At 37.3% G+C, this 237,235-nt stretch overlaps 8 protein-coding genes across 8 annotated transcripts; 4 read left to right on the top strand and 4 right to left on the bottom strand.

The window, feature by feature from the left end:
• Positions 1 to 32,345: 32,345 nt before the first annotated feature.
• LOC310891532 (adhesion G-protein coupled receptor V1-like) lies at positions 32,346 to 50,750 on the bottom strand. Its single transcript, XM_083853801.1, has 9 exons — positions 49,628 to 50,750; positions 46,388 to 46,572; positions 43,474 to 43,623; positions 42,283 to 42,378; positions 41,042 to 41,146; positions 39,514 to 39,627; positions 36,060 to 36,625; positions 34,584 to 34,854; positions 32,346 to 33,785 (listed from the first exon to the last, which is right to left on the bottom strand). Exons 2-9 carry the CDS (start codon positions 46,568 to 46,570, stop codon positions 33,405 to 33,407), a joined length of 1,866 nt encoding a protein of 621 aa, XP_083709927.1. The 5' UTR covers positions 46,571 to 46,572; positions 49,628 to 50,750; the 3' UTR covers positions 32,346 to 33,404.
• A 6-nt stretch (positions 50,751 to 50,756) lies between these two features.
• Positions 50,757 to 58,494, top strand: LOC310891533 (uncharacterized protein). Its single transcript, XM_083853802.1, has 9 exons — positions 50,757 to 50,945; positions 51,419 to 51,481; positions 51,682 to 51,826; positions 55,558 to 55,632; positions 55,939 to 56,004; positions 56,442 to 56,513; positions 56,813 to 56,884; positions 57,244 to 57,345; positions 58,320 to 58,494. Exons 2-9 carry the CDS (start codon positions 51,458 to 51,460, stop codon positions 58,484 to 58,486), a joined length of 723 nt encoding a protein of 240 aa, XP_083709928.1. The 5' UTR covers positions 50,757 to 50,945; positions 51,419 to 51,457; the 3' UTR covers positions 58,487 to 58,494.
• Positions 58,495 to 58,879: 385 nt separating this feature from the next.
• LOC310891530 (adhesion G-protein coupled receptor V1-like) lies at positions 58,880 to 133,233 on the bottom strand (the record flags this gene model as incomplete). The annotated part of the gene is made up of 49 exons (XM_083853799.1): positions 58,880 to 59,113; positions 59,322 to 59,444; positions 60,073 to 60,325; positions 60,812 to 60,919; positions 62,166 to 62,309; positions 62,395 to 62,561; positions 63,420 to 63,544; positions 64,386 to 64,561; positions 66,148 to 66,410; positions 66,897 to 67,038; positions 67,543 to 67,681; positions 68,171 to 68,249; positions 70,264 to 70,357; positions 70,921 to 71,084; positions 72,643 to 72,822; positions 73,816 to 73,915; positions 74,174 to 74,304; positions 78,542 to 78,751; positions 80,177 to 80,991; positions 81,847 to 82,028; positions 82,223 to 82,467; positions 83,666 to 83,881; positions 84,859 to 85,074; positions 86,021 to 86,630; positions 89,018 to 89,157; positions 90,481 to 90,561; positions 92,178 to 92,307; positions 92,961 to 93,163; positions 93,784 to 93,964; positions 96,942 to 97,118; positions 98,951 to 99,324; positions 100,679 to 101,422; positions 102,646 to 102,863; positions 104,960 to 105,086; positions 107,573 to 107,839; positions 108,231 to 108,354; positions 108,992 to 109,155; positions 109,770 to 109,950; positions 111,800 to 111,985; positions 112,074 to 112,200; positions 113,950 to 113,982; positions 121,211 to 121,434; positions 121,915 to 122,091; positions 125,194 to 125,523; positions 126,322 to 126,592; positions 127,798 to 128,363; positions 131,253 to 131,366; positions 132,781 to 132,885; positions 133,228 to 133,233. 49 exons carry the CDS (start codon positions 133,231 to 133,233, stop codon positions 58,887 to 58,889), a joined length of 10,359 nt encoding a protein of 3,452 aa, XP_083709925.1. The 3' UTR covers positions 58,880 to 58,886.
• Positions 133,234 to 135,226: 1,993 nt separating this feature from the next.
• On the bottom strand, positions 135,227 to 154,119 carry LOC310891528 (adhesion G-protein coupled receptor V1-like). Its single transcript, XM_083853797.1, has 15 exons — positions 153,279 to 154,119; positions 151,644 to 151,853; positions 147,276 to 147,406; positions 146,918 to 147,017; positions 145,745 to 145,924; positions 144,022 to 144,185; positions 143,365 to 143,458; positions 141,272 to 141,350; positions 140,644 to 140,782; positions 139,998 to 140,139; positions 139,249 to 139,511; positions 137,487 to 137,662; positions 136,521 to 136,645; positions 135,486 to 135,652; positions 135,227 to 135,400 (listed from the first exon to the last, which is right to left on the bottom strand). Exons 1-15 carry the CDS (start codon positions 154,102 to 154,104, stop codon positions 135,242 to 135,244), a joined length of 2,955 nt encoding a protein of 984 aa, XP_083709923.1. The 5' UTR covers positions 154,105 to 154,119; the 3' UTR covers positions 135,227 to 135,241.
• A 295-nt stretch (positions 154,120 to 154,414) lies between these two features.
• Positions 154,415 to 166,918, bottom strand: LOC310891526 (adhesion G-protein coupled receptor V1-like). Its single transcript, XM_083853795.1, has 7 exons — positions 166,776 to 166,918; positions 165,953 to 166,155; positions 165,170 to 165,299; positions 163,471 to 163,551; positions 156,656 to 156,829; positions 155,213 to 155,457; positions 154,415 to 155,018 (listed from the first exon to the last, which is right to left on the bottom strand). The coding sequence occupies exons 2-7, from the start codon at positions 166,106 to 166,108 to the stop codon at positions 154,827 to 154,829; spliced, it is 978 nt and encodes a 325-aa protein (XP_083709921.1). The 5' UTR covers positions 166,109 to 166,155; positions 166,776 to 166,918; the 3' UTR covers positions 154,415 to 154,826.
• A 9,878-nt stretch (positions 166,919 to 176,796) lies between these two features.
• Positions 176,797 to 187,919, top strand: LOC310891527 (adhesion G-protein coupled receptor V1-like; the record flags this gene model as incomplete). The annotated part of the gene is made up of 6 exons (XM_083853796.1): positions 176,797 to 176,802; positions 177,145 to 177,249; positions 178,664 to 178,777; positions 181,666 to 182,231; positions 183,437 to 183,707; positions 184,506 to 187,919. The coding sequence occupies 6 exons, from the start codon at positions 176,797 to 176,799 to the stop codon at positions 184,884 to 184,886; spliced, it is 1,443 nt and encodes a 480-aa protein (XP_083709922.1). The 3' UTR covers positions 184,887 to 187,919.
• Positions 187,920 to 195,903: 7,984 nt separating this feature from the next.
• On the top strand, positions 195,904 to 206,630 carry LOC310891529 (adhesion G-protein coupled receptor V1-like). The gene is made up of 8 exons (XM_083853798.1): positions 195,904 to 196,082; positions 197,833 to 197,959; positions 198,048 to 198,233; positions 200,083 to 200,263; positions 200,878 to 201,041; positions 201,679 to 201,802; positions 202,193 to 202,459; positions 204,947 to 206,630. The coding sequence occupies exons 3-8, from the start codon at positions 198,216 to 198,218 to the stop codon at positions 205,075 to 205,077; spliced, it is 885 nt and encodes a 294-aa protein (XP_083709924.1). The 5' UTR covers positions 195,904 to 196,082; positions 197,833 to 197,959; positions 198,048 to 198,215; the 3' UTR covers positions 205,078 to 206,630.
• Positions 206,631 to 220,865: 14,235 nt separating this feature from the next.
• LOC310891531 (adhesion G-protein coupled receptor V1-like) lies at positions 220,866 to 225,563 on the top strand. Its single transcript, XM_083853800.1, has 2 exons — positions 220,866 to 221,016; positions 223,404 to 225,563. The coding sequence occupies exons 1-2, from the start codon at positions 221,008 to 221,010 to the stop codon at positions 224,058 to 224,060; spliced, it is 666 nt and encodes a 221-aa protein (XP_083709926.1). The 5' UTR covers positions 220,866 to 221,007; the 3' UTR covers positions 224,061 to 225,563.
• The last annotated feature ends 11,672 nt before the right edge of the window (positions 225,564 to 237,235 follow it).

Below are 237,235 nucleotides of genomic sequence, written 5' to 3' on the forward strand. Positions count from 1 at the left end.
AAAAAAAAACCAAAACAAACAAACAAAAACACAACACTTTGACTGTTTAGCCTTAAATATTTTATAAATATTCCATATTTTTGAAATGCAACATATTGCTAATATATTTTTGCATTATTTTAGTTCTCATTACCAACCATGAAGTTATACAAAGTGAAAAGCAGCAATTGCCTTTAGATGACCTAACAGATGGCAGTGATACACTTTCCCTAATACATGGTAATAATATACTTGCTATGGGATCTGGTTGTTTCCACCAAGGATTAAGAAAAGAACTGAGGAACAGTTCTTCCCTACGAAAAAAGACAGCTGTATGGGGGTGGGGATGTAGAGGTGCTTTTTGTTTGTTTTCAGAAATAACATAGAAAATAATGCCAAGAAAGACAAGATTTTTATGAACGAGTAGAGGTCATGAAAATACAACTAAGGGACTGATATATGTGCCTTACCTCCTCCCTCTGGGTTCAACAGCTCCACTTTAAACGTTTTTTCTAATTCAGGAATAGTATTATCAGTGATGTTAACAGTAATGTACTTGTATCTTTCTCCTGGCTGAAATTCCAGTGTACCCACAACAGCCTGCAATATAAGAGCTCTTCATATTTTTGTTCAAGTCTAATGTTTTCATCCATGTAAAAAAAAGAAACAGAACCTTCATTTTGTCTTTTTCAAAACATCTACTTTTCCTCACTTAAGCTTTAAAAAAAAATCTGAAAAATCTGTTTTACAAAAGAAAAAAAAAAAGAAGAAGACATCTAAGTTGACATACTGGTGAGCATCTGCATTCATGTACATTTTTCTTATTTTTCTGCACAAATGATCAGTTGGACAAGCAAGTGCAGATACACGCAGGTTATTTTGCTAGGCATATACAAATCCCAGTATGTACAAGCATAATGTTAACCTGTACATGCACTTGAATAATATGGTCTGTAACAACAGCAAAACTCACAAATTGCTACACTGGAAACTCTGTTAAGAAAAAAAAAAAAAGTTCAAAACCAGAGGCTTTTCCTAGACAATGCAACTTACTGCAGAGAAAAGAATGGAGAAGTCACATGATGTATATTTTTAAGTGAATATTACATATCCATTTGCCACATCACCTTGTAAAGTAGTCTTTCTGTGAAAGAATCATAGCTGGGCTAGAGCAGTCAAACTGAAAGCTATCTCCACGATAAATAACTCTAATTAATTCCAAAACAATTATACCACCTTGGCAGTTGCCATACCTGATAATCTTTGGGACTGAAAGCTGTGACTGGCACTGTTCTGTATTCCACCAGAACTGTTCCAAGAAGGCCTTGTGCACGAACTACCAGTAATCTGACGTGTCCAGCTTCTTCTTTAATAGTAATATGGGGCACAGAAGAGGCTGGAAGAATCATTTTATCACCTGGCTGAGGAGGTGGCCCCACAGAGAACTGGAGCAGACCTGGAAGACAAGAATTACTACTTACATGGCTTTTCATAACAAATTTTAAAGATGATAAACAATTTAAATAAAGTGATTGATAACATATCTTGTGATGGTTCTGAAATTAAAAACCACATATACCAGTATACCCTTAAGCCTCAATCACACTATTTCCAGAGATGTGCTGTGTGCCTTACCCTCTCTCACTGATATTCTTGTCAGTCTTGATAAAAGGCACAGCACAATAATAAAACCTTCTCTTCCCAAAAGAGCCTCACAGGCCACGGTTTTGCGTATTTACTGGTACAAGACATATGGAGAAATGACTCTCATTGTCAGGAATTCTCATTTGATGAAAAACCTGGACAGGATCAACTACATGCAGAGCCTTTATTTGCCCTCACAAGAGAATCATTGCTTGTTTGGTCAGGGAAGATTTGAGGCCTTTTTGTAAAATTATAAAAGAAAACTAATTCAGTATTCATTCATGTATATAAACAATGAATTAATTCAAGTTAGATAAAGTGGAATATATGAGATTGCTTCCTCAACTATTACAACCAAGCAAAGTTTTCATCTGACTGGAAAGAACTACACAATAATCTGAAACAAAGCTGTATAATTCCCATCATTGTTACCGTATGGGTGGTCACTGGCTTTGATGCTGATATCAGTAGTTTCCTTTTCTGGATCTATACTTGCTCCACTGGTAGGAGTTGAACCTAGTTTCCCATCTCCAGACACTGCAGAGACTAATGTCACACGGAAATATTCATTTAACTCCGGAATGTCATCATCAATAACATGCAAATTTAACACCTAGAGAAGGACCAAATCATGGAGAAATCAAACCATGCAACATTCTTTGATTAGTCAGTCAGCTGTATCTGCTGTATAGTTCTGAAAGCAAAGGACACTATTTTTGCTCTCCACATAAATTCAACTAATTTCTAAGATAACATTTTATGTCTAGAATATGCTTTCCAAAAACAATGCTTCCAAGCTACTGGAAATGGAAGGCATATTTTCTGAATTGTTTCAAACTACATAAATAAGTGATAATAAATACTTGTTTGGTTGGTTTTGTATATCTTCACAAAAGCAGAGTTTAATTTCCATGTACTGAACATGAAATATCTGATAAATTTTAAAATCTTTTTGAAATTATGCTTATGAAGAGACATTACAGTGATTAATCCAATTTAGAGAGCAAATAAATTGAGCTTATTATACCACCTGACACTTTGACCTGCAGATCATACGATTTACTAACATAACCTTGCTCTAAACACGCTAACACATTCACTTCAGAAAATTCCATCTTTCTTTATGTTTCGATATGGTCGGACAAACATATAGAAAACATTTAAGTAGCTGATCATATTTAGAGGCATGGTAATGAGTAGATTACAAATGTCAGTTGAAAGTCCCTTAGGATATCCCACCTGAAGAGCAGCTTGCTACCAGCCCGTTTCTTAGAGCCATGCACATTAGCTCCTCTGTATGTATGCAGTAAATTGGACCAGTAAGCTGTGTAGCAAGAGCCTACATCAGCCATTTTCTGCCACTAGATAGAGTAATGTGGGCCTCGTCTATGTTGCCATGCTAGAAAAGCTTTGGAAATTTCTGCTATATATGATTGTATGAAATGCAGTAATATCATTTCACAGAGAAATAAAGCTGAATGAACAAACTATTATAACATGAATGAACTATTTTCAGATACCACACGCTTTTGCCAGTCATCACATTATCCAGATTCACAGTTCTAGTGAAGTCACTGGGATCCCTGCAAATGACTTCAGCGAATTTGAGTCCACATTGACTTCTGCAGCCTGATATAAGTGAAACTGAGGATGGTATTTTCTACTCACAATTCATCCTTATTATACAAACAATAATAGAAAGTGTATGTTGTTTCTACAGTACTGTGGTCCCGCACCACTTCTTCAAATAAATTTAACAATTCTGTGCTGTACATCAGGATTGAATTCATTGAAACAGATTATTTTTATTTCTATTTCTAGCACACGCTGTTTATTACCACAGAATTTTAATCATAGGACAGCCCACGTTGGATGGGACATCAAAAGATGAAGTTCAATGTTTCATGGAAAAAAAAAAAATAGATGAAATAATCCAGCACCATGTTCAACTGCATCTTAAGCACCCCTGGTGATGGGAATTCTACCATAGAACCATACATTGGTTTGGGCTGGAAGGGACCTTAAAGCCCACCCAGCGCCACCCCCTGCCATGGGCAGGGACACCTCCCCCCAGCCCAGGCTGCCCTCAGCCCCATCCAGCCTGGCCTTGGGCTCTGCCAGGGATGGGGCAGCCGCAGCTCCTCTGGGCAGCCTGGGCCTGGGCCTCACCGCCCTCTGAGGGAAGAATTTCCTCCTTCGCCCCCTCCCTCGCCCTGCTGCCCACGCTGCTGTTGGTGCAGCCCAGGGTACGGGTGGCTTTCTGGGCTGCAAGCACACATTGCCGGCTCATGTCGAGCTTCTCATCAACCACCACGCCCAGGTCCTTCCCCCCCCAAGGGGTGCTCTCAGTGCTTTCTCTGCCCAGCCTGTGTTTGTGCTTGGGATTGCCCTGGCCCAGATGCTGAGGTCGGGACAACCCGACCCTGTCCCTAAGGAAGTCGTTCCAGTAGTTGTAAAAAATTTCAAGACAAAACCTCTCCCACTCTATCTTTGTACTCTTTGCCCTCTGTCTTCTCCTGTGGTTTCTTGAGAAGAGAGAGCCTCTGTCAACTCTGGAGCTGCCCTTTAGGTACTGTAATAATGGGATCAAAGTCCCCTTCTAAAGGGTGAAAAGATCTAACCCCTTGAGTCTTTCCTTAGAGGACAGGTTCTCCAGCTCTTTGATCATCTTTCTGGCCCTCTTTTGGACCTCCAGTCTGCCCACATAATTTTTTAATTGTGGGCCTCTGTAGCTTTGAATTCCTACTCTTCAGTGTATCCTGGTATCCTGGTATTTCTTTTTTCTTTTTCTTTTTTTTTTAAACTAATTCAGATAAGGAATTTCGTAAGACTTTTAGAAAGCTTTCTCAGAAGCAGCTAAAGCTTCCCTTATGTATCATTTCTCTTTCTCTCCCCCAACTCAGAGATGCAATTCTGATTACCAATTTCAGGTGTCTCTAAGGCCAGAATATTGAATAATTTCCTTATGTTCCAGTTGCTCGCACACTTTATGCAGAGGAATAGATTAAAGCAGACAGTAATCATTTCAGGGAGACTCAAAAACAGCTATTGTTACAAGAACACCTTTAATCTCCTGTTTCTGATTTTGAATTTAAAAGGAGACAGAACCTGGATAGCCTTGAGTGCAAGAACAGCAATGAATCTTACTATTGCCTATTTAATTGTTGTGGACATAAATTTGAGTTACAACACTCAGATCAAACCTGATCATTTTCCAATTTCGAAAGTACATGGACTATCTACACTTTTTAAAGTATATGTACACATACACATAAATACAGTTAATATTTTTTATGTATATGTACATATATCTAATATGTACATGCACACATGGTGACTTTTGAACTGACATATACACAGAGCTACAAATAACACTTTCTTGTTGTCAGGGATGGAAAAAAAGAAAGAAAGAAAATATATATATAACAAAAAAATAACAACATAAAATAACAAAATAAAAAATAATAAGAAGAAAAGCCATGTGAAGTAAACACTCTCTAGTATGCAAACCAGCCAAGCACCCTCAGAAGGTATTTTCCAGGAGGTTTGTAAAGGACAGGATGAATTGTTAATAGGAAGGTAGGGTTTACCTCTGATCTCTGCCAAGGAACGAATGTGATAGTGCCACTGCTATTAGAAAAATCGGTAACAGAGTAATTAATGCCAGTGGAATCAACCTGTGAGATAATGTACTTTATATACACATAGTCTAGGGCTCCCCTTGTACGCTCCACAACACAGGATATAGTGGAACCTTCATCAGCAGTCTGGAAGAAAGCGAAAATTTGGAACGTTTATTACTGTCAAAGTAAATCAAGGCAATTTCATTAAATAACACGAAAATATTTAATGCCAGACAAATGTTCAAGTAAAAAATTGCTGTCATGTTACTTTCAGCTCTTTTGGAGTGTTAGGAAGCTGAAACTGACCTTGATGCCAATCAGAACAATCCTAGTGGAATCTGCAAAAGTCTGATGCCTCCCTGAGGACTATTAAGGTAACAAATAACAATACACTGCAGTTCGTCCTGGACACAACCCCTTTCCTAAAACTATGCGTCAGAGACAGAATCAATATGCTTGAAATGTACCTGTCGAAAGCAAATGAAACTATTGCTTTATAATAACGTCAATATTGTAATTTTCCTTAGCAATAATTTAAAGAAAGATTTGGATCAGCACTTTCTCTAACCAGACACACTATGGATAGAAATAAACTATACCATCATCATTCAGAAAAACAGATTTTTCTCTTCTACTGTCCTCCTTACAATTCTGTATCTTCACAGATAACATGACTTCTGCAGCGACAACTTCACGTCTCTGGAATGAAGCTTTAATTGGTACTGACCTTCTATTTTAGAAAATAACGTTCATAAAATTAACATAGAAAATAATTTTATCTGAAAGTTATTGGAAAGGTTAAAGCTATCTTATGCATTAGATAAATTTCAGGGCTGCTTTGTAAGAAAGCATAGATACTGTGTGTGACTTCAGCTGCCTAGTAGACAGATATGCACAGTTAAACTACTGGTAAAAAAATGCTGTGTTCCTGCATCACCACTAAGAGCTCTAATACTTCCCTGGTGAAATGGACATATGATAGGTGCAAAACAATTACCGTGCCATATAATTATTTTTTTTCTTCATGGTTGGCTGATGATCTGTGGCATCACAGCGTATCAGAGGTACTTGAACCTGAAGGAATCTATTATCATAGCATATGGTAGGCACACAATAAGCAAACTGAACCAAACTGAAAACTAGTATCACTCAGGCAAGACAGTTATTTTAAAAACATCATAAGCACTTTGATTAAAAAAGAATGTAATTAAAGCTCATAAGAGTTCCCAAATGAAAACTATATTAAATTTTTTTTTCCACAAAATAATCCAATACCAGTAGAGATAGCTATCATGTTATTCCCCCTTATAATTGATTAAAGAAGTAAAGAATGATTTATGTTTATTTCAAGCCTCCTCAAAAAGTAGCAAGTTTACACTCTGCATATAGAATGGATACCACTGAAAAAAGATTTCATCTGTTAAAACTAAAACAACAAAAAAAACCACTACTAAATCAACCAACTGACATCAAACATATGCAAATTATAACTTAGTTTATGACAGCAAATGAAGGTGGAAAAATCCATAACACTTTGTCATTGCATGATCTCTAGTAAAATTATCTCAAACACATCATGTGACACAGAAAACTAAAATAAAAATCTTTGCAATAATCCATTCTCAAAAAAAAACCAGAGAATTAAATCTTACATTTTAACTGGTAACTCAAATGTAACAGAAGTGAAGGTAAAATATTTTTCTAGAAAAAAAAAATTAAGCCTTAGTCTTCAGTTTATATAGTAAACTAAATTTTCTTAACCATTTTTTTCTTTAGTTTTTTAAAATTATATAGTAAATCCCAGTGGAACTGAGGTTGTATTAACAGAACATATGCATCTCCAAATCCTAGGAAAACTTTGCTTAACCACAAAAGCAAACACTGCAAAATCTAGGGTTTGTTCAGGTCACTTGGTCCTGCCATTTAGCTTTCTGTGCCTGAAATATCACCTACAATTTCCATTATGACCACCTTACCTCAGGGATACATGCTCCAGTGAAGCCAAATAAACCATTAGCATTATCACTTTTCTGTATTCTTAATCTTGCTGTGGTGTTTTCTTGTGAAATTCGAGCTCCACCACGCACAGAAATGAGCTTTAGTATGAATAATTCTTCTCCTTCTTCCTCTTTGTCATCCTTTGCAGACACGATGAATGATTTATTGGTCTCTCCTTGCCAATACTCCAAATACCCAGAGACAGGGTGGACATCACTTTTTGCAGGAGTTGCATGAAGTTCATAGATCTCTGCTCGTGTCAACTTACGCTCATAAAGCCTTACATCCTGCATTAACCCTGTGTACCTACTGCTGCCGTTGATTCCTGCTCCAATTCTTACTATTCCTGGACCTGAGAAGGAAATTATAATTTTTTCTCATGTTATTGTATTTGTATGAAACAGTCAGCAACTGACTACCTGTTTTTCTTAAAAACCAATGGTAAACTGTTCATTGTCCCTGGATGAGGAATCATATTGATCTTGAGATCCAAAATCAGGAGGTTCCTTGAGCCTCATCTCAATGTTACAGGTAAGTCCTCACAGGCCAAACAATTCCATCCTATGCTGTCCAAGTTTTTCATCCTATTAGTTCTAGCAGCACATTATCATCATCCCTCATTTTTATAAGTCTTAGAGACTTGAGGCTCCCTCTTTCCTCCACAGATTTTCAGAGCAGAACTGCAACCCCTTTTAGCCCTTGTTTTGCTGAACAAATCCTACTTTGTTTCCCTCTGCTAGGGCAGCTGATCCATTCTGATGATACTCATGATTACTGCATTAACCCTTCTGGACATCCATTTCATCCACCACACTGTAATTCCATGCAAATTCCAAACTCTTTTTACAACAGCATTTATATTTCTCTGTCTCCAAACTATAGGATCACAGCTGCCTCATATTCATTCCTACTCTATCCTATTCTGTGCCATGCTATGCTCTTGTGCTAAAACACACACATCAGCTGTTTTCAGTTGCCTTTCAGAAAACGAAAGAAAACAAACAAACAAAAAAAGCTGTGCTCTTCAGTGTATTGTCATACATATGACACTGAGTGGCAGTTGTAGAGATGAGCAACCACAGGAACTGATAAAAGTCCCAGGGCACAAAGTGGAGGATGCTGAGAAAAACTGGGCTGCTATGCACACCACTGTGTATTACCCAACATTCAACGGAGAGAGATGACATACTTGCCTTACTATTGCATTATCCCCAGACACACGCCATCCCCACTAATAAAGAAAATTTACAGCACAGACATATCCTTCTAGCAATAAAAGCATCATTGCATTTCACATATATTTGTTCTAGAAACCGAGGGAGGGAAAAAAAAAAAACCTCTCAGCCTCTCAGCTTAGCTACAGTACTGCAAGTGTGATGGAAATTACTAATTGCAGAAGTACTATTCTTTTTACAAATGGAAAATTTGATTTCTTAAACTTCAACCTGGAATTTTAAAAGCAGAAATAAAATAGTACACCATACAATTAATAGTCCTCTACTCTCACTCAACATCGCAGCAGTTTGAATTTTTTAGAACATTCACACAATTTCCATAGGCTTTCTGAAAATCCTCAAAGAATTCTTATCCATTCCTTTCAATTAACTTAACAGATATAATCATTTCAGTGTATTTCTTCCACCTTTGAAGTGGCTAGACTATGCATTTCAGAGCTTTATATATGGAGAAAAATAGCAAAGGCTCACCATCAAGAATTGCTTCTCCTTTTAGACTCTTCATTCCTCCCAGAACTAGAATTCCATCAACGTAAAATTCAATTATACTTTCATCCAGAGTAATCAGAACGTGAAGCCAAGTATTCTCATCCAGGTATTTCATGACTGATGTTTTAGCCATGTATGTCATATTGGACCCTAATGCTGTATAATGAAGCACTACAGAAACATGAGAATCATTTGTCTGAATTTTCACACCATAATATAAAGTCCCATTATCGTTATCCTTTTCAACTATATAGCCATCTGTACTGACATTAGGAATTAACCAAGCTGAAAATGTAAAATTGGTTACTGCATTATTTCCATTGTTATGGGTATTCAGGACCGATAATGCCAAATGCATCCTCTTTTCCACTGAAATACAGAGCGTCTGTTCCACTGTGATGGCGCCTCATGTGGGGCTGTGATTGTACTGAGCTTGGGAATGATCCAAGCAACAAGAAATCTACCATTGATGGCAGTCCAGCTTGGAAGGTACTAGACAGTATTTCCCAACCTAGTCGGACAACACCAAAGGTGCCTTGCTGTCTCCAGATGGTGAAGTCCGTAATATAGGAAAGGTCATCTTCAGAAAGAGTATCTTCCACTATCTCTCTGTCCTGGCTCTCTGGATCTATAACAAACACTCCAAAAGGGTCATCATTGAAAGGGATCATGACAGTTACAGTAGGACTGGTTTCAGATAACTGACCACCAGGACCAGGAGACCCACCTGCGTAATAGAAGTTAGAGTAAAAGTTAATGATTAAACAACACACTCAGAAAAAAGTTTCAAAGTACTTTTTTTTTTTTTTAATAAAACAAGTTTCTAAAAAAACCTCAAACCCTCCTTTAAGATCCTCTGGACTTATAGCAAATGATCTAACTTGAAAATTACATAGGTTAATTGTATTATTCTTAAAACACTGTGCTGATGTAATTTCAGTAGAAAACAAACCCACATGCTATTTTTCAGCTGTAAAACACACAGATGTCTTTCAGGTGAAACATGACAAGGTCCATCTTTTCTTAATTAGCCAATAAGGTAGGTTACCTTTGATTCGTTTGATAAGCATGGGGGCCAAATTCAATTCTTGTATTGCTCAAAGACTTACAGGAATAGAGAATGGCAAAATCTTGCCTGTTGCCTCTGATACAGAAGTACATACACCTTGCAGAAACAGTAACCAGTTGTGTGTTAAAACTGCTGCCCAGTCCTGGTGTTAGTCATCTATCTTTGCACAGTAAGAATTCATGATATGAAGATCATGTTGTGAATGGAGAATCTCCGTGTTCAAAGTGTACAGTGATCTACCTGTTATAAGCAGGAAATCTTTTGTACATCCGTATGGACTTCACTTACAGGAAAGGCCAACACACATTTTCACTTGTATCAGAGCACAGAAGACCATGAATAGTACTAAAGTGGAATTAATCCAGATTAGGAAATGTGTCCAGTAGCAATTTAAAGTTGTAATTTAAGTCATGTGAAGTGGTAACTACAAGTATTTTACCTCCTCTAGGGAAACAAACAAACAAAAAAGCAACCTCTATTATGGTAGACACACATAACCTTTAATACCTTTGTTATTTCTTTGTTAGTATCTTTGTTTTATATTTTGTGCATGGAGATCTATGTATCTGAAATTCAGAACTCTTGGTTTTTGAAATGAAACTTCTGAACTTTAAGAAGTTTAATTTCAAAAACCAAGAGGCATCCCTTTTAAAGTTCAGATCACCAAAATGTGTTTAACAGTAATTCGGGAACTGAGTAACTCTCTATATATGGAAATCAAGATTAAATGAAAAATAAGACCTAAAACCTTACCAGAAAAGCATAGGATATCAAGACATGATTCAAAGCAATGCTCTTTCTAGTGTTGGTTTCTTTTTGATTGATTAAACATAACTCTTTTCTACCAGATATGAAGGAAATGGTGATATGGAAGACAATACCTGAAGCATTCACCAACTTTAGAATGTAAAATTCATTGAATTCAGGAATTCTATCTGAAATGGCACGTAGTGTTATTGACTTCGACCTTTCACCATCCATGAAGCACACAGTCCCATAAGTTTCATAGAATTCTTTTCCTGGCTTCAGTGCAGAGTTATTATCAAACAACTGCCAGGTCAAAGAAACATTGCCGAAGTGTCCTCTGTGTCTCAAAATCCTGTTCAGTGATACAGAAAGAATGAGAGTCCTGGCAGGCATGCATCAGCGTTGAGTAGAAAAGGAAAATGTGGAGACTCCTTTTACTGTAATCTTCCTTACAGTAAGAAGTAATATACTATGTAATATAAAGTAAAATGCTAATATACTACAACTGTTCCATGAAGCCTTCCTTTTAAAGGCAACCACTTTTGCAGTACAATTCTACTCCCGGAATACGTACTTTAGAAAACAGAAGTAGCATACGCAGGTCCATGCAGAATACTACTGTGAAGCTACACATCACTGTGTCTTGTAATTCCAATTTATAATAATAAATATGAATGCATAATAGTTCAGAAAGTTAACATTAAAAATTAATATACTTGGACACTCTTAGACAGGAAAGAGAATCATCTACATTTAACCACAAACGTTTCTCCTTTCAGTCATCAAGTCTACTTAAACTTTTTCTTACACTTGTATTAAATTAGAATTACATTCTACGGCTTTCAGAAATCTACTGTTATTTGTGATTAAGAACGTAGTAAATGAAAAGATTTTTTTTTTTTTGGTAACTATCTGCTAACACAATTACACTAATTTCAAAAAGGCACTACAAATAAAAAGTGACCCATACAGTGCCTTTATTAAGAGTGCGCTTACATACAGGAAGTTTGCTTCTGTCGGTTTGCACGGTGACATAAAATGCCTTATAAATAGATTATATCAGGTTGAAGAATTAGTTCAGCTAAACTAGTCCAGCCACAGCAACACATTTATGTTGTTTCTGCTTCCAAAGGTTTTTCTTCTGTGGCGTTAACCAGGGTGCTCTATCCCAGCTGTGTAGCGCTGCTGCACTAACTCCAATTACCTCATTAAAACCTCTGTGTTTTCGGTGGTTTGGTTACATGCTACTTTGACCACTTTTTTATATGCTACACAACTGTCAAAGTAGTGACAGTATGGAAGAGACAGATCCCTAGTAAATATATTTTATCAATGATGACTGAGCAGGTTCCTCAGATGTTGGAGATCTTGGTATCCTATAATTCCATAAAGCACCTGTATATAAGCATGTTTACATCAAAACAATATTCTTAACACCACCAAATCCACAAAAATTATCCTGCAGATTAGACTATAAAGGACAAAAAAACAACAAAGCCCAAAACAGTGAACAGCACAACAACAAACACACAATGAACTTAATATCCTCTTTTCTTGAGACTATTCATATTTCAGATGTATTGGCACAAGCATAAAGAACCAATTCACAGCCATAAGCATCTGCTTCAAGGCTTTAAAACAAACAGACAAAAAAAAAAGGATGATTTTTTAAATGCAAGAAGAACCTCTTCCCTAACTATTTGCACTATCGCATTTATTGTGACCTAACTTCTCTTTACAGCCTGTCTCAAGATTTCTTAACGAAAAATCATTTTTTCATCCAATTAAAACCCCATAGTAAATTTATGAAATGAATGTAACAAGGCGAGATGCCAAGTGCATTCAATTTTTAACCCTGCTAATTCTTCAATATATCATGGTGGCACAAAGGAAAATACTTTCAAAGGTCAGACTAATGAAGAGTGTCACATCCGGACTTTAAGTATAGATTTCAATCTGTAATTAACAGATAAAAGAAAAAAAAATACAAAAACAGAAAGAAAGAATACAGTAGTTTGCAGTTGAAAATTTCAAAGATGGGTACAAAAAGCCACCTAGTGCCACACAGTTTTATTTAGCTATTTGTTGAGTGGTTTTTTTTCTTTTTCTGTCAGCCTAGGTTATATTGTGCTCAATCATTCAGATTTTTCTGTATCTACAGGTTCCTGAGATTATAACAGAACATCAATGCTGAAGTCTTATTTAGTTACATTTCAACATAAGCTTCTGTGCACTTTTTAATATTTACTGTGTACTCCATAGTATTACAGGTGATGTCTTCAACACATTACAAATCATTTAATCCAAAATTTTGTAAAACTGTTTTTCTATAGTGCACTTCTATCAATGCACACTTGTGCATTTGATTTAATCAAAGTGCTATTTATAAAGTACCACATACACCAGTTCCAAAAGAGTGCAAAGATATTCTTTAAACGTTACTTACCAAAAAATGTTACTTTTGCCTTCTTCAACTGGCTTCTCTAAAGGTTCCAAAGAGAAAATTCCATTAGGATCATCATTTGCTTCAATAATAACTGTTGCCATTCCAGCCTTAAAGATAACTGTATCTCCTAAAAAAGAGGACAATTATTATTATTAAAATTGGAATCAGAAATGTAGGTAACTCTAAATCCAATTATGTTTTCTACTCACTACAATTGCTTTTATACAAAGAAAAGGACAATTATAAAAGTCAGTGAAAAACAGAATTTGAGGTATTCAGCAGCAGGCAAATCAGAGTAAAAGTATTTAAGTAGTGTACCATCCAGAGAGCAAGACGTAAGATTTTCAGGAAAAATGACATGAACTGAGAAGATGTGATTCTTACTACACAGTATCCTTGCATGTAGTTGTTATGTGAGGTAACATTTTCTGTTTGATCATCTGGACAAGTCAAAAGAATAAGATATTCAGAGGTACAGAATAAAAGAGTAAGGTATTCAGAGAGCCCCGACCTTCTTTAGACCTAGAAGAAAAGTATTGCATTTAAACTAAATACAAGCTATGAGCAATGTCTAAGAGTTTATTCACTCCCATATCAAAGAATATCTAAAAGGAAGAAACATAAGATTCTTATTATGTAGATGGGAAGCTAGCAGGATTTCAGTGTGCATATTAGTACAGGTAAATATTAAGGGATGTTAATTCTAACTCCATTGCATTGTCCATAGATGAACATAATGTGTCCACACCCACCCCATTTTTTGTCTTCTTTGAAAGTGTCCGACTAAATTTTGTTCCACGTTAAACAATGTGCTTATTCCTCTAACTTCATATACCTCTATTTGTATTTTCTCTCAGGAACAACAGTCCCCAAAAAAATTTCAGAACAGTCAAGGCCACTGTATGTAACCAATCATAGAAAGAAAACCAACTTTTGCTTTCAGGAATATGTATAGAAATATTCTTTATTCTTAGTGATTCTAGAATGGCTGTAAAACTATATGATGCTCATTTTAGAGGAAAAAGGAGGCTATGGATACCCATTCCCCATGTGCTAGGAGAAAAGCCATGATATGTTCCCAATGGGGTAGTATTGGGAGCTACCAGTAGATCCTGAAGAAAGTTATTAAAGTAGAAAGAGACAACAAAAGAGAAAACTTATGAAGGAAGAAGAATGGTTTTGTCTAATCCTTTCCCTAGTCTGATATTTTATAAGAGACCTGGGTACTACAGTGAATACCAGCCGACCTTGGGAAATAGCTTAGCTGCCTTATACTCAAATTACTGCTTTCCCTGTCAACCTCTGGCTGCCTGCTACCAATGTTCAGGGAAGGATTCAACTCAAGATCAATGCTGCCTTGTGAGAAACTCACAGGCCAGCCGCAGGGTGTCCACTGTAGCATGACCTCAATCACTTCAGTCTTATCGACTGCTAAAGACTAAGACCATCAGAGACTGTAATGAGAACTAAGATGCTTAGCGTGCTTACAGATGAAGAAATCTAATTTTAGGTTTCCTAATCTTGAATTGAATACCTGGTAGGTATTTTACTTTGAGAACGTGTCACACAATCTGAAGGTATAGTCTGATGGTTAATTGCCATCATCTTTCTTTGCTTTATTAAATTACAGCCCCTCAGGTTTCAATGGCTGATTCAATACAGCTTTGCTTTGCATTGCAAAGATTTGCAGCAGATTCAGAGCCTGTTATTACCTCTCAACTAGAGAACAGTAAAAAATGAAGGGCAGTAAATTAAAATTTGATAACACAATTGCAAATGACTCTCCCACAACACCATGAGTTTTGTTGGAGCTAGGTGTGGGGAGGGTCTTTATTAAATACTTAGGGCTCTGGAAAAATTATGAATTTCTTATACTTCACTTTTATTTTCTCATGTATATTACATAACAGTGATAATTTATTCTAAAAGATATGTATTTCAAAAACGTGAGGAATGGGCTGAATAATTTTGGTCATTCCTTTTTAAGTGTAAACTTTGAAAAATAAATAAATAAACAAAAATACGTTATTTCTAAGGTAATAAATCCTTTCTTTAGAGGTGGTCCCCTGGGTAAATTGTGACATATATTTTTCTGCAAATTAAGCCTTTTAAAACTATAGTCTCAGAGTGAAAAAAATGTATGCATACTTTTCGCTACTAATAAAATAGAGCAATTACATACCCTTCCTCCAAAATATGGCAGTTCTGTTTGTTTTTACAAAAATCATGTAGTTTTGTAATACACTCTGGAGCATGAAAAAAATAACTAAAAGAATACCTCTTTTCCTAAGACTGTTGGGTACTAAATTTTGTTTTTTTTTTTTTTGCTTTGTGTTTTTGTATTGAAGTCCATCTAATTTGGAGCATTTATATTTGAAAAGGGACTTTCACTCCAGTTGTTTTTGCAGGCAAAGTATCAACTCTATCATTTGATTTTTGTTTCCAATAAAATAATTAAGGATGAAAATTCAAACACAGTATGCATTTATTGTATAAAAATCTTGAAGCAAACATTATTCGTATAATTCTTGGCATTTAAATATTGCTTTATGATAAGACCAAGATACTAAGAAATTGCCAGCAAAAAAAAAAAAAAAAAAAAAGGAAGACTTACCTGTAGAATTGAAAAGGATAATATAAAATGTTTCATCAGTTTCAGGGGTATCATCATCGTTGATATACACAGATAAATTCTGCTCCCTTTCTCCAACATCAAACAAAATGACACTGTTCTTTCCACTGGGAACAAAGTCTCCCTCTTCAGCTGTTGCATCTCCATTAACAGTAATATACTGGACAACAACAGCGACATCAGCAGATCCATTCCTTAGGACTGTAAAGTTTGCAACACTTCCTTCTTGAACACTCACTGTCACAGGTTCTGAAAATACAAAAGCAACAAATCTGTCTGAGTTCAAGCCTGAGTTGCTTGCATTTGCTCTGTTTTCTTAATTCTCTCTAGTAGGATCTTCCTCTTCAATGAAACAATAAGATGTATGTGATAAAGGTAGGAAATAATTCAGGTACGAGAGAATATTTTGTACCTTGCCTCCTAACTGATCTCAACATCAACAAAGAGAAAAATGACACACACAAAAAAATGGGAAGGTTCTGAAGGAAACAAATATAAACTAAATACAAAAAAAAAAAAAAGTTTGGGGAGCTTTTCCACTTGCTCTTTTGGGATTACGATTTCGCAATGATCTGGTTTGTGAAAAAAATCCGTTTTAGGTAGTGTATGTATTCCACATTTATAAACAATAATATCTAACCTGCAAAATAAATGGGATCATCATTCTTTGTTATTTGTAAAATTGCAGTGGTTACATTGCCCAGCCTGGCTCCACCGGTAGCATTGAATAAACTGATGGTGAATACTTCCTCCTCTTCAGGCACCTGAAAGTATTAAGACATTAATTTCTAGCATACAAAACACTGAAGAATTTAAAATGAAAAGTTAGGGGGATTAATAAGCCAGAGATTTCTGAGTGTTGTTTTTATTTGTCAGTCCTTATGTGTCTCAAGAGGGATGATAATTCATACAGTTATACAGAAATTATCATCCATCTACAGTTTTTGTAAGTAAGTCCCTTCCTCTTTATCTTGCACAGATGACCCAAAAGTTACCTTCCAGTTTTATGTTTCTGATACATGTAGTTTTTTTTACAGCTTTATTTATTTATCATTAGGTGTAATCTTTCTTATATTACTTCAAATTTATCAGCATATAGGATTAGGATTGAAATTAGGATTCCAGTTATCAAGATACGAGTTTCAGTCAAACTTTCCTATAACTTTACCACAGTACAATTACTCTCAGCTTCTACCTTTTTTGTTTAGAGGTATGCACAGCTTCTGAAATTTCTCTATGATTTGCAGACATTATCTCAGTTCTACCCAAGTATTTTGATATTTCCTACAAGTTATTAGGCTCTTGAGAAACACACATTCCTTTTTTCTCCTTATACTCTAATGTTTTAGTACTTACTCTTTGTCCCATATTCTCACCCCAAAACACTGTAAAAGTGTTTACCTCATCTGGCAGTGAGTAAATGGTGATATTTTTTGAAAACTCCAGATTATCAAATAAAATAGTCCCTTGCTCTGGATAGACGTCATTGGTACATGCTGGATCAACAACCCAAGACACACTAACATTTCCATAGTTTCCTTGATTTCTTACAACTCTGTAAACAGCTAAAAAACATAAACAGAGTCAGTGTGCATATTCAGAGCAACAGAAATCAAAAAGGAACATCTGAAACATCTGAAACTGAGAAAAAGGAAATACAATAATAACCAATTTCACTTCTTATGAAACCAGTAACATGTTGGAGTGCTACAGAAAAGGACACACAAAGACAGATTACTAAAGCAGTGCAAACTGCTTTAATTTCACATGTTAATTCTTGCCTGTAAAAGTAATTGATAACTGAATAGATCAATTAAAATCACCCATAGGAAGATTTAACTCTATGTTTCTCTTATATAACACCCCATTCTTCATTCTCCACAAACAGAGCTACTACCTCCACGTTGCACTTTGCACATACATCAGTACTCCATCCCTCCTGTCTGGAAAATTCTCTAGCAATCCTTTTTACTCAGTTAATCCCTCTGTTTTTCCACACCCATACTTCTCCACTTCACTCTCCGCTGCTCATCTTGCTTGGCATTGTACCAATCTGTAAAGTCCTGAGTGGAGATTTTAGTAAGAAGTCTCCTAGACTTCTGTTATCCTAGAACAGGGAAAATAAGACTTGCAGAAGCAGACAGCAGATAAAGAAGTAACTCTAATAAAAAGGAATTACCGGTATGGATGACTTCTCCTTTGCTTTCACTTATTGTTACTGTTAGTTCGTAAGGTAGAAACTGAATGATACCATGCGGATCATCATTCTTCAAAATGGTTATATTGACCATTGTGGCATTCCCCAACTTGCCTGGCATTTCACTGTAGCCACTAAGTACCACAGAATATAGCTCATCCAGCTAGAAGAGGGAAACTCAGTCAGAACAAAAATACATATTCAACATCCACATCAAAAACAAAATGGTCTATAGTCCACAGTCCCCCATCAGGCAGAAAGGGATACAAACTTAAAATGAAATCACACACATTCTACATGCAATAAACGTTTGTATAATGCTATCAAATAAAGGAAATTGTTAGAACTTTCTATCTCTAAAAGCATCAGTTTCTCCAAAAGTCTATTATTATTATAAGCAAGGACTTATTTTGTGTACTTAATTTAGAATCGCATAATTTCACAAGTAATGTTTGTAACACACTCTGAAATGTAAATTTTCTTTCCTCCAAGACTTCTTAAGATTCCTGGCTTTGTAACAGGTAAAGCAAAGATTTTTAAACCATGGACAGCATGCTAATTTAGAAAGAATTGATCAACTGGCTTTATTAATCTAATGGGACATGGTACTTTCAAAAAAGTATCAGAGAACATTAGAAAAAAATATTGCATTTATCTATCTAGAAAACAGCATTACTCTACACTGGGGAGAACTCAGTGAAACTGGCTGGTGGTTAGCAGTAAAGAAACACACATGAACTGGTTCTTCACATACAATTCAATTAAACAATGGTGTTCAGTACTACAGAATGTCATGGATGCTAAAACCTTACCTGCGTTCAAAGCGTAACTGCTTCAATTAACAGAAAGAAAATCTGAAGGCACCCAAAGATACCATCCATTACTCCAGACATCCTTGGACTGCCCACCATTGGAGGCTGGGATGGCATTCTGGAGGAAAGTGATTATATATGTCCTGCTCATGTATGTGGCTTTTGGCCACTCTTGGAGATAGAAGAGTATAAAAGGACCTCCTTATTTTTTAGTCCTGACACTACAATTCGTATGTTTTTGCCTGAGCATTTCAGCAGGATGACTTACCTAGTCTAATAATACTGCTGTAAGCAGGGAAATACTTTTATCTCAGCCTGCTGATGAACTAGTAAAAACTGGGAATGGAACTATTAAATAACCCGCTGTTTTAGTGCCTAAGTTTTACTAGATTAACTTATGTTCCTGGCTTCTGTAGTGGAGTTCAGACTTCTTATGTCTCCTTTCTTTGGAGTATGTAGGGAAAAGAAACCTGAATTTCTACAGCAGCCTATGCAATTGAAGTTGGAGTTGCTGTGATCCCCTGATTTCCTCATCATATGGTCCTCCATCCCTCCTTCAATCCATGACTGATGACCACCTGGCCCTACAAAAAGATTATTAACCTTCCTAAAACCTTTATGTTTTGTAAAGCTGGCTTTCTGACATCTTACTCCTAGATCAGCTCATTAGCAGGATCAGACAAACACAACTAACTGCTTATGCAAAATACAGCATAGGAATGTGCATGTAAAGGCAGCAAAAAATGCTGAATCACAGCAGCTAAAATTTATGTTAACATAAATGTGGTAAAATCAAACCCTTGCAAACTTCCTGATGGAATCCAGGATGGCTGATGCACAGGAAAGGGAACAAGCTACAGAAAAGCAGAAAGCAAAGAGAAAAGCAACAGACACATGCCTCAAATTGTGCAGATTTCTGGGATTACAAAACAATAGAGATATCAGAGAAATGAATATTCAGGCAAGACTGACAAGACCTGATTTGTATTGATATAAAGTGCTTTCATATGGTGCTTGACTATCTTATAGGCCTTTCAGTCACTCCTCCTCTATCTATTTCTCACACTTAAGAAAAAGAAAGCCTTCAAATGTTACAGAAAAATTGCTGGTATTTACAGGTGAAACCATCTATATTTTAGTAAGTGACAAACAAATATGTATGTGAATGCAATTTAAAGAGAGAAAAATATTAATTCTTACCTCTGGAATCCCATCCATCCTTGTCAGTAGAGTAATTATGATCTCTCTTTCACCAGGCTTAAACTCCAGAATTCCTGTGCTTCCATAAAACTCATTATTATCTCTTGGTTCTACAGTGTAGCGCAGAAACTGTCTGATGAGGCTTCCTCTAGTGCGAACAATCTGCAGCTCAACAGACTCCCCTTCCTGCAAAAAAATAAAATTAATCTTTTTCTAGCACTCTGTTAGAACTAAGTCGTCTGTAATGTTTAAGTGACGTTACTCAGATAGCTACCTTGATGCTGTAGGGACCTCTGGAAGAGGAAGAAAATTCGAACACTCCTCCAGGATCATCGTTTTCCAAAATTGTAATTTCACAAGTAGTAAACCCGTATTTCAGTATCTGATTTTCCACACTGACCCTGAGAAAGGAAGGTAAGAGGTTTTTTTCAAGTTGCAACTCTGTTTAGCAAATCCATACAGAGGAGATCAGGATATTGACAAATTTTATGAATAAATTATGAAAGCCAACAGTTACCTACAAGGATTAAAACAAGTTAAGAATGATACAACATCAGAATGTTTTATCCATTCGTAAAAAATGAATAAATAAATAAATAAAATAAATAATTGCCTCTGAAGTAACTTTTTGTTTGTTTGTTTCTGATTAGCTTTTTATAGCTAGTAACTCTGTTGTTTGTTTGTCTGTTTTTGATAACACATGCACACAACACACAGGAAAAGAAACAGAATAGTGCCAGGAAAAAAAAAAAAAAAAAGTTAGTTAAATTCAGAACTACTTTGTACTTGGATCAAGGTATAAAGGAAATTCCAAAATCACCTATGCTGAGATTACACTGAAAAGCATAAATTTCCATTATTGCTTTGTTTGTCAAAGTTTACTACTGACATAAAGAGGCAGAAATTTGACCCTCGATACCATGGATTTCATCCTCAGCTCTGTGTTAGCCTGCCTTCTGTAGATGTGGAGACTACCTGTAGGATCCCTGTCTGACTCTACAAAATGTTGGACCTGCTCTCAGTAGCTCAGACTCATTCCCCTTTCTCATTACTCCTTTAAAGCACATGCTGAATGGTGCAAGAATGAAGTACGTTGACCAAATACGCATACTTCAGATTCCTCTCAGTAAAGGATTTCTCTCTCTGGGCTTCTCCTACACCATCTTGATCGTACTCTGTGACAGGAATGGGCAGTATCTGATAACAGTAATGAACCTTGCATATTACTTGCTTGCCTTTCCTCAGAAGCAGTAATTTTCATCATTTTAAATTTCTTATATTAAAAATTCCAGAGAAGCACTATTGCAGGATGCATCAAGAATACACCTTCAGATTGATGGTCTGCATATGATTTATTACATGTAGTTTTAGGTACTTAGATTCCTTTGCATCTTTCACGTTTCCTGTCAGTATTGTATTTTTCAATGAAATCGTGGTCCTGCATACTGTACATATTTTTGTGCTTTCACTGTGCTACAACCTAGACTTTATCAAACACTATTTCATGAAGAAATGTGATCTATTATATCCAGTTTTTGAAATCAGGCCCAGAACTGTGTCCAGAAGCACGTTTTAAGTAACTGGAACCTACACACACAAAAACAACTTAGCATTGTTGTAGCACAGTCTACAGGACAGGGTACAGGATGCAAAATAGGTAATACCTATTTAATAGAGTAACGTGCTCATGTTTGTTACATGTTTAAAAAAAAAAAAAAGTCGGTAGAAAAAATAACCTGTGTTATATAAATTATATGCATGTTAGTCTAAATCAAGATAACTTTCCTTGTCTTTGACTAGAGAAAATTACTCTGTAACTCTAATCAGTTCAGCCATTTAGTTGGGGCAAACTGTATTTGTAGCAGTTTAAAACAATTAATTCATTATTCCATGAAACACTCAAATATCAAACACTGAGCCATGCATTCATAACTTTCATCATTCACAGATCCTACATAAAGAAATGCCTTCAAGCAAGAACCCCATGCCATCAAACGAAACACCAAAGGGGAAGCATGCGTTGTCTGAAGAGATGCAGAGACGTGATTCTTGGGGGGGAAAGAAATGATAAAGACAGTTTCTGTCCAAACCAACCACTTCTGAAACAAAGCATTGATTCACTGAGGACAGAAAACAGTTCACCGCACTTACCCAAAGAACACGACAAACCTTTCTGTCTCTACCCTGTCAACACAGAGGAAAAAAAAAAAAAAAAAAGAGGATGTAGAAAGTAATGAAAGTGCCACTTACTAAAATTTCAATACTACCCATCTTATAAAAGAACAAAAAACTAACAAAAGGGACAAAAAAAAAAAAAAGAAAAAGAAAAAAAAGAAGGCTTTCTTTTTACTTTCCAAAAGTTTATAATGTTCTTTTTATGGGAACCCTGCTTGCTTGGCATTTTCCTGTTGACAAAGGCCAGCAAGTGGGCAGTTCCCACTTAGGAGGAGTGACCCCATGACCAATTCAGCATGTCAAGAGCCACTCAAGGTGTTCCCTACCAAGCCCTCCTCAAAGAGCTTGATTACTGACTGCGTGATCACAACTGCAGCAGCCATCCACGATTATAACCCTTTATTAGGGAAATACATCTACGTGCCTCTGTGATATGGTGTTTCATCAGTCTGACAAAGTAATGATAAAAACAGATAAGCACAGAAAGAGTACTGATGGGTACACAAGGAAAAGTAATTAGGCACAAAATCACAGCAAACCTCATTTACAACAATTTTTTAGTTAATCAGATTACCAAAGTAGTATATATACATGTATAACATAAATACAAATATAAGAAAGAGAAGCAGAAGGAGAAAAAGGGGAAAAAGAGGGGACAAGGAAATAAAGGGACAAAAAAAAGAAAAGAAAAAGGGGAAAGGAAAAGGTATTTGCTAATCAAAAGGTTAAAAAATTAAATCAAGTTTCAACCAAGCATTTATAACAAAACTGCCACATGAAGTCAGTCAAAAGGGCAGCATTATTCTGCAATAGTAATCATGTATTTTGGCTTTCTTAATCAAAAATACATTAAATACAAAAACTGTATCGTCTATCAAAGCACCAAAAACAGATTAAAACAGTGTTTGTAAGGTGATAATTGGGCTCCACTAATCTCAAAAATAATTTAAATTTGGAATTCAATACAGACAAGAGTTCACTCTAAATTCTGAGAAGTAAATACATTCACAGACGTTCTTTCGAATAGGAAGTCTGAATTAATTGAAATTTGTTATTGATATTCACTGAAGCTAGGTATATATTGAGACATTCTCCCTTCCCTCAGAAACATGCAAAAGCATTCAAAAAACAGCAAAATATTAACACAATGAAAAGATCAAGGAGAAGATTCCAGAGTTGGTAATGCTAAAATTTAATTATATCGCTAAGCTGTTAGTAAAATAATTTACAACAGAAAATAAAAATGAATCACTATATCAAGTGAGCTTTTGATATGTATTAAACCTAGACAGCTTTCAGGTCAGGAAGCAACCAGTAAAATTCAGTCCATCAACTGGTAAAAAAGAACATTGTTCAGGTGGTTTCTCCATACAAACCCCATCTTGAACACCTGGATCCTTTTATTTATTTACTTATTTGTTTGTTTGTTTGTTTATTTATTTATTATCTGGTCATTTTTTTTCTCTGGCTGATATCATGAGTGGTCAGACCGCTATCACTGCCCTGGCACAGTAATGTTAGTTACTTCTCCAAAAAGTCATAAAACATCCTATGCAGAAACTTAATAGAAGCAGCTAGGTTTAGGTTTCCAGCTCCAAGATGCTGTTAAGCAAACAATGAATGAACGAAGCTGTGGCTGCCCCATCCCTGGAGGTATTCAAGACCAGGTTGGATGAGGCTGTGGCCAACCTGATCTAGTAGGTGCCATCCCTGCCCATGGCAGAGGGGTTGGAAGTGGATGATCTTTAAGGTCCCTTCCAACCTGAGCCATTCTGTGATTCGAAGAATGGTGCACTCAGTAGTATTCTTTATATCTATACTCTAAGGCATATACATGTAACTTTTCATAACATAGAATGCATATCCCTAACAAGAAATTTTTAAAAAATAGTATTGAAAAAAAAAAGAAGAATTAAGAGAACAAAGATAAATTAGGAAAGTACATTTTAAATTTAAATCCAAAATGTTTGTTGTAAAGTATTCTCACAGGTTTACTTTTTTCTAGGAATAATAAAAAAAAAAAAATCCCAATTCTATTGTTTTGAACAATTACATTGTAATGCAATTATCATACTCACATCCTGCAAACTTTTATCCTTTTAATCCAAATGCTTGCTTTTCGGTTCAGTGTACTCTTCATGTGCTAAACCTAAGTCCATACAGGGCTAAACCAGGCAAGGTGAAGCGTTCAGCAAATAGCTGCATAATACTTCCAGCAGCCAGCTCAGATCGACCCGGAGGAGCTACGGGGCTGGACACAGGGTCCGTGCCACCAGAGAGCTGCCAGGACACCAGCCCCATCCCCTGCCACGTGCACTTCCAACCTCGAAGAACAGAGGGGCGTTCATATACCACCCTTACACCACGGAGGAGATGCTCCCAGACTGCCTGACACTACACGGGTCCAGTTCAGTCCCGTTTCACTCCTCGTGGTATGTGAAACCAGCTCTTTAGGTGTTCCTCTGACAGCAGTATGGAAACAGGACAAAGAGGGCTATTCAGAAGCAGCAATAAAAGTTAAAACAGCTGCTTTGACATGGTGGCTTAACCGTGGCCAGCAGCTCCTCCAGCTAGTGAAAAGAACTCTTGACCAGGAATAAGGTGATACCAATCACTGGGAAAGCCACTTCCCTGTTTTTATCCTCAGCTTATTTTTTCCTGTAAAATGGCTATGTATGGACATGAAGTTTCATATCGTCACAGACAGTAAACCCTGGCAATGCTTATGATGCTGCCAAAAGAAATACAACCTCAAAGTGTGTAAAGCATTTCTTATACAACAAGACTAATGTGAAATGACTGATCATTAGGGAAATTCTTTCAGTAAAAAAAATCATAATTATTATGTAGCAAGAACTACAGATGAATTAGGACAACTGACAGGAGCTTCAAAATGTTTCTTACACTTTTTTAAACATGCAGTACAAGAAAATAGGAGAAATTAGAGTTTTGACTAAGTTTAAGGTACCATGAGAATTTCAATGTTAAGAACTAACTAGAACCACAAAATAATTAAATAAATAAATGAAAAATAGCTTTGAAGTTAATAACTTTTGACAAAATCTGGAATTTCTGCAGAACCTGAGTGTTCTGAAAGACACATGAGAAACTTAATTTCCACTGTGAATCTACACGGCTGTCATTATTAAACCACACTTCTCTAAAAGACTTTCTTTTCTATCAGGGTATCTCAAAAAGGGGGAAGTGAAATTGCTTGTGGAACATTACTCAATTTGCTTGCATTCAGTGTTCACCCCCTCTTCAATTTTTTCAGGATTATCTACTGATTTAATTAGAGGCAGGCTCTAGCTCTAAAGAACTGCATTAAAGTAGGATTTGCCACATTAGACTTTCCATAGTGCCTCTCATCAGAGGAAACACCTTCTCTCCAGGTTTAATCCATCATTTATTTGATTTTTGAGGCTATTTTAATTTTTCTGAGTCATAGCAGGAGAGATATGTTGTTATTTTGAGAAGTAATGAAAACAAGCAGTAGGTGTCCAGCGCACTCATTTCAACATTCTACTATTTTCAAATGACTTTTTCCCCGTTAAAACGCAGTCTGATCAAACCCTTGAGGCATCCCTGGAGGTTTTCAAGGCCAGGTTGGACTAGGCTGTGGGCCGACCTGATCTAATGGGTGGCATCCCTGCCCATGGCACTGGGGTTGGAAACTGATGATCTTTAAGGTCCCTTCCAACCCAAGCTATTCTGTGATTCTATGAAAATTTACATAAGTAAGATAGATATGGTTTTGAAACAGACACTAACCAAAGGGAATTACCAAGTAAGGAGAAAATCCTAGCTCCATTAAGCAGTATGGCAGTGAGTAACCCACAACACATAAACCCTTAAGCCCTGTCCATCAACACTACACAGTGATTTAAATGGCCCTCCTATGCTTTTCTAACTTTTTGACATGTAGCAACCTCTAAAACCCAAAAATGTTTAAAAACTGCCAGATATTTCACAGTGAAATAGTCAAGTCTGTATTTTACATTTGTAATTTTCAAAAAATTACTTCATAACTCATAGGTCTAATCATTTTCCACATAAACTGATGACAGAATGTCAGCCTATGGAAATCTGTATCCCATCACAGAAATCACTAGAACAATAAAAATCTTCAAATAACGTTGCTTCAGTTTATTATATATAGTAAATGAGATTTATGTCGTAACATATGCATATGGATCTGTTCTGGCATCCTAACTTCCATGAGTTAAGACTCAAAAAATGCTGGAGCATAAGGACTGCCTAAACAGTTGTCTGTTTGTTGATTATCACTTCCACAAAATAAAAGTGATTTATCCCCAGATCCCAAAGTCTCCAAGTTCTCAGTCTCACCACCACTCACTCATGAGCACAAACACAGGCCACGTCCCCAGCCCACATACCCTGCAGGTTCTGGCCCTCTGGTTGTGCCAGGTGCCAAACTGATAGCTGTCTGCACCTTAACTGGGGGGCTGATAACTGCCAGTGAGAGATTACGTTGTGTAGAAGGAAAAAACAGCAATCAGATTTAAAAAAAACTGATTTCTGTTTGTGCTTACCAGGTAAAATGAACAGCCCTAGTATGCATATATGCTCTCACAAAGCACACACACAATTTCCATGGCCTGTTCCACCTACATTCATCAAGAAGACCAAGGTCTTTCCTTTCTCACATAGATTTCACTACAGACATCTGGTTTTATTTATGCTTGGTCTCAATTCAGGCCTATTCAGATAGGGCAGGCATTCAACCTGAATCTGCTCCTAAAAAAAGAAAATATAAAGAAGCTTCAGCAGATACAAGACTCTCTTGCTCCTTCATTACTCATCATTACTCATCTGTGTTCTTTGGAATCATATTTTTCATGTTATACATTTTCCTCCAGTTTGTGGACAAAATTCAGAGCTAGTTTTAATATCTGTGGTCTAAGTATAGAGAGCATAAAGCAAGAAAGGATAACATTGTTTTTAATGGCTTGGAAAAAATATAGTTATGGATGCACTTAAAGCTTATTTAAAATTGAACTGCCTTGACAATACCACTAAGCCGTAAATAATACATCCTTGTTAGAACTAATTATTTTGATTATTTTACCCGTGCTATTAATAATTGCAATACATTGAATGCTTATGAACATATGTCTATGTCTGTAGTTTCATTAAAGTTCTTACATGCTTTCTTTTCTCGCTGACTTATGCTACAATTTACGGAACAGTACAAGCACATCTACAGCACAGTGCGTCTTTGTTTTCATGCTCATTCACTACTGCTGTGAGGTGCTGGCTGCCAGCCTCGGAAACTGAAATCTTCTATTTGTCCACAAAATACCAACCAGGCTGAAAGCAATAGCACGGGCGTACACGTAACCCTGCCAGTATCCTTCAACCCTAATTTGAAGAGTCATGTCTAGTACTGAAAGGATGATCTCTGCAGTCATTTCATTCTTGGCTTCTGCTAATTAGTTGAAGTGAGGGATGCTACCAAGGTCTAGAGAAAAGTTCAGATTCTATCTCCTCCTTGCTTACTTCTTTTTCCAGGACAGACCACCTGTTCCTCGGTTCACTCTCTGACCCTGCCAAGTGTGGGAAAGCTGCTTACTGTTGGCACACTTTTCACCATCCACTTCATGATCAACAGAGCCTACGGCTTGCACCATACACAGCAAAAGCAGAACACTGGTTGTATTTGTTCAGCTGCCAGTTCAATCCCTGTTGCAGCCACCATTTTCAAGGTATAGCCTACAGTTGTAACTCAGGATAAATGGCAGAAAACTGTACTTTCACACACGTGAATCAAAAAAGTTACCCTTTCATGCTGCTTACTTCTATCTACTTACTTGTTTACCTCAATACCACTCTGCATTCTTGGCCACCTTACACTCAAAACTTGAACCATCATTTCTAATCCTAGTTTCCCCCTTTGTGCCAGAGACTCTAAAAAAATTCCTTGAGACAAACCAGTTTCTCCCACAGAAAGAAAGCGGAGAACTGCTTGCAATAGTCTCTGTTTTTATTCTGAAAAGGATTGCCTTTTTAATGTAATGAGTAGCCAAGGTAGAATAAAATAACTAGTTCTGAACTACATGCATTAACCAGCCACCTTTTAATCAAGCAAGCCAATCCCGCAAAGGAATAACATCTTCCCTGTGTGCCATAAAGATGTTCGAAAACCATGTTTTCTGAAATGGGATCTTCTAGTGATCAACAACAGCGTGAGGAGCTTCTTGCCTATTGTTTGCTAATGTGGAATCACTGTGGATATCTGTTGTGGATATCTAAGAGCTAGCCTACGCTTCCTGTACAGAATAAAAATACTTCTTCTGCATAAGGTAAGGACTATGTAAGTAGTAGATGTTCAGTGTGGAAGCTGGTGCTGGCAGACCACTGTAGTATGTTTTCAGTAAAAGTGGAAAATGTACCTTAGACAAATAGGAGGTAATACAAGAGCACGTGTGGTGGTATTTCTGTATTTACTTATGTAACTGAGCTGTGGGAAGCAGGACAGACGATATAGCCAAGACACTCTTGTTAGTAACTCAAAGAGGGAAAAGACTCCTGATTATAAACTAATTTAAGTTTTCTGAACAGTGTTCACATGCAGATAATAGTATCACCTGAGGGCCCTTACAGCCTGTTATCCTAAAATCCTCCACTAGATGAGAAGGGAGACCAGAACACTGTGCTTCAGAAACCCCACTGCATTCTCATTAGCAGAAGACTGCAATAATAGTCACACTGGGATATTCTGGGGGCTATGAGCTGACAGAAGTATCTAATTATCAAGGAATATTGAACATGCAGATCAAACAAATAAACTGCAAGTCTAATTCTACAGTGACACCCAAGTTATAAATGTTTTTTCTGACAGAAAAAGTTCTGCATTGCTTTTTAGTTCTCACTTTAGTTTTTCCCATTATCTTACTAAATATTATTTTTCCGAAAAAAAAAAAGTGTTAAAACCAAGAGCTATAAAAAAGATCAAAACTGAAAGAACTTTCTAAATAGCATACAGAATTTTCATGAAAATATAAACAGTTAAGTCATTAGATAATAAATGCAAAATGGTTTCTTACATTGATCTCCAGTCAAAGAACCCATACACAGTCTGAAACAAGGGCCCACTATTTCTTCAGACACATATCAACACAATGCAAGCAATACCATGTAATTAACACTGTGCTAATCTGTTATGCATAAATCGAGTACTGCAGCTGATACATATGAATAGAGAATAGGGTACAATACCTGTCCAAAGTTAATAACACAGTTTCGTTCATTTCAGGTACATCATCAGCTTTAATGGTGATGTTAATTGTGGTATCACTTTGTCCAGATAAGAAAACCACGGAGCCGTTAAAAGGACTTATATCATCCTGTGTTACCGCCTTTTGATTGGGACCAGAGGGTTTCAAACTCCAGAACACAGTTGCTCGACCATCAGTCCCATCTCGATGCAATGCAATGGAAACCTGTGAAACACATTAATTTGTTGTGACTTGCAAAAGTAGATGCAAAACCGATTACTCCCTTGCAAATTACTATTTGAATAAATAATAATAAAAACAAAAGTTTGGCCAGTTCTAATTTGAGAATGGGAAATGATCTATCTTATTCAGGATTTGTCTCAGTCCTACTTTACATGACTATGCTCGCAATTGGTGAGAGAGACTAACTGCAGTATCTTTTGCTCTGTGTGAGCATCAAGGGCTAACTGGTTTTAGATACTTACACAGAAAGCAAAGACCAATCTCAGTTCTCTGGAAATCAGTAACAGATTATTTCAGAGCATTATTTTTTTTTTTAAAGAAGAGAATATTTAGGATAAGACAGAACTTACAGGAAGGCTTTTCCTCACATTAATTGTCAAATGCTACACTGAATACAGCAAACTCCACCTTCTCCAAATAAGTTTTCCATAGCAAAAGACAATATAAAAAGGCTTACTTACCAGCGTAGCAGGGGAATCTTCTGGTTCAGAAAGAATAATCGGTAGATTGCTAATAAAGCCTATTTCTCCATTTGCAATATCTGGAGTAATCCTCAAAGAAATATTTCGAATTTCGCCTAATCTAGGACTCACAGATGGGACTAGAGGAATTCTATTCACCAGTTCAACTCCTTCCAGCTGTAGGAAAAAGTAAAAGAAAAGTGAGAAATAAGAAGCCTCAGCACCAAGTCAGAACAGTTCTGACATTTCAGAGTAATTTTCATATAAAGGAAGTATACATCTCCAGAGCAAATTCTTCCTACTGATAGCACTGCTGTTATAAAAATTTGTAAGTAGACATGTCAAAGAAATTAAGTGGATATTGTTGAGCTGTCAGCAGAATGGTACACCTCCCAGACAAATCATGTTAGTGTATGTAATTAAACACAGATCAAGCCAGAGAGAGAGACTCTGTTCCAGATCAGCTGATACATTACTAGAGCTATTAACAACAGTCATTGATGAGCAGCATAGGCAATTGTCTAACATCATTTTTTGTGTCTTGCATTGATAAAAATCTAGGGAAATCACTGAAGTCATAATAATTTACAGCCCTTGATCAAACAGCCAAATAATAATCCACTTTTCTTTCCTCTCCACAAAATTTTAAGGAATTCTCTATCTAAGAACTACCAGAGCCACATTAAGAATTTAAATTCAGTACAGTATTTCAAAACTGTATTTTACTTGTCACTGCATTTCTGATAGATTATAGATACTAAGAGGAAATAGATTTTTTTTCATCCTTTTCTTTAAAAGGGAAGCATCACTCGCTAAGCCCAGCACCAGTAGTGACACACCAAGGAAAGCAGAACTTGCCTGTTTAATTATTTCCTTTAAATATTATTTATTCCATGTGATTCTGTCTACATGCATCATTACAATAAATGTTTCCATAACAGATTTGCATATATTTCTGTGAACATTTCACTGGGGCATAAACTCCCACTGACATTTTTTCTTGGAGTTATCAGGTGTTATCATAGAGTAAAGCTTTATTTTTTGGGGATAAAATAGTGGCCTTTCTTAAATTCATATAGTAATCATGGTTCACCATTTCAAAAGATGATTTTTAAAGTCTTACAGTTCTTGAAACCAAACTCTATAAATATGTGGGCTGTATCATATTTTGTTCCACAACTGCTTGAGTAACACCCAGAAATATGCATGAACATTTATCTGATGATAGATGGAAATGTTTTACAAATACTGTATTTAGTAACTGATTCTCAACCATTCCAACTTGTTATCAAAAGTCTGAAGAACAGATGATGGCACTGTTTGTTTCTCCTCTTTTCTGAGCTTTCTCCTAGCATAGGCCCCGATTCTGCAATTAACAGGATGAAAGTGCACCACTGTGCGGTTATTAGCTCAGTAAACTTTCTGAAATACTACACAGCCAAAACAATTTGCTCTATTTAAAGTGTATGCTGTATTTGGATCCTGTATGGTACCTTTGGAATAAAGTAATAATCAATAAAGAACAGAGATTTTACTCTTTCTGCAATGTTTCCTTTAGTACCTTTTAAAGGAAACCAGTACAAAGAGAAAAAAATATATAGTTATTTGAACAATAACAATTAGTTTATGAGCTTAATTTTCAGAGTTAATCTTCCTAGCTATACCAAAAACCGCATCTCTGATTACAGCACGTTATTTAATTGAAGGTGTCACTAAGGAATATATCTCACATTAACATTATCTCCTGTACCTTTATTCATCCTACAGTTTCATTTGCTTCTCTGCTGATTCCTGAGTCAATTCTTTATTTTGCCTAAGTACAACTCATTCTAAACATGTTCACTGAGATTATCATTTATTCACGATGCAGAAGGATTGTCACAGTGATAAATAGTGGTGTTTTCCTTCTCTATGAGTTTCTAAATTAATTATTTGAGCTGGAAAGCTCCTCTGATTTAATTTCTTCAAACAAAGATTTTATTTATAGTTCATGGAGAAAGTACAGAAAAAAAAAAAACAGATTGGAATCTACAGTTTGAAAATCCAGGCAAAGTGCTTGGAATGACTGAACATTCTGAAATATTTATCAGATGTGTGTCTTGACTACAGTCAAAGGACAAAAAAAAAAACCATTGAATACATGGAATTAGACATTTAAGAATTTTGTGGATCTCTCAAACCTCTTGCAATCATAAAACATACTAACGTGTTCTAGTATTTCAGAAGGCAATTCCTAATCTAACTGTGAATGCCATAAATAAATAAATAAATAAAATTGCATATTAGATAAACAATATAATTCTGGCAAAACTTTTTGTTCTCATTATTCCTCCTGTAAGAGAATGTAGGGAGAAGGATGTGGAGGGAGGAAATCTTTCAAAGGTCTTAGAAGTGATTACAACGTCTTTGGTAGACTATAAGGAAAATATAAAACCTGGCAAATTTGAAATTCATGGATATAACATCAACACCTTCAACGATGATAAAAGTTATCTTTTACAAATTGAGATAGAAAAAAAAAAGGAAAGAAAAAAGTGAAGAAAACTATACAGGGAAAAAAAAAAGTAAGTTCTCCTAACAAATTTATATATAAATGCAATATAATATACATATAATATATAATGTATATTTGACCCTTTTTAATTTAGAATAGTTCAGCTGGAAGAGCAAAGATCACAGTATCACAGAATTGTAGGGGTTGGAAGGGACCTGGTCAGGCTGGAGAGTTGGGCAGGAAGAAACCAGATGAGGTTTAACAAGAGCAAGTGTAGAGTCCTGCATTTGGGAAGGAACAACCGCAAGTATCAGTACAGGCTGGGGGATGACCTGCTGGAGAAGGACCTGTATCAAGCCCAAGATACATTTACTTGCATGTCATTTCTGAAATTTTTCCTGCTTCAGTAATTTAATTTTAAGAACCTTATTTTTTTCACGTTCCAAGTCAGAGGCCAAGCAGAAACATGCTTCAAGGGGCAAGCAACAGACAACGCTGATCTCATTTTGATAAATTCCATGATTAGTACCTGAATCCTCTTTAGTTTTAAAATTTGTTTAATTACTAATGATTAGGGATAGAAAACTTTATAGCATAGTTATGAAAGATGTCTTTTTAAATAAGAAAATCTTTGCTTCAGAGCTAAGCACTTTTTTTTTTTTTACAGGAATGGTCATTTAAATTACAGTCAAGGGGAAGGATCAATTATTGAATCATATTCCTCATATTAAATAAGCTAAAAAACAAAAACAAAAAAAAAACAGCTGAGATACCTGTATGAGGAAATGAGCACCATTTTGAAGAAATGCATCTTTTCTTATTGGTATACTCAAAGTATGATGTGTTTTTCCTTCTGGAAACAGGAGGATGCTGTTTCTAGACATATTTAGAATGCCATCTTTTGCTCTCTCAGGATCCAGAGCTCCAGCTGGAATATACAGTGCAGTATAAACTAACTGCACATTTCCAACTGTTCCTTTCTCCCTTACAAAACTCAAGGATAAAAAGCGTCCTGTTGGATTACTTTCAATCTTCTGATTCTCCAAAGGATAAAACTTTATTACGCCATAAACATCATCGCTGTCCTGAATGTAAAACAAAAGCTGCAAAACAGAAAACAGCATCACTTACTCAATGCTACAATTAATATACACCACAGTTTTCACGTTTTCATGAAAGTATGTCCTGACTGTCATCATACATTTTTATCGTTAGTGAATTGGCACTCAAGAAAGAAATCAGATTGACAGCCCCAAAGTGTTGCTTGTGCACAAGCAGCACACCACTGATAGCAGCAACTTTCCTGCTATGCCTCATCTATGTCAGAATGAGCTTTGAATAACTGATTTTTGGTTCAGCAGCCAAAGTGAATAATTTGAATATATTTCAGACTGTGAAAAAATCATTTAATTCACCAAATTCATTCCAATCATATGTTCAAAAAGCAAAGTAGGGACCTGAGTCACAGAATTGTCAGTAATGCTAATTACCCCTTATTTAAAAGTTCAGAGGTTAGTCTTAATCACTAAGCCATCCTCTTGAAGCTGTTACTCTGTGTAAAACATTCCAGTACCTACAGCAAATAAGCAAGTGAAAATAAATGCTCAACCTTCTCTTAGCAAGCAACCAATCAAGATAGCAGTTATGCAATGATATTTATGATGGGAATATTCTAAGCTAAATGCTACTGCATTAAATAGGTCTGGCCTTATAAAATATGTTAAGCCAAAGACTTTGGATGTGGCTCTTTATACTGAGAATACATCAGCTTGCTTCACTTAAACTCAAGCACAACTACTTCAATTTAGCCAATCCACCAAAACTGGTGGATCCTAATCCTAATCCTACTCCCTAATTATTATCTATCACCTCCTCAAAACAAGTTCTGAAATCAAACTTACCTCAGATGGTTCGCTGACTTCTGCGCCTCCCTGTATTGTATGAGCTAAGAGCTTCAGAAGATAGGGCTCTGCTTCTTCTGGTATGTTATCATCAATAATGGTCAGTGAAAGTGTGACCAGCATCTGTCCTTGATCAAAATGTATCTCCCCGGTCTCTGGAACAAGGTCTGCAGTCACAGGTGACAGATCACTGCTATTTCGAGTTATGACCCAGGTCACAGAAACATTTCCATGTGTTCCACCATTTCTTACGATCGTGATCCCTTCAAACCTGTGGTTTTGAATGAAAATAAAAATCTGTAACATGCAATTATAATTAATATCGGTTTACTTAGCTATCTGTTCCCTGGAAGATTTATACTGACTTCAGTGGAATCGATATTAACTGCTGCTACTGACATTTGAGTCAGGACTTAAAATTTGTGAAATCATACCACAGAAGTAGACTTTTCTCAGGTTGCTTATTCATGAGATAATATACATAAAGACATGAGTAATATATCTAAAGACATTAGTTAAAATTTATTTTGTTTACAGTAAGAAAGATACTGAGAAGAGGAAAGTTGGCATGTTTATATTTTTTCTCAGGAAAGATGTTAAATTTCAGAAAACTTTTTCTCAACTAAATTTCTACACTGTTTTATGGACTATATCAAAATACAATTGTCAGGCATGAGTGTTTAAATAATGATTTTATTTAAAATAAAGTGACTCAACTATTTGCCTATGCACTGAAATATAATTTATCAATATTTGTGATTATGGAAATGTCACGTTTCCTGTATCTGTGTATAAGAAAGAAAAAAAAAAAAAGTGAATATTGAAGTGCTGGGCTCTACATACTAGAAATTGTTCATAAAATCATAGGTTGATACATTACCTCTTTCTCTGGGGATGAACCACCATCACTAGCTAGCAGTGGACATTTTTACTAAAACTGGCAATATTGTATAGATATTAGTTCTGCTTGTAAAGATTTGTGTGGAGATTTGTTTTTAATTTATCTGTAAAATTACATGTATTTAACTTTTTTGGAAGTCTATGGGTATTCAGTACTTCACAGAAGACACTCACCACCATTTTTTAACCAGAGACTGACTTTAAATACAGTATAGACAAAGATTTACTGGGAAAGGAAGCCTGAAATATATTTTCCACTTGTATGAATGGGTGTGTGGCCGCATCACAACTTCACTGATCCATCTTTTAGATTAAGGGTTTTTCAGTATTTTGATAATGTCATTAAATATTTACAGTTCTCATATATAGTTCATAAATATTAAAATACTTCTGCATAATTAGACATTTTCTCCCTTGAAAATTCTATATCGTTTATAATAATTACACAGTAGGTGATTTCTATATTAATTTTTCACTACTGATTTTATAATTACTGTCAGTGAAATCCTAAGGATGCTTTACAGTGCCAAACAAATCCCTTAACATGACGAGATACTGTTTGAAGATCTGTAGTACCTTGAAATTTGGTCTTCATCAATGATAACAGTTTGAGTAAACAGGATACTGTTGATTGAAAGCACTCCATAGGGTTTATCATTTGGTTGGATGGTGACGTGAACAACAGATGGATTAACCAAAACAGCATCTCCCTGTAACGTGTCCTTAAGGAGCATAATTTGGAAGGTCTCAGCAATTTCTGGTATGGCATCATCAAGGATCTTGAATTTCATATATACTTCATGAACTAGAGGTGTGAAGACAATAGTTGTATTTGGCTGAAGATCTAGGAAGTCTAAATTGAGCTGCGCGTGTGCTGTTGAATTCCCAGTTATGATGGTGTAACTGACGGAGACTTCACATTCATCAGGTCCAATTAATTTTCCACTGTCATCCTTACCACGAATCACTTGAATTGTGAGCATTTCGACTTCCTCAGGCACCATGTAAGTGCTCTGAGCAAATCGCACAGGGCTGTCATTTTTCTTAATATTAATCTGAACAGAATTCCTTGTGGTGTTGATTTCAGCCCCTCCCTCCACACTCCTGAGATGAACAACAAACAATTCATCATTTTCAGGTATCTGGAAAAATAATAGTAGCAACAGGGTGTAAGTCCCATTTCAAATACATGCAGAACACTTACTTAGAAATATGTTATGTATATTTAGCAATAAAGGGAAATAATATAAACATTACAACCCTTTTCACATTAAAATAAACAGGCAAAAAGAAACTCGCTTGCAACTTTGAAAATCCCTTCTCAAAATTGAATGTTTCCATTTTCTAAGACATACTTCTATGCTATGGAAATATGAAAAAGTGGGAAAAGACAAAAAAAAAAAAAGGGCAAACAAAAACTAGGCAAGAATCAGATGAAGCTCTATCTTTCCAACTAGAGAGTGTGAGGAGATCCAAACTCAACTTGTGGAAGTTGCTCTGCTTGGACACAAGTGTTCCTGACAGTTATTTAGTCTGACATCTTTATTTGCTGATGTTAACACCATTTTACATCTATGCATGCCTGAAAGAACAGAGGAACAACATATGAACACAACCTACCTTGGCCCTTTTGTTCCTATTCAACGGGAAAAAGAACAGTTCCTACTTTCAGACAGACTCACATTCCCAGCACAGCTTCAGTCACAGCTCTGAGAATGTGCTTGCTGATGCTTATCTATTAATTAGACTTTGGCATTTCTACATGTGGTTTGTTTAGAACTGCACTTTAGTTTTAGCTCTTTAGTCTCTAATAACTGATGCAGCAGACAAAAAAGAAGGGTTTATAAGCCTTGAATTGCAGAATTTAATATTTTTTACTTTATATTATTACATTTTATTCCCCAGTCTTGATAGGCTAAGTCTGTTTAACTGGAAAATATCATTATTTTATTAATACAGAGAGATTAGAAGGAAATATTTAAATATTACATAAGATCCTCACATCTCATTCTTGTTGTGGACTCTCAGAAAAAACAGTATTATTTGCTTCTGAGATAAATTCCACAACAAAATTGCTTATGTGTTACTAATGGCATTGCTTTGTTATAGGGCTGATGAATCCTTTCCATGTAGTTCTGTTTACTGAGCAAAAAAAGTTCAGAATTCCTTGTGGTCCAATATTTCTTCTCTTTTTACACATTTGTTAATTGGCCACCCTTAGATCCTGTTTCAGGGCACAAAGGGTATGCACGCCGCTGTCTTTGTAGCTGAGGCCAATTTTGTCCCTTGTTTGACTTGTGGCACTTAAACTTGCATAATATTATTGACTGATGCAGGTTGTTTGTTTTTTTTTCCAGCGTGAGATTTGCAAGCTCTCTGTCACCTCTCTCCTACACTACTATTTCCTATTTTATCTTATTAAAATTGATGTTAACTTACGCTTGTTTTAGTTCACTAGTTCATATACTGTCTTGCAGTACAAAAATACGCATTTGACAGTCAGAACGTACATGCCATTTTAGTTGCAGATAAAATCTTAGTATCCTACATAAATAAGGCATTGTGGAGCTTTCAATTACATCATGATTGACCAATAAATACATGAGTCAAACTTCGAATATAATAGTATAAATGATTTCCAGTGCTGCCTTGCCTCTTTAATTTTCTCTTAAAGTTGCAATTATACTTAAAAAGGAAACCTGCACAGGAAAAGTACTATAAATGCAGAGCTGTGGAAATCAGAACTGCAGTCCCCTACCTTCTGTAAGGCTGCACAATTCAGAAAAATACTTGTTTCATTGGTTTCCCTAACTCAGATCCTAAAAGCTCAAATTAAGTTCTGACAGTAGTGTTACTGGATTCTTGTGAACTCTATCATCATCATCATCAATAAAGGTTTTTGTGCAAAATTCATCTTTCACATACACTTGTGAAAGACTTTCAAAGAGTGGAAAGACGTTGACTAGACACACCAAATACAGATCAAACTTTTAGAAACAGAAGTTTGAGAGCATTTCTCAGAATAAAAATAAATAAAATCACATCCTCCCAAGAGAAAAGACCCTAATAATTTATTTCTGTGTGTAAGTCACTGAAATATTACATTGAATTGGAAAGAGATGTTTCTACACTTCAGCACCCCAGGTTGGCACAGCCTCTTAACACTAGAGTATCAGTAGAAATGTGGAAGGACATTTTTTATAACTAAGAGTAAAAAGGAAACAAGCTGCTTTACAGTTCTGTGCTCACTTCTGAGACACACACCTTTCACCATTATTGTTTTCTTATGAATTTCTTACTAAGTTGTTTTGTATCATATATACTTATTTTGATGTCTCAGTTTTCCCTCTTAAGCTTATTATAAAGGAAAAGAAAAACACAAAAGAAAAGTGCAGGTAAGAAAAAAGGAAAATCACAAGTTGCAAATTAGAAGAATGTTTTGTTTACTCTGAGATAAAAAGAAAGCCTCACAACCTATGAGTTATGTTGTGTTTTTTTTTTGTTTTGGTTTGGTTTTTTTGTGTGTGTGTTGTTTTTTTTTTTCAATTGGCCAATCTGAAAACAGAAAAATGTTAATTATCACCTAGTATTCATGCTTTCCACAAGACTGCATGTTTGTTTCAGGAATCTCATCTATTTTTAGGATTTTTTCAAATATGTTTCTACCCTGAAACATATTTGAAAAAAAAAAACCACAAACAAACAACGACAAAAAATATTTTTGAATCTGCCTTTTCCCTGTGAATCTTCAATGTGTAATATTCTTTCTTTAGTGACAAAGATAACATGTCTGCTCAGCCAGGATATGCACATAAACTAAAACTATTCACTGATGAGAATTAAAGAGGGAGCTTGGAAAGAGTAAAAATAATAGACCAGAGAGCCAAAATTTAACATCACTTCATCAAATAGAACTGCTTTTAACCTTATTTAAGCCAAGCCTTTTTGTAACTTATTACTCTAAGTCTTTCCAGAACTTCAGTTAACCTTCTACGTATCAAAGCCTAAGATGAAGTCAGCTTGTTCCTACCTGATCATCAAGCACTGTTAAATTATAAATCAGCTTTGATCTCCCAGGTGTGAATGTAATATTTCCCTTAGCTGGACTTAGGTCTTCTTCAGCTGGGTTTGGACCATCTTTTATCTGCAAAGAATTGATTTGTCTGATGAGAAGTCTATAAAGCAGGAATACAAATCCAGTGCAAGTACAATAACCAATATGCAGTGTGACTTGCATAACAAATGACTATCTGTTCAGCCATCTCCAACTTACAACTTACATGAACATTCAGTTGTGAAAATCTGCTCTTTTCTGGCAGACAGTGTAAGTCAGAACAACCACTCTGAAGAAATCCCGTATTTCCAGAATAAGAGGAAGAAAACTACTTCCATATAGGCCTATGGGGACTCTTTAGTATATTCTGATGCATAACTGACTCTTTCATATTACAGAAAGGATATTCATGCAAATTCAGTTTGAATCAATAGTATTTCATAATAAATTCCAAGACAAAGTAATAGTACTTACTGGTTTTGTGTCCCTTCTATCTTAACTTGTGATATTAAAGATACTAAATTTAACAGTCAAACTCAAAATACTACAAAGCCTCTTAAAGGTCATATGGGATTTTTTGGTTTTAGAACATTTTGTAAATTATTTTTCAACATACATATATAATGATGTGAGACAGACCTAAGTAATTGTCCAGAGAGTAAGATTTACTGTACCTTAAAACAAACATATTTGCAAAAAATTGCACAGAGAATCATATTCAGTACTTTAACTATTCATGCTATATTTAGTATTAATAAAATCCAGTGCAAAGCTTTTCTGGTTTTGACAGGTCTAGACTAAAGCTTTGAGGTCTAGATTAAAGCCTTACCCTATAGGACCAGGCAACTAGTACAGAAATATCTATATGAAAGATTTTATATATAATTTTAAAGTAAATAATAGAGTCTGAGCTAGATAAGAAAAAGAAAGCAATGAAGTCAGTAATTGTATCACATTCAAATCACATATGTAAATAACAGGATAAGTATTCAACATGATTAATTATTTCAAAAGCTTCATTTGCAGGGGATTCAAGATAGAGATCAAGATACAGATGATTATAGATACAGAAATTCACCAAATCCTGAGCACTCACAGTTCAAAGTTGGGATAATCATTAAAGACTCACTTGAATATTTGTATGTAAAATAAATATTTTTTAAAAAAATTAAAAAAACTTAGATAAGACACTTCTTACATACTTAATATGCATTATTTTCCAGTAATACATACTGATGTTGCCTCACGTACCTTTCTAAATGACAGAATATACTCGGTTTTCTCTAGTACCTCTTAACGTTAAACAGTCAATTAAACAGTCAGATAATTACAGTATTTTCTATATGACGGTTAATATGAATCCCTTTTATGAAACAGATCTACCTAATGTAGATGTAGGTATTTTGTCCTTCTTCCCCTTTTGCAAACACTTCAATAAATTATGATTACAGCCTCTCAGTTTAATCCAACAGACTACTGTATGAAGTCTTTTGGATAAACTCACCTCAAAAGTTATGACGACCGTCCCATAGGTTCCCCTCTCTCTAATTAGAGTGAGCGGCACAAATTCATTTCTGCCCCTGGGCTCATTCACTGTGATTAAGGCAGACTAATGAGGAAGAAAAGGAACAGACAATCAGACACAGATCAAATATCACAGCAGAATGAAGAAACTGTTACCATAGAAATATCAAACTCCCACAGACAAGTTAATCCAATCCGCAAACCAGTCCACTGATGGCATACATTTCCTAGCAACCAATTAGTTCAGCTAATGAAAACCTTAAAAGATTTCAGATAAAAATGTATCACGTAATGCAATTTGTGTGTTTTTGTTGTTGTTGTTGTTTGTTTGTTTCTGTAAATGAACATAGTCAACATACACAAAGCACTGACATATCATCACTGGTATTTTTAGGAGCTCCTACACCCATTAAAAATAGGTTTTCACCATCATGAAGTCGTTTATTAGATAGCTAGCTATAAATGTACTCAGGACAATCATTTAGGTCACTGGTCACTTTTTTAGGCTATTGTAGGTAACAGATTTTGAAGATATCCACAAATCCCAGAAGCAGCTTGGCTTAGTACTGTGGCTCTAACATTTTCTTATGTTCTTATGTTTTTTCAGAAAAGTCCTATACAAAATTATATTGTCAGAATGCTGTCAATAAGGCATAGCTACTCGTTCTACTAATACAACCTCTGTATTATTGCAAATATCATCTGCTGGAGTAACAACAGCATCTTATCCCAGAGGGTGTTATAAAATGCATATATTATGACAATGTTCCCTCAGCTTGTCAGTCAAGTATAATAAGGCTCACTACTGATGGTAAAATGTATATATTCTCAAGATTTTCAAATCACATTTTTACCTTTAACTTTCCTAGGGTATTATTCCTCAGTTTCTTCCCTACTATATTTAGATCTTGACTTATAGATGAGGGACAGTGATACTGAACAACTTTAAGTAAGTTTTATCTTTAAGATGAGCAACATTGATATCCATCCAAGTGCGAGGCTCTCAGGCTATTTCTCAATACCTAAAAGCATACAGTAGTATTAAAGCTGTATATATGCATGAATTACATACATATGTATGAATTACCTCTAGAGACAGTTTAAAAGATGTAACTCAGAATCAGTTTTCGAGGGATTCAGTTGAATAACTAACCAGCATCTTTGAAAATTTCACCTTTATGCTTTATAAAATTTTCATATATACCATATAAAAAGCCATACCATGTTAAAAGAAATTATTCCAAAGGCATTGTCATTTGATAAGACTGTTACAGTGACAGACTTGGGTGAGCCAAGCTTTATCTTTGCAGACGGTTTCTAAAATTAACAAAAAATAAGATATTAAATATGGTAAATATAGGCAAAAATAAAAGCATCTTGATTTTACTGTTTTAAATATTATTCTCTGAAAATTGTACATCTTTTTATTAAATATTACAGTAAAAATTATTTAAAGCAACAGAATGCACCAAAATAATTCTTCCTCATTTAGGAAGTATATTCTATATGGTCAACAGCAAAGTGAATGAAACAAACCTTTCGAATGATTACTTACAGTTTGGCAATCTACTAGGAATAGGGAACTAGGTTTGAAGCATGTAGGTCTGCCAAGAACTCAAAAATTATTCTTTTTTTTCCTAACACTTGTATAAAACTGAAACTTTGAAGCTATTATGTGAAGTGAGTTATCAACTAAAGGAAACTTATTATTTACAGTGTTGTAAAAATGAGCTACTACATTTACATGTCAAAAGAAGAAGGAAAAATATAGACTTCTACATTCACTGCCAACATTTCCCAAAATGTATTAAAAGCATAAAATTTTTCTTTACAGAACTGATTTCAAGCTTAGTCATGAACTGCTACCTTAAAAAAAAAAAAAAGAAAGAAAAAAAAAAAAAAGGAATGCAGGCTCCTCATAGAATGACTCACGTGAGATAGAACCATATGCACAGATTTATCAATATGTTTTTTAAAAATGTTTGGTTGTTCAAAGGGAAGTCTTGTTTACCCTCTGCAGGACTGGAAATCATCCTGCTTTTTTTGCTACTTCCACCCTTTCTTGTAGGTGCAGTGTGTAGGAAAACAGGAAAGGCTGACCCTTCACAGTCTAATTCCTTGGCACTCCAGCACAACACCTTCAAATACCAACAACTGAATGCAGCGTTTGCTGAAGTTTCAGACTATGTCTATACTGCACAGCAATGTCACATAGACACCCACAGGAACAACAAAACTTTCTTAAAAGGAGCAATAAGAACCATCCTGGCTAGTCTCCAAATTTTAGTTCTTACCTATTAAGACTCAGACCCACAAGCATGACTGCACAGAGTTCTACAGAATACCATTCATTTCTGTCAGATTACATAGCATTTTCTGGGCAAACGGATAAATTGAAAAACTTAGACTTACTGGTAATGTCAAGTAAAATGTGAATGTCTCATCAGCCTCCGGAAGATCGTCATCACAGACAGATATATACACTGTTCGGTTTGTTTCTGTATCAGGTATAAATGCAGCTGCATATGTGTCAAAAAAGTCTCCTGTATCTTCTCCATAAAGCTACAATAAATACACAAGTGAATGACATTTTCTTCTTCCCCTACAATCTTCTTTAATATTATTCTGGACTAATTATATGGATTTCATGCACTTTTCTATGCACATGATTCCTCCCACTGTTTACCCTGCCGTTATACAATTTATTTCTAGACAGAAAGTACAAATAATAGCCCCTTGTATCCATGCTAAGTAACCAGAAATAACAACACTTTATTCAGAACCACTTATGATGTCCTTCCTTAAAACTGGTTGTCTTTTGCTTAATGTACCATAGGACCAGTTTTTAATTAAAAGATTGTTCTGAGCACAGAGCTGCACACCATGTATTAACTCACCTGAATTAAACTTACGTTAAGATGCAACTGTCTTCTGCTTTCCTCTCTCACTCTAGGAACTAGAAGGAGCTTAGGAGTTTAACCTAAATTAATGTTTAGATTGCCAAAGCTGGGCAAGCTGAATTTTAAAATGTAAAGCTCTGCTTTCACATCATTCAACAAAAGAAAATTGCACCAAATCAAATATTAAGTAAGGTGCTTATAGGACAGAGTACAGAGCCAGTGGTGTCAAGATTGGCAAAATCTGTAGGCTAATTTTACAGTTTGAAGCTGAGACTAAATGGCATAGTCCTCTTCATCTTACCTGTTTTTGCAAGATTTTCTTGACTGTGACCTGATGAACTCTCAAATTCTCCAATGCATTCAGTAAGTCATTTCAAAAACATCCCCATGGCTGCTACACCTTAAACTACCACCCTTATAGGCACTGATAGTTTGAACAGACCACTGTGAAAAAAGCTATTCTTTTTTTGAGAATAATGAAATTAGAATTTCAGTGAAGAGAAAACAAATTATAGTCGATATTTTTGTGTCTGTAACCTCTCACTGGACATTTTGGTAACTGTATTTTTAAAGTATCTGAGCCAACACTAGACCTACCAAAAGACTTTTATGAAAATGGATTTTTACTTTTATTTTTCTAAAAGAGATCAGGTCTAATACAGAAACTAAGTTACTCTGTTTGTTATGGCAACATATAACACTACTTTCAAACTAAAATCACATTTTCTCAAGGTTTCCTCCTTAGACATTAATAAACTCTGAAATCCCTACAGATCAATTTCTATTCATTGTGATTTTTAAGGTATGTATTTTTCATATTCAGATACAGGAGAATAAACTGTATCACAGTGTAGATACACAGTTTATTTTGCCTACCCACTGAAAAGAATCATAAGCAGCACATCTCTGCTACACTGCTGTGTTGTCCTTACTCACACCCAATAGCATCTTACTCCATGCACATATAGTTTAACACACTCTAAAGGGTTTAATCATTTAAATGGAGTACAATTGAAATCATGGTTATTAACAGCTAAAAGATAAAATCAATGATGTAAAAATAGTAACTCTGACTTCTCAAAGAACTGACTCAAAAACTGGAGTAGCTATTAAAATCGTAAAATCATGGAATAACAGAATAGTTTGGGTTGGAAGGGACCTTAAAACCAACTCCCCTGCCATGGGCAGGGACCCGTCCCAGCAGCCCAGGCTGCCCCCAGCCCCATCCAGCCTGGCCTTGGGCACTGCCAGGGATGGGGCAGCCGCAGCTCCTCTGGGCAGCCTGGGCCTGGGCCTCACCGCCCTCTGAGGGAAGGATTTCCTCCTAACATTTAACCTAAACCTGCCCTCTTTCAGTTTAAAGCCATTCCCCCTCGTCCTGTCCCTACACGCCCTGACACAGAGTCCCTCGCCAGCTTTCCTGCAGCCCCCTTTAGGCACTGGCAGGCCGCTGTGAGGTCTCCCCGGGGCCTTCTCTCCAGGCTGAACAACCCCAACTGCCTCAGCCTGGCTCCATGGGAGGAGGTCCTAAACTGCAGGTTCTAGAGTAATCTTGAAAAGGAGAAGTCATTACGTAGATGCATTTTCATTATGAATGCACAGCTAGCATTGATATCAAACTTTTTCCTGAGCAGCTTGAGCTGGCTCCTTCAGGAAATGTTTAAACCGTTTTCTTGACACCACTGACACTGACAAAAGGAATTTGCTCAGTTACAGAAAATGGGTTTGGCTTATCCAAACCGTAGAATCACGGAATATCCTGAGTTGGAAGGGGGCCACGAGGATCACCAAGTCCAACTCCTGGCTTCACATAGGACCACCCAAAAACTACACCATGTGTCTGAGAGCATTGTCTACACACGTTGAACTTCATCAGGCTCAGTGCCGTGACCACGTCCCTGGGGAGCCTGTCCCAGTGCCCGACCACCTCTGGGTGCAGAACCTTTCCCTAACACCCAGCCTGACCCTCCCCTGTCCCAGCCCCATGCCGTTCCCTCGGGTCCTGTCGCTGTCCCCAGAGAGCAGAGCTCAGCGCCTGCCCCTCCGCTCCCCTCGTGAGGGAGCTGCAGGCCGCCATGAGGCCTGCCCTCGGCCTGCTCTGCTCTGGGCTCAACAAAACCAGGGACCTCAGCCGCTCCTCGTACGTCTTGCCCTCGAGACCCTTCACCATCTTTGTTGCCCTCCTTTGAATGCTCTCTAATAGTTCATGTCCTTTGTATTTTGTATCACCCAAAACTGTACACAGTGCTCATGGTGAGGCTGCACCAGTGCAGCGCAGAGCGGGACAATTCCTTCCCTCAAATTGAAGCACTGTCCCAGTGAAGTACCACATTCCTTTTTGTTGTCTTGGTACAAGCATAAGCAACATTCAAAGCTTCAAAAATACATTAATATTCAGTGACGATACAACTGGCATGGTTTCTTACCGACACAATCGCTGTGACGTTAGCAGGCTTCCCTGTTCTCTCGATTACAAGGCGTATAACGGTTGTACTTGTTTCATTAACTACAAATTCTGTTTGTCCACTGAATTTCACTTCTGTTTCTCCAGATGTGAAATGAATGAGTAGCAATAAAAGCAAATAAACTAATAAAGAATCAGAGGGCATCCCTATAGAGGAAAAAAAAAAAAAAAAAGGAATAATTAAAAATAAATTGTGTATCTAAAACATGTAAAACAACCTCTGTTGGCCTTTCCAATGCAGTCAACCTTTCGGGAAGTGTTTCTGCAAATCCTTCAGGTACTGTGATTTTCTTGTAAACTTCAGAAATGAGACAAAAACAAGCACAGGTCTCAGCCATAATCAAGTTAGATAGCATAATTATCTTCTGGATTCAATTCTGTTTTCGTAATTTTCATCTAATGATATTCCAAAAAACATACATCAATGTTTTCCAAATGGAGGAATAAGTAGCTTTTAAGGCAAAAAAATATTTAAAAAAAAACACAACTGTTTTCATATCTAACCAACAAAAAATAGCTTGAGGGTTGACAGTCCAATACTTCTTTTATTTCCACTTTTTTTTTTTTTTTTTAAATCTGGTGATTCTCTTTAGAAATATAAATGAACTGGCATGAAAGGTGAAGACCTGGATGTTTGTGGTCATCTCATAGACCATTTTTGACATTTTATGGACCATGAAATGTTCTTAAATATTTACATATTTACATGAGATTCTTTTGACTGCTTCTCTTATCTCCTGATTCTTTCACATTCTCCTGTCATACAGAATCACTGTGGCACATTTTAATGTGATCGTAACCTTTGCACAGACAGATATTTATTTTTATTTGTTTATGCACAATGTCTGGTTTTCTTTTCTCTTAAGATAAGACAACTTACACTAAGGTGGTTTATCTTTCTTACATCATAGATCAATTACATGATGTAATACACATTTTTAAGTTCCAGTGAGGTCATCAGGTATTGATACTCTTAAATATGCATTTTTAAGAGGCTTTGGCACAACAAACTGCAAACAGATGCTATGTTATGCAGAAGCTCATATTGTGTACAGTGGGGATCAGAACTAAGCACTTGGATGTGGAATGGAGCAAATTTCTGCCATGAGATTCTGAGCAATTAATGAACAAACCAAGAGAACATAAAGACCAGAAAGTATTGTGGCATGGATCTTTAATGGAACCAGTTCTTTCAGCAAGTTTCTTTTAACTTGCAGTCACAATTTTATAATTTTAATTTTAAATCTCTGTACAAACAATACAAATAATATTTGTGTAATTACATTTAAATAAATTGTCACTTTGCATAAAATTATGCTTCCAAGTACTGTGTTTTTCAGGTTAATCTGTCAATGTCAATTGGATGGATTGTACAGAACATACTGCATATCAATTATATTTAAGCTAAGCTGTGTTAGCAAGAACTCATCCTCATTACTTGTAACAGTTAATGAAAGTGCAGTCAGAAATGGTCAGAAGATTTTGTAAATTTATGAAAATTTCTGAAAATTACTGAAACATATTTTTTAAAGTGTATGTCAAATTTGTAATCAGAAAACACTTCAGATCCAGTATGGATTTTAAGTCTTATATGTATGCACTCAGATAACATTTATCTTCTACTGAACAGAGAACAAACTAGTCATCAGACAACTAAAATTATCAAAGCTTCAGAAAGAATTCAGGACTTTCTTTCTTCTTACAATAAATTCTGTCTGGATAAGGGTTAATTCTACACTGTGGGGATTAGAAATAAAACTGCTTTCAGACAATTAAAGAACAGACACGACATAAGTTGCAAATACAGACAAGAACACTAACAGTGTCTCTCAGAATTATGAGATTGGTGGGATGACAATATCAGCTGACTTTAATTACTTGCAATGAAACATTCACCTAGCTCCACTGAACATCACTGAGGGAATAGGTTAGCAATGAAACTCAGTGCAAAAAATCAGGGCCAACCATTACCTCGATGAAAAATTTTACAACGTACTTAAAAAGTGTTTCATTATTTCCATCAAGAAAGTCACACAGTAAAATAATTTTACTGCAGAACTTCACACTGCTACAAACTGAACTTTTATTACTGTGAACACGGTCATTCAAGATCTCTATGTTTTTTTATTAATAAGTAAATGCATAACAGACTTTCAGGAACAAAGTTTTTCCTACACGGTGATCTCTGTGGTGATGTTAGTGCAAAAAATGATTACCATAAGAAGCAAAGATGAAAAATACATTGCAATAAAAATCAGGACTTAAAATCCTCCGCATCTCAAAAGCTGACTCTATTAATCTGCAAGATATTTTTATTTTTTTTATTTTTTTTTTATGTGGAACTGCTCAGAAAAATACAAGCCTTCAAGCCTGAAAGTGAACAGTTGCATAACCTTTGTAAACTCCTAGACAATTACACTGTCTGCAAATGCAGGCATCATCCATACTAAACTGAGGAATTTGTTGACCTTTTAGCTTCAGCTGTTACCTTGTCATAGACTTCGCAAATATCTTCCCACGGTACATGCTTCTAGTAAGTAATACTGAAAACATGATCCTTCAGGGCAAGATTACAAAGTTTAGGATTACTTGAATTCTATTACTTCTACTAGAGAGCATTCTAAAACTATAGGATTACTCCTGTGGAACACGAGAGGTTTCACAATCATACCATCAATTATTTAGCTGGTGTGTATTCTTCCTTGTTACATTATTTGTACTAAGATTTACCTTGCACAGCCTGCCAAAAGTAGTTTTTACTCTACTGACATAAACTCAGCTTTGAAAATCATTATTACTTTTTTAAAAATGATGTAATATAGTAAATACAACATCAGAAAAGATTTAGAGAATGCAGAACAAATTTATTCAAATAACCAAAAAGATATTATAGGTCACAGTATTTTATTTTATTAAATACCAACTCAATTTGTGTACTAAATTCCTGGTTTTGCTACACAAATTTGTATTGGAACATAATTTGTTCCGTATGAATTGCAAAGCATAGAGTTCAGCAGAAGCCTTTGTAAAATCATGGATTAAAAAATAACTCTTCCCCACCTTCCTCACCCCAGTATATTGCTGATAATTTTGATTTTTTTCAAATGAAGCTGAAACTGTAGTTCTTGTTCACTGCTAAGTTTTGGTAAACCATGCATTTGGAGGTAAACCATGCATACTCAGATCGCTTCAGGGTAGGTACCTGACAGCTTTGGCCAGTTTTTGAGGGAGGTAGCTGCCTGGGTACCTTCACTTCCCTTCGCTGATCTTGTTTTGCAAAACTTCTGGGCTAGCTCCAAATACAGAACTGCTTGTCACTACCAGCTGAACACCCCTCCACGTTAAGACCCTCCCAATTTTGGCCCTACTTTGGAGGTAGCTGCATGCCTGCTAGCTACCATTGCCTCCTCCAGGGAAGCTTCTGCAAATGTTTGGCATTCTGCCTGAGAAACATTTAGCTCTGGGTATCAGCTGCAAAGCCCTTCAGGGTACGGACACCACAAGTTTGGACAAGTTTAGAGGGAAGTGTATGCCTGGTAGCTACCCTTGCCTTCGCACCTCGGCATGCTTCTAGAAAAAAAGATTTGCCTTCCTCCAAGAGAGATTTTTTTCTTTGTGGATACTAAACTCGGATCCCTCTAGGAAGCGTAACAGAGAATTTTGGCTAATTTGGAGGTTGCTACATGCGCGGTAGCTACCTTTGCCTCCACCACATTGTACTCATGAAAAATTCTGTGTTACACGCGGAAGTTCTGGAAAGACCATACCCAGATGGGGTATCTACCTGAAGTCTGGCCAAATTGGGAAGGACGTGCATGCCCAGTAGCTACCCATTCCTCCTCCCAGGCATACTTGGTGAAATTTTTGGGCCTCTTCCAGAGAGAGAGGGGCTTGTGGATTCGGTCCGCAGACCCCTTCAGGTTACGTACCCGAGAACATTGGCCAAAGCTGTCAGGTACCTACCCTGAAGCGATCTGAGGAGAGGATCCCAAACTAAATCTGTATGTGGAGGTAGCCACAAAGCTCTGGCCAACAAGATCCGCCAGCTGTGTGGCATCCAGGGCAGCATTCGTAGCACAGACGGTTTGTATGTGGTCTTGGACACTGGCTACATGTGTCTTTATGGTGTCTGGGAGACCACCTGCCTGCGACCATAGAGACGCGGTCCTCCCGGCCTGCTAGAGCGGCCCCCCGCGGTCCGCCAGAATCCCAGCGTCCCTTGCGCGCTCCCGCCCGGCCTCAGCGGCTTCCGGCGGCGGCAGAGCAGGGGCGGCGGGAGCAGCGAGGCGGCGGTAGCCGCGGCGTAGCGCGGGCAGGGCCAGAAGGTGCAGACGGTGATGGTGCAGCCCATCGTAGCCTTCCTGCGGCCGGGGGGCGACGGGGGAGCGGGTGGGGGGCGGCCCGGGCCTCAGGGGTCTCGGCCCGGGCCTTGAGGCCTTGTTCCGGGCCTGGAGCTCTTGTCCCCGTGCTGAGCCCTTCACGCAGCGCCGCAGAACCTCATCTTCTGCTACCTGCAGAGCGTGAGTAGCGCAGGGAGAGGACGGGGAGGGGATGGGGATGGGGATTTGGGGGAGGGGTGGGGGGAGCGGGGAGGGTCCGGGGATCCCCCTCGCTGAGTTTTCGGCTCTCACCGGTTGCTCGGGGCAGGTTTGTGGGGAATGGAGAGCTGTGCGGCGTGCTGGTGGGTACAAGGAGCTGCTGCGCAGCGCGGCGTTGCCCCCTCGTGTTAACGGGAGTGGGATCGTGCAGCCGGGCGTGCAGGAGTGTTCCCTTGTGACTGGAAACGTGTTCTTCAGCAAACGTGTAGTATTCACCCGGTCCTATAACACTCTAAAATGTCAGACTGTTAATTGAAAGTGCCCCTGAGAGTTGCTCCTTGGAGTGTTTGGGAGCTCTAGCGGCTATGGTTAGCGGGTATTTCTGAACACATGAGAGAGAACAGAACTACTCGCGGTGTTTGTGTGCCTATTTACTCTCCTCCTTCATTCTGCAGAGGTCGAGGATCCAGGTGTGGCTTTCCGAGCAAGTGAACATGTGGATAGAAGGCTGCATCATCGTGAGTATCAGCACGACCCCGCGTTACGTCGTTAGTTTGTTTTCCCTCATTCACAATCCTATTTTTTCTTGTCAAGAGAAGCTAGCACAAGGGAAAAAAAAAATCGCTAACAATTAGTCTTCATTGTCCAGCCTGGGTCAGCAAAGCTGACGATGGTTTGTGTTGTTGCTGAACTAATTGCCACTGTTGCTGATTTCTAGGGCTTTGACGAGTACATGAATTTGGTGCTGGACGACGCAGAGGAGATTCACTCCAAGACAAAATCAAGGAAACAGCTGGGTGTGTCGTGTGTCTGTGCAACCCGAGCGACGCGCGGTCTGAAACCTGCCTGGGTGAGCCTTCTAGGTAGCAGCACTGAGAGGTACCAACCGTGATGGGCAAAACCCTGCTCAACCACAGGAAATACTTTCTGAAAACGCGAGATTATTCTCAGGTTCTGGGCTCTCTCTAATCCCCTCTTTCCCTTCTCTGTGCTGCAGGCCGGCTCATGTTAAAAGGGGACAACATCACTCTTCTACAGAGCGTTTCTAACTAGAATTTGCCATCCTTAGAACAAAGGTGGCTGCCGTGCTGCGGAGTGACTGAGTGCCAGGGGAACGCGGCCCGCTGGTAGATAGGAAGTTATTTGTAACTGGGGTTGCATGCTGAGGTCAAAAGTCCTTCCTTTGTGGACTTCCTTTTCTTTTTGCTGTGGATCTGATAAGTTTCGCTAACGGTATGTGCTTTCTCGAACATTACATCTGCATTATGCGGCCAGGGTGGACTCGTTCAGGGCACGGAAGCCCCACACGGTCCTTGAGCTAGCAGGGTGCTAAGGAGGGTGTTGGAGATTTTGCATACAATTGCAGCCCTTTGTTGCTGCAGTGACAGGTTCCTCAGATTCTTTCTAAACGGGGTTTAACTTGTTGAGAATCTTTTTGGGAGTGTTTATTGTGGATCAATCAGTAAAAGTATCTTAGTGGGCCCGTGAGGGATTTGGGGCTGTGGTGCAGTAACCCAGCGTTTACAAGTGTTACTGCTACGCATGCCTGTCCAATAACGTCTCCAGATCAGAGAGTGAGAGCGGGCAACTGGTTTGGATTAAATCTGTCACTTCTTGCTGCTTTGGACAGAGCCTGTAGATTAAACCCTTGTGCTGTTCAATAAGCTGGGGTATCAGATGTGTCGGTTGGGTTTTTATCACTTGATTTATTTTTTTTATCCGTCTGGAGATCTGTCTGTTCTATTTAAGTTTCCCCAAGAGAGCTGAGTTGCTTGGTGCATCGACCAAAGATCAGTTCCCTGGCTGACTTGGGACAACCAGTCCCCTCGTTTTTCTGAGCACAAAAAAAAAAAAAAATTGACTGTAACTGTAACTCAGAAACTAAGATTACCTGAATGGAGAGAAATGAATTTTGATGCACAGGCTGTGCTAGAAATCTGTTAATCAACATTCAGTTTTTCAAAACTTCAATTTGTGTATCACCATCATGAAAATTAGTAAATTCAAGGTGGGAGATCCTTTCCTGAAAGGGAAGGACAGAAATACGAGTCTTGCTGTGGGGCCTACCCAGCGCAGTTCTGCCATTCCGAGAAGTAATACGTCAGGAGTGTCACAGCAGACGTTCCCAGGAAGAAACCTTTGAGGGGCAGCATGACACACTTTATTGGCTAAAGCAGCTTCAGCTGTACAGCCTGCTGCCGGGATGGGGAATTCTAAGTTGTGTTCAAGTTGCTGAGTTCCTTTCAGCATGTAGTAAAGATGTAACGTGCCGATGTGGTTTGGGAACAGGAGGCATTACGTGTCACCAGCAGTGGGCACACAGGGAACAAAATAGTATCTTACGAGGTCCTCCACATCCGCCTTTCATTTTGTCCTTGGTTTGCCAGCTGGAGCTTTCAGGAGGCGAGGAAGGAGGCTGTCCCAGTGAGTAGTTCAGGTGTTGCAGGGTATTTGTGATGCAGTGCTTGTAAAATTTACCTGCCCGCATCTCCTGTTACAGGCAGCCCCCCCCGGGCCCTGTGAGACGGGGAGCTGCTGCCCGGGCTTAGGCCCAAGGTGCCCTGTCAGGCCCAGGGCCGCCCTTGCCCTTGCCCTCGCCCTGCCCTTCCCTCCCGCTCCTCAGCCCTTCCTCAGGCCTTTTGGGCCGTCCGTCCCACCGCCCTGCCCCGTCCCTGCCGTCTCCCGAGGGAAGCAAAGAGTCCCTGGGCGGCCTTCAGGGAGGAGGTTCTGCTGAGGAAATTAAAGCTTCCCCCTTAACGGGCGCCTTGCGAGTTATTGAGTTCCAACCTTCTGCCTTCCTTTCGTAGCAGTGCCTCTGAGGGGTGTGCTGTAAGGTAGCCGTCATCTGGCGCGCTGCTCCTCCGTTTCCCAAAGGAGCTGCCCTCAGGATCTGACTAACTCTGGATGCACCCGGTTGTCACCTTAATTTCTCCGTTAGTTTGCTGGAAACAACCTGCTTGGGTGACCGTTGTGTTTGTTTCTTAAACCTTGGATCGAGGAGGTCTCTGTTTCCTTATGCTGATGTTCACGAGGAAAGTGCAGAAGGGATGCTTACTGTTGCCCGGGTCGGTACTGTTGCCAGGATGGGAATGTTTAGCCTACCGGCCCTCTGGTGCTGTTAGGCTGCACTCGGAGTGTGAGCTCTGGGCCTTATTTGGAAAAGACTGCGTTATTTGAGTGTACAAACCCGAGATATTCTGTGGATAGGTGATTCTCGAACCACGTCAGAACCACTGCTGGAGTCGGACGCGCGTTTGACTGATCAGGCGGAGCAGGTGAACTGAATTTGTTGCTGGATGACGAGGTGTTCTGGGGGAAGAGCTAGTCTAAGGAAAACTTCCTCTTACTGCCCCTTCCCATCTCAAATGGCCACTGCCTGGGGAAATTGCTTCTTTATGAGATTAACTACAACGTTACAGTGAGGATGAGGAATCATCATTACTCCCATAGTTATTTGCTGCCAGGCCGCAGCGTTGATTTCAGAGATGTTTTTTTTAAAAAAAAAAAGGAAAAAAGAAAGGAAGTATGTATTCTTTTACATACTCTCTTTTTCCCGAGAGTAAATGTTGTAGCTTCAGCAGTACCCTTCCTCTGGAAACGATTCCCAGTGCCTGCTCAGACACTGGGGAGGAAAATGACCGAGAGAGCAATGGAGGAGAGCCACCCGATATAAAGAAAGGAAAAAAGGGGTTATGGATGAAGGGAAAGCCACTACATAAAAAATTGGTGCTATCTAAAAATTGGTTAAGGGTTTGGGACCTGCAGGTGCTGCCTACACGTGCGTGTGTTGCAGTCGTGCCTGTTGCCACTGCGCAAAATGGAGAGAGCTTCTTTGTCGAATGCAGCATGAAAGCATGCGCCATTGCCTGGAAGAAAAGCACGGCCTTCCCTCGTGTGGGACTTCTTCCCTATTGATCTGTGGTTTACCTGAAGGTTTACCATAACCTGCATCATATGTTTCAAAACAAAAACAAAACCCAACACCAACATTAAAGGGTGGCAAGGCAGATGCTCATCTGGGGACTGCTGGGACTGACAGGCATTGCTCCGCACCGGTCCTGACAGCAGCACCAGCTGCAGCGGCGGTGGTGGAAGCATGGTGCGAGTGTGGGGAGCCACGGCCCCTGCCTGCGTCCTCTTCCTCCTCCTGGTGGCCCTGTGTGCCCGGGGTGCCCAGGCTGCGCCATGGCGACCACCGGGAGCAGGTGGGTGGGCAGGGCCGGGGCCAACAGCAAACCCTGGGCGGCATGGTGCTGCGCGTATGGATGGAGGGGACGGGGACGGGATGGCAGCAGGGCCGGGCGGGCACCGCGGGCAGGGGGCAGGCAGGAGGCAGAAGCCCCGCAGGGTGGCACGGTGGGGCCGTGGCTGCTGCGGGGTTGTTTCCTGCCGGGGGGGCCGGGAGCGGCGCTGGGGCCGAGAAGCCCGGGTCTGAGCCCCTGTGGGGCTGAGGCCGCTGGCCCCTCTTGGGAAATTTCCACCTGCATCTTTGTCCCGTGACATTGCCTCAGCCCCCTCAGTCACTGCAGGGTGCTGGGGAAGAGGGAGAGCACAGCATGCCATGGCAACGTCTCTCATCTCTGCTTGATTTTAGATGATGACGATGTTGGCTCTCGATATCCAGCTTCTCAGCTGGATCATGGTTTGGAGCCTCAGGAGGATCCCCGAGGTACGTTGCGAGTGTGCTTCCTTGAAGGAAGATGGCTAATGGGCTGTAATAGTTTATTCAGGGTCTTCCAAGTGCGTTTGTGCCTTGAGGGGGCTTGCACAAATGAGCCCTGAATATTTCTTCACTTGGAGAGATGCCACCCCTGCCCCTCTCCACAGAGAGGGAAGAACCCAGGCTTTTCTTCCTGTTTGGGCCATGTCATTACCTGAGCCCCAGCCAGTGCCTCCCGGTCACTGAGGAAGAGGCAGGCCCCAAGAGGCAATGGAAGCTCCCCTTACCTGTGTCTGATCCCACTTGTGCCCACAGGCAGTACTGGTCAAGTGCCTCCATGGAATCCTGCTCCTGAGCCTGCCAGTATGGGTCCCACAGGTGGTAAGTTGTCCGTGTTCATTTCCTTGCTGTTTGTTAAGGGTTTGTTGAGCTAGCTCAGCAAGGGTTCAGCTGCTCACTGGCCAGGGGGCTTCTCCATGACAAACATGGATGATCATTTTTCCCGGGGTCTGCACGCTCCCCCTGCAGTGGGGTCTTCCTTTGTGTCCAGCAGAGATCTTCCCGTAAGAAACACCTGAGGGGCCACATCTTTGGCGGCGTGGTCCCTGCGGGGTGTTGCGCACAGCCTGGAGAGAGGATTTGGGAAGAGGCCAAGAGGGAGCCTCCAGCTCAGCAGGCCCCTTTGCGGCTTTGGAAATCCTGGCTCGTGTCTGGGTCCCACATCCTTGCCTGAGCCCCCTCCAGTCGCTGCAGGTCACTAAGGAAGAGGTAGATCACACCATGCACGGGGAATGTTTCTCTTCTGTGCTTGATTGCAGCAGTTCTCGTAGGCTCTGGCTACTCGACACCTCAGCCTGATGTGGACCACGAGCCTCAGGTTAATCTGCCAGGTAAGTCAGCGGAAGGCAGGAGCATCTAGGTGCTGCAGAGCCAGCAGGCACCTTGCGCTTGAGTTGAGACCTGGGGTGGGCACGGGGAGGGCCCTTCTCCGGGCAGCTCCACGCACGCTTAGTTTGTACCAGCACGGTGCCACTGCAGGCACCCAGCAACTGTTTGCAAGATGCTCTGGAGTGGCAGGGAGAGACGAGTGCCGTGGAGCAGTCCCCTCTTTGAACCGCATTCTCTGTCACTCTGGTCAGAAGGAGTATGTTGGCGTAGTTCACAGGAGGGACTCCACTTGTGTTTACAGATGGGACCGAAGGCGAAGGTGATCCAGGCTCCCAGATGGGTTCCAGGACTGAAGCTCTGGGAGATGGCCTGGGTAAGTTGTGGCTTTTGACTTCCTTTGAGAGCTGCCAGCTCAAAGCCCAAACGTCAGCCAGGCATCTCTGCAGGTGGGAGGGTATAGACCGGCACGTGTGTGTGCCCTGTCAAGGCACGAGCCCTGGTATGCTCTCCTACTGAGCTATTGATGTAGATGGCGCTGGGACAGAAACTTCTCACGGGGCTTTGGTTGCAGAAGTGTCCCCAGGGAGGGCTTTGCCAGACCCTCGGCTGCTTCCTGCGCTGGAGCCCAGCTGGTATCCCAGGGGTGGGTAGTCATTTCACTGACTTCACAAACGAAGCCCTGGTCCTCCAAATTGCACTGGTGCCAAAGTTAACTTCCTACTTTCTGTTCAGGTCCTCTAACAGCGAAGGACAATGCTGAAATAAGAAAATCTTCCCCAACATCCCCTGACATCATAGAGGATATCATAAAGGAGTTAGAGGAGGCAGCACCTGGTGGGTATATTTCACTCTGTCCGCCATAAGACTTGGGAAGCTGAGGTTCTAAATCCATGTGTGGACACACCGTAACCTGCACAGCAGGAAGGGATGGATCAGAGCGGAGACACTCAATTTCACACCTGGCAGGCACTGGTGAGCCTCAGAGAAGGCCGAGAGCCTCTGCTGCCGCTTGTGGGTCACGCCGTGTCCCAGGGGCAGCTGCTAGCCCAGCACTACCATAAGTGGTCCGAGCTGTTCCGTGCAAACATTGGTATCCAGCCAGCAGCAAAGGGCTTCTGCTGAACTTGTGTTCAGCTCCCGCACAGCGCTGCTTGCAGCTGGGCGAGTTCAAGGCAGGAGGCACAGCCCAAGGAGTCCTTGCTGTCTCATTTGCCGGGAGACACATGTCACTGCAGGGGAAAAGCACCCTTGGCGCTTACCTCAGTTTCAGCTGATTTAGCTGTCCAATTCTAGTTGGGTTTCAAATGACTTGGCTGTGCTTCTCCTCTTGTTTGGGGACTGTGGGCTCTTCCCTGATGCCCACGACTGTGCCCACAACATGGTTCAAGAGCTTGCGGCTCAGCCTGATGTGTGTGACTCTTGCCCTTCCCATGGGATGGAGTCAGCATGATGGGATGGACATGCTTCTCAGAAGGGCTGTTCCTGCCTCTGAACTGGATGCAGCTTTTTTCTGTCCTCTTTGAAGGCACGAATTGAGCAACATCTTGCAGTGTGCCAAAAATGCACTATGTGCGATGTGAACAAGAAGATCTCCTGCAATCTCCTGGTCTCGCAGCAGGCCAGATTTTGCTGTCTGTGCTGGTAGACTGCCAGGAGTCGAACACTTAGATTTTTCTTTGTGAATGACATGTTGTGTCCTGGTTCCAGTTAGGACAGAGTTAAGTAGCTCATAGTAGCTGGTAGGGTGCTATGTTTTGGATTAGGATGAGAAGAGCGCTGATAACATGCTGGTGTTTTAATTGTTGCAGAGCAGTGTTTACACCAGGCTAAGGACTTTTCGGCTTCTCGCTCTGTCCTGCCAGCGAGCAGGCTGGGGGTGCAGCAGGAGCTGGGAGGGGACAGACCCAGGACAGCTGACCCAAACTGGCCAAAGGGGTATTCCATACCATCTGACGTCATGCTAAACAATATATAGGGGTGGCTGGCCGGGGTGGGGGGCCGGCTGTTTGGGGATAGGCTGGGCATCGGTCAGCGGGTGGTGAGCAATTGCATTGTGCATCACTTGTTTCGTACACATTATTATTATTAATACTATTATCAGTATTATTATTGTTATTTTTTTCCTGTCTTAATAAACTGTCTCTATCTCAACTCACAGGCTTCACTTTCCCGTTTCTCTCCCCCATCCCACGGAGGGAGGGGGGAGGGTGAGCGAACGGCTGTGTGGTGTTTAGCTGCCGGCTGGGTTAAACCACAACAAGCACTAATGAAATAGGCCACCATACAACGAAACATAACAGTCTCCGCTATCACAAATGAGTATCACAGAAAAAGAAACGCAAGGTGTCTCAGACAAGTTATATAAACAAAAAAGCCTACCTAGGTATAAAATCTGACTGGTTGGAAATAGTGGTCAGTTCATAGATCTGTGAGCTGGAGTTAACGGACAAAGCAATCAAGCTCTTGCTGATGTTCAGAGACCTTGCAGTAACTGAAGTGATATGATCTGCATATGGGGCTTCCAGCATTATAGAGAATTGGTTCGCTTCAGAGTTCCAAGCATACAGTGTTGTTATATCCTTACCAGCTAGGAGGACATGGACTACATGGAGCAAAGAGGAAGAGAATATTTTTTTAGTCATATATTTAAAAGTTACTGTCTTAATGCCAGAAGTGCACTTTGCAGAACACTGATTACACTGACTTTTAAGGTCTGATAAATACATATGAAAAAATAAAGACATGCATTTCTGAAATTCCAGCATTATATACTAGGATTTGAAAAAAAAAAAATCTCATTTAAGTCTTACCTAAACCTGAAGGAGGCATGAAGACATGGATATTTCTTACATCATGGACTGGAAGAGATTGGAAGTGTCTAAAAGTAGACTGCCCTGTCTCCCAGACAAAAATTTCAGAAGAATTTCCAGAGTCTACCAAGGAACAAAATGACAAAACTCACATTATTTTGCTGCCTTTTAGTTAAATCACACACTGGTGGCCATTCAAAAGCCAGAGTCTGGCAGCTTTAATTATGAAGTGACACTGATTGTATTATTTTCCTTATTATTTGGTGCATAACTTCGATGCAAGAACATTAAGACTGACATTAGACAACATCTAATTGCAAAGAAACCTGTGGACTGCAACAAAAACTTTTTAGTAGCCATAGAGACAAAATGACATATAAAATGTCAACCTTGTAATAAAATACACGTATACTTTGCTGACTAGTGATCTGTGTGTGGCACAAAGCTCAGAAAAGCTTAGAAAGAGTGTGATAAGCAGGTAGATTAAATAGAGTTATTATTTCCCATTGTTACTGGGAAAGCATTTCATTTGTTTTGTAAGTATTTGAGAACAAGCACAAGGCTTTTATTTTCTGAGAGAAAAAGTAGAGATTACTTTCATAAAATACTTACTAGGGTTAAATGCTTATTGAGTACTGTCACCCCCGCAGTGATTCCAATAGCTTTCTAAACTCCTTTACCACAAAGGCCTTTGCTATCAAACAAGCCATTGTATACTCAGCAAACTCATTCTTTGTTTTCTGCTAAATACCTTTTGCAATAATTACAAAGACATCAGATCCAGAAATCCAGGACTCCATATGTTTTATTTCCTTTGCTGGTACTTGATGAAGCTTCCTAAACTCGTTGTTCAACCACTGATACAAGAGAATGTTTTGGCTGGTATTTGACAAAGAAACTAACAGGTACGTAAAGCCTCCTCTAGGAAACAGGGCTATGTCCACAACTCCATAAAGTGGAAGCTGATGATGCAGAACAAATATGTCTTTATTCCACTGGAAAACCTGTGGAAATACAAAAATCTTTTCTTTATATATTCATAATTAGCACCGAGAGAACTAAAACTAAATGACATGCCAAAAAAAATGGGAAGATTTATGGTGAACTGAATTCCTATATTCTTAGGTGGACTGTACTTTAAAGTAGAAGCCCACTGGTAAGTAATTGGTAATTAACCCTACTGCAAGAAGCTGTGCCTGCTCTTCAGAGGAACAGGTTTATATTCAGAAGCTACTTCTTTGTTTACATGCTACATTTCAAAACTGAAATAACAGTAGCAATAAAAACAAACCAGATGTAAATTATACACTCAGGTAGAGAGTATTTATACATCCAAACAAGTCTGGAATTTTAACTGTTATAAATTTCCAATAGAAACAAAAATAATATGTCAGAAATACATGCTTATAGATTTACTTCCTTTCATTATCCTTTCAGAAATAAGCAAACTACCCACATTAAAGCCAGAGAAGACTGAAGAATATTCAAACCTGGATGGAACTGGAACTGTTTGTGTGACTCACAATAATCAAATAGTCTTCTTCCTCCACTGCAAAATGTTTCACACGTCTGGTATCCAGAACAGAAAGAGTCTGTATCTGCAAGGGAAATATGAGGGTGACTATGTTTATCTACATATGTATATAAACAAATACATTTTATATTACATTGTATATAGTGAGAAAAAGTACGCATAGAATGTTAAGAATTCCAAAATTATGTATAAAACTATACATGAAATAGCTTTTAAAACTTTATATTTTATATATATATATATATATATATATAAGCAACTAATTTACAGAATTAACATAACTTATCATACATTTTCCAGAAAATGTTCTATGACTTGATTGCTTGAGAATTTCTTCCCCCACTTCCAAGCAGAGCTACAGGCTGGGAGATGAGTGGTTGGAAAGCTGCCTGGCCGAGAGGGACCTGGGAGTATTGGTTGATAGTCGGCTGAATATGAGCCAGCAGTGTGCCCAGGTGGCCAAGAAGGCCAACAGCATCCTGGCCTGTATAAGAAGCAGCGTGGCCAGCAGGGCTAGGGAAGTGATTGTGCCCCTGTACTCGGCTCTGGTGAGGCCACACCTCGAGTACTGTGTTCAGCTTTGGGCCCCTTGCTACAGGAAGGACATGGACGTGCTCGAGCGAGTCCAGAGAAAGGCAACGAAGCTGGTGAGGGGTCTGGAGAACAAGTCTTATGAGGAGCGGCTGAGGGAGCTGGGGTTGTTCAGCCTGGAGAAGAGGAGGCTCAGGGGCGACCTTATCGCACTCTACAGGTACCTTAAAGGAGGCTGTAGAGAGGTGGGGGTTGGTCTGTTCTCCCACGTGCCTGGTGACAGGACAAGGGGGAATGGGCTAAAGTTGCGCCAGGGGAGGTTTAGGTTGGATGTTAGGAAAAACTTCTTTACCGAAAGGGTTGTTAGGCATTGGAATGGGCTGCCCAGGGAAGTGGTTGAGTCACCATCCCTGGAGGTCTTTAAGAGACGTTTAGATGTTCAGCTTAGTGATATGGTTTAGTGAAGGACTTGTTAATGTTAGGTCAGAGGTTGGACTAGGTGATTTTGGAGGTCTCTTCCTACCTAGACAATTCTGTGATTCTGTGATTCCCAGGTAATCCTCCCTGCACCCTCAAATGTAAATATATAAAAAATACAAACAATGTAAACAACTAACTATGACAAACTTACATCACTGAAGTTATGTAGTATTTTAGGACACAAAACTAACTCTTGTCACACAGAGTGCTTTTTTCTAAAACATGGCCAGACTGGAGGACCTCCCTTGGTCCTTGCCAACCCATACTATTTTAAGATTTTAAAATTAAAATCGATTTACCCACAACAATCTGTGTCCAGCCATGAATGCATACACACTGTTGTTAGAAGCTCCCTGTGTGGCTCCTCCATGAGTAACCACAAGGTAGGAAGAGGCTCCAATTTGGAAAGACACACAACTTGTAGGATTCCACATACTGAAATTCTGCAAGAAGAATAAAAAAAAAGTAAGATTGTGACTTAAATTCCTTATTAACTAGCATGTCTGGTGTTCAAAAACAAACATTTACCTCAACAGGAACAAATACTCCTTTCCACTGGTAGACAGTAGAAAACAAAGCTGGAGGCATACGCAACAGAACACCGTACAGGATTTCTCTTGAGGTAAAGAAACACCAACCAGATGCTGATTCTTCCACAAAACTTTGCAAGACAGATAGGACACTGATACCACCCCCTGCAATATAGTAAAAAATAAAATAAAATAAAATAAAATAAAATAAAATAAAATAAAATAAAATAAAAACACTATTTACTATTATATTACTCTTGAGATCTTTTCTAACCCCATTCCCATTATTTACCTCCCAAAGCCAGACCTAGTATGAGAAATGATGAAGTTGTGTCTTAGTATTTGTTATAAGTGTATATAAATACATAGAAATGTTACAATGCTAAGGATATAATGAGAGTTAAGCAGTAAATGTATTTTTCATTCATTACAACTGCACATGGAAGACATATAGGCAATTTGAGTCTGACTCATAATAATTGATCTTGGAATTTAGCTAACAAGAGAATTAGCTAGATAGCAAGTAGTAAAGAAAAAAAAAAAAAAAGACAAATTACAAAATGTTCATGTTTTGTTCCCCATTTACAACATGTTCATGTTTTTATTCCAAGACGGTCCCTAAGCACCGTCTTGTCAGAACTAAACTCCAGGAGCTAGACTCTTGCATGTCACATGTCATTTATACTGTGTTAGAAAGATCCTGAGTTACAAGTAGTACGGAACAAATTTTATTACACACACACAAATAAATAAATAAATAAATGGCTAGTGACAATAATGTTCATATTAGCAGCAAAGACAGAAATAGAGATTACTGAAACTGGCAGAAGTGGCTGATGACAAGGTGATTCTTAAGCAGCTAAAGTATTTTATCTACTAAATCTTACATAGGAAAATATTAACTGAATTGTGTCTGAATACTTGAATTTACATTCCCAAGCTACATCTCCTGTATGCTTGGCTACTCTCTTACTATCTCCACTTCTACAAAAGCAGTGGACATTCTCTGTAAAGTGAACGTACTGATGCCAAATGCAGTATCTGATGATGTCTCCCACTCAACGCTCACAGAAACGTTAAGCCCATTACTCCGTGAAACTTTCAAATAAGCTGTAGTGTTGGCTTCTTCAATTATGATGAAATTTGTCCTAAATGTGAGAATCATAAAAATAAGGAAAAAATTATTTTATAGTATATTCATTGCTGTAATAAAAATAAGATTTTTACTGTACAATTCCAGATGCAGAATATACAACAGAAATAAAAAGAAAATATTAATAACAGGTTTCAGTATCTGATGGACTGGTAGCTACATTAATTAGGGTTTCCCAATGATCCTTACTACAATCATGCAAAATCATAGGCAATTCAACAAAATCTTTAAACAGACTGAAATTTAAGTATATTAAATTCACGTAATAAATGTTTAGATAATATTATTATTAAATATTAATATAAATTATTAACTCTAAATATCAATGTATTAATAAAATAGCATACATACATTTTTTATTTAAATAGTAAATTTATTTAATCTGTATGGTTTCAGCTGAATGGTTTTTAAAAATGGCAGTCCATATGTGTCACTTGCTTCTGAAAAACAGCCTTCAGTGAAAGTATATTTTTTACAGGTTTAAAAATGAAAGTAAATTATAAAACGTATGACTTCCTGGACACTGATATGAGGTTTGGAACTTTTAACATGGAATACTATCAGTGGAATATGTAGGCACTAGTGAAGTATTAGTTTATAAAGAAAAATAATAATAAATAAATTGAAATTTTGGATTATGAATAGTCCTTTTTATGCATTTTTCTACTCTTTTGTTTAGCAGTAATAGTATTTCACAATACCTTTCAAAGTTACAGATTTACAAATTGGGTTGCTGAATTTCTTTAATGCGATCCATCAAAAACAAAATTGTAGAGAAATATTATCTCTTTGGAGTATGAGCAACTATCTCCTTTTTACTGATCAGTGTAAAGTACCTATTTCCAACTGTATAGATGCTGAAAAGCCCTAGTGGAGCCTGGTTTTGTAATATTGTAATCATAGTTTCCACTCTCGTGCCTAGTCTGGCTCCTCCAGTTGGATTGAACAGGGTGACAATGAAGTGCTCATCCATTTCTGGTTCTTCATCTAGTACCGCAGAAATATGCAGCGTCTGATAACAAAACAAGCATACAATGTTATTGAGACATGATAACAGATGATGACACAGCTCTATCAGAATGTGCTACCTTTTTTTTAAATTTATTTCACTATAAGGCTTTGGATAGCATAGCAGGAGAAGAGCAGCTCATGAAGCTGGAGAGGACAGAATTGAGGCAAGCTCAGACTGAGTTCAGACTGAGGTTCTAAAGCCATCCATCTAGTGGCCTCCATTGGTGCAACACTAAGATGAGCATATTCACTTTTCGTTGTTGTTGTTCTCTTTTCTTTCTTTTCTCATCCTATGATCCTCTGAAGTTTTTGATCCTAATTTCATACTTTTGTTCTCTATTTATTCCATACATTTTTGGGTAGTTTATACTCACAACACAGCTATAAGTGTAATCAGTTAAGTTGGTTTTAATTTATTTTAGTTGGCAGCTAAGCTATCTTCAGGGAAACAGGGTAATCTCACTACTGGTGCTGTCAAGAAAGAAAAGGAAAAGGAAAAAAAAAAGCAAGAATAGTGAGAGATTTGAAATACTCTTTCCTCTCGATGCTTCTTTCCCTCTCCTACACCACTGTGGATGAAGATCAGGTCTTCTAAAGGCAATCTCAAACTAGCAAAGAGCAATCTAGAGAAAGCTAAGTGCTTCACTTTCATTTGGGGCTCACTGTCATCCTTCACACTACTCAAACAAGCAAAAAATTTCATAGGTACGCATAGCCTTGCTGTACAAAATAAAAAGTTAGTGATGATGCATTTGGAAATAATACAAAATTTACAATGTTTTATATTTCTGTTCATTTCCACAATAAACCATATTTACCAACTATATTAAGAAGGCTCCAACTTCTTATAGATCTGCTGCATTGTGATTCCAAATGCATCTAAAGGCCAGAAATTGAAAACCAGTGTTTCCAAGAAAAGTTTGTCTCAGTTTCTATCCTATTGCCTGTAATATGCTAACACTAGCTTCACCAGCTTTACTGGCAAAAATAAATAAATCGAATTGTGATTAAACCTTACAAGAGTCAGGATTCACAAACTTAAGCTAGTTCATTTTGTAGCTGACATTCTTGTGAGGACAGTATAGAGGCAGTGAGCTTAATACTTAAGTTATTTTCCAATCCTAAGACAGACAACTGTTCTACTTTTTGTATTTGTTGCAGCACATTCTGTTTAGTTCAGACTAACTAAAATGTTAAATCACAGAATGGGATTTTTACTTTGATCTTAACTATTAGGCTTGCAAATTATCACTTTAATTTAAAGTAAGTTTGCATTTCAGCTATAGATTGACTACATAAAAAGAACTGTTCCAAAGCACACATGAACGTTATCTATAGTGTACTGTTTTCAATTTACCTCAACCCTTACAAACTAAGAAACACCTAAAGATGAGCCCATTTAATTTTCACACACTTCCACATCAGATAATAACAGGAAATCAGTCACAGCTCATGACTCAATTCACTTTATGAATGAAAGAAGTAGAAAAAATAAACAGAAGATAAAGCACAGACATTTCTGAAATCTTTCCAATATTTCCAAAAAAAAAGCTTCCTAGACTTCTCTGGTAATAACTAGCATATTACCTTGAACCTGACTCCCTCTTCGAGCACAATATATCCTTGAGAAGGGGTCAAATCCATTGTTGCCTCTGAAGAATTAATCTCACTTACAAGATACTGAACAGTCACAGTGCCAAATATTCCCTGAGGTGGTTCTCTGATAATATTCAATACTGCAACACTTTCCATCAAATGGATAGATGTTTGCTCTCTCAGAAAGAAGTGATTGCTGTTATTGAATGACAAAACTCCATGGCCATCATCATTGGCAAGTATAGTAATTGTAGCTTTTGAAAAAGAAATAATGAAAATATTCTTTGGTTAACATAGTAAAATATAAATATACATATATAGTAACATAATACATAACATAAACACAAATACATTCTTCCTTTAGTGTGTATATAATGCTTATGTGTCCATGACATTACCTGAAGAGAATGGGAAGGCATTTCACTTTAACTAGGAAGATCTCTAGACAGGAAGAATATAGTCTCTCCTAGAAAAGGATTATGAACTCTCTAAAAAGACCTCAGTTCAGTGAGGTAGTACACATTGAAAAACTCATCTTCGTGCTTTCTGATTCATTGCTTTACATATAAACTTTTTAATTGCACAGATTTCACAGGGATGTTTCAGAACCTTCCAAAGGAGTATAAAGATTCACCATAGCAGGACAATGGTGCTTTCTGAAATATGATTATTCAGAAAAGTGGAATTAAAATGTGTGCCACAGAATTCTAAAGAAATGGAACATTAAAACTAAGTTTTACCTGTTGTGTTCTCCCCTAATTCCAGCCCCAGAGATGGATTTGTTAAAATTAACTGGAACTTCTCATCACCTTCAGGAATCTCATCATCAAAAATCATGACATCAACAGATTTATGCCTTTCTCCATCAGCAAAAAAAAGAGTCTAGCGTTGAAACACATAAAGCACCGAATACTTACATCAGTTAATATCACACAGAAATTTTTGACTACGGTAAACAGAATTCTGTGAAATAGGAAGGAAGGGAAAGCATAGGAAGAGCCATATTCTCTGTTCCTTATAAACTGATTGAATCAGAAATATAAAGGTTCAGCACATTACAGAATGAGGACAAGAAAGAATAATTTATTTTGAAAGTCCTGTTGCAAAAATAGTCTATGAAAAAGTTTGTATGTCTAATCAAAATTAAATTTGAAATCGATGTTTGAAAGTTTACATTTTGCTTTATATTAAAAAATATATTTTTAAAAAAGAAATAAATAGTAAGAATAAGAATATTTTTATTTCATTCTATTTAGATTACCAAAGCAACTGAAACAAGCTGAAACATCTAGCATCACTACTGATCATTCTGCAGAATAATCAAGAAGATATTCTTTTACGGAAGCTGAAAGAATAAAAAGTACTAGATTTAGAGTTGCTTCTTACCCTTGAGGTTACATTAAAATCCAAACCCAGCTGGGCCTCCAAATTTTGGGCATAAAAAAATACAGACACATTGCCATATGATCCTCTGTTTCGGTAAGCCATTACTGTCAGATTCCCATGAGATTCACTAACTTCAAAACTAAAATAAAAAGAATAATTCTCAATGTTCACTGATTATGTTCTTTTGAAAAAGATAGTACATTTTTATTACATTTTCACTCTGAATTATTCCCTACATTATAGTTCTCTAACGCATCCTTTTTACCTTTTTTCTCTTATCTAAATTGAATTAAGTAACATGAGGTTTTTGTTTTGTTTTGTTTTGTTTTTTGCTTACATGAATGGTGAGGCTGGAAGAGTTGATGCAGGCTGGGGAGGTTAGGCAAATTGGTGATATAAAAGGACAACAGTGAAAGTAGTAATAAGTAAAAGAATTCTGATTAGATGAATAGTGAATTTTTGTTTTCAGTGTGGGAATCCCACTTTCTAGTTCAGCTGAATTGAATGATTACTTTACCATCTCAAAGACATGGCCCTATTTTTAACAGGAGTTTTACTTTTAGAAAGAAAATGGGCAACACCAATCACTAATTGGCACAGTAAGTTCTTCAAGGAAGATGAGACTTACTTGGTACCTTCCCATTCAATTACTCCTCTTACACCATCATTAGCATCGATAACAATTTGAGAAGCTAAACCTTCCACATCTAAAAGGCAAAACAGAAAGACAAAAATTAAAGAACAATAAAATCAATTTTCTTGATTTTCAAGAATCACAGAAGCATTTATTCAATCGGTACTAATATTACAGTGTCTTTACAAAAAATGTGTAGGAGAAAATGGGAGTGGGCAAGATAACTGGAAAGAGTCCTTACTACTAGAAGTGCAATAATGCGTCTTGAATTAGCACTGTAATATTTAATAATGCATAAAAAAAAAAAAGACTAAGGAAAATGTAGAAAGTTAAACAGCACATAAAACATTAGAAAATAATAAAGTCTAGATTTGCGATGGAATCTTAATTTGTCTTCACTATAAGTGTTTATTACAATGACATTCAATATTTTGCATTTGCCATTCTGAGTATGAGAAAGACAATGAGGAAGAATAATAAATGATTCAGCATTTCATCTTCTATTTGTGCTTCAGTGCCTCATCATACATTCTAATGGCACACCTCAGATTTCACTACAAATACACAACTATTAATTTATTTGTGGGGTGTTCACATACTGTAATATTCTACTGCTCCATAAAGACATACAGGTATTTACAATTAGCCTGAAATCGTAATTGAATACACTGCAGTGTGAAAAACACCAAATAATAGGTTAATGTCAGAAAAGTCTACTAACTTCAGAGACCAGAACTTTACAGTCAAAACTTAATACTTCTCAGAAAATAGGTTGTTGTTTTTCAGACAACCGCACCACACAACTACCTTAACTTACTTGTTTACTTTTTATAAACTTCAACTTACTTTCTAAAACCAAATTGACTTCACCGAGTCTGCCATAAGTATATTATGTTTAGATCCATATACATTTTTCCATCAATTCAGATAAAACTGAACAAAAGTAGAAGATTATTGCCATGAATCTAAGCCTGTCACTATGAGGTAGAGATGACGATGAGCAATAGCTCTACACAGACAACAGAAGTGTTACTGAGGTTTACAAATCCTGAGGGAGTAATGGCAATCAGAGACATTTCTGCTTCACTCCTGCATTTTCTCATGTCACCCTGAAGTCAGATCTGTTCACCCAGGATCTGTAAGAGTTTGCTCACAGACACACACGCGGACACACGTATTTGAGTCAGGCTATTTCTTCTACCAGAAGAATTCACTGACATGTTATGTGAACACATTTTTTCCTTATGACTTAAAACTATTATTTTCTCATTGTAAGTAAAGCTGACCCAATGCAGTGTCACATCAGTGTTAAATGGTCATGGTTCAAGGAGACAGCCAAAGAGAAAGTGAGACTATACAACACTGTTTAGTTTGGATGAATCTTTCATTCTTATATGCTACTCCTTTCATATTTTAGACTCAACTATTCACAAATCAGCAATGAGTCTTGCAAGTTACCTTTCAATCTGTAACGAATTAACTCAGTCACTTCTATAAGCATGCAAAGAAAAGGGAAAAGAGTCAAAGAAGATGTCTGACATTATATAACTAGTCTTTAGTACCACAGGATAATCCAACAGTTCTTAAAGCTAATGACTACTATTCTACTGAATTCTGAAGAAGCAAAATGAGAAGCAGACTAAGCAAATAATAAAGATCATTGCAAGAGTAGGAAAACCATAAAATATGTTTCCTAAAAGTGATAAAAGAATAAAAACAGACTTTTTTAAAAGAGTGAGCAGAGTAGCCACATAAAGTTTTTTTTTTACTTTTTTTTTCCATTTTGTAGTTTGTAAATGAAAATCAGATGAAAAAATCACCAATAAACTTTTCAAATAATTGTCCTTTCCAACTGATAATTACTAACTCCTCTACGAAAATTAATTTAAATTTTCCCAGAGTTTAAAAAGCAAGAGATTAAGTGTAATAATAAATCTATTTCATATTCTATGATGTTTCTTCTAAATAACCATGTCTCATCTCAGCATAGTTGGTAAGTAAGAGGAATAATGGTAATCTCCCAAGGTAATATAATATAAACCATTAAAAAGGAAAAGTAAAAATAATTTGCTATAAGATGTTTTTACCTAGCTTAGGTGGGGATGACGTTGAATGGTTCATGATGAGTTCCACTGAAGTTAAATTAACCAAGAAGAATTCTTGCACCTCTGGTATATCATCCTGCAAAACACAAATACAGTACATCCTCTTCTCATTGTCCTTTAAGAAACTTCCACAGAAGTCACCAAAAAGGATCACACAACAAGTCTCTAATATTACTGTGACACTAGAATTCATTTTTCTGTTTTCCTGAAATAATTTTATTGGGTCTGAAACTGATTATCGTGGAAGAATTAAGTAAGACATTATATATCATGAAAAAGATCCTGTGGTGACGCTAAACTATTCTTGCAAATAAATTACTGACCGATTTTAGAGGCATGTATCTCCAGCAATGAAAAAGTATGAGCCTGTAGCCAGCCATGAAGCACACTGTTCTAAATACTACTAGATAGTTGGTAAAGTTTTAATGAGACAACTTTATTACCTTTAGACAGAGGTAGAGCTGCTTTCTGTGACTATTTGATCCCTTGTGATTTTAATATTAAGATTGAAACCATCTTTCTAAATGATAGTGAAATATAACACAGGGCTTCAAATAATGGCTGCAAGCTTTAGTTCCCAAAATATTACCCTTTTGAAATCATACAGAAAAGTACAGAATTAAAGGGTTTAGAGGTTACCTCTAGAATAGTAATATTTATGGCAACTGATGTTTCTCCTTCTTCTAAAATCAGTGAGCCAGAAGCAGGTACATAATCAGCTCCTGGTTCAGCCACAGTCTCTTCTGTCTGATTACTTACAGTGAGCAATCCTGTAACTGTGGCATAAGTAACATTGATAGTACCTGTTTAATTTGTGAGGAGAAAAAAAAAAAGAAAAAAAAAATTGTTTTTCAGTTCTTATATAATGTTCACTGGAATGGATAAAGACAAGAGATCAAATTCTCATCCACAAAATAAAAAGACTAACTGCAAAACAGAAGGATTAAAAGAGTTATCCAAAGTACATTGGAGCTAGTGTACCTTTGTTACCGTTATCAATATGCCTTCAATTTGACCTTTGCTGACTTGTCTGTCTGCATAGGACTCAAAAATCATTGGGTCCAAATGCATCCAGAAATTTGAAGTTCTGTGGACCATAAATATGAAATTGCTGAAAGACTAACTGGGACATCTCATGTACCATTAATATGAGTTTTTGCAACAAGGACACTTTTTGGGAATGACAGATATCTAAGAAAGGCTCTAAAGACAGTGCTGGGAAACACAGATTAATAAATCTAGATACTTTCCTGGGTAGATTGACAAACTTCAATAGAGAACAAAATTAGGGGACACATGGATAAATATTACCAAGCAGAAAAGTTATACATTATAGTTTTGAGAATAAAGCCACCTCTCGCTAATCTGGTAGGGTAAGTCAAGTGGCAAACATAAGGAGTATGAACCTGAAATAAAATGATAGATGAAATTAAAAGCTGCTCTATATGAAATAAAATGTAAGAGATAAAAGAGTCCTAATTAATAAATAAGTAACGATGCTTATTTTAATTCAGTGAGAGATCTTGCACTTACTATGAACAATTATCTTAAAACATTAGTTTACTGAATAGTGTTCAAAGAGTACACTAGAGTATGGACTGGTATTAAAAAATAAATGGAAAAATAGTGTCATTAAAATGTCTCTAAAACTCTCTGGTGTCTCCAGATCTTGAAAAGCACTGTAAATGTTACTTCATTTCAAAACAAGTATGGCAAAAGAAACAGCCAGATTATCACCGAGGTGTAAATATAGTCCAAAAAGGCAAATAGGAAATTATTATACATGTTTTCTCACAACATAAGTTGCTATTTTCAGGCAACAAACACAAGATTCATTTTTTTTTTTCATGAAGCACACTATTGTATTGTAGAATTGAATACTATATAGTTTAAAGGATGTTAATGGATAAATTGATTCAAAGAGGAATCAGAAATTGTCAGAGGAGACATAAATTGAATTCAATGGTCTGGACACAACTTTTTCCATGTGACATTCCTAAGGTGCTGACTTCCTGAAATTCAGAGAAAAAATATGTGGGATGTGTGTACATGTCACTTTTCTCATGTTTTTTATTTTTTCTGAAGAGACTAATGCTTTGAGACAGACTCATTAGACAAAAATATGGTAACCTTAATAGCCACCTGATTGTTACAGCTTTCAGATCCCTTGCTGTATTAATGAGGATTATGACTCTAGTAATAAGTAATATTTAGTTTCCAAGTCTGCAGAAAGAAGCTTAGAAGTTCTGAAAAAAATACCAACTGTAACAAAGATTTTTCCAAACTTTCATTATCATGGCTTTTATTTGCCTAATGATAAGCAAAACAAAACTTCCTTTCTCTTGGAGTTGTTATACAGACCTAGAGATCCAAATTCTCTGTTAATAAAAAGCTGAATTGTTTTGTTTTCTTCTGGGATTAAAACCACCCTGGATGTGGAAGCAAAATTCAAAATTCCATGTGGTTCATCACTAGCTTCTACTGTTAGAACAGCTTCATATCCTTGACTATCCAAAACAGCAGCACCTGTAGAAGAAACTCCTGCAAGAGAATCAGTGGACTGCAGTGAATGAAGTGTTATGCAACTAATATTTTTGTCTTACATTATTGTTAATATTACATTTAAATAACGTTCAGTAGCCATGCAAATACCACGAAACCAAAGCTCACTGAAGTATGTGGATGGTGTGGGACCTACACACATATATATACTTACATTCTATAACAAATAGAAACAGAAATTTTATGCATACCAAGTACAAAGTCACAAAAATGTATTAAAAAATAAGAAAACTTAACAGGCCAGTGCCAAATATCAACTTCCCTATATTTTAAAAGGAAATAAACCATTTTCCCAGGAAGTACCTCCAAAAGCTTAAAACTATATTCCACTTCACAATCATTACATCAATAAACTGATATGTTTTCCAACTATTGCTTTGATGAATAATTTTGCTCATCCCGTTGGGCCACAGTGACTCTCGGAAGTTGATAAGGCACCTCGCAGCAACACAATCCATGTCAAGTTAGTTTGGTGTTTGGACATTAATTTCAGTTTGAAGAAAGGTATTTCAGAACGGATGCAGTTTAAGGCTTCTTTTCTCACTATAATTTTAATGGCAAGAATAAAATATTCTGACCACCTTGAATTCAGGGACAGATCAGTAAGTCTGCAGCTTGACAAGATTGTTTAAAAAGATAAAAATATCTGCATGTTTCATGGCAACTCTATCCATGACATATTAGTAAACTCAGTTTGCATTAAGATTAAGGGAAGAAACAACCATTGAATTAAATAGGCAGAGTTAAATCAGGATTGAAAACCATTTAAGTGTATTTGTGGAGACACGGTGGGATTTATATATACATACATAAGGACCAAGCCTATTTCAATAAAATGTTAATGAACTTTGCGTACTTTGCACCAGCTGCAGTTTGCTCAGTCCTATACCTCCAAAATGAAATAATAAAATTAAAAATATTATATTATTAAATGGTATTTTTAAGATGTAGCTGGCTATAGTTCTGCATTACCTTCTGTTTTGATGTTGTATAGGATGACTTGGTATTCTTCTTTTTCTTCAGGAATATGGTCATCCAGCAGATCAACATACAATGTTGTATTCAACGTCCCCTATTTGTTTTAAGGGTAAATTGATTAGCCATTATTTTATAAAACACAAGTGATATCATAATGACAAGTATTTTGAACAATTTCTTTAAGAAGAGTTAAGTATCAAGAATTGTAAGCTCCCTCCAGTTTGTAAGTCAAAAAGTGAGAAATTAAATAATCAAACCAAGAAAGAAGGACTGTTGAAAAGGCACACTTTTTCTCAGATCAGTTCTAATCACACTATTTTCCTGTAGCCAACATCACTGTTTATGGACTTACCTCAGGAAAAAAAAGTATTCCAGAATAGTTTGCAAAATTTTGTTTTACATTATGTCCTACTATCTTCCACTCAACAGTAACATTTCCCAGTCCTGGAGGAGTTCTTACGATGTGGAATTGTAATTGTTCTCCTAGGAATAAAGGACAAGATGCAGTGTTTCAGGGTCTCCTCTTCTACATGTTGGTTATAAAAATGAGAGGTCAAAAACATGCATCACACAGTTAAAGTATTTTTCCTGAAAGATATTGCTATTTTTGTCAGTTTGAATTTCACAGTAGTTATATACCACATTCACTTTTAATGCTGAAAAGAAAAACCTAAACTTAAACTCTTCTAGTTTTTTTTTTTCTGTTTTTAGTTCACACTTGGAAATAATTATGAACATATGAGGGAACTTGGTATAGATGAATAACTTAGAAAGGGAATGTTCATGAAAACATGCGCAAACATTAGAGCAATACAAGTCTGTAAACTGTACAAAACAGTAACTACTGTATGTACCAACAATAATAGTAGTTTTCTACAACAGTTCCCTGGAAAGAATACACATTATCTGAACATTTGCACTGTCTTGTGACTTTATTCAATGCATGCAGAAAAAAATGCTTATAATTATCTGTAAGTTCCATTTATGTGAGTTCGAACTTACAAATATGGTCACTGTTAGAAAACAAAACATTCAGAAAATGTTAATAATTTCTTATAATCTCAGAGGTAATCAGTATTGCTGGACAATGTGCATATAAAGGAAGCAAATACTATGGTATTTTGCACATTTATAACATTTAACCCCAAAGGCACTTTAATTAAAAAGAGTAGACCTCTTAGTAGGCTTTGTAAAATGTGGAAATTGTTTTATATTCACAAGTTTTTCACAAAATTTCCATTAAATATTTTAAATGTGGACATGTGAAATTAGCATGTTATATCAACATGGAATAGATCAGTAGGCAATATTTTGCAAAACATTCACAATAGAGGACAGATGGTTATTTATAATAGGTAGGTACATGGCATTCATATTTCATATGCATTTTTCAGGTCCACAGAATTTAAGTTCAACAGCACATTTTGTCCTGCATTGGCTTTCAGAGACATGAAATATGCAGAAATCTACAATTCTGAGATTTTTGAAAACAATACATGAGATTTCTTTTGCTTATTGAAGAATTAACAAAACATAAGATAATGTTATAATAACATTATGCTGCCCAACTAGTCCCTTTGATTATGCAATTTAGAGAGCAGCAACTTAGGATGCTGTCTTGCTATTCTACTGTATTACCTTACAGAATTGTACAGCATTGTACAGCTAAAACTGGCAAGAAAAATCTGAAAATTTTCTAGTTACATTTATTTTTTGTAAGGAAGAGTCAGAGATATGCATGTATATTGGCTACCAATGAAAGAGAAAGGAATTCTTAACTTCAAGAGCCCTTAATATACTTAAATAAAATTTAATATTGTAAAGAAGTAATACAAAAACTGTATACACCCATTTTCAAATACATAAATGTGCTATTCAGCCCCAACATTTCAAACTTCAGTTAAGTCTCAGAGATGTCAACATTGATGTCGACATTGATGTCGACATCTTTGGCTTAAGTTGGTCCATGTTGCTTCTAAGAAAATTAAGGAATTCAAAATTTATTGATATCACAAGGATTCCACTTCTACAGTCAAATATCTGGATGGTAGACTCCCAATTTACAGGTTCCTCTGAGGCTAAATCATTACAGTGTTTAACACTGCACTGCAATCCACTATGTTCTATTTGAGAATTTTGCATATCCATTACAAAGAAATAAAGATTTAAAAGAAAAGTGGTTTCAATGGTTTAGTACCATTGGGAAAACACACACACACACAAATAAGGCAAAGCTTATTTCAATATATCTCTATAAGTTATAATGAATTTTCATTGAAGACTGGGAAAAATGCTTTATGATATAGAAAGCTGTTCCACTATAATCCAAACACTGAGAAGAAACTTGAAGTCATTATTACAGATTCCAAGTAGTTATTTACTGATCCATGTTTCCTACCAGCTTTACCAAGATTTTTTTGGTATTCCTATCCAGAAGAAATGCTAATATGAACACTAATTGATTTCTGAAGATTGAAAGTGTTATTAGGCTAAATTCAATATTTTTTTTAATATTTAATCCTTATCCATACTTTTACATTTCTACATTGTGACTTAATAAGTGATGCATCTCTTACATAGAGAAACAAAGAGGTGGGTATTTATCGCTGTGAAGAAGGGAGCATCAGCCGCTCTCCTCTTCCTCATTACTTTAAGCTACTGCAGTGCATTTTCTTGTAATACAGTTACACAACTGTCGCAGACCCCTGTCCAATAAAAAAATACTACACTTATCCTCAATAAGGTAAAAAATAACATGCACATTGTGAAAACAAAATGTATTCACTTAACAGAAAATTTTCAATAACACAATAACTGTAAAAGTAATGATATTTGGATTTATGTCTGGTAAATTTTGCTTTCGAATGAAAAAAATATTTTGACAAACTAAAATAATCTAAATGCCTTAGCTCTTTTGCTCTTTCTCTATTTCTCCCTTTTTCTCTCTCTTTTTTTTTTAATCAAAGACACTTAGTTCACTTGTTTTGTTTCTGGCTGGAAGGCAATGAACTATTTCTTTTCACAACCTGGAAAAATAATATAATAATAACTATATATAATAATAGAACTATAGCCAAGTACTTCAGTTTCAAGCAGCCAGCATTTGGTAGCATGCTATGAATAACATTTAACCAGTTGAAAGTATTCAGGGACTTTGGGACTGAGACAGTTTGTATTAATTCCTTGTGCTCATTAACAGCTCTTCTTAGCTAATCATATCACATCTGGCTTGGCACAGAATTAACACAAACCATACCTAGATAAAAAACCAAAGGTTATGATGCCCTTTCATGTTGGGAAAACAAAACAAAAAACCTTTGGTTGAGAAAGCCATTTTTCTTCAAACAGAAAATGTAGTGCACACATTAGGGGACAAGTTCCTGTTTTGTGAACTTTCCCTGCCCATCAGTTCAAACATCAGAGAAACGTGATACTGCAATACACTGAGATTCCATCAAAGGCCACCTAAAGCAATCACCACCAGTACTATTATCATCCTATGCAAAACTGCATCAAACTGTAGATGAAACATGCCGTGTATTCTTTAAAACAATAGTAGAAATGTTTAGTACATACCAAATTATTATTGTTCTTTCTCAAATGTTTGCTTTCTCTTATAATTGCTACTTCCCAAATCATCTGCCATAAAAAAACATCAGGTTCATGGGACAGACAAAGGGAAGATGTTACCCTAGTGTTTCTGCAGGAATGTTTTCTAGAATATTTTAAATTCTTTGTAAGTCGCTGATAGATCTGATTTGCTTATGACTATTAGGTGTGTGTATGTTGGCAGTCATGAAGTGGGCTGGCAGGAGCCTCGTGCAGGCCAACAAAGAGAAGGGCAGAGTCCTGCCCCTGGCGGGGAGCAGCCCCAGGCACCAGGGCGTGCACCCTGATGGAGAGCAGCTTGACAGAAAGGGCTTGGGGTCCTGCTGGACACTGCACTGGGCAGGAGCCAGCAACATGCCTTGTTACTAAGAAGGCTGATGGCATTCTGGGCTGAATTAGGCCAAGTATCCCTAGCAGGCTGAGAGAGCTATCCTTCCCCTCTACTCTGCACTGGTGAGGCTGCACCTGGAGCACTGGGTCCAGCTCTGGGCTCCCCAGTGCAAGACAGACCTAAACGTACTGGGAAGACTCCAACAGAGGGACACCGAGGTGATCAAGGGAAGGGAAGAGAGGCTGTGAGAGCTGAGACTGCTCAGCCTGGAGAAGGGGAGGCTCAGGGGGATCTCATCAGTGTCCTTCAATACCTGAAGGGAGGGTGGAACAGGACAGAGCCAGGCTCGTGTCAGTGGTGCCCAGGGACAGGACAAGAGGCAGCGGGCACAAACTGGAGCACAAGAGGTTCCCTCTGAATATCAGACAGCACTTTTGTGCTGTGTGGGAGCACTGGCACAGGTTGCCCAGAGAGATTGTGGGGTCTCCCTCCTTGGAGATACTCAAAAGCCTGGACATGGTCCTGAGCAACCTGCTCTAGGTGGCCCTGCTTGAGGGGGAAAGGACCAGATGACCTCCAGAGGCCCCTTCCAACCTTAAGCATTCTGTGATTCTATGAATGCTTGCAAGAGTTCAAAGTACATGTCAGGTATGTGGATATTCACTTCTTGCTGGTGTTCTCTGAACAGTGAAACACAATCATTGTGAGTCATTATCAACTGAAAGCACAAAGATGGAAACTGGCATTAAAATTTGAGCGTGGTCAACACAAAGAACACACCTTCACAACCAATAACAGATCTTGAGGCTGTATGGAAGCTTATAATTCCTGCCACATTGTCACTTGCCAGAATAATCACTGTGACAGTGTCAAAACTGGGCAAAATTCGACTCCCTCCTTCAGTATGGACCAGGCTGATTTCAATACTTTCATCATCCTCTGGCTCTGGATCATCTATAATGGGCAGCGTGACCATCTTCTTTGTTTCACCTACAAGGAGAAGAACGTATACAACCGTGTGTCCACTTGGAAACCACCTTGTAAAAAGACTCAATCATCTCATTTTGAAAATAATTAAATACATAAAATATATTAAAATTGCATGAAACAAACTTATTTACCTTTCTGGAAGTCAGTGAATGTCATTATGAAATTTTATCTAATTACTATTGATCAGTCACATTAAGCCAATAAAACGATCACATCATTAAATATACTATGTAGAAATTAATTATATAGGAATTATTTCGGAGTGCCTAGAATTCTTTATTTTCATTACAAATTCTATGACTTTAAAATTTAACTTAGAAAAGGGGAATATCATTCTTGAAAAAAAAATAAATTGCCAGGTGCTAAGCTCTCCGATGAACCATTTACACAAGGGTGTACATTCAATATGAGTACATTTACTGAGCCAGGGAATGCATTGAAATGGGATGACATTTTGTTAGTTCCTTGCCTTTGGGACTATCAAAGAATAATAATGTAAGCAGCAAACACCGTTAATCTCTAGTCGCTATATATCCATTAAAATTTACAACACAATCCTGTTGTTCAGTGCGTGTGCATAACCCAGCTGTGTTTTATGATCATTAGAATATCAATTTACAGAATACATATGTATTTCCTGCTAGATTGTCTTTCAAAATACTTCAAAATCAGTTTTTACTAAACTTGTAACTGGTAATGTAATTACATGTCAGCCTCACAATCATTGCCAGCAGCCATGCCTTACTATTCAGATGATTTATCAAGCTAGCACACTAGAATCTTTACTACGCACCTGGAAATTGCTTTCAAAATATCAGTTCGATTAACTCAGACTTTGAAAAAATAAAATACAGCATAAAATACAGCATGCTGCATGGTACTTAAGTAATGTCTGAGAGGGACTTGTTTGTCCTGTTTGCAATTCTTTTAAATATGTTCTGTTATGTTACGTTTAAATATGTTTTGTTATGTTACAATATGATCTCAGAATTTAAAGAGATGTCATGAAAAATTAGTACTGTAGTGACCGAGGGCTAACAAAAGACCACTTAGGCCTGATTCTCATTTCCATTATCCTTGCTGTAACAACTATCTTCGACTTTATTAATCCTTACTTATGTGGTAAAGGAAATCTTTATAGTGCAATATTTATACTGCAATATTTCTTTAATAAAAACCCTTAGGTATTTATTGTGCTTAGATATTTCATTGTGCTTTGCTACCACTGTGTGTGTTCTGCAAGATAATGCTACATGCTAATGAACAACCATACTCTTTTGCACGTGTATCCTTAGCATTCAGGAAAATTTAGCCTAAGAAGAAGATATCAGTTGTCAAAACATCCACAGTATCGTGTACTTGTCACGTTCTTTTTTCTTTTTCTTAGTTTTACAAAACAGAAGCCAAAACGAGAGCTTGTCTCACCTTCAGCAAACACCAGAGTCTCACCGACACCTATAAAATCCAAGTTTGGAGTAGCAGTCCCACCAATGACACGCCATTCCACTGTCACTTGTCCCAGGCTGCCTTCTGTTCTGTGTATCATTAGCTGCACGTTGGTCTGAGGACGTTCCTCTACTTCAACATACAGACCTTTCTCTGTTGCATTGGGACTTACACTGTAGATCTTAAACACTCCAAATGCGTCTCCATTCATCATTATGATAACTGTGGAGGTATTTGGCTGTCCTATGGTTGGTTGGTTTTTTGAGCTGGCTGAGACGTTCATCAGTTCTGCTTTCAAAAGGGTTATAGTGAATCTCTCATCCAGTTCTGGCAGGCTGTCAGGCAGTATGGTAACTGTTAGATTTGCAGACTCTTCCCCTTCCTGCATTATGGCCCACTGTCTTGTAACAGGTTCATAATCACTGCCAGCGATGGCTTGTGTGCTGAAGAGGGCGAATGCACTGGTAACGTTTTTCTTGTAGGTCCGGAACCCTGAAGTGTTGTTAGTTAATGGGCTGATATCTGACGTCAGCCAAAGGCAGAGAGGAATCCCTGAGGCACTGGAAAATGTAAAGGCTGAACATGCTTGTTCTTTTAGGCACTGAGCTGCACAGGAATACACAGGGTCACTTGCTGCTGACACATTCACTCTGGTCTTGGATGGTTTGTCAGGAATTCCTTGTACAGGAGGCTCGTAGTAGGCCAGGATATCCTGACCTTGCTCCACAGCAAGAGCTACAACGTCAGTCTCAGAAGTGCTGTAGAAAATCTGCAGCTGACCAAATCTTCCCTCACTAAAAGACATTATAATAAAATAAAGTTCTGTTAGTTGACAAAGGATGTCTAATATTCTACATGTTTCTGGGTTAATAATAGAAGTGAACAAAATCAACTGACCCTTTCTGAATTGCTGAAAAATTCCAAATAACACATCAAAATGCATTCCCTTTGAAACTAGTACCAGAATAACTGAGTTATCTTATTTTTTTGTGGATAGCAAGTTTGATTATTTATAGCTTAGGTAGTAGTCTGTTAAGAATGCATATTTGTAAACATTTGGTTCTAGGAGTTAACTTAGTCTTCTTCAGGACTTGGCAGCTCTCCTTACTTGCAAGGAAGAAAAAGCCGGTGACACCCAGACTTATCATCCTTCCTCTAGGATCACATGCATAAAACCTGTTTTCCTTCTCTTATTTTCATCCTGTAAGGGCTGGCCATTTTGTCCTCCTGTTCAAATCACAGGAACAGGCTACCATGCAGGTTTAAATGATTTGATGATTAAACGGACAAAATGAATAGTACACTGTGTACGCTGAGTTTACATTGCCAATGTAAACTCAGCGTATTCAATGTATACTACTGTATACAATGTATACAATGTATACTACATGTATACAAATGTATACAAATGTATACAAAGTATACAATGTATACTACAAAGTATTCAATGTATACTACGTTTAAGTAATTTATGTAATACACAGACATCTACTTCAAAAACAATGTGTTTGAAATGAAAATACATTGAGATGGCAGATCAAAGAATTGATGCACATATTTTTATGAGAGGAGCATGAAATTTGACATTATAGTGAAAACAAAAGTGAAGAATAAATAGTAATTACAAATAAAGCACACATTATACAAACCTTCGCCTGACTGTTATGTTTGCCAGCAAATTTCTTTCTAGTGGCTCCTGAACTCGATATAAGGATTGATGAAAGAAAACTGTGCCATAAGGATTATCATTGGCAGGTATTATAATACTTGCCACGCCATCTAACCCAATAGCACCACCATTGGAGGCCTGAGTTAATTCTACACGGACAATCTCAAAGAGAAGAAAAGAAAAAGAAGTAATGCAGCTAGACAATTTGTGGTTTTTCTAACAATAATTACAAGCAAAGTATAACATGAAATTATAGCACCTTCCTGCCGGAACATTTCTTGTTTTCCATCATACATATTTCTAGAACAAGTCAAAATTAATACCATCTTCAAGGAAGATGTAAGTGCTTGACTTACTTCTTCTATTTCTGGAACATCATCAGCCAGGATTTCCAATAGTAGCATCTGAAAGGCTTCCCCAGGGGCAAAAGTAATATTGCCTGAGGCAACCTGCAAGTCCTCATCAGCAGGGTGTCCACCAATGGTAGCAACCCACTCAACAGTAACGTTACCAAGTGTCCCAGCATTGCGGATTACTGGCAGATTTATGGGTACTGATCCAGATTCAGGCTCCTCCACAGTAAATTCGGTCATCTGGAACACTGAAGTGCAGCACAAAGAGGTGTATTTCATTAACAGTAATATTTAAAATAAAAACACCATCCTAGTTACTGAATTATATATTTTATTTCACTTGATTGCATTCATTTGCACAATTAAAAAAATGTTAATCAGGTTTAAACTTCAAATTGAACTTTCAGTATCATTTTATCTGCAAATAAAATTGGCATGAAAATTCAGCCCCCACCCAAGAGTTTATTCCAACGTATCCATTGTTCAAGGCTAGCCATGATCTAAGTTTTTAGAAGACGGTCAGAAGGTAATTTTTCCCAGTGAGGAAATTTTTTATCATTTTTTATGTCACGTATGGAAAAAATGTGTCAACATATTCCATCTAAATTGTTTCAAATATAAGTCTTTCTTGTATAAAATCTTTAGTTGTTAAGAATGAAGTTAATGAATTATCCATGTGGAATTATTTACTTTTGTCAATTTCCTTTACATTTTGCTGATAAAATGGAATAACTGAAATAAAGTAGGGTACTAAAGGGAGAAAGAGTAAGTCAAATAAAATGGCTGGAAAACATACACCAGAAATACTGAAATAGAAAAAATAAATAGAAAAGATAAATTTCTAAAATGTCATTAAATTTTTGAAATTACCATTTTTTTCTCAAAACCTGTGTAATGAAACTATTTTTGGAAAGTGTCCACAATCCATTTTACTGATAATGATAGAAAGAAGAAAAACTACAATAACTAACAACCAGAACATACAAGAATGCAATTTAAGTCATATTTGTACTTTCCAATTTCCCCAGATATTTAAACCTGCTTTGCCTGATTATTTTGTAAAACAATGACACTGCACTATCTAAACAGGTTTTGGCATGTAAACTTAAGCTTCAAGCTATTGCAGAAATGCAACATTTAGAATAGATAAAAAAATACAAATTAAATTAAAATCCATCCCCATTAGGAGACTCCAAAATCCACCTTCGTCTCACAAAATCTTGATATATAAGTTGACTGAATGCTTCAATTTCGCTATATAAGGGCACCATTTGCCCTTACTTACACGTTTTAATTTAGTTTATCTTATTTTGTCCTTTACTGTGTTCATCCAGACTTCCCTTTTTGTATTCTGAAAATTTTTATTCCATTGCCCAGTAATAACTCACCCACAAATCAGCAGATTGCTACTGGACAAGAGAAAATATGCAAATAAGACTCATTTACCAAAGGATCCAAACGGGTCATCAGAAGCCTCAATGGTTATGACTGCCCTCGTCAAAGATCCAAGCAAGGCTCCTCCTGTCGTTTGATTCAGCAGCTGAACATAAAAGGACTCCTCAACTTCAGGATTGATATCATTAATTATATAAATTGGCACAGCTTTACTTGTTTCTCCTTCTAGTAAGACAACATCTGATGAGGCTACACTGTAGTCCTCACCTAGATTTGTACATGAAAAAATAACAAAACAATCAAAACACAGAAGAATATTAAGGCATTCTGGTTCATTATGAAACATCACTAATGTTTATCAGCACTAATATTTATCTGTTCTTTTTGCATTCCCTTGTGTTCATATGTTGGTGTGTTTTTTTGTGTTTTTTTTTTCTTTATCTTCATACCCAGAAAATACAATTGTTTATTTCCTAGTGCCTTTTAGATATCTGGATGGATGAAAATAAATCTCATCTTGGCCAAAACAGAGTTTACACTGTCAGTCCAAGAAGCAATTACAAAAGGTCCATTATTATCTTCCATTGAGAAGATCACACAACTGTGACATTTCTATATTTGATTTCTGATAGTTGTCTGGCTTTCCAAGAGATAAAATGAAACAGAAGTACCTTTTTCAAAGGAGATTTTACTAAAGGACATAAGGTCACTCCTTCCCTCGTGGAGCTTTTCAGGGATCACCTGAGAGCTTTACCTTTCATTTGCAAAGTAAAAGTCTTCTTGAATTGTGCTTAACATTTGTCTGTTTCACAGAGGAGTCACCAGCTCTCAATTTCCCTCCAAGAAACTCAAATAAGCCATGTATGGTAGGTTGAAATATGTACAAAGGACTAAGTACTAGCTATATATACTACTACAGGATTTTTTATTTTATTTTATTTTTTTGAGAAAGTGAGTGGCCACCAGGGAAACAAACAGCCAATTCCTTTCCTTAGTTTTCTTGCTAGATTCTTCAGTGATGATATCTCTGAGTTTTTTTAAATTTGATGTAAGGTCTCTTCTATAGGACCTGAATTCCTGTCTCCTAAGTACACTCAGTAAGTATCTCACACTTTGGTATTTTTTCTACTTGTTTTACTAGACTGCATTCAATACACACTTGCTTGCTTTGGTTACTCGAAGCATACAGTATGCTCTTTCTGGTTTAACACAGAATGTGTATTTCTGCTATTTTGATTTCTTACCAGCTGTTGCAGTTATTGGCATAGCTTTGAATTTCACAGAAACATCTGCAAAAATTCCCCCAGTTCTGGTCACGTTAATGATTGGTCCAACATAATTTTCAGCAACTCGCACAGCTGAAGCTGAAAGCTGAAGTGTTCCAAAAGCATCATCATTGGCATTGATAATTACATGAGCTATAGTCTCACCCACTGATCCAAGACGAGGAGAATTTACAACTGAAATATAAAAAAAACCTCTTAGAGCAAGCCTGAAATGCCTCCTATATATGGCTATACTGTTCATATACATACACCTGAGTTTAGTGGATGGCCACTACTAGCTTTCAATAAAATTTTCATTTTAGATTTGGACAAAATATAACTACAAACTGCACAAGCATATTTTTGATGTTTGAATTATATTATGTCAGAAAATCCACATTCTTACTAACTTATTATTCTACCCTGCTGTGGAGCATACAAAACACCAGTTCTTTGAAGAGGTGAGGTACTAGCAAAATTACTTATTTATTTGTCCATAGGACAATAGAATTTTACACTAGCAATGATGAACTATAAGTAACCTTTCAGTTTCCCAGTAGAATTTTTTGTAGTGTTTCCCTTAAAAATCAAGATTAATGTGGGAGAGTCATGGGGGAGAGGGAAGGGAAATTAGGCATGCCAAGAAGCTCTTAAGCATAAATAAGGCTGTAATGACCTGAATTTATCTGATCGGGCAAACATCCTCTACGCTAAAAAGCCAGCATGAAGCTGCAATTCTACACCACTTAATGTTTAAAAGGCTTTTTTCGCTTTCAGTAAGTGCAACTAGCTTATTTCCTATCATTGTGCTTTACAGAAACAACAGGTGAGCAGGTATTAGCACACAAAACCAATACAGTAATACAGTTGGCCTAAAACACCTGGGATAAAGCAGATGCAGAAGGGAGAAAGAAATGTCCACCCCTGACAAAATTTTGTGGTAAAGGAAATATATGCTGACACACAGAATCTTCATACTTAATGTGAGATACTCTGACATATAACTTACAGGATTCTTAACTATACAGAGTTAGGCAGAGGTAAAATTTTACTGTAATTTCAATTGCTGCATTTTATCCTATTAAATATAAATATTAGCCTACATATTTAAGCTTTGGGTTTACATATGAAAGACACTTACTTGGCCGATCCTGTACTTTGTCGATCAAAACAGTATTGTTTAGCTCCACAAAAACAGATTCTGACCTCTCAGGATCATAATCATCCAAAATAGGCAAAGATATTGTGGCTTCGCTTTCATTGGCTGCGAAGATCACATAACCAGTAATGGGTATATAATCTTCTCCTTGTATTGCTCTAACAACATCAGGTGGAAGAAAGGGTGACTTTTCATCATCACCTAAAGTTCTGTATGTAACCACTACTGTACCAAGAAGACCACCAAGCCTTACTATTGTCAGGGAGATATTTTTTGTTTCTTCCTCAACTTTTATTGGTCTGTTTCTCTCAGAAAAGATGAACAGTCCATATGGATCATCATTAGCTAAAACTGTTAATGTTGCATTAGTGTGATTTCCAAGACGACCACTGGACACATTGATGATCAAAACTGAAAACACCTGATCCAGTTCAGGCACGTTGTCAGGAGAAACTTGTATGGTAATATTTGCTCTCACTTGGCCAACATCAAATGTTACATTCCCATATGCAGAGACCAGGTCTTCTGTAAGATCACAGACTATGACCCAATACAGAGTCACCTCAGACAGGGCCCCATGAGTTCTCACAACCTAAGTGGAAAACACAAAGATTTATGTATTTCTTTGTACTATAAGAAAGAAGAACATAAAAGTGTAAAATGGCATACAGCAAAGTCACAGAATCACAGAATATCCTGAGTTACAAAAGATCCACAGGGATTATCAGGTCCAACACCTGACTCCACACAGGACCACCCAAAATCAAATCGCATGTCTGACAGAGTAGTCCAAATGCTTCTTGAACTCTGGCAGCTCAGTGCTGTGACCATGTCCCTGGGGAGCCTGTCCCAGTGCCCGACCACCTCTGGGTGCAGAACCTTTCCCTAACCCCCAGCCTGACCCTCCCCTGTCCCAGCCCCATGCCGTTCCCTCGGGTCCTGTCGCTGTCCCCAGAGAGCAGAGCTCAGCGCCTGCCCCTCCGCTCCCCTCGTGAGGGAGCTGCAGGCCGCCATGAGACCTCCCCTCGGCCTGCTCTGCTCTGGGCTGAACAAACCCAGGGACCTCAGCCGCTCCTCATACTTCTTGCCCTCTAGACCCTTCACCACCATAGTAGCCCTCCTTTGGATGCTCTCTAATAGTTTATGTCCTTCATATATTGTAGCACACACAGTGCTAGAGGTGAGGCTTCACCAGCACAGAGCAGAGCAGGACAATCCCTTCCCTTGACCATCCAGCATTGCTGTGCCTTATGCTCCAGAACACAGTTGACGATTTTGGCTGCTAAGGCACACTGCTGGTTCATATTTCTCTTGCTGTCAAGCAAAACCCCCAGATCCCTTTCCATGGGGCTGCTCTTCAGCCTCTTGTCCCCAGGCCTGTCCGTACAGCCAGCATTGCCCCTTGCCAGGTGCAGAATCCAGCACTTCCTCGTTTAACTTAATTCCAGTCAACTGTGACCTCTCCAGACTCCAAGACTATTGAAAAATTATTGAGAGAGGTCTTGCAATGACATCAGCCAGCTCTTTCTGTACTTTGGGATTAATCCCACTGGACCCCATAGACTTATATGCATCCAGCTGGAGCAGCAAATCCTGCACAAGTTCAAAGTTGGCTGGGAGTTTATCATCATCACAGTCCTGAAATTCAGAGCTTTGGGTGTCCCCGAGCCCATCATTGGTGTTAAAGACAGAGGCAAAGAAGGCATTAACCTCTGCTTTATTGGCGTACTTATTTGTGAGGTTACCAACCTCAACAAGTAATGGATCAATGTTTTCTCTGCTCCTCCTTTTGCTGTTAGCATACTTTAAAAAAAGCACTTTTTGTTGTCCCCACAGTACTGGCCAGCTTCAACTCTGAGTGAACATCACCTCTGTAGTCCTTGTTCAACTGACCTTGCTTCCAATGCCCACAGATTTTCCTTTTTCGCCTAAATTCTAGAATAAGATCCCTGCTCAGCCAAGCTGGCCTTCTGCCCAGCTTGCTCAACTTCTGACTCTTTGGAATTGCCTGTTCCTGTGCTCTTAAGAGGTGTTACTTAACTAACCAGCACTGATGGACTCCAATACCTTCAAAAGCAGGTTCCAAGGGGACCTCACAAACTAGTTCACTGAGTAGTCTGAAGTCTGCTGTCTCCATAGCTAGGGCTGAACTTTTGCTGGCAGTTTTCCTCCTATTACCAAAGATTTTAAACTCAGCCATCTCATGGTCACTATGGCCAGGACAGCCTCCAATCACCACTTCACCCACAAGACCCTCACTGTTTACAAGCAACAAATCTGGAGGGCACCTTTCTTAGTCAGCTTCCAGAGTAACTGTACCAACAAGTTATTGTTAACGTGCCTCAGGAATTTCCAGTACCTGTTTGTATTGGCTGTATGGTATTCCCAGCTAACATCTGGGAAGTTGAAGTCACCCACAGGGACAAGGGCAGATGACCTAGAGATATCCCTTAGTTCATTATAGAATAATTTGGCAATGTTGTCCTCCTGGCTGGGTGGTCTATAGCAGACTCCCACAACAACTTCATCTTATTGTTATAACTTATTTCCATGTCCCTTAATCCTTACCCGGAGGATCTTAAGCATGTCATTGCCAACTGCAAGCTGCACACAATCCAGCCCCTCCATTATATACAGTGCAAAGTCATTGACATGATGAGTTAAAAATAAACTAATTTTAAAAACAGTGTAATCTTTATCATCTTAGCTTTGCTGTATTTGTTGTGTCATCAGCACTTACTTTAAAATATTCATACCTCAAATGTAAACAAGTAGAAGTAAATTTAAACTTATATAAAACATTTTAGTTTTAAGCTGAAAGATACACTTTAGAAAGTGAAGTATAAAATGTCAAGACAAATGTACATGATAAAGTTAAGTTAAAATGCTGTAGACCTATTATAAAAATATTGCAGAATGCTCTGTAAAATAGACATAAAAGAGGATTGCATAGCAATATGAGACCCAAAACTTTCTAACCTGCAACATAATATTGCTATCTCCATCTTCAGGCTCAGTTCCATTTACCGAGAGTGACTCAGTACTGAACTCAAAGACGCCATGAGCATCATCAGAAGCCTCAATAGTCACAACGATGTGGGATGCAATTCCCAAGCTGGCTGTAAGTGCAAGTGCCAAAATGAGTTATTTTTTTATACCATCTTTTCTTAAAAGCTAAGGAAGTTTGTTACAAAAAGCACACAGAAAAGCATAACTGGAATATTTCTGCTGTTTTGCATTTTGTGGTGTGTTTTTTTTTTGTTTTAAATGTGGAATAATTATCCACATGGATAAGGAACTCACTTTCAATAATGCAGTCCTGGCAGCCCTTCTATGGAACAACACTCCAAAGCAACATATAAAATGCAAATATTTTAAGAGAGGATCAAAAATAAAATTACTTGTCTAATTAAGGAAAATGAACTAGAATTTAGGGTAGGGGAGAGTTACGTGGTAAAACACAGTGTAAGCAGTGCAGACAGGACAAAAGCAGGTACTATTTTAACTGAAGCTGGAACAAAGAAAAAGCTAGTCCAGGAAATTCTACTACTGTAATGATCATCTTGTGTGAGATAACTTGCTGCTTAGAAAGAGAAAGAGCCTGGCATTTTAAAAAAAATCTGGAAACACAGAAGAGGAAACAACACTTCCCAGGAAGTTCCAAAAAGTGGTTAAACCACAGACTTACTCTCAGGTTCAAACTGAACTCCTTTGTATTTTCAAATAAAACAGAAAATCAGGCTGTCACTGTGGAATAAATTATTTGATTTCGATAATGGGTGCTAACACAATATTTTCAGGTCTCTAGGGTTTAATTCAAAATCCGCCATCATTAGCGTTTCCCTCATAGTAGGTGCTTTTGTTTTCATCTTATTTCTGCATATTGTATGTTTTTAATTTTCTCAAGATTAAATTATCTTTGTTTTCTGTATGTTGTGACAAAAATAGACTTCAAAAATGAAAAATAATCAAAGCATTCTTTTAGAAAAAAAAGAGCTAACACCACTTTTTATTAAGAGTATTTTTGAGATGCAGAGATCAAAGCATAAAGCAAGTGGCAAAAGAAAGTATCAAAACACACAGTCAGGTAATTTTTAAATTACCTTAAATTTAAAAAGTTTCTCTCCTCTTTGCTCTCCAGAAAATTTTACAAAATTTACAAACAAAGCTAATTTTTCTAACTACTTCTGGAATAACTACATTGTGTTCTATAAAAATACAGCTTTGAAGATAGAGAAGCTGTTATTTTCTGTATTACGGTTAGTATTGACTGTTGTTGAAATTAAGCCTTTTTTAAAATGGGAAAGAATGTTTTGACAGGACTCTATGATATATCTCAAACCACAAGCAAAATAACACTATGATAAACTGTGTCAGTAGTGTAGTTCATGAGGGATATTACAGTTAGCATAAAGAAATAAAGATTAATCCAAAATGCTTACCATGCTGATGGACAGTTGGAAGGAAGAAATCCATGTTCCCATCACCACTACCACTGCCATCATTTCTAAAGAGCTCAGCAACTTTAAGATGACAGACATACAGATATATACACATATATACATTTATAAATCAGAGCGCAAGCAAAGAGAAATTTAAACTATTCTGGACAACAGGAAAAAAAGAGGGAAGCACTCTAGGAAGGTATCAACTTTGCTTCTGAAAGTGTACAGGAGTTCTAATAAAGACTGAAATATTTACATATGCCACCTCTTACTTAATTTATGACATTGGAAATAGCAATGGGAAGTCAGAATGAAAGAAAACACATACACATAGTTTATCTTTCCTCTCTTTCCCTCTTTGTGTCCCCATTTTGTATTTCCCCTTTCTCACTCCTAACTGAGGCTTGTCATGGAGGAATCTAAATTGAAAAAAAAAAAAAAAAAAAGGTAGGGGAGACGATAAAGTCCCTCAAGCTCCTTATTCTAATATTTTCTCACAAAGTGAAAATGTTGGGAAAATCTGCAGAAAACTTAACTAATGGGGACTTCATAAGCTTTGTGTTTGTGTTGGAAAGGCCAAAAAGAAGGCTCATTTTAAAAAGGCTATATAGTTACTGGATTACTAAAGTTAGTTGTAAATTTTCTGTCACAACAATTTGAAAGAGAAAAGTTTGACTCCTTTTAACAAAACAACTATTCAACCAAAAAGACAAAATACGTGAAAAGTCTCAAGACTTTACCAAAAGAATCACTGAGACCATGTTGCACCATAGACACATACAATCATAGCAGAGAGCTGGATTAATTCAAGGAAATCTGATACATCCTCCCAGAAGGGACCACACTTGCAATTTCCGAATTGTTTAAAAAAATAACATCAGTTTAAAAAAAAAAAATCAATTTATGGCTGTCAGTGTTTCTAATTACTTTTCCCTCCAACAAGCTTTACAATCTCCGTTAAAATTTTTCTCAAATGGAAAAAAAAATCTGTAAGGTATTCAGGGGTTTATGTGGCAGCACCACTATGCTTTGCCGTCCCTTCAGACTAGCCCTTCAAACCAATAATTCTTTCAAGTGTTTGTCTTGTTCTTACAGACAGTTATCTACGAGCTACCTCTGCAGCTACAGCTCAGCAAACTCCCTATGGCCCTCAACATCCACAGCCTATTACTGCTATAATCCATTTGACCTATGTATTGCAGTTCTTCTGATTTCACTCATGTGGAAGAAAAAACAAAACAAAACAAAAAAAACCCAAAACAAACAAACAAAAACACAACACTTTGACTGTTTAGCCTTAAATATTTTATAAATATTCCATATTTTTGAAATGCAACATATTGCTAATATATTTTTGCATTATTTTAGTTCTCATTACCAACCATGAAGTTATACAAAGTGAAAAGCAGCAATTGCCTTTAGATGACCTAACAGATGGCAGTGATACACTTTCCCTAATACATGGTAATAATATACTTGCTATGGGATCTGGTTGTTTCCACCAAGGATTAAGAAAAGAACTGAGGAACAGTTCTTCCCTACGAAAAAAGACAGCTGTATGGGGGTGGGGATGTAGAGGTGCTTTTTGTTTGTTTTCAGAAATAACATAGAAAATAATGCCAAGAAAGACAAGATTTTTATGAACGAGTAGAGGTCATGAAAATACAACTAAGGGACTGATATATGTGCCTTACCTCCTCCCTCTGGGTTCAACAGCTCCACTTTAAACGTTTTTTCTAATTCAGGAATAGTATTATCAGTGATGTTAACAGTAATGTACTTGTATCTTTCTCCTGGCTGAAATTCCAGTGTACCCACAACAGCCTGCAATATAAGAGCTCTTCATATTTTTGTTCAAGTCTAATGTTTTCATCCATATAAAAAAAAGAAACAGAACCTTCATTTTGTCTTTTTCAAAACATCTACTTTTCCTCACTTAAGCTTTAAAAAAAAATCTGAAAAATCTGTTTTACAAAAGAAAAAAAAAAAGAAGAAGACATCTAAGTTGACATACTGGTGAGCATCTGCATTCATGTACATTTTTCTTATTTTTCTGCACAAATGATCAGTTGGACAAGCAAGTGCAGATACATGCAGGTTATTTTGCTAGGCATATACAAATCCCAGTATGTACAAGCATAATGTTAACCTGTACATGCACTTGAATAATATGGTCTGTAACAACAGCAAAACTCACAAATTGCTACACTGAAAACTCTGTTAAGAAAAAAAAAAAAAGTTCAAAACCAGAGGCTTTTCCTAGACAATGCAACTTACTGCAGAGAAAAGAATGGAGAAGTCACATGATGTATATTTTTAAGTGAATATTACATATCCATTTGCCACATCACCTTGTAAAGTAGTCTTTCTGTGAAAGAATCATAGCTGGGCTAGAGCAGTCAAACTGAAAGCTATCTCCACGATAAATAACTCTAATTAATTCCAAAACAATTATACCACCTTGGCAGTTGCCATACCTGATAATCTTTGGGACTGAAAGCTGTGACTGGCACTGTTCTGTATTCCACCAGAACTGTTCCAAGAAGGCCTTGTGCATGAACTACCAGTAATCTGACGTGTCCAGCTTCTTCTTTAATAGTAATATGGGGCACAGAAGAGGCTGGAAGAATCATTTTATCACCTGGCTGAGGAGGTGGCCCCACAGAGAACTGGAGCAGACCTGGAAGACAAGAATTACTACTTACATGGCTTTTCATAACAAATTTTAAAGATGATAAACAATTTAAATAAAGTGATTGATAACATATCTTGTGATGGTTCTGAAATTAAAAACCACATATACCAGTATACCCTTAAGCCTCAATCACACTATTTCCAGAGATGTGCTGTGTGCCTTACCCTCTCTCACTGATATTCTTGTCAGTCTTGATAAAAGGCACAGCACAATAATAAAACCTTCTCTTCCCAAAAGAGCCTCACAGGCCACGGTTTTGCGTATTTACTGGTACAAGACATATGGAGAAATGACTCTCATTGTCAGGAATTCTCATTTGATGAAAAACCTGGACAGGATCAACTACATGCAGAGCCTTTATTTGCCCTCACAAGAGAATCATTGCTTGTTTGGGCAGGGAAGATTTGAGGCCTTTTTGTAAAATTATAAAAGAAAACTAATTCAGTATTCATTCATGTATATAAACAATGAATTAATTCAAGTCAGATAAAGTGGAATATATGAGATTGCTTCCTCAACTATTACAACCAAGCAAAGTTTTCATCTGACTGGAAAGAACTACACAATAATCTGAAACAAAGCTGTATAATTCCCATCATTGTTACCGTATGGGTGGTCACTGGCTTTGATGCTGATATCAGTAGTTTCCTTTTCTGGATCTATACTTGCTCCACTGGTAGGAGTTGAACCTAGTTTCCCATCTCCAGACACTGCAGAGACTAATGTCACACGGAAATATTCATTTAACTCCGGAATGTCATCATCAATAACATGCAAATTTAACACCTAGAGAAGGACCAAATCATGGAGAAATCAAACCATGCAACATTCTTTGATTAGTCAGTCAGCTGTATCTGCTGTATAGTTCTGAAAGCAAAGGACACTATTTTTGCTCTCCACATAAATTCAACTAATTTCTAAGATAACATTTTATGTCTAGAATATGCTTTCCAAAAACAATGCTTCCAAGCTACTGGAAATGGAAGGCATATTTTCTGAATTGTTTCAAACTACATAAATAAGTGATAATAAATACTTGTTTGGTTGGTTTTGTATATCTTCACAAAAGCAGAGTTTAATTTCCATGTACTGAACATGAAATATCTGATAAATTTTAAAATCTTTTTGAAATTATGCTTATGAAGAGACATTACAGTGATTAATCCAATTTAGAGAGCAAATAAATTGAGCTTATTATACCACCTGACACTTTGACCTGCAGATCATACGATTTACTAACATAACCTTGCTCTAAACACGCTAACACATTCACTTCAGAAAATTCCATCTTTCTTTATGTTTCGATATGGTCGGACAAACATATAGAAAACATTTAAGTAGCTGATCATATTTAGAGGCATGGTAATGAGTAGATTACAAATGTCAGTTGAAAGTCCCTTAGGATATCCCACCTGAAGAGCAGCTTGCTACCAGCCCGTTTCTTAGAGCCATGCACATTAGCTCCTCTGTATGTATGCAGTAAATTGGACCAGTAAGCTGTGTAGCAAGAGCCTACATCAGCCATTTTCTGCCACTAGATAGAGTAATGTGGGCCTCGTCTATGTTGCCATGCTAGAAAAGCTTTGGAAATTTCTGCTATATATGATTGTATGAAATGCAGTAATATCATTTCACAGAGAAATAAAGCTGAATGAACAAACTATTATAACATGAATGAACTATTTTCAGATACCACACGCTTTTGCCAGTCATTACATTATCCAGATTCACAGTTCTAGTGAAGTCACTGGGATCCCTGCAAATGACTTCAGCGAATTTGAGTCCACATTGACTTCTGCAGCCTGATATAAGTGAAACTGAGGATGGTATTTTCTACTCACAATTCATCCTTATTATACAAACAATAATAGAAAGTGTATGTTGTTTCTACAGTACTGTGGTCCCGCACCACTTCTTCAAATAAATTTAACAATTCTGTGCTGTACATCAGGATTGAATTCATTGAAACAGATTATTTTTATTTCTATTTCTAGCACACGCTGTTTATTACCACAGAATTTTAATCATAGGACAGCCCACGTTGGATGGGACATCAAAAGATGAAGTTCAATGTTTCATGGAAAAAAAAAAAATAGATGAAATAATCCAGCACCATGTTCAACTGCATCTTAAGCACCCCTGGTGATGGGAATTCTACCATAGAACCATACATTGGTTTGGGCTGGAAGGGACCTTAAAGCCCACCCAGCGCCACCCCCTGCCATGGGCAGGGACACCTCCCCCCAGCCCAGGCTGCCCTCAGCCCCATCCAGCCTGGCCTTGGGCTCTGCCAGGGATGGGGCAGCCGCAGCTCCTCTGGGCAGCCTGGGCCTGGGCCTCACCGCCCTCTGAGGGAAGAATTTCCTCCTTCGCCCCCTCCCTCGCCCTGCTGCCCACGCTGCTGTTGGTGCAGCCCAGGGTACGGGTGGCTTTCTGGGCTGCAAGCACACATTGCCGGCTCATGTCGAGCTTCTCATCAACCACCACGCCCAGGTCCTTCCCCCCCCAAGGGGTGCTCTCAGTGCTTTCTCTGCCCAGCCTGTGTTTGTGCTTGGGATTGCCCTGGCCCAGATGCTGAGGTCGGGACAACCCGACCCTGTCCCTAAGGAAGTCGTTCCAGTAGTTGTAAAAAATTTCAAGACAAAACCTCTCCCACTCTATCTTTGTACTCTTTGCCCTCTGTCTTCTCCTGTGGTTTCTTGAGAAGAGAGAGCCTCTGTCAACTCTGGAGCTGCCCTTTAGGTACTGTAATAATGGGATCAAAGTCCCCTTCTAAAGGGTGAAAAGATCTAACCCCTTGAGTCTTTCCTTAGAGGACAGGTTCTCCAGCTCTTTGATCATCTTTCTGGCCCTCTTTTGGACCTCCAGTCTGCCCACATAATTTTTTAATTGTGGGCCTCTGTAGCTTTGAATTCCTACTCTTCAGTGTATCCTGGTATCCTGGTATTTCTTTTTTCTTTTTCTTTTTTTTTTAAACTAATTCAGATAAGGAATTTCGTAAGACTTTTAGAAAGCTTTCTCAGAAGCAGCTAAAGCTTCCCTTATGTATCATTTCTCTTTCTCTCCCCCAACTCAGAGATGCAATTCTGATTACCAATTTCAGGTGTCTCTAAGGCCAGAATATTGAATAATTTCCTTATGTTCCAGTTGCTCGCACACTTTATGCAGAGGAATAGATTAAAGCAGACAGTAATCATTTCAGGGAGACTCAAAAACAGCTATTGTTACAAGAACACCTTTAATCTCCTGTTTCTGATTTTGAATTTAAAAGGAGACAGAACCTGGATAGCCTTGAGTGCAAGAACAGCAATGAATCTTACTATTGCCTATTTAATTGTTGTGGACATAAATTTGAGTTACAACACTCAGATCAAACCTGATCATTTTCCAATTTCGAAAGTACATGGACTATCTACACTTTTTAAAGTATATGTACACATACACATAAATACAGTTAATATTTTTTATGTATATGTACATATATCTAATATGTACATGCACACATGGTGACTTTTGAACTGACATATACACAGAGCTACAAATAACACTTTCTTGTTGTCAGGGATGGAAAAAAAGAAAGAAAGAAAATATATATATAACAAAAAAATAACAACATAAAATAACAAAATAAAAAATAATAAGAAGAAAAGCCATGTGAAGTAAACACTCTCTAGTATGCAAACCAGCCAAGCACCCTCAGAAGGTATTTTCCAGGAGGTTTGTAAAGGACAGGATGAATTGTTAATAGGAAGGTAGGGTTTACCTCTGATCTCTGCCAAGGAACGAATGTGATAGTGCCACTGCTATTAGAAAAATCGGTAACAGAGTAATTAATGCCAGTGGAATCAACCTGTGAGATAATGTACTTTATATACACATAGTCTAGGGCTCCCCTTGTACGCTCCACAACACAGGATATAGTGGAACCTTCATCAGCAGTCTGGAAGAAAGCAAAAATTTGGAACGTTTATTACTGTCAAAGTAAATCAAGGCAATTTCATTAAATAACACGAAAATATTTAATGCCAGACAAATGTTCAAGTAAAAAATTGCTGTCATGTTACTTTCAGCTCTTTTGGAGTGTTAGGAAGCTGAAACTGACCTTGATGCCAATCAGAACAATCCTAGTGGAATCTGCAAAAGTCTGATGCCTCCCTGAGGACTATTAAGGTAACAAATAACAATACACTGCAGTTCGTCCTGGACACAACCCCTTTCCTAAAACTATGCGTCAGAGACAGAATCAATATGCTTGAAATGTACCTGTCGAAAGCAAATGAAACTATTGCTTTATAATAACGTCAATATTGTAATTTTCCTTAGCAATAATTTAAAGAAAGATTTGGATCAGCACTTTCTCTAACCAGACACACTATGGATAGAAATAAACTATACCATCATCATTCAGAAAAACAGATTTTTCTCTTCTACTATCCTCCTTACAATTCTGTATCTTCACAGATAACATGACTTCTGCAGCGACAACTTCACATCTCTGGAATGAAGCTTTAATTGGTACTGACCTTCTATTTTAGAAAATAACGTTCATAAAATTAACATAGAAAATAATTTTATCTGAAAGTTATTGGAAAGGTTAAAGCTATCTTATGCATTAGCTAAATTTCAGGGCTGCTTTGTAAGAAAGCATAGATACTGTGTGTGACTTCAGCTGCCTAGTAGACAGATATGCACAGTTAAACTACTGGTAAAAAAATGCTGTGTTCCTGCATCACCACTAAGAGCTCTAATACTTCCCTGGTGAAATGGACATATGATAGGTGCAAAACAATTACCGTGCCATATAATTATTTTTTTTCTTCATGGTTGGCTGATGATCTGTGGCATCACAGCGTATCAGAGGTACTTGAACCTGAAGGAATCTATTATCATAGCATATGGTAGGCACACAATAAGCAAACTGAACCAAACTGAAAACTAGTATCACTCAGGCAAGACAGTTATTTTAAAAACATCATAAGCACTTTGATTAAAAAAGAATGTAATTAAAGCTCATAAGAGTTCCCAAATGAAAACTATATTAAATTTTTTTTTCCACAAAATAATCCAATACCAGTAGAGATAGCTATCATGTTATTCCCCCTTATAATTGATTAAAGAAGTAAAGAATGATTTATGTTTATTTCAAGCCTCCTCAAAAAGTAGCAAGTTTACACTCTGCATATAGAATGGATACCACTGAAAAAAGATTTCATCTGTTAAAACTAAAACAACAAAAAAAACCACTACTAAATCAACCAACTGACATCAAACATATGCAAATTATAACTTAGTTTATGACAGCAAATGAAGGTGGAAAAATCCATAACACTTTGTCATTGCATGATCTCTAGTAAAATTATCTCAAACACATCATGTGACACAGAAAACTAAAATAAAAATCTTTGCAATAATCCATTCTCAAAAAAAAACCAGAGAATTAAATCTTACATTTTAACTGGTAACTCAAATGTAACAGAAGTGAAGGTAAAATATTTTTCTAGAAAAAAAAAATTAAGCCTTAGTCTTCAGTTTATATAGTAAACTAAATTTTCTTAACCATTTTTTTCTTTAGTTTTTTAAAATTATATAGTAAATCCCAGTGGAACTGAGGTTGTATTAACAGAACATATGCATCTCCAAATCCTAGGAAAACTTTGCTTAACCACAAAAGCAAACACTGCAAAATCTAGGGTTTGTTCAGGTCACTTGGTCCTGCCATTTAGCTTTCTGTGCCTGAAATATCACCTACAATTTCCATTATGACCACCTTACCTCAGGGATACATGCTCCAGTGAAGCCAAATAAACCATTAGCATTATCACTTTTCTGTATTCTTAATCTTGCTGTGGTGTTTTCTTGTGAAATTCGAGCTCCACCACGCACAGAAATGAGCTTTAGTATGAATAATTCTTCTCCTTCTTCCTCTTTGTCATCCTTTGCAGACACGATGAATGATTTATTGGTCTCTCCTTGCCAATACTCCAAATACCCAGAGACAGGGTGGACATCACTTTTTGCAGGAGTTGCATGAAGTTCATAGATCTCTGCTCGTGTCAACTTACGCTCATAAAGCCTTACATCCTGCATTAACCCTGTGTACCTACTGCTGCCGTTGATTCCTGCTCCAATTCTTACTATTCCTGGACCTGAGAAGGAAATTATAATTTTTTCTCATGTTATTGTATTTGTATGAAACAGTCAGCAACTGACTACCTGTTTTTCTTAAAAACCAATGGTAAACTGTTCATTGTCCCTGGATGAGGAATCATATTGATCTTGAGATCCAAAATCAGGAGGTTCCTTGAGCCTCATCTCAATGTTACAGGTAAGTCCTCACAGGCCAAACAATTCCATCCTATGCTGTCCAAGTTTTTCATCCTATTAGTTCTAGCAGCACATTATCATCATCCCTCATTTTTATAAGTCTTACAGACTTGAGGCTCCCTCTTTCCTCCACAGATTTTCAGAGCAGAACTGCAACCCCTTTTAGCCCTTGTTTTGCTGAACAAATCCTACTTTGTTTCCCTCTGCTAGGGCAGCTGATCCATTCTGATGATACTCATGATTACTGCATTAACCCTTCTGGACATCCATTTCATCCACCACACTGTAATTCCATGCAAATTCCAAACTCTTTTTACAACAGCATTTATATTTCTCTGTCTCCAAACTATAGGATCACAGCTGCCTCATATTCATTCCTACTCTATCCTATTCTGTGCCATGCTATGCTCTTGTGCTAAAACACACACATCAGCTGTTTTCAGTTGCCTTTCAGAAAACGAAAGAAAACAAACAAACAAAAAAAGCTGTGCTCTTCAGTGTATTGTCATACATATGACACTGAGTGGCAGTTGTAGAGATGAGCAACCACAGGAACTGATAAAAGTCCCAGGGCACAAAGTGGAGGATGCTGAGAAAAACTGGGCTGCTATGCACACCACTGTGTATTACCCAACATTCAACGGAGAGAGATGACATACTTGCCTTACTATTGCATTATCCCCAGACACACGCCATCCCCACTAATAAAGAAAATTTACAGCACAGACATATCCTTCTAGCAATAAAAGCATCATTGCATTTCACATATATTTGTTCTAGAAACCGAGGGAGGGAAAAAAAAAAAACCTCTCAGCCTCTCAGCTTAGCTACAGTACTGCAAGTGTGATGGAAATTACTAATTGCAGAAGTACTATTCTTTTTACAAATGGAAAATTTGATTTCTTAAACTTCAACCTGGAATTTTAAAAGCAGAAATAAAATAGTACACCATACAATTAATAGTCCTCTACTCTCACTCAACATCGCAGCAGTTTGAATTTTTTAGAACATTCACACAATTTCCATAGGCTTTCTGAAAATCCTCAAAGAATTCTTATCCATTCCTTTCAATTAACTTAACAGATATAATCATTTCAGTGTATTTCTTCCACCTTTGAAGTGGCTAGACTATGCATTTCAGAGCTTTATATATGGAGAAAAATAGCAAAGGCTCACCATCAAGAATTGCTTCTCCTTTTAGACTCTTCATTCCTCCCAGAACTAGAATTCCATCAACGTAAAATTCAATTATACTTTCATCCAGAGTAATCAGAACGTGAAGCCAAGTATTCTCATCCAGGTATTTCATGACTGATGTTTTAGCCATGTATGTCATATTGGACCCTAATGCTGTATAATGAAGCACTACAGAAACATGAGAATCATTTGTCTGAATTTTCACACCATAATATAAAGTCCCATTATCGTTATCCTTTTCAACTATATAGCCATCTGTACTGACATTAGGAATTAACCAAGCTGAAAATGTAAAATTGGTTACTGCATTATTTCCATTGTATGGGTATTCAGGACCGATAATGCCAAATGCATCCTCTTTTCCACTGAAATACAGAGCGTCTGTTCCACTGTGATGGCGCCTCATGTGGGGCTGTGATTGTACTGAGCTTGGGAATGATCCAAGCAACAAGAAATCTACCATTGATGGCAGTCCAGCTTGGAAGGTACTAGACAGTATTTCCCAACCTAGTCGGACAACACCAAAGGTGCCTTGCTGTCTCCAGATGGTGAAGTCCGTAATATAGGAAAGGTCATCTTCAGAAAGAGTATCTTCCACTATCTCTCTGTCCTGGCTCTCTGGATCTATAACAAACACTCCAAAAGGGTCATCATTGAAAGGGATCATGACAGTTACAGTAGGACTGGTTTCAGATAACTGACCACCAGGACCAGGAGACCCACCTGCGTAATAGAAGTTAGAGTAAAAGTTAATGATTAAACAACACACTCAGAAAAAAGTTTCAAAGTACTTTTTTTTTTTTTTAATAAAACAAGTTTCTAAAAAAACCTCAAACCCTCCTTTAAGATCCTCTGGACTTATAGCAAATGATCTAACTTGAAAATTACATAGGTTAATTGTATTATTCTTAAAACACTGTGCTGATGTAATTTCAGTAGAAAACAAACCCACATGCTATTTTTCAGCTGTAAAACACACAGATGTCTTTCAGGTGAAACATGACAAGGTCCATCTTTTCTTAATTAGCCAATAAGGTAGGTTACCTTTGATTCGTTTGATAAGCATGGGGGCCAAATTCAATTCTTGTATTGCTCAAAGACTTACAGGAATAGAGAATGGCAAAATCTTGCCTGTTGCCTCTGATACAGAAGTACATACACCTTGCAGAAACAGTAACCAGTTGTGTGTTAAAACTGCTGCCCAGTCCTGGTGTTAGTCATCTATCTTTGCACAGTAAGAATTCATGATATGAAGATCATGTTGTGAATGGAGAATCTCCGTGTTCAAAGTGTACAGTGATCTACCTGTTATAAGCAGGAAATCTTTTGTACATCCGTATGGACTTCACTTACAGGAAAGGCCAACACACATTTTCACTTGTATCAGAGCACAGAAGACCATGAATAGTACTAAAGTGGAATTAATCCAGATTAGGAAATGTGTCCAGTAGCAATTTAAAGTTGTAATTTAAGTCATGTGAAGTGGTAACTACAAGTATTTTACCTCCTCTAGGGAAACAAACAAACAAAAAAGCAACCTCTATTATGGTAGACACACATAACCTTTAATACCTTTGTTATTTCTTTGTTAGTATCTTTGTTTTATATTTTGTGCATGGAGATCTATGTATCTGAAATTCAGAACTCTTGGTTTTTGAAATGAAACTTCTGAACTTTAAGAAGTTTAATTTCAAAAACCAAGAGGCATCCCTTTTAAAGTTCAGATCACCAAAATGTGTTTAACAGTAATTCGGGAACTGAGTAACTCTCTATATATGGAAATCAAGATTAAATGAAAAATAAGACCTAAAACCTTACCAGAAAAGCATAGGATATCAAGACATGATTCAAAGCAATGCTCTTTCTAGTGTTGGTTTCTTTTTGATTGATTAAACATAACTCTTTTCTACCAGATATGAAGGAAATGGTGATATGGAAGACAATACCTGAAGCATTCACCAACTTTAGAATGTAAAATTCATTGAATTCAGGAATTCTATCTGAAATGGCACGTAGTGTTATTGACTTCGACCTTTCACCATCCATGAAGCACACAGTCCCATAAGTTTCATAGAATTCTTCTCCTGGCTTCAGTGCAGAGTTATTATCAAACAACTGCCAGGTCAAAGAAACATTGCCGAAGTGTCCTCTGTGTCTCAAAATCCTGTTCAGTGATACAGAAAGAATGAGAGTCCTGGCAGGCATGCATCAGCGTTGAGTAGAAAAGGAAAATGTGGAGACTCCTTTTACTGTAATCTTCCTTACAGTAAGAAGTAATATACTATGTAATATAAAGTAAAATACTAATATACTACAACTGTTCCATGAAGCCTTCCTTTTAAAGGCAACCACGTTTGCAGTACAATTCTACTCCCGGAATACGTACTTTAGAAAACAGAAGTAGCATACGCAGGTCCATGCAGAATACTACTGTGAAGCTACACATCACTGTGTCTTGTAATTCCAATTTATAATAATAAATATGAATGCATAATAGTTCAGAAAGTTAACATTAAAAATTAATATACTTGGACACTCTTAGACAGGAAAGAGAATCATCTACATTTAACCACAAACGTTTCTCCTTTCAGTCATCAAGTCTACTTAAACTTTTTCTTACACTTGTATTAAATTAGAATTACATTCTACGGCTTTCAGAAATCTACTGTTATTTGTGATTAAGAACGTAGTAAATGAAAAGATTTTTTTTTTTTTGGTAACTATCTGCTAACACAATTACACTAATTTCAAAAAGGCACTACAAATAAAAAGTGACCCATACAGTGCCTTTATTAAGAGTGCGCTTACATACAGGAAGTTTGCTTCTGTCGGTTTGCACGGTGACATAAAATGCCTTATAAATAGATTATATCAGGTTGAAGAATTAGTTCAGCTAAACTAGTCCAGCCACAGCAACACATTTATGTTGTTTCTGCTTCCAAAGGTTTTTCTTCTGTGGCGTTAACCAGGGTGCTCTATCCCAGCTGTGTAGCGCTGCTGCACTAACTCCAATTACCTCATTAAAACCTCTGTGTTTTCGGTGGTTTGGTTACATGCTACTTTGACCACTTTTTTATATGCTACACAACTGTCAAAGTAGTGACAGTATGGAAGAGACAGATCCCTAGTAAATATATTTTATCAATGATGACTGAGCAGGTTCCTCAGATGTTGGAGATCTTGGTATCCTATAATTCCATAAAGCACCTGTATATAAGCATGTTTACATCAAAACAATATTCTTAACACCACCAAATCCACAAAAATTATCCTGCAGATTAGACTATAAAGGACAAAAAAACAACAAAGCCCAAAACAGTGAACAGCACAACAACAAACACACAATGAACTTAATATCCTCTTTTCTTGAGACTATTCATATTTCAGATGTATTGGCACAAGCATAAAGAACCAATTCACAGCCATAAGCATCTGCTTCAAGGCTTTAAAACAAACAGACAAAAAAAAAAGGATGATTTTTTAAATGCAAGAAGAACCTCTTCCCTAACTATTTGCACTATCGCATTTATTGTGACCTAACTTCTCTTTACAGCCTGTCTCAAGATTTCTTAACGAAAAATCATTTTTTCATCCAATTAAAACCCCATAGTAAATTTATGAAATGAATGTAACAAGGCGAGATGCCAAGTGCATTCAATTTTTAACCCTGCTAATTCTTCAATATATCATGGTGGCACAAAGGAAAATACTTTCAAAGGTCAGACTAATGAAGAGTGTCACATCCGGACTTTAAGTATAGATTTCAATCTGTAATTAACAGATAAAAGAAAAAAAAAAATACAAAAACAGAAAGAAAGAATACAGTAGTTTGCAGTTGAAAATTTCAAAGATGGGTACAAAAAGCCACCTAGTGCCACACAGTTTTATTTAGCTATTTGTTGAGTGGTTTTTTTTCTTTTTCTGTCAGCCTAGGTTATATTGTGCTCAATCATTCAGATTTTTCTGTATCTACAGGTTCCTGAGATTATAACAGAACATCAATGCTGAAGTCTTATTTAGTTACATTTCAACATGAGCTTCTGTGCACTTTTTAATATTTACTGTGTACTCCATAGTATTACAGGTGATGTCTTCAACACATTACAAATCATTTAATCCAAAATTTTGTAAAACTGTTTTTCTATAGTGCACTTCTATCAATGCACACTTGTGCATTTGATTTAATCAAAGTGCTATTTATAAAGTACCACATACACCAGTTCCAAAAGAGTGCAAAGATATTCTTTAAACGTTACTTACCAAAAAATGTTACTTTTGCCTTCTTCAACTGGCTTCTCTAAAGGTTCCAAAGAGAAAATTCCATTAGGATCATCATTTGCTTCAATAATAACTGTTGCCATTCCAGCCTTAAAGATAACTGTATCTCCTAAAAAAGAGGACAATTATTATTATTAAAATTGGAATCAGAAATGTAGGTAACTCTAAATCCAATTATGTTTTCTACTCACTACAATTGCTTTTATACAAAGAAAAGGACAATTATAAAAGTCAGTGAAAAACAGAATTTGAGGTATTCAGCAGCAGGCAAATCAGAGTAAAAGTATTTAAGTAGTGTACCATCCAGAGAGCAAGACGTAAGATTTTCAGGAAAAATGACATGAACTGAGAAGATGTGATTCTTACTACACAGTATCCTTGCATGTAGTTGTTATGTGAGGTAACATTTTCTGTTTGATCATCTGGACAAGTCAAAAGAATAAGATATTCAGAGGTACAGAATAAAAGAGTAAGGTATTCAGAGAGCCCCGACCTTCTTTAGACCTAGAAGAAAAGTATTGCATTTAAACTAAATACAAGCTATGAGCAATGTCTAAGAGTTTATTCACTCCCATATCAAAGAATATCTAAAAGGAAGAAACATAAGATTCTTATTATGTAGATGGGAAGCTAGCAGGCTTTCAGTGTGCATATTAGTACAGGTAAATATTAAGGGATGTTAATTCTAACTCCATTGCATTGTCCATAGATGAACATAATGTGTCCACACCCACCCCATTTTTTGTCTTCTTTGAAAGTGTCCGACTAAATTTTGTTCCACGTTAAACAATGTGCTTATTCCTCTAACTTCATATACCTCTATTTGTATTTTCTCTCAGGAACAACAGTCCCCAAAAAAATTTCAGAACAGTCAAGGCCACTGTATGTAACCAATCATAGAAAGAAAACCAACTTTTGCTTTCAGGAATATGTATAGAAATATTCTTTATTCTTAGTGATTCTAGAATGGCTGTAAAACTATATGATGCTCATTTTAGAGGAAAAAGGAGGCTATGGATACCCATTCCCCATGTGCTAGGAGAAAAGCCATGATATGTTCCCAATGGGGTAGTATTGGGAGCTACCAGTAGATCCTGAAGAAAGTTATTAAAGTAGAAAGAGACAACAAAAGAGAAAACTTATGAAGGAAGAAGAATGGTTTTGTCTAATCCTTTCCCTAGTCTGATATTTTATAAGAGACCTGGGTACTACAGTGAATACCAGCCGACCTTGGGAAATAGCTTAGCTGCCTTATACTCAAATTACTGCTTTCCCTGTCAACCTCTGGCTGCCTGCTACCAATGTTCAGGGAAGGATTCAACTCAAGATCAATGCTGCCTTGTGAGAAACTCACAGGCCAGCCGCAGGGTGTCCACTGTAGCATGACCTCAATCACTTCAGTCTTATCGACTGCTAAAGACTAAGACCATCAGAGACTGTAATGAGAACTAAGATGCTTAGCGTGCTTACAGATGAAGAAATCTAATTTTAGGTTTCCTAATCTTGAATTGAATACCTGGTAGGTATTTTACTTTGAGAACGTGTCACACAATCTGAAGGTATAGTCTGATGGTTAATTGCCATCATCTTTCTTTGCTTTATTAAATTACAGCCCCTCAGGTTTCAATGGCTGATTCAATACAGCTTTGCTTTGCATTGCAAAGATTTGCAGCAGATTCAGAGCCTGTTATTACCTCTCAACTAGAGAACAGTAAAAAATGAAGGGCAGTAAATTAAAATTTGATAACACAATTGCAAATGACTCTCCCACAACACCATGAGTTTTGTTGGAGCTAGGTGTGGGGAGGGTCTTTATTAAATACTTAGGGCTCTGGAAAAATTATGAATTTCTTATACTTCACTTTTATTTTCTCATGTATATTACATAACAGTGATAATTTATTCTAAAAGATATGTATTTCAAAAACGTGAGGAATGGGCTGAATAATTTTGGTCATTCCTTTTTAAGTGTAAACTTTGAAAAATAAATAAATAAACAAAAATACGTTATTTCTAAGGTAATAAATCCTTTCTTTAGAGGTGGTCCCCTGGGTAAATTGTGACATATATTTTTCTGCAAATTAAGCCTTTTAAAACTATAGTCTCAGAGTGAAAAAAATGTATGCATACTTTTCGCTACTAATAAAATAGAGCAATTACATACCCTTCCTCCAAAATATGGCAGTTCTGTTTGTTTTTACAAAAATCATGTAGTTTTGTAATACACTCTGGAGCATGAAAAAAATAACTAAAAGAATACCTCTTTTCCTAAGACTGTTGGGTACTAAATTTTGTTTTTTTTTTTTTTGCTTTGTGTTTTTGTATTGAAGTCCATCTAATTTGGAGCATTTATATTTGAAAAGGGACTTTCACTCCAGTTGTTTTTGCAGGCAAAGTATCAACTCTATCATTTGATTTTTGTTTCCAATAAAATAATTAAGGATGAAAATTCAAACACAGTATGCATTTATTGTATAAAAATCTTGAAGCAAACATTATTCGTATAATTCTTGGCATTTAAATATTGCTTTATGATAAGACCAAGATACTAAGAAATTGCCAGCAAAAAAAAAAAAAAAAAAAAGGAAGACTTACCTGTAGAATTGAAAAGGATAATATAAAATGTTTCATCAGTTTCAGGGGTATCATCATCGTTGATATACACAGATAAATTCTGCTCCCTTTCTCCAACATCAAACAAAATGACACTGTTCTTTCCACTGGGAACAAAGTCTCCCTCTTCAGCTGTTGCATCTCCATTAACAGTAATATACTGGACAACAACAGCGACATCAGCAGATCCATTCCTTAGGACTGTAAAGTTTGCAACACTTCCTTCTTGAACACTCACTGTCACAGGTTCTGAAAATACAAAAGCAACAAATCTGTCTGAGTTCAAGCCTGAGTTGCTTGCATTTGCTCTGTTTTCTTAATTCTCTCTAGTAGGATCTTCCTCTTCAATGAAACAATAAGATGTATGTGATAAAGGTAGGAAATAATTCAGGTACGAGAGAATATTTTGTACCTTGCCTCCTAACTGATCTCAACATCAACAAAGAGAAAAATGACACACACAAAAAAATGGGAAGGTTCTGAAGGAAACAAATATAAATTAAATACAAAAAAAAAAAAAAGTTTGGGGAGCTTTTCCACTTGCTCTTTTGGGATTACGATTTCGCAATGATCTGGTTTGTGAAAAAAATCCGTTTTAGGTAGTGTATGTATTCCACATTTATAAACAATAATATCTAACCTGCAAAATAAATGGGATCATCATTCTTTGTTATTTGTAAAATTGCAGTGGTTACATTGCCCAGCCTGGCTCCACCGGTAGCATTGAATAAACTGATGGTGAATACTTCCTCCTCTTCAGGCACCTGAAAGTATTAAGACATTAATTTCTAGCATACAAAACACTGAAGAATTTAAAATGAAAAGTTAGGGGGATTAATAAGCCAGAGATTTCTGAGTGTTGTTTTTATTTGTCAGTCCTTATGTGTCTCAAGAGGGATGATAATTCATACAGTTATACAGAAATTATCATCCATCTACAGTTTTTGTAAGTAAGTCCCTTCCTCTTTATCTTGCACAGATGACCCAAAAGTTACCTTCCAGTTTTATGTTTCTGATACATGTAGTTTTTTTTACAGCTTTATTTATTTATCATTAGGTGTAATCTTTCTTATATTACTTCAAATTTATCAGCATATAGGATTAGGATTGAAATTAGGATTCCAGTTATCAAGATACGAGTTTCAGTCAAACTTTCCTATAACTTTACCACAGTACAATTACTCTCAGCTTCTACCTTTTTTGTTTAGAGGTATGCACAGCTTCTGAAATTTCTCTATGATTTGCAGACATTATCTCAGTTCTACCCAAGTATTTTGATATTTCCTACAAGTTATTAGGCTCTTGAGAAACACACATTCCTTTTTTCTCCTTATACTCTAATGTTTTAGTACTTACTCTTTGTCCCATATTCTCACCCCAAAACACTGTAAAAGTGTTTACCTCATCTGGCAGTGAGTAAATGGTGATATTTTTTGAAAACTCCAGATTATCAAATAAAATAGTCCCTTGCTCTGGATAGACGTCATTGGTACATGCTGGATCAACAACCCAAGACACACTAACATTTCCATAGTTTCCTTGATTTCTTACAACTCTGTAAACAGCTAAAAAACATAAACAGAGTCAGTGTGCATATTCAGAGCAACAGAAATCAAAAAGGAACATCTGAAACATCTGAAACTGAGAAAAAGGAAATACAATAATAACCAATTTCACTTCTTATGAAACCAGTAACATGTTGGAGTGCTACAGAAAAGGACACACAAAGACAGATTACTAAAGCAGTGCAAACTGCTTTAATTTCACATGTTAATTCTTGCCTGTAAAAGTAATTGATAACTGAATAGATCAATTAAAATCACCCATAGGAAGATTTAACTCTATGTTTCTCTTATATAACACCCCATTCTTCATTCTCCACAAACAGAGCTACTACCTCCACGTTGCACTTTGCACATACATCAGTACTCCATCCCTCCTGTCTGGAAAATTCTCTAGCAATCCTTTTTACTCAGTTAATCCCTCTGTTTTTCCACACCCATACTTCTCCACTTCACTCTCCGCTGCTCATCTTGCTTGGCATTGTACCAATCTGTAAAGTCCTGAGTGGAGATTTTAGTAAGAAGTCTCCTAGACTTCTGTTATCCTAGAACAGGGAAAATAAGACTTGCAGAAGCAGACAGCAGATAAAGAAGTAACTCTAATAAAAAGGAATTACCGGTATGGATGACTTCTCCTTTGCTTTCACTTATTGTTACTGTTAGTTCGTAAGGTAGAAACTGAATGATACCATGCGGATCATCATTCTTCAAAATGGTTATATTGACCATTGTGGCATTCCCCAACTTGCCTGGCATTTCACTGTAGCCACTAAGTACCACAGAATATAGCTCATCCAGCTAGAAGAGGGAAACTCAGTCAGAACAAAAATACATATTCAACATCCACATCAAAAACAAAATGGTCTATAGTCCACAGTCCCCCATCAGGCAGAAAGGGATACAAACTTAAAATGAAATCACACACATTCTACATGCAATAAACGTTTGTATAATGCTATCAAATAAAGGAAATTGTTAGAACTTTCTATCTCTAAAAGCATCAGTTTCTCCAAAAGTCTATTATTATTATAAGCAAGGACTTATTTTGTGTACTTAATTTAGAATCGCATAATTTCACAAGTAATGTTTGTAACACACTCTGAAATGTAAATTTTCTTTCCTCCAAGACTTCTTAAGATTCCTGGCTTTGTAACAGGTAAAGCAAAGATTTTTAAACCATGGACAGCATGCTAATTTAGAAAGAATTGATCAACTGGCTTTATTAATCTAATGGGACATGGTACTTTCAAAAAAGTATCAGAGAACATTAGAAAAAAATATTGCATTTATCTATCTAGAAAACAGCATTACTCTACACTGGGGAGAACTCAGTGAAACTGGCTGGTGGTTAGCAGTAAAGAAACACACATGAACTGGTTCTTCACATACAATTCAATTAAACAATGGTGTTCAGTACTACAGAATGTCATGGATGCTAAAACCTTACCTGCGTTCAAAGCGTAACTGCTTCAATTAACAGAAAGAAAATCTGAAGGCACCCAAAGATACCATCCATTACTCCAGACATCCTTGGACTGCCCACCATTGGAGGCTGGGATGGCATTCTGGAGGAAAGTGATTATATATGTCCTGCTCATGTATGTGGCTTTTGGCCACTCTTGGAGATAGAAGAGTATAAAAGGACCTCCTTATTTTTTAGTCCTGACACTACAATTCGTATGTTTTTGCCTGAGCATTTCAGCAGGATGACTTACCTAGTCTAATAATACTGCTGTAAGCAGGGAAATACTTTTATCTCAGCCTGCTGATGAACTAGTAAAAACTGGGAATGGAACTATTAAATAACCCGCTGTTTTAGTGCCTAAGTTTTACTAGATTAACTTATGTTCCTGGCTTCTGTAGTGGAGTTCAGACTTCTTATGTCTCCTTTCTTTGGAGTATGTAGGGAAAAGAAACCTGAATTTCTACAGCAGCCTATGCAATTGAAGTTGGAGTTGCTGTGATCCCCTGATTTCCTCATCATATGGTCCTCCATCCCTCCTTCAATCCATGACTGATGACCACCTGGCCCTACAAAAAGATTATTAACCTTCCTAAAACCTTTATGTTTTGTAAAGCTGGCTTTCTGACATCTTACTCCTAGATCAGCTCATTAGCAGGATCAGACAAACACAACTAACTGCTTATGCAAAATACAGCATAGGAATGTGCATGTAAAGGCAGCAAAAAATGCTGAATCACAGCAGCTAAAATTTATGTTAACATAAATGTGGTAAAATCAAACCCTTGCAAACTTCCTGATGGAATCCAGGATGGCTGATGCACAGGAAAGGGAACAAGCTACAGAAAAGCAGAAAGCAAAGAGAAAAGCAACAGACACATGCCTCAAATTGTGCAGATTTCTGGGATTACAAAACAATAGAGATATCAGAGAAATGAATATTCAGGCAAGACTGACAAGACCTGATTTGTATTGATATAAAGTGCTTTCATATGGTGCTTGACTATCTTATAGGCCTTTCAGTCACTCCTCCTCTATCTATTTCTCACACTTAAGAAAAAGAAAGCCTTCAAATGTTACAGAAAAATTGCTGGTATTTACAGGTGAAACCATCTATATTTTAGTAAGTGACAAACAAATATGTATGTGAATGCAATTTAAAGAGAGAAAAATATTAATTCTTACCTCTGGAATCCCATCCATCCTTGTCAGTAGAGTAATTATGATCTCTCTTTCACCAGGCTTAAACTCCAGAATTCCTGTGCTTCCATAAAACTCATTATTATCTCTTGGTTCTACAGTGTAGCGCAGAAACTGTCTGATGAGGCTTCCTCTAGTGCGAACAATCTGCAGCTCAACAGACTCCCCTTCCTGCAAAAAAATAAAATTAATCTTTTTCTAGCACTCTGTTAGAACTAAGTCGTCTGTAATGTTTAAGTGACGTTACTCGGATAGCTACCTTGATGCTGTAGGGACCTCTGGAAGAGGAAGAAAATTCGAACACTCCTCCAGGATCATCGTTTTCCAAAATTGTAATTTCACAAGTAGTAAACCCGTATTTCAGTATCTGATTTTCCACACTGACCCTGAGAAAGGAAGGTAAGAGGTTTTTTTCAAGTTGCAACTCTGTTTAGCAAATCCATACAGAGGAGATCAGGATATTGACAAATTTTATGAATAAATTATGAAAGCCAACAGTTACCTACAAGGATTAAAACAAGTTAAGAATGATACAACATCAGAATGTTTTATCCATTCGTAAAAAATAAATAAATAAATAAATAAAATAAATAATTGCCTCTGAAGTAACTTTTTGTTTGTTTGTTTCTGATTAGCTTTTTATAGCTAGTAACTCTGTTGTTTGTTTGTCTGTTTTTGATAACACATGCACACAACACACAGGAAAAGAAACAGAATAGTGCCAGGAAAAAAAAAAAAAAAAAGTTAGTTAAATTCAGAACTACTTTGTACTTGGATCAAGGTATAAAGGAAATTCCAAAATCACCTATGCTGAGATTACACTGAAAAGCATAAATTTCCATTATTGCTTTGTTTGTCAAAGTTTACTACTGACATAAAGAGGCAGAAATTTGACCCTCGATACCATGGATTTCATCCTCAGCTCTGTGTTAGCCTGCCTTCTGTAGATGTGGAGACTACCTGTAGGATCCCTGTCTGACTCTACAAAATGTTGGACCTGCTCTCAGTAGCTCAGACTCATTCCCCTTTCTCATTACTCCTTTAAAGCACATGCTGAATGGTGCAAGAATGAAGTACGTTGACCAAATACGCATACTTCAGATTCCTCTCAGTAAAGGATTTCTCTCTCTGGGCTTCTCCTACACCATCTTGATCGTACTCTGTGACAGGAATGGGCAGTATCTGATAACAGTAATGAACCTTGCATATTACTTGCTTGCCTTTCCTCAGAAGCAGTAATTTTCATCATTTTAAATTTCTTATATTAAAAATTCCAGAGAAGCACTATTGCAGGATGCATCAAGAATACACCTTCAGATTGATGGTCTGCATATGATTTATTACATGTAGTTTTAGGTACTTAGATTCCTTTGCATCTTTCACGTTTCCTGTCAGTATTGTATTTTTCAATGAAATCGTGGTCCTGCATACTGTACATATTTTTGTGCTTTCACTGTGCTACAACCTAGACTTTATCAAACACTATTTCATGAAGAAATGTGATCTATTATATCCAGTTTTTGAAATCAGGCCCAGAACTGTGTCCAGAAGCACGTTTTAAGTAACTGGAACCTACACACACAAAAACAACTTAGCATTGTTGTAGCACAGTCTACAGGACAGGGTACAGGATGCAAAATAGGTAATACCTATTTAATAGAGTAACGTGCTCATGTTTGTTACATGTTTAAAAAAAAAAAAAGTCGGTAGAAAAAATAACCTGTGTTATATAAATTATATGCATGTTAGTCTAAATCAAGATAACTTTCCTTGTCTTTGACTAGAGAAAATTACTCTGTAACTCTAATCAGTTCAGCCATTTAGTTGGGGCAAACTGTATTTGTAGCAGTTTAAAACAATTAATTCATTATTCCATGAAACACTCAAATATCAAACACTGAGCCATGCATTCATAACTTTCATCATTCACAGATCCTACATAAAGAAATGCCTTCAAGCAAGAACCCCATGCCATCAAACGAAACACCAAAGGGGAAGCATGCGTTGTCTGAAGAGATGCAGAGACGTGATTCTTGGGGGGGAAAGAAATGATAAAGACAGTTTCTGTCCAAACCAACCACTTCTAAAACAAAGCATTGATTCACTGAGGACAGAAAACAGTTCACCGCACTTACCCAAAGAACACGACAAACCTTTCTGTCTCTACCCTGTCAACACAGAGGAAAAAAAAAAAAAAAAAAGAGGATGTAGAAAGTAATGAAAGTGCCACTTACTAAAATTTCAATACTACCCATCTTATAAAAGAACAAAAAACTAACAAAAGGGACAAAAAAAAAAAAAGAAAAAGAAAAAAAAGAAGGCTTTCTTTTTACTTTCCAAAAGTTTATAATGTTCTTTTTATGGGAACCCTGCTTGCTTGGCATTTTCCTGTTGACAAAGGCCAGCAAGTGGGCAGTTCCCACTTAGGAGGAGTGACCCCATGACCAATTCAGCATGTCAAGAGCCACTCAAGGTGTTCCCTACCAAGCCCTCCTCAAAGAGCTTGATTACTGACTGCGTGATCACAACTGCAGCAGCCATCCACGATTATAACCCTTTATTAGGGAAATACATCTACGTGCCTCTGTGATATGGTGTTTCATCAGTCTGACAAAGTAATGATAAAAACAGATAAGCACAGAAAGAGTACTGATGGGTACACAAGGAAAAGTAATTAGGCACAAAATCACAGCAAACCTCATTTACAACAATTTTTTAGTTAATCAGATTACCAAAGTAGTATATATACATGTATAACATAAATACAAATATAAGAAAGAGAAGCAGAAGGAGAAAAAGGGGAAAAAGAGGGGACAAGGAAATAAAGGGACAAAAAAAAGAAAAGAAAAAGGGGAAAGGAAAAGGTATTTGCTAATCAAAAGGTTAAAAAATTAAATCAAGTTTCAACCAAGCATTTATAACAAAACTGCCACATGAAGTCAGTCAAAAGGGCAGCATTATTCTGCAATAGTAATCATGTATTTTGGCTTTCTTAATCAAAAATACATTAAATACAAAAACTGTATCGTCTATCAAAGCACCAAAAACAGATTAAAACAGTGTTTGTAAGGTGATAATTGGGCTCCACTAATCTCAAAAATAATTTAAATTTGGAATTCAATACAGACAAGAGTTCACTCTAAATTCTGAGAAGTAAATACATTCACAGACGTTCTTTCGAATAGGAAGTCTGAATTAATTGAAATTTGTTATTGATATTCACTGAAGCTAGGTATATATTGAGACATTCTCCCTTCCCTCAGAAACATGCAAAAGCATTCAAAAAACAGCAAAATATTAACACAATGAAAAGATCAAGGAGAAGATTCCAGAGTTGGTAATGCTAAAATTTAATTATAGCGCTAAGCTGTTAGTAAAATAATTTACAACAGAAAATAAAAATGAATCACTATATCAAGTGAGCTTTTGATATGTATTAAACCTAGACAGCTTTCAGGTCAGGAAGCAACCAGTAAAATTCAGTCCATCAACTGGTAAAAAAGAACATTGTTCAGGTGGTTTCTCCATACAAACCCCATCTTGAACACCTGGATCCTTTTATTTATTTACTTATTTGTTTGTTTGTTTGTTTATTTATTTATTATCTGGTCATTTTTTTTCTCTGGCTGATATCATGAGTGGTCAGACCGCTATCACTGCCCTGGCACAGTAATGTTAGTTACTTCTCCAAAAAGTCATAAAACATCCTATGCAGAAACTTAATAGAAGCAGCTAGGTTTAGGTTTCCAGCTCCAAGATGCTGTTAAGCAAACAATGAATGAACGAAGCTGTGGCTGCCCCATCCCTGGAGGTATTCAAGACCAGGTTGGATGAGGCTGTGGCCAACCTGATCTAGTAGGTGCCATCCCTGCCCATGGCAGAGGGGTTGGAAGTGGATGATCTTTAAGGTCCCTTCCAACCTGAGCCATTCTGTGATTCGAAGAATGGTGCACTCAGTAGTATTCTTTATATCTATACTCTAAGGCATATACATGTAACTTTTCATAACATAGAATGCATATCCCTAACAAGAAATTTTTAAAAAATAGTATTGAAAAAAAAAAGAAGAATTAAGAGAACAAAGATAAATTAGGAAAGTACATTTTAAATTTAAATCCAAAATGTTTGTTGTAAAGTATTCTCACAGGTTTACTTTTTTCTAGGAATAATAAAAAAAAAAAATCCCAATTCTATTGTTTTGAACAATTACATTGTAATGCAATTATCATACTCACATCCTGCAAACTTTTATCCTTTTAATCCAAATGCTTGCTTTTCGGTTCAGTGTACTCTTCATGTGCTAAACCTAAGTCCATACAGGGCTAAACCAGGCAAGGTGAAGCGTTCAGCAAATAGCTGCATAATACTTCCAGCAGCCAGCTCAGATCGACCCGGAGGAGCTACGGGGCTGGACACAGGGTCCGTGCCACCAGAGAGCTGCCAGGACACCAGCCCCATCCCCTGCCACGTGCACTTCCAACCTCGAAGAACAGAGGGGCGTTCATATACCACCCTTACACCACGGAGGAGATGCTCCCAGACTGCCTGACACTACACGGGTCCAGTTCAGTCCCGTTTCACTCCTCGTGGTATGTGAAACCAGCTCTTTAGGTGTTCCTCTGACAGCAGTATGGAAACAGGACAAAGAGGGCTATTCAGAAGCAGCAATAAAAGTTAAAACAGCTGCTTTGACATGGTGGCTTAACCGTGGCCAGCAGCTCCTCCAGCTAGTGAAAAGAACTCTTGACCAGGAATAAGGTGATACCAATCACTGGGAAAGCCACTTCCCTGTTTTTATCCTCAGCTTATTTTTTCCTGTAAAATGGCTATGTATGGACATGAAGTTTCATATCGTCACAGACAGTAAACCCTGGCAATGCTTATGATGCTGCCAAAAGAAATACAACCTCAAAGTGTGTAAAGCATTTCTTATACAACAAGACTAATGTGAAATGACTGATCATTAGGGAAATTCTTTCAGTAAAAAAAATCATAATTATTATGTAGCAAGAACTACAGATGAATTAGGACAACTGACAGGAGCTTCAAAATGTTTCTTACACTTTTTTAAACATGCAGTACAAGAAAATAGGAGAAATTAGAGTTTTGACTAAGTTTAAGGTACCATGAGAATTTCAATGTTAAGAACTAACTAGAACCACAAAATAATTAAATAAATAAATGAAAAATAGCTTTGAAGTTAATAACTTTTGACAAAATCTGGAATTTCTGCAGAACCTGAGTGTTCTGAAAGACACATGAGAAACTTAATTTCCACTGTGAATCTACATGGCTGTCATTATTAAACCACACTTCTCTAAAAGACTTTCTTTTCTATCAGGGTATCTCAAAAAGGGGGAAGTGAAATTGCTTGTGGAACATTACTCAATTTGCTTGCATTCAGTGTTCACCCCCTCTTCAATTTTTTCAGGATTATCTACTGATTTAATTAGAGGCAGGCTCTAGCTCTAAAGAACTGCATTAAAGTAGGATTTGCCACATTAGACTTTCCATAGTGCCTCTCATCAGAGGAAACACCTTCTCTCCAGGTTTAATCCATCATTTATTTGATTTTTGAGGCTATTTTAATTTTTCTGAGTCATAGCAGGAGAGATATGTTGTTATTTTGAGAAGTAATGAAAACAAGCAGTAGGTGTCCAGCGCACTCATTTCAACATTCTACTATTTTCAAATGACTTTTTCCCCGTTAAAACGCAGTCTGATCAAACCCTTGAGGCATCCCTGGAGGTTTTCAAGGCCAGGTTGGACTAGGCTGTGGGCCGACCTGATCTAATGGGTGGCATCCCTGCCCATGGCACTGGGGTTGGAAACTGATGATCTTTAAGGTCCCTTCCAACCCAAGCTATTCTGTGATTCTATGAAAATTTACATAAGTAAGATAGATATGGTTTTGAAACAGACACTAACCAAAGGGAATTACCAAGTAAGGAGAAAATCCTAGCTCCATTAAGCAGTATGGCAGTGAGTAACCCACAACACATAAACCCTTAAGCCCTGTCCATCAACACTACACAGTGATTTAAATGGCCCTCCTATGCTTTTCTAACTTTTTGACATGTAGCAACCTCTAAAACCCAAAAATGTTTAAAAACTGCCAGATATTTCACAGTGAAATAGTCAAGTCTGTATTTTACATTTGTAATTTTCAAAAAATTACTTCATAACTCATAGGTCTAATCATTTTCCACATAAACTGATGACAGAATATCAGCCTATGGAAATCTGTATCCCATCACAGAAATCACTAGAACAATAAAAATCTTCAAATAACGTTGCTTCAGTTTATTATATATAGTAAATGAGATTTATGTCGTAACATATGCATATGGATCTGTTCTGGCATCCTAACTTCCATGAGTTAAGACTCAAAAAATGCTGGAGCATAAGGACTGCCTAAACAGTTGTCTGTTTGTTGATTATCACTTCCACAAAATAAAAGTGATTTATCCCCAGATCCCAAAGTCTCCAAGTTCTCAGTCTCACCACCACTCACTCATGAGCACAAACACAGGCCACGTCCCCAGCCCACATACCCTGCAGGTTCTGGCCCTCTGGTTGTGCCAGGTGCCAAACTGATAGCTGTCTGCACCTTAACTGGGGGGCTGATAACTGCCAGTGAGAGATTACGTTGTGTAGAAGGAAAAAACAGCAATCAGATTTAAAAAAAACTGATTTCTGTTTGTGCTTACCAGGTAAAATGAACAGCCCTAGTATGCATATATGCTCTCACAAAGCACACACACAATTTCCATGGCCTGTTCCACCTACATTCATCAAGAAGACCAAGGTCTTTCCTTTCTCACATAGATTTCACTACAGACATCTGGTTTTATTTATGCTTGGTCTCAATTCAGGCCTATTCAGATAGGGCAGGCATTCAACCTGAATCTGCTCCTAAAAAAAGAAAATATAAAGAAGCTTCAGCAGATACAAGACTCTCTTGCTCCTTCATTACTCATCATTACTCATCTGTGTTCTTTGGAATCATATTTTTCATGTTATACATTTTCCTCCAGTTTGTGGACAAAATTCAGAGCTAGTTTTAATATCTGTGGTCTAAGTATAGAGAGCATAAAGCAAGAAAGGATAACATTGTTTTTAATGGCTTGGAAAAAATATAGTTATGGATGCACTTAAAGCTTATTTAAAATTGAACTGCCTTGACAATACCACTAAGCCGTAAATAATACATCCTTGTTAGAACTAATTATTTTGATTATTTTACCCGTGCTATTAATAATTGCAATACATTGAATGCTTATGAACATATGTCTATGTCTGTAGTTTCATTAAAGTTCTTACATGCTTTCTTTTCTCGCTGACTTATGCTACAATTTACGGAACAGTACAAGCACATCTACAGCACAGTGCATCTTTGTTTTCATGCTCATTCACTACTGCTGTGAGGTGCTGGCTGCCAGCCTCGGAAACTGAAATCTTCTATTTGTCCACAAAATACCAACCAGGCTGAAAGCAATAGCACGGGCGTACACGTAACCCTGCCAGTATCCTTCAACCCTAATTTGAAGAGTCATGTCTAGTACTGAAAGGATGATCTCTGCAGTCATTTCATTCTTGGCTTCTGCTAATTAGTTGAAGTGAGGGATGCTACCAAGGTCTAGAGAAAAGTTCAGATTCTATCTCCTCCTTGCTTACTTCTTTTTCCAGGACAGACCACCTGTTCCTCGGTTCACTCTCTGACCCTGCCAAGTGTGGGAAAGCTGCTTACTGTTGGCACACTTTTCACCATCCACTTCATGATCAACAGAGCCTACGGCTTGCACCATACACAGCAAAAGCAGAACACTGGTTGTATTTGTTCAGCTGCCAGTTCAATCCCTGTTGCAGCCACCATTTTCAAGGTATAGCCTACAGTTGTAACTCAGGATAAATGGCAGAAAACTGTACTTTCACACACGTGAATCAAAAAAGTTACCCTTTCATGCTGCTTACTTCTATCTACTTACTTGTTTACCTCAATACCACTCTGCATTCTTGGCCACCTTACACTCAAAACTTGAACCATCATTTCTAATCCTAGTTTCCCCCTTTGTGCCAGAGACTCTAAAAAAATTCCTTGAGACAAACCAGTTTCTCCCACAGAAAGAAAGCGGAGAACTGCTTGCAATAGTCTCTGTTTTTATTCTGAAAAGGATTGCCTTTTTAATGTAATGAGTAGCCAAGGTAGAATAAAATAACTAGTTCTGAACTACATGCATTAACCAGCCACCTTTTAATCAAGCAAGCCAATCCCGCAAAGGAATAACATCTTCCCTGTGTGCCATAAAGATGTTCGAAAACCATGTTTTCTGAAATGGGATCTTCTAGTGATCAACAACAGCGTGAGGAGCTTCTTGCCTATTGTTTGCTAATGTGGAATCACTGTGGATATCTGTTGTGGATATCTAAGAGCTAGCCTACGCTTCCTGTACAGAATAAAAATACTTCTTCTGCATAAGGTAAGGACTATGTAAGTAGTAGATGTTCAGTGTGGAAGCTGGTGCTGGCAGACCACTGTAGTATGTTTTCAGTAAAAGTGGAAAATGTACCTTAGACAAATAGGAGGTAATACAAGAGCACGTGTGGTGGTATTTCTGTATTTACTTATGTAACTGAGCTGTGGGAAGCAGGACAGACGATATAGCCAAGACACTCTTGTTAGTAACTCAAAGAGGGAAAAGACTCCTGATTATAAACTAATTTAAGTTTTCTGAACAGTGTTCACATGCAGATAATAGTATCACCTGAGGGCCCTTACAGCCTGTTATCCTAAAATCCTCCACTAGATGAGAAGGGAGACCAGAACACTGTGCTTCAGAAACCCCACTGCATTCTCATTAGCAGAAGACTGCAATAATAGTCACACTGGGATATTCTGGGGGCTATGAGCTGACAGAAGTATCTAATTATCAAGGAATATTGAACATGCAGATCAAACAAATAAACTGCAAGTCTAATTCTACAGTGACACCCAAGTTATAAATGTTTTTTCTGACAGAAAAAGTTCTGCATTGCTTTTTAGTTCTCACTTTAGTTTTTCCCATTATCTTACTAAATATTATTTTTCCGAAAAAAAAAAAGTGTTAAAACCAAGAGCTATAAAAAAGATCAAAACTGAAAGAACTTTCTAAATAGCATACAGAATTTTCATGAAAATATAAACAGTTAAGTCATTAGATAATAAATGCAAAATGGTTTCTTACATTGATCTCCACTCAAAGAACCCATACACAGTCTGAAACAAGGGCCCACTATTTCTTCAGACACATATCAACACAATGCAAGCAATACCATGTAATTAACACTGTGCTAATCTGTTATGCATAAATCGAGTACTGCAGCTGATACATATGAATAGAGAATAGGGTACAATACCTGTCCAAAGTTAATAACACAGTTTCGTTCATTTCAGGTACATCATCAGCTTTAATGGTGATGTTAATTGTGGTATCACTTTGTCCAGATAAGAAAACCACGGAGCCGTTAAAAGGACTTATATCATCCTGTGTTACCGCCTTTTGATTGGGACCAGAGGGTTTCAAACTCCAGAACACAGTTGCTTGACCATCAGTCCCATCTCGATGCAATGCAATGGAAACCTGTGAAACACATTAATTTGTTGTGACTTGCAAAAGTAGATGCAAAACCGATTACTCCCTTGCAAATTACTATTTGAATAAATAATAATAAAAACAAAAGTTTGGCCAGTTCTAATTTGAGAATGGGAAATGATCTATCTTATTCAGGATTTGTCTCAGTCCTACTTTACATGACTATGCTCGCAATTGGTGAGAGAGACTAACTGCAGTATCTTTTGCTCTGTGTGAGCATCAAGGGCTAACTGGTTTTAGATACTTACACAGAAAGCAAAGACCAATCTCAGTTCTCTGGAAATCAGTAACAGATTATTTCAGAGCATTTTTTTTTTTTTTTAAAGAAGAGAATATTTAGGATAAGACAGAACTTACAGGAAGGCTTTTCCTCACATTAATTGTCAAATGCTACACTGAATACAGCAAACTCCACCTTCTCCAAATAAGTTTTCCATAGCAAAAGACAATATAAAAAGGCTTACTTACCAGCGTAGCAGGGGAATCTTCTGGTTCAGAAAGAATAATCGGTAGATTGCTAATAAAGCCTATTTCTCCATTTGCAATATCTGGAGTAATCCTCAAAGAAATATTTCGAATTTCGCCTAATCTAGGACTCACAGATGGGACTAGAGGAATTCTATTCACCAGTTCAACTCCTTCCAGCTGTAGGAAAAAGTAAAAGAAAAGTGAGAAATAAGAAGCCTCAGCACCAAGTCAGAACAGTTCTGACATTTCAGAGTAATTTTCATATAAAGGAAGTATACATCTCCAGAGCAAATTCTTCCTACTGATAGCACTGCTGTTATAAAAATTTGTAAGTAGACATGTCAAAGAAATTAAGTGGATATTGTTGAGCTGTCAGCAGAATGGTACACCTCCCAGACAAATCATGTTAGTGTATGTAATTAAACACAGATCAAGCCAGAGAGAGAGACTCTGTTCCAGATCAGCTGATACATTACTAGAGCTATTAACAACAGTCATTGATGAGCAGCATAGGCAATTGTCTAACATCATTTTTTGTGTCTTGCATTGATAAAAATCTAGGGAAATCACTGAAGTCATAATAATTTACAGCCCTTGATCAAACAGCCAAATAATAATCCACTTTTCTTTCCTCTCCACAAAATTTTAAGGAATTCTCTATCTAAGAACTACCAGAGCCACATTAAGAATTTAAATTCAGTACAGTATTTCAAAACTGTATTTTACTTGTCACTGCATTTCTGATAGATTATAGATACTAAGAGGAAATAGATTTTTTTTCATCCTTTTCTTTAAAAGGGAAGCATCACTCGCTAAGCCCAGCACCAGTAGTGACACACCAAGGAAAGCAGAACTTGCCTGTTTAATTATTTCCTTTAAATATTATTTATTCCATGTGATTCTGTCTACATGCATCATTACAATAAATGTTTCCATAACAGATTTGCATATATTTCTGTGAACATTTCACTGGGGCATAAACTCCCACTGACATTTTTTCTTGGAGTTATCAGGTGTTATCATAGAGTAAAGCTTTATTTTTTGGGGATAAAATAGTGGCCTTTCTTAAATTCATATAGTAATCATGGTTCACCATTTCAAAAGATGATTTTTAAAGTCTTACAGTTCTTGAAACCAAACTCTATAAATATGTGGGCTGTATCATATTTTGTTCCACAACTGCTTGAGTAACACCCAGAAATATGCATGAACATTTATCTGATGATAGATGGAAATGTTTTACAAATACTGTATTTAGTAACTGATTCTCAACCATTCCAACTTGTTATCAAAAGTCTGAAGAACAGATGATGGCACTGTTTGTTTCTCCTCTTTTCTGAGCTTTCTCCTAGCATAGGCCCCGATTCTGCAATTAACAGGATGAAAGTGCACCATTGTGCGGTTATTAGCTCAGTAAACTTTCTGAAATACTACACAGCCAAAACAATTTGCTCTATTTAAAGTGTATGCTGTATTTGGATCCTGTATGGTACCTTTGGAATAAAGTAATAATCAATAAAGAACAGAGATTTTACTCTTTCTGCAATGTTTCCTTTAGTACCTTTTAAAGGAAACCAGTACAAAGAGAAAAAAATATATAGTTATTTGAACAATAACAATTAGTTTATGAGCTTAATTTTCAGAGTTAATCTTCCTAGCTATACCAAAAACCGCATCTCTGATTACAGCACGTTATTTAATTGAAGGTGTCACTAAGGAATATATCTCACATTAACATTATCTCCTGTACCTTTATTCATCCTACAGTTTCATTTGCTTCTCTGCTGATTCCTGAGTCAATTCTTTATTTTGCCTAAGTACAACTCATTCTAAACATGTTCACTGAGATTATCATTTATTCACGATGCAGAAGGATTGTCACAGTGATAAATAGTGGTGTTTTCCTTCTCTATGAGTTTCTAAATTAATTATTTGAGCTGGAAAGCTCCTCTGATTTAATTTCTTCAAACAAAGATTTTATTTATAGTTCATGGAGAAAGTACAGAAAAAAAAAAAAACAGATTGGAATCTACAGTTTGAAAATCCAGGCAAAGTGCTTGGAATGACTGAACATTCTGAAATATTTATCAGATGTGTGTCTTGACTACAGTCAAAGGACAAAAAAAAAAAAAAAAAAAAAAACATTGAATACATGGAATTAGACATTTAAGAATTTTGTGGATCTCTCAAACCTCTTGCAATCATAAAACATACTAACGTGTTCTAGTATTTCAGAAGGCAATTCCTAACCTAACTGTGAATGCCATAAATAAATAAATAAATAAAATTGCATATTAGATAAACAATATAATTCTGGCAAAACTTTTTGTTCTCATTATTCCTCCTGTAAGAGAATGTAGGGAGAAGGATGTGGAGGGAGGAAATCTTTCAAAGGTCTTAGAAGTGATTACAACGTCTTTGGTAGACTATAAGGAAAATATAAAACCTGGCAAATTTGAAATTCATGGATATAACATCAACACCTTCAACGATGATAAAAGTTATCTTTTACAAATTGAGATAGAAAAAAAAAAGGAAAGAAAAAAGTGAAGAAAACTATACAGGGAAAAAAAAAAGTAAGTTCTCCTAACAAATTTATATATAAATGCAATATAATATACATATAATATATAATGTATATTTGACCCTTTTTAATTTAGAATAGTTCAGCTGGAAGAGCAAAGATCACAGTATCACAGAATTGTAGGGGTTGGAAGGGACCTGGTCAGGCTGGAGAGTTGGGCAGGAAGAAACCAGATGAGGTTTAACAAGAGCAAGTGTAGAGTCCTGCATTTGGGAAGGAACAACCGCAAGTATCAGTACAGGCTGGGGGATGACCTGCTGGAGAAGGACCTGTATCAAGCCCAAGATACATTTACTTGCATGTCATTTCTGAAATTTTTCCTGCTTCAGTAATTTAATTTTAAGAACCTTATTTTTTTCACGTTCCAAGTCAGAGGCCAAGCAGAAACATGCTTCAAGGGGCAAGCAACAGACAACGCTGATCTCATTTTGATAAATTCCATGATTAGTACCTGAATCCTCTTTAGTTTTAAAATTTGTTTAATTACTAATGATTAGGGATAGAAAACTTTATAGCATAGTTATGAAAGATGTCTTTTTAAATAAGAAAATCTTTGCTTCAGAGCTAAGCACTTTTTTTTTTTTTACAGGAATGGTCATTTAAATTACAGTCAAGGGGAAGGATCAATTATTGAATCATATTCCTCATATTAAATAAGCTAAAAAACAAAAACAAAAACAAAACAGCTGAGATACCTGTATGAGGAAATGAGCACCATTTTGAAGAAATGCATCTTTTCTTATTGGTATACTCAAAGTATGATGTGTTTTTCCTTCTGGAAACAGGAGGATGCTGTTTCTAGACATATTTAGAATGCCATCTTTTGCTCTCTCAGGATCCAGAGCTCCAGCTGGAATATACAGTGCAGTATAAACTAACTGCACATTTCCAACTGTTCCTTTCTCCCTTACAAAACTCAAGGATAAAAAGCGTCCTGTTGGATTACTTTCAATCTTCTGATTCTCCAAAGGATAAAACTTTATTACGCCATAAACATCATCGCTGTCCTGAATGTAAAACAAAAGCTGCAAAACAGAAAACAGCATCACTTACTCAATGCTACAATTAATATACACCACAGTTTTCACGTTTTCATGAAAGTATGTCCTGACTGTCATCATACATTTTTATCGTTAGTGAATTGGCACTCAAGAAAGAAATCAGATTGACAGCCCCAAAGTGTTGCTTGTGCACAAGCAGCACACCACTGATAGCAGCAACTTTCCTGCTATGCCTCATCTATGTCAGAATGAGCTTTGAATAACTGATTTTTGGTTCAGCAGCCAAAGTGAATAATTTGAATATATTTCAGACTGTGAAAAAATCATTTAATTCACCAAATTCATTCCAATCATATGTTCAAAAAGCAAAGTAGGGACCTGAGTCACAGAATTGTCAGTAATGCTAATTACCCCTTATTTAAAAGTTCAGAGGTTAGTCTTAATCACTAAGCCATCCTCTTGAAGCTGTTACTCTGTGTAAAACATTCCAGTACCTACAGCAAATAAGCAAGTGAAAATAAATGCTCAACCTTCTCTTAGCAAGCAACCAATCAAGATAGCAGTTATGCAATGATATTTATGATGGGAATATTCTAAGCTAAATGCTACTGCATTAAATAGGTCTGGCCTTATAAAATATGTTAAGCCAAAGACTTTGGATGTGGCTCTTTATACTGAGAATACATCAGCTTGCTTCACTTAAACTCAAGCACAACTACTTCAATTTAGCCAATCCACCAAAACTGGTGGATCCTAATCCTAATCCTACTCCCTAATTATTATCTATCACCTCCTCAAAACAAGTTCTGAAATCAAACTTACCTCAGATGGTTCGCTGACTTCTGCGCCTCCCTGTATTGTATGAGCTAAGAGCTTCAGAAGATAGGGCTCTGCTTCTTCTGGTATGTTATCATCAATAATGGTCAGTGAAAGTGTGACCAGCATCTGTCCTTGATCAAAATGTATCTCCCCGGTCTCTGGAACAAGGTCTGCAGTCACAGGTGACAGATCACTGCTATTTCGAGTTATGACCCAGGTCACAGAAACATTTCCATGTGTTCCACCATTTCTTACGATCGTGATCCCTTCAAACCTGTGGTTTTGAATGAAAATAAAAATCTGTAACATGCAATTATAATTAATATCGGTTTACTTAGCTATCTGTTCCCTGGAAGATTTATACTGACTTCAGTGGAATCGATATTAACTGCTGCTACTGACATTTGAGTCAGGACTTAAAATTTGTGAAATCATACCACAGAAGTAGACTTTTCTCAGGTTGCTTATTCATGAGATAATATACATAAAGACATGAGTAATATATCTAAAGACATTAGTTAAAATTTATTTTGTTTACAGTAAGAAAGATACTGAGAAGAGGAAAGTTGGCATGTTTATATTTTTTCTCAGGAAAGATGTTAAATTTCAGAAAACTTTTTCTCAACTAAATTTCTACACTGTTTTATGGACTATATCAAAATACAATTGTCAGGCATGAGTGTTTAAATAATGATTTTATTTAAAATAAAGTGACTCAACTATTTGCCTATGCACTGAAATATAATTTATCAATATTTGTGATTATGGAAATGTCACGTTTCCTGTATCTGTGTATAAGAAAGAAAAAAAAAAAAAGTGAATATTGAAGTGCTGGGCTCTACATACTAGAAATTGTTCATAAAATCATAGGTTGATACATTACCTCTTTCTCTGGGGATGAACCACCATCACTAGCTAGCAGTGGACATTTTTACTAAAACTGGCAATATTGTATAGATATTAGTTCTGCTTGTAAAGATTTGTGTGGAGATTTGTTTTTAATTTATCTGTAAAATTACATGTATTTAACTTTTTTGGAAGTCTATGGGTATTCAGTACTTCACAGAAGACACTCACCACCATTTTTTAACCAGAGACTGACTTTAAATACAGTATAGACAAAGATTTACTGGGAAAGGAAGCCTGAAATATATTTTCCACTTGTATGAATGGGTGTGTGGCCGCATCACAACTTCACTGATCCATCTTTTAGATTAAGGGTTTTTCAGTATTTTGATAATGTCATTAAATATTTACAGTTCTCATATATAGTTCATAAATATTAAAATACTTCTGCATAATTAGACATTTTCTCCCTTGAAAATTCTATATCGTTTATAATAATTACACAGTAGGTGATTTCTATATTAATTTTTCACTACTGATTTTATAATTACTGTCAGTGAAATCCTAAGGATGCTTTACAGTGCCAAACAAATCCCTTAACATGACGAGATACTGTTTGAAGATCTGTAGTACCTTGAAATTTGGTCTTCATCAATGATAACAGTTTGAGTAAACAGGATACTGTTGATTGAAAGCACTCCATAGGGTTTATCATTTGGTTGGATGGTGACGTGAACAACAGATGGATTAACCAAAACAGCATCTCCCTGTAACGTGTCCTTAAGGAGCATAATTTGGAAGGTCTCAGCAATTTCTGGTATGGCATCATCAAGGATCTTGAATTTCATATATACTTCATGAACTAGAGGTGTGAAGACAATAGTTGTATTTGGCTGAAGATCTAGGAAGTCTAAATTGAGCTGCGCGTGTGCTGTTGAATTCCCAGTTATGATGGTGTAACTGACGGAGACTTCACATTCATCAGGTCCAATTAATTTTCCACTGTCATCCTTACCACGAATCACTTGAATTGTGAGCATTTCGACTTCCTCAGGCACCATGTAAGTGCTCTGAGCAAATCGCACAGGGCTGTCATTTTTCTTAATATTAATCTGAACAGAATTCCTTGTGGTGTTGATTTCAGCCCCTCCCTCCACACTCCTGAGATGAACAACAAACAATTCATCATTTTCAGGTATCTGGAAAAATAATAGTAGCAACAGGGTGTAAGTCCCATTTCAAATACATGCAGAACACTTACTTAGAAATATGTTATGTATATTTAGCAATAAAGGGAAATAATATAAACATTACAACCCTTTTCACATTAAAATAAACAGGCAAAAAGAAACTCGCTTGCAACTTTGAAAATCCCTTCTCAAAATTGAATGTTTCCATTTTCTAAGACATACTTCTATGCTATGGAAATATGAAAAAGTGGGAAAAGACAAAAAAAAAAAAAGGGCAAACAAAAACTAGGCAAGAATCAGATGAAGCTCTATCTTTCCAACTAGAGAGTGTGAGGAGATCCAAACTCAACTTGTGGAAGTTGCTCTGCTTGGACACAAGTGTTCCTGACAGTTATTTAGTCTGACATCTTTATTTGCTGATGTTAACACCATTTTACATCTATGCATGCCTGAAAGAACAGAGGAACAACATATGAACACAACCTACCTTGGCCCTTTTGTTCCTATTCAACGGGAAAAAGAACAGTTCCTACTTTCAGACAGACTCACATTCCCAGCACAGCTTCAGTCACAGCTCTGAGAATGTGCTTGCTGATGCTTATCTATTAATTAGACTTTGGCATTTCTACATGTGGTTTGTTTAGAACTGCACTTTAGTTTTAGCTCTTTAGTCTCTAATAACTGATGCAGCAGACAAAAAAGAAGGGTTTATAAGCCTTGAATTGCAGAATTTAATATTTTTTACTTTATATTATTACATTTTATTCCCCAGTCTTGATAGGCTAAGTCTGTTTAACTGGAAAATATCATTATTTTATTAATACAGAGAGATTAGAAGGAAATATTTAAATATTACATAAGATCCTCACATCTCATTCTTGTTGTGGACTCTCAGAAAAAACAGTATTATTTGCTTCTGAGATAAATTCCACAACAAAATTGCTTATGTGTTACTAATGGCATTGCTTTGTTATAGGGCTGATGAATCCTTTCCATGTAGTTCTGTTTACTGAGCAAAAAAAGTTCAGAATTCCTTGTGGTCCAATATTTCTTCTCTTTTTACACATTTGTTAATTGGCCACCCTTAGATCCTGTTTCAGGGCACAAAGGGTATGCACGCCGCTGTCTTTGTAGCTGAGGCCAATTTTGTCCCTTGTTTGACTTGTGGCACTTAAACTTGCATAATATTATTGACTGATGCAGGTTGTTTGTTTTTTTTTTCCAGCGTGAGATTTGCAAGCTCTCTGTCACCTCTCTCCTACACTACTATTTCCTATTTTATCTTATTAAAATTGATGTTAACTTACGCTTGTTTTAGTTCACTAGTTCATATACTGTCTTGCAGTACAAAAATACGCATTTGACAGTCAGAACGTACATGCCATTTTAGTTGCAGATAAAATCTTAGTATCCTACATAAATAAGGCATTGTGGAGCTTTCAATTACATCATGATTGACCAATAAATACATGAGTCAAACTTCGAATATAATAGTATAAATGATTTCCAGTGCTGCCTTGCCTCTTTAATTTTCTCTTAAAGTTGCAATTATACTTAAAAAGGAAACCTGCACAGGAAAAGTACTATAAATGCAGAGCTGTGGAAATCAGAACTGCAGTCCCCTACCTTCTGTAAGGCTGCACAATTCAGAAAAATACTTGTTTCATTGGTTTCCCTAACTCAGATCCTAAAAGCTCAAATTAAGTTCTGACAGTAGTGTTACTGGATTCTTGTGAACTCTATCATCATCATCATCAATAAAGGTTTTTGTGCAAAATTCATCTTTCACATACACTTGTGAAAGACCTTCAAAGAGTGGAAAGACGTTGACTAGACACACCAAATACAGATCAAACTTTTAGAAACAGAAGTTTGAGAGCATTTCTCAGAATAAAAATAAATAAAATCACATCCTCCCAAGAGAAAAGACCCTAATAATTTATTTCTGTGTGTAAGTCACTGAAATATTACATTGAATTGGAAAGAGATGTTTCTACACTTCAGCACCCCAGGTTGGCACAGCCTCTTAACACTAGAGTATCAGTAGAAATGTGGAAGGACATTTTTTATAACTAAGAGTAAAAAGGAAACAAGCTGCTTTACAGTTCTGTGCTCGCTTCTGAGACACACACCTTTCACCATTATTGTTTTCTTATGAATTTCTTACTAAGTTGTTTTGTATCATATATACTTATTTTGATGTCTCAGTTTTCCCTCTTAAGCTTATTATAAAGGAAAAGAAAAACACAAAAGAAAAGTGCAGGTAAGAAAAAAGGAAAATCACAAGTTGCAAATTAGAAGAATGTTTTGTTTACTCTGAGATAAAAAGAAAGCCTCACAACCTATGAGTTATGTTGTGTTTTTTTTTTGTTTTGGTTTGGTTTTTTTGTGTGTGTGTTGTTTTTTTTTTTCAATTGGCCAATCTGAAAACAGAAAAATGTTAATTATCACCTAGTATTCATGCTTTCCACAAGACTGCATGTTTGTTTCAGGAATCTCATCTATTTTTAGGATTTTTTCAAATATGTTTCTACCCTGAAACATATTTGAAAAAAAAAAACCACAAACAAACAACGACAAAAAATATTTTTGAATCTGCCTTTTCCCTGTGAATCTTCAATGTGTAATATTCTTTCTTTAGTGACAAAGATAACATGTCTGCTCAGCCAGGATATGCACATAAACTAAAACTATTCACTGATGAGAATTAAAGAGGGAGCTTGGAAAGAGTAAAAATAATAGACCAGAGAGCCAAAATTTAACATCACTTCATCAAATAGAACTGCTTTTAACCTTATTTAAGCCAAGCCTTTTTGTAACTTATTACTCTAAGTCTTTCCAGAACTTCAGTTAACCTTCTACGTATCAAAGCCTAAGATGAAGTCAGCTTGTTCCTACCTGATCATCAAGCACTGTTAAATTATAAATCAGCTTTGATCTCCCAGGTGTGAATGTAATATTTCCCTTAGCTGGACTTAGGTCTTCTTCAGCTGGGTTTGGACCATCTTTTATCTGCAAAGAATTGATTTGTCTGATGAGAAGTCTATAAAGCAGGAATACAAATCCAGTGCAAGTACAATAACCAATATGCAGTGTGACTTGCATAACAAATGACTATCTGTTCAGCCATCTCCAACTTACAACTTACATGAACATTCAGTTGTGAAAATCTGCTCTTTTCTGGCAGACAGTGTAAGTCAGAACAACCACTCTGAAGAAATCCCGTATTTCCAGAATAAGAGGAAGAAAACTACTTCCATATAGGCCTATGGGGACTCTTTAGTATATTCTGATGCATAACTGACTCTTTCATATTACAGAAAGGATATTCATGCAAATTCAGTTTGAATCAATAGTATTTCATAATAAATTCCAAGACAAAGTAATAGTACTTACTGGTTTTGTGTCCCTTCTATCTTAACTTGTGATATTAAAGATACTAAATTTAACAGTCAAACTCAAAATACTACAAAGCCTCTTAAAGGTCATATGGGATTTTTTGGTTTTAGAACATTTTGTAAATTATTTTTCAACATACATATATAATGATGTGAGACAGACCTAAGTAATTGTCCAGAGAGTAAGATTTACTGTACCTTAAAACAAACATATTTGCAAAAAATTGCACAGAGAGTCATATTCAGTACTTTAACTATTCATGCTATATTTAGTATTAATAAAATCCAGTGCAAAGCTTTTCTGGTTTTGACAGGTCTAGACTAAAGCTTTGAGGTCTAGATTAAAGCCTTACCCTATAGGACCAGGCAACTAGTACAGAAATATCTATATGAAAGATTTTATATATAATTTTAAAGTAAATAATAGAGTCTGAGCTAGATAAGAAAAAGAAAGCAATGAAGTCAGTAATTGTATCACATTCAAATCACATATGTAAATAACAGGATAAGTATTCAACATGATTAATTATTTCAAAAGCTTCATTTGCAGGGGATTCAAGATAGAGATCAAGATACAGATGATTATAGATACAGAAATTCACCAAATCCTGAGCACTCACAGTTCAAAGTTGGGATAATCATTAAAGACTCACTTGAATATTTGTATGTAAAATAAATATTTTTTAAAAAAATTAAAAAAACTTAGATAAGACACTTCTTACATACTTAATATGCATTATTTTCTAGTAATACATACTGATGTTGCCTCACGTACCTTTCTAAATGACAGAATATACTCGGTTTTCTCTAGTACCTCTTAACGTTAAACAGTCAATTAAACAGTCAGATAATTACAGTATTTTCTATATGACGGTTAATATGAATCCCTTTTATGAAACAGATCTACCTAATGTAGATGTAGGTATTTTGTCCTTCTTCCCCTTTTGCAAACACTTCAATAAATTATGATTACAGCCTCTCAGTTTAATCCAACAGACTACTGTATGAAGTCTTTTGGATAAACTCACCTCAAAAGTTATGACGACCGTCCCATAGGTTCCCCTCTCTCTAATTAGAGTGAGCGGCACAAATTCATTTCTGCCCCTGGGCTCATTCACTGTGATTAAGGCAGACTAATGAGGAAGAAAAGGAACAGACAATCAGACACAGATCAAATATCACAGCAGAATGAAGAAACTGTTACCATAGAAATATCAAACTCCCACAGACAAGTTAATCCAATCCGCAAACCAGTCCACTGATGGCATACATTTCCTAGCAACCAATTAGTTCAGCTAATGAAAACCTTAAAAGATTTCAGATAAAAATGTATCACGTAATGCAATTTGTGTGTTTTTGTTGTTGTTGTTGTTTGTTTGTTTCTGTAAATGAACATAGTCAACATACACAAAGCACTGACATATCATCACTGGTATTTTTAGGAGCTCCTACACCCATTAAAAATAGGTTTTCACCATCATGAAGTCGTTTATTAGATAGCTAGCTATAAATGTACTCAGGACAATCATTTAGGTCACTGGTCACTTTTTTAGGCTATTGTAGGTAACAGATTTTGAAGATATCCACAAATCCCAGAAGCAGCTTGGCTTAGTACTGTGGCTCTAACATTTTCTTATGTTCTTATGTTTTTTCAGAGAAGTCCTATACAAAATTATATTGTCAGAATGCTGTCAATAAGGCATAGCTACTCGTTCTACTAATACAACCTCTGTATTATTGCAAATATCATCTGCTGGAGTAACAACAGCATCTTATCCCAGAGGGTGTTATAAAATGCATATATTATGACAATGTTCCCTCAGTAATTGGTAATTAACCCTACTGCAAGAAGCTGTGCCTGCTCTTCAGAGGAACAGGTTTATATTCAGAAGCTACTTCTTTGTTTACATGCTACATTTCAAAACTGAAATAACAGTAGCAATAAAAACAAACCAGATGTAAATTATACACTCAGGTAGAGAGTATTTATACATCCAAACAAGTCTGGAATTTTAACTGTTATAAATTTCCAATAGAAACAAAAATAATATGTCAGAAATACATGCTTATAGATTTACTTCCTTTCATTATCCTTTCAGAACTAAGCAAACTACCCACATTAAAGCCAGAGAAGACTGAAGAATATTCAAACCTGGATGGAACTGGAACTGTTTGTGTGACTCACAATAATCAAATAGTCTTCTTCCTCCACTGCAAAATGTTTCACACGTCTGGTATCCAGAACAGAAAGAGTCTGTATCTGCAAGGGAAATATGAGGGTGACTATGTTTATCTACATATGTATATAAACAAATACATTTTATATTACATTGTATATAGTGAGAAAAAGTACGCATAGAATGTTAAGAATTCCAAAATTATGTATAAAACTATACATGAAATAGCTTTTAAAACTTTATATTTTATATATATATATATATATATATAAGCAACTAATTTACAGAATTAACATAACTTATCATACATTTTCCAGAAAATGTTCTATGACTTGATTGCTTGAGAATTTCTTCCCCCACTTCCAAGCAGAGCTACAGGCTGGGAGATGAGTGGTTGGAAAGCTGCCTGGCCGAGAGGGACCTGGGAGTATTGGTGGATAGTCGGCTGAATATGAGCCAGCAGTGTGCCCAGGTGGCCAAGAAGGCCAACAGCATCCTGGCCTGTATAAGAAGCAGCGTGGCCAGCAGGGCTAGGGAAGTGATTGTGCCCCTGTACTCGGCTCTGGTGAGGCCACACCTCGAGTACTGTGTTCAGCTTTGGGCCCCTTGCTACAGGAAGGACATGGACGTGCTCGAGCGAGTCCAGAGAAAGGCAACGAAGCTGGTGAGGGGTCTGGAGAACAAGTCTTATGAGGAGCGGCTGAGGGAGCTGGGGTTGTTCAGCCTGGAGAAGAGGAGGCTCAGGGGCGACCTTATCGCACTCTACAGGTACCTTAAAGGAGGCTGTAGCGAGGTGGGGGTTGGTCTGTTCTCCCACGTGCCTGGTGACAGGACAAGGGGGAATGGGCTAAAGTTGCGCCAGGGGAGGTTTAGGTTGGATGTTAGGAAAAACTTCTTTACCGAAAGGGTTGTTAGGCATTGGAATGGGCTGCCCAGGGAAGTGGTTGAGTCACCATCCCTGGAGGTCTTTAAGAGACGTTTAGATGTTCAGCTTAGTGATATGGTTTAGTGAAGGACTTGTTAATGTTAGGTCAGAGGTTGGACTAGGTGATTTTGGAGGTCTCTTCCTACCTAGACAATTCTGTGATTCTGTGATTCCCAGGTAATCCTCCCTGCACCCTCAAATGTAAATATATAAAAAATACAAACAATGTAAACAACTAACTATGACAAACTTACATCACTGAAGTTATGTAGTATTTTAGGACACAAAACTAACTCTTGTCACACAGAGTGCTTTTTTCTAAAACATGGCCAGACTGGAGGACCTCCCTTGGTCCTTGCCAACCCATACTATTTTAAGATTTTAAAATTAAAATCGATTTACCCACAACAATCTGTGTCCAGCCATGAATGCATACACACTGTTGTTAGAAGCTCCCTGTGTGGCTCCTCCATGAGTAACCACAAGGTAGGAAGAGGCTCCAATTTGGAAAGACACACAACTTGTAGGATTCCACATACTGAAATTCTGCAAGAAGAATAAAAAAAAAGTAAGATTGTGACTTAAATTCCTTATTAACTAGCATGTCTGGTGTTCAAAAACAAACATTTACCTCAACAGGAACAAATACTCCTTTCCACTGGTAGACAGTAGAAAACAAAGCTGGAGGCATACGCAACAGAACACCGTACAGGATTTCTCTTGAGGTAAAGAAACACCAACCAGATGCTGATTCTTCCACAAAACTTTGCAAGACAGATAGGACACTGATACCACCCCCTGCAATATAGTAAAAAATAAAATAAAATAAAATAAAATAAAATAAAATAAAATAAAATAAAATAAAATAAAATAAAAACACTATTTACTATTATATTACTCTTGAGATCTTTTCTAACCCCATTCCCATTATTTACCTCCCAAAGCCAGACCTAGTATGAGAAATGATGAAGTTGTGTCTTAGTATTTGTTATAAGTGTATATAAATACATAGAAATGTTACAATGCTAAGGATATAATGAGAGTTAAGCAGTAAATGTATTTTTCATTCATTACAACTGCACATGGAAGACATATAGGCAATTTGAGTCTGACTCATAATAATTGATCTTGGAATTTAGCTAACAAGAGAATTAGCTAGATAGCAAGTAGTAAAGAAAAAAAAAAAAAAAGACAAATTACAAAATGTTCATGTTTTGTTCCCCATTTACAACATGTTCATGTTTTTATTCCAAGACGGTCCCTAAGCACCGTCTTGTCAGAACTAAACTCCAGGAGCTAGACTCTTGCATGTCACATGTCATTTATACTGTGTTAGAAAGATCCTGAGTTACAAGTAGTACGGAACAAATTTTATTACACACACACAAATAAATAAATAAATAAATGGCTAGTGACAATAATGTTCATATTAGCAGCAAAGACAGAAATAGAGATTACTGAAACTGGCAGAAGTGGCTGATGACAAGGTGATTCTTAAGCAGCTAAAGTATTTTATCTACTAAATCTTACATAGGAAAATATTAACTGAATTGTGTCTGAATACTTGAATTTACATTCCCAAGCTACATCTCCTGTATGCTTGGCTACTCTCTTACTATCTCCACTTCTACAAAAGCAGTGGACATTCTCTGTAAAGTGAACGTACTGATGCCAAATGCAGTATCTGATGATGTCTCCCACTCAACGCTCACAGAAACGTTAAGCCCATTACTCCGTGAAACTTTCAAATAAGCTGTAGTGTTGGCTTCTTCAATTATGATGAAATTTGTCCTAAATGTGAGAATCATAAAAATAAGGAAAAAATTATTTTATAGTATATTCATTGCTGTAATAAAAATAAGATTTTTACTGTACAATTCCAGATGCAGAATATACAACAGAAATAAAAAGAAAATATTAATAACAGGTTTCAGTATCTGATGGACTGGTAGCTACATTAATTAGGGTTTCCCAATGATCCTTACTACAATCATGCAAAATCATAGGCAATTCAACAAAATCTTTAAACAGACTGAAATTTAAGTATATTAAATTCACGTAATAAATGTTTAGATAATATTATTATTAAATATTAATATAAATTATTAACTCTAAATATCAATGTATTAATAAAATAGCATACATACATTTTTTATTTAAATAGTAAATTTATTTAATCTGTATGGTTTCAGCTGAATGGTTTTTAAAAATGGCAGTCCATATGTGTCACTTGCTTCTGAAAAACAGCCTTCAGTGAAAGTATATTTTTTACAGGTTTAAAAATGAAAGTAAATTATAAAACGTATGACTTCCTGGACACTGATATGAGGTTTGGAACTTTTAACATGGAATACTATCAGTGGAATATGTAGGCACTAGTGAAGTATTAGTTTATAAAGAAAAATAATAATAAATAAATTGAAATTTTGGATTATGAATAGTCCTTTTTATGCATTTTTCTACTCTTTTGTTTAGCAGTAATAGTATTTCACAATACCTTTCAAAGTTACAGATTTACAAATTGGGTTGCTGAATTTCTTTAATGCGATCCATCAAAAACAAAATTGTAGAGAAATATTATCTCTTTGGAGTATGAGCAACTATCTCCTTTTTACTGATCAGTGTAAAGTACCTATTTCCAACTGTATAGATGCTGAAAAGCCCTAGTGGAGCCTGGTTTTGTAATATTGTAATCATAGTTTCCACTCTCGTGCCTAGTCTGGCTCCTCCAGTTGGATTGAACAGGGTGACAATGAAGTGCTCATCCATTTCTGGTTCTTCATCTAGTACCGCAGAAATATGCAGCGTCTGATAACAAAACAAGCATACAATGTTATTGAGACATGATAACAGATGATGACACAGCTCTATCAGAATGTGCTACCTTTTTTTTAAATTTATTTCACTATAAGGCTTTGGATAGCATAGCAGGAGAAGAGCAGCTCATGAAGCTGGAGAGGACAGAATTGAGGCAAGCTCAGACTGAGTTCAGACTGAGGTTCTAAAGCCATCCATCTAGTGGCCTCCATTGGTGCAACACTAAGATGAGCATATTCACTTTTCGTTGTTGTTGTTCTCTTTTCTTTCTTTTCTCATCCTATGATCCTCTGAAGTTTTTGATCCTAATTTCATACTTTTGTTCTCTATTTATTCCATACATTTTTGGGTAGTTTATACTCACAACACAGCTATAAGTGTAATCAGTTAAGTTGGTTTTAATTTATTTTAGTTGGCAGCTAAGCTATCTTCAGGGAAACAGGGTAATCTCACTACTGGTGCTGTCAAGAAAGAAAAGGAAAAGGAAAAAAAAAAGCAAGAATAGTGAGAGATTTGAAATACTCTTTCCTCTCGATGCTTCTTTCCCTCTCCTACACCACTGTGGATGAAGATCAGGTCTTCTAAAGGCAATCTCAAACTAGCAAAGAGCAATCTAGAGAAAGCTAAGTGCTTCACTTTCATTTGGGGCTCACTGTCATCCTTCACACTACTCAAACAAGCAAAAAATTTCATAGGTACGCATAGCCTTGCTGTACAAAATAAAAAGTTAGTGATGATGCATTTGGAAATAATACAAAATTTACAATGTTTTATATTTCTGTTCATTTCCACAATAAACCATATTTACCAACTATATTAAGAAGGCTCCAACTTCTTATAGATCTGCTGCATTGTGATTCCAAATGCATCTAAAGGCCAGAAATTGAAAACCAGTGTTTCCAAGAAAAGTTTGTCTCAGTTTCTATCCTATTGCCTGTAATATGCTAACACTAGCTTCACCAGCTTTACTGGCAAAAATAAATAAATCGAATTGTGATTAAACCTTACAAGAGTCAGGATTCACAAACTTAAGCTAGTTCATTTTGTAGCTGACATTCTTGTGAGGACAGTATAGAGGCAGTGAGCTTAATACTTAAGTTATTTTCCAATCCTAAGACAGACAACTGTTCTACTTTTTGTATTTGTTGCAGCACATTCTGTTTAGTTCAGACTAACTAAAATGTTAAATCACAGAATGGGATTTTTACTTTGATCTTAACTATTAGGCTTGCAAATTATCACTTTAATTTAAAGTAAGTTTGCATTTCAGCTATAGATTGACTACATAAAAAGAACTGTTCCAAAGCACACATGAACGTTATCTATAGTGTACTGTTTTCAATTTACCTCAACCCTTACAAACTAAGAAACACCTAAAGATGAGCCCATTTAATTTTCACACACTTCCACATCAGATAATAACAGGAAATCAGTCACAGCTCATGACTCAATTCACTTTATGAATGAAAGAAGTAGAAAAAATAAACAGAAGATAAAGCACAGACATTTCTGAAATCTTTCCAATATTTCCAAAAAAAAAGCTTCCTAGACTTCTCTGGTAATAACTAGCATATTACCTTGAACCTGACTCCCTCTTCGAGCACAATATATCCTTGAGAAGGGGTCAAATCCATTGTTGCCTCTGAAGAATTAATCTCACTTACAAGATACTGAACAGTCACAGTGCCAAATATTCCCTGAGGTGGTTCTCTGATAATATTCAATACTGCAACACTTTCCATCAAATGGATAGATGTTTGCTCTCTCAGAAAGAAGTGATTGCTGTTATTGAATGACAAAACTCCATGGCCATCATCATTGGCAAGTATAGTAATTGTAGCTTTTGAAAAAGAAATAATGAAAATATTCTTTGGTTAACATAGTAAAATATAAATATACATATATAGTAACATAATACATAACATAAACACAAATACATTCTTCCTTTAGTGTGTATATAATGCTTATGTGTCCATGACATTACCTGAAGAGAATGGGAAGGCATTTCACTTTAACTAGGAAGATCTCTAGACAGGAAGAATATAGTCTCTCCTAGAAAAGGATTATGAACTCTCTAAAAAGACCTCAGTTCAGTGAGGTAGTACACATTGAAAAACTCATCTTCGTGCTTTCTGATTCATTGCTTTACATATAAACTTTTTAATTGCACAGATTTCACAGGGATGTTTCAGAACCTTCCAAAGGAGTATAAAGATTCACCATAGCAGGACAATGGTGCTTTCTGAAATATGATTATTCAGAAAAGTGGAATTAAAATGTGTGCCACAGAATTCTAAAGAAATGGAACATTAAAACTAAGTTTTACCTGTTGTGTTCTCCCCTAATTCCAGCCCCAGAGATGGATTTGTTAAAATTAACTGGAACTTCTCATCACCTTCAGGAATCTCATCATCAAAAATCATGACATCAACAGATTTATGCCTTTCTCCATCAGCAAAAAAAAGAGTCTAGCGTTGAAACACATAAAGCACCGAATACTTACATCAGTTAATATCACACAGAAATTTTTGACTACGGTAAACAGAATTCTGTGAAATAGGAAGGAAGGGAAAGCATAGGAAGAGCCATATTCTCTGTTCCTTATAAACTGATTGAATCAGAAATATAAAGGTTCAGCACATTACAGAATGAGGACAAGAAAGAATAATTTATTTTGAAAGTCCTGTTGCAAAAATAGTCTATGAAAAAGTTTGTATGTCTAATCAAAATTAAATTTGAAATCGATGTTTGAAAGTTTACATTTTGCTTTATATTAAAAAATATATTTTTAAAAAAGAAATAAATAGTAAGAATAAGAATATTTTTATTTCATTCTATTTAGATTACCAAAGCAACTGAAACAAGCTGAAACATCTAGCATCACTACTGATCATTCTGCAGAATAATCAAGAAGATATTCTTTTACGGAAGCTGAAAGAATAAAAAGTACTAGATTTAGAGTTGCTTCTTACCCTTGAGGTTACATTAAAATCCAAACCCAGCTGGGCCTCCAAATTTTGGGCATAAAAAAATACAGACACATTGCCATATGATCCTCTGTTTCGGTAAGCCATTACTGTCAGATTCCCATGAGATTCACTAACTTCAAAACTAAAATAAAAAGAATAATTCTCAATGTTCACTGATTATGTTCTTTTGAAAAAGATAGTACATTTTTATTACATTTTCACTCTGAATTATTCCCTACATTATAGTTCTCTAACGCATCCTTTTTACCTTTTTTCTCTTATCTAAATTGAATTAAGTAACACGAGGTTTTTGTTTTGTTTTGTTTTGTTTTTTGCTTACATGAATGGTGAGGCTGGAAGAGTTGATGCAGGCTGGGGAGGTTAGGCAAATTGGTGATATAAAAGGACAACAGTGAAAGTAGTAATAAGTAAAAGAATTCTGATTAGATGAATAGTGAATTTTTGTTTTCAGTGTGGGAATCCCACTTTCTAGTTCAGCTGAATTGAATGATTACTTTACCATCTCAAAGACATGGCCCTATTTTTAACAGGAGTTTTACTTTTAGAAAGAAAATGGGCAACACCAATCACTAATTGGCACAGTAAGTTCTTCAAGGAAGATGAGACTTACTTGGTACCTTCCCATTCAATTACTCCTCTTACACCATCATTAGCATCGATAACAATTTGAGAAGCTAAACCTTCCACATCTAAAAGGCAAAACAGAAAGACAAAAATTAAAGAACAATAAAATCAATTTTCTTGATTTTCAAGAATCACAGAAGCATTTATTCAATCGGTACTAATATTACAGTGTCTTTACAAAAAATGTGTAGGAGAAAATGGGAGTGGGCAAGATAACTGGAAAGAGTCCTTACTACTAGAAGTGCAATAATGCGTCTTGAATTAGCACTGTAATATTTAATAATGCATAAAAAAAAAAAAGACTAAGGAAAATGTAGAAAGTTAAACAGCACATAAAACATTAGAAAATAATAAAGTCTAGATTTGCGATGGAATCTTAATTTGTCTTCACTATAAGTGTTTATTACAATGACATTCAATATTTTGCATTTGCCATTCTGAGTATGAGAAAGACAATGAGGAAGAATAATAAATGATTCAGCATTTCATCTTCTATTTGTGCTTCAGTGCCTCATCATACATTCTAATGGCACACCTCAGATTTCACTACAAATACACAACTATTAATTTATTTGTGGGGTGTTCACATACTGTAATATTCTACTGCTCCATAAAGACATACAGGTATTTACAATTAGCCTGAAATCGTAATTGAATACACTGCAGTGTGAAAAACACCAAATAATAGGTTAATGTCAGAAAAGTCTACTAACTTCAGAGACCAGAACTTTACAGTCAAAACTTAATACTTCTCAGAAAATAGGTTGTTGTTTTTCAGACAACCGCACCACACAACTACCTTAACTTACTTGTTTACTTTTTATAAACTTCAACTTACTTTCTAAAACCAAATTGACTTCACCGAGTCTGCCATAAGTATATTATGTTTAGATCCATATACATTTTTCCATCAATTCAGATAAAACTGAACAAAAGTAGAAGATTATTGCCATGAATCTAAGCCTGTCACTATGAGGTAGAGATGACGATGAGCAATAGCTCTACACAGACAACAGAAGTGTTACTGAGGTTTACAAATCCTGAGGGAGTAATGGCAATTAGAGACATTTCTGCTTCACTCCTGCATTTTCTCATGTCACCCTGAAGTCAGATCTGTTCACCCAGGATCTGTAAGAGTTTGCTCACAGACACACACGCGGACACACGTATTTGAGTCAGGCTATTTCTTCTACCAGAAGAATTCACTGACATGTTATGTGAACACATTTTTTCCTTATGACTTAAAACTATTATTTTCTCATTGTAAGTAAAGCTGACCCAATGCAGTGTCACATCAGTGTTAAATGGTCATGGTTCAAGGAGACAGCCAAAGAGAAAGTGAGACTATACAACACTGTTTAGTTTGGATGAATCTTTCATTCTTATATGCTACTCCTTTCATATTTTAGACTCAACTATTCACAAATCAGCAATGAGTCTTGCAAGTTACCTTTCAATCTGTAACGAATTAACTCAGTCACTTCTATAAGCATGCAAAGAAAAGGGAAAAGAGTCAAAGAAGATGTCTGACATTATATAACTAGTCTTTAGTACCACAGGATAATCCAACAGTTCTTAAAGCTAATGACTACTATTCTACTGAATTCTGAAGAAGCAAAATGAGAAGCAGACTAAGCAAATAATAAAGATCATTGCAAGAGTAGGAAAACCATAAAATATGTTTCCTAAAAGTGATAAAAGAATAAAAACAGACTTTTTTAAAAGAGTGAGCAGAGTAGCCACATAAAGTTTTTTTTTTACTTTTTTTTTCCATTTTGTAGTTTGTAAATGAAAATCAGATGAAAAAATCACCAATAAACTTTTCAAATAATTGTCCTTTCCAACTGATAATTACTAACTCCTCTACGAAAATTAATTTAAATTTTCCCAGAGTTTAAAAAGCAAGAGATTAAGTGTAATAATAAATCTATTTCATATTCTATGATGTTTCTTCTAAATAACCATGTCTCATCTCAGCATAGTTGGTAAGTAAGAGGAATAATGGTAATCTCCCAAGGTAATATAATATAAACCATTAAAAAGGAAAAGTAAAAATAATTTGCTATAAGATGTTTTTACCTAGCTTAGGTGGGGATGACGTTGAATGGTTCATGATGAGTTCCACTGAAGTTAAATTAACCAAGGAGAATTCTTGCACCTCTGGTATATCATCCTGCAAAACACAAATACAGTACATCCTCTTCTCATTGTCCTTTAAGAAACTTCCACAGAAGTCACCAAAAAGGATCACACAACAAGTCTCTAATATTACTGTGACACTAGAATTCATTTTTCTGTTTTCCTGAAATAATTTTATTGGGTCTGAAACTGATTATCGTGGAAGAATTAAGTAAGACATTATATATCATGAAAAAGATCCTGTGGTGACGCTAAACTATTCTTGCAAATAAATTACTGACCGATTTTAGAGGCATGTATCTCCAGCAATGAAAAAGTATGAGCCTGTAGCCAGCCATGAAGCACACTGTTCTAAATACTACTAGATAGTTGGTAAAGTTTTAATGAGACAACTTTATTACCTTTAGACAGAGGTAGAGCTGCTTTCTGTGACTATTTGATCCCTTGTGATTTTAATATTAAGATTGAAACCATCTTTCTAAATGATAGTGAAATATAACACAGGGCTTCAAATAATGGCTGCAAGCTTTAGTTCCCAAAATATTACCCTTTTGAAATCATACAGAAAAGTACAGAATTAAAGGGTTTAGAGGTTACCTCTAGAATAGTAATATTTATGGCAACTGATGTTTCTCCTTCTTCTAAAATCAGTGAGCCAGAAGCAGGTACATAATCAGCTCCTGGTTCAGCCACAGTCTCTTCTGTCTGATTACTTACAGTGAGCAATCCTGTAACTGTGGCATAAGTAACATTGATAGTACCTGTTTAATTTGTGAGGAGAAAAAAAAAAAGAAAAAAAAAAATTGTTTTTCAGTTCTTATATAATGTTCACTGGAATGGATAAAGACAAGAGATCAAATTCTCATCCACAAAATAAAAAGACTAACTGCAAAACAGAAGGATTAAAAGAGTTATCCAAAGTACATTGGAGCTAGTGTACCTTTGTTACCGTTATCAATATGCCTTCAATTTGACCTTTGCTGACTTGTCTGTCTGCATAGGACTCAAAAATCATTGGGTCCAAATGCATCCAGAAATTTGAAGTTCTGTGGACCATAAATATGAAATTGCTGAAAGACTAACTGGGACATCTCATGTACCATTAATATGAGTTTTTGCAACAAGGACACTTTTTGGGAATGACAGATATCTAAGAAAGGCTCTAAAGACAGTGCTGGGAAACACAGATTAATAAATCTAGATACTTTCCTGGGTAGATTGACAAACTTCAATAGAGAACAAAATTAGGGGACACATGGATAAATATTACCAAGCAGAAAAGTTATACATTATAGTTTTGAGAATAAAGCCACCTCTCGCTAATCTGGTAGGGTAAGTCAAGTGGCAAACATAAGGAGTATGAACCTGAAATAAAATGATAGATGAAATTAAAAGCTGCTCTATATGAAATAAAATGTAAGAGATAAAAGAGTCCTAATTAATAAATAAGTAACGATGCTTATTTTAATTCAGTGAGAGATCTTGCACTTACTATGAACAATTATCTTAAAACATTAGTTTACTGAATAGTGTTCAAAGAGTACACTAGAGTATGGACTGGTATTAAAAAATAAATGGAAAAATAGTGTCATTAAAATGTCTCTAAAACTCTCTGGTGTCTCCAGATCTTGAAAAGCACTGTAAATGTTACTTCATTTCAAAACAAGTATGGCAAAAGAAACAGCCAGATTATCACCGAGGTGTAAATATAGTCCAAAAAGGCAAATAGGAAATTATTATACATGTTTTCTCACAACATAAGTTGCTATTTTCAGGCAACAAACACAAGATTCATTTTTTTTTTTCATGAAGCACACTATTGTATTGTAGAATTGAATACTATATAGTTTAAAGGATGTTAATGGATAAATTGATTCAAAGAGGAATCAGAAATTGTCAGAGGAGACATAAATTGAATTCAATGGTCTGGACACAACTTTTTCCATGTGACATTCCTAAGGTGCTGACTTCCTGAAATTCAGAGAAAAAATATGTGGGATGTGTGTACATGTCACTTTTCTCATGTTTTTTATTTTTTCTGAAGAGACTAATGCTTTGAGACAGACTCATTAGACAAAAATATGGTAACCTTAATAGCCACCTGATTGTTACAGCTTTCAGATCCCTTGCTGTATTAATGAGGATTATGACTCTAGTAATAAGTAATATTTAGTTTCCAAGTCTGCAGAAAGAAGCTTAGAAGTTCTGAAAAAAATACCAACTGTAACAAAGATTTTTCCAAACTTTCATTATCATGGCTTTTATTTGCCTAATGATAAGCAAAACAAAACTTCCTTTCTCTTGGAGTTGTTATACAGACCTAGAGATCCAAATTCTCTGTTAATAAAAAGCTGAATTGTTTTGTTTTCTTCTGGGATTAAAACCACCCTGGATGTGGAAGCAAAATTCAAAATTCCATGTGGTTCATCACTAGCTTCTACTGTTAGAACAGCTTCATATCCTTGACTATCCAAAACAGCAGCACCTGTAGAAGAAACTCCTGCAAGAGAATCAGTGGACTGCAGTGAATGAAGTGTTATGCAACTAATATTTTTGTCTTACATTATTGTTAATATTACATTTAAATAACGTTCAGTAGCCATGCAAATACCACGAAACCAAAGCTCACTGAAGTATGTGGATGGTGTGGGACCTACACACATATATATACTTACATTCTATAACAAATAGAAACAGAAATTTTATGCATACCAAGTACAAAGTCACAAAAATGTATTAAAAAATAAGAAAACTTAACAGGCCAGTGCCAAATATCAACTTCCCTATATTTTAAAAGGAAATAAACCATTTTCCCAGGAAGTACCTCCAAAAGCTTAAAACTATATTCCACTTCACAATCATTACATCAATAAACTGATATGTTTTCCAACTATTGCTTTGATGAATAATTTTGCTCATCCCGTTGGGCCACAGTGACTCTCGGAAGTTGATAAGGCACCTCGCAGCAACACAATCCATGTCAAGTTAGTTTGGTGTTTGGACATTAATTTCAGTTTGAAGAAAGGTATTTCAGAACGGATGCAGTTTAAGGCTTCTTTTCTCACTATAATTTTAATGGCAAGAATAAAATATTCTGACCACCTTGAATTCAGGGACAGATCAGTAAGTCTGCAGCTTGACAAGATTGTTTAAAAAGATAAAAATATCTGCATGTTTCATGGCAACTCTATCCATGACATATTAGTAAACTCAGTTTGCATTAAGATTAAGGGAAGAAACAACCATTGAATTAAATAGGCAGAGTTAAATCAGGATTGAAAACCATTTAAGTGTATTTGTGGAGACACGGTGGGATTTATATATACATACATAAGGACCAAGCCTATTTCAATAAAATGTTAATGAACTTTGCGTACTTTGCACCAGCTGCAGTTTGCTCAGTCCTATACCTCCAAAATGAAATAATAAAATTAAAAATATTATATTATTAAATGGTATTTTTAAGATGTAGCTGGCTATAGTTCTGCATTACCTTCTGTTTTGATGTTGTATAGGATGACTTGGTATTCTTCTTTTTCTTCAGGAATATGGTCATCCAGCAGATCAACATACAATGTTGTATTCAACGTCCCCTATTTGTTTTAAGGGTAAATTGATTAGCCATTATTTTATAAAACACAAGTGATATCATAATGACAAGTATTTTGAACAATTTCTTTAAGAAGAGTTAAGTATCAAGAATTGTAAGCTCCCTCCAGTTTGTAAGTCAAAAAGTGAGAAATTAAATAATCAAACCAAGAAAGAAGGACTGTTGAAAAGGCACACTTTTTCTCAGATCAGTTCTAATCACACTATTTTCCTGTAGCCAACATCACTGTTTATGGACTTACCTCAGGAAAAAAAAGTATTCCAGAATAGTTTGCAAAATTTTGTTTTACATTATGTCCTACTATCTTCCACTCAACAGTAACATTTCCCAGTCCTGGAGGAGTTCTTACGATGTGGAATTGTAATTGTTCTCCTAGGAATAAAGGACAAGATGCAGTGTTTCAGGGTCTCCTCTTCTACATGTTGGTTATAAAAATGAGAGGTCAAAAACATGCATCACACAGTTAAAGTATTTTTCCTGAAAGATATTGCTATTTTTGTCAGTTTGAATTTCACAGTAGTTATATACCACATTCACTTTTAATGCTGAAAAGAAAAACCTAAACTTAAACTCTTCTAGTTTTTTTTTTTCTGTTTTTAGTTCACACTTGGAAATAATTATGAACATATGAGGGAACTTGGTATAGATGAATAACTTAGAAAGGGAATGTTCATGAAAACATGCGCAAACATTAGAGCAATACAAGTCTGTAAACTGTACAAAACAGTAACTACTGTATGTACCAACAATAATAGTAGTTTTCTACAACAGTTCCCTGGAAAGAATACACATTATCTGAACATTTGCACTGTCTTGTGACTTTATTCAATGCATGCAGAAAAAAATGCTTATAATTATCTGTAAGTTCCATTTATGTGAGTTCGAACTTACAAATATGGTCACTGTTAGAAAACAAAACATTCAGAAAATGTTAATAATTTCTTATAATCTCAGAGGTAATCAGTATTGCTGGACAATGTGCATATAAAGGAAGCAAATACTATGGTATTTTGCACATTTATAACATTTAACCCCAAAGGCACTTTAATTAAAAAGAGTAGACCTCTTAGTAGGCTTTGTAAAATGTGGAAATTGTTTTATATTCACAAGTTTTTCACAAAATTTCCATTAAATATTTTAAATGTGGACATGTGAAATTAGCATGTTATATCAACATGGAATAGATCAGTAGGCAATATTTTGCAAAACATTCACAATAGAGGACAGATGGTTATTTATAATAGGTAGGTACATGGCATTCATATTTCATATGCATTTTTCAGGTCCACAGAATTTAAGTTCAACAGCACATTTTGTCCTGCATTGGCTTTCAGAGACATGAAATATGCAGAAATCTACAATTCTGAGATTTTTGAAAACAATACATGAGATTTCTTTTGCTTATTGAAGAATTAACAAAACATAAGATAATGTTATAATAACATTATGCTGCCCAACTAGTCCCTTTGATTATGCAATTTAGAGAGCAGCAACTTAGGATGCTGTCTTGCTATTCTACTGTATTACCTTACAGAATTGTACAGCATTGTACAGCTAAAACTGGCAAGAAAAATCTGAAAATTTTCTAGTTACATTTATTTTTTGTAAGGAAGAGTCAGAGATATGCATGTATATTGGCTACCAATGAAAGAGAAAGGAATTCTTAACTTCAAGAGCCCTTAATATACTTAAATAAAATTTAATATTGTAAAGAAGTAATACAAAAACTGTATACACCCATTTTCAAATACATAAATGTGCTATTCAGCCCCAACATTTCAAACTTCAGTTAAGTCTCAGAGATGTCAACATTGATGTCGACATTGATGTCGACATCTTTGGCTTAAGTTGGTCCATGTTGCTTCTAAGAAAATTAAGGAATTCAAAATTTATTGATATCACAAGGATTCCACTTCTACAGTCAAATATCTGGATGGTAGACTCCCAATTTACAGGTTCCTCTGAGGCTAAATCATTACAGTGTTTAACACTGCACTGCAATCCACTATGTTCTATTTGAGAATTTTGCATATCCATTACAAAGAAATAAAGATTTAAAAGAAAAGTGGTTTCAATGGTTTAGTACCATTGGGAAAACACACACACACACAAATAAGGCAAAGCTTATTTCAATATATCTCTATAAGTTATAATGAATTTTCATTGAAGACTGGGAAAAATGCTTTATGATATAGAAAGCTGTTCCACTATAATCCAAACACTGAGAAGAAACTTGAAGTCATTATTACAGATTCCAAGTAGTTATTTACTGATCCATGTTTCCTACCAGCTTTACCAAGATTTTTTTGGTATTCCTATCCAGAAGAAATGCTAATATGAACACTAATTGATTTCTGAAGATTGAAAGTGTTATTAGGCTAAATTCAATATTTTTTTTAATATTTAATCCTTATCCATACTTTTACATTTCTACATTGTGACTTAATAAGTGATGCATCTCTTACATAGAGAAACAAAGAGGTGGGTATTTATCGCTGTGAAGAAGGGAGCATCAGCCGCTCTCCTCTTCCTCATTACTTTAAGCTACTGCAGTGCATTTTCTTGTAATACAGTTACACAACTGTCGCAGACCCCTGTCCAATAAAAAAATACTACACTTATCCTCAATAAGGTAAAAAATAACATGCACATTGTGAAAACAAAATGTATTCACTTAACAGAAAATTTTCAATAACACAATAACTGTAAAAGTAATGATATTTGGATTTATGTCTGGTAAATTTTGCTTTCGAATGAAAAAAATATTTTGACAAACTAAAATAATCTAAATGCCTTAGCTCTTTTGCTCTTTCTCTATTTCTCCCTTTTTCTCTCTCTTTTTTTTTTAATCAAAGACACTTAGTTCACTTGTTTTGTTTCTGGCTGGAAGGCAATGAACTATTTCTTTTCACAACCTGGAAAAATAATATAATAATAACTATATATAATAATAGAACTATAGCCAAGTACTTCAGTTTCAAGCAGCCAGCATTTGGTAGCATGCTATGAATAACATTTAACCAGTTGAAAGTATTCAGGGACTTTGGGACTGAGACAGTTTGTATTAATTCCTTGTGCTCATTAACAGCTCTTCTTAGCTAATCATATCACATCTGGCTTGGCACAGAATTAACACAAACCATACCTAGATAAAAAACCAAAGGTTATGATGCCCTTTCATGTTGGGAAAACAAAACAAAAAACCTTTGGTTGAGAAAGCCATTTTTCTTCAAACAGAAAATGTAGTGCACACATTAGGGGACAAGTTCCTGTTTTGTGAACTTTCCCTGCCCATCAGTTCAAACATCAGAGAAACGTGATACTGCAATACACTGAGATTCCATCAAAGGCCACCTAAAGCAATCACCACCAGTACTATTATCATCCTATGCAAAACTGCATCAAACTGTAGATGAAACATGCCGTGTATTCTTTAAAACAATAGTAGAAATGTTTAGTACATACCAAATTATTATTGTTCTTTCTCAAATGTTTGCTTTCTCTTATAATTGCTACTTCCCAAATCATCTGCCATAAAAAAACATCAGGTTCATGGGACAGACAAAGGGAAGATGTTACCCTAGTGTTTCTGCAGGAATGTTTTCTAGAATATTTTAAATTCTTTGTAAGTCGCTGATAGATCTGATTTGCTTATGACTATTAGGTGTGTGTATGTTGGCAGTCATGAAGTGGGCTGGCAGGAGCCTCGTGCAGGCCAACAAAGAGAAGGGCAGAGTCCTGCCCCTGGCGGGGAGCAGCCCCAGGCACCAGGGCGTGCACCCTGATGGAGAGCAGCTTGACAGAAAGGGCTTGGGGTCCTGCTGGACACTGCACTGGGCAGGAGCCAGCAACATGCCTTGTTACTAAGAAGGCTGATGGCATTCTGGGCTGAATTAGGCCAAGTATCCCTAGCAGGCTGAGAGAGCTATCCTTCCCCTCTACTCTGCACTGGTGAGGCTGCACCTGGAGCACTGGGTCCAGCTCTGGGCTCCCCAGTGCAAGACAGACCTAAACGTACTGGGAAGACTCCAACAGAGGGACACCGAGGTGATCAAGGGAAGGGAAGAGAGGCTGTGAGAGCTGAGACTGCTCAGCCTGGAGAAGGGGAGGCTCAGGGGGATCTCATCAGTGTCCTTCAATACCTGAAGGGAGGGTGGAACAGGACAGAGCCAGGCTCGTGTCAGTGGTGCCCAGGGACAGGACAAGAGGCAGCGGGCACAAACTGGAGCACAAGAGGTTCCCTCTGAATATCAGACAGCACTTTTGTGCTGTGTGGGAGCACTGGCACAGGTTGCCCAGAGAGATTGTGGGGTCTCCCTCCTTGGAGATACTCAAAAGCCTGGACATGGTCCTGAGCAACCTGCTCTAGGTGGCCCTGCTTGAGGGGGAAAGGACCAGATGACCTCCAGAGGCCCCTTCCAACCTTAAGCATTCTGTGATTCTATGAATGCTTGCAAGAGTTCAAAGTACATGTCAGGTATGTGGATATTCACTTCTTGCTGGTGTTCTCTGAACAGTGAAACACAATCATTGTGAGTCATTATCAACTGAAAGCACAAAGATGGAAACTGGCATTAAAATTTGAGCGTGGTCAACACAAAGAACACACCTTCACAACCAATAACAGATCTTGAGGCTGTATGGAAGCTTATAATTCCTGCCACATTGTCACTTGCCAGAATAATCACTGTGACAGTGTCAAAACTGGGCAAAATTCGACTCCCTCCTTCAGTATGGACCAGGCTGATTTCAATACTTTCATCATCCTCTGGCTCTGGATCATCTATAATGGGCAGCGTGACCATCTTCTTTGTTTCACCTACAAGGAGAAGAACGTATACAACCGTGTGTCCACTTGGAAACCACCTTGTAAAAAGACTCAATCATCTCATTTTGAAAATAATTAAATACATAAAATATATTAAAATTGCATGAAACAAACTTATTTACCTTTCTGGAAGTCAGTGAATGTCATTATGAAATTTTATCTAATTACTATTGATCAGTCACATTAAGCCAATAAAACGATCACATCATTAAATATACTATGTAGAAATTAATTATATAGGAATTATTTCGGAGTGCCTAGAATTCTTTATTTTCATTACAAATTCTATGACTTTAAAATTTAACTTAGAAAAGGGGAATATCATTCTTGAAAAAAAAATAAATTGCCAGGTGCTAAGCTCTCCGATGAACCATTTACACAAGGGTGTACATTCAATATGAGTACATTTACTGAGCCAGGGAATGCATTGAAATGGGATGACATTTTGTTAGTTCCTTGCCTTTGGGACTATCAAAGAATAATAATGTAAGCAGCAAACACCGTTAATCTCTAGTCGCTATATATCCATTAAAATTTACAACACAATCCTGTTGTTCAGTGCGTGTGCATAACCCAGCTGTGTTTTATGATCATTAGAATATCAATTTACAGAATACATATGTATTTCCTGCTAGATTGTCTTTCAAAATACTTCAAAATCAGTTTTTACTAAACTTATAACTGGTAATGTAATTACATGTCAGCCTCACAATCATTGCCAGCAGCCATGCCTTACTATTCAGATGATTTATCAAGCTAGCACACTAGAATCTTTACTACGCACCTGGAAATTGCTTTCAAAATATCAGTTCGATTAACTCAGACTTTGAAAAAATAAAATACAGCATAAAATACAGCATGCTGCATGGTACTTAAGTAATGTCTGAGAGGGACTTGTTTGTCCTGTTTGCAATTCTTTTAAATATGTTCTGTTATGTTACGTTTAAATATGTTTTGTTATGTTACAATATGATCTCAGAATTTAAAGAGATGTCATGAAAAATTAGTACTGTAGTGACCGAGGGCTAACAAAAGACCACTTAGGCCTGATTCTCATTTCCATTATCCTTGCTGTAACAACTATCTTCGACTTTATTAATCCTTACTTATGTGGTAAAGGAAATCTTTATAGTGCAATATTTATACTGCAATATTTCTTTAATAAAAACCCTTAGGTATTTATTGTGCTTAGATATTTCATTGTGCTTTGCTACCACTGTGTGTGTTCTGCAAGATAATGCTACATGCTAATGAACAACCATACTCTTTTGCACGTGTATCCTTAGCATTCAGGAAAATTTAGCCTAAGAAGAAGATATCAGTTGTCAAAACATCCACAGTATCGTGTACTTGTCACGTTCTTTTTTCTTTTTCTTAGTTTTACAAAACAGAAGCCAAAACGAGAGCTTGTCTCACCTTCAGCAAACACCAGAGTCTCACCGACACCTATAAAATCCAAGTTTGGAGTAGCAGTCCCACCAATGACACGCCATTCCACTGTCACTTGTCCCAGGCTGCCTTCTGTTCTGTGTATCATTAGCTGCACGTTGGTCTGAGGACGTTCCTCTACTTCAACATACAGACCTTTCTCTGTTGCATTGGGACTTACACTGTAGATCTTAAACACTCCAAATGCGTCTCCATTCATCATTATGATAACTGTGGAGGTATTTGGCTGTCCTATGGTTGGTTGGTTTTTTGAGCTGGCTGAGACGTTCATCAGTTCTGCTTTCAAAAGGGTTATAGTGAATCTCTCATCCAGTTCTGGCAGGCTGTCAGGCAGTATGGTAACTGTTAGATTTGCAGACTCTTCCCCTTCCTGCATTATGGCCCACTGTCTTGTAACAGGTTCATAATCACTGCCAGCGATGGCTTGTGTGCTGAAGAGGGCGAATGCACTGGTAACGTTTTTCTTGTAGGTCCGGAACCCTGAAGTGTTGTTAGTTAATGGGCTGATATCTGACGTCAGCCAAAGGCAGAGAGGAATCCCTGAGGCACTGGAAAATGTAAAGGCTGAACATGCTTGTTCTTTTAGGCACTGAGCTGCACAGGAATACACAGGGTCACTTGCTGCTGACACATTCACTCTGGTCTTGGATGGTTTGTCAGGAATTCCTTGTACAGGAGGCTCGTAGTAGGCCAGGATATCCTGACCTTGCTCCACAGCAAGAGCTACAACGTCAGTCTCAGAAGTGCTGTAGAAAATCTGCAGCTGACCAAATCTTCCCTCACTAAAAGACATTATAATAAAATAAAGTTCTGTTAGTTGACAAAGGATGTCTAATATTCTACATGTTTCTGGGTTAATAATAGAAGTGAACAAAATCAACTGACCCTTTCTGAATTGCTGAAAAATTCCAAATAACACATCAAAATGCATTCCCTTTGAAACTAGTACCAGAATAACTGAGTTATCTTATTTTTTTGTGGATAGCAAGTTTGATTATTTATAGCTTAGGTAGTAGTCTGTTAAGAATGCATATTTGTAAACATTTGGTTCTAGGAGTTAACTTAGTCTTCTTCAGGACTTGGCAGCTCTCCTTACTTGCAAGGAAGAAAAAGCCGGTGACACCCAGACTTATCATCCTTCCTCTAGGATCACATGCATAAAACCTGTTTTCCTTCTCTTATTTTCATCCTGTAAGGGCTGGCCATTTTGTCCTCCTGTTCAAATCACAGGAACAGGCTACCATGCAGGTTTAAATGATTTGATGATTAAACGGACAAAATGAATAGTACACTGTGTACGCTGAGTTTACATTGTGCATTTCAATGTATACTACGTTTAAGTAATTTATGTAATACACAGACATCTACTTCAAAAACAATGTGTTTGAAATGAAAATACATTGAGATGGCAGATCAAAGAATTGATGCACATATTTTTATGAGAGGAGCATGAAATTTGACATTATAGTGGAAACAAAAGTGAAGAATAAATAGTAATTACAAATAAAGCAAACATTATACAAACCTTCGCCTGACTGTTATGTTTGCCAGCAAATTTCTTTCTAGTGGCTCCTGAACTCGATATAAGGATTGATGAAAGAAAACTGTGCCATAAGGATTATCATTGGCAGGTATTATAATACTTGCCACGCCATCTAACCCAATAGCACCACCATTGGAGGCCTGAGTTAATTCTACACGGACAATCTCAAAGAGAAGAAAAGAAAAAGAAGTAATGCAGCTAGACAATTTGTGGTTTTTCTAACAATAATTACAAGCAAAGTATAACATGAAATTATAGCACCTTCCTGCCGGAACATTTCTTGTTTTCCATCATACATATTTCTAGAACAAGTCAAAATTAATACCATCTTCAAGGAAGATGTAAGTGCTTGACTTACTTCTTCTATTTCTGGAACATCATCAGCCAGGATTTCCAATAGTAGCATCTGAAAGGCTTCCCCAGGGGCAAAAGTAATATTGCCTGAGGCAACCTGCAAGTCCTCATCAGCAGGGTGTCCACCAATGGTAGCAACCCACTCAACAGTAACGTTACCAAGTGTCCCAGCATTGCGGATTACTGGCAGATTTATGGGTACTGATCCAGATTCAGGCTCCTCCACAGTAAATTCGGTCATCTGGAACACTGAAGTGCAGCACAAAGAGGTGTATTTCATTAACAGTAATATTTAAAATAAAAACACCATCCTAGTTACTGAATTATATATTTTATTTCACTTGATTGCATTCATTTGCACAATTAAAAAAATGTTAATCAGGTTTAAACTTCAAATTGAACTTTCAGTATCATTTTATCTGCAAATAAAATTGGCATGAAAATTCAGCCCCCACCCAAGAGTTTATTCCAATGTATCCATTGTTCAAGGCTAGCCATGATCTAAGTTTTTAGAAGACGGTCAGAAGGTAATTTTTCCCAGTGAGGAAATTTTTTATCATTTTTTATGTCACGTATGGAAAAAATGTGTCAACATATTCCATCTAAATTGTTTCAAATATAAGTCTTTCTTGTATAAAATCTTTAGTTGTTAAGAATGAAGTTAATGAATTATCCATGTGGAATTATTTACTTTTGTCAATTTCCTTTACATTTTGCTGATAAAATGGAATAACTGAAATAAAGTAGGGTACTAAAGGGAGAAAGAGTAAGTCAAATAAAATGGCTGGAAAACATACACCAGAAATACTGAAATAGAAAAAATAAATAGAAAAGATAAATTTCTAAAATGTCATTAAATTTTTGAAATTACCATTTTTTTCTCAAAACCTGTGTAATGAAACTATTTTTGGAAAGTGTCCACAATCCATTTTACTGATAATGATAGAAAGAAGAAAAACTACAATAACTAACAACCAGAACATACAAGAACGCAATTTAAGTCATATTTGTACTTTCCAATTTCCCCAGATATTTAAACCTGCTTTGCCTGATTATTTTGTAAAACAATGACACTGCACTATCTAAACAGGTTTTGGCATGTAAACTTAAGCTTCAAGCTATTGCAGAAATGCAACATTTAGAATAGATAAAAAAATACAAATTAAATTAAAATCCATCCCCATTAGGAGACTCCAAAATCCACCTTCGTCTCACAAAATCTTGATATATAAGTTGACTGAATGCTTCAATTTCGCTATATAAGGGCACCATTTGCCCTTACTTACACGTTTTAATTTAGTTTATCTTATTTTGTCCTTTACTGTGTTCATCCAGACTTCCCTTTTTGTATTCTGAAAATTTTTATTCCATTGCCCAGTAATAACTCACCCACAAATCAGCAGATTGCTACTGGACAAGAGAAAATATGCAAATAAGACTCATTTACCAAAGGATCCAAACGGGTCATCAGAAGCCTCAATGGTTATGACTGCCCTCGTCAAAGATCCAAGCAAGGCTCCTCCTGTCGTTTGATTCAGCAGCTGAACATAAAAGGACTCCTCAACTTCAGGATTGATATCATTAATTATATAAATTGGCACAGCTTTACTTGTTTCTCCTTCTAGTAAGACAACATCTGATGAGGCTACACTGTAGTCCTCACCTAGATTTGTACATGAAAAAATAACAAAACAATCAAAACACAGAAGAATATTAAGGCATTCTGGTTCATTATGAAACATCACTAATGTTTATCAGCACTAATATTTATCTGTTCTTTTTGCATTCCCTTGTGTTCATATGTTGGTGTGTTTTTTTGTGTTTTTTTTTTCTTTATCTTCATACCCAGAAAATACAATTGTTTATTTCCTAGTGCCTTTTAGATATCTGGATGGATGAAAATAAATCTCATCTTGGCCAAAACAGAGTTTACACTGTCAGTCCAAGAAGCAATTACAAAAGGTCCATTATTATCTTCCATTGAGAAGATCACACAACTGTGACATTTCTATATTTGATTTCTGATAGTTGTCTGGCTTTCCAAGAGATAAAATGAAACAGAAGTACCTTTTTCAAAGGAGATTTTACTAAAGGACATAAGGTCACTCCTTCCCTCGTGGAGCTTTTCAGGGATCACCTGAGAGCTTTACCTTTCATTTGCAAAGTAAAAGTCTTCTTGAATTGTGCTTAACATTTGTCTGTTTCACAGAGGAGTCACCAGCTCTCAATTTCCCTCCAAGAAACTCAAATAAGCCATGTATGGTAGGTTGAAATATGTACAAAGGACTAAGTACTAGCTATATATACTACTACAGGATTTTTTATTTTATTTTATTTTTTTGAGAAAGTGAGTGGCCACCAGGGAAACAAACAGCCAATTCCTTTCCTTAGTTTTCTTGCTAGATTCTTCAGTGATGATATCTCTGAGTTTTTTTAAATTTGATGTAAGGTCTCTTCTATAGGACCTGAATTCCTGTCTCCTAAGTACACTCAGTAAGTATCTCACACTTTGGTATTTTTTCTACTTGTTTTACTAGACTGCATTCAATACACACTTGCTTGCTTTGGTTACTCGAAGCATACAGTATGCTCTTTCTGGTTTAACACAGAATGTGTATTTCTGCTATTTTGATTTCTTACCAGCTGTTGCAGTTATTGGCATAGCTTTGAATTTCACAGAAACATCTGCAAAAATTCCCCCAGTTCTGGTCACGTTAATGATTGGTCCAACATAATTTTCAGCAACTCGCACAGCTGAAGCTGAAAGCTGAAGTGTTCCAAAAGCATCATCATTGGCATTGATAATTACATGAGCTATAGTCTCACCCACTGATCCAAGACGAGGAGAATTTACAACTGAAATATAAAAAAAACCTCTTAGAGCAAGCCTGAAATGCCTCCTATATATGGCTATACTGTTCATATACATACACCTGAGTTTAGTGGATGGCCACTACTAGCTTTCAATAAAATTTTCATTTTAGATTTGGACAAAATATAACTACAAACTGCACAAGCATATTTTTGATGTTTGAATTATATTATGTCAGAAAATCCACATTCTTACTAACTTATTATTCTACCCTGCTGTGGAGCATACAAAACACCAGTTCTTTGAAGAGGTGAGGTACTAGCAAAATTACTTATTTATTTGTCCATAGGACAATAGAATTTTACACTAGCAATGATGAACTATAAGTAACCTTTCAGTTTCCCAGTAGAATTTTTTGTAGTGTTTCCCTTAAAAATCAAGATTAATGTGGGAGAGTCATGGGGGAGAGGGAAGGGAAATTAGGCATGCCAAGAAGCTCTTAAGCATAAATAAGGCTGTAATGACCTGAATTTATCTGATCGGGCAAACATCCTCTACGCTAAAAAGCCAGCATGAAGCTGCAATTCTACACCACTTAATGTTTAAAAGGCTTTTTTCGCTTTCAGTAAGTGCAACTAGCTTATTTCCTATCATTGTGCTTTACAGAAACAACAGGTGAGCAGGTATTAGCACACAAAACCAATACAGTAATACAGTTGGCCTAAAACACCTGGGATAAAGCAGATGCAGAAGGGAGAAAGAAATGTCCACCCCTGACAAAATTTTGTGGTAAAGGAAATATATGCTGACACACAGAATCTTCATACTTAATGTGAGATACTCTGACATATAACTTACAGGATTCTTAACTATACAGAGTTAGGCAGAGGTAAAATTTTACTGTAATTTCAATTGCTGCATTTTATCCTATTAAATATAAATATTAGCCTACATATTTAAGCTTTTGGTTTACATATGAAAGACACTTACTTGGCCGATCCTGTACTTTGTCGATCAAAACAGTATTGTTTAGCTCCACAAAAACAGATTCTGACCTCTCAGGATCATAATCATCCAAAATAGGCAAAGATATTGTGGCTTCGCTTTCATTGGCTGCGAAGATCACATAACCAGTAATGGGTATATAATCTTCTCCTTGTATTGCTCTAACAACATCAGGTGGAAGAAAGGGTGACTTTTCATCATCACCTAAAGTTCTGTATGTAACCACTACTGTACCAAGAAGACCACCAAGCCTTACTATTGTCAGGGAGATATTTTTTGTTTCTTCCTCAACTTTTATTGGTCTGTTTCTCTCAGAAAAGATGAACAGTCCATATGGATCATCATTAGCTAAAACTGTTAATGTTGCATTAGTGTGATTTCCAAGACGACCACTGGACACATTGATGATCAAAACTGAAAACACCTGATCCAGTTCAGGCACGTTGTCAGGAGAAACTTGTATGGTAATATTTGCTCTCACTTGGCCAACATCAAATGTTACATTCCCATATGCAGAGACCAGGTCTTCTGTAAGATCACAGACTATGACCCAATACAGAGTCACCTCAGACAGGGCCCCATGAGTTCTCACAACCTAAGTGGAAAACACAAAGATTTATGTATTTCTTTGTACTATAAGAAAGAAGAACATAAAAGTGTAAAATGGCATACAGCAAAGTCACAGAATCACAGAATATCCTGAGTTACAAAAGATCCACAGGGATTATCAGGTCCAACACCTGACTCCACACAGGACCACCCAAAATCAAATCGCATGTCTGACAGAGTAGTCCAAATGCTTCTTGAACTCTGGCAGCTCAGTGCTGTGACCATGTCCCTGGGGAGCCTGTCCCAGTGCCCGACCACCTCTGGGTGCAGAACCTTTCCCTAACACCCAGCCTGACCCTCCCCTGTCCCAGCCCCATGCCGTTCCCTCGGGTCCTGTCGCTGTCCCCAGAGAGCAGAGCTCAGCGCCTGCCCCTCCGCTCCCCTCGTGAGGGAGCTGCAGGCCGCCATGAGGCCTGCCCTCGGCCTGCTCTGCTCTGGGCTGAACAAACCCAGGGACCTCAGCCGCTCCTCATACTTCTTGCCCTCTAGACCCTTCACCACCATAGTAGCCCTCCTTTGGATGCTCTCTAATAGTTTATGTCCTTCATATATTGTAGCACACACAGTGCTAGAGGTGAGGCTTCACCAGCACAGAGCAGAGCAGGACAATCCCTTCCCTTGACCATCCAGCATTGCTGTGCCTTATGCTCCAGAACACAGTTGACCATTTTGGCTGCTAAGGCACACTGCTGGTTCATATTTCTCTTGCTGTCAAGCAAAACCCCCAGATCCCTTTCCATGGGGCTGCTCTTCAGCCTCTTGTCCCCAGGCCTGTCCGTACAGCCAGCATTGCCCCTTGCCAGGTGCAGAATCCAGCACTTCCTCGTTTAACTTAATTCCAGTCAACTGTGACCTCTCCAGACTCCAAGACTATTGAAAAATTATTGAGAGAGGTCTTGCAATGACATCAGCCAGCTCTTTCTGTACTTTGGGATTAATCCCACTGGACCCCATAGACTTATATGCATCCAGCTGGAGCAGCAAATCCTGCACAAGTTCAAAGTTGGCTGGGAGTTTATCATCATCACAGTCCTGAAATTCAGAGCTTTGGGTGTCCCCGAGCCCATCATTGGTGTTAAAGACAGAGGCAAAGAAGGCATTAACCTCTGCTTTATTGGCGTACTTATTTGTGAGGTTACCAACCTCAACAAGTAATGGATCAATGTTTTCTCTGCTCCTCCTTTTGCTGTTAGCATACTTTAAAAAAAGCACTTTTTGTTGTCCCCACAGTACTGGCCAGCTTCAACTCTGAGTGAACATCACCTCTGTAGTCCTTGTTCAACTGACCTTGCTTCCAATGCCCACAGATTTTCCTTTTTCGCCTAAATTCTAGAATAAGATCCCTGCTCAGCCAAGCTGGCCTTCTGCCCAGCTTGCTCAACTTCTGACTCTTTGGAATTGCCTGTTCCTGTGCTCTTAAGAGGTGTTACTTAACTAACCAGCACTGATGGACTCCAATACCTTCAAAAGCAGGTTCCAAGGGGACCTCACAAACTAGTTCACTGAGTAGTCTGAAGTCTGCTGTCTCCATAGCTAGGGCTGAACTTTTGCTGGCAGTTTTCCTCCTATTACCAAAGATTTTAAACTCAGCCATCTCATGGTCACTATGGCCAGGACAGCCTCCAATCACCACTTCACCCACAAGACCCTCACTGTTTACAAGCAACAAATCTGGAGGGCACCTTTCTTAGTCAGCTTCCAGAGTAACTGTACCAACAAGTCATTGTTAACGTGCCTCAGGAATTTCCAGTACCTGTTTGTATTGGCTGTATGGTATTCCCAGCTAACATCTGGGAAGTTGAAGTCACCCACAGGGACAAGGGCAGATGACCTAGAGATATCCCTTAGTTCATTATAGAATAATTTGGCAATGTTGTCCTCCTGGCTGGGTGGTCTATAGCAGACTCCCACAACAACTTCATCTTATTGTTATAACTTATTTCCATGTCCCTTAATCCTTACCCGGAGGATCTTAAGCATGTCATTGCCAACTGCAAGCTGCACACAATCCAGCCCCTCCATTATATACAGTGCAAAGTCATTGACATGATGAGTTAAAAATAAACTAATTTTAAAAACAGTGTAATCTTTATCATCTTAGCTTTGCTGTATTTGTTGTGTCATCAGCACTTACTTTAAAATATTCATACCTCAAATGTAAACAAGTAGAAGTAAATTTAAACTTATATAAAACATTTTAGTTTTAAGCTGAAAGATACACTTTAGAAAGTGAAGTATAAAATGTCAAGACAAATGTACATGATAAAGTTAAGTTAAAATGCTGTAGACCTATTATAAAAATATTGCAGAATGCTCTGTAAAATAGACATAAAAGAGGATTGCATAGCAATATGAGACCCAAAACTTTCTAACCTGCAACATAATATTGCTATCTCCATCTTCAGGCTCAGTTCCATTTACCGAGAGTGACTCAGTACTGAACTCAAAGACGCCATGAGCATCATCAGAAGCCTCAATAGTCACAACGATGTGGGATGCAATTCCCAAGCTGGCTGTAAGTGCAAGTGCCAAAATGAGTTATTTTTTTATACCATCTTTTCTTAAAAGCTAAGGAAGTTTGTTACAAAAAGCACACAGAAAAGCATAACTGGAATATTTCTGCTGTTTTGCATTTTGTGGTGTGTTTTTTTTTTGTTTTAAATGTGGAATAATTATCCACATGGATAAGGAACTCACTTTCAATAATGCAGTCCTGGCAGCCCTTCTATGGAACAACACTCCAAAGCAACATATAAAATGCAAATATTTTAAGAGAGGATCAAAAATAAAATTACTTGTCTAATTAAGGAAAATGAACTAGAATTTAGGGTAGGGGAGAGTTACGTGGTAAAACACAGTGTAAGCAGTGCAGACAGGACAAAAGCAGGTACTATTTTAACTGAAGCTGGAACAAAGAAAAAGCTAGTCCAGGAAATTCTACTACTGTAATGATCATCTTGTGTGAGATAACTTGCTGCTTAGAAAGAGAAAGAGCCTGGCATTTTAAAAAAAATCTGGAAACACAGAAGAGGAAACAACACTTCCCAGGAAGTTCCAAAAAGTGGTTAAACCACAGACTTACTCTCAGGTTCAAACTGAACTCCTTTGTATTTTCAAATAAAACAGAAAATCAGGCTGTCACTGTGGAATAAATTATTTGATTTCGATAATGGGTGCTAACACAATATTTTCAGGTCTCTAGGGTTTAATTCAAAATCCGCCATCATTAGCGTTTCCCTCATAGTAGGTGCTTTTGTTTTCATCTTATTTCTGCATATTGTATGTTTTTAATTTTCTCAAGATTAAATTATCTTTGTTTTCTGTATGTTGTGACAAAAATAGACTTCAAAAATGAAAAATAATCAAAGCATTCTTTTAGAAAAAAAAGAGCTAACACCACTTTTTATTAAGAGTATTTTTGAGATGCAGAGATCAAAGCATAAAGCAAGTGGCAAAAGAAAGTATCAAAACACACAGTCAGGTAATTTTTAAATTACCTTAAATTTAAAAAGTTTCTCTCCTCTTTGCTCTCCAGAAAATTTTACAAAATTTACAAACAAAGCTAATTTTTCTAACTACTTCTGGAATAACTACATTGTGTTCTATAAAAATACAGCTTTGAAGATAGAGAAGCTGTTATTTTCTGTATTACGGTTAGTATTGACTGTTGTTGAAATTAAGCCTTTTTTAAAATGGGAAAGAATGTTTTGACAGGACTCTATGATATATCTCAAACCACAAGCAAAATAACACTATGATAAACTGTGTCAGTAGTGTAGTTCATGAGGGATATTACAGTTAGCATAAAGAAATAAAGATTAATCCAAAATGCTTACCATGCTGATGGACAGTTGGAAGGAAGAAATCCATGTTCCCATCACCACTACCACTGCCATCATTTCTAAAGAGCTCAGCAACTTTAAGATGACAGACATACAGATATATACACATATATACATTTATAAATCAGAGCGCAAGCAAAGAGAAATTTAAACTATTCTGGACAACAGGAAAAAAAGAGGGAAGCACTCTAGGAAGGTATCAACTTTGCTTCTGAAAGTGTACAGGAGTTCTAATAAAGACTGAAATATTTACATATGCCACCTCTTACTTAATTTATGACATTGGAAATAGCAATGGGAAGTCAGAATGAAAGAAAACACATACACATAGTTTATCTTTCCTCTCTTTCCCTCTTTGTGTCCCCATTTTGTATTTCCCCTTTCTCACTCCTAACTGAGGCTTGTCATGGAGGAATCTAAATTGAAAAAAAAAAAAAAAAAAAAAGGTAGGGGAGACGATAAAGTCCCTCAAGCTCCTTATTCTAATATTTTCTCACAAAGTGAAAATGTTGGGAAAATCTGCAGAAAACTTAACTAATGGGGACTTCATAAGCTTTGTGTTTGTGTTGGAAAGGCCAAAAAGAAGGCTCATTTTAAAAAGGCTATATAGTTACTGGATTACTAAAGTTAGTTGTAAATTTTCTGTCACAACAATTTGAAAGAGAAAAGTTTGACTCCTTTTAACAAAACAACTATTCAACCAAAAAGACAAAATACGTGAAAAGTCTCAAGACTTTACCAAAAGAATCACTGAGACCATGTTGCACCATAGACACATACAATCATAGCAGAGAGCTGGATTAATTCAAGGAAATCTGATACATCCTCCCAGAAGGGACCACACTTGCAATTTCTGAATTGTTTAAAAAAATAACATCAGTTTAAAAAAAAAAAATCAATTTATGGCTGTCAGTGTTTCTAATTACTTTTCCCTCCAACAAGCTTTACAATCTCCGTTAAAATTTTTCTCAAATGGAAAAAAAAATCTGTAAGGTATTCAGGGGTTTATGTGGCAGCACCACTATGCTTTGCCGTCCCTTCAGACTAGCCCTTCAAACCAATAATTCTTTCAAGTGTTTGTCTTGTTCTTACAGACAGTTATCTACGAGCTACCTCTGCAGCTACAGCTCAGCAAACTCCCTATGGCCCTCAACATCCACAGCCTATTACTGCTATAATCCATTTGACCTATGTATTGCAGTTCTTCTGATTTCACTCATGTGGAAGAAAAAACAAAACAAAACAAAAAAAAACCAAAACAAACAAACAAAAACACAACACTTTGACTGTTTAGCCTTAAATATTTTATAAATATTCCATATTTTTGAAATGCAACATATTGCTAATATATTTTTGCATTATTTTAGTTCTCATTACCAACCATGAAGTTATACAAAGTGAAAAGCAGCAATTGCCTTTAGATGACCTAACAGATGGCAGTGATACACTTTCCCTAATACATGGTAATAATATACTTGCTATGGGATCTGGTTGTTTCCACCAAGGATTAAGAAAAGAACTGAGGAACAGTTCTTCCCTACGAAAAAAGACAGCTGTATGGGGGTGGGGATGTAGAGGTGCTTTTTGTTTGTTTTCAGAAATAACATAGAAAATAATGCCAAGAAAGACAAGATTTTTATGAACGAGTAGAGGTCATGAAAATACAACTAAGGGACTGATATATGTGCCTTACCTCCTCCCTCTGGGTTCAACAGCTCCACTTTAAACGTTTTTTCTAATTCAGGAATAGTATTATCAGTGATGTTAACAGTAATGTACTTGTATCTTTCTCCTGGCTGAAATTCCAGTGTACCCACAACAGCCTGCAATATAAGAGCTCTTCATATTTTCGTTCAAGTCTAATGTTTTCATCCATGTAAAAAAAAGAAACAGAACCTTCATTTTGTCTTTTTCAAAACATCTACTTTTCCTCACTTAAGCTTCAAAAAAAAAATCTGAAAAATCTGTTTTACAAAAGAAAAAAAAAAGAAGAAGACATCTAAGTTGACATACTGGTGAGCATCTGCATTCATGTACATTTTTCTTATTTTTCTGCACAAATGATCAGTTGGACAAGCAAGTGCAGATACATGCAGGTTATTTTGCTAGGCATATACAAATCCCAGTATGTACAAGCATAATGTTAACCTGTACATGCACTTGAATAATATGGTCTGTAACAACAGCAAAACTCACAAATTGCTACACTGGAAACTCTGTTAAGAAAAAAAAAAAAAGTTCAAAACCAGAGGCTTTTCCTAGACAATGCAACTTACTGCAGAGAAAAGAATGGAGAAGTCACATGATGTATATTTTTAAGTGAATATTACATATCCATTTGCCACATCACCTTGTAAAGTAGTCTTTCTGTGAAAGAATCATAGCTGGGCTAGAGCAGTCAAACTGAAAGCTATCTCCACGATAAATAACTCTAATTAATTCCAAAACAATTATACCACCTTGGCAGTTGCCATACCTGATAATCTTTGGGACTGAAAGCTGTGACTGGCACTGTTCTGTATTCCACCAGAACTGTTCCAAGAAGGCCTTGTGCACGAACTACCAGTAATCTGACGTGTCCAGCTTCTTCTTTAATAGTAATATGGGGCACAGAAGAGGCTGGAAGAATCATTTTATCACCTGGCTGAGGAGGTGGCCCCACAGAGAACTGGAGCAGACCTGGAAGACAAGAATTACTACTTACATGGCTTTTCATAACAAATTTTAAAGATGATAAACAATTTAAATAAAGTGATTGATAACATATCTTGTGATGGTTCTGAAATTAAAAACCACATATACCAGTATACCCTTAAGCCTCAATCACACTATTTCCAGAGATGTGCTGTGTGCCTTACCCTCTCTCACTGATATTCTTGTCAGTCTTGATAAAAGGCACAGCACAATAATAAAACCTTCTCTTCCCAAAAGAGCCTCACAGGCCACGGTTTTGCGTATTTACTGGTACAAGACATATGGAGAAATGACTCTCATTGTCAGGAATTCTCATTTGATGAAAAACCTGGACAGGATCAACTACATGCAGAGCCTTTATTTGCCCTCACAAGAGAATCATTGCTTGTTTGGGCAGGGAAGATTTGAGGCCTTTTTGTAAAATTATAAAAGAAAACTAATTCAGTATTCATTCATGTATATAAACAATGAATTAATTCAAGTTAGATAAAGTGGAATATATGAGATTGCTTCCTCAACTATTACAACCAAGCAAAGTTTTCATCTGACTGGAAAGAACTACACAATAATCTGAAACAAAGCTGTATAATTCCCATCATTGTTACCGTATGGGTGGTCACTGGCTTTGATGCTGATATCAGTAGTTTCCTTTTCTGGATCTATACTTGCTCCACTGGTAGGAGTTGAACCTAGTTTCCCATCTCCAGACACTGCAGAGACTAATGTCACACGGAAATATTCATTTAACTCCGGAATGTCATCATCAATAACATGCAAATTTAACACCTAGAGAAGGACCAAATCATGGAGAAATCAAACCATGCAACATTCTTTGACTAGTCAGTCAGCTGTATCTGCTGTATAGTTCTGAAAGCAAAGGACACTATTTTTGCTCTCCACATAAATTCAACTAATTTCTAAGATAACATTTTATGTCTAGAATATGCTTTCCAAAAACAATGCTTCCAAGCTACTGGAAATGGAAGGCATATTTTCTGAATTGTTTCAAACTACATAAATAAGTGATAATAAATACTTGTTTGGTTGGTTTTGTATATCTTCACAAAAGCAGAGTTTAATTTCCATGTACTGAACATGAAATATCTGATAAATTTTAAAATCTTTTTGAAATTATGCTTATGAAGAGACATTACAGTGATTAATCCAATTTAGAGAGCAAATAAATTGAGCTTATTATACCACCTGACACTTTGACCTGCAGATCATACGATTTACTAACATAACCTTGCTCTAAACACGCTAACACATTCACTTCAGAAAATTCCATCTTTCTTTATGTTTCGATATGGTCGGACAAACATATAGAAAACATTTAAGTAGCTGATCATATTTAGAGGCATGGTAATGAGTAGATTACAAATGTCAGTTGAAAGTCCCTTAGGATATCCCACCTGAAGAGCAGCTTGCTACCAGCCCGTTTCTTAGAGCCATGCACATTAGCTCCTCTGTATGTATGCAGTAAATTGGACCAGTAAGCTGTGTAGCAAGAGCCTACATCAGCCATTTTCTGCCATTAGATAGAGTAATGTGGGCCTCGTCTATGTTGCCATGCTAGAAAAGCTTTGGAAATTTCTGCTATATATGATTGTATGAAATGCAGTAATATCATTTCACAGAGAAATAAAGCTGAATGAACAAACTATTATAACATGAATGAACTATTTTCAGATACCACACGCTTTTGCCAGTCATCACATTATCCAGATTCACAGTTCTAGTGAAGTCACTGGGATCCCTGCAAATGACTTCAGCGAATTTGAGTCCACATTGACTTCTGCAGCCTGATATAAGTGAAACTGAGGATGGTATTTTCTACTCACAATTCATCCTTATTATACAAACAATAATAGAAAGTGTATGTTGTTTCTACAGTACTGTGGTCCCGCACCACTTCTTCAAATAAATTTAACAATTCTGTGCTGTACATCAGGATTGAATTCATTGAAACAGATTATTTTTATTTCTATTTCTAGCACACGCTGTTTATTACCACAGAATTTTAATCATAGGACAGCCCACGTTGGATGGGACATCAAAAGATGAAGTTCAATGTTTCATGGAAAAAAAAAAAATAGATGAAATAATCCAGCACCATGTTCAACTGCATCTTAAGCACCCCTGGTGATGGGAATTCTACCATAGAACCATACATTGGTTTGGGCTGGAAGGGACCTTAAAGCCCACCCAGCGCCACCCCCTGCCATGGGCAGGGACACCTCCCCCCAGCCCAGGCTGCCCTCAGCCCCATCCAGCCTGGCCTTGGGCTCTGCCAGGGATGGGGCAGCCGCAGCTCCTCTGGGCAGCCTGGGCCTGGGCCTCACCGCCCTCTGAGGGAAGAATTTCCTCCTTCGCCCCCTCCCTCGCCCTGCTGCCCACGCTGCTGTTGGTGCAGCCCAGGGTACGGGTGGCTTTCTGGGCTGCAAGCACACATTGCCGGCTCATGTCGAGCTTCTCATCAACCACCACGCCCAGGTCCTTCCCCCCCCAAGGGGTGCTCTCAGTGCTTTCTCTGCCCAGCCTGTGTTTGTGCTTGGGATTGCCCTGGCCCAGATGCTGAGGTCGGGACAACCCGACCCTGTCCCTAAGGAAGTCGTTCCAGTAGTTGTAAAAAATTTCAAGACAAAACCTCTCCCACTCTATCTTTGTACTCTTTGCCCTCTGTCTTCTCCTGTGGTTTCTTGAGAAGAGAGAGCCTCTGTCAACTCTGGAGCTGCCCTTTAGGTACTGTAATAATGGGATCAAAGTCCCCTTCTAAAGGGTGAAAAGATCTAACCCCTTGAGTCTTTCCTTAGAGGACAGGTTCTCCAGCTCTTTGATCATCTTTCTGGCCCTCTTTTGGACCTCCAGTCTGCCCACATAATTTTTTAATTGTGGGCCTCTGTAGCTTTGAATTCCTACTCTTCAGTGTATCCTGGTATCCTGGTATTTCTTTTTTCTTTTTCTTTTTTTTTTAAACTAATTCAGATAAGGAATTTCGTAAGACTTTTAGAAAGCTTTCTCAGAAGCAGCTAAAGCTTCCCTTATGTATCATTTCTCTTTCTCTCCCCCAACTCAGAGATGCAATTCTGATTACCAATTTCAGGTGTCTCTAAGGCCAGAATATTGAATAATTTCCTTATGTTCCAGTTGCTCGCACACTTTATGCAGAGGAATAGATTAAAGCAGACAGTAATCATTTCAGGGAGACTCAAAAACAGCTATTGTTACAAGAACACCTTTAATCTCCTGTTTCTGATTTTGAATTTAAAAGGAGACAGAACCTGGATAGCCTTGAGTGCAAGAACAGCAATGAATCTTACTATTGCCTATTTAATTGTTGTGGACATAAATTTGAGTTACAACACTCAGATCAAACCTGATCATTTTCCAATTTCGAAAGTACATGGACTATCTACACTTTTTAAAGTATATGTACACATACACATAAATACAGTTAATATTTTTTATGTATATGTACATATATCTAATATGTACATGCACACATGGTGACTTTTGAACTGACATATACACAGAGCTACAAATAACACTTTCTTGTTGTCAGGGATGGAAAAAAAGAAAGAAAGAAAATATATATATAACAAAAAAATAACAACATAAAATAACAAAATAAAAAATAATAAGAAGAAAAGCCATGTGAAGTAAACACTCTCTAGTATGCAAACCAGCCAAGCACCCTCAGAAGGTATTTTCCAGGAGGTTTGTAAAGGACAGGATGAATTGTTAATAGGAAGGTAGGGTTTACCTCTGATCTCTGCCAAGGAACGAATGTGATAGTGCCACTGCTATTAGAAAAATCGGTAACAGAGTAATTAATGCCAGTGGAATCAACCTGTGAGATAATGTACTTTATATACACATAGTCTAGGGCTCCCCTTGTACGCTCCACAACACAGGATATAGTGGAACCTTCATCAGCAGTCTGGAAGAAAGCAAAAATTTGGAACGTTTATTACTGTCAAAGTAAATCAAGGCAATTTCATTAAATAACACGAAAATATTTAATGCCAGACAAATGTTCAAGTAAAAAATTGCTGTCATGTTACTTTCAGCTCTTTTGGAGTGTTAGGAAGCTGAAACTGACCTTGATGCCAATCAGAACAATCCTAGTGGAATCTGCAAAAGTCTGATGCCTCCCTGAGGACTATTAAGGTAACAAATAACAATACACTGCAGTTCGTCCTGGACACAACCCCTTTCCTAAAACTATGCGTCAGAGACAGAATCAATATGCTTGAAATGTACCTGTCGAAAGCAAATGAAACTATTGCTTTATAATAACGTCAATATTGTAATTTTCCTTAGCAATAATTTAAAGAAAGATTTGGATCAGCACTTTCTCTAACCAGACACACTATGGATAGAAATAAACTATACCATCATCATTCAGAAAAACAGATTTTTCTCTTCTACTGTCCTCCTTACAATTCTGTATCTTCACAGATAACATGACTTCTGCAGCGACAACTTCACATCTCTGGAATGAAGCTTTAATTGGTACTGACCTTCTATTTTAGAAAATAACGTTCATAAAATTAACATAGAAAATAATTTTATCTGAAAGTTATTGGAAAGGTTAAAGCTATCTTATGCATTAGATAAATTTCAGGGCTGCTTTGTAAGAAAGCATAGATACTGTGTGTGACTTCAGCTGCCTAGTAGACAGATATGCACAGTTAAACTACTGGTAAAAAAATGCTGTGTTCCTGCATCACCACTAAGAGCTCTAATACTTCCCTGGTGAAATGGACATATGATAGGTGCAAAACAATTACCGTGCCATATAATTATTTTTTTTCTTCATGGTTGGCTGATGATCTGTGGCATCACAGCGTATCAGAGGTACTTGAACCTGAAGGAATCTATTATCATAGCATATGGTAGGCACATAATAAGCAAACTGAACCAAACTGAAAACTAGTATCACTCAGGCAAGACAGTTATTTTAAAAACATCATAAGCACTTTGATTAAAAAAGAATGTAATTAAAGCTCATAAGAGTTCCCAAATGAAAACTGTATTAATTTTTTTTTTCCACAAAATAATCCAATACCAGTAGAGATAGCTATCATGTTATTCCCCCTTATAATTGATTAAAGAAGTAAAGAATGATTTATGTTTATTTCAAGCCTCCTCAAAAAGTAGCAAGTTTACACTCTGCATATAGAATGGATGCCACTGAAAAAAGATTTCATCTGTTAAAACTAAAACAACAAAAAAAACCACTACTAAATCAACCAACTGACATCAAACATATGCAAATTATAACTTAGTTTATGACAGCAAATGAAGGTGGAAAAATCCATAACACTTTGTCATTGCATGATCTCTAGTAAAATTATCTCAAACACATCATGTGACACAGAAAACTAAAATAAAAATCTTTGCAATAATCCATTCTCAAAAAAAAACCAGAGAATTAAATCTTACATTTTAACTGGTAACTCAAATGTAACAGAAGTGAAGGTAAAATATTTTTCTAGAAAAAAAAAAATTAAGCCTTAGTCTTCAGTTTATATAGTAAACTAAATTTTCTTAACCATTTTTTTCTTTAGTTTTTTAAAATTATATAGTAAATCCCAGTGGAACTGAGGTTGTATTAACAGAACATATGCATCTCCAAATCCTAGGAAAACTTTGCTTAACCACAAAAGCAAACACTGCAAAATCTAGGGTTTGTTCAGGTCACTTGGTCCTGCCATTTAGCTTTCTGTGCCTGAAATATCACCTACAATTTCCATTATGACCACCTTACCTCAGGGATACATGCTCCAGTGAAGCCAAATAAACCATTAGCATTATCACTTTTCTGTATTCTTAATCTTGCTGTGGTGTTTTCTTGTGAAATTCGAGCTCCACCACGCACAGAAATGAGCTTTAGTATGAATAATTCTTCTCCTTCTTCCTCTTTGTCATCCTTTGCAGACACGATGAATGATTTATTGGTCTCTCCTTGCCAATACTCCAAATACCCAGAGACAGGGTGGACATCACTTTTTGCAGGAGTTGCATGAAGTTCATAGATCTCTGCTCGTGTCAACTTACGCTCATAAAGCCTTACATCCTGCATTAACCCTGTGTACCTACTGCTGCCGTTGATTCCTGCTCCAATTCTTACTATTCCTGGACCTGAGAAGGAAATTATAATTTTTTCTCATGTTATTGTATTTGTATGAAACAGTCAGCAACTGACTACCTGTTTTTCTTAAAAACCAATGGTAAACTGTTCATTGTCCCTGGATGAGGAATCATATTGATCTTGAGATCCAAAATCAGGAGGTTCCTTGAGCCTCATCTCAATGTTACAGGTAAGTCCTCACAGGCCAAACAATTCCATCCTATGCTGTCCAAGTTTTTCATCCTATTAGTTCTAGCAGCACATTATCATCATCCCTCATTTTTATAAGTCTTAGAGACTTGAGGCTCCCTCTTTCCTCCACAGATTTTCAGAGCAGAACTGCAACCCCTTTTAGCCCTTGTTTTGCTGAACAAATCCTACTTTGTTTCCCTCTGCTAGGGCAGCTGATCCATTCTGATGATACTCATGATTACTGCATTAACCCTTCTGGACATCCATTTCATCCACCACACTGTAATTCCATGCAAATTCCAAACTCTTTTTACAACAGCATTTATATTTCTCTGTCTCCAAACTATAGGATCACAGCTGCCTCATATTCATTCCTACTCTATCCTATTCTGTGCCATGCTATGCTCTTGTGCTAAAACACACACAGCAGCTGTTTTCAGTTGCCTTTCAGAAAACGAAAGAAAACAAACAAACAAACAAAGCTGTGCTCTTCAGTGTATTGTCATACATATGACACTGAGTGGCAGTTGTAGAGATGAGCAACCACAGGAACTGATAAAAGTCCCAGGGCACAAAGTGGAGGATGCTGAGAAAAACTGGGCTGCTATGCACACCACTGTGTATTACCCAACATTCAACGGAGAGAGATGACATACTTGCCTTACTATTGCATTATCCCCAGACACACGCCATCCCCACTAATAAAGAAAATTTACAGCACAGACATATCCTTCTAGCAATAAAAGCATCATTGCATTTCACATATATTTGTTCTAGAAACCGAGGGAGGGAAAAAAAAAAAACCTCTCAGCCTCTCAGCTTAGCTACAGTACTGCAAGTGTGATGGAAATTACTAATTGCAGAAGTACTATTCTTTTTACAAATGGAAAATTTGATTTCTTAAACTTCAACCTGGAATTTTAAAAGCAGAAATAAAATAGTACACCATACAATTAATAGTCCTCTACTCTCACTCAACATCGCAGCAGTTTGAATTTTTTAGAACATTCACACAATTTCCATAGGCTTTCTGAAAATCCTCAAAGAATTCTTATCCATTCCTTTCAATTAACTTAACAGATATAATCATTTCAGTGTATTTCTTCCACCTTTGAAGTGGCTAGACTATGCATTTCAGAGCTTTATATATGGAGAAAAATAGCAAAGGCTCACCATCAAGAATTGCTTCTCCTTTTAGACTCTTCATTCCTCCCAGAACTAGAATTCCATCAACGTAAAATTCAATTATACTTTCATCCAGAGTAATCAGAACGTGAAGCCAAGTATTCTCATCCAGGTATTTCATGACTGATGTTTTAGCCATGTATGTCATATTGGACCCTAATGCTGTATAATGAAGCACTACAGAAACATGAGAATCATTTGTCTGAATTTTCACACCATAATATAAAGTCCCATTATCGTTATCCTTTTCAACTATATAGCCATCTGTACTGACATTAGGAATTAACCAAGCTGAAAATGTAAAATTGGTTACTGCATTATTTCCATTGTTATGGGTATTCAGGACCGATAATGCCAAATGCATCCTCTTTTCCACTGAAATACAGAGCGTCTGTTCCACTGTGATGGCGCCTCATGTGGGGCTGTGATTGTACTGAGCTTGGGAATGATCCAAGCAACAAGAAATCTACCATTGATGGCAGTCCAGCTTGGAAGGTACTAGACAGTATTTCCCAACCTAGTCGGACAACACCAAAGGTGCCTTGCTGTCTCCAGATGGTGAAGTCCGTAATATAGGAAAGGTCATCTTCAGAAAGAGTATCTTCCACTATCTCTCTGTCCTGGCTCTCTGGATCTATAACAAACACTCCAAAAGGGTCATCATTGAAAGGGATCATGACAGTTACAGTAGGACTGGTTTCAGATAACTGACCACCAGGACCAGGAGACCCACCTGCGTAATAGAAGTTAGAGTAAAAGTTAATGATTAAACAACACACTCAGAAAAAAGTTTCAAAGTACTTTTTTTTTTTTTTAATAAAACAAGTTTCTAAAAAAACCTCAAACCCTCCTTTAAGATCCTCTGGACTTATAGCAAATGATCTAACTTGAAAATTACATAGGTTAATTGTATTATTCTTAAAACACTGTGCTGATGTAATTTCAGTAGAAAACAAACCCACATGCTATTTTTCAGCTGTAAAACACACAGATGTCTTTCAGGTGAAACATGACAAGGTCCATCTTTTCTTAATTAGCCAATAAGGTAGGTTACCTTTGATTCGTTTGATAAGCATGGGGGCCAAATTCAATTCTTGTATTGCTCAAAGACTTACAGGAATAGAGAATGGCAAAATCTTGCCTGTTGCCTCTGATACAGAAGTACATACACCTTGCAGAAACAGTAACCAGTTGTGTGTTAAAACTGCTGCCCAGTCCTGGTGTTAGTCATCTATCTTTGCACAGTAAGAATTCATGATATGAAGATCATGTTGTGAATGGAGAATCTCCGTGTTCAAAGTGTACAGTGATCTACCTGTTATAAGCAGGAAATCTTTTGTACATCCGTATGGACTTCACTTACAGGAAAGGCCAACACACATTTTCACTTGTATCAGAGCACAGAAGACCATGAATAGTACTAAAGTGGAATTAATCCAGATTAGGAAATGTGTCCAGTAGCAATTTAAAGTTGTAATTTAAGTCATGTGAAGTGGTAACTACAAGTATTTTACCTCCTCTAGGGAAACAAACAAACAAAAAAGCAACCTCTATTATGGTAGACACACATAACCTTTAATACCTTTGTTATTTCTTTGTTAGTATCTTTGTTTTATATTTTGTGCATGGAGATCTATGTATCTGAAATTCAGAACTCTTGGTTTTTGAAATGAAACTTCTGAACTTTAAGAAGTTTAATTTCAAAAACCAAGAGGCATCCCTTTTAAAGTTCAGATCACCAAAATGTGTTTAACAGTAATTCGGGAACTGAGTAACTCTCTATATATGGAAATCAAGATTAAATGAAAAATAAGACCTAAAACCTTACCAGAAAAGCATAGGATATCAAGACATGATTCAAAGCAATGCTCTTTCTAGTGTTGGTTTCTTTTTGATTGATTAAACATAACTCTTTTCTACCAGATATGAAGGAAATGGTGATATGGAAGACAATACCTGAAGCATTCACCAACTTTAGAATGTAAAATTCATTGAATTCAGGAATTCTATCTGAAATGGCACGTAGTGTTATTGACTTCGACCTTTCACCATCCATGAAGCACACAGTCCCATAAGTTTCATAGAATTCTTCTCCTGGCTTCAGTGCAGAGTTATTATCAAACAACTGCCAGGTCAAAGAAACATTGCCGAAGTGTCCTCTGTGTCTCAAAATCCTGTTCAGTGATACAGAAAGAATGAGAGTCCTGGCAGGCATGCATCAGCGTTGAGTAGAAAAGGAAAATGTGGAGACTCCTTTTACTGTAATCTTCCTTACAGTAAGAAGTAATATACTATGTAATATAAAGTAAAATGCTAATATACTACAACTGTTCCATGAAGCCTTCCTTTTAAAGGCAACCACTTTTGCAGTACAATTCTACTCCCGGAATACGTACTTTAGAAAACAGAAGTAGCATACGCAGGTCCATGCAGAATACTACTGTGAAGCTACACATCACTGTGTCTTGTAATTCCAATTTATAATAATAAATATGAATGCATAATAGTTCAGAAAGTTAACATTAAAAATTAATATACTTGGACACTCTTAGACAGGAAAGAGAATCATCTACATTTAACCACAAACGTTTCTCCTTTCAGTCATCAAGTCTACTTAAACTTTTTCTTACACTTGTATTAAATTAGAATTACATTCTGAATTACATTCAGTTTTGAAATGTAGCATGTAAACAAAGAAGTAGCTTCTGAATATAAACCTGTTCCTCTGAAGAGCAGGCACAGCTTCTTGCAGTAGGGTTAATTACCAATTACTGAGGGAACATTGTCATAATATATGCATTTTATAACACCCTCTGGGATAAGATGCTGTTGTTACTCCAGCAGATGATATTTGCAATAATACAGAGGTTGTATTAGTAGAACAAGTAGCTATGCCTTATTGACAGCATTCTGACAATATAATTTTGTATAGGACTTCTCTGAAAAAACATAAGAACATAAGAAAATGTTAGAGCCACAGTACTAAGCCAAGCTGCTTCTGGGATTTGTGGATATCTTCAAAATCTGTTACCTACAATAGCCTAAAAAAGTGACCAGTGACCTAAATGATTGTCCTGAGTACATTTATAGCTAGCTATCTAATAAACGACTTCATGATGGTGAAAACCTATTTTTAATGGGTGTAGGAGCTCCTAAAAATACCAGTGATGATATGTCAGTGCTTTGTGTATGTTGACTATGTTCATTTACAGAAACAAACAAACAACAACAACAACAAAAACACACAAATTGCATTACGTGATACATTTTTATCTGAAATCTTTTAAGGTTTTCATTAGCTGAACTAATTGGTTGCTAGGAAATGTATGCCATCAGTGGACTGGTTTGCGGATTGGATTAACTTGTCTGTGGGAGTTTGATATTTCTATGGTAACAGTTTCTTCATTCTGCTGTGATATTTGATCTGTGTCTGATTGTCTGTTCCTTTTCTTCCTCATTAGTCTGCCTTAATCACAGTGAATGAGCCCAGGGGCAGAAATGAATTTGTGCCGCTCACTCTAATTAGAGAGAGGGGAACCTATGGGACGGTCGTCATAACTTTTGAGGTGAGTTTATCCAAAAGACTTCATACAGTAGTCTGTTGGATTAAACTGAGAGGCTGTAATCATAATTTATTGAAGTGTTTGCAAAAGGGGAAGAAGGACAAAATACCTACATCTACATTAGGTAGATCTGTTTCATAAAAGGGATTCATATTAACCGTCATATAGAAAATACTGTAATTATCTGACTGTTTAATTGACTGTTTAACGTTAAGAGGTACTAGAGAAAACCGAGTATATTCTGTCATTTAGAAAGGTACGTGAGGCAACATCAGTATGTATTACTAGAAAATAATGCATATTAAGTATGTAAGAAGTGTCTTATCTAAGTTTTTTTAATTTTTTTAAAAAATATTTATTTTACATACAAATATTCAAGTGAGTCTTTAATGATTATCCCAACTTTGAACTGTGAGTGCTCAGGATTTGGTGAATTTCTGTATCTATAATCATCTGTATCTTGATCTCTATCTTGAATCCCCTGCAAATGAAGCTTTTGAAATAATTAATCATGTTGAATACTTATCCTGTTATTTACATATGTGATTTGAATGTGATACAATTACTGACTTCATTGCTTTCTTTTTCTTATCTAGCTCAGACTCTATTATTTACTTTAAAATTATATATAAAATCTTTCATATAGATATTTCTGTACTAGTTGCCTGATCCTATAGGGTAAGGCTTTAATCTAGACCTCAAAGCTTTAGTCTAGACCTGTCAAAACCAGAAAAGCTTTGCACTGGATTTTATTAATACTAAATATAGCATGAATAGTTAAAGTACTGAATATGATTCTCTGTGCAATTTTTTGCAAATATGTTTGTTTTAAGGTACAGTAAATCTTACTCTCTGGACAATTACTTAGGTCTGTCTCACATCATTATATATGTATGTTGAAAAATAATTTACAAAATGTTCTAAAACCAAAAAATCCCATATGACCTTTAAGAGGCTTTGTAGTATTTTGAGTTTGACTGTTAAATTTAGTATCTTTAATATCACAAGTTAAGATAGAAGGGACACAAAACCAGTAAGTACTATTACTTTGTCTTGGAATTTATTATGAAATACTATTGATTCAAACTGAATTTGCATGAATATCCTTTCTGTAATATGAAAGAGTCAGTTATGCATCAGAATATACTAAAGAGTCCCCATAGGCCTATATGGAAGTAGTTTTCTTCCTCTTATTCTGGAAATACGGGATTTCTTCAGAGTGGTTGTTCTGACTTACACTGTCTGCCAGAAAAGAGCAGATTTTCACAACTGAATGTTCATGTAAGTTGTAAGTTGGAGATGGCTGAACAGATAGTCATTTGTTATGCAAGTCACACTGCATATTGGTTATTGTACTTGCACTGGATTTGTATTCCTGCTTTATAGACTTCTCATCAGACAAATCAATTCTTTGCAGATAAAAGATGGTCCAAACCCAGCTGAAGAAGACCTAAGTCCAGCTAAGGGAAATATTACATTCACACCTGGGAGATCAAAGCTGATTTATAATTTAACAGTGCTTGATGATCAGGTAGGAACAAGCTGACTTCATCTTAGGCTTTGATACGTAGAAGGTTAACTGAAGTTCTGGAAAGACTTAGAGTAATAAGTTACAAAAAGGCTTGGCTTAAATAAGGTTAAAAGCAGTTCTATTTGATGAAGTGATGTTAAATTTTGGCTCTCTGGTCTATTATTTTTACTCTTTCCAAGCTCCCTCTTTAATTCTCATCAGTGAATAGTTTTAGTTTATGTGCATATCCTGGCTGAGCAGACATGTTATCTTTGTCACTAAAGAAAGAATATTACACATTGAAGATTCACAGGGAAAAGGCAGATTCAAAAATATTTTTTGTCGTTGTTTGTTTGTGGTTTTTTTTTTTCAAATATGTTTCAGGGTAGAAACATATTTGAAAAAATCCTAAAAATAGATGAGATTCCTGAAACAAACATGCAGTCTTGTGGAAAGCATGAATACTAGGTGATAATTAACATTTTTCTGTTTTCAGATTGGCCAATTGAAAAAAAAAAACAACACACACACAAAAAAACCAAAACAAAACAAAAAAAAAACACAACATAACTCATAGGTTGTGAGGCTTTCTTTTTATCTCAGAGTAAACAAAACATTCTTCTAATTTGCAACTTGTGATTTTCCTTTTTTCTTACCTGCACTTTTCTTTTGTGTTTTTCTTTTCCTTTATAATAAGCTTAAGAGGGAAAACTGAGACATCAAAATAAGTATATATGATACAAAACAACTTAGTAAGAAATTCATAAGAAAACAATAATGGTGAAAGGTGTGTGTCTCAGAAGTGAGCACAGAACTGTAAAGCAGCTTGTTTCCTTTTTACTCTTAGTTATAAAAAATGTCCTTCCACATTTCTACTGATACTCTAGTGTTAAGAGGCTTTGCCAACCTGGGGTGCTGAAGTGTAGAAACATCTCTTTCCAATTCAATGTAATATTTCAGTGACTTACACACAGAAATAAATTATTAGGGTCTTTTCTCTTGGGAGGATGTGATTTTATTTATTTTTATTCTGAGAAATGCTCTCAAACTTCTGTTTCTAAAAGTTTGATCTGTATTTGGTGTGTCTAGTCAACGTCTTTCCACTCTTTGAAAGTCTTTCACAAGTGTATGTGAAAGATGAATTTTGCACAAAAACCTTTATTGATGATGATGATGATAGAGTTCACAAGAATCCAGTAACACTACTGTCAGAACTTAATTTGAGCTTTTAGGATCTGAGTTAGGGAAACCAATGAAACAAGTATTTTTCTGAATTGTGCAGCCTTACAGAAGGTAGGGGACTGCAGTTCTGATTTCCACAGCTCTGCATTTATAGTACTTTTCCTGTGCAGGTTTCCTTTTTAAGTATAATTGCAACTTTAAGAGAAAATTAAAGAGGCAAGGCAGCACTGGAAATCATTTATACTATTATATTCGAAGTTTGACTCATGTATTTATTGGTCAATCATGATGTAATTGAAAGCTCCACAATGCCTTATTTATGTAGGATACTAAGATTTTATCTGCAACTAAAATGGCATGTACGTTCTGACTGTCAAATGCGTATTTTTGTACTGCAAGACAGTATATGAACTAGTGAACTAAAACAAGCGTAAGTTAACATCAATTTTAATAAGATAAAATAGGAAATAGTAGTGTAGGAGAGAGGTGACAGAGAGCTTGCAAATCTCACGCTGGAAAAAAAAACAAACAACCTGCATCAGTCAATAATATTATGCAAGTTTAAGTGCCACAAGTCAAACAAGGGACAAAATTGGCCTCAGCTACAAAGACAGCGGCGTGCATACCCTTTGTGCCCTGAAACAGGATCTAAGGGTGGCCAATTAACAAATGTGTAAAAAGAGAAGAAATATTGGACCACAAGGAATTCTGAACTTTTTTTGCTCAGTAAACAGAACTACATGGAAAGGATTCATCAGCCCTATAACAAAGCAATGCCATTAGTAACACATAAGCAATTTTGTTGTGGAATTTATCTCAGAAGCAAATAATACTGTTTTTTCTGAGAGTCCACAACAAGAATGAGATGTGAGGATCTTATGTAATATTTAAATATTTCCTTCTAATCTCTCTGTATTAATAAAATAATGATATTTTCCAGTTAAACAGACTTAGCCTATCAAGACTGGGGAATAAAATGTAATAATATAAAGTAAAAAATATTAAATTCTGCAATTCAAGGCTTATAAACCCTTCTTTTTTGTCTGCTGCATCAGTTATTAGAGACTAAAGAGCTAAAACTAAAGTGCAGTTCTAAACAAACCACATGTAGAAATGCCAAAGTCTAATTAATAGATAAGCATCAGCAAGCACATTCTCAGAGCTGTGACTGAAGCTGTGCTGGGAATGTGAGTCTGTCTGAAAGTAGGAACTGTTCTTTTTCCCGTTGAATAGGAACAAAAGGGCCAAGGTAGGTTGTGTTCATATGTTGTTCCTCTGTTCTTTCAGGCATGCATAGATGTAAAATGGTGTTAACATCAGCAAATAAAGATGTCAGACTAAATAACTGTCAGGAACACTTGTGTCCAAGCAGAGCAACTTCCACAAGTTGAGTTTGGATCTCCTCACACTCTCTAGTTGGAAAGATAGAGCTTCATCTGATTCTTGCCTAGTTTTTGTTTGCCCTTTTTTTTTTTTTGTCTTTTCCCACTTTTTCATATTTCCATAGCATAGAAGTATGTCTTAGAAAATGGAAACATTCAATTTTGAGAAGGGATTTTCAAAGTTGCAAGCGAGTTTCTTTTTGCATGTTTATTTTAATGTGAAAAGGGTTGTAATGTTTATATTATTTCCCTTTATTGCTAAATATACATAACATATTTCTAAGTAAGTGTTCTGCATGTATTTGAAATGGGACTTACACCCTGTTGCTACTATTATTTTTCCAGATACCTGAAAATGATGAATTGTTTGTTGTTCATCTCAGGAGTGTGGAGGGAGGGGCTGAAATCAACACCACAAGGAATTCTGTTCAGATTAATATTAAGAAAAATGACAGCCCTGTGCGATTTGCTCAGAGCACTTACATGGTGCCTGAGGAAGTCGAAATGCTCACAATTCAAGTGATTCGTGGTAAGGATGACAGTGGAAAATTAATTGGACCTGATGAATGTGAAGTCTCCGTCAGTTACACCATCATAACTGGGAATTCAACAGCACACGCGCAGCTCAATTTAGACTTCCTAGATCTTCAGCCAAATACAACTATTGTCTTCACACCTCTAGTTCATGAAGTATATATGAAATTCAAGATCCTTGATGATGCCATACCAGAAATTGCTGAGACCTTCCAAATTATGCTCCTTAAGGACACGTTACAGGGAGATGCTGTTTTGGTTAATCCATCTGTTGTTCACGTCACCATCCAACCAAATGATAAACCCTATGGAGTGCTTTCAATCAACAGTATCCTGTTTACTCAAACTGTTATCATTGATGAAGACCAAATTTCAAGGTACTACAGATCTTCAAACAGTATCTCGTCATGTTAAGGGATTTGTTTGGCACTGTAAAGCATCCTTAGGATTTCACTGACAGTAATTATAAAATCAGTAGTGAAAAATTAATATAGAAATCACCTACTGTGTAATTATTATAAACGATATAGAATTTTCAAGGGAGAAAATGTCTAATTATGCAGAAGTATTTTAATATTTATGAACTATATATGAGAACTGTAAATATTTAATGACATTATCAAAATACTGAAAAACCCTTAATCTAAAAGATGGATCAGTGAAGTTGTGATGCGGCCACACACCCATTCATACAAGTGGAAAATATATTTCAGGCTTCCTTTCCCAGTAAATCTTTGTCTATACTGTATTTAAAGTCAGTCTCTGGTTAAAAAATGGTGGTGAGTGTCTTCTGTGAAGTACTGAATACCCATAGACTTCCAAAAAAGTTAAATACATGTAATTTTACAGATAAATTAAAAACAAATCTCCACACACATCTTTACAAGCAGAACTAATATCTATACAATATTGCCAGTTTTAGTAAAAATGTCCACTGCTAGCTAGTGATGGTGGTTCATCCCCAGAGAAAGAGGTAATGTATCAACCTATGATTTTATGAACAATTTCTAGTATGTAGAGCCCAGCACTTCAATATTCACTTTTTTTTTTTTTCTTTCTTATACACAGATACAGGAAACGTGACATTTCCATAATCACAAATATTGATAAATTATATTTCAGTGCATAGGCAAATAGTTGAGTCACTTTATTTTAAATAAAATCATTATTTAAACACTCATGCCTGACAATTGTATTTTGATATAGTCCATAAAACAGTGTAGAAATTTAGTTGAGAAAAAGTTTTCTGAAATTTAACATCTTTCCTGAGAAAAAATATAAACATGCCAACTTTCCTCTTCTCAGTATCTTTCTTACTGTAAACAAAATAAATTTTAACTAATGTCTTTAGATATATTACTCATGTCTTTATGTATATTATCTCATGAATAAGCAACCTGAGAAAAGTCTACTTCTGTGGTATGATTTCACAAATTTTAAGTCCTGACTCAAATGTCAGTAGCAGCAGTTAATATCGATTCCACTGAAGTCAGTATAAATCTTCCAGGGAACAGATAGCTAAGTAAACCGATATTAATTATAATTGCATGTTACAGATTTTTATTTTCATTCAAAACCACAGGTTTGAAGGGATCACGATCGTAAGAAATGGTGGAACACATGGAAATGTTTCTGTGACCTGGGTCATAACTCGAAATAGCAGTGATCTGTCACCTGTGACTGCAGACCTTGTTCCAGAGACCGGGGAGATACATTTTGATCAAGGACAGATGCTGGTCACACTTTCACTGACCATTATTGATGATAACATACCAGAAGAAGCAGAGCCCTATCTTCTGAAGCTCTTAGCTCATACAATACAGGGAGGCGCAGAAGTCAGCGAACCATCTGAGGTAAGTTTGATTTCAGAACTTGTTTTGAGGAGGTGATAGATAATAATTAGGGAGTAGGATTAGGATTAGGATCCACCAGTTTTGGTGGATTGGCTAAATTGAAGTAGTTGTGCTTGAGTTTAAGTGAAGCAAGCTGATGTATTCTCAGTATAAAGAGCCACATCCAAAGTCTTTGGCTTAACATATTTTATAAGGCCAGACCTATTTAATGCAGTAGCATTTAGCTTAGAATATTCCCATCATAAATATCATTGCATAACTGCTATCTTGATTGGTTGCTTGCTAAGAGAAGGTTGAGCATTTATTTTCACTTGCTTATTTGCTGTAGGTACTGGAATGTTTTACACAGAGTAACAGCTTCAAGAGGATGGCTTAGTGATTAAGACTAACCTCTGAACTTTTAAATAAGGGGTAATTAGCATTACTGACAATTCTGTGACTCAGGTCCCTACTTTGCTTTTTGAACATATGATTGGAATGAATTTGGTGAATTAAATGATTTTTTCACAGTCTGAAATATATTCAAATTATTCACTTTGGCTGCTGAACCAAAAATCAGTTATTCAAAGCTCATTCTGACATAGATGAGGCATAGCAGGAAAGTTGCTGCTATCAGTGGTGTGCTGCTTGTGCACAAGCAACACTTTGGGGCTGTCAATCTGATTTCTTTCTTGAGTGCCAATTCACTAACGATAAAAATGTATGATGACAGTCAGGACATACTTTCATGAAAACGTGAAAACTGTGGTGTATATTAATTGTAGCATTGAGTAAGTGATGCTGTTTTCTGTTTTGCAGCTTTTGTTTTACATTCAGGACAGCGATGATGTTTATGGCGTAATAAAGTTTTATCCTTTGGAGAATCAGAAGATTGAAAGTAATCCAACAGGACGCTTTTTATCCTTGAGTTTTGTAAGGGAGAAAAGAACAGTTGGAAATGTGCAGTTAGTTTATACTGCACTGTATATTCCAGCTGGAGCTCTGGATCCTGAGAGAGCAAAAGATGGCATTCTAAATATGTCTAGAAACAGCATCCTCCTGTTTCCAGAAGGAAAAACACATCATACTTTGAGTATACCAATAAGAAAAGATGCATTTCTTCAAAATGGTGCTCATTTCCTCATACAGGTATCTCAGCTGTTTTGTTTTTGTTTTTGTTTTTTAGCTTATTTAATATGAGGAATATGATTCAATAATTGATCCTTCCCCTTGACTGTAATTTAAATGACCATTCCTGTAAAAAAAAAAAAAGTGCTTAGCTCTGAAGCAAAGATTTTCTTATTTAAAAAGACATCTTTCATAACTATGCTATAAAGTTTTCTATCCCTAATCATTAGTAATTAAACAAATTTTAAAACTAAAGAGGATTCAGGTACTAATCATGGAATTTATCAAAATGAGATCAGCGTTGTCTGTTGCTTGCCCCTTGAAGCATGTTTCTGCTTGGCCTCTGACTTGGAACGTGAAAAAAATAAGGTTCTTAAAATTAAATTACTGAAGCAGGAAAAATTTCAGAAATGACATGCAAGTAAATGTATCTTGGGCTTGATACAGGTCCTTCTCCAGCAGGTCATCCCCCAGCCTGTACTGATACTTGCGGTTGTTCCTTCCCAAATGCAGGACTCTACACTTGCTCTTGTTAAACCTCATCTGGTTTCTTCCTGCCCAACTCTCCAGCCTGACCAGGTCCCTTCCAACCCCTACAATTCTGTGATACTGTGATCTTTGCTCTTCCAGCTGAACTATTCTAAATTAAAAAGGGTCAAATATACATTATATATTATATGTATATTATATTGCATTTATATATAAATTTGTTAGGAGAACTTACTTTTTTTTTTCCCTGTATAGTTTTCTTCACTTTTTTCTTTCCTTTTTTTTTTCTATCTCAATTTGTAAAAGATAACTTTTATCATCGTTGAAGGTGTTGATGTTATATCCATGAATTTCAAATTTGCCAGGTTTTATATTTTCCTTATAGTCTACCAAAGACGTTGTAATCACTTCTAAGACCTTTGAAAGATTTCCTCCCTCCACATCCTTCTCCCTACATTCTCTTACAGGAGGAATAATGAGAACAAAAAGTTTTGCCAGAATTATATTGTTTATCTAATATGCAATTTTATTTATTTATTTATTTATGGCATTCACAGTTAGGTTAGGAATTGCCTTCTGAAATACTAGAACACGTTAGTATGTTTTATGATTGCAAGAGGTTTGAGAGATCCACAAAATTCTTAAATGTCTAATTCCATGTATTCAATGTTTTTTTTTTTTTTTTTTTTTTTTGTCCTTTGACTGTAGTCAAGACACACATCTGATAAATATTTCAGAATGTTCAGTCATTCCAAGCACTTTGCCTGGATTTTCAAACTGTAGATTCCAATCTGTTTTTTTTTTTTTCTGTACTTTCTCCATGAACTATAAATAAAATCTTTGTTTGAAGAAATTAAATCAGAGGAGCTTTCCAGCTCAAATAATTAATTTAGAAACTCATAGAGAAGGAAAACACCACTATTTATCACTGTGACAATCCTTCTGCATCGTGAATAAATGATAATCTCAGTGAACATGTTTAGAATGAGTTGTACTTAGGCAAAATAAAGAATTGACTCAGGAATCAGCAGAGAAGCAAATGAAACTGTAGGATGAATAAAGGTACAGGAGATAATGTTAATGTGAGATATATTCCTTAGTGACACCTTCAATTAAATAACGTGCTGTAATCAGAGATGCGGTTTTTGGTATAGCTAGGAAGATTAACTCTGAAAATTAAGCTCATAAACTAATTGTTATTGTTCAAATAACTATATATTTTTTTCTCTTTGTACTGGTTTCCTTTAAAAGGTACTAAAGGAAACATTGCAGAAAGAGTAAAATCTCTGTTCTTTATTGATTATTACTTTATTCCAAAGGTACCATACAGGATCCAAATACAGCATACACTTTAAATAGAGCAAATTGTTTTGGCTGTGTAGTATTTCAGAAAGTTTACTGAGCTAATAACCGCACAATGGTGCACTTTCATCCTGTTAATTGCAGAATCGGGGCCTATGCTAGGAGAAAGCTCAGAAAAGAGGAGAAACAAACAGTGCCATCATCTGTTCTTCAGACTTTTGATAACAAGTTGGAATGGTTGAGAATCAGTTACTAAATACAGTATTTGTAAAACATTTCCATCTATCATCAGATAAATGTTCATGCATATTTCTGGGTGTTACTCAAGCAGTTGTGGAACAAAATATGATACAGCCCACATATTTATAGAGTTTGGTTTCAAGAACTGTAAGACTTTAAAAATCATCTTTTGAAATGGTGAACCATGATTACTATATGAATTTAAGAAAGGCCACTATTTTATCCCCAAAAAATAAAGCTTTACTCTATGATAACACCTGATAACTCCAAGAAAAAATGTCAGTGGGAGTTTATGCCCCAGTGAAATGTTCACAGAAATATATGCAAATCTGTTATGGAAACATTTATTGTAATGATGCATGTAGACAGAATCACATGGAATAAATAATATTTAAAGGAAATAATTAAACAGGCAAGTTCTGCTTTCCTTGGTGTGTCACTACTGGTGCTGGGCTTAGCGAGTGATGCTTCCCTTTTAAAGAAAAGGATGAAAAAAAATCTATTTCCTCTTAGTATCTATAATCTATCAGAAATGCAGTGACAAGTAAAATACAGTTTTGAAATACTGTACTGAATTTAAATTCTTAATGTGGCTCTGGTAGTTCTTAGATAGAGAATTCCTTAAAATTTTGTGGAGAGGAAAGAAAAGTGAATTATTATTTGGCTGTTTGATCAAGGGCTGTAAATTATTATGACTTCAGTGATTTCCCTAGATTTTTATCAATGCAAGCCACAAAAAATGATGTTAGACAATTGCCTATGCTGCTCATCAATGACTGTTGTTAATAGCTCTAGTAATGTATCAGCTGATCTGGAACAGAGTCTCTCTCTCTGGCTTGATCTGTGTTTAATTACATACACTAACATGATTTGTCTGGGAGGTGTACCATTCTGCTGACAGCTCAACAATATCCACTTAATTTCTTTGACATGTCTACTTACAAATTTTTATAACAGCAGTGCTATCAGTAGGAAGAATTTGCTCTGGAGATGTATACTTCCTTTATATGAAAATTACTCTGAAATGTCAGAACTGTTCTGACTTGGTGCTGAGGCTTCTTATTTCTCACTTTTCTTTTACTTTTTCCTACAGCTGGAAGGAGTTGAACTGGTGAATAGAATTCCTCTAGTCCCATCTGTGAGTCCTAGATTAGGCGAAATTCGAAATATTTCTTTGAGGATTACTCCAGATATTGCAAATGGAGAAATAGGCTTTATTAGCAATCTACCGATTATTCTTTCTGAACCAGAAGATTCCCCTGCTACGCTGGTAAGTAAGCCTTTTTATATTGTCTTTTGCTATGGAAAACTTATTTGGAGAAGGTGGAGTTTGCTGTATTCAGTGTAGCATTTGACAATTAATGTGAGGAAAAGCCTTCCTGTAAGTTCTGTCTTATCCTAAATATTCTCTTCTTTAAAAAAAAAAAAAATGCTCTGAAATAATCTGTTACTGATTTCCAGAGAACTGAGATTGGTCTTTGCTTTCTGTGTAAGTATCTAAAACCAGTTAGCCCTTGATGCTCACACAGAGCAAAAGATACTGCAGTTAGTCTCTCTCACCAATTGCGAGCATAGTCATGTAAAGTAGGACTGAGACAAATCCTGAATAAGATAGATCATTTCCCATTCTCAAATTAGAACTGGCCAAACTTTTGTTTTTATTATTATTTATTCAAATAGTAATTTGCAAGGGAGTAATCGGTTTTGCATCTACTTTTGCAAGTCACAACAAATTAATGTGTTTCACAGGTTTCCATTGCATTGCATCGAGATGGGACTGATGGTCAAGCAACTGTGTTCTGGAGTTTGAAACCCTCTGGTCCCAATCAAAAGGCGGTAACACAGGATGATATAAGTCCTTTTAACGGCTCCGTGGTTTTCTTATCTGGACAAAGTGATACCACAATTAACATCACCATTAAAGCTGATGATGTACCTGAAATGAACGAAACTGTGTTATTAACTTTGGACAGGTATTGTACCCTATTCTCTATTCATATGTATCAGCTGCAGTACTCGATTTATGCATAACAGATTAGCACAGTGTTAATTACATGGTATTGCTTGCATTGTGTTGATATGTGTCTGAAGAAATAGTGGGCCCTTGTTTCAGACTGTGTATGGGTTCTTTGACTGGAGATCAATGTAAGAAACCATTTTGCATTTATTATCTAATGACTTAACTGTTTATATTTTCATGAAAATTCTGTATGCTATTTAGAAAGTTCTTTCAGTTTTGATCTTTTTTATAGCTCTTGGTTTTAACACTTTTTTTTTTTCGGAAAAATAATATTTAGTAAGATAATGGGAAAAACTAAAGTGAGAACTAAAAAGCAATGCAGAACTTTTTCTGTCAGAAAAAACATTTATAACTTGGGTGTCACTGTAGAATTAGACTTGCAGTTTATTTGTTTGATCTGCATGTTCAATATTCCTTGATAATTAGATACTTCTGTCAGCTCATAGCCCCCAGAATATCCCAGTGTGACTATTATTGCAGTCTTCTGCTAATGAGAATGCAGTGGGGTTTCTGAAGCACAGTGTTCTGGTCTCCCTTCTCATCTAGTGGAGGATTTTAGGATAACAGGCTGTAAGGGCCCTCAGGTGATACTATTATCTGCATGTGAACACTGTTCAGAAAACTTAAATTAGTTTATAATCAGGAGTCTTTTCCCTCTTTGAGTTACTAACAAGAGTGTCTTGGCTATATCGTCTGTCCTGCTTCCCACAGCTCAGTTACATAAGTAAATACAGAAATACCACCACACGTGCTCTTGTATTACCTCCTATTTGTCTAAGGTACATTTTTCCACTTTTACTGAAAACATACTACAGTGGTCTGCCAGCACCAGCTTCCACACTGAACATCTACTACTTACATAGTCCTTACCTTATGCAGAAGAAGTATTTTTATTCTGTACAGGAAGCGTAGGCTAGCTCTTAGATATCCACAACAGATATCCACAGTGATTCCACATTAGCAAACAATAGGCAAGAAGCTCCTCACGCTGTTGTTGATCACTAGAAGATCCCATTTCAGAAAACATGGTTTTCGAACATCTTTATGGCACACAGGGAAGATGTTATTCCTTTGCGGGATTGGCTTGCTTGATTAAAAGGTGGCTGGTTAATGCATGTAGTTCAGAACTAGTTATTTTATTCTACCTTGGCTACTCATTACATTAAAAAGGCAATCCTTTTCAGAATAAAAACAGAGACTATTGCAAGCAGTTCTCCGCTTTCTTTCTGTGGGAGAAACTGGTTTGTCTCAAGGAATTTTTTTAGAGTCTCTGGCACAAAGGGGGAAACTAGGATTAGAAATGATGGTTCAAGTTTTGAGTGTAAGGTGGCCAAGAATGCAGAGTGGTATTGAGGTAAACAAGTAAGTAGATAGAAGTAAGCAGCATGAAAGGGTAACTTTTTTGATTCACGTGTGTGAAAGTACAGTTTTCTGCCATTTATCCTGAGTTACAACTGTAGGCTATACCTTGAAAATGGTGGCTGCAACAGGGATTGAACTGGCAGCTGAACAAATACAACCAGTGTTCTGCTTTTGCTGTGTATGGTGCAAGCCGTAGGCTCTGTTGATCATGAAGTGGATGGTGAAAAGTGTGCCAACAGTAAGCAGCTTTCCCACACTTGGCAGGGTCAGAGAGTGAACCGAGGAACAGGTGGTCTGTCCTGGAAAAAGAAGTAAGCAAGGAGGAGATAGAATCTGAACTTTTCTCTAGACCTTGGTAGCATCCCTCACTTCAACTAATTAGCAGAAGCCAAGAATGAAATGACTGCAGAGATCATCCTTTCAGTACTAGACATGACTCTTCAAATTAGGGTTGAAGGATACTGGCAGGGTTACGTGTACGCCCGTGCTATTGCTTTCAGCCTGGTTGGTATTTTGTGGACAAATAGAAGATTTCAGTTTCCGAGGCTGGCAGCCAGCACCTCACAGCAGTAGTGAATGAGCATGAAAACAAAGATGCACTGTGCTGTAGATGTGCTTGTACTGTTCCGTAAATTGTAGCATAAGTCAGCGAGAAAAGAAAGCATGTAAGAACTTTAATGAAACTACAGACATAGACATATGTTCATAAGCATTCAATGTATTGCAATTATTAATAGCACGGGTAAAATAATCAAAATAATTAGTTCTAACAAGGATGTATTATTTACGGCTTAGTGGTATTGTCAAGGCAGTTCAATTTTAAATAAGCTTTAAGTGCATCCATAACTATATTTTTTCCAAGCCATTAAAAACAATGTTATCCTTTCTTGCTTTATGCTCTCTATACTTAGACCACAGATATTAAAACTAGCTCTGAATTTTGTCCACAAACTGGAGGAAAATGTATAACATGAAAAATATGATTCCAAAGAACACAGATGAGTAATGATGAGTAATGAAGGAGCAAGAGAGTCTTGTATCTGCTGAAGCTTCTTTATATTTTCTTTTTTTAGGAGCAGATTCAGGTTGAATGCCTGCCCTATCTGAATAGGCCTGAATTGAGACCAAGCATAAATAAAACCAGATGTCTGTAGTGAAATCTATGTGAGAAAGGAAAGACCTTGGTCTTCTTGATGAATGTAGGTGGAACAGGCCATGGAAATTGTGTGTGTGCTTTGTGAGAGCATATATGCATACTAGGGCTGTTCATTTTACCTGGTAAGCACAAACAGAAATCAGTTTTTTTTAAATCTGATTGCTGTTTTTTCCTTCTACACAACGTAATCTCTCACTGGCAGTTATCAGCCCCCCAGTTAAGGTGCAGACAGCTATCAGTTTGGCACCTGGCACAACCAGAGGGCCAGAACCTGCAGGGTATGTGGGCTGGGGACGTGGCCTGTGTTTGTGCTCATGAGTGAGTGGTGGTGAGACTGAGAACTTGGAGACTTTGGGATCTGGGGATAAATCACTTTTATTTTGTGGAAGTGATAATCAACAAACAGACAACTGTTTAGGCAGTCCTTATGCTCCAGCATTTTTTGAGTCTTAACTCATGGAAGTTAGGATGCCAGAACAGATCCATATGCATATGTTACGACATAAATCTCATTTACTATATATAATAAACTGAAGCAACGTTATTTGAAGATTTTTATTGTTCTAGTGATTTCTGTGATGGGATACAGATTTCCATAGGCTGACATTCTGTCATCAGTTTATGTGGAAAATGATTAGACCTATGAGTTATGAAGTAATTTTTTGAAAATTACAAATGTAAAATACAGACTTGACTATTTCACTGTGAAATATCTGGCAGTTTTTAAACATTTTTGGGTTTTAGAGGTTGCTACATGTCAAAAAGTTAGAAAAGCATAGGAGGGCCATTTAAATCACTGTGTAGTGTTGATGGACAGGGCTTAAGGGTTTATGTGTTGTGGGTTACTCACTGCCATACTGCTTAATGGAGCTAGGATTTTCTCCTTACTTGGTAATTCCCTTTGGTTAGTGTCTGTTTCAAAACCATATCTATCTTACTTATGTAAATTTTCATAGAATCACAGAATAGCTTGGGTTGGAAGGGACCTTAAAGATCATCAGTTTCCAACCCCAGTGCCATGGGCAGGGATGCCACCCATTAGATCAGGTCGGCCCACAGCCTAGTCCAACCTGGCCTTGAAAACCTCCAGGGATGCCTCAAGGGTTTGATCAGACTGCGTTTTAACGGGGAAAAAGTCATTTGAAAATAGTAGAATGTTGAAATGAGTGCGCTGGACACCTACTGCTTGTTTTCATTACTTCTCAAAATAACAACATATCTCTCCTGCTATGACTCAGAAAAATTAAAATAGCCTCAAAAATCAAATAAATGATGGATTAAACCTGGAGAGAAGGTGTTTCCTCTGATGAGAGGCACTATGGAAAGTCTAATGTGGCAAATCCTACTTTAATGCAGTTCTTTAGAGCTAGAGCCTGCCTCTAATTAAATCAGTAGATAATCCTGAAAAAATTGAAGAGGGGGTGAACACTGAATGCAAGCAAATTGAGTAATGTTCCACAAGCAATTTCACTTCCCCCTTTTTGAGATACCCTGATAGAAAAGAAAGTCTTTTAGAGAAGTGTGGTTTAATAATGACAGCCATGTAGATTCACAGTGGAAATTAAGTTTCTCATGTGTCTTTCAGAACACTCAGGTTCTGCAGAAATTCCAGATTTTGTCAAAAGTTATTAACTTCAAAGCTATTTTTCATTTATTTATTTAATTATTTTGTGGTTCTAGTTAGTTCTTAACATTGAAATTCTCATGGTACCTTAAACTTAGTCAAAACTCTAATTTCTCCTATTTTCTTGTACTGCATGTTTAAAAAAGTGTAAGAAACATTTTGAAGCTCCTGTCAGTTGTCCTAATTCATCTGTAGTTCTTGCTACATAATAATTATGATTTTTTTTACTGAAAGAATTTCCCTAATGATCAGTCATTTCACATTAGTCTTGTTGTATAAGAAATGCTTTACACACTTTGAGGTTGTATTTCTTTTGGCAGCATCATAAGCATTGCCAGGGTTTACTGTCTGTGACGATATGAAACTTCATGTCCATACATAGCCATTTTACAGGAAAAAATAAGCTGAGGATAAAAACAGGGAAGTGGCTTTCCCAGTGATTGGTATCACCTTATTCCTGGTCAAGAGTTCTTTTCACTAGCTGGAGGAGCTGCTGGCCACGGTTAAGCCACCATGTCAAAGCAGCTGTTTTAACTTTTATTGCTGCTTCTGAATAGCCCTCTTTGTCCTGTTTCCATACTGCTGTCAGAGGAACACCTAAAGAGCTGGTTTCACATACCACGAGGAGTGAAACGGGACTGAACTGGACCCGTGTAGTGTCAGGCAGTCTGGGAGCATCTCCTCCGTGGTGTAAGGGTGGTATATGAACGCCCCTCTGTTCTTCGAGGTTGGAAGTGCACGTGGCAGGGGATGGGGCTGGTGTCCTGGCAGCTCTCTGGTGGCACGGACCCTGTGTCCAGCCCCGTAGCTCCTCCGGGTCGATCTGAGCTGGCTGCTGGAAGTATTATGCAGCTATTTGCTGAACGCTTCACCTTGCCTGGTTTAGCCCTGTATGGACTTAGGTTTAGCACATGAAGAGTACACTGAACCGAAAAGCAAGCATTTGGATTAAAAGGATAAAAGTTTGCAGGATGTGAGTATGATAATTGCATTACAATGTAATTGTTCAAAACAATAGAATTGGGATTTTTTTTTTTTTTATTATTCCTAGAAAAAAGTAAACCTGTGAGAATACTTTACAACAAACATTTTGGATTTAAATTTAAAATGTACTTTCCTAATTTATCTTTGTTCTCTTAATTCTTCTTTTTTTTTTCAATACTATTTTCTAAAAATTTCTTGTTAGGGATATGCATTCTATGTTATGAAAAGTTACATGTATATGCCTTAGAGTATAGATATAAAGAATACTACTGAGTGCACCATTCTTCGAATCACAGAATGGCTCAGGTTGGAAGGGACCTTAAAGATCATCCACTTCCAACCCCTCTGCCATGGGCAGGGATGGCACCTACTAGATCAGGTTGGCCACAGCCTCATCCAACCTGGTCTTGAATACCTCCAGGGATGGGGCAGCCACAGCTTCGTTCATTCATTGTTTGCTTAACAGCATCTTGGAGCTGGAAACCTAAACCTAGCTGCTTCTATTAAGTTTCTGCATAGGATGTTTTATGACTTTTTGGAGAAGTAACTAACATTACTGTGCCAGGGCAGTGATAGCGGTCTGACCACTCATGATATCAGCCAGAGAAAAAAAATGACCAGATAATAAATAAATAAACAAACAAACAAACAAATAAGTAAATAAATAAAAGGATCCAGGTGTTCAAGATGGGGTTTGTATGGAGAAACCACCTGAACAATGTTCTTTTTTACCAGTTGATGGACTGAATTTTACTGGTTGCTTCCTGACCTGAAAGCTGTCTAGGTTTAATACATATCAAAAGCTCACTTGATATAGTGATTCATTTTTATTTTCTGTTGTAAATTATTTTACTAACAGCTTAGCGATATAATTAAATTTTAGCATTACCAACTCTGGAATCTTCTCCTTGATCTTTTCATTGTGTTAATATTTTGCTGTTTTTTGAATGCTTTTGCATGTTTCTGAGGGAAGGGAGAATGTCTCAATATATACCTAGCTTCAGTGAATATCAATAACAAATTTCAATTAATTCAGACTTCCTATTCGAAAGAACGTCTGTGAATGTATTTACTTCTCAGAATTTAGAGTGAACTCTTGTCTGTATTGAATTCCAAATTTAAATTATTTTTGAGATTAGTGGAGCCCAATTATCACCTTACAAACACTGTTTTAATCTGTTTTTGGTGCTTTGATAGACGATACAGTTTTTGTATTTAATGTATTTTTGATTAAGAAAGCCAAAATACATGATTACTATTGCAGAATAATGCTGCCCTTTTGACTGACTTCATGTGGCAGTTTTGTTATAAATGCTTGGTTGAAACTTGATTTAATTTTTTAACCTTTTGATTAGCAAATACCTTTTCCTTTCCCCTTTTTCTTTTCTTTTTTTTGTCCCTTTATTTCCTTGTCCCCTCTTTTTCCCCTTTTTCTCCTTCTGCTTCTCTTTCTTATATTTGTATTTATGTTATACATGTATATATACTACTTTGGTAATCTGATTAACTAAAAAATTGTTGTAAATGAGGTTTGCTGTGATTTTGTGCCTAATTACTTTTCCTTGTGTACCCATCAGTACTCTTTCTGTGCTTATCTGTTTTTATCATTACTTTGTCAGACTGATGAAACACCATATCACAGAGGCACGTAGATGTATTTCCCTAATAAAGGGTTATAATCGTGGATGGCTGCTGCAGTTGTGATCACGCAGTCAGTAATCAAGCTCTTTGAGGAGGGCTTGGTAGGGAACACCTTGAGTGGCTCTTGACATGCTGAATTGGTCATGGGGTCACTCCTCCTAAGTGGGAACTGCCCACTTGCTGGCCTTTGTCAACAGGAAAATGCCAAGCAAGCAGGGTTCCCATAAAAAGAACATTATAAACTTTTGGAAAGTAAAAAGAAAGCCTTCTTTTTTTTCTTTTTCTTTTTTTTTTTTTGTCCCTTTTGTTAGTTTTTTGTTCTTTTATAAGATGGGTAGTATTGAAATTTTAGTAAGTGGCACTTTCATTACTTTCTACATCCTCTTTTTTTTTTTTTTTTTTCCTCTGTGTTGACAGGGTAGAGACAGAAAGGTTTGTCGTGTTCTTTGGGTAAGTGCGGTGAACTGTTTTCTGTCCTCAGTGAATCAATGCTTTGTTTCAGAAGTGGTTGGTTTGGACAGAAACTGTCTTTATCATTTCTTTCCCCCCCAAGAATCACGTCTCTGCATCTCTTCAGACAACGCATGCTTCCCCTTTGGTGTTTCGTTTGATGGCATGGGGTTCTTGCTTGAAGGCATTTCTTTATGTAGGATCTGTGAATGATGAAAGTTATGAATGCATGGCTCAGTGTTTGATATTTGAGTGTTTCATGGAATAATGAATTAATTGTTTTAAACTGCTACAAATACAGTTTGCCCCAACTAAATGGCTGAACTGATTAGAGTTACAGAGTAATTTTCTCTAGTCAAAGACAAGGAAAGTTATCTTGATTTAGACTAACATGCATATAATTTATATAACACAGGTTATTTTTTCTACCGACTTTTTTTTTTTTTTAAACATGTAACAAACATGAGCACGTTACTCTATTAAATAGGTATTACCTATTTTGCATCCTGTACCCTGTCCTGTAGACTGTGCTACAACAATGCTAAGTTGTTTTTGTGTGTGTAGGTTCCAGTTACTTAAAACGTGCTTCTGGACACAGTTCTGGGCCTGATTTCAAAAACTGGATATAATAGATCACATTTCTTCATGAAATAGTGTTTGATAAAGTCTAGGTTGTAGCACAGTGAAAGCACAAAAATACGTACAGTATGCAGGACCACGATTTCATTGAAAAATACAATACTGACAGGAAACGTGAAAGATGCAAAGGAATCTAAGTACCTAAAACTACATGTAATAAATCATATGCAGACCATCAATCTGAAGGTGTATTCTTGATGCATCCTGCAATAGTGCTTCTCTGGAATTTTTAATATAAGAAATTTAAAATGATGAAAATTACTGCTTCTGAGGAAAGGCAAGCAAGTAATATGCAAGGTTCATTACTGTTATCAGATACTGCCCATTCCTGTCACAGAGTACGATCAAGATGGTGTAGGAGAAGCCCAGAGAGAGAAATCCTTTACTGAGAGGAATCTGAAGTATGCGTATTTGGTCAACGTACTTCATTCTTGCACCATTCAGCATGTGCTTTAAAGGAGTAATGAGAAAGGGGAATGAGTCTGAGCTACTGAGAGCAGGTCCAACATTTTGTAGAGTCAGACAGGGATCCTACAGGTAGTCTCCACATCTACAGAAGGCAGGCTAACACAGAGCTGAGGATGAAATCCATGGTATCGAGGGTCAAATTTCTGCCTCTTTATGTCAGTAGTAAACTTTGACAAACAAAGCAATAATGGAAATTTATGCTTTTCAGTGTAATCTCAGCATAGGTGATTTTGGAATTTCCTTTATACCTTGATCCAAGTACAAAGTAGTTCTGAATTTAACTAACTTTTTTTTTTTTTTTTTCCTGGCACTATTCTGTTTCTTTTCCTGTGTGTTGTGTGCATGTGTTATCAAAAACAGACAAACAAACAACAGAGTTACTAGCTATAAAAAGCTAATCAGAAACAAACAAACAAAAAGTTACTTCAGAGGCAATTATTTATTTTATTTATTTATTTATTTATTTTTTACGAATGGATAAAACATTCTGATGTTGTATCATTCTTAACTTGTTTTAATCCTTGTAGGTAACTGTTGGCTTTCATAATTTATTCATAAAATTTGTCAATATCCTGATCTCCTCTGTATGGATTTGCTAAACAGAGTTGCAACTTGAAAAAAACCTCTTACCTTCCTTTCTCAGGGTCAGTGTGGAAAATCAGATACTGAAATACGGGTTTACTACTTGTGAAATTACAATTTTGGAAAACGATGATCCTGGAGGAGTGTTCGAATTTTCTTCCTCTTCCAGAGGTCCCTACAGCATCAAGGTAGCTATCCGAGTAACGTCACTTAAACATTACAGACGACTTAGTTCTAACAGAGTGCTAGAAAAAGATTAATTTTATTTTTTTGCAGGAAGGGGAGTCTGTTGAGCTGCAGATTGTTCGCACTAGAGGAAGCCTCATCAGACAGTTTCTGCGCTACACTGTAGAACCAAGAGATAATAATGAGTTTTATGGAAGCACAGGAATTCTGGAGTTTAAGCCTGGTGAAAGAGAGATCATAATTACTCTACTGACAAGGATGGATGGGATTCCAGAGGTAAGAATTAATATTTTTCTCTCTTTAAATTGCATTCACATACATATTTGTTTGTCACTTACTAAAATATAGATGGTTTCACCTGTAAATACCAGCAATTTTTCTGTAACATTTGAAGGCTTTCTTTTTCTTAAGTGTGAGAAATAGATAGAGGAGGAGTGACTGAAAGGCCTATAAGATAGTCAAGCACCATATGAAAGCACTTTATATCAATACAAATCAGGTCTTGTCAGTCTTGCCTGAATATTCATTTCTCTGATATCTCTATTGTTTTGTAATCCCAGAAATCTGCACAATTTGAGGCATGTGTCTGTTGCTTTTCTCTTTGCTTTCTGCTTTTCTGTAGCTTGTTCCCTTTCCTGTGCATCAGCCATCCTGGATTCCATCAGGAAGTTTGCAAGGGTTTGATTTTACCACATTTATGTTAACATAAATTTTAGCTGCTGTGATTCAGCATTTTTTGCTGCCTTTACATGCACATTCCTATGCTGTATTTTGCATAAGCAGTTAGTTGTGTTTGTCTGATCCTGCTAATGAGCTGATCTAGGAGTAAGATGTCAGAAAGCCAGCTTTACAAAACATAAAGGTTTTAGGAAGGTTAATAATCTTTTTGTAGGGCCAGGTGGTCATCAGTCATGGATTGAAGGAGGGATGGAGGACCATATGATGAGGAAATCAGGGGATCACAGCAACTCCAACTTCAATTGCATAGGCTGCTGTAGAAATTCAGGTTTCTTTTCCCTACATACTCCAAAGAAAGGAGACATAAGAAGTCTGAACTCCACTACAGAAGCCAGGAACATAAGTTAATCTAGTAAAACTTAGGCACTAAAACAGCGGGTTATTTAATAGTTCCATTCCCAGTTTTTACTAGTTCATCAGCAGGCTGAGATAAAAGTATTTCCCTGCTTACAGCAGTATTATTAGACTAGGTAAGTCATCCTGCTGAAATGCTCAGGCAAAAACATACGAATTGTAGTGTCAGGACTAAAAAATAAGGAGGTCCTTTTATACTCTTCTATCTCCAAGAGTGGCCAAAAGCCACATACATGAGCAGGACATATATAATCACTTTCCTCCAGAATGCCATCCCAGCCTCCAATGGTGGGCAGTCCAAGGATGTCTGGAGTAATGGATGGTATCTTTGGGTGCCTTCAGATTTTCTTTCTGTTAATTGAAGCAGTTACGCTTTGAACGCAGGTAAGGTTTTAGCATCCATGACATTCTGTAGTACTGAACACCATTGTTTAATTGAATTGTATGTGAAGAACCAGTTCATGTGTGTTTCTTTACTGCTAACCACCAGCCAGTTTCACTGAGTTCTCCCCAGTGTAGAGTAATGCTGTTTTCTAGATAGATAAATGCAATATTTTTTTCTAATGTTCTCTGATACTTTTTTGAAAGTACCATGTCCCATTAGATTAATAAAGCCAGTTGATCAATTCTTTCTAAATTAGCATGCTGTCCATGGTTTAAAAATCTTTGCTTTACCTGTTACAAAGCCAGGAATCTTAAGAAGTCTTGGAGGAAAGAAAATTTACATTTCAGAGTGTGTTACAAACATTACTTGTGAAATTATGCGATTCTAAATTAAGTACACAAAATAAGTCCCTGCTTATAATAATAATAGACTTTTGGAGAAACTGATGCTTTTAGAGATAGAAAGTTCTAACAATTTCCTTTATTTGATAGCATTATACAAACGTTTATTGCATGTAGAATGTGTGTGATTTCATTTTAAGTTTGTATCCCTTTCTGCCTGATGGGGGACTGTGGACTATAGACCATTTTGTTTTTGATGTGGATGTTGAATATGTATTTTTGTTCTGACTGAGTTTCCCTCTTCTAGCTGGATGAGCTATATTCTGTGGTACTTAGTGGCTACAGTGAAATGCCAGGCAAGTTGGGGAATGCCACAATGGTCAATATAACCATTTTGAAGAATGATGATCCGCATGGTATCATTCAGTTTCTACCTTACGAACTAACAGTAACAATAAGTGAAAGCAAAGGAGAAGTCATCCATACCGGTAATTCCTTTTTATTAGAGTTACTTCTTTATCTGCTGTCTGCTTCTGCAAGTCTTATTTTCCCTGTTCTAGGATAACAGAAGTCTAGGAGACTTCTTACTAAAATCTCCACTCAGGACTTTACAGATTGGTACAATGCCAAGCAAGATGAGCAGCGGAGAGTGAAGTGGAGAAGTATGGGTGTGGAAAAACAGAGGGATTAACTGAGTAAAAAGGATTGCTAGAGAATTTTCCAGACAGGAGGGATGGAGTACTGATGTATGTGCAAAGTGCAACGTGGAGGTAGTAGCTCTGTTGGTGGAGAATGAAGAATGGGGTGTTATATAAGAGAAACATAGAGTTAAATCTTCCTATGGGTGATTTTAATTGATCTATTCAGTTATCAATTACTTTTACAGGCAAGAATTAACATGTGAAATTAAAGCAGTTTGCACTGCTTTAGTAATCTGTCTTTGTGTGTCCTTTTCTGTAGCACTCCAACATGTTACTGGTTTCATAAGAAGTGAAATTGGTTATTATTGTATTTCCTTTTTCTCAGTTTCAGATGTTTCAGATGTTCCTTTTTGATTTCTGTTGCTCTGAATATGCACACTGACTCTGTTTATGTTTTTTAGCTGTTTACAGAGTTGTAAGAAATCAAGGAAACTATGGAAATGTTAGTGTGTCTTGGGTTGTTGATCCAGCATGTACCAATGACGTCTATCCAGAGCAAGGGACTATTTTATTTGATAATCTGGAGTTTTCAAAAAATATCACCATTTACTCACTGCCAGATGAGGTAAACACTTTTACAGTGTTTTGGGGTGAGAATATGGGACAAAGAGTAAGTACTAAAACATTAGAGTATAAGGAGAAAAAAGGAATGTGTGTTTCTCAAGAGCCTAATAACTTGTAGGAAATATCAAAATACTTGGGTAGAACTGAGATAATGTCTGCAAATCATAGAGAAATTTCAGAAGCTGTGCATACCTCTAAACAGAAAAGGTAGAAGCTGAGAGTAATTGTACTGTGGTAAAGTTATAGGAAAGTTTGACTGAAACTCGTATCTTGATAACTGGAATCCTAATTTCAATCCTAATCCTATATGCTGATAAATTTGAAGTAATATAAGAAAGATTACACCTAATGATAAATAAATAAAGCTGTAAAAAAAACTACATGTATCAGAAACATAAAACTGGAAGGTAACTTTTGGGTCATCTGTGCAAGATAAAGAGGAAGGGACTTACTTACAAAAACTGTAGATGGATGATAATTTCTGTATAACTGTATGAATTATCATCCCTCTTGAGACACATAAGGACTGACAAATAAAAACAACACTCAGAAATCTCTGGCTTATTAATCCCCCTAACTTTTCATTTTAAATTCTTCAGTGTTTTGTATGCTAGAAATTAATGTCTTAATACTTTCAGGTGCCTGAAGAGGAGGAAGTATTCACCATCAGTTTATTCAATGCTACCGGTGGAGCCAGGCTGGGCAATGTAACCACTGCAATTTTACAAATAACAAAGAATGATGATCCCATTTATTTTGCAGGTTAGATATTATTGTTTATAAATGTGGAATACATACACTACCTAAAACGGACTTTTTCCACAAACCAGATCATTGCGAAATCGTAATCCCAAAAGAGCAAGTGGAAAAGCTCCCCAAACTTTTTTTTTTTTTGTATTTAATTTATATTTGTTTCCTTCAGAACCTTCCCATTTTTTTGTGTGTGTCATTTTTCTCTTTGTTGATGTTGAGATCAGTTAGGAGGCAAGGTACAAAATATTCTCTCGTACCTGAATTATTTCCTACCTTTATCACATACATCTTATTGTTTCATTGAAGAGGAAGATCCTACTAGAGAGAATTAAGAAAACAGAGCAAATGCAAGCAACTCAGGCTTGAACTCAGACAGATTTGTTGCTTTTGTATTTTCAGAACCTGTGACAGTGAGTGTTCAAGAAGGAAGTGTTGCAAACTTTACAGTCCTAAGGAATGGATCTGCTGATGTCGCTGTTGTTGTCCAGTATATTACTGTTAATGGAGATGCAACAGCTGAAGAGGGAGACTTTGTTCCCAGTGGAAAGAACAGTGTCATTTTGTTTGATGTTGGAGAAAGGGAGCAGAATTTATCTGTGTATATCAACGATGATGATACCCCTGAAACTGATGAAACATTTTATATTATCCTTTTCAATTCTACAGGTAAGTCTTCCTTTTTTTTTTTTTTTTTTTTGCTGGCAATTTCTTAGTATCTTGGTCTTATCATAAAGCAATATTTAAATGCCAAGAATTATACGAATAATGTTTGCTTCAAGATTTTTATACAATAAATGCATACTGTGTTTGAATTTTCATCCTTAATTATTTTATTGGAAACAAAAATCAAATGATAGAGTTGATACTTTGCCTGCAAAAACAACTGGAGTGAAAGTCCCTTTTCAAATATAAATGCTCCAAATTAGATGGACTTCAATACAAAAACACAAAGCAAAAAAAAAAAAAAACAAAATTTAGTACCCAACAGTCTTAGGAAAAGAGGTATTCTTTTAGTTATTTTTTTCATGCTCCAGAGTGTATTACAAAACTACATGATTTTTGTAAAAACAAACAGAACTGCCATATTTTGGAGGAAGGGTATGTAATTGCTCTATTTTATTAGTAGCGAAAAGTATGCATACATTTTTTTCACTCTGAGACTATAGTTTTAAAAGGCTTAATTTGCAGAAAAATATATGTCACAATTTACCCAGGGGACCACCTCTAAAGAAAGGATTTATTACCTTAGAAATAACGTATTTTTGTTTATTTATTTATTTTTCAAAGTTTACACTTAAAAAGGAATGACCAAAATTATTCAGCCCATTCCTCACGTTTTTGAAATACATATCTTTTAGAATAAATTATCACTGTTATGTAATATACATGAGAAAATAAAAGTGAAGTATAAGAAATTCATAATTTTTCCAGAGCCCTAAGTATTTAATAAAGACCCTCCCCACACCTAGCTCCAACAAAACTCATGGTGTTGTGGGAGAGTCATTTGCAATTGTGTTATCAAATTTTAATTTACTGCCCTTCATTTTTTACTGTTCTCTAGTTGAGAGGTAATAACAGGCTCTGAATCTGCTGCAAATCTTTGCAATGCAAAGCAAAGCTGTATTGAATCAGCCATTGAAACCTGAGGGGCTGTAATTTAATAAAGCAAAGAAAGATGATGGCAATTAACCATCAGACTATACCTTCAGATTGTGTGACACGTTCTCAAAGTAAAATACCTACCAGGTATTCAATTCAAGATTAGGAAACCTAAAATTAGATTTCTTCATCTGTAAGCACGCTAAGCATCTTAGTTCTCATTACAGTCTCTGATGGTCTTAGTCTTTAGCAGTCGATAAGGCTGAAGTGATTGAGGTCATGCTACAGTGGACACCCTGCGGCTGGCCTGTGAGTTTCTCACAAGGCAGCATTGATCTTGAGTTGAATCCTTCCCTGAACATTGGTAGCAGGCAGCCAGAGGTTGACAGGGAAAGCAGTAATTTGAGTATAAGGCAGCTAAGCTATTTCCCAAGGTCGGCTGGTATTCACTGTAGTACCCAGGTCTCTTATAAAATATCAGACTAGGGAAAGGATTAGACAAAACCATTCTTCTTCCTTCATAAGTTTTCTCTTTTGTTGTCTCTTTCTACTTTAATAACTTTCTTCAGGATCTACTGGTAGCTCCCAATACTACCCCATTGGGAACATATCATGGCTTTTCTCCTAGCACATGGGGAATGGGTATCCATAGCCTCCTTTTTCCTCTAAAATGAGCATCATATAGTTTTACAGCCATTCTAGAATCACTAAGAATAAAGAATATTTCTATACATATTCCTGAAAGCAAAAGTTGGTTTTCTTTCTATGATTGGTTACATACAGTGGCCTTGACTGTTCTGAAATTTTTTTGGGGACTGTTGTTCCTGAGAGAAAATACAAATAGAGGTATATGAAGTTAGAGGAATAAGCACATTGTTTAACGTGGAACAAAATTTAGTCGGACACTTTCAAAGAAGACAAAAAATGGGGTGGGTGTGGACACATTATGTTCATCTATGGACAATGCAATGGAGTTAGAATTAACATCCCTTAATATTTACCTGTACTAATATGCACACTGAAAGCCTGCTAGCTTCCCATCTACATAATAAGAATCTTATGTTTCTTCCTTTTAGATATTCTTTGATATGGGAGTGAATAAACTCTTAGACATTGCTCATAGCTTGTATTTAGTTTAAATGCAATACTTTTCTTCTAGGTCTAAAGAAGGTCGGGGCTCTCTGAATACCTTACTCTTTTATTCTGTACCTCTGAATATCTTATTCTTTTGACTTGTCCAGATGATCAAACAGAAAATGTTACCTCACATAACAACTACATGCAAGGATACTGTGTAGTAAGAATCACATCTTCTCAGTTCATGTCATTTTTCCTGAAAATCTTACGTCTTGCTCTCTGGATGGTACACTACTTAAATACTTTTACTCTGATTTGCCTGCTGCTGAATACCTCAAATTCTGTTTTTCACTGACTTTTATAATTGTCCTTTTCTTTGTATAAAAGCAATTGTAGTGAGTAGAAAACATAATTGGATTTAGAGTTACCTACATTTCTGATTCCAATTTTAATAATAATAATTGTCCTCTTTTTTAGGAGATACAGTTATCTTTAAGGCTGGAATGGCAACAGTTATTATTGAAGCAAATGATGATCCTAATGGAATTTTCTCTTTGGAACCTTTAGAGAAGCCAGTTGAAGAAGGCAAAAGTAACATTTTTTGGTAAGTAACGTTTAAAGAATATCTTTGCACTCTTTTGGAACTGGTGTATGTGGTACTTTATAAATAGCACTTTGATTAAATCAAATGCACAAGTGTGCATTGATAGAAGTGCACTATAGAAAAACAGTTTTACAAAATTTTGGATTAAATGATTTGTAATGTGTTGAAGACATCACCTGTAATACTATGGAGTACACAGTAAATATTAAAAAGTGCACAGAAGCTCATGTTGAAATGTAACTAAATAAGACTTCAGCATTGATGTTCTGTTATAATCTCAGGAACCTGTAGATACAGAAAAATCTGAATGATTGAGCACAATATAACCTAGGCTGACAGAAAAAGAAAAAAAACCACTCAACAAATAGCTAAATAAAACTGTGTGGCACTAGGTGGCTTTTTGTACCCATCTTTGAAATTTTCAACTGCAAACTACTGTATTCTTTCTTTCTGTTTTTGTATTTTTTTTTTCTTTTATCTGTTAATTACAGATTGAAATCTATACTTAAAGTCCGGATGTGACACTCTTCATTAGTCTGACCTTTGAAAGTATTTTCCTTTGTGCCACCATGATATATTGAAGAATTAGCAGGGTTAAAAATTGAATGCACTTGGCATCTCGCCTTGTTACATTCATTTCATAAATTTACTATGGGGTTTTAATTGGATGAAAAAATGATTTTTCGTTAAGAAATCTTGAGACAGGCTGTAAAGAGAAGTTAGGTCACAATAAATGCGATAGTGCAAATAGTTAGGGAAGAGGTTCTTCTTGCATTTAAAAAATCATCCTTTTTTTTTTGTCTGTTTGTTTTAAAGCCTTGAAGCAGATGCTTATGGCTGTGAATTGGTTCTTTATGCTTGTGTCAATACATCTGAAATATGAATAGTCTCAAGAAAAGAGGATATTAAGTTCATTGTGTGTTTGTTGTTGTGCTGTTCACTGTTTTGGGCTTTGTTGTTTTTTTGTCCTTTATAGTCTAATCTGCAGGATAATTTTTGTGGATTTGGTGGTGTTAAGAATATTGTTTTGATGTAAACATGCTTATATACAGGTGCTTTATGGAATTATAGGATACCAAGATCTCCAACATCTGAGGAACCTGCTCAGTCATCATTGATAAAATATATTTACTAGGGATCTGTCTCTTCCATACTGTCACTACTTTGACAGTTGTGTAGCATATAAAAAAGTGGTCAAAGTAGCATGTAACCAAACCACCGAAAACACAGAGGTTTTAATGAGGTAATTGGAGTTAGTGCAGCAGCGCTACACAGCTGGGATAGAGCACCCTGGTTAACGCCACAGAAGAAAAACCTTTGGAAGCAGAAACAACATAAATGTGTTGCTGTGGCTGGACTAGTTTAGCTGAACTAATTCTTCAACCTGATATAATCTATTTATAAGGCATTTTATGTCACCGTGCAAACCGACAGAAGCAAACTTCCTGTATGTAAGCGCACTCTTAATAAAGGCACTGTATGGGTCACTTTTTATTTGTAGTGCCTTTTTGAAATTAGTGTAATTGTGTTAGCAGATAGTTACCAAAAAAAAAAAAATCTTTTCATTTACTACGTTCTTAATCACAAATAACAGTAGATTTCTGAAAGCCGTAGAATGTAATTCTAATTTAATACAAGTGTAAGAAAAAGTTTAAGTAGACTTGATGACTGAAAGGAGAAACGTTTGTGGTTAAATGTAGATGATTCTCTTTCCTGTCTAAGAGTGTCCAAGTATATTAATTTTTAATGTTAACTTTCTGAACTATTATGCATTCATATTTATTATTATAAATTGGAATTACAAGACACAGTGATGTGTAGCTTCACAGTAGTATTCTGCATGGACCTGCGTATGCTACTTCTGTTTTCTAAAGTACGTATTCCGGGAGTAGAATTGTACTGCAAAAGTGGTTGCCTTTAAAAGGAAGGCTTCATGGAACAGTTGTAGTATATTAGCATTTTACTTTATATTACATAGTATATTACTTCTTACTGTAAGGAAGATTACAGTAAAAGGAGTCTCCACATTTTCCTTTTCTACTCAACGCTGATGCATGCCTGCCAGGACTCTCATTCTTTCTGTATCACTGAACAGGATTTTGAGACACAGAGGACACTTCGGCAATGTTTCTTTGACCTGGCAGTTGTTTGATAATAACTCTGCACTGAAGCCAGGAGAAGAATTCTATGAAACTTATGGGACTGTGTGCTTCATGGATGGTGAAAGGTCGAAGTCAATAACACTACGTGCCATTTCAGATAGAATTCCTGAATTCAATGAATTTTACATTCTAAAGTTGGTGAATGCTTCAGGTATTGTCTTCCATATCACCATTTCCTTCATATCTGGTAGAAAAGAGTTATGTTTAATCAATCAAAAAGAAACCAACACTAGAAAGAGCATTGCTTTGAATCATGTCTTGATATCCTATGCTTTTCTGGTAAGGTTTTAGGTCTTATTTTTCATTTAATCTTGATTTCCATATATAGAGAGTTACTCAGTTCCCGAATTACTGTTAAACACATTTTGGTGATCTGAACTTTAAAAGGGATGCCTCTTGGTTTTTGAAATTAAACTTCTTAAAGTTCAGAAGTTTCATTTCAAAAACCAAGAGTTCTGAATTTCAGATACATAGATCTCCATGCACAAAATATAAAACAAAGATACTAACAAAGAAATAACAAAGGTATTAAAGGTTATGTGTGTCTACCATAATAGAGGTTGCTTTTTTGTTTGTTTGTTTCCCTAGAGGAGGTAAAATACTTGTAGTTACCACTTCACATGACTTAAATTACAACTTTAAATTGCTACTGGACACATTTCCTAATCTGGATTAATTCCACTTTAGTACTATTCATGGTCTTCTGTGCTCTGATACAAGTGAAAATGTGTGTTGGCCTTTCCTGTAAGTGAAGTCCATACGGATGTACAAAAGATTTCCTGCTTATAACAGGTAGATCACTGTACACTTTGAACACGGAGATTCTCCATTCACAACATGATCTTCATATCATGAATTCTTACTGTGCAAAGATAGATGACTAACACCAGGACTGGGCAGCAGTTTTAACACACAACTGGTTACTGTTTCTGCAAGGTGTATGTACTTCTGTATCAGAGGCAACAGGCAAGATTTTGCCATTCTCTATTCCTGTAAGTCTTTGAGCAATACAAGAATTGAATTTGGCCCCCATGCTTATCAAACGAATCAAAGGTAACCTACCTTATTGGCTAATTAAGAAAAGATGGACCTTGTCATGTTTCACCTGAAAGACATCTGTGTGTTTTACAGCTGAAAAATAGCATGTGGGTTTGTTTTCTACTGAAATTACATCAGCACAGTGTTTTAAGAATAATACAATTAACCTATGTAATTTTCAAGTTAGATCATTTGCTATAAGTCCAGAGGATCTTAAAGGAGGGTTTGAGGTTTTTTTAGAAACTTGTTTTATTAAAAAAAAAAAAAAGTACTTTGAAACTTTTTTCTGAGTGTGTTGTTTAATCATTAACTTTTACTCTAACTTCTATTACGCAGGTGGGTCTCCTGGTCCTGGTGGTCAGTTATCTGAAACCAGTCCTACTGTAACTGTCATGATCCCTTTCAATGATGACCCTTTTGGAGTGTTTGTTATAGATCCAGAGAGCCAGGACAGAGAGATAGTGGAAGATACTCTTTCTGAAGATGACCTTTCCTATATTACGGACTTCACCATCTGGAGACAGCAAGGCACCTTTGGTGTTGTCCGACTAGGTTGGGAAATACTGTCTAGTACCTTCCAAGCTGGACTGCCATCAATGGTAGATTTCTTGTTGCTTGGATCATTCCCAAGCTCAGTACAATCACAGCCCCACATGAGGCGCCATCACAGTGGAACAGACGCTCTGTATTTCAGTGGAAAAGAGGATGCATTTGGCATTATCGGTCCTGAATACCCATAACAATGGAAATAATGCAGTAACCAATTTTACATTTTCAGCTTGGTTAATTCCTAATGTCAGTACAGATGGCTATATAGTTGAAAAGGATAACGATAATGGGACTTTATATTATGGTGTGAAAATTCAGACAAATGATTCTCATGTTTCTGTAGTGCTTCATTATACAGCATTAGGGTCCAATATGACATACATGGCTAAAACATCAGTCATGAAATACCTGGATGAGAATACTTGGCTTCACGTTCTGATTACTCTGGATGAAAGTATAATTGAATTTTACGTTGATGGAATTCTAGTTCTGGGAGGAATGAAGAGTCTAAAAGGAGAAGCAATTCTTGATGGTGAGCCTTTGCTATTTTTCTCCATATATAAAGCTCTGAAATGCATAGTCTAGCCACTTCAAAGGTGGAAGAAATACACTGAAATGATTATATCTGTTAAGTTAATTGAAAGGAATGGATAAGAATTCTTTGAGGATTTTCAGAAAGCCTATGGAAATTGTGTGAATGTTCTAAAAAATTCAAACTGCTGCGATGTTGAGTGAGAGTAGAGGACTATTAATTGTATGGTGTACTATTTTATTTCTGCTTTTAAAATTCCAGGTTGAAGTTTAAGAAATCAAATTTTCCATTTGTAAAAAGAATAGTACTTCTGCAATTAGTAATTTCCATCACACTTGCAGTACTGTAGCTAAGCTGAGAGGCTGAGAGGTTTTTTTTTTTTCCCTCCCTCGGTTTCTAGAACAAATATATGTGAAATGCAATGATGCTTTTATTGCTAGAAGGATATGTCTGTGCTGTAAATTTTCTTTATTAGTGGGGATGGCGTGTGTCTGGGGATAATGCAATAGTAAGGCAAGTATGTCATCTCTCTCCGTTGAATGTTGGGTAATACACAGTGGTGTGCATAGCAGCCCAGTTTTTCTCAGCATCCTCCACTTTGTGCCCTGGGACTTTTATCAGTTCCTGTGGTTGCTCATCTCTACAACTGCCACTCAGTGTCATATGTATGACAATACACTGAAGAGCACAGCTTTTTTTGTTTGTTTGTTTTCTTTCGTTTTCTGAAAGGCAACTGAAAACAGCTGATGTGTGTGTTTTAGCACAAGAGCATAGCATGGCACAGAATAGGATAGAGTAGGAATGAATATGAGGCAGCTGTGATCCTATAGTTTGGAGACAGAGAAATATAAATGCTGTTGTAAAAAGAGTTTGGAATTTGCATGGAATTACAGTGTGGTGGATGAAATGGATGTCCAGAAGGGTTAATGCAGTAATCATGAGTATCATCAGAATGGATCAGCTGCCCTAGCAGAGGGAAACAAAGTAGGATTTGTTCAGCAAAACAAGGGCTAAAAGGGGTTGCAGTTCTGCTCTGAAAATCTGTGGAGGAAAGAGGGAGCCTCAAGTCTCTAAGACTTATAAAAATGAGGGATGATGATAATGTGCTGCTAGAACTAATAGGATGAAAAACTTGGACAGCATAGGATGGAATTGTTTGGCCTGTGAGGACTTACCTGTAACATTGAGATGAGGCTCAAGGAACCTCCTGATTTTGGATCTCAAGATCAATATGATTCCTCATCCAGGGACAATGAACAGTTTACCATTGGTTTTTAAGAAAAACAGGTAGTCAGTTGCTGACTGTTTCATACAAATACAATAACATGAGAAAAAATTATAATTTCCTTCTCAGGTCCAGGAATAGTAAGAATTGGAGCAGGAATCAACGGCAGCAGTAGGTACACAGGGTTAATGCAGGATGTAAGGCTTTATGAGCGTAAGTTGACACGAGCAGAGATCTATGAACTTCATGCAACTCCTGCAAAAAGTGATGTCCACCCTGTCTCTGGGTATTTGGAGTATTGGCAAGGAGAGACCAATAAATCATTCATCGTGTCTGCAAAGGATGACAAAGAGGAAGAAGGAGAAGAATTATTCATACTAAAGCTCATTTCTGTGCGTGGTGGAGCTCGAATTTCACAAGAAAACACCACAGCAAGATTAAGAATACAGAAAAGTGATAATGCTAATGGTTTATTTGGCTTCACTGGAGCATGTATCCCTGAGGTAAGGTGGTCATAATGGAAATTGTAGGTGATATTTCAGGCACAGAAAGCTAAATGGCAGGACCAAGTGACCTGAACAAACCCTAGATTTTGCAGTGTTTGCTTTTGTGGTTAAGCAAAGTTTTCCTAGGATTTGGAGATGCATATGTTCTGTTAATACAACCTCAGTTCCACTGGGATTTACTATATAATTTTAAAAAACTAAAGAAAAAAATGGTTAAGAAAATTTAGTTTACTATATAAACTGAAGACTAAGGCTTAATTTTTTTTTTCTAGAAAAATATTTTACCTTCACTTCTGTTACATTTGAGTTACCAGTTAAAATGTAAGATTTAATTCTCTGGTTTTTTTTTGAGAATGGATTATTGCAAAGATTTTTATTTTAGTTTTCTGTGTCACATGATGTGTTTGAGATAATTTTACTAGAGATCATGCAATGACAAAGTGTTATGGATTTTTCCACCTTCATTTGCTGTCATAAACTAAGTTATAATTTGCATATGTTTGATGTCAGTTGGTTGATTTAGTAGTGGGTTTTTTTGTTGTTTTAGTTTTAACAGATGAAATCTTTTTTCAGTGGTATCCATTCTATATGCAGAGTGTAAACTTGCTACTTTTTGAGGAGGCTTGAAATAAACATAAATCATTCTTTACTTCTTTAATCAATTATAAGGGGGAATAACATGATAGCTATCTCTACTGGTATTGGATTATTTTGTGGAAAAAAAAATTTAATACAGTTTTCATTTGGGAACTCTTATGAGCTTTAATTACATTCTTTTTTAATCAAAGTGCTTATGATGTTTTTAAAATAACTGTCTTGCCTGAGTGATACTAGTTTTCAGTTTGGTTCAGTTTGCTTATTGTGTGCCTACCATATGCTATGATAATAGATTCCTTCAGGTTCAAGTACCTCTGATACGCTGTGATGCCACAGATCATCAGCCAACCATGAAGAAAAAAAATAATTATATGGCACGGTAATTGTTTTGCACCTATCATATGTCCATTTCACCAGGGAAGTATTAGAGCTCTTAGTGGTGATGCAGGAACACAGCATTTTTTTACCAGTAGTTTAACTGTGCATATCTGTCTACTAGGCAGCTGAAGTCACACACAGTATCTATGCTTTCTTACAAAGCAGCCCTGAAATTTATCTAATGCATAAGATAGCTTTAACCTTTCCAATAACTTTCAGATAAAATTATTTTCTATGTTAATTTTATGAACGTTATTTTCTAAAATAGAAGGTCAGTACCAATTAAAGCTTCATTCCAGAGACGTGACGTTGTCGCTGCAGAAGTCATGTTATCTGTGAAGATACAGAATTGTAAGGAGGACAGTAGAAGAGAAAAATCTGTTTTTCTGAATGATGATGGTATAGTTTATTTCTATCCATAGTGTGTCTGGTTAGAGAAAGTGCTGATCCAAATCTTTCTTTAAATTATTGCTAAGGAAAATTACAATATTGACGTTATTATAAAGCAATAGTTTCATTTGCTTTCGACAGGTACATTTCAAGCATATTGATTCTGTCTCTGACGCATAGTTTTAGGAAAGGGGTTGTGTCCAGGACGAACTGCAGTGTATTGTTATTTGTTACCTTAATAGTCCTCAGGGAGGCATCAGACTTTTGCAGATTCCACTAGGATTGTTCTGATTGGCATCAAGGTCAGTTTCAGCTTCCTAACACTCCAAAAGAGCTGAAAGTAACATGACAGCAATTTTTTACTTGAACATTTGTCTGGCATTAAATATTTTCGTGTTATTTAATGAAATTGCCTTGATTTACTTTGACAGTAATAAACGTTCCAAATTTTTGCTTTCTTCCAGACTGCTGATGAAGGTTCCACTATATCCTGTGTTGTGGAGCGTACAAGGGGAGCCCTAGACTATGTGTATATAAAGTACATTATCTCACAGGTTGATTCCACTGGCATTAATTACTCTGTTACCGATTTTTCTAATAGCAGTGGCACTATCACATTCGTTCCTTGGCAGAGATCAGAGGTAAACCCTACCTTCCTATTAACAATTCATCCTGTCCTTTACAAACCTCCTGGAAAATACCTTCTGAGGGTGCTTGGCTGGTTTGCATACTAGAGAGTGTTTACTTCACATGGCTTTTCTTCTTATTATTTTTTATTTTGTTATTTTATGTTGTTATTTTTTTGTTATATATATATTTTCTTTCTTTCTTTTTTTCCATCCCTGACAACAAGAAAGTGTTATTTGTAGCTCTGTGTATATGTCAGTTCAAAAGTCACCATGTGTGCATGTACATATTAGATATATGTACATATACATAAAAAATATTAACTGTATTTATGTGTATGTGTACATATACTTTAAAAAGTGTAGATAGTCCATGTACTTTCGAAATTGGAAAATGATCAGGTTTGATCTGAGTGTTGTAACTCAAATTTATGTCCACAACAATTAAATAGGCAATAGTAAGATTCATTGCTGTTCTTGCACTCAAGGCTATCCAGGTTCTGTCTCCTTTTAAATTCAAAATCAGAAACAGGAGATTAAAGGTGTTCTTGTAACAATAGCTGTTTTTGAGTCTCCCTGAAATGATTACTGTCTGCTTTAATCTATTCCTCTGCATAAAGTGTGCGAGCAACTGGAACATAAGGAAATTATTCAATATTCTGGCCTTAGAGACACCTGAAATTGGTAATCAGAATTGCATCTCTGAGTTGGGGGAGAGAAAGAGAAATGATACATAAGGGAAGCTTTAGCTGCTTCTGAGAAAGCTTTCTAAAAGTCTTACGAAATTCCTTATCTGAATTAGTTTAAAAAAAAAAGAAAAAGAAAAAAGAAATACCAGGATACCAGGATACACTGAAGAGTAGGAATTCAAAGCTACAGAGGCCCACAATTAAAAAATTATGTGGGCAGACTGGAGGTCCAAAAGAGGGCCAGAAAGATGATCAAAGAGCTGGAGAACCTGTCCTCTAAGGAAAGACTCAAGGGGTTAGATCTTTTCACCCTTTAGAAGGGGACTTTGATCCCATTATTACAGTACCTAAAGGGCAGCTCCAGAGTTGACAGAGGCTCTCTCTTCTCAAGAAACCACAGGAGAAGACAGAGGGCAAAGAGTACAAAGATAGAGTGGGAGAGGTTTTGTCTTGAAATTTTTTACAACTACTGGAACGACTTCCTTAGGGACAGGGTCGGGTTGTCCCGACCTCAGCATCTGGGCCAGGGCAATCCCAAGCACAAACACAGGCTGGGCAGAGAAAGCACTGAGAGCACCCCTTGGGGGGGGAAGGACCTGGGCGTGGTGGTTGATGAGAAGCTCGACATGAGCCGGCAATGTGTGCTTGCAGCCCAGAAAGCCACCCGTACCCTGGGCTGCACCAACAGCAGCGTGGGCAGCAGGGCGAGGGAGGGGGCGAAGGAGGAAATTCTTCCCTCAGAGGGCGGTGAGGCCCAGGCCCAGGCTGCCCAGAGGAGCTGCGGCTGCCCCATCCCTGGCAGAGCCCAAGGCCAGGCTGGATGGGGCTGAGGGCAGCCTGGGCTGGGGGGAGGTGTCCCTGCCCATGGCAGGGGGTGGCGCTGGGTGGGCTTTAAGGTCCCTTCCAGCCCAAACCAATGTATGGTTCTATGGTAGAATTCCCATCACCAGGGGTGCTTAAGATGCAGTTGAACATGGTGCTGGATTATTTCATCTATTTTTTTTTTTTCCATGAAACATTGAACTTCATCTTTTGATGTCCCATCCAACGTGGGCTGTCCTATGATTAAAATTCTGTGGTAATAAACAGCGTGTGCTAGAAATAGAAATAAAAATAATCTGTTTCAATGAATTCAATCCTGATGTACAGCACAGAATTGTTAAATTTATTTGAAGAAGTGGTGCGGGACCACAGTACTGTAGAAACAACATACACTTTCTATTATTGTTTGTATAATAAGGATGAATTGTGAGTAGAAAATACCATCCTCAGTTTCACTTATATCAGGCTGCAGAAGTCAATGTGGACTCAAATTCGCTGAAGTCATTTGCAGGGATCCCAGTGACTTCACTAGAACTGTGAATCTGGATAATGTGATGACTGGCAAAAGCGTGTGGTATCTGAAAATAGTTCATTCATGTTATAATAGTTTGTTCATTCAGCTTTATTTCTCTGTGAAATGATATTACTGCATTTCATACAATCATATATAGCAGAAATTTCCAAAGCTTTTCTAGCATGGCAACATAGACGAGGCCCACATTACTCTATCTAGTGGCAGAAAATGGCTGATGTAGGCTCTTGCTACACAGCTTACTGGTCCAATTTACTGCATACATACAGAGGAGCTAATGTGCATGGCTCTAAGAAACGGGCTGGTAGCAAGCTGCTCTTCAGGTGGGATATCCTAAGGGACTTTCAACTGACATTTGTAATCTACTCATTACCATGCCTCTAAATATGATCAGCTACTTAAATGTTTTCTATATGTTTGTCCGACCATATCGAAACATAAAGAAAGATGGAATTTTCTGAAGTGAATGTGTTAGCGTGTTTAGAGCAAGGTTATGTTAGTAAATCGTATGATCTGCAGGTCAAAGTGTCAGGTGGTATAATAAGCTCAATTTATTTGCTCTCTAAATTGGATTAATCACTGTAATGTCTCTTCATAAGCATAATTTCAAAAAGATTTTAAAATTTATCAGATATTTCATGTTCAGTACATGGAAATTAAACTCTGCTTTTGTGAAGATATACAAAACCAACCAAACAAGTATTTATTATCACTTATTTATGTAGTTTGAAACAATTCAGAAAATATGCCTTCCATTTCCAGTAGCTTGGAAGCATTGTTTTTGGAAAGCATATTCTAGACATAAAATGTTATCTTAGAAATTAGTTGAATTTATGTGGAGAGCAAAAATAGTGTCCTTTGCTTTCAGAACTATACAGCAGATACAGCTGACTGACTAATCAAAGAATGTTGCATGGTTTGATTTCTCCATGATTTGGTCCTTCTCTAGGTGTTAAATTTGCATGTTATTGATGATGACATTCCGGAGTTAAATGAATATTTCCGTGTGACATTAGTCTCTGCAGTGTCTGGAGATGGGAAACTAGGTTCAACTCCTACCAGTGGAGCAAGTATAGATCCAGAAAAGGAAACTACTGATATCAGCATCAAAGCCAGTGACCACCCATACGGTAACAATGATGGGAATTATACAGCTTTGTTTCAGATTATTGTGTAGTTCTTTCCAGTCAGATGAAAACTTTGCTTGGTTGTAATAGTTGAGGAAGCAATCTCATATATTCCACTTTATCTAACTTGAATTAATTCATTGTTTATATACATGAATGAATACTGAATTAGTTTTCTTTTATAATTTTACAAAAAGGCCTCAAATCTTCCCTGCCCAAACAAGCAATGATTCTCTTGTGAGGGCAAATAAAGGCTCTGCATGTAGTTGATCCTGTCCAGGTTTTTCATCAAATGAGAATTCCTGACAATGAGAGTCATTTCTCCATATGTCTTGTACCAGTAAATACGCAAAACCGTGGCCTGTGAGGCTCTTTTGGGAAGAGAAGGTTTTATTATTGTGCTGTGCCTTTTATCAAGACTGACAAGAATATCAGTGAGAGAGGGTAAGGCACACAGCACATCTCTGGAAATAGTGTGATTGAGGCTTAAGGGTATACTGGTATATGTGGTTTTTAATTTCAGAACCATCACAAGATATGTTATCAATCACTTTATTTAAATTGTTTATCATCTTTAAAATTTGTTATGAAAAGCCATGTAAGTAGTAATTCTTGTCTTCCAGGTCTGCTCCAGTTCTCTGTGGGGCCACCTCCTCAGCCAGGTGATAAAATGATTCTTCCAGCCTCTTCTGTGCCCCATATTACTATTAAAGAAGAAGCTGGACACGTCAGATTACTGGTAGTTCGTGCACAAGGCCTTCTTGGAACAGTTCTGGTGGAATACAGAACAGTGCCAGTCACAGCTTTCAGTCCCAAAGATTATCAGGTATGGCAACTGCCAAGGTGGTATAATTGTTTTGGAATTAATTAGAGTTATTTATCGTGGAGATAGCTTTCAGTTTGACTGCTCTAGCCCAGCTATGATTCTTTCACAGAAAGACTACTTTACAAGGTGATGTGGCAAATGGATATGTAATATTCACTTAAAAATATACATCATGTGACTTCTCCATTCTTTTCTCTGCAGTAAGTTGCATTGTCTAGGAAAAGCCTCTGGTTTTGAACTTTTTTTTTTTTTCTTAACAGAGTTTTCAGTGTAGCAATTTGTGAGTTTTGCTGTTGTTACAGACCATATTATTCAAGTGCATGTACAGGTTAACATTATGCTTGTACATACTGGGATTTGTATATGCCTAGCAAAATAACCTGCATGTATCTGCACTTGCTTGTCCAACTGATCATTTGTGCAGAAAAATAAGAAAAATGTACATGAATGCAGATGCTCACCAGTATGTCAACTTAGATGTCTTCTTTTTTTTTTTCTTTTGTAAAACAGATTTTTCAGATTTTTTTTTAAAGCTTAAGTGAGGAAAAGTAGATGTTTTGAAAAAGACAAAATGAAGGTTCTGTTTCTTTTTTTTATATGGATGAAAACATTAGACTTGAACAAAAATATGAAGAGCTCTTATATTGCAGGCTGTTGTGGGTACACTGGAATTTCAGCCAGGAGAAAGATACAAGTACATTACTGTTAACATCACTGATAATACTATTCCTGAATTAGAAAAAACGTTTAAAGTGGAGCTGTTGAACCCAGAGGGAGGAGGTAAGGCACATATATCAGTCCCTTAGTTGTATTTTCATGACCTCTACTCGTTCATAAAAATCTTGTCTTTCTTGGCATTATTTTCTATGTTATTTCTGAAAACAAACAAAAAGCACCTCTACATCCCCACCCCCATACAGCTGTCTTTTTTCGTAGGGAAGAACTGTTCCTCAGTTCTTTTCTTAATCCTTGGTGGAAACAACCAGATCCCATAGCAAGTATATTATTACCATGTATTAGGGAAAGTGTATCACTGCCATCTGTTAGGTCATCTAAAGGCAATTGCTGCTTTTCACTTTGTATAACTTCATGGTTGGTAATGAGAACTAAAATAATGCAAAAATATATTAGCAATATGTTGCATTTCAAAAATATGGAATATTTATAAAATATTTAAGGCTAAACAGTCAAAGTGTTGTGTTTTTGTTTGTTTGTTTTGGGTTTTTTTTTGTTTTGTTTTGTTTTTTCTTCCACATGAGTGAAATCAGAAGAACTGCAATACATAGGTCAAATGGATTATAGCAGTAATAGGCTGTGGATGTTGAGGGCCATAGGGAGTTTGCTGAGCTGTAGCTGCAGAGGTAGCTCGTAGATAACTGTCTGTAAGAACAAGACAAACACTTGAAAGAATTATTGGTTTGAAGGGCTAGTCTGAAGGGACGGCAAAGCATAGTGGTGCTGCCACATAAACCCCTGAATACCTTACAGATTTTTTTTTCCATTTGAGAAAAATTTTAACGGAGATTGTAAAGCTTGTTGGAGGGAAAAGTAATTAGAAACACTGACAGCCATAAATTGATTTTTTTTTTTTAAACTGATGTTATTTTTTTAAACAATTCAGAAATTGCAAGTGTGGTCCCTTCTGGGAGGATGTATCAGATTTCCTTGAATTAATCCAGCTCTCTGCTATGATTGTATGTGTCTATGGTGCAACATGGTCTCAGTGATTCTTTTGGTAAAGTCTTGAGACTTTTCACGTATTTTGTCTTTTTGGTTGAATAGTTGTTTTGTTAAAAGGAGTCAAACTTTTCTCTTTCAAATTGTTGTGACAGAAAATTTACAACTAACTTTAGTAATCCAGTAACTATATAGCCTTTTTAAAATGAGCCTTCTTTTTGGCCTTTCCAACACAAACACAAAGCTTATGAAGTCCCCATTAGTTAAGTTTTCTGCAGATTTTCCCAACATTTTCACTTTGTGAGAAAATATTAGAATAAGGAGCTTGAGGGACTTTATCGTCTCCCCTACCTTTTTTTTTTTTTTTTTTTTTCAATTTAGATTCCTCCATGACAAGCCTCAGTTAGGAGTGAGAAAGGGGAAATACAAAATGGGGACACAAAGAGGGAAAGAGAGGAAAGATAAACTATGTGTATGTGTTTTCTTTCATTCTGACTTCCCATTGCTATTTCCAATGTCATAAATTAAGTAAGAGGTGGCATATGTAAATATTTCAGTCTTTATTAGAACTCCTGTACACTTTCAGAAGCAAAGTTGATACCTTCCTAGAGTGCTTCCCTCTTTTTTTCCTGTTGTCCAGAATAGTTTAAATTTCTCTTTGCTTGCGCTCTGATTTATAAATGTATATATGTGTATATATCTGTATGTCTGTCATCTTAAAGTTGCTGAGCTCTTTAGAAATGATGGCAGTGGTAGTGGTGATGGGAACATGGATTTCTTCCTTCCAACTGTCCATCAGCATGGTAAGCATTTTGGATTAATCTTTATTTCTTTATGCTAACTGTAATATCCCTCATGAACTACACTACTGACACAGTTTATCATAGTGTTATTTTGCTTGTGGTTTGAGATATATCATAGAGTCCTGTCAAAACATTCTTTCCCATTTTAAAAAAGGCTTAATTTCAACAACAGTCAATACTAACCGTAATACAGAAAATAACAGCTTCTCTATCTTCAAAGCTGTATTTTTATAGAACACAATGTAGTTATTCCAGAAGTAGTTAGAAAAATTAGCTTTGTTTGTAAATTTTGTAAAATTTTCTGGAGAGCAAAGAGGAGAGAAACTTTTTAAATTTAAGGTAATTTAAAAATTACCTGACTGTGTGTTTTGATACTTTCTTTTGCCACTTGCTTTATGCTTTGATCTCTGCATCTCAAAAATACTCTTAATAAAAAGTGGTGTTAGCTCTTTTTTTTCTAAAAGAATGCTTTGATTATTTTTCATTTTTGAAGTCTATTTTTGTCACAACATACAGAAAACAAAGATAATTTAATCTTGAGAAAATTAAAAACATACAATATGCAGAAATAAGATGAAAACAAAAGCACCTACTATGAGGGAAACGCTAATGATGGCGGATTTTGAATTAAACCCTAGAGACCTGAAAATATTGTGTTAGCACCCATTATCGAAATCAAATAATTTATTCCACAGTGACAGCCTGATTTTCTGTTTTATTTGAAAATACAAAGGAGTTCAGTTTGAACCTGAGAGTAAGTCTGTGGTTTAACCACTTTTTGGAACTTCCTGGGAAGTGTTGTTTCCTCTTCTGTGTTTCCAGATTTTTTTTAAAATGCCAGGCTCTTTCTCTTTCTAAGCAGCAAGTTATCTCACACAAGATGATCATTACAGTAGTAGAATTTCCTGGACTAGCTTTTTCTTTGTTCCAGCTTCAGTTAAAATAGTACCTGCTTTTGTCCTGTCTGCACTGCTTACACTGTGTTTTACCACGTAACTCTCCCCTACCCTAAATTCTAGTTCATTTTCCTTAATTAGACAAGTAATTTTATTTTTGATCCTCTCTTAAAATATTTGCATTTTATATGTTGCTTTGGAGTGTTGTTCCATAGAAGGGCTGCCAGGACTGCATTATTGAAAGTGAGTTCCTTATCCATGTGGATAATTATTCCACATTTAAAACAAAAAAAAAAACACACCACAAAATGCAAAACAGCAGAAATATTCCAGTTATGCTTTTCTGTGTGCTTTTTGTAACAAACTTCCTTAGCTTTTAAGAAAAGATGGTATAAAAAAATAACTCATTTTGGCACTTGCACTTACAGCCAGCTTGGGAATTGCATCCCACATCGTTGTGACTATTGAGGCTTCTGATGATGCTCATGGCGTCTTTGAGTTCAGTACTGAGTCACTCTCGGTAAATGGAACTGAGCCTGAAGATGGAGATAGCAATATTATGTTGCAGGTTAGAAAGTTTTGGGTCTCATATTGCTATGCAATCCTCTTTTATGTCTATTTTACAGAGCATTCTGCAATATTTTTATAATAGGTCTACAGCATTTTAACTTAACTTTATCATGTACATTTGTCTTGACATTTTATACTTCACTTTCTAAAGTGTATCTTTCAGCTTAAAACTAAAATGTTTTATATAAGTTTAAATTTACTTCTACTTGTTTACATTTGAGGTATGAATATTTTAAAGTAAGTGCTGATGACACAACAAATACAGCAAAGCTAAGATGATAAAGATTACACTGTTTTTAAAATTAGTTTATTTTTAACTCATCATGTCAATGACTTTGCACTGTATATAATGGAGGGGCTGGATTGTGTGCAGCTTGCAGTTGGCAATGACATGCTTAAGATCCTCCGGGTAAGGATTAAGGGACATGGAAATAAGTTATAACAATAAGATGAAGTTGTTGTGGGAGTCTGCTATAGACCACCCAGCCAGGAGGACAACATTGCCAAATTATTCTATAATGAACTAAGGGATATCTCTAGGTCATCTGCCCTTGTCCCTGTGGGTGACTTCAACTTCCCAGATGTTAGCTGGGAATACCATACAGCCAATACAAACAGGTACTGGAAATTCCTGAGGCACGTTAACAATAACTTGTTGGTACAGTTACTCTGGAAGCTGACTAAGAAAGGTGCCCTCCAGATTTGTTGCTTGTAAACAGTGAGGGTCTTGTGGGTGAAGTGGTGATTGGAGGCTGTCCTGGCCATAGTGACCATGAGATGGCTGAGTTTAAAATCTTTGGTAATAGGAGGAAAACTGCCAGCAAAAGTTCAGCCCTAGCTATGGAGACAGCAGACTTCAGACTACTCAGTGAACTAGTTTGTGAGGTCCCCTTGGAACCTGCTTTTGAAGGTATTGGAGTCCATCAGTGCTGGTTAGTTAAGTAACACCTCTTAAGAGCACAGGAACAGGCAATTCCAAAGAGTCAGAAGTTGAGCAAGCTGGGCAGAAGGCCAGCTTGGCTGAGCAGGGATCTTATTCTAGAATTTAGGCGAAAAAGGAAAATCTGTGGGCATTGGAAGCAAGGTCAGTTGAACAAGGACTACAGAGGTGATGTTCACTCAGAGTTGAAGCTGGCCAGTACTGTGGGGACAACAAAAAGTGCTTTTTTTAAAGTATGCTAACAGCAAAAGGAGGAGCAGAGAAAACATTGATCCATTACTTGTTGAGGTTGGTAACCTCACAAATAAGTACGCCAATAAAGCAGAGGTTAATGCCTTCTTTGCCTCTGTCTTTAACACCAATGATGGGCTCGGGGACACCCAAAGCTCTGAATTTCAGGACTGTGATGATGATAAACTCCCAGCCAACTTTGAACTTGTGCAGGATTTGCTGCTCCAGCTGGATGCATATAAGTCTATGGGGTCCAGTGGGATTAATCCCAAAGTACAGAAAGAGCTGGCTGATGTCATTGCAAGACCTCTCTCAATAATTTTTCAATAGTCTTGGAGTCTGGAGAGGTCACAGTTGACTGGAATTAAGTTAAACGAGGAAGTGCTGGATTCTGCACCTGGCAAGGGGCAATGCTGGCTGTACGGACAGGCCTGGGGACAAGAGGCTGAAGAGCAGCCCCATGGAAAGGGATCTGGGGGTTTTGCTTGACAGCAAGAGAAATATGAACCAGCAGTGTGCCTTAGCAGCCAAAATGGTCAACTGTGTTCTGGAGCATAAGGCACAGCAATGCTGGATGGTCAAGGGAAGGGATTGTCCTGCTCTGCTCTGTGCTGGTGAAGCCTCACCTCTAGCACTGTGTGTGCTACAATATATGAAGGACATAAACTATTAGAGAGCATCCAAAGGAGGGCTACTATGGTGGTGAAGGGTCTAGAGGGCAAGAAGTATGAGGAGCGGCTGAGGTCCCTGGGTTTGTTCAGCCCAGAGCAGAGCAGGCCGAGGGCAGGCCTCATGGCGGCCTGCAGCTCCCTCACGAGGGGAGCGGAGGGGCAGGCGCTGAGCTCTGCTCTCTGGGGACAGCGACAGGACCCGAGGGAACGGCACGGGGCTGGGACAGGGGAGGGTCAGGCTGGGGGTTAGGGAAAGGTTCTGCACCCAGAGGTGGTCGGGCACTGGGACAGGCTCCCCAGGGACATGGTCACAGCACTGAGCTGCCAGAGTTCAAGAAGCATTTGGACTACTCTGTCAGACATGCGATTTGATTTTGGGTGGTCCTGTGTGGAGTCAGGTGTTGGACCTGATAATCCCTGTGGATCTTTTGTAACTCAGGATATTCTGTGATTCTGTGACTTTGCTGTATGCCATTTTACACTTTTATGTTCTTCTTTCTTATAGTACAAAGAAATACATAAATCTTTGTGTTTTCCACTTAGGTTGTGAGAACTCATGGGGCCCTGTCTGAGGTGACTCTGTATTGGGTCATAGTCTGTGATCTTACAGAAGACCTGGTCTCTGCATATGGGAATGTAACATTTGATGTTGGCCAAGTGAGAGCAAATATTACCATACAAGTTTCTCCTGACAACGTGCCTGAACTGGATCAGGTGTTTTCAGTTTTGATCATCAATGTGTCCAGTGGTCGTCTTGGAAATCACACTAATGCAACATTAACAGTTTTAGCTAATGATGATCCATATGGACTGTTCATCTTTTCTGAGAGAAACAGACCAATAAAAGTTGAGGAAGAAACAAAAAATATCTCCCTGACAATAGTAAGGCTTGGTGGTCTTCTTGGTACAGTAGTGGTTACATACAGAACTTTAGGTGATGATGAAAAGTCACCCTTTCTTCCACCTGATGTTGTTAGAGCAATACAAGGAGAAGATTATATACCCATTACTGGTTATGTGATCTTCGCAGCCAATGAAAGCGAAGCCACAATATCTTTGCCTATTTTGGATGATTATGATCCTGAGAGGTCAGAATCTGTTTTTGTGGAGCTAAACAATACTGTTTTGATCGACAAAGTACAGGATCGGCCAAGTAAGTGTCTTTCATATGTAAACCAAAAGCTTAAATATGTAGGCTAATATTTATATTTAATAGGATAAAATGCAGCAATTGAAATTACAGTAAAATTTTACCTCTGCCTAACTCTGTATAGTTAAGAATCCTGTAAGTTATATGTCAGAGTATCTCACATTAAGTATGAAGATTCTGTGTGTCAGCATATATTTCCTTTACCACAAAATTTTGTCAGGGGTGGACATTTCTTTCTCCCTTCTGCATCTGCTTTATCCCAGGTGTTTTAGGCCAACTGTATTACTGTATTGGTTTTGTGTGCTAATACCTGCTCACCTGTTGTTTCTGTAAAGCACAATGATAGGAAATAAGCTAGTTGCACTTACTGAAAGCGAAAAAAGCCTTTTAAACATTAAGTGGTGTAGAATTGCAGCTTCATGCTGGCTTTTTAGCGTAGAGGATGTTTGCCCGATCAGATAAATTCAGGTCATTACAGCCTTATTTATGCTTAAGAGCTTCTTGGCATGCCTAATTTCCCTTCCCTCTCCCCCATGACTCTCCCACATTAATCTTGATTTTTAAGGGAAACACTACAAAAAATTCTACTGGGAAACTGAAAGGTTACTTATAGTTCATCATTGCTAGTGTAAAATTCTATTGTCCTATGGACAAATAAGTAAGTAATTTTGCTAGTACCTCACCTCTTCAAAGAACTGGTGTTTTGTATGCTCCACAGCAGGGTAGAATAATAAGTTAGTAAGAATGTGGATTTTCTGACATAATATAATTCAAACATCAAAAATATGCTTGTGCAGTTTGTAGTTATATTTTGTCCAAATCTAAAATGAAAATTTTATTGAAAGCTAGTAGTGGCCATCCACTAAACTCAGGTGTATGTATATGAACAGTATAGCCATATATAGGAGGCATTTCAGGCTTGCTCTAAGAGGTTTTTTTTATATTTCAGTTGTAAATTCTCCTCGTCTTGGATCAGTGGGTGAGACTATAGCTCATGTAATTATCAATGCCAATGATGATGCTTTTGGAACACTTCAGCTTTCAGCTTCAGCTGTGCGAGTTGCTGAAAATTATGTTGGACCAATCATTAACGTGACCAGAACTGGGGGAATTTTTGCAGATGTTTCTGTGAAATTCAAAGCTATGCCAATAACTGCAACAGCTGGTAAGAAATCAAAATAGCAGAAATACACATTCTGTGTTAAACCAGAAAGAGCATACTGTATGCTTCGAGCAACCAAAGCAAGCAAGTGTGTATTGAATGCAGTCTAGTAAAACAAGTAGAAAAAATACCAAAGTGTGAGATACTTACTGAGTGTACTTAGGAGACAGGAATTCAGGTCCTATAGAAGAGACCTTACATCAAATTTAAAAAAACTCAGAGATATCATCACTGAAGAATCTAGCAAGAAAACTAAGGAAAGGAATTGGCTGTTTGTTTCCCTGGTGGCCACTCACTTTCTCAAAAAAATAAAATAAAATAAAAAATCCTGTAGTAGTATATATAGCTAGTACTTAGTCCTTTGTACATATTTCAACCTACCATACATGGCTTATTTGAGTTTCTTGGAGGGAAATTGAGAGCTGGTGACTCCTCTGTGAAACAGACAAATGTTAAGCACAATTCAAGAAGACTTTTACTTTGCAAATGAAAGGTAAAGCTCTCAGGTGATCCCTGAAAAGCTCCACGAGGGAAGGAGTGACCTTATGTCCTTTAGTAAAATCTCCTTTGAAAAAGGTACTTCTGTTTCATTTTATCTCTTGGAAAGCCAGACAACTATCAGAAATCAAATATAGAAATGTCACAGTTGTGTGATCTTCTCAATGGAAGATAATAATGGACCTTTTGTAATTGCTTCTTGGACTGACAGTGTAAACTCTGTTTTGGCCAAGATGAGATTTATTTTCATCCATCCAGATATCTAAAAGGCACTAGGAAATAAACAATTGTATTTTCTGGGTATGAAGATAAAGAAAAAAAAAACACAAAAAAACACACCAACATATGAACACAAGGGAATGCAAAAAGAACAGATAAATATTAGTGCTGATAAACATTAGTGATGTTTCATAATGAACCAGAATGCCTTAATATTCTTCTGTGTTTTGATTGTTTTGTTATTTTTTCATGTACAAATCTAGGTGAGGACTACAGTGTAGCCTCATCAGATGTTGTCTTACTAGAAGGAGAAACAAGTAAAGCTGTGCCAATTTATATAATTAATGATATCAATCCTGAAGTTGAGGAGTCCTTTTATGTTCAGCTGCTGAATCAAACGACAGGAGGAGCCTTGCTTGGATCTTTGACGAGGGCAGTCATAACCATTGAGGCTTCTGATGACCCGTTTGGATCCTTTGGTAAATGAGTCTTATTTGCATATTTTCTCTTGTCCAGTAGCAATCTGCTGATTTGTGGGTGAGTTATTACTGGGCAATGGAATAAAAATTTTCAGAATACAAAAAGGGAAGTCTGGATGAACACAGTAAAGGACAAAATAAGATAAACTAAATTAAAACGTGTAAGTAAGGGCAAATGGTGCCCTTATATAGCGAAATTGAAGCATTCAGTCAACTTATATATCAAGATTTTGTGAGACGAAGGTGGATTTTGGAGTCTCCTAATGGGGATGGATTTTAATTTAATTTGTATTTTTTTATCTATTCTAAATGTTGCATTTCTGCAATAGCTTGAAGCTTAAGTTTACATGCCAAAACCTGTTTAGATAGTGCAGTGTCATTGTTTTACAAAATAATCAGGCAAAGCAGGTTTAAATATCTGGGGAAATTGGAAAGTACAAATATGACTTAAATTGCATTCTTGTATGTTCTGGTTGTTAGTTATTGTAGTTTTTCTTCTTTCTATCATTATCAGTAAAATGGATTGTGGACACTTTCCAAAAATAGTTTCATTACACAGGTTTTGAGAAAAAAATGGTAATTTCAAAAATTTAATGACATTTTAGAAATTTATCTTTTCTATTTATTTTTTCTATTTCAGTATTTCTGGTGTATGTTTTCCAGCCATTTTATTTGACTTACTCTTTCTCCCTTTAGTACCCTACTTTATTTCAGTTATTCCATTTTATCAGCAAAATGTAAAGGAAATTGACAAAAGTAAATAATTCCACATGGATAATTCATTAACTTCATTCTTAACAACTAAAGATTTTATACAAGAAAGACTTATATTTGAAACAATTTAGATGGAATATGTTGACACATTTTTTCCATACGTGACATAAAAAATGATAAAAAATTTCCTCACTGGGAAAAATTACCTTCTGACCGTCTTCTAAAAACTTAGATCATGGCTAGCCTTGAACAATGGATACGTTGGAATAAACTCTTGGGTGGGGGCTGAATTTTCATGCCAATTTTATTTGCAGATAAAATGATACTGAAAGTTCAATTTGAAGTTTAAACCTGATTAACATTTTTTTAATTGTGCAAATGAATGCAATCAAGTGAAATAAAATATATACTTCAGTAACTAGGATGGTGTTTTTATTTTAAATATTACTGTTAATGAAATACACCTCTTTGTGCTGCACTTCAGTGTTCCAGATGACCGAATTTACTGTGGAGGAGCCTGAATCTGGATCAGTACCCATAAATCTGCCAGTAATCCGCAATGCTGGGACACTTGGTAACGTTACTGTTGAGTGGGTTGCTACCATTGGTGGACACCCTGCTGATGAGGACTTGCAGGTTGCCTCAGGCAATATTACTTTTGCCCCTGGGGAAGCCTTTCAGATGCTACTATTGGAAATCCTGGCTGATGATGTTCCAGAAATAGAAGAAGTAAGTCAAGCACTTACATCTTCCTTGAAGATGGTATTAATTTTGACTTGTTCTAGAAATATGTATGATGGAAAACAAGAAATGTTCCGGCAGGAAGGTGCTATAATTTCATGTTATACTTTGCTTGTAATTATTGTTAGAAAAACCACAAATTGTCTAGCTGCATTACTTCTTTTTCTTTTCTTCTCTTTGAGATTGTCCGTGTAGAATTAACTCAGGCCTCCAATGGTGGTGCTATTGGGTTAGATGGCGTGGCAAGTATTATAATACCTGCCAATGATAATCCTTATGGCACAGTTTTCTTTCATCAATCCTTATATCGAGTTCAGGAGCCACTAGAAAGAAATTTGCTGGCAAACATAACAGTCAGGCGAAGGTTTGTATAATGTTTGCTTTATTTGTAATTACTATTTATTCTTCACTTTTGTTTCCACTATAATGTCAAATTTCATGCTCCTTTCATAAAAATATGTGCATCAATTCTTTGATCTGCCATCTCAATGTATTTTCATTTCAAACACATTGTTTTTGAAGTAGATGTCTGTGTATTACATAAATTACTTAAACGTAGTATACATTGAAATGCACAATGTAAACTCAGCGTACACAGTGTACTATTCATTTTGTCCGTTTAATCATCAAATCATTTAAACCTGCATGGTAGCCTGTTCCTGTGATTTGAACAGGAGGACAAAATGGCCAGCCCTTACAGGATGAAAATAAGAGAAGGAAAACAGGTTTTATGCATGTGATCCTAGAGGAAGGATGATAAGTCTGGGTGTCACCGGCTTTTTCTTCCTTGCAAGTAAGGAGAGCTGCCAAGTCCTGAAGAAGACTAAGTTAACTCCTAGAACCAAATGTTTACAAATATGCATTCTTAACAGACTACTACCTAAGCTATAAATAATCAAACTTGCTATCCACAAAAAAATAAGATAACTCAGTTATTCTGGTACTAGTTTCAAAGGGAATGCATTTTGATGTGTTATTTGGAATTTTTCAGCAATTCAGAAAGGGTCAGTTGATTTTGTTCACTTCTATTATTAACCCAGAAACATGTAGAATATTAGACATCCTTTGTCAACTAACAGAACTTTATTTTATTATAATGTCTTTTAGTGAGGGAAGATTTGGTCAGCTGCAGATTTTCTACAGCACTTCTGAGACTGACGTTGTAGCTCTTGCTGTGGAGCAAGGTCAGGATATCCTGGCCTACTACGAGCCTCCTGTACAAGGAATTCCTGACAAACCATCCAAGACCAGAGTGAATGTGTCAGCAGCAAGTGACCCTGTGTATTCCTGTGCAGCTCAGTGCCTAAAAGAACAAGCATGTTCAGCCTTTACATTTTCCAGTGCCTCAGGGATTCCTCTCTGCCTTTGGCTGACGTCAGATATCAGCCCATTAACTAACAACACTTCAGGGTTCCGGACCTGATTTTCCGGGAAAATCCCCAAATTTGAGGATTTTTGAGGAAATTTCCCCAAACTTAGTGTTTTCTTTGAGGAGGGGGCCCCAAAACGGGGTCGCAAGCAGCGGTTTTGGGGGAATTTCCCTCGATTTTGGGACTTTTGGGGGATTTCCCCAAATATGGGGGGTTTCAGTGGGGGTGGGGGGTCTCAAACGTGGGTAACAAAGTGCAGGTTTTGGGCGATTTCCCCCCAAAAAGTTTGGTTTTTTTTAAGGGGGTGTCCCCGTGCCCCCCCCCCCCCCAGCGTCACAAGCAGCAGCTTTTTGGGGCATTTCCCCCAAATTCGGGGCTTTTGGGGGGTCCCTGATTGGAGGGGGGGGGGGGGGGAAGAGGTTTTTTGGGGGAATTCCCTGAAATTTTAGTGTTTTTTTCGGGGGGGGTGTGGGGTCCCAAAACGGGTCACAAGCAGCAGCTTTTGGGGCCGTTTCCCCGGATTTTGGGGCCGTTTCCCCGGATTTTGGGGCTTTTTTTTTGGGGGGGGGGGGGGGATTTCCCTAAATTCTTTTTTGGGGGGGCTCATTTGAGGACTCCCCCCCCCCTTATTGGGGGGGGCGCTCATTTGGTGCCCCCCTTCTGGTTCTTTTTGGGGGGGGGTGGGGAGGGCTCACATATGGCCCCCTATTTTGGGGCTAAAATACCCCCCCCGGGTGTTTAAGGGAGGGGGGGCCCCAGAATCCCCCCCCCAAATTATTTACGGTGCTGGTTGGGGTCCCAAAAATCTGCCCCCAATGATTTAGGGTGGGGGGGGGGTCCTCAAAATCCCCCCCAAATCATTTGGGGTGGGAGGGGCCCTACAATGCCCCCCCCCAAGGCCATAAAGGTAAGGGGGGGCCCCAAAATGCCCCCCCCAAATCATTCAGGGTGGGGGTGGGGACCCCAAAATGCCCCCCCCAGGGTGTTTTAGGTAAAGGGGGGGCCCCAAAATGCCCCCCCCAAATCGTTTGGGTGTGGGGGGGGAGTCCCAAACAGCGGGATTTAGGGGATTTCCCCCAAAATTTGGGGTCGGGGGGGGCGCAGGGGTAAGAAATGTATTTTTTTAGGGGATTTTCCTCTAAATTTTAAGGGGGGGGGGCAAAACTGCGGGTTTTGGGGGATTTCTCCCCAAAATAAGGGTTGGTTTTTTTGGGGGGGGGGGTAACTGGGGTCACAAATGGGTTTGGGGGAGTTTTCCCCAAATTTGGGGTTTTGAGGGGTCCCAGCAGCAGCTTCGGGGGAATTTCACCCCAAAATGGGGGGGGGGGGCACAAATAGCAGCTTTGGGGGATTCCCCCCCAAATTTGGGGGTCTTTTGGGGGGGGGTCCCCAAAAGTGACATCACAGGGAGGGATTTGGGGGGATTTTCACCCAAAATTTGGGGTCTGGGGGGGAATCCTACAGGCACACCACAAGTTTTGGGGGAAATTCCCCAAATTTGGGGGTTTTGCTGGGGGGGGGGGGGGTCCCAAAAGGGGTCGCAAGAAGCGGCGGGTTTTGGGGGAATTTCCCCCGATTTTGGGACTTTTGGGGGGATTTCCCCAAATTGGGGGGGTTTCGGTGGGGGGGGGGGGTCTCAAACGTGGGTAACAAAGTGCAGGTTTTGGGCGATTTCCCCCCAAAACTTTTTGGTTTTTTCTTTTTGGGGGGTGTCCCCGTGCCCCCCCCCCCCTTTGCGTCACAAGCAGCAGCTTTTTGGGGGCATTTCCCCCAAATTCGGGGCTTTTGGGGGGTCCCTGATTGGAGGGGGGGGAAGAGGTTTTTGGGGGGAATTCCCTGAAATTTTAGTGGTTTTTTTCGGGGGGGGGGGGGGGGTGTCCCAAAACGGGTCACAAGCAGCAGCTTTTGGGGCCGTTTCCCCGGATTTTGAGGCCGTTTCCCCGGATTTTGGGGCTTTGGGGTCAGGGAGGGAGCGGCGTTTATGTACAGGCGGGGGGGGGGGCAGAAGTGGGGGGGGCCCCCCGGGAGAACGAGGCATTTGGGTGGGGGGGGGACCCCAAAATGCCCCCCCCCCAATGATTTAGGGTGAGGGGGGGCCCCAAAATGCCCCCCCCCAAATCGTTTAGGGTGTGGGTGGGTCCCAAACAGCGGGATTTAGGGGATTTCCCCCAAAATTTGGGGTCGGGGGGGGCGCAGGGGTAAGAAATGTATTTTTTTTTAGGGGATTTTTTTTAGGGGACCCCAAAATGCCCCCCCCAATGATTTAGGGTGCGGGGGGGGGCTCAAAATGCACCCCCCAGGGTGTTTAAGGTAAGGGGGGGGCCCCAAAATGCCCCCCCCAAATCGTTTAGGGTGTGGGGGGGGTCCCAAACAGCGGGATTCAGGGGATTTGCCCCAAAATTTGGGGTCGGGGGGGGCGCAGGGGTAAGAAATGTATTTTTTTTAGGGGATTTTCCTCTAAATTTTAAGGGGGGGGGCAAAACTGCGGGTTTTGGGGGATTTCTCCCCAAAATAAGGGTTGGTTTTTTTTGGGGGGGGGTAACTGCGGTCACAAATGGGTTTGGGGGAGTTTTCCCCAAATTTGGGGTTTTGAGGGGTCCCAGCAGCAGCTTCGGGGGGATTTCACCCCAAAATGGGGGGGGGGGGGCACAAATAGCAGCTTTGGGGGATTCCCCCCCAAATTTGGGGGTCTTTTGGGGGGGGGTCCCCAAAAGTGACATCACGGGGAGGGATTTGGGGGGATTTTCACCCAAAATTTGGGGTCTGGGGGGGGGAATCCTACAGGCACACCACAAGCAGCGGTTTTGGGGGAAATTTCCCAAATTTGGTTTTTTTTTCGGGGGGGGTCCCTAATTGGGGTCACAAGCAGCGGGTTTCGGGGGAAAATCCCCAAATTTGAGGATTTTTGAGGAAATTTCCCCAAACTTAGTGTTTTCTTTGAGGAGGGGGCCCCAAAACGGGGTCGCAAGCAGCGGTTTTGGGGGAATTTCCCCAGATTTTGGGACTTTTGGGGGGATTTCCCCAAATTTGGGGGGTTTCAGTGGGGGTGGGGGGTCTCAAACGTGGGTAACAAAGTGCAGGTTTTGGGCGATTTCCCCAAAAAAGTTTGTTTTTTTTTTAAGGGGGTGTCCCCGTGCCCCCCCCCCCTTTGTGTCACAAGCAGCAGCTTTTTGGGGCCGTTTCCCCGGATTTTGGGGCCGTTTCCCTGGATTTTGGGGCTTTTTTTTTGGGGGGGGGGGGGATTTCCCTAAATTCTTTTTTGGGGGGGCTCATTTGAGGACTCAAATGCCCCCCCCCAAGTCATTTAGGGTCAGGGGGAACCCCAAAATGCCCCCCCCCAATGATTTCGGGTGTTGGGGGGGCTCAAAATGCCCCCCCCAAATCATTTGGGGTGGGAGGGGCCCTACAATGCCCCCCCCCAAGGCCCTAAAGGTAAGGGGGGGCCCCAAAATGCCCCCCCCAAATCATTCAGGGTGGGGGTGGGGACCCCAAAATGCCCCCCCCAGGGTGTTTTACGTGTGGGGGGGGGGCACAATGCCCCCCCCCAAATCGTTTAGATGGGGGGGGGGTCCCAAACAGCGGGATTTAGGGGATTTCCCCCAAAATTTGGGGTCGGGGGGGGCGCAGGGGTAAGAAATGTATTTTTTTTAGGGGATTTTCCTCTAAATTTTAAGGGGGGGGTGGGGCAAAACTGCGGGTTTTGGGGGATTTCTCCCCAAAATAGGGGTTTGTTTTTTTTGGGGGGGGGGTAACTGGGGTCACAAATGGGTTTGGGGAGTTTTCCCCAAATTTGGAGTTTTGAGGGGTCCCAGCAGCAACTTCGGGGGGATTTCACCCCAAAATGGGGGGGGGGGGGCACAAATAGCAGCTTTGGGGGATTCCCCCCCAAATTTTGGGGTCTCGGGGGGGGGGGGGGTCCTAAAAGTGACCTCACGGGGAGGGATTTTGGGGGGATTTTCACCCAAAATTTGGGGTCTGGGGGGGGGGAATCCTACAGGCACACCACAAGTTTTGGGGGAAATTCCCCAAATTTGGGGGTTTTGCTGAGGGGGGACGGGGGGGGGTCCCAAAAAGGGGTCGCAAGCAGCGGTTTTGGGGGAATTTCCCTCGATTTTGGGACTTTTGGGGAGATTTCCCCAAATTGCGGGGGTTTCGGGGGGGGGGGGGTCTCAAACGTGGGTAACAAAGTGCAGGTTTTGGGCGATTTCCCCCAAAAGTTTGTTTTTTTTTTAAGGGGTGTCCCCGTGCCGCCCCCCCCCCTTTGCGTCACAAGCAGCAGCTTTTTGGGGCCGTTTCCCCCAAATTTGGGGCTTTTGGGGGGTCCCTGATTGGAGGGGGGGGGGAAGAGGTTTTTGGGGGGAATTCCCTGAAATTTTAGTGGTTTTTTTCGGGGGGGGAGGGGGGGGTGTCCCAAAACGGGTCACAAGCAGCAGCTTTTGGGGCTGTTTCCCTGGATTTTGGGGCATTTTCCCTGGATTTTGGGGCTTTTTTTTTTGGGAGGGGGGGATTTCCCTAAATTCTTTTTTGGGGGGGCTCATTTGAGGACTCAAATGCCCCCCCCCAAGTCATTTAGGGTCAGGGGGAACCCCAAAATGCCCCCCCCCAATGATTTCGGGTGCCGGGGGGCTCAAAATGCCCCCCCCAAATCATTTGGGGTGGGAGGGGCCCTACAATGCCCCCCCCAAGGCCCTAAAGGTAAGGGGGGGCCCCAAAATGCCCCCCCCAAATCGTTTGGGGGGGGGGGTCCCAAACAGCGGGATTTAGGGGATTTCCCCCAAAATTTGGGGTCGGGGGGGCGCAGGGGTAAGAAATGTATTTTTTTTAGGGGATTTTCCCCTGAATTTTAAGGGGGGGGGCAAAACTGCGGGTTTTGGGGGATTTCTCCCCAAAATAAGGGTTGGTTTTTTGGGGGGGGGGTAACTGGGGTCACAAATGGGTTTGGGGGAGTTTTCCCCAAATTTGGGGTTTTGAGGGGTCCCAGCAGCAGCTTCGGGGGGATTTCACCCCAAAATGGGGCGGGGGCACAAATAGCAGCTTTGGGGGATTCCCCCCCAAATTTTGGGGTCTCGGGGGGGGGGGGGGGTCCTAAAAGTGACCTCACGGGGAGGGATTTTGGGGATTTTCACCCAAAATTTGGGGTCTGGGGGGGGGAATCCTACAGGCACACCACAAGCAGCGGTTTTGGGGGAAATTTCCCAAATTTGGTTTTTTTTTCGGGGGGGGGGTCCCTAATTGGGGTCACAAGCAGCGGGTTTCGGGGAAAATCCCCAAATTTGAGGATTTTTGAGGAAATTTCCCCAAACTTAGTGTTTTCTTTGAGGAGGGGGCCCCAAAACGGGGTCGCAAGCAGCGGTTTTGGGGGAATTTCCCTCGATTTTGGGACTTTTGGGGGGATTTCCCCAAATTGGGGGGGTTTCAGTGGGGGGGTGGGTCTCAAACGTGGGTAACAAAGTGCAGGTTTTGGGCGATTTCCCCCAAAAAAGTTTGTTTTTTTTTTAAGGGGGTGCCCCCGTGCCCCCCCCCCTTTGCGTCACAAGAAGCAGCTTTTTGGGGGCATTTCCCCCAAATTTGGGGCTTTTGGGGGGTCCCTGATTGGGGGGGGGGGAAGAGGTTTTTGGGGGGAATTCCCTGAAATTTTAGTGTTTTTTTTCGGGGGGGGGGGTGTCCCAAAACGGGTCACAAGCAGCAGCTTTTGGGGCCGTTTCCCTGGATTTTGGGGCATTTTCCCTGGATTTTGGGGCTTTTTTTTTTGGGGAGGGGGGGATTTCCCTAAATTCTTTTTTGGGGGGGCTCATTTGAGGACTCAAATGCCCCCCCCCAAGTCATTTAGGGTCAGGGGGAACCCCAAAATGCCCCCCCCCAATGATTTCGGGTGCCGGGGGGGCTCAAAATGCCCCCCCCCAAATCATTTGGGGTGGGAGGGGCCCTACAATGCCCCCCCCCAAGGCCCTAAAGGTAAGGGGGGGCCCCAAAATGCCCCCCCCAAATCATTCAGGGTGGGGGTGGGGACCCCAAAATGCCCCCCCCAGGGTGTTTTAGGTAAAGGGGGGGCCCCAAAATGCCCCCCCCAAATCGTTTGGGTGTGGGGGGGGAGTCCCAAACAGCGGGATTTAGGGGATTTCCCCCAAAATTTGGGGTCGGGGGGGGCGCAGGTGTAAGAAATGTATTTTTTTAGGGGATTTTCCTCTAAATTTTAAGGGGGGGGGCAAAACTGCGGGTTTGGGGGGATTTCTCCCCAAAATAAGGGTTGGTTTTTTTGGGGGGGGGGTAACTGGGGTCACAAATGGGTTTGGGGGAGTTTTCCCCAAATTTGGGGTTTTGAGGGGTCCCAGCAGCAGCTTCGGGGGGATTTCACCCCAAAATGGGTGGGGGGGCACAAATAGCAGCTTTGGGGGATTCCCCCCCAAATTTGGGGATCTTTTGGGGGGGGGTCCCCAAAAGTGACATCACAGGGAGGGATTTGGGGGATTTTCACCCAAAATTTGGGGTCTGGGGGGGGGAATCCTACAGGCACACCACAAGTTTTGGGGGAAATTCCCCAAATTTGGGGGTTTTGCTGGGGGGGGAGGGGGTCCCAAAAGGGGGCCACAAGCGGCGGGTTTGGGGGGAATTTCCCCTGATTTTGGGACTTTTGCGGGGATTTCCCCAAATTGGGGGGGTTTCGGTGGGGGGGGGGTCTCAAACGTGGGTAACAAAGTGCAGGTTTTGGGCGATTTCCCCTTGCATCACAAGCAGCAGCTTTTTGGGGCATTTCCCCCAAATTCGGGGCTTTTGGGGGGTCCCTGATTGGAGGGGGGGGGGAAGAGGTTTTTGGGGGGAATTCCCTGAAATTTTAGTGGTTTTTTTCGGGGGGGGGTGTCCAAAACGGGTCACAAGCAGCAGCTTTTGGGGCCGTTTCCCCGGATTTTGGGGCCGTTTCCCTGGATTTTGGGGCTTTTTTTTTGGGGAGGGGGGGGATTTCCCTAAATTCTTTTTTTGGGGGGGCTCATTTGAGGACTCCCCCCCCCCCCTTATTGGGGGGGGCGCTCATTTGGTGCCCCCCTTCTGGTTCTTTTTTGGGGGGGGGGAGGGCTCACATATGGCCCCCTATTTTGGGGCTAAAATACCCCCCCCGGGTGTTTAAGGGAGGGGGGGACCCACAATCCCCCCCCAAATTATTTAGGGTGCGGGGGGACCCCAAAATGCCCCCCCCAAATTATTTAGGGTGCGGGTGGGGGTCCCAAAATGTCCCCCTCCAATGATTTAGGGTCGGGGGGGGGCTCAAAATGCCCCCCCCAAATCATTTGGGGTGGGAGGGGGCCCTACAGTGCCCCCCCCCCCCGAGGTGCTTAAGGTAAGGGGGGGACCCCAAAATGCCCCCCCCAAGTCATTTAGGGTCAGGGGGGACCCCAAAAATCCCCCCCCCAAATTATTTAGGGTGAGGGGGGGGCCCAAAATGCCCCCCAGGGTGTTTAAGGGAAGGGGGGACCCCACAATCCCCCCCCCCCCAAATTATTTAGGTTGCGGGTGGGGGTCCCAAAATGTCCCCCTCCAATGATTTGGGGGCGGGGGGGTCCTCAAAATCCCCCCCCAAATCATTTGGGGTGGGAGGGGCCCTACAATGCCCCCCCCAAGGCCCTAAAGGTAAGGGGGGGCCCCAAAATGCCCCCCCCCATATCGTTTGGGGGGGGGGGTCCCAAACAGCGGGATTTAGGGGATTTGCCCAAAATTTGGGGTCGGGGGCGGCGCAGGGGTAAGAAATGTATTTTTTTGGGGGGATTTTCCCCCAAATTTTAAGGGGGGGGTGGGGCAAAACTGCGGGTTTTGGGGGATTTCTCCCCAAAATAAGGGTTGGTTTTTTGGGGGGGGGGTAACTGGGGTCACAAATGGGTTTGGGGGAGTTTTCCCCAAATTTGGGGTTTTGAGGGGTCCCAGCAGCAGCTTCGGGGGGATTTCACCCCAAAATGGGGGGGGGGGGGCACAAATAGCAGCTTTGGGGGATCCCCCCCCAAATTATTTAGGTTGCGGGTGGGGGTCCCAAAATGTCCCCCTCCAATGATTTA

Source organism: Anser anser, assembly GCF_964211835.1.
Source record: "Anser anser genome assembly, contig: HAP1_SCAFFOLD_159, whole genome shotgun sequence".
Lineage (NCBI taxonomy): Eukaryota > Metazoa > Chordata > Aves > Anseriformes > Anatidae > Anser > Anser anser.

Coding starts and splice junctions, on each gene's coding strand:
- LOC310891532 (XM_083853801.1), bottom strand. CDS start 46,570: ATGCCCTCTGATTCTTTATTAGTTTATTTGCTTTTATTGCTACTCATT. Junction 36,626..39,513: donor TAACAGTGCTTGATGATCAG/GTAGGAACAAGC, acceptor TTATTTTTCCAG/ATACCTGAAAATGATGAATT. Junction 33,786..34,583: donor AAGTCAGCGAACCATCTGAG/GTAAGTTTGATT, acceptor TCTGTTTTGCAG/CTTTTGTTTTACATTCAGGA.
- LOC310891528 (XM_083853797.1), bottom strand. CDS start 154,104: ATGTCTTTTAGTGAGGGAAGATTTGGTCAGCTGCAGATTTTCTACAGC. Junction 141,351..143,364: donor GTCATCCCCACCTAAGCTAG/GTAAAAACATCT, acceptor TTTGCCTTTTAG/ATGTGGAAGGTTTAGCTTCT. Junction 136,646..137,486: donor ATCTATACAGTTGGAAATAG/GTACTTTACACT, acceptor TCTCACATTTAG/GACAAATTTCATCATAATTG.
- LOC310891533 (XM_083853802.1), top strand. CDS start 51,458: ATGTGGATAGAAGGCTGCATCATC. Junction 51,482..51,681: donor GGATAGAAGGCTGCATCATC/GTGAGTATCAGC, acceptor GCTGATTTCTAG/GGCTTTGACGAGTACATGAA. Junction 56,005..56,441: donor CAGTATGGGTCCCACAGGTG/GTAAGTTGTCCG, acceptor GCTTGATTGCAG/CAGTTCTCGTAGGCTCTGGC.
- LOC310891529 (XM_083853798.1), top strand. Junction 200,264..200,877: donor AGGAGAAGTCATCCATACCG/GTAATTCCTTTT, acceptor TATGTTTTTTAG/CTGTTTACAGAGTTGTAAGA. Junction 201,803..202,192: donor TGATCCCATTTATTTTGCAG/GTTAGATATTAT, acceptor TTGTATTTTCAG/AACCTGTGACAGTGAGTGTT.
- LOC310891526 (XM_083853795.1), bottom strand. CDS start 166,108: ATGATTCTTCCAGCCTCTTCTGTGCCCCATATTACTATTAAAGAAGAA. Junction 165,300..165,952: donor TCAGTCCCAAAGATTATCAG/GTATGGCAACTG, acceptor CTTATATTGCAG/GCTGTTGTGGGTACACTGGA. Junction 155,019..155,212: donor ATGTTCCAGAAATAGAAGAA/GTAAGTCAAGCA, acceptor CTTCTCTTTGAG/ATTGTCCGTGTAGAATTAAC.